This window comes from Podarcis cretensis (genome assembly GCF_951804945.1).
Source record: "Podarcis cretensis genome assembly, chromosome: 2".
Taxonomy (NCBI): Eukaryota; Metazoa; Chordata; class Lepidosauria; order Squamata; family Lacertidae; genus Podarcis; species Podarcis cretensis.
Genome location: NC_137171.1, coordinates 52,194,073 through 52,482,430, shown reverse-complemented (window position 1 = coordinate 52,482,430; position 288,358 = coordinate 52,194,073). Strand labels below are relative to the sequence as shown.

The 288,358-nt window shown below is 43.3% G+C and overlaps 8 protein-coding genes and 3 long non-coding RNA genes across 13 annotated transcripts; 3 read left to right on the top strand and 8 right to left on the bottom strand.

Annotated features, from left to right (window-relative positions):
* Window positions 1–12,451: 12,451 nt before the first annotated feature.
* On the bottom strand, window positions 12,452–22,775 carry LOC307209624 (uncharacterized protein). 2 transcript variants are annotated; one of them, XM_079964919.1, is made up of 3 exons: window positions 22,353–22,775; window positions 15,397–15,457; window positions 12,452–12,615 (listed from the first exon to the last, which is right to left on the bottom strand). In XM_079964919.1, exons 1-3 carry the CDS (start codon window positions 22,678–22,680, stop codon window positions 12,612–12,614), a joined length of 393 nt encoding a protein of 130 aa, XP_079821045.1. In that variant the 5' UTR covers window positions 22,681–22,775; the 3' UTR covers window positions 12,452–12,611. The 2 variants fall into 2 exon arrangements, 1 of the variants encoding a protein (XP_079821045.1); XR_013835648.1 differs by lacking the exons at window positions 12,452–12,615; window positions 22,353–22,775 and adding an exon at window positions 19,372–19,524 and having other exon boundaries at window positions 14,345–15,457.
* A 4,995-nt stretch (window positions 22,776–27,770) lies between these two features.
* Window positions 27,771–44,030, top strand: STC2 (stanniocalcin 2). The gene is made up of 4 exons (XM_079964882.1): window positions 27,771–28,542; window positions 30,924–31,066; window positions 34,175–34,386; window positions 39,232–44,030. The coding sequence occupies exons 1-4, from the start codon at window positions 28,386–28,388 to the stop codon at window positions 39,623–39,625; spliced, it is 906 nt and encodes a 301-aa protein (XP_079821008.1). The 5' UTR covers window positions 27,771–28,385; the 3' UTR covers window positions 39,626–44,030.
* On the bottom strand, window positions 30,224–94,024 carry LOC307209630. The gene is made up of 3 exons (XR_013835664.1): window positions 93,622–94,024; window positions 33,231–33,311; window positions 30,224–31,079 (listed from the first exon to the last, which is right to left on the bottom strand). It is a non-coding gene; the product is annotated as an uncharacterized lncRNA (long non-coding RNA).
* A 1,191-nt stretch (window positions 94,025–95,215) lies between these two features.
* Window positions 95,216–102,182, top strand: NKX2-5 (NK2 homeobox 5). The gene is made up of 2 exons (XM_079964883.1): window positions 95,216–95,574; window positions 100,519–102,182. Exons 1-2 carry the CDS (start codon window positions 95,283–95,285, stop codon window positions 101,124–101,126), a joined length of 900 nt encoding a protein of 299 aa, XP_079821009.1. The 5' UTR covers window positions 95,216–95,282; the 3' UTR covers window positions 101,127–102,182.
* Window positions 102,183–128,275: 26,093 nt separating this feature from the next.
* On the bottom strand, window positions 128,276–136,667 carry BNIP1 (BCL2 interacting protein 1). Its single transcript, XM_079968076.1, has 6 exons — window positions 136,436–136,667; window positions 134,608–134,700; window positions 134,010–134,101; window positions 133,072–133,173; window positions 132,290–132,408; window positions 128,276–128,849 (listed from the first exon to the last, which is right to left on the bottom strand). The coding sequence occupies exons 1-6, from the start codon at window positions 136,517–136,519 to the stop codon at window positions 128,653–128,655; spliced, it is 687 nt and encodes a 228-aa protein (XP_079824202.1). The 5' UTR covers window positions 136,520–136,667; the 3' UTR covers window positions 128,276–128,652.
* A 7,886-nt stretch (window positions 136,668–144,553) lies between these two features.
* On the bottom strand, window positions 144,554–167,490 carry CREBRF (CREB3 regulatory factor). Of its 2 annotated transcripts, none has more exons than XM_079964825.1 (9): window positions 166,989–167,490; window positions 153,572–153,761; window positions 152,499–152,624; window positions 149,775–150,849; window positions 149,143–149,337; window positions 148,712–148,901; window positions 147,662–147,735; window positions 146,924–147,046; window positions 144,554–145,261 (listed from the first exon to the last, which is right to left on the bottom strand). In XM_079964825.1, the coding sequence occupies exons 2-9, from the start codon at window positions 153,683–153,685 to the stop codon at window positions 145,146–145,148; spliced, it is 2,013 nt and encodes a 670-aa protein (XP_079820951.1). In that variant the 5' UTR covers window positions 153,686–153,761; window positions 166,989–167,490; the 3' UTR covers window positions 144,554–145,145. The 2 variants fall into 2 exon arrangements, with proteins under 2 accessions (XP_079820951.1, XP_079820952.1); XM_079964826.1 differs by lacking the exon at window positions 166,989–167,490 and adding an exon at window positions 166,072–166,198.
* Window positions 166,078–171,371, top strand: LOC307209650. The gene is made up of 2 exons (XR_013835695.1): window positions 166,078–166,216; window positions 170,998–171,371. It is a non-coding gene; the product is annotated as an uncharacterized lncRNA (long non-coding RNA).
* ATP6V0E1 (ATPase H+ transporting V0 subunit e1) lies at window positions 169,168–182,229 on the bottom strand. The gene is made up of 4 exons (XM_079964920.1): window positions 182,025–182,229; window positions 179,519–179,566; window positions 171,580–171,707; window positions 169,168–169,581 (listed from the first exon to the last, which is right to left on the bottom strand). The coding sequence occupies exons 1-3, from the start codon at window positions 182,126–182,128 to the stop codon at window positions 171,614–171,616; spliced, it is 246 nt and encodes an 81-aa protein (XP_079821046.1). The 5' UTR covers window positions 182,129–182,229; the 3' UTR covers window positions 169,168–169,581; window positions 171,580–171,613.
* A 2,073-nt stretch (window positions 182,230–184,302) lies between these two features.
* On the bottom strand, window positions 184,303–192,172 carry RPL26L1 (ribosomal protein L26 like 1). The gene is made up of 4 exons (XM_079964918.1): window positions 192,048–192,172; window positions 190,641–190,813; window positions 189,284–189,424; window positions 184,303–184,476 (listed from the first exon to the last, which is right to left on the bottom strand). Exons 2-4 carry the CDS (start codon window positions 190,806–190,808, stop codon window positions 184,348–184,350), a joined length of 438 nt encoding a protein of 145 aa, XP_079821044.1. The 5' UTR covers window positions 190,809–190,813; window positions 192,048–192,172; the 3' UTR covers window positions 184,303–184,347.
* On the bottom strand, window positions 186,363–188,814 carry LOC307209628. The gene is made up of 3 exons (XR_013835658.1): window positions 187,261–188,814; window positions 186,758–187,001; window positions 186,363–186,497 (listed from the first exon to the last, which is right to left on the bottom strand). It is a non-coding gene; the product is annotated as an uncharacterized lncRNA (long non-coding RNA).
* Window positions 192,173–195,807: 3,635 nt separating the features above from the next.
* On the bottom strand, window positions 195,808–276,153 carry ERGIC1 (endoplasmic reticulum-golgi intermediate compartment 1). Its single transcript, XM_079964885.1, has 10 exons — window positions 275,872–276,153; window positions 246,030–246,091; window positions 230,228–230,300; window positions 218,028–218,122; window positions 216,799–216,923; window positions 210,948–211,052; window positions 204,884–204,944; window positions 201,795–201,895; window positions 199,970–200,092; window positions 195,808–195,978 (listed from the first exon to the last, which is right to left on the bottom strand). Exons 1-10 carry the CDS (start codon window positions 275,889–275,891, stop codon window positions 195,871–195,873), a joined length of 873 nt encoding a protein of 290 aa, XP_079821011.1. The 5' UTR covers window positions 275,892–276,153; the 3' UTR covers window positions 195,808–195,870.
* Between the last annotated feature and the right edge of the window lie 12,205 nt (window positions 276,154–288,358).

Genomic DNA, 288,358 nt, shown 5'->3' with positions numbered 1-288,358 from the left:
CCAATACTAAAGGAGCAATCAAGGCATTTCACTTTGGGCCTCCTCTCCTTTCCTGCTGGTCAGCTGTTTGGGCTTCTTTTCGCACTGCTTGCCGCAGCCTGCCAGGCGTCTTTTACTGGCACTGCCTTCATTTATGACACCCTGGAATCAATCAAAGGAGCAGGCATGGGAGCAGACCCAACCATCCACCTTGTTCTCATATTCTGTCTCCAGCAGTGCCCAAGAAAGGATACCTTAAAGTGAGGTATTTGTTTCAAGTCTGATACATGCAGGAAGAATTGGGCAATCATCACAATCATGCACCTGGCCAGTTGAGCAATGCCATACCGCAGTAATGTAGAAATTGTGCAACCATATAAGGGGGAAAAATGAGAATTAAATCTCTCTATATCGCATGAGCCACTGACGGGTTTCTGCCCTGAAGCACTGTGATTGGATAGGGCAACCCAAAATAAAATGTTTTCTTAGGGATCACCTGCTGCTTTTGGCAACTACCCCAGCTTCGTCAGGTGATTATTAGGTCTCGTTTGCCTTTAGTGCCTCTTGCCAAGCCAGTTAAAACACAGCTAGCCATAACCATCTCGCAAGCATGTCCAAACAACACCCACACTGTCTAGTGGAGTGAGGAAAAACTGCTACTACCAGAATGGCTGCTAAGGCATAGCCTCCAACATTTCTCAATGAAAATAGGGACATCCCATTCCATCATGATAATTTTACTATTTATGCCCCACACGTCTTACTGGGTTGCCCCAGCCACTCTGAGCACCTTCCAACATATATGAAAACATAATAAAATCTAAGAGATGGACATGGGCACTACAAATACCCATTTCACAGAAGAAAAAACTGATGTGCTCAGAATCACCACCCCAAACAACAGGCAAAATACCAGTATACACCCCAATACAAATAAAGGAAAGACCAAAAAAAGAAGAACACACACAAATCCCCCCCAAAAGACAACAGCCAACCCCCTCTAAACTCAACAACCCCCAAAAAGGCAAAAATAAGTTTAAAAGGCATTGTGGGCACTAAGGTGGTTATGTTGGGCACTTTGCTACCCATGGGTTTCACACTGGGGACCCCAGTCCTAAGTCAACCATGAAGCGAAACACTTGTTCAAGCCTAGAAGGAGGTGGCAAAAAAAAAAAAATTAGTCTCTAAATTACAAGAGCAAAAATGCAGCCATTCTTGCCCTTTCAATAAAAACCTTTCGTTTTATTCTTTTTGGATCTGTTGTATACAAATCAGTTTTTCTAAGAAGCACTTAGCTGCTCACAGTATCCTATTTCTTCATTTTCTCATTGGGCAAACAGGTTTTTGTGCCTGTGAGGAAATAGCAACGTACCGTTCCAGATGCATGTGTTCCTTTGCAAAATAAAAAAATTCCTTCCAGTAGCACCTTAAAGACCAACTAAGTTAGTTATTGGAAGGTGGGCTCAGCGTTTATGGGCAGTAGCCAGTTTTAGCCTGTTTGCTGGACATTTTTATCCTGCCTTTCCACCACTAGGGCCTTTATAGCACAGGTATCGATAGAGTGCCTGACTTACCAACACCAAACACAAATATGTTATATGCGTAAAGTAGACACAACCTGCAGAAGGATCTGGCCCCATTAAAAAGGCCACAAAAATAGGAAACAGAATAAGTGTGTGTGCAAAACCACAGCTAACATATATGCCCCTTTCGCACAAAGATGAAAATCAGTTATAAGAAGGATTTGCTATGCTTTGTGCTCCGTTCAGACTTTTGCTCTAAGATGGCCGAAACCTGCATCCAGAAAAGTTGGATTCTGTGGTCCATATGCTTATACGATACAGCCTGCATTTGTACTGGAATTGCTTTAACATATTTTCAAGATGCTTTAATATTTGTTGTTTTCTGCCCTGGGCTGCTTTGGGAGGAAGGAGAGGATATAAATTTATATCTCACCTTTCCTCCAAGAAGCTCAAGGTTGCGCACATGGCTCCCCTCCCCTCAATTTTATCCTCATAACAAATCTGTAATGTAAGTTGGGCTGACTTTTGAACCGCTATGCCATGGTGGCCCTTGAACATTTGCTTATTTCTGCCCCTGATAATAATGGGGAGCGGCAAAATAACGTTGGGGTCACAGCTACTCCACTGTATGACCACTGGAAATTCTGCTGCCTTTTTCTTGCGCTTCCACCTGGTATTGTGCACATACTTAAAATTCTAACGTCACCCTATGGGGATTATGGGGTAGTGAATACTGTGCCCAGTATCAATTTCTGCGCTTCATCGATGCAACTGAAGAATAGCTGGACCTCATTTATAGGGGTGGGCTGGGGGGGGAGCTGAATGCTGTATGTAGCCCACAGGGGAACTATCGCACCCATCCATTTGTGGTACAGAAATATGAAATGAGGAAAGATGCTCCAACAGTCTTCACCCTGCTTTGCCTCACCAGAACTGAAGTACAGTGGTACCTTGGGTTACATACGCTTCAGGTTACAGATGCTTCAGGTTACAGACTCCGCTAACCCAGAAATAGTGCTTCAGGTTAAGAACTTTGCTTCAGGATGAGAACAGAAATCATGTTCCAGCGGCACGGCAGCAGCGGGAGGCCCCATTAGCTAAAGTGGTGCTTCAGGTTAAGAACAGTTTCAGGTTAAGCACGGACCTCCGGAACGAATTAAGTACTTAACCCGAGATACCACTGTACAAACGCTGCCCTATGGGCAGATGGCACTGGGGAGAGCCATGTTACGGTGTTAGTACCAACACACCGTAAGGAATCAGGGCAGACAAACTCTCTTGCTCACAGCTTGGTTGTGCTGCCAGACATTTTCAGTTGTATAACTCTAGACACAGAAAGAGAGAGAGCGAATGAATGGTGCGAAAGGAAAAATAGCTCTTTCATGGGTCCACAACCAAGTGCAAAACCCCTTGGCTCAGTTTCTCATCCTTCCTATGCCCTTTTGGGCCCTCTGCAGAAAGCAGAGTCTGTGTGCCCAAGAGGTGATGAAATCCCACATGGCACACAGAGAATTTGGAGGATTGCAAAACAGGATGTCTCCTGGAGGAAGCACGGTCCCGATGAGGAAGAGGCTCAAGTACAGTTCATCGCCCAGTGATGTAAGGGCTTGATTATGCATCTCATTGAAAAGCCTGGCTTCGGGTGTTCAGTTCGAGTAGAACTAATGGGCAACACCTGCTGCAATGAAAACAATTTCCGCCCCTCAAGTCCAACAGAAGTGTTTATCTTTTGAATTAGAAAATGTTCCACTGGATGTCTGAACAAGACTCCAGGGACGCGAACATATGCCCAGAACTGACGTTTCCACGCATTAGATAGCTTATAAAAACGAGAACTGAGAGGGGTGGGGGGAATCTGGAATGGTCAAACAGATCCTCCGGTAAAAAGCCATTAAATACAGATTATAGCGATGTCCCACTAAAGCTCTCACTTCCCGTTCCTTATTGCCTATGGCTCATCTTCTTGGTCTTCCACCTTGTGAAGGAAGTCATTGTATGCCTTACTAAAAACAAAAGAATGTAAGCCTCTGGGTCCCTGTTATCCTCTCCCCACACAGGCAAGAAAGCACTTATGATGAACCAGCTGAAACCTCGTCTGAGGAAAAAGGAAGAGCCTGAGGATGGTTGGAGCTTTCAATTTTACTCCCTAATATGTTTTGTCAAATGATGAAATTGAGCTGTTGAACAAGCAGGCCATTTTCCTGCGCAAGCAGCAAAATGGAACGTGTTCCATATTCCAGATAAATTAATATTGCAATGTCACATAAAAATAGGGATTGCCATACTCAGCAGAATGAGTAGGAGACCCCACAACTGCAGCTGTAAGAGACAGCACATTGCGATGCTAGGCCGGTTAATCTCTCGCTCACCTCAGTTTACCTCACGGGATTAGAGCATTGGACTAGGACATGGGAGACAAGGGTTCAAATCCCCACTCAGCCGTGAACCTTACTGTGTGGCTGTAGGCCAGTCACTGTCTCTCAACCTAACCTACCTTACAGGGTTGTGGCAAGAGGAGATCCATGTACATCACCCTAAGCTCCTTGAGGGAAAGGTTGGATATAAATGCCACAATGAATACATGGATGAGGAAACTAGCTTTCCGTTATAGTATAGTCAAGAGTGACTAACCATAGGCATATGCCTAGGGTGTGTTTTAATTGACATGAACAACTACCAAAGCTAATATAAAGAGTTAACTATTGATTTCTGCTGAGAGGTATACTTGGAGCTTTGCTAGGGGCACTCTCTGGTGACTCAAATATTTATTTTGGGTGTGGTAAAGTGAACACTCTGTGACTACACCACCTCATTTTCATATGGGACAATGTGAATCTGAAACACTCCCTTCTTGAAAATGTTCTCATAAAATAAAAATTAAAACTGCTGCTATTTTCTTTTGTTATAACTTTGAAGATATACATTTGGAACCTAACATAGGTCTAAAATCTCAGTCTATTTGAGTGTGGACTTTTCCACCTCAAGAATCAGCATGTGAATAGGTCCGTAAAATATATTTAAGCCAATCAGTGCATTGTTCTTCCTTGCGAAATTCGTGCTTCTGTCTACTCAAGGATTTGGCAGTACTCCAAGGTACACAGATACTCTCCATTTTCTCCCTGAAAAATGCTTTCTAAGAATCCACACTTCACCTGATTTATTCTTCCAGTGATGGCTCAGATATTTTAGCAATGAAATCATTTTTTCTCCAACGGTTGCAAAACTGATGCTTTTGTAAGAGGGACTGGGAACATGTCCCTAAAGGCACTGGCGGAGGAAGGGGGTGCGGTGTGCCCCGGGTGTCATCCCTGAGGGGGGTGACACCACCGCCCCGCCCCACTGGGATGCTTGCTGCTGCACCCCCGTGGGACGCTCGCCCCACCACTGGGTGCCGGAGCAGCTAGTTCCACCTCTGCCTAAAGGTGTTGTTTGACCACATCTTCCACCATCCCTGACCATCGGCCATGCTGGCTGGAGCTGACGGGAGGCAGATGCCAACAAGTCTTAGGTTCCCCCTCCTTGCTTTATAAAAATGTGATTTTCAGCATTAGCTGCATTGTCTGTTATCTGTAAAGAAACAAAAAATCCAGTTCACTTAACTTTCGAGCTACTAGAGAACAAGCCTCCCTTGCTAAAATTTGTTCATTCGCCTCCTGCTGTAAAGGCACTGGACTGTTATTTCAGGCTGGACTATTATAATTCTCTTCTTTCTTATGTGCATATTTTTCATTCTCTCTCCCCTCCAGTCTCAATTCTGTGGCTCATTTCACTTTTTTCTCATTCTACCCACATTGCTTTCTAATACTCCCTTCGTTAGCTTCCATTTCTTTACTGAATTGAATAATAAAGTCACTGCTCCACTCTTTGGCATCCTCTTTTCTAAGTATTCTTTTTTTCTTTATTTGACCTCTCATCATCTTCACTCTTGTTCTTGTCTTAGCTTGCCCTTTGGATTACTCCTCCTATTTCAGGTCTTTCTCTTATTGGCAGCCCTTCCCCATTTTTGTGGCACTCACCATCTCTGAAAACTCACATTTCTTCCTTCTTGCAGTGGTTAAAAACACGCATCTTCTTCTGGACTCTCCATCTCCTTCCTTTCCTTATGGTCTAGTCTTTTTTAGAAAGAGTTTCTCCTTCTTAACATAGATAATGTACAGTGCCTAGCTTTTGAGGTGCATTCGTCACTATTATCATCATTGCAAATTCTTAAACCACATCAAAACTGGAAATTAACTAACTCCACTGATAGTAGCTCACAACAATCAGTTCACATTATTATTATTATTATTATTAATAATAATAATAATATACCACATTTGCTTCAAGGAGCTAAAGGTGGTATACATGGTTCTTATCCTGACAAGAGCTCTGTGAGGTACATGAAGCTGAAAGACAGCGAGTGGCCTAAGGTCACCCAGTGCCCTTCATGACAAGAGTGGGGATTTCAACTGTGGTCTCCCAGGTCCTTGTCTGATGCACTAACCACAACACCACAGAACCACTAGCATATTAGTCTGGGTTCATACCACATCTCTGCCTGCCTGCAGTTGGGTTGTTTCCTAAGTGGACTTTCCAGAGAGGGTCTTTGGAAAGGCAGCCGTGCTGACTAAAGGGCGGCCCTCAAGGTTCATTTCAAAGACTTGCAACGACAACAACAGAAAGCATTAAAGCATTTGTTGCCGGGAGAATTCCTGATCCGTGTTCCTGGGGGGCTAATCATCACGTATCGTCTAAAATAAAACGCAATGGGGAGGCAGGCGTCCTCCCCGCACCCCGATGCACATCATCGTAGGCTCGGGTTAACTCTGCCCGCCTTATTTATCACGGAGTTTGGGGTGGGGAGATGAATACTCCTTGCGCGGCCGATGAGCTATTATTGTCTGCCATTTGGCTAGCGTCGCCTGCCTTTGACTGCGATAGAGTCCCTCCCTGCAACCTTATTAAGCGAACGGCTACAGACACAGCGGCGAGCTGTGCGCATGGTCTTAAAAGAATCTGATGGTGGCGAAGTGAGTTCGACTTCCCCCAAGAAAAGTCTCTCTCTCTCGGCCGCTCGCGGAGAAGCGCGCAGGTGAAGCTTCCTTCCGCTGGGCCGCAGCGCACGTGGCCGGTCCGGTCCGGCGCAGGACTCGCCCGTTCCCCAGCTCAGCCTCGGATGCTGCCCGAAGCGGCGTTGCGGCACTAAAGCGCGGGGAGGAGGCGGGGGAGGCGGGTGGGCGGAGAAGAGGCATCGTGCGGCCGGGCAGCGGCACGTCTCCGCCTCGCGATTGGCTAGAAGCGAGGGGTGTGTCGGCACAGGGGGCGGGGCCGGCAAAGAGAAAGGGGAAGAGGGGAGGGAGGGAAGCCCCAGAGCGGGGCGCGCACGTGCTTGCGCCATTGTACGAGGTGCCTTTGACAGGCAAGAGCGAGGGAGAGAGACCCCGCCGGTTCCTGGCCCCCTTCCGCCTTGGCAGGCGCACGTGCGGTACGTGCTCTGCCAAGCCGGTCGGCTCCCATTTGCGCCTGGTAGGGGGGAAGGGATGGCTGGGTTGCAGACAGTCTCCTTTTACAGGGGAGGAGCTGCTGCCCCCCCTCTCTCTACACTACACACACACACACGTACGTCGCTCTGTTGGGTGAACGAATGGCCTCCTTAAAAGAGGGGCGGGGCTGCAGTGTATGTCTGTGATGAAGGGTCTTACGATGAAAGGGGTGGGGGTTGGGAGCAACAGACGCCGCTGGGTGTGCAACTGCTGAAGCCTCAGCGGCAAAGATTGCGGCATTTAAGGGGCGGGTTTTCTCCCCCAGAAACGGCTTTTTCTGCACATTAAAAGTCAAGACTACCAACCTCCAGATTCGGTACTGAAAATCACTACTAGCACTGATTCGCAGTCCACCAATAAGTATGCACTGAAAACGTGGAAAGACGCACTCTGCAACCTTCAAAGAGGCAGTAAATGTGTTAAAATCTGTACTGCGTGAAGGGAGCGTGAGCATCTGCCCTCCAATGCACAACATGATTCCCCATCCCCTACCCCACAATGTATATCATTTAGCCAGAGAGGGATCGTTATCCACCTTTCTGATGCGAGTACAAAGGTGTGGTGAAAACGTTAATAAGAATGAATTGATCCCGGAAGTGAGCAAGTTATGTCTGTGTCAGTGTCAGCGTCTGTTAAGATGCTGTGCTGCTTCCTCCCTGCCTCCGCATCTGTCTTTTACAATTGTTCATTGTAAAGGGGAAAGAGTCCCTATTTGGGAGGTTCTTTTAATCTGCAGGGTAAAAAGATTAGATGGCTAATCAAATGAGGCAGAAGCATCTCAATTGAGAGGGGCTTATGTTCCCACAGCTATAAATAATAAACTCTACTGAAAAGTGGTTGGCAATCATCAAAAAGTATACTAATACAAACACTGCATGCAAGAAATCAGCAAATGCAAACTAGCAGCATTGCAAAACCTTATTGCTTTTCATTCCAGGTGCTTCCCTGCTGGTTAAAATTACCCTGGTCCAGGTGCTGGATACAGTCAATAAATTTTTGAAACCCTCCTCCCAAGAATAAGAATAATTTCAAGAGATTGTTACTCTTCAGCATATTCACTGCTAACACAGATGCATACATCATGCCAGTTTCAAAGTTGTATTAATGTTTGAATTAAAGGGACCCCTGACTCTGGGGTTGAGGCGCTCATCTCATTTTATTGGCCAAGGGATCCGGCATACAGCCGGCATACAGCTTCCGGGTCCTGTGGCCAGTATGACCAAGCCGCTTCTGGCGAACCAGAGCAGCACACGGAAACGCCATTTACCTTCCCGCTGGAGCAGTACCTATTTATCTACTTGCACTTTGACGTGCTTTCAAACTGCTAGGTTGGCAGGAGCAGGGACCGAGCAACGGGAGCTCACCCCGTCGCGGGGATTCGAACTGCCTACCTTCTGATCAGCAAGTCCTAGGCTCTGTGGTTTAACCCACAGCGCCACCCGCATCCCATGTTTGAATTGTACCTGCCTACAAAAGCCAGAAAGAGAACCTGGAGATGGTTAGGAAATCTTTGCAGCCAGCCACACACTGAAACACTGGTGATTGCAGACTGAGAACTGTGGTACTGGCTGCACTGGTCAAAGTGGGCGGGGGTGTGACAGATGCTCAATATTTATTAATTAGCATATTCCCCACCCCTTGCTTATCCTCAGTGATTTATGTGCACCTGCGAAAGGTGATCCTTACTTTTTTTCTCCTCTCCTTTTTTCCAACATGGATGGATGTACACTCCAGGGAAGGAAATGGGTGAGAAAACATGGTCTGAAAATAGGAAGGGGGAAAGGTAGTTTATAGAATGAGTCTGGTATGGTGCACTTGTGTGGTTCCTCGCTGTGTGTGCATCACAAGGAATTTCCAGCAGGTGCCGCCATGACACATAACCGCATTCTACACGGCACTCTCTAGAGCAGGAGTTGTCAACCCAGTCCCTACCACCCACTAGTGGGCATTTCAGGATTCTAGGTGGGCAGTAGGGGGTTCTAGGGCACAAGCGGAATCCTCCTTCCATCGAGCACTGGTGGGCGGTAAGGAAAAAATTTACATCAAGAAAAATGCATTAGTGGGTGGTAGGTATAAAAAGGTTGACTACCCCTGCTCTAGAGGACCACAGCTCAGGGGTACAGCCCATGCTTTGCAGGTTTCCAGGTTCAATCCCGGCATCTTCAGATAGGGCATCGAAAGACTGCTGTCTAAAACCCTGAAAAGCTACTGCTCCTCATTGTAGACAGTACTGAACTGGATGGACCAAATGGTGTGACTCAGAAGTATATGGCAGCTTCCTTTGTTCTTAACAGGAGTTCCATGTTTTCCCAATGTCAAGATGCTGAGTCTGTATGCTGAGAAAATGTGGTGGCCCTACCACAGATGCACTACCTTCAGGAACGACGTCTGGAGTAAATAAGTGATCCTTACATATTCATTGTGCTACATTTCATCTGGAAAAAGAGATGTCACATACCAAATATTTTAAAACTATTGCTCTGTCTTGCTTTTCCATTGATAAACTGTTAACAACTTGTCTGCAACTGATAAATCCGTCACTACTGGGTCATATGAATTTTTAATCTTTATCTGATTTCTGTAGCAAATGAAAGGGAAAAGTGTCCTGTAGAATTCCCATACCTACCCAGGTACCCATACAACCCAAGCACCACTGATTTCACTGGAAGAAGTTAAGCATGTACAGTACATATGTTTAAAGCTCCCACTAATATTACTTACATTTAAAAGGCTGGATTGTGATGTCTATTCTTTTCTATATAAAAATAATAAATGCACAGTCCAACCGGATATATCTGACTCTGCTGCCTCCTAAAAATTACTATTACAACTTCCATACATTTTTGCTAATTTGAGTAGGAAATCATTTTAAAATACCCTGTAAATCAATACAATTTTCCAGAGGTGTTCCAAGATTTAATCTCTCTCCTAGTGAGCTAGCATTTTATCCCAGAGAATCAAGCTGTGCTCTTTCAGCTACTATTGGATCAGATAATAATATAATAATATTCCTGTAGCCCACTGCAGGAATCCATGACAGCTGTGGAAGTTAGACTCTCTCCCTCCCTCCCTAAAGAGATGTTTGGCTCAAATGGAGGGGCTGAGAGTTCCATTCTCCGGGTTGCCAACATTCTGTGCACTGTGAATAGGGTCAAATGCATGGACATAGCCAGGATTTTTGTTGGGGGGGGCAGGATTTTTGTTGGGGGGGCAGAACCAGTGTGATTAGTCAGTTAAGTTAAATATTTCTATTGTTTTACTAGACCTAGGGGGGAAGCTGCCCCCTGCTGCCACCCCCATGGTCAAATGGGAACTTTGGTAGGCAAAGCAATGGAAATGCTGAGCTTATCCACTCTTACCTTCTGCCCCACTCTTTCCAGGCACAGGTCCATAATTTAAAGCTCCATGTCTGAGCATTGCCCTGAGCGTACCCTGTGAAAACCCACTCTTTAGCACTCAGGCGGAGCAAAGGTCAAGTCAGGGTTTCCACAGATAGCTGTTTGCTCAGACTGAGCTTTAAACAGAGGGATTCCGTGGAGCAAAAAAAGAAAAGGTGCTCAGACACAGAGCGTTAATGCATGGACTGTGTCTGGTAACAGCGGAGGAAAGGGGAATGTGGATAAGCTTCACTGATCTGCAAACCAGGCTGCAGGCTGGATGCTTGAGAAATATCCCCCTTTGCAGCCATCCCTTCGGTATATAGTAGGAGAGATCCAAGTAAGGAAAGAAAATTCTGCATGAAGATCACCCATCCTTTCTCCTGGGGCTTTTCCCCTTGCGTGTAATGGATGCTGCATGCTGGTGATCAAAAATGATTGGGTCCGAGTCAAAAGCGGGCATTCTGGAAAAACCAAAAGTATGTTAACGGGGCATGATCTTTTCTCTATCTCGCTGCCACCCTCTCTTCACTTTCTATCTTTGGGCTCATCCACATTCCCATTTGTACCATGATTTCTAGGCACAGATCCCAGAGGTTTATTTTTTGTCCCACCACTTTCCCCAGGAAAACCTGCTATTTACTGCTGAATTGGAACAAATGTCAGCTGGGTTTTCTGCAGATTGATGTTTGTTCCAATTCAGCAGTAAATGGTGGGTTTTCCTGGAGAAAGCTGTGGAACAAAAGAAAAACTTCTCAGACCCGTGCCTAGAAATCATGGAAATGGAAATAGAAATCTGGGAGACCAGGGTTCGAATCCCCACTCAGCCATGAAGTTCACTGGGTGACCCTGGGCCAGTCACCATCTCTTAGCCTGACCTACCTCACAGGGTTGTTGTGAGAATGAAATGGGAAGGAGGAGAACCATCTACACCACCCTGAGCTCCTTGTACATAAATGTAATAAATAAATAAATAATGGGACAAAGGGAAGTGTAAACTTCATGAGACTTTCTGGATCTGCACTTCAAAACTTTTTAAAGTCTTAGGTTATACAATGTAGCTGAACTGTGTCTGCTTGCAGACAATAGTGCAGCTTTCTTTATTCCCTTTTTCTCTTTGTATCATTGAACACTGTATTTAAACATTCACACACATGGATATAGTGTGTGAGTTATGTATGTGTGTGTATGTGTGTGTGTGTGTGCACGCGCACACACGCACACACTTATACAAGTATGTGACTCTATTTTAAATGCACAAGGCCAATTGAAGTTATTTTCTCATTGACAGCAAAGGCACAAAACATATTTTTATAGGAAAATAAATAATGCCATAACTGTTCTTAGTTGTTGTCAAGGCCCACTGTAATTCAAGCCTCTGGTTTCAGCTGTCACCGACCAACTGAACTCTTGGGGTTTGTTGTTTCAGTGGTACCCTCAACAGAATTATAGCTTATTTGTCAGCCCTGAGGCATGTATGATATTCAACGCCAAACCAGTTCAAATGGTCCTTCGGTTCTGCCACAACATTCCACACACTGTCCAAGGATTACCTATCTGTACGCAGAATGTGTTTTCATTGACATTAAATCCTTCCAAAAGCTAGCAGGCAAATTTCTTCCCTCGTAGTGCTCTTGTCATACCAGGATGTTAGCCGTAACCCAGCACACCTTTTCAGAAACACTCAACAAGAAGAAATTGCAGAAAATAAGTAAACAGAACTGTGCAGCAAGGGAGACCCACATTTTGATATGAACATCTAATTCCCTTGCCTGTTGAGAGAGAGTGAGCATGAAGATAAACACAAGAAGAGCTCTGCTGGATCAGGCCAAATACTTGTCAAGTCCAGCCTCCTGTTCTCTAGCCAGATGCCTGTGGAAAGTCGGCAAGCAAGCTGTGAGCGCAACAGCGCCCTACCCACTTGTGATTCCCAGCAACTGGCATTTGGAGGCAAACAGCACCCAAAAAGTGGAGGTAGAGCACAGCCATTGTGGCAAGTAGCCATTAATAGCTTTATCCCCCATGGATTTGCCTCATCTTTTATAGTGGGAGCAAATCCTATACTATGTACTGTGTGCAGGAGGGTTTTCTTTTGTTTTCTTCCAACATGCAGCATCGGTGGATGACCCCACATTCTGTTATTATGAGAGGAGGAAAACTCCCAATCCACTTTCTTTTTCTGCTGACTTTCCTGCCTTCGCCCCTCCCTATCACCTGCCATGATTTGGAAGAATAAGTAGAGAGTTATTTTACAAGATATTTTAATAGAAGGATTCTAAAAACATATAGAGACCCTAAGCAAGTAAAAAAGGCTTTCCATTGCAGAATTTCACACCTGAAATTCTGGAGGGCTCTGGGGAGGAAATGTTCGTACCCAGAGTTACATCTTTGTATGCTGTTTACAAGGCAACAAAGTTATTTTGGTTGACATATACCGTAAGTATTCCCCGCCCCCCATGATAATCATTGATGACTAACATATCTGCTTTGGGCTTGGGCTTGGGTGCTTATCTGGGTTGGTAAGAAAACCCAGTAGAATTACTGGAGAATGGGCCCGATAGCAGCCAACTGCAATTAGGTTTCAAAGGGAAACTTTGATGAAGGGACATAATTTTGCAGGTCCCCCATTTTTGTGCATATAATTGTTTTTCTCTGATTTCCCAGACTCACTTAGGTCTTGGGGATCTGCCAAGCGCAAGTAGAAATGAACCAACAGCAAAAAAAAGAAGAAGTTCCAATTAAAATAAGCCAACCATTAAAATATCACGGCCTAGAGTGCTCCTGTTCACTGTTCCTTCCATCCATGCACTTTTCAGGGATATTCCATTCTGTTCCATTCCTCCCACAAGTTTTCCATTTCTCTCTCCCCCTTCCAACAGGCAACAAGCATACTCTATTCTCATTGAACTAGTTTCAAAGTTAGGGGTGGGAACTTAGAAGAGGTTTTTCCTGAATATATTTTTTTTGTAATCCTGTACAAATCTTCAGGTTCTCTCCCCTCCCCCAAGCCTGCTGACATCTCCCTCCTATGTGTGGGTAATACCATTTGGGCTGCATAAATAAGCCTTAGTAGTCATAGCCTGAACAGAGATTGGAAATAGAGAGAATGATGACGGGAAAACAGCCTAACAAAGGGAATGAAGTGATTTCTGGCTAGACTGGGAAAAGCCCATGGGAATGTTGTAGAGGGAGCATTATGCAACTAGTAAAGAGAAGGACCAGATGGGGCTTAGGAGTTCTTTACCATCTATGACCTCAATAATGTTTTAACTGGCTGTTTGCTAAGGATCGGTTCCAACAACCAGCATGGCTCCTGCCTAAGTCTCACCAAAATAAAGAAGGCCGCATTAAAATAAAATAGTTTGTGCCTGATGTCAGCAGTATAATGGTTTACATTGTTAGCAGCGCAGTGCACTGAGCAAACTGCATATCTTACAGGCCGATCCTATGAGCCACTGACACACAGTATGATCCGTTCCCATATTAACACTGGAACAAGTCTTTGGACAGAAGCAGAAACTACTACAGTACTTCGTGTCAATAGTGTCAGTTTATTTGTGGAAACTATGCTTTGATCTCTAACCACACAAAAGAAAAAGGTTTTACAAAATATATGGAAACCAATGGCAGAGGAACAGGGGTGCAGAGGAAGCGGACTGCCCCTGTCACCACTATTCCAGTAGGGTGTCATCGCGGCATGCACCCCCGGGCGCCCCGTCCCCACAGGCGGCGTGTCACACCCCCAGAACGCGCACCATGCCCCTGTGGGCGGCACGCCACACCCTCGCGGGCAGCGTGCCATGCCCTAGGGATGCGCGCCACGCCCCCGGCTCACATCATCCCCCTGGGGGGCGCCAGCCATGCCCCCGCCTGCTCTCCACCCCCCGCCACTGATGGAAACCATCTATTCAAATATATTGTTGTGAGTTTCGGAGTGGTATGTCTGAGTCCCATCTAATTCCTGGATCCAGCAAGTATCCAATTGCTGGAACAGCCAGACAAGTTTCTTGATAATGGCTTTAGTGTGGCTCATTAAAGTAACAAAGGAAGTGGCTCTGTGCCAGAGCGCAAATGGGTGGGCCCCCTTCCATCAACTGGCTGGTAGTTACAAAGACAGAGGCCAGAGTCGAGGGATGTGAGCTGGAAGCTGGAAGCAGACTGGGCAGCTGGGAGACAGCTGTGCCTGATTTCTGTTGGAATCCAAGGCTGTGGCTATGGGAGAAGCAAGACTGTCTTGGGGTGTTAATGCTGTGAGCCCCTCCACTAAAGGCTCAGGTTGTATATATGGTATGTGTAAATAAGCCATATATCCTAAAGACACCACAGTCTCTGCTGTTCTTCGTTCTGAGGAAACCAAACTCTGGGTAAGCATCTGGAACCCCTGGAATCTTGCACTGCTCAGAGATTGGAGAGGTGTGAAACAATACTGATGCAGTGGCATATGCTATTTGCTAAACTGAGATCCCATTTCAGTGAGCAAAATTACAATTATATTTTGTGGGAGGCTTTGTGGGCAGGTGGTAAGGTATATACATAGAATAGCAGCCAGAACTACAGTACAATTCAGTTTAGATGAATGGCCTTAGATAAGCAGAAACAGCATCATTCCGGTTCAAACAACCTGGAAAATATCTAGATAATCATACATTTGAATTTGCTGCGATGCTATTTGAATGCAAGCAGTTGCACAGATGTACAGGTAGATAGCTAGAATTTCTATTTTAAAACGGTGAGACAGTAAGACTCTCTTGTATTAGCGAGTTCTATAACGTTAAATATAATTATGACACCCTGCGTGGAAATAGATAACCACTAACAAAATGGCATCTGCTTAAATACATATAGTATTGTGGATAGAACTGTATGGAGAGGCAATTAGCTGTAGCTTCTTGCTATATAATAAACTAAGCAGTGCCACACTCTGCAACTACTTGGAAACCCAGACAGCCGTGGAAATGGGTGGGGAGATTAATGGAATATCAGAACAGATCTTACCATGAATTGTTTAGCAATAGTGCAAGCTCAGCTTCCTCCCAATTTCCTCTGTGCTTTGCAACTGAAATGACAGACATGCATAACAGCAATTTGACATTGAGCCATCAGTCTTGTTCTCCCCACATGCTTCAAGCATTCTGTCCAGCTTTGATATTTTTTTAAGCACTACACTACACCAACATTTAAGCACATCATTCTGCATTTTAGTAATGGGCTGCATATAATTCAGTCATAATTTAAAAACTTCTGCATCTACTAAAAAAAGATAATCTTTTTTTTTAAAAAAAAGACAACCTTGAGTATCAGGTGTCATGTTAGAAAAAGCATTCTCTCTCATCCCAGGGGGATTGTCTTTTCTAAGCCAATGCCTACTGTAACACATATAGTCACTATTTACAGTGGTACCTTGGTTTAACAACAGCCCTGTTTATGAACTACAGAATGAACTTAATTCATTCTGGAGGTCCGTTCTTAACCTGAAACTGTTCTTAACCTGAAGCACCACTTTAGCTAATGGGGCCTCCCACTGCCGCCACACTGCCAAAACAATTTCTGTTCTCATCCTGAAGCAAAGTTCTTAACCCGAGGTATTATTTCTGGGTTAGCGGAATCTGTAACCTGAAGCGTCTGTGACCTGAAGTGTCTGTAACCCGAGGTAACACTATTCGGTTTACGAACTCCACAAAACCAGAAGTAGTGTCCTGGTTTGTGAACTTTACCTCAGTCCAAGACCGGAAGCCGAACGGTGGAAAGGCACCAGCGGCAGGAGGCCTCATTAGGGAAAGCGTGCCTCGGTTTAAGAACAATTTCGGTTTGAGAACGGACTTCCAGAACAGATTAAGTTCATAAACCAAGGTACCACTGTATATAAAAGGAAGCAATTTCTTTCAATTCATTGTTTCTCATATCCAAACCATCGAGATTTAATCAAGCAATGAACAAGTTCATTATTTAAAACTCATGTAACTAGTAAACAAGTATTCATTTTATTTTTTTAAGTGTAAAACTGCTCCAGGAATTGGGAGGGGGAGATCATCACAAGAGCCTCATGCACAGCCGGCTTCTGCTTCAGAGCTTGACCTTGGAGAGAAAATATATGCTTGGACTGAATAAAACTGGGGTCCTCACTGCTCTAAAAATGCCACATTTGTCTTCATCCTTGATTTCTCATGTGACAGATTCTATAGGCCTCTCCAGATGGGTACGGCTGCCATGCAGCAGATGTTTCCATGGCTATCATCTTCATATGGTCAGCAGTCATCTGTTTCCCTACTCGGTTGTTCCAAGGTGAATTTTTGTTTCTCAGCATATGCCAGACTCAACAGCTCATAATTTGCTAAAATGGTACCTTACATAATAGGATTCCCATGAGCAACTTCTTCTTTTTTGTCTATTGTGGATCTATTAGGGGTCTGTTTATGGTGCTGTCTTCCAGATGTTGTTGGACTCCAACTCCCATCAGATCCAGACAATATGGTCAATGGCCTGTGGTGATGGAAAGTGTAGTCTAGCAACATCTGTGGGACCACAGGTTCCACACCACTGATCAATTCATGCAAATACATTCTCCCCATGTCGTTACATCTAAGTCACCCTTCTCCAACCTGGTGCCCTTCAGATATTGTTAGACCACAACTCCTATCATTCCAGACCATTGGCCATGCTGGTTGGGCCTGATGGGAGCTGAGAGTTCAACAAAACCTGGAGGGCACTAACGTTGGGGAAGGCAGATCTAATTGCTATAGCCTGACCTCTAAAGGGCCAGCCTTTGTTGTCACTAAAAACTGGGACAAAAGTCTGCTGAATCTCCACATTGCTTCTGCATAGCTATGAATAATGAAATTGTTGGAAATGTCTTCATCTGGGCAGCCACATTTTGAAGACTCTCTTATGATAGACTATCCCCAGTTAGCAAAGAAAGCTGCAATTTTCCCCCAGCTAGGACAGCAGTTAGTGAAATCATGCCTGTTTATCATTATCTGTCTCATATTAGCTGTAATCGCATCACAGTTTTGTTTATATATACAAGTAATGCAAACCATGCATAGCCTAACTTTGACTCAAAAGATTAAAGTAGATACATAATTCTGGCAAATTGCTTGGAATTATGGTTTAACAGCATCTGGTTCAGATATTCTGCAGTAAATTGCTGGAACCAGTGCTGCCTGTGTCCGTACTTTTTCCCCTCCTCTCCTTTTATTTGAACCAAAAACACGTGTCTTCCATCCATTTTCCATGTAATCAGTTGTATAAAACTCACAAGCCTTTGAGAGAAGTAGGTGAAATCAAGATGCTATGGTGGACCGCCTTTAAAGCCTTCACAAAAACTAGGGTGTTCACAGCTAAGATTATCAAGAGATGGCTAATGATGCAGCAACTGGCATCATTTGGAAGACAACAAAATGTCATCTACATCTATCCCCCATCATCCTACACAACTTTGGAAGCTGTCAACTACAAAGTTGGATCGCTGGCCTGCCTTGCTCAGATCAGCTCTGCACTGAGAGGTAGCACAGCTCTGGCAATTTAGAAAGGGGTCTTTTCCAGCCCTGCCTGCAGAAGGCAGTGATTCAACCTCTGCATTCAAAATAGATGTTTTGCCACTGAGCTGTGGCCCTTCCCTGCAAATGTGCCAAAATCAGAGGTCAAGTATTATTTATTCATTTAATACCCACCAGAGGTGCCAACTTCCACCTCAGATTGAGGGGCCCTGGTGTGTGGTGCACATGTGTGATGTCATGTGCACAACACATGATGTGCATGCGTCATTACATCATTGGGAGGAGGCTGAGGGCAGAGCCCAAAGCAGTGAGGCTCAAAGGGCCAGTGGCTCCTCCTTCCTTGTACTCAGGAGGAGCCAGCCACTGAAGCTGTGCCATGCTCAGCTCCACGCTCAGCCTCCCCTGCCCCCTCAACATTGAGGGGGCTCAGTCCCCTCCCAACACATATTGAGGGGGGTGAAAACACCTTGGTCCCATAGAGTTGGCATGCCTGCTATAACCCGCTCTGCATTCCAGGGTGGGTTATAGCATTAAAACAATATATTAAAAACAATTTAATACAGCTTACAACTAAAAATAAGGGGGCTCCTAAAAACATTCACCTCAAGTGTCAAAAGCCAGAACAACAAGATGCATCTTCCAAAAGCTGTAGAATGAAGGTGAGAGAATGCCCTCTCCTGTGCCACTACGCATCAAGCCTCTGAATGCAGAGGAACTACCAGGAGGGCTCCCTATGCCCAACTCAGCAAAAAGGTATAAATAACTGCAGAAAGTTCAAGCATGTGAACAAACTCAAGGCAAGGCATGGCATGTGCTATGGAGAGAGGCAGAAAAATCCCCAGCATTATAACTAGTCAGTTTGACCGAGAAAGTAGGAAAAGTAGTCCCAAAAAAGAAAAGCCAACTCTTGCCAAAGGAGAAAGCTCTGACACAGCTAGAATGGCTTCAAAATATTACAGAGATGGGGGTGGGGGGAAAGGTAACTCCTTATGGTTTCTAGGCAAAGCCAAAACTCACAGATCATGCGCTGCCCCAGCAATATGCAGGATCTATACCTGCAGAAATTATGCATCATCGCAGGGTAGATGCGCAAGTTCCCACTTTAGACAATACACAGGAAGCGTACGAAGAGGAAGTGCTTCCTCCCATCTGCTTTCTGGGTAAGATCTAAAGTTTCCCTCACAAGTTCCCAGTTGACCAGCCTGGCAATAGCCTACTTCTCCTTCCTTTTCCAGGAGCAGCTGAGCAGTTGGCACAAGTCATAGCAGGAAACAGCTGGGGATAGTTGTGTGTGTGTGTGTGTGTGTGTGTGTGTGTGTTTGGTAAAAGAAGTAGCAGTAGCGCAATTCCATTGGAGCAGAGACGACAAAGCTGGAGGTAAATATATTTAAATTAGATACATGGATATTCAGGTCTTTGCACAGTGGCTACTTCTCTTTGACTTGCAGTTTTTGCGTTCACAGAGTGATGGTACCTGTGTGGAATTGATGGACACGAGATATGCTCCATTGCTTCATGCAAAAAGCAAACCCTTTGTTGAGTTGACATCTTAGTGGAGCCACAGGATGAGAAAATTAGTCATCTGCCACAGAATCAGTACTTCCACAAGGTAAAGCCATAACAAGATCTCATCCTGTCAAAGTGACCAATGAGGGTTTAGGACCAATATTCTGTGTTTTCATTGCTTAGATCAGCAGCCCATCAGAATCTTCAAATCCAGGATATGATTCATCTGCAAAACACACTAGGGGCGTCTCTAGATGATCTATTTATTGAGCATTCCTCCTGACTTATTTGCGCAAAGCTAATGTGGTGGCAAGACTATGTGCGGTCTTTAATGAGTATTTGTTCTCATTTGTTTGTGGGGCGGTTATATGACAAGGAGCATTCATTCTTAAGTTTCTTTCTGGGTGTTTACATGTCTTCCTGATAATCACACTTTTCAACACATGTCTCCATCACTTTCGAAACTGTTAAAAGTCTATTAAAAAAAAAGTAGATGTCTTGCACTAGGGCAACTAGCAAAAGTTTTGAACTTTTATCTGTTTTCTGCCTTTAATGGCAAAGAGTCTGCAATTTCAACAACCTAAGCAGAAAATGGGCTAACTCATAACTATTACCCAGGCTATTGTCTAAGGTATAAAGGGGGTATCCTGTAAACACAGGTGATGGTTGCTTTGCTGTTGTCCTACAGGACTGCTGTTTTAAAAATGGTGCAATTTGAGCATTTTGTTCTGCCCATACCTCTCTTTGTATCAAGCGCAGTAGTCACATGCCCAGTTCACGTCCCACATAAAAAGCAAATGATTACATGAGTAAATACCAGTTTTTAAAATATCACAGTGCGGCTGTTCTAAATATAAAAAGTTAGGCAGGATTTCTGACACCTATAAATCTTTCAAACAGTTCATATTTTATCAACCAAATAGGCCTTTCTTATAAAATCAGAAAATAACTCCTCACCAAGATGATTTTTCAAATACTTGACCTTTTCATAAAACAACCAGAGGGGAAAAAAGGTGTTTGAGCCATTTAAAATATCATTCCTACTGCTATTTCTTCCATAGCATTAGTTTTATTTTCTTCATTTTATAGTCACCTAAAAATAAAGTTTTCCTCCCATTTATTGTAATGGTTTTGAATTTCAAATACTTTTTAAAAAAAATTAGGTCAAAGAGGGTTGCTGATTCAGTTTCTTGTCCACCTGATTCAGTTTGTTGAAGTAACACACATTACCATCTAAAGACAAGCACCCTCCTCCCATTTTAATGGTCTAAAATTAACTGAGAGCACCACTGCTTGTATCATCCCCAGAGAGCCATTTATTCTACAAAGCTTCAAAGGGGAGTTTTGGAAATCTGCTATGCCTCACAGGTACTTTCTGTCCTTCTTTTCCAAGTAGTGTCAAAATGTTCACAGTTCTATATGCATATTCCTGAAGATCTGCCAAAAATGACCCAGATTTAAACTATAAGGAGCTGAAATTCTGTAGGAGACCAATTTCACACAAGAAGAGCCCTGCTAGATCAGACCAACGGCTTATTTATGCCCTTAATATAATTGTAGGCCTCCTTTCCTCCAAGGAGCTCAAGGCGACATACAAGAACCCTATGAGGTAGGTTAGGCTGAGAGATTGTGACATGCCTAAGTTTGCCTGGTAAATTTTAGATCCTAGTCCAACGCTCTAACCAATATGCTACACTGGATCCAGCATCCCACAGTGGCCAATCAGATACCTCCCGGAAACTCAGAGGCAGATCATAGGAGCAGTAGGCCTTGGCTTCTGTTGCTCCCCAGTGACTGGTATTCAGAAGCATAGTACCTGTGATCCTAGGTGAAATCTAGACACATATAAAAAACGCTGCAAAAATGATTTTTAAAAAAACGTTTTGAAAAAGATATTGCATTTGCCATAACTCACTATTGCCATCTAGTGTTGCATTTGTATAATGCACTTTACAACACACTTAAAACGTTTTATTTGAGGCTGTATAGCTGAGTCCCTAGTAGTATGCAGCCATCATGACTGCAAACCATTGGTAGGTTTGTTCTCCATGAATTTGTCACAGCTTCTTTAAAGTGATCTAAACTGGTGGCTGCCATCACATTTTGCAGTTTTTGTTGTGAAAGCTGTGGAATAAGTAAACTATGGGGAAATCTGCATCTATAGCTGGGTTAGAATTCAGAAGTACTTGAGGCCTATTACAAGAGATGGAAGTTAAAGGGCCGGATTCAACAAACCCAGTGGGCTAGCAGAAGCTAGCGCAGTGGGGCTCCCCCCCCCCCCCCGCGCGCACCCGTTTTCCTTATGTATATGTACTCCTGTGCCTTCCCCCAAATCTGCTCTGGGGAGGGTAATGAGAACCCCGCAAAACGGGGCATGGGTAGGGTTATCATATGTCTGGAATTTCCTGGACATACCTGGAATAATGCAGTTGGAAGAAGTGTCTGGGAGGAAACCAGGAAAATCCAGACATATGGCAAGTCATGCCGGCAGTGTCATCTTTGCCGATTCCCCTTAAAAAAATAGCTGAAAAACAGCGATTTTTTCCCCTCAGTAACTTTACCTAAAAAAGCTCAACAACTACTCTTGGGGTGGGTCAGAACAGCGGTGCTGAATTCCTCCCAAAGAATTCTCTGAGGAATCAGAGCCCATGATGTGGTAGATTCACCACAGGAAGGCCCTAAGAACATATGAAGAGTCCAGCATCCTGTTCTCTCAGTGGCCAGCCAGATGCCTGTGGGAAGCATGCCAGCAAGCCATAGCATTCTTCCCACTTGAGATTCCCAGGTATTCATGAGTATACTGCCTCCAATACTGGAAGCAGTGGCCATGGACAGCCTTATCCTCCGTGGAGTTTTCTAATCCCCTTCTGAAGCTACCTGAGGGGGTGTCTAAACCTGCAAAGCTTAAAAGAGAAAGCATTCCTACTTCCCTTTTAAAACAGGACTTACTCATGCTAAATTCATTTCTGGAGCTGACTGCCTTGGTTGCCATGGTGAATGCTGAGGAATGGACAGGGGAGGATGACCTTGCTGATTCTCCTGGATCTCTTGGTGCTGTTTTCGTGGTGCCTCTAGGCCTTCCTGAAAAGTATGTTCCCAAAGGTGGTCTGGGGAATTTCCGTTCTACTCCGTGGCCTTGGGCTTGCAGGATGCTACAGGAGTCCGTCACCAGCATGTCCCCTGCTCTCTTTAACATCTCCATGAATCTGCTGGGGAAGGAAGGGTTTCTGGAGCTTGGAAGCACAGTGGCATCAATATGCAGGTGACGCCCAGTCATGCTCACAAAGATCAGAAGACCCAGCCTTGCATAAAATGGTAATAATGCTGCGGTTATTTTTTTAATACTTCCTAATAGCTCTAGCAATGCTATCAGCAGAGGTCAGACTGCTGCTTTTTCGGGTCATTTGTTTGGTTTGACCCACTCAAGCACAACTGCTAAATCCATTTCCTTGCCAGAGAAACACTCTTGACAAGCAATCTCAGGCAGTCTGAAGTGAGACGGAAGAGGCGTCAGACACGCACCCTTCTAAATTAGACTTCGTCAACCTGCTGCCCTCCAGATGTTTCGGGTGGCGACACCTATCAGCCTCAGCCAGCATCCCAGTGATGTGAGCTGCAGTCCCAAAACATCTGGAGGGCGGCAGGTTAGTGAAGGCTGCTCTAAATGGTATCCCTCACTAACCTCCAGGCTTGTGCATTTATGCATTAGTTCCGCGCACAATAATTCCTCAAGTAGCAATTAAACCTGGCTCCCTCCTGCTTCTTTCCAACAGCTCTGAACACTGGGAAACTAACCCAGATCCCCTAAAAGGCAAAAGACAGTCCAGACAAAAGGAAGAGGGCATAAAGTATGCTTTGGCTTTGATATCTGAACTATCTGGTCCCTACGGCTGGAACATCTACACTGGTGTCCAAGCACAAAAGCACCCTGGGGAACACAAACTAGCTAGGACATCATGCTCTACTGTGGAATATTTTCAGCACTTATTTAGCACCAGACATGTAAAGTCTCTGAGACTAAAGGCATTTTGGGGGCTAAATAAAAGTAGGTCAGAAGTGTGAGTCTGGAGTACTCTGATGGGTGCAAAGCATGTCTCCGCCACAGATTTTCATGCTTGCCTTCTACTTTAGGCTGTATTCATTGGTTCACATATCTAGAAATGCTTGCCTACTGCTTCCAGTGCCTCCAGAATAAGAAGTGCATCATGCCCTGGCCCCTGGAGAATTCTGTGGGAAGAGATTCCGAGTAGTTTTGGGCTCGCTTGAGAACTGAAGTGAGATCCAATTCAAACATGCAAAAATAGCACATGGAGGAAGACATCCCTCCGGAAAGGCACTGCTTTAGAATGCAAAGGGGATTGTGTGTTTTAATGCACCAGTTATGTAAAACAAAAAACTCACTACATGTAGACAGGGAAAAACGCTAAACTTAAATTATTCTCTCTGCCATGTTAGCTTTCCACAAGCAGAGATGTTTGGTGGTGTTGTTTTTTAACAGGGCTGGACCTTTAGAGGCCCTAAGCACTTGAAAGATTTGGGTGCCCCCATATATATATATAAAATTCAAAATATAAACAATAATAAACGTAAAATATAATTTTATTTTTCAAAGGGAAACAAAATCTACAGTAAGATGAAAAATAATGTTTATTTTCGTATACTTCCACTTTATTTATACTTGAAAATAATTCCCCTACTTTTTGTAATGCAAAGTCTTTAATCAAATCCTGAAAACTAACCTTACGTAACACATCTGCTTCTATGCTTAGTAGAGATACAGCATCCAGCCTGCCTTGTTGCATAGTTGTTCTGTTGGGGTTTTAATATACTTCAGCTCAGAAAAGTAACGCTCAGCTAAGCAATTTCTGACCATGAATGTTAAGAATCTGGCAATGGAAAATTTCAGTGGTGCCCCCCTTCCCTTGATGCCCTAAGCAAATGCTTATTTTGCTTAATGGTTCAGCCAACCCTGGGTTTTTTTAACATGGGGAAACCTGCAGCCTGTAGTGATTCAATCGTAGGGGGATACCATCAATATGCTTGTTCTGCACATTTAAAATAGCCCAAAATCATCCACAGCTTCTTGACAGAAACTGTCAGTCAAGGCCTGTTTTACTAACAGAAAGCAAAGGAAGGTGGAATCTACTGTTCACTGGTCTGGACTAATACTATTTTTAATTTATTAAATGACAAAAAATGCAACCTGTACTTCACATTGTATGTGCAGTAGTCCCAAATGACAAAGAAGCACCATGGGCTTCCCTAGCTCTAACCAGGTCTGCTACAGAGTGAGAATTTTGATTTTGTATGTTTTGTCCACTTTTTGCTTTCAGTGGCAGGAATCTGCCATCGCAGGCATTTCTTCTTGGCCCCCAGAACAATCTCCCCTCTCCTCCCTTGTGTGCTGTTGTGGCGCTCTTCCTGAGACACACACCTGAGCCATTTTGATGACAGAGATGGGGGGAGCCCTGTTGTGATAGCTGCTCTTCCTCCAGTGGGACCACTCAGTTGAATTTGGCCCTATAAGTTGTATCCTGAGCCTAGCGCTGGTCAATAAAAAATGCATCGCAGCACTTCTCCCGTCATTTCTGAAACCTTGCAGCCCTTCCAGAATCCTCAGGAGTGCTCAAAACTGCAACTGCAGTTGTAAAAGTGCCCTCAGCTGTTTCTCCCTCACTGTAGCAGCTCTTGCTTTGCCCCTTGCCTAACCTTTCCTGATGAGGGGCAAGGGAAGCTGGTGCCATTGGCACTCAACACCTCATGGTACCTGGAGTACCCTGAAGTACGAGAATATAGGTGGGTATATGTATGGGGGACGCGGGTGGTGCTGTGGGTTAAACCACAGAGCCTAGGGCTTGCCAATCAGAAGGTCGGCAGTTCGAATCCCCGTGACAGGGTGAGCTCCTGTTCCTCGGTCCCTGCTCCTGCCAACCTAGCAGTTTGAAAGCACGTCAAAGTGCAAGTAGATAAATAGGTACCACTCCAGCGGGAAGATAAACGGCATTTCCGTGCGCTGCTCTGCTTCACCAGAAGTGGCTTAGTCATGCCGGCTCCCTCAGCTAATAAAGCAAGATGAGCGCCACAACCCCAGAGTTGTCCACAACTGGACCTAATGGTCAGGGGTCCCTTTACCTTTATGTATGGGGGGGGTACATGTCTTCACCCCAAAGGAAAGCAATGCCCAGCCTGGTGATGACAGAATAAATGATGTAAGGAGGGAGCTGCAGCCCAATATAAGAAAGGAGGAGATAAGGGAACACCTAACTACTTTAAATGAATTCAGATCTCCAGGGCCTGATGAGGTGCACCCAAGGGTAAGAGTACCAAAGGAACTTGCAGGTGTGATCTCAGAGCCTAATCTTTGAGAATTCTTGGAGAACAAGGGAGGTCCCTAGAGACTGCAGGTGAGCAAATGTTGTCCCCATCTTCCAAAAGGGGGGGGAAGAAGAACCAGGTAACAACTAATACCAGGAAAGGTCCTAGAACAGGTAATTCAATAGTGGGTCTGTGAGCACTTAGAAAAGGAGGCTGTCCTGCTGGATGACCTTGGGCCAGTTGCCATCTCTCACAAGGTTGTTGTGAGGTTAAAAGGGGGGGAGTGTGTCTTGCCACCTTGAGCTCCTTGGAGAAAAGGTGGGGCAGCCTAAGTCTTGACAAACAAATAAAGATCCACATTTGGAGAATTCGTTCGCTATAAGGTTCTTAATAAATACATTCCCTACACCTCCTTCGTGAATGTCCTTGGATTTTCCCTTACCCTTCTTATTCCTCCACCACTGTTTGGCCTCCAGAAACCTTAACAAAGACACTTCGACGACACCACCCGATGCTTTGTACGGAAAGGCAGCGAGGTTTGTGGAAGAGGAGCTGAAAGGCGCGCGCCGGGGCTGGGAGGGGGGCGGTGTGTGCGCCGGAGCGGAGATGAGGGAAGGGTCCTCCATGGCTGTGCTGTGGAGTGTCACGTCTTCCTCCCAGGGGCTCCCCTCCACTTCAGGAGGTGAGAGTGGATTTTCTCAAGTGCATTTTGACAGCTGGGAGCAAGGGGATCGCAGCAGCAGCAGCAACAGCTGGAGACATTCCTCGCCGCGCCCCTCCTCCGGCAAGCCGGCTGTCCCTAGCGAAGAGAGTCCGAAGGGCCCGCCCGCCTGCCTGCCCGCCCCCTCGGCTGCTGCTGCTGCCTGCATTACAGCAGCGAGGCAGGACCCGGGCACTCCGCGCCGCTCTGCTCCATTGGAAGGCCGGAGGGGAGAAGTTGCAGGAGGTTGGCGGCGTCTGCCTGATGAAACCTCTGAAAGCGATTGCTGCAGCGGGGCGTGGGGGGGTGGGAAGGAGGAAGGAAGAGGAACCACCCCGATCCCTGGCACACACACCCCATCGTCACCTGCTGAAGGCTTCCATCGCCTTCCTTAAGGAAAGCAGCTGCTGCCGGAAGGCTTTAGGTGGGAATCCCGAACGCGCCACCGGGGAGGGCGGGCCGCCTTGCTCCAGAATCCGCGCCTCTCGATGCGGATGGGAAGGAATGCGGGAGGATCGGGCTGTGGATGAGGGTTGAGGCACAGCAACCAGATGATGCAACGACTGCGGTGGGGTTACACAAGAAAAGGATCGCCGGTTCTCCCCCACCCCCCAAAGTATCCCCAAAAATCTGGGCGAAAGGGGAGGCGTGCGCTAAGGTTGAGGATGGAGACGGTTCCATGGGGGGGGGGCACAATAAAACCAAGCTTTCCATTTGAATCCCCCCCCTCCACTTTGCACTAGGGTCCAAATTTATGTATCAGCTGTTATTTTTTAATGGGGAGAGGGCAGTGCGGGTTCCCCACCCCAACATTATAAACTGCTCGCTGTGTGTGACATGTATGAAGAAAACGAGCCAAGATTAATAAAAAGTACTGCTCTAAAATGCAAATATTAACCGCAGCGTGCAAAGGGGTTCTTCTATCCAAAAGGCGAAAGTGTCCTTTTGTTCGGGTTCAGGTGCTACACCGGATATCAGATAAGCTCCCTGCCGTGCCCGTCGCCGCCGCCCCCCACCCGCTTCCGAAGGAACACGTGTAGATTGGCGACGCCCTGGGCTCCCCTGGCTGCAAAAGCACATGGCTCCGTCTAGATCGCCTGCTCGAAATCCGATCTTCGCAGGCCACTCGCTGGCTTCGCTCGGTTGCCGCGTGTGCCATACATACCGTAGACGCGCTTGCACGGTGCCCGGCAGGCAGGCAGACAGCGAGTCTTGCTGGTGTTTAGCAAAAGGTATCGCTAAATTCATCACGGAAACAACCCGGCCCCGTTTCCAAACTACTCATGCAACCACTCCCCACCCCCGTTAGCAGCGCGAGTCTTGCAAGCACCACCGTCCGCATCGCCTGCATCGCCTTTTCCCGCCACCGCTGCTGCTTGCAAGCGACCGCCCTTGCAGAGCCACGCTTTTGTTTCTTAGCGTCGCCTCCCCCCCCCCTTTAATCGACTTCCTAACGACCGAGCATATAAGCGCTCCGCATTGGGAATGTGAGGACGCTGCAAGGCGCAGGAAGGCGGAAGCGCGATCCACTCGCTGGACCACGCTCGCCGGTGCATGCTTTTGCAACCTGCTGCACTTTGCAACGACTTTCCCGTCCCGAGATCTCCGGAGTTGCTCGCTGGAGTGTGTAGTAGTTGAGCGCAGGCCACGCCCCCCGAGCGTGGTGTCAGAGTGAAAGAGAGGCTCCGGTTGGTCGTCTGGGCGGACAACATCTGCTCGACTCCTTCATTCAAGTGACACCGGAGCTTTGAGGGATATTTGAGGCACCATCCGTTCCCTTTCCTGGCCACTTCTCGCACTTGTACCAGCGCCGATCGCACGCTCCGAGCGAGGCTTGGGAAAGATCCGGGATCTCTCGTCTTGATCACCCCACGCTGCGCGCACACTTTTTTCCTTGCAAAGAAGTGTGTGTGAGAGAGAGGGCGAGCTCTCCTCCGGTCAGTGCTGTTGGCGTAGACATCGGGGCCATGCATGCTGCAGAGTGGTTAGGGAAATTCGTGACCCTGGCTTTGGTCTTTGCAAGCTTGGATCCGGTGGTGGGCACGGAAGCCACCAACCCTCCAGATGGTGCCCAAGATAACAGAGCGCCTCAGCAAAAAGGGCGCCTGTCTTTGCAAAACACAGGTATGTTGGGCTTCCTTTCCAATATCATCAAACCGTATCGGCATGTGAGTCTAAACTCGGAAGGGGAGCAAACCGGCATTTTAAGTTCGGGGAATTGGCTCTCTGCGTTCCTGTGCAGCGTGGAAGGCTCAAAAGAGGCACGGCATCGCAGGGAGGGAGCAGAAATCGGTTTTTTTAGAAAATAAAAATGCTTCCTGTAGTTTGGAAGCGCACGTGCTTGTTCCCCTGTTGGAACTGCAGACCGCCGAGCTAAGTAAGGCAAAAGGAGCTCATCGCAGACAGAAGACGGGGAGGACCAGAGTGAAAGTTAGACCAGGTAATAATTATAAGCCGAGGAGAATACGTGCTTGCTCGCTCTCTCACTCTCGCTTGCTCACTCCTTTTTTTTTTTTCCTTTTGCTATAAAAAGATTTTAATGACTAGTCCTTTGCGTGTCTTTGCACGTTCCATACTGGTCAGCTCTCTCCCATCCTTTAATTTTCAGCAAGATTCCGGAGGCAAAAGTCTTAAAGGGGAGGCGGGTAGGAAACACAGTAGAAAAAACCGCCTTGCTGGTACAAAGGATGCTTCCTGAGCGCAGGTTTAGGAACCGACTGGGAAAGAAAAAGAGCACTTGGAACGTGCAGACCTAAGTAGAACTGCTGAGTCTTTCTCTCTATTTTTTTTTCCTGCCAGGAGAGGCGTGCAGTGATGCAATTCACCACAGGGGGTTTCCTCTCCTTTTCCGTCTTCCCTCTTTTGTGGGGGGGGGGGGTTGCGCGTGATCTTTTTAATGCATACTGGTCGCATAAGTCACAATGCAGTGCAGTTTCCTTGGAGGAAACCTGCCAGGCCTGAATTGAAAAAAACAGAGGGAAGCAGCACACACACCCTTCAGTTCTCCCCAGGTTTAACTGTAGTGGAATTTGCTGCTGCAAAGCTTTGATTAAAACACACACACATGCAGGAGTGCCCAAGTGCCACATGTGAATCTTATAGTTCTGTGCAATTCTCTGCACACTGACTGAGGCCAGGACGTGTGATTGGAACCGCATTTGCACCCTACCCAACACAAGCACTACAGCTGGCCTCCTGGAACACCTACACACAGAGAGAGACACACACACCCAAGCTGCATACTTACACAATGTTGGACAAAGAGCCCCTTTTCCCCATCTGCTATGCACAGCTTCTCCTGTGTCTATAGAATTCAATACAGTGAGGCTTCCTTGAGAAGGGAATATAGGAGATGTAGCTGCAAAATCCTGCTCTGGGTCTTCTGGCCCTTTGTCCAATCAGTGTTTTAAAAAAGGAGGAATTCCTACCTGCTTGTTATTTATTTTGCTTAACTAGGATCCCTCTCTCTTAGCTTGGCTTCTGTGTGCCCTTTTAAGGAACGCCCATTTTCTTTCATGTATGTATTTTAATTATATTTTTTATAAACTGCTTCATCATTGGAGAAAACCTAGAAGTGGTGTATGCAATATAAAACGAAAATCAAAGGATCCATGCCTTGAGCTGCCAGGGTTAGATGAGAAAGGCTGGAAATAGCTTGCAGAGAGTGATACATAAATGTGTACTAGGGCAATGGCTATCTATATGGCACTCAAAACGTTTCCCTTTTACTTAAAATGTCACAGTGCTATTTGACTTGAATTTTTTAGACTTCTCAGCAGCTGCATCAGTACACATTAACACACTATCAGTATTTGAAGTTTACTGGCAATGTTTAAAAAATCTGCACAAATCATGGAAGGAAAAGCTGGCTGGTTTTACTGTTGCATGCATGCGTGTGAACATTGTCCTATGGTAGCTGAATTGGGTTTCAATGGAACATATACTTGCTCCATTTAACACAGTAGTACAGTATTTACTTCCAAGTAAACGTGTGCACAATTGAATTGCAAATGTGTAATGAATATCGGGGGATGGTAAATGGCAGTGCAGCAAAAGCTTGTAGCAAAAAGACTCTTTCTTCCTGTAGCTATATTAGGAGTTTTGTAATTGACTTCAATAATCTGGGGGAGATGGGCCCATCCGTAAACCAATCATCAAGGCACTTGTTCAGATTAGAAAATCTTGACAATTCACTTTCTCAGTATCTTTAGGTAGAAGAATCTTGGAAACCTTGTTGCGAATATTGCTTTAAGACCTCTTTGGATCAGATTTGCCACATGAGGCAATGGCTCTGAGTGGAATGGGAACACCAAACACTGACTTTGCATTTCTGTAACTAAATGCTTGTCTCTTAATTTCTGTGGAAGGCAAGGACAGTTAATATGTGTCTCATGCACTTTCTCCCCTTTTTCTTGAAATGATGATGCTGTCAGCAAAACAAAACCTCCACCTTCTAGTATATTTTCCAGTTTTAAACATGCATTGTGATGGATGTTCATTTTCAGCTGAAATCCAGCACTGTCTGGTCAATGCTGGTGATGTGGGGTGCAGTGTATTTGAGTGCTTTGAAAACAACTCCTGTGAGATCCGAGGCTTACATGAGATCTGCATGACGTTCCTCCATAATGCTGGGAAATTTGATGCTCAGGTAAGCATAAATGCTGCAGAAATAAACAGTGCAGAGTTTTGTTAGATTTTGTTTTGTTCTGTTTTCTCATCACATTTTCTGCTTTCAGCAAAAATGAACAAGTCTGAAACACCTTTGGAATAGGGGATGTTCATAACACAGAAGGTTCATTCATAAAGTCTCTTATTATACTTACATCTTGCCTTCACACACACACTTGTAGCCCAATATATGTACTGCATGTCCACTTCAAGTCCCACCAGCTGAAGAAAAACACCATATGGAGATTCCACAGCTTGCTAGGTGAAACAGTATGGGGGCACTTGTTTGAAAAGACAGCTTGTATTACAGACTGTGCAGTGGCTCAGAAGTCATCTTCATTTAATGCAATGGGTGTGTATTCCTAAACCCACTTGCTTAGGAGTAGACCTCATTGAACTCGGTGGCACTTCACTCAGACGTTAACTCGCTCTGTAATGTTCTTGACTTGAGGTTCTAGAACCTAGCATCCTTCAACATACTTCCATTACCAATTGTTTGCTGAGCCCAGGAACCAAAGACTGCACTGATACGCCCATATAGAATAACATTTCCCATTGACAAAAAGTTAAGCCACAGTGTGGTGTAGTGGTTAAAAGCGGTAGATTCGTAATCTGGTGAACCGGGTTCGCTTCCCTGCTCCTCCACATGCAGCTGCTGGGTGACCTTGGGCTAGTCACACTTCTCTGAAGTCTCTCAGCCCCACTCACCTCACAGAGTGTTTGTTGTGGGGGAGGAAGGGAAAGGAGAATGTTAGCCGCTTTGAGACTCCTTAGGGTAGTGATAAAGCAGGATATCAAATCCAAACTTCTCTTCTTTTTAAAGGGGTTGTCCCTCAAATAGTGGGGATTGTTATGACACAGCATCTAAATATCCTTCTAGCTCCATGCATGGCTCTTCCTTACACACAGAATTTATTTTAATCGCAACCTGGATCTGCAGACCTCGCATTTCTAAGGATGGCTAGTGAACAGCCCTAGTTCAAAATAGTTTGGCACTTGAGGCAAGCAGAACCTCCTGCAGAGTCAATAATTAAGTAACTCCATTTGTCATTCTTTTAGTGCCTGGGTTCCCAACATGGCAACCATGGGCACCTTGTTTTTTAAACTGAGTGGGGAGTTGGCTTGTTCCATTGCTTTTTCTTTTTCCAGGGGCTGCCTGCTTTTTTGTCTTATGGTTTATTTGTTTGGGGATGTCTGCAGCTGCTTTGCCTGGGTTTGGGACCTTTTCTCTCCAAACCATTTGTACATCGTTGAAGCATCCTGTTATTATGTCTTGTACAGCTGCTCTCCAATTTCAGTGAAAGAGGGAAGGAGCCCATTACGATGGGTCAGTGGCATTTGGCTTGACTAGGCAGTTTACAGAACATACACAAATATATTTATGTGTAAAGATTTCAACCCCTAGCTAGCGGCTCTTAGCGTGGATAGGGAGGAGAGCTGTCTTGCAGACAAAGGTGTTCTGTGCAGCTCAGCTACAAGGCTACTCCTCACTTTGGACTTGAAAACAAATCTTTCTAGAAATGTTTAAGCTGCTTCTTCAGACATGTAAGGATGACTGCTTCCTTTCAAATGAATAGGAATCTATCACCTATTTTCTAATATTGAGACACCTTTGAAAACCTTTCCCTTGATTTTTTATTTTTTTTTAAGAACGGAAAATGAAATGCTCATTTTATATTACAATACTTCACACATTTTGTACCATAGGATTCCCATTATGGTCCATTGCCATAATTCTCCACATAATTCTCCACATTCTCCAGCCCCCTTGATGCCCATGCAGGTTGAATTAGATTCTGTTTAATTGCTTCAAGTATTGAAACTTCTTCTAGGTATAGCTTTAGCAATTACAAAATGAAAATAATATACGGAATATTGGTGCATTACTCAGCAAAGAGCATCCCCCCCCCCCCAAATGCCCTCTCATCATTTTAATGGGGGAGGATTGTTCTGTGATGAAAAGAATGCCAAACCAAAGGAACTTGCGTTCTCACGCTCAACTGCTATGATTGGTACTGTAAATTTTGAGTCAAATTTTTAAAAGAGTGTTTGCCCTATATGGTGTACAGAACATGAAATGCTCATCAGCTCGGATGACCTGAAACGTTAAGGAATGGGAAGAATGTAGGAGGATTGCCAGCTGCCTGTCATTCACCAAGGAGAAGAATTGCTGACCAATTATCCAAAGAATTGTAACACCATTGAAGCATGACTGGACTTCAAACCTAATGGCAGAAAAAGAGGGCAGAATAAGGATAAGGGATCATATAGTATGAGGCATTTTTTATCTTCGAAATCTAACCCTGCTTACTAGGCCTTTTTGGAAGTTTCAGAGTGGAAGGTGTGCCCTCCAACTTCTACTAATGCCATAATGCTATTGTGACATGCTGAATGCTGCATTTTTTCATGCTAACAGAAGGTCTCTTTTGACTGACACGGATAGGCAGGGTGAAGGACGAAGGGCCTTTTGTTAAAGTATATAATAGATAATGACAGGTTGTGACTGCAGTCCTACAGATACTTAACTGTGAATAAATCCCACTGGTTTCAAGGGACTTGGTTCTGAGTAGACATGCATAGGTGGCATTAATGGTGTGATTAATGATCTGTGATGGGACGCGGGTGGCGCTATGGGTTAAACCACAGACCCTAGGACTCGCCAATAAGAAGGTCGGCGGTTCAAATCCCCGCGACGGGGTGAGCTCCCGTTGCTCGGTCCCTGCTCCTGCCAACCTAGCAATTTGAAAGCACGCCAGTGTAAGTAGATAAATAGGTACCGCTCCGGCGGGAAGGTAAACAGCATTTCCATGCGCTGCTCTGGTTTGCCAGAAGCGGCTTAGTCATGCTGGCCACATGACCCGGAAGCTGTATGCCGGCTCCCATGGCCAATAAAGCAAGATGAGCACCGCAACCCCAAAGTGGCCACGACTGGACCTAATGGTCAGGGGTCCCTTTACCTTTACTTTACTAATGATCTGTGACGTGTAACTCTCTGAAGGCTTCCCAGAGAAGAGGTGGCAACTCAGCTTCTAAGTCATGCTTCATGGAGATGAAGACTTGGTGTGCTTTTTTGTGTGTCTTTCTTCAGGGAAAATCCTTCATTAAAGATGCTCTGCGGTGCAAGGCTCACGCCTTACGGCACAAGTTCAGCTGCATCAGCCGCAAGTGCCCTGCCATCAAGGAAATGGTGTTACAGCTGCAGCGAGAATGCTACCAGAAGCACGACCTCTGCTCGGCAGCCAAGGAGAACGTCCAGGTCATTGTGGAGATGATTCACTTCAAAGACCTGCTGCAGCACGAGTAAGTCAGAGCTTGGATACTGCAGTGGGAGGTGGCAGTGGAGCTCAGATGGGGAGCCCGCTCTGTGTTATCACCAGTTGTTCCAGGGACGCTCCAGTCGTGATAAGCCTGCTATTGTGCGTCCTCACGGAATTGCACATACCCTAATTTTACTGATCTGGGAGTGTAGGGACAGCCAGCGGGAAAAGAAATGCTGCGGGGGGCATTTCCAAACCACTGGTAGGCTTTGGTGATGCAACTGAGCCTTGAGAAGAGAGGGCAATGAACAGGTACATTAGGATAGCACACTACTGGGTGCCTGAGGGTTTATCCACACTTAATTCCTCCACTGTTGACTTCTCTTTAAAGCTCTGTGTCTGAGCTTTTCCTCCAGAGTTTTCCCCATAAAAACCCGCTCTTTAAAGCTCAATCACAGCAAACAGCAATCCATGGGAAACCCGAATGGACGTTTGCTCCAGTTGAATGCTAAAGAGCAGGTTTTTGCTTGGGGAATGCCTGGGGCAGAAACGAAACATTGCTCAGTCATGGAGCGTTAAAGGTTAATGTGGATAAGCCCTTAGTCAACAGAAAGAAATCAATAGCATTGCAAAAGGATTTCTTACTGTCTTGCTAGGCTGCCACTCCCAGATTTATCCCTTGTATCTTCTTGGATGTACTTGGGGACTGATTTATACATTGCATTTGAACTAGGTACACTAAATTTAGTGTGTTCTGGTTTTTTTCTTCAGCTGCCCTCCTGATATTTTGGACAACTGTCATCAGCTCCAGCTGGCACAGCCAATGGTTGGGGAAGATGGAGGTTGTCCCAAGCATCTGGAGGGGTTGGGTGCGGCTGTTCTGTTGTAATACATGGGCTGTGGTTCCTTAACCATCTACAGAATGTCTGTGCAACCTCAGATGTATTTATTATTTCATAAAATGTATACACCACCTGATTTGGGGGATGGGGAATCAAAGCAGTTTACAAAGGGAAGCTTCTTGACTCTGTTCAGTTGCTCTTAGGGGTTTTCCCTTAAGTGCCCAAGATCAGAAACATACCTCTTGAGAACTATCCCAAAAGACATCCTGTGAATGCTTCTGTCACATATTTTATTCTGGGGTATAGCATCTGTAGTGTAATTGTTGTTGTTTGTTTCTTTGTTTGTTTTTTGTAAACATGACTCTGATTACTCTGGATCTCTCTACCGTATTTCTAAACACCTTCTTTACACAGGTATAAAAGTGTGGAAAGATGGCTGGTGGTCCAATTACCTCACATGTACTGTGTGGACCACAGCCTGGAAAACCAGTTTGGAACAGGGAAGGAATGTGTGTATATTATTAATGGCATGCTTAGTCTTTTAATTGAAATCAAGGCTTGTATCTTCAAAAAATTATATACGGTGCTTCTTAAATTAAAAGATGAAAGGGAGTGGTGGTGCTGGCATGCAAAAAGAACCCTAATTAGATTTGTCCCAATACTTCTTGTTGGTGCATTGTATCCTCACATAACTAGCTTATATATTATAAGGGGAAATGTCAGGCTTCACAAACACACAAATCCCCAGAACATACTCTAACTTTACACACGCAGAATCCTAGTGAGGCCAATTTTTGGTGAATGGTTGGCAAAGACCGTACTGTTAATATCTAACTTGCCAAAATATAGGTACAAACGCTCCACTTACTTCTCGTTTCTCTTAAAAGCTCATTTCCCCCGCTTCAAGAATGGCAACAAAGGGACTCCTAAAACCTGTCTTAGGTTGAATATATCAGTGTTAGTTCAACTTCTTATTCGGATCAGGATATGCTTTTAAAAAGAATGCAGCTTTGACAGCTGTTTGTCTCTAAAATGTGGAAGCACTTGTTACTCAGTGTAACAATCAACAGTTACTGTTTACAGCAGTTCACTATGAAGGAACAGCTCTCCCCAAAATCCTGCTTTTAATCCTTCTGGGATTCTGTACAGGATTGAGACCTTTGTAGTGTTCAGGAATGGAGCTGTTGTGGAAGTAGTATAGTCCAGTGAAAATAAACTTGAACTTTTAGAAGTAAAGAGAAAAGAAATGATTGTTTTTCAAACTATATTCTTTCTTTTTTTTAAGAGAACCACCAGCGTAGTGGTTAAGAGCGGTAGACTCGTAATCTGGTGAACCGGGTTCGTGTCTCTGCTCCTCCACATGCAGCTACTGGGTGACCTTGGGCCAGTCACACTTCTCTGAAGTCTCTCAGCCCCACTCACCTCACAGAGTGTTTGTTGTGGGGGAGGAAGGGAAAGGAGAATGTTAGCCGCTTTGAGACTCCTTCGGGTAGTGATAAAGCGGGATATCAAATCCAAACTCTTCTTCTTCTTCAGCCTAGCATAAGACAAAATATACCAAACACTGTGATGTACAGCTTGATGCAAAATGGGGGGCCTTTTTCTCCCCAATTGTTATTGGAAATGGCTGAAAAGTATCAACTCCCTTAATATCTTCACTCCCGTGGAATCAAACGCCAACCTCCTCAAATTTTTTATTTTTGTGAATAAAAATTTCAAATGTTGAATAGTCAAGCATTTCATAGGTTCGTTTGTGTCAATTGTCAGCACCACAACCATGAGAAACACCTTTGATATTTCTAAACTAATCTTGTAAATTTTCTTTGCTGTGTAATCATTAGCACACCTTGATGATGTTAACAGTCACAATATTGTGGTCTACATCCAGGTTGTTTGGGCACCAGATGAGATCATGCATGACACCCTATGCCAGTAATAGCCAAAGGTGGTACAAATGGATAAAGAATGGGTGGCTGCACCCTGTGGCAAGGTTTGTAAGGTTCCATCCTACCCTTCTTCCCAAAGGAGGCTAGGGCTGCAGTAATTATTCCATATGAGTATATGACTGCAGCCTAAATGGTTGTTAAGAATGAGGATTGGGAGCTTTTTAAATGAATGAGTTCTCAAAGAAAGCTCAGAATCCAAATCTAAATTGTACATTCTGAAATAATCATATAGATATTTGAGTATGAAAGGAGGTAGCTAATCAGTAAAAACAAGAACAACGTGACTGGTTGCCACAACTTAAAACAAAAACGAAAATTCCTTGTGATCCTCAAATCAAATATTATGGCTTGTCTGTATGACAGATGTGGAATGCAGCTAAGCTCATTAGAAACTAAAAGTCTTCTGCTATGAATAAATCAGTATGATATTATGTTACAGCAGTTAAAAAAAATACTGTTGACAAAAATGCCAGTGGTGTTTAGATGATCAAGTAATACAGTATATCCAGTTTTGGTGGTGGTTATAATACTATTGGAGACAAGGAAGCAACCACAAACCTACATACACATTCTCATAACACAAATGGTAAAGGAAAAGCACTATTTGTTTGCCAACTGGGTTTAATACCAGCTGTCATACTTGAAAATAACAGCTAAGGGGAAACACTCTTACTTCTCTGCCCCTGAAGGTATTTTGTCAAGACTATAGGCTTGCCTCTCAGAACTGATCTAAGCATATCCATAGGAAACATCTGCTGTGGTTTCTAACAACTTAACAGTCATTAGCTTTAATAGTCAAAGCACTATGTTCCACATTGAATTATTCCACTCCATAATGCATAGTACAGTTTATCCCAGCCTTAGCCACTCCTCTGATTGCCATTGGCAACTAAGAATTTTACCCAGACTAGTGAGGAGGCTGACGAAGAAGAGATTTAGTGTTCTGTCCATCCTTCAGTGGTCTCTTATGAGTAAAAAGTAGGTGTGTTCATTGAAAGGGGGAGACAGTAGTCATGTTCATTAATTTCAATGGGATAAACATTTCCCACAATCCCTTATTCTGATATTGCGGTGGTTATTTCCCTCTTCTACCAGAATCAGCCAATTACGTAGAATGGGGGGTAGGCTGTGTTCCATCATTGTAATGACTCAGAGGAGATGGTGGGTGTTGTCCCTCATCAATCTGTTTGAAGGAGTTTGAACCAGGCACCGGCCATTTTGTGGAAGAAGTCACTTCACAAGAAGTCTCCAACTTCTCAGAGATGAAGTAATGTGTAACAGACACTGCAGCTGCCTGGCAGCAATACGATAAACGGATATGGTTCTCCTAACACAGGAGCCCTTTCTGAAGCCACACATGCATGCCCCACTATTACACCTGACACAAGCCCACAAGGGTAGGCCTGGATGCATGAAGCCTGTTGGATTTGTACCTCTATGGATTCCAGTTCATGGTGGCTGCCTACTCATATTTAGGTAGACTTACCACCACACATTCACACTTAACACCATCCCCCAACACATGGATGGTATTGGGACAGGGGCTGGCACAGGTGAGCATCTCTCCCCACTCTGTCTCTCCATGTGATCTCAATTTCAGGGAGAGAAGCCTCTGAAGAGGGCTAATATGGCTCCAATAACTGGTGCAATTCTCATAATATTGGGGGGACTGGTTCCTGTATCATTTTCAACAACCAGAACCCACCCAAATTTCACTGGGAGCACTGCTCTGGCAATAGAAGATTTCCCTCCAGGAAGGCTCGCCTAATATTTTCCGAACCACTATCTTATCACCTCTCTGTGCCAAGGTGAACGCCTTTTGATCTGCCCAAGTCTTTTTCTTTGTGATTTACACTGAGGGTTTGTTGTTGCTGTACTTTTGTTTGTTTTAAACCTGATTTCTATTGTTAATGTTATTTTAAAAAACTTTTAGAAACTGTTCTGAAAGTCCTAGAACTGAAGAACAGGGTTGCAGGAAACCGCAATTCAGTGTGGGGCTGCTGAGCTGCCTTTGGGGTCAGGCCTGAAGTATATTGAACTACTCAAGCTGCCGTTTCACCGTAACCTTCCAATCTTCTGATTTATTTTTTTCTCTCCTAGGCCGTATGTTGATTTAGTGAACACCTTGCTCACTTGTGGAGAGGAGGTTAGAGACGCCATCACTCGGAGCGTCCAGGCCCAGTGTGAACAGAGCTGGGGCAGCCTGTGTTCTATCCTGAGTTTCTGCACCTCCGTCCCACATGGAGATTTCACCCTCGAACCAGAGAAGAAGCCAAATGAAGTCCCCAGATCCTCTATTAGTCAAGGGGACATTATAGTCCACCCTGAACCTGACGCCAGAGAGAGCTCCCGAAACCCCAGAGGGGAAAGAGGTAGCCGGCTTCCTGGGAATGCCCAAACCCGCACTAAAGCTGGGAGCCACAGTCCCAAAGCGGCTCATGGGATTGTCGAACAGGCAGAGGAACTGTCTGACTTCTCTGACATCCGGAGGTGAAAGGAGGATGTAGCTCTTCTTTCCCCCTGCACCAGAACCTTCCTCCATTGAGTTCATCTTCTTATCTAGGGGCATTCCAAAATATGTACAATATAGAGGGGTGGTGTCAGGCATAGGGCATTGTGGGATATGTGGCAGTGACAGTGTATGTATTATAAGTAACAGAGGAAAAGCAACAGCTATTGGTTATTGATTGTATCCAGCAAATTCAATGTGTAGGTGCAACTAAATGTATCCATGTAAATCCTTTCATCTCTTCAAGAAAAAGAGGGGAAACGGGAGATTTTAGATGCAGGTTTGGGGTGGTGGTTAAGGGATTTGCCCACATTTTAATTGGTCAACATGTGGACCAGGTTCAGGCAGAAAATAATCTATAGTCTCCGCTCTGTTAGAGGCAATGAGGGCTCCAGATCAGCTGCAGAGAAACTCAGATACAGAGCTCTGCATAGGGGACCTTGGAATTGCAACTAAATTGTCTGAGCCATTGATCCTGTCTAAGTGACACCACCTGCCTTAAGTATCCCTTGCATTGGTTTGGGTGGCTCTTAGCTGACCTCTTCTGCTTTTTGTTCCAGTTTCCTTAGGAAATAGGCTGATGAGAGAATCAGTTTCTGGACAAGGACATTTTTAACCAACTCAAAATCATGCCAATTTCTTTTTTCTTTCCCCCCAAAAACATCATAAAAGAATCCACCTGGCTTCTGACTGCAGTGGGTTTCCCAAATACCGGTAACTCGCATCTTATGATTAGTTCACTTGCACGAGCCTGGCTGAGGGAAAATAAATAAAGAAATGGAGAGCAGGGGAAGCCTGTTCTCCTTTTATTTGTTTGTTTACGCACAAACACACTGAGCAAAGCTGAGATCACAGACTTACCTGCCTTTGGGAAGCATCCCAGAGCCCTCGCTGTGCCTGAAAACTTCCTGAAGCTGCGTAGGGGAGGCAGGCAGGCACCTGGCTTTGGGAAGGAGGTGTGAGGCATAAGGGCTCTGGCAGGGTCCTAGAGCCCTCCATCTCCCGTAAAGCTGGGCAAGTGCTTACTAGGCTTCGGGAAGGAGGAGTGAGGACTCTAGGACCCTGTCAGAGCCCTCATGCCACCTTCGCAAAGGCAGGCAAGCCTTCAGAGAGCCCGAAGGAGGTGCGCTTTGAGAAGGTGGTGGAAGAGCTTTGGGACACTGCCAGATTCCTCACACCTCCTCCCCAAAGCAGATATGTAACCCTCCACCCTGGGGGGGGGGGGCTTCCAGGGGTTCACCCTACAACCACTGGAACCCAGCCCTCGTGTGAGATGCGAGTTTCCTGTACAGCGTATATATGGTGGGCTACAACTTGCTTAGACACGAAGCTCTTTTTTTCGGAGGCTGGATGAAAAGTTCTTCTCTCCCTGAAAGCAGGACCACAATGTTTGCTGAGCTATAGAAATCCTGTGCTCTAAGGTTGACTGTGTGTGTGTGTGTGTTGCCAAAGAAATGGTGATGTAGAATAAGCGCAACCCAGCACTGTGCAATGATTTAATCAGGTTAACTACAGGAAGCTTAACTCGTCTTGACACCTCAGCCCCAGCCACATTTTCTTGGAAGTAACTTCCCATATATTTCAGTGGAACTTGCTTCTCATAAGTGCATTTTGGGCTACAATCTCTGTTATTATCCAGAGTTAATATGCTTTATTCCATCTTTACTTCTAAATAAATCTCTTTCTATCGTTAACTAAGATCACTCAGGACACTACATTGCATGGGAGGGGCTGCAGTAGTCCTTAAATCAATGAAGCAGGTTTTGTTCAGAGACAGTAATACTACATTAATAGCTCCTGTGGCTTCAGAACGCTTTGGCGACAGTTCCCTCAGCGGGAAGGCAGTATCAGAACGAAATCCCAGTGTAGTGGCTTCTTCTGCACACCTACCTCCTAGGTGCAGGGACTTCCCCAGTCATGGCCATGTGCATTCATGCACATTGCATAAGCAAAGCTAGCCCTGGCTGTGGGACCTAGCCTCACTCAGACCAGGAACAACATAGTATAAGCCTTTCCTCCCTTGAGGAACAATAGAATTGTTCATGCAGCCAGGGAATTTTATTTACACTATTTCAAACAAGGGCAACTTTTGTGATTGTGTCAAGCAGTGAATCCAGGTCCCACTGAAGCAACGATATAGATGAGGTCCCCTTGTTGATGTAAAGTTGTTTGAAATGATCACCATACCATCAGCTTACATAGCTACAACCCAAAAAAATCATGCCCCTATATTTTCATGTCATTAATTGGATCTTATGGAAGTCAGATTTACTTATGGGAACCAAAACACAGAGACACCACTGAATGTCTGTCAACCGATCACCTCAGCATGCATATAATTTATCTTCATTCAGTAAATATATGTTCCCCTTATAGCTTACACAAAGGAAATTCAGGTGTTTTTTGAGGAGGTGGATATAATACCATTTTCCCCCTCTGTGTATGAAAATTGGATGTATGTGTTCACCTACTGATTCCACATTTTCTTTTATTGTAAATATTTAACGTTTCTATTTATTATAGTTTCTCCATTTAAAAAGAATAATAAATCTGAGCACTGCTGGCTAAGGTAATTTAAATATATTTCAGGACCTGTGTTGTATATATTAATGCCACTAGTAGATTTTTGTTATTGTTTAAAGCAAGGGAAATATAATTTTATACACTCCATAATGTTATTGACAGCATAAATCACTTATTTATTGTTAACTTTCATTTCTAACAGATAACAAGTGCATTTAACCTGATAGTTTTGTCAAGACATCTGTATAGCCTTACTTCTTGAAAATAAACAAATTATCAGCTGTCCTGTCCGCTCAAGGAACCAATAATATTTTAACCCACATAACTTGTGACAACAAAAGAAAGTTCTTTTAAAATTATGGACACAGCGCAATTAATGTTAAGCAGTTCTGCTGTATACTTCTGTGCCTGTTTACTCAGAAGTAAATCACAGGGATTGGCCACACTTCTGCTTGTCCTAACACTTTCCCCCAGAAAAACCCACTTTTTGCTGAATTAGAGCAAACATCAATGGGTTTTTTTTGTGGGTTGACATTTGCTCAGATTCAGCAGTAAGGAGCAGGTTTTCCCGGGGAAAGTGGCGGAGCAAATGTAAAAGCAGAAGGGTGGGTGAGTCCTCTGTGCATTCAACAAGACTTGCATCCAGGAAAATGGACATTGGATTGCAGCCTTTATAATCTTGCTGGGTTGTATCCGATGTTGGTCATATACAGCGAGGACTCATTGAAAGTAATGGGCTTAACTAACTTGAATTGATTCATTTCAGTGTGTCTACTCTGAGTTGGGCTTAGTTGGCTACAACTCATTGAGCTCAGTCATTTCAGCCTTTGAAAGCAGAACTGAAAAGTGCTTAACTGGCTGAATCATGCCAGACTGGTGGAAAACGTCCATTACTGCTGCTTTACAGTTTCCATTCATTTCAGTACAGAGCTACTATCCCTTCAAACAGGTTTGACGAATCCACTTAGCACAACAGGGGGATCCCTCCCGCAAATCTGGAGAGCAGAATCAATGCGACCCTCCCATTAACTCCAGAGTAGATGCAAGGCTGCCTCATATGCTGGGCTCTGGAGCAAGCCAAAGCAATTTACACTTCTGTCTGCCTAAAGCTCCTGTATGATGAGAAACTGTTAAAAAGATACATATCTGAACCCACATATGTGTCCACCACATGTATCGATCCATCACGCACTTTTGAGAGGAATGGAACCTTTTGCGTGGAGTTAGGACATGCATCCATTTAAAATGTGTGTAAACCTTTAAACCTTATGCCTAATAAAGAACTTGCCACACCAGGAAGTAGAAGATTGGTTTATTGCACAGAAAATAAAAGCAGAGCATATGTGTGCTGCTCTTAAGACAGCCAAGTTACAAATATGCAAGGAGCAAATAATCATTCAGTACAGACACCTTAGCCTGGAAGTGTGAAAGAACTAACCAAAAGTCTAGAGAAAATGAGCAGTGATGGGGTATACCTGAACTTGAAGCATGCAGAGTGCAAAGTTAGATTGGAGATCTGTATGCAAAAGTTAAGCTCATCCCTTTGAAATCCCATGTCAGCAAGGCAACAAATCTTTCAGTTCTTTTGGTCCAGTTCCAGTGAATATAGGGTTGATCATTGAGATCATTTAAGAAGAAAACAGGTGTCCCCATTAGAGCCTTGGCTAACTCTTTGAAACCTGGGGTTTATGAATATTTTAACTCTTGGCTAACTTCTATGGAAGCAAGCTAGCAATCCCAAAAGGCGCTGAGTCCAGCAAGCAAGGAAGCAATCCGAAAAGGGGCGGACTCCGTCAAAGAATCCTGATTAAATGGGGCCATGTGGAATGGTATTTTTGATGAGGACAATGTCATGTGGCTGCTGTGGGGGGGGGGGAATCCATTGAGTAGCACCAACTCCACAATAAAATTTTCTGCGAGCCTAGATCTAGCTAAAATGGAAAGAAAAAGGAATAATTCAATCCACAGAAGAGGAAGAGGAAGCTCCCTAAAAATTGCAGACATTTATAAAGTTGTACTTTCCCCATAAAAACAGGTGGGTGGATAGGGTGGGTATTCAAATGTGGACACATTTTGCCAGGAATGCGCATATCAAATCTTGAAGCTCTTGTCTTGATATTGCAATTGCAAAGGAGATACTGCATAACAAACCCAAGGTATTAAATGTAAGAGTTAAACTAGAGCCCCTACTTAACTTGGCCAGAAATTGCAGAATAGTGGAGGGGCTCAAAGCTAACAATGGCAGCAGTGGTTTCCAGATCAGAACATAACAACAAAGGGAAGGAAGGAAGGAAGGAAGGAAAGGATTTAGGTGGTTTTATAACCTGGTGATTCTTAGGTGACTGAGTTGCATGCTACCTTCAACTTTTTAGACTATTCATTCCAGTAACAATCTCTTTAAGGAGTTAAGGGTAGGACTGAGGGTTGTTGGTTTCATATACCCTGCTGAATTCTGGTAGAACAGCAAATCCTGGATTGTGAAACAAAACAAACCCCCACCCACAAGTGAAATCTGAATTCTCTAAAGTCAACGATCAGCAAAGGCAAGTAGAGTGCCTTGCTGTGCCTTGGCATATTATTTTCTGTCTCATCACTTGGGGTTATTTAAAGGGACAGGGAGAGGAATTATGAGCAGAGCAGCCCATGCCCTACGGCAGAAATTGCTTATGGCTGCTGGAAAAGCACATTTTAATGCCCCTTCTGTGAGGTTTAAAAATAACTAATCCAATTTAAACCCTCGGATGAGATGGGACTTTGCAAGCTTAAGTTTGATTTGCAGGAAACTATGACCTGTCATATTCATGCTTAAGGTGCATTGCCATCCGCAGTTTATATGCATAATCCTCCATGGATTAGTTTTAGCCATTGGATAAAGAGGAAAGGGAATGTTTCCTGCCAGATATATGGTGACAGACCTTAGTAGGAAATGGTCCCTAGCCAAGCTACAGGATTTCTGAAACAAGATGAGAAGCTGACTTACTTGCCACGTGTTATTCGCTTCTGTGAGTGCTTTTTGCAAGCCTTGGTTTGGGGTTCTGAATGTAAGAGCCCTTGATCAGACCACAGGGCGATATATTTCAGCATCCTGTTCTCATAGCGGCTAATAATCAGGTCCTCCCCTCCAAGCAGGACATGAGTGCTACAGCATTCTCCCTGCTCATGTTCCCCAGCAATTCAGACATCCTTCCTCTGATACTGGACCCATTGACAGCCTTATCCTTCATGATTTCATCTAACCCCTTTTAAAGCCATCCAAGCTGATGGCAATCACTAAATCTTGTGGGAGCAAATGCCATCGTTTGACTGTGTGGTGGTTAAAGAAGCAGTTTCTTCTCCGGGGCCAACTGTATGTTGGCCATTGCACTGTGTGTCCCATTGTCTCTACCCGATATCAGCAGCTGGTAGGCTAGAGGAGACACACTGTGTGATGACAGCATAAGGTGCATTGCTTGCAGTAGATACAACAGAGAATAGCAGGAAAAGAGACCCAGATCTGCAGCTGTTCTTATATCACCCGTTCTGATCCTTGGCTCAAAGCCAGTTTGTAGGTCAGATTCAGCCAACTCCTTTTTTTTTTTTTTTAATAATATTTATTAGCCGTTTAAAGATTACAAAAGAAAAGAAAAAGAATTAAACAAGACAATACAAAAACAAAACAAAAACATCACACAACCCAAACCCTAAAACATTGAATCAACCAGATTCAGCCAACTCCAACTGTCCCTGGAAGACTGAAGGGAATTATTTCTGTACACGCTCTACCTTAGGAGTGGCTGAATTTTGGTGCCTTTCCCTTCCTTCAAGGGGACGAGTCTGCGAATTAATATAAAAATACATAAATAATGCAAAAATGCAAAAATATCTGTGTTAGCAGTTATGCACAAAGAAGTCAAATGCACTGGCTTCCATTTAGTTTCTGAAAACATTTCAGTAATTTGTTTGGTTTTATATTTGTGCATTTAAAGCCTAAATAATGCAGGAACATGAAAAATATAGGAAGGTGAACACCCAAACCATAGCTATGTACTACCTAGGAGAGGTCCACAGCTACCTGTGTAGAGGCCACTTTGACATGTAAGCAGCATAATAAATAACAATAAAACATTGGATATGATTCTAAAGCAGTAAGGGCCCGGCTACATATCTCCATGACATTTGAACTGTTCGTTCCCACATGGCACCTCTGCCATAGCTGCTACCCAAGTTAGACATCTTCTTAACCATTATTACCCTTTGTTCCATATATAGTCAGCCACTTTGACAATGCCAGAGAGGGAAGAGATGGCTACAGTTGCTTAGCAACCATAAAAAACAGTCCCCAGACTTCCCCACTGAAGCCTTCACTAAGCAACTGAAGACAGGGGGAAAGAGTGGGTTGCCCCCAAACTAAAAAAAAGGTAGCGTTCTGGTTTTTGTCATATTTGTTTCACTAGTGTAAAAATTCCTATGTTAGCATAAGACATGATGTGTAAATCCAAACCTCACAACCAAGGATTGAAAACCATGACTCAGGAATTTGAAGATGAGGCATTATGCAGAAGCCACAAGGGACTTGAATCCCTACCTCCGTCAAAGCCTTACGGCTGTAGCCCTAAATTATGAGATTTTCTACAAATACCATGGTCTCTTACTAAAGAAATTGTGGTTTGGAACTGAGCTGGAAATTCAATTAAAAACAGAGTCTGCCTTCCTTGCAAATAAAAAATAAAAAAAAAATCTGTTTCATGGGTTTCCAGTGCAAAAACGGACCATGCCTTAGAACAGCAAAGACTAGGAAACCACAATGTTCTTGTACAATGAGGGAAAGTAGTATTTTAATCCACCTCAATGAGGAGGAGTCTGATGTTAATGTGTGATGGAAATGTGTGGAAGTATACAGTATTTTGATTATGAAGAGATAAGTGGTATCCAAAAATTATATCCCTGGTGCCTTATTGATGGCTTCCATAAGAGCCTGAATTTGCATAATAGACAATATTTTGGCTTGTTCGGTTGTGTTTATGTGGTAGGTGTTATATAATGGAAGATGAGCTTATTTTTTGAGGATAAGGCAGTGAGGTAACCTTACCTTACCAGGCCATGAGGTCACTTTGGGCTAATTGCCAGGATTGATGATTGATTCATGGGTTTACAGGATCAAAGCCATGAGAATGACAGGGACTAGTGCTTCTCATGCTAATAATAGAAGAGGACAGCTTGCCAACTTTTTGACATACCTTAGAGTGGTACGTGATGATGCCATTGGTACTTCTCCTGGCTGACCACAGAGACAAGGGTGCCTGTCATATTCCAATGCTCAGATAGTATAAATTTGGGAGACTGGAGCACTATAGAGACCAAGGGGATCAGAGACCAGAATGTAAATCTCAACGCAGTCAGAGGTTCCAACCCAGACTTTGTGAACAGAGAGACACAGAGAGAATCCTGCTCCAAGAGTGACCTTTCATAAGAATGGAATGCTCTGGCAAGGGTTATGCTATGATAGTGCTTAAATGCATAATATTTTGCCTTATTGATTGTCTATATGTATTTTATGTCTAATATTTGTTGTGTAGCTAATACAGTTGGTAAAACGTCACCCATATCGGAAGTGTTGGTTTTTGCAAAACAACAACAACTCAACAACTCAAATACGGCAACCCTATACCAAATGCAACCTATTATTGCATGGGGGCTGGAAAGGACCGTCATTTCCTAAGACAAGTACTTGATGAAGATATGGAACAGAGTCCTTGGGTGTGTTTTTAGCCTCCTATTTCCACTAATCCTTGGAATCCTACAAAAGATACCAGCACAACACAGTTTCATTAACAGAGCCCCACATTGTCACCATCAGCTTTTGCTTGTTATATTTCTCCACTTGGCAGAACAACATTTTGAGGGCCTACCAATGACAATGAGCCCCCTATCCCAATGTAAGGGCCAAGTCCTCTATTACTATGTCCACATGTTGAATCTAACTGCATGGCAAATCTAACTCTAACTCAAAAGAAAGCCAAGAAGTCCTTCTGGGTGTAAGAAAACCTTTTAACCAAAAGGGAAATATACTTCAGGAAGTTGATTTTTTTTGCTCAACACCATCGTTTTGACCCTATTTCAAGTTCTATGCATGTTGTTTTGCACCATGCTCTGCACTTGAAACATGTACATCTCACCCCTGCAAGTCTGTATGGCAATTATTTCAACTCTTCACCCTCCTGTTGACAAATCATTCATTTAAAGGCTTCGGTAATCTGAACTCACTAATTTGTTTAGTGATGTCACCAAAGTTCACGCTTATCAGGCTCATAATACAGTTTTGTTCCGTTAAATATGCTTGGCTGCATTGTTAAGTGAGCATCATGTCTCTGACAGTTCTTCAGATGAAAAATGAGCCAGAGAGTTTGTACCTTCTCCTTTTCCAGCATTCAACAATGGCACTATCCCAGGTGTTAGGTATTTTGGGAAATATAATTTTCCCAGGATGTTTGAGTCATTAGTATTGTAGCTGTGGGGGTAGAATAGAGGTCTCCTAACAATTCTCAACATCCTTAACAGTCCCCAGGATTCTTTGTGGGAAGCCATGACTATTTAAAGTGGTATGATACTGTTTTAAATGTATAGTGCAGATGGGCCACAGTCCAAAATTCTTTCAAACATGGGCTCTTTTTGGGTTGCAGCCACAGTTAATCCTACTCAGAGTAGATCTGTTAAAATTAGTGAATATGAGTAACTGAAGCACATTAATTTCAGTAGATCTACTTTATGCGGGTGATGCTGTGGTCTAAACCACAGAGCCTAGGGCTTGCCGATCAGAAGGTTGGCGGTTCAAATCCCCACGACGGGGTGAGTGCCCGTTGCTCAGTCCCTGCTCCTGCCAACCTAGCAGTTCTAAAGCATGTCAAAGTGCAAGTAGATAAGTAGGTACCACTCCGGTGGGAGGGTAAACAGCGTTTCCATGTGCTGCTCTGGTTCGCCAGAAGCAGCTTAGTCATGCTGGCCACATGACCCAGAAGCTGTATGCCAGCTCCCTCAGCCAGTAAAGCGAGATGAGCGTCGCAAGCCCAGAGTCGTCCGCGACTGGACCTAACAGTCAGGGATCCCTTTACCTTTACTTTAAGTAGGACTAAGTTGAACAGTACATCCCTTCATAAGAATGGAGGTATTCTGAGCTATAGGAGAACTGCACCTTTAGTAAAACTTGGAGCACTGGAAGAATTCATCCTTACTTAAGTGTGCAGGAGAGATTTAAGCAGACAGTTAATTTTCTATGAAGGGAATTAGGTTTCTTGGCTGTGTGTGGATGGGGCGGGGTGATACAAACATAGCCAAAGAGGTATGTGTTGATAGGATTAGGCACTCATGAGGTGGGCAGGCCCAGGTTCAGGCAATGTGCATCCTTGATTTCTAAAGGAAATGAGGGTATTTTTAGCTGTTCTCTGCTGACAGATCCAGTTCCTGGGGACAGGAAAGAGGTTGAATATAACACCATCCCTCAGGCTGCAGGGGCCTGGGAGATGTAGCCCAACTACTACAGCTGAGCTAGCATTAAGCATGAAGAAACATTAGAAAGGATTGAGTGAAGGAGGAGGGTGAGCTTGAAAGGCATATCTTACAAGTCGGTCAGTTAAAAGAGAGGGACTGCCCTTCCTTAGGCCCAGTTCCAGAAAGCAGACTCCTCTTTAGTAAAAATATTCATCTAACTTACTTTCCTCTCAGCAAAGAATTAGGTAAAAATAGCCTGCCCTACCCCCATCGACCCTCTCTCACACATACACAGTCCAGAGCTCTAATATGGCCCTTCTCTGTAGAGACTGAGCAAGTTTTCCTCACTTAGAAAGGTTTTTTGCTGCTTCACTTCTCTCAGGAGTGTCGGAGTCACACAGCACAAAGAAAGGGCAATGAATTATCATCCACCTCTTATGATATTACCAACTCTCTTAACAAAATTCCAGCTGCATTTCTTAATGGGTGTACACTTCCTTCAAGGAGTAAAACTGCAATGGCCTCTAGGTTTTTCAAACAGCACACTACACATTTATTTTATTAATTTTTAATTCCATGAATTACACTCACAATATTGTTTGCATTATTCTGCACAGCTCATGATAAGGAGAGGTTTACAGTGTCGTAGTCACTGCCTTCCAATAGTTTCACGTGCATGGAAGTCCTGTGGGTATTCATAAATATGGGAGAGGCAGAAGAATCACAGGGATTGAGTTCATAGGAGAGTGTGGAATTTAATTACAGTCTTTTATGGACGAAAATAGTGACCTTGACCAAGTGAATATGGTATCCTCCCTAACCTGCTTGGCATATATTATGGCTGTGTGTCCTACTTTATTTGAAGAGCTGTTTGATCCAAGCCTGATTTAAAGATAAATAACCATAAGAAGAGAAAGCAAGGTAGAGGTGGGAAAGAAATTACATTCACATTTTAAAGTGCACCTACTTAATTCACACTTCCCAAACCACTGTGCAAACTAACATGCATCTGTCCTTCAAAATCCTCACTTCTGTAGTGCAGTTTTCCAACAAACAAAAGATGCATACAAAAATGTGCATATTAGAGAAGAGTGCACACACTAATGCATATATTGGTGGAAAATAATTCAGGAAAATGCAGTACACTAGGGGGAATTGCTTGCACACTATGTATATTAGGCAAAATTGCGTACAAAATGTATATTCAAAATGGGTCTGCTTTTTCATGCTGAGTTTTGGATTTTGTTTTTGCTTTTCTTAAAGCAAACTACAGAAATGGAGAGGGCTGAATTTAAGGTTTAAAAAAAATGAGAATCTGAGAAAAACTAGAATTCACAGATTTGTCCATCTCTAGAGAAGGGGTCTGAAAGTTGCACATCAACCACCTTGGCAGCAGACTGAGCAGGTACACAGGTCACTTGGTCGCTGTCTTCCACACTATGATGAGATGCTTTTCTTTCTCAGTTACAGTAATTATTTCTAACTTTGCATCTATACACATATAAATTAGCATATAGTATCTTATGCAAATGTGTTTTCTTTTGTCCTCTTTTTATTTTTATTTTTGAGTGACTGTCCAAAGTTCCCGGTATCAGCCCCCCATACCTCCCCACCCCCACCCCCTGGAAACCAATAGCAGCCGACATCACATCTGATAGCAGCACTGATGAAAATGAAAGAAATGAAATTTATAAGGAATGGGAGGCAGCAAATAAAGAATTTGACCAGTTGAATGCCAAAACCTTTGATATATTGTAAGACTGGTATTATCTTCATTTCCCAAGAACACCTAATGATAAGGTTCTCCATCCAGATGAAAGATAACAGTGGGGCTGCTAACTATCGCTGAAGAGGCAGGCTCTTGTGGGAACCTAGTTATCTTCTTGGATTCCAGTTCCTAGAAGCTGTTATCAGTGCTCTGAGAATTTATCCTGTTCCAGGTGATACAAACATACTAACACTGCCTGGATAGCTCAATTGGTTAGAGCATGGTGCTGATAACACCAAGGTTGCAGGTTCAATCCTTGTATGGGTCAGCTGCATATTCCTGCATTGTAGGGGATTGGACTAGATGGACCATTGGGTCCCTTCCAACTTTATGATTCTATTATATCTACCACCACCACAGGATTGTATTATTAGTACTATAGGCCTCCTAGCCTTGAGCCATGCAATATCTGGTTCTCAAGTAACTAATGGAGAACAGCAATTCATCCTTTAAAATATCAGGGTGTATGCATTCCAGCTTCGCTTTTAAAATAATATAAATAGAGCTAAACACTTTCAAAGCAAATGTTTGTGAGCCATTGCTACAGAAACACCTTGCATTCACTTGCCTTAAAAAATGGGTGGGGGGATAGGTTCGTTTTCATGCCAGGGTGGTAATTCATAAACAGTCAGTCTGTAAAAAAAAATAAAAAATTAACAGCTTTTAGAAACTTTTCATATGAATATGGTGTAGTGCAGGTTTTATTTTTAGGTGGGCTGCAATACTCACAATTGTTTATTTTCAAGGCAGTGTCCAGTAGGTGCTTGAAACACGCACATTGCCACATAGCGCTTGAAACAGCAATGGACATACAGTAGTCGTTGGGGCAAGAATCACAAACTGCCCCCACTTGCCCCAGGTACAAAATGTGCTTGTGGTGAACTGGGCATGTGGGTGGCTCATCATGAATTTCAGATCCCAGTTTTTCAGTTATGCTCCTGCTGTGAGGGTTTAAGTGATATGGGAACTTTTAGTCTCAAAACAGAAGACAAGCCCAATTGGATCAGACACCCAGGATCCATCTGTTTTAGAACCTTGCTTCTTGGAAGCCCATAAGTGGGGTGTGAAGGCATCAGTCTTCCCCATTGTTTTTCCTCTGGCACCTGGCCCTCAGCGGATTCCACTGGACGATCATAGCTAATAGCCTGTTGTTATTATTATGAGCCATTCACAGAACTGGTTTATCATAAGCACTCTTTGCCCTCAGAATGAAAATGGGCAGGTTTGCCACAAGCCCAAGGGGCTGTGTGAACTGGTTCTAATTTCAAAAAGGCGCCTGCTATTAACCTTTTAAAAAAAAAACTGCAGGAGGTTGAGTGATCACATATCATATGTCATTTGACCCTTAGACTTGTGTAGTGCAGTAATTTCATTTGAGGCTCCCTGGGCAAGAGGCTTTGTTATAGGGCAGCTATAGCTCAGGCCCTTCTTTTTCTGACATGTATCCTCTGTTTCCTTATTCTCCATCGCCATCTTGCTGCCGTTTAGAGATCAGCACCTATTGAACTAGAGTGCCAACCGGAAAGTGACATTATTGTAACATGCGCTTTATTTTTAAAGTGAAAGGCAAATACAAAGCAGTTTAACAAGACAACAGGGTGGCCGTGTGTCCTACTTTGCAGAGGACACTCCTCTCTCCGAAGGGCCATCAGACATCAGCCCTGTTTGAGAATGCCCCCTGTCTGAAGGGCTCAGCAGTCCAACTCTGATTTAAAGATGGAGAAGCCATGAAATTTACTATCCACAGTTTGTACCTGGACAGCAGACTGAGCAGGTGCACAGGTCACCTGGCTACTATCTTCCCCACAATGCTGAGATGTATTGTATTTCTATTTAAATTATAGTAACTATTTCTAAATTTGCATCTATGTATATAAATTAAAAGGTAAAGGTAAAGGTACCCCTGCCCCTAGGGGCCAGTCTTGCCAGACTCTGGGGTTGTGCGCCCATCTCACTTAAGAGGCCAGGGGCCAGCGCTGTCCGGAGACACTTCCGGGTCACGTGGCCAGCGTGACATCGCTGCTCTGGCCAGAGCCAGAGCCAGAGCCAGAGCCGCACACGGAAACGCCGTTTACCTTCCCGCTGGTAAGCGGTCCCTATTTATCTACTTGCACCCGGAGGTGCTTTCGAACTGCTAGGTTGGCAGGCGCTGGGACCGAGCAGCGGGAGCGCACCCCGCCGCAGGGATTCGAACCGCCGACCTTTCGATCGGCAAGCCCTAGGCGCTGAGGCTTTAACCCACAGCGCCACCAAATTAGCACATCCTAATTTTATGCAAATCTATGTCCTCTTTCGTCCTCTTTTGTTTATGTGATTCTTCTTTTTTGGTGATGTGCAAGTAGCCACCCTGCCTGATGCTCAAGCTATCGTATACCCTTGACCGAAGAACGGTACACTCCTTCTATCTGGGATGGTCATCCTCTTCCACCGAGCGCACAGCTTCAGGAGGGACGCACATGGAGCAGTGAGGGAGGAAGGGGACACCCGCCTAGCCAGCCAGATCAGCCGAATCAACGCTGGCGATCAATGGGGTGACAGATGTCGCAGCCAGATCGCCCTCACATCCAACCTGATGCTGAAGCATCCGTATGACCAGATCACTGCAAGCACTTGGGCGCAAGTAGCCTGTTCTATCTGAACATGTCCTCCCACAATTTAAATCTCACCGAGTTCAGCTGATTACTTCCTTAAGATTATGCTTAAGATGAAAACTTAAGGCTGACCTTCTTTTCAATATTTTAAACTTAGCTCCAGAAAGAAGAGGAATGGGGGAAGAGTCTGCATGCATTTGTTACAAATCTGTTAATCACCTTTGTATCCCACAATAGTAGCAAGGCCCAGTAAACAGGTGATGTGTATTGGGATCGCAGAAATGCAGCATAGAGCAGACAATCTCCATCTGGAAGCAACCAAGGAAGATAATTTATTAAGTTATTTAGGCATTTCACAAAATTTCCATATAGCTTGATGGTAAAAAAGACAGCCATCAAAGTGAGATTTTAAGGACTTTAACAACCCCCATTTGAAGAAACTATTTGAAGGGGCTCTTTTCTCCAGATCTCAACACATGTGGAAATTACTTGGAGACTTTAATAAAAGTACATAAATATGGCCTCCCTCCATCCCCTGCACTCAATACCAATGTTTTGGCAAGACCTCTGTGACAGACTCCCTCACGGAAGATGGGAGCTGGATTTTCTGGGTGTTCAAAAGTTTCAACTCTCCTTGTTAGAAACTGTTTGTGGTATCATTTCTTTATTATACTGCAACCACTGTTTTACTTGCATGAATGATGCCCTGTGTCCACTTATTCCTCACACCAAGTGGTTTGAAATATGAGGAGGCACTTCTGAAACAAACGTAGACTTTATTTAATTGCACTCAGTGAGGTTATGCATGAGAGGCACAATTCTTAGCTTCAGACAAACACACTTTACAGAAAACTATAAAACCTTATTCAGCACTCTTATTTAAAACTTGTCTCAGGATGGACTATTTCCACACTAGCTATAAATATTACTACACCGGCAATGCTGTCTGAGGCCCTTCTAGTATTCTTACTTTCTCTTGGAGAATTAAACCAGGTTGCCTTGCATAGCCAACCCCAATCCCTATCTCTCCCAGGTCCCTAACTAGGCACTTTTCCAACCCCAATTGATTCCTGTCTGACAGTTTAACTGTAAAGTTCCAGTTTTTTGACTCACCAGCCCCTTCTGACTGGCTGCATTCTAACTGGCTCTGATTGGTTGCTGGGTCACTAGGAGGCTGACCCAGGGTGTGTCCATCACAACCTTTTTTTAATCAGAACTCCAGTGTTGTTAAATAAGAGTCTTGCATAATATATGTGTGCTGTTAGTACTATTAGTATTATTATTCAATTTAAAATGGATGTTGACTTCTCCCTGCACACACACGCACCCAAAGCACAAGCCTCCATTGCGTTCATTGTAGAACATGATAACAAAAGGCTGGTAGCTTTTGCTCTTATGCTCTCTTCCTGTATGGAGTGGATTTAAAGGAGTGCACTCAGAGGAACAGAAATACCTGAATGCATGCCCACAACAGGAAAAGGTGGTGAAAGGCAGAGGAGTAGTTAATGAGGGAAGGGGCTAAAATACACCGCATGGACCACCCCTGGTGTGCATGGGAAACAGTGGAATACCTGTGAAAAGTGTAAGACATACGCCTCACATGCCTATTTCACACACTGACAAATCAGATATGAATGAACCAATATGAATGAACCAATGAACCCATTCTGGAAACAGCCTTCATTTTAAAAAGTCACATTTTAGTCTGCAATTGTGATTCAAAATGGCAGCTGGCATCCAAATGTTGATGAAGAGTGCTTTCCCCCACCTCAGGAACCCTCATGCCAAGCTTTCTGATGATATCTCAAGAGGCTTCCAAACACACAGAGAACAAACCAACCAACAGACAAACTGCTTCCCACACTAAGTGGCAGATAACAAGCACATGATCCAGAAGTCAAGGTTCCATGACCAAAGCAAGAAATGCATAAGTGAATGGAAGCCTTAAAGATGTCCCAACAGTTGACATACCCCTCCTGCTAAGCTTTTAAAGGTGAGGCAGGGAGAGCTCACTTGTGGGACTATCTCACCCTGTAAATCTGCTGCACGCACTCATGTCTGCTACATCTGGGCAGTTGTGTTTGATCTCACACCCATCAAGGAAGTGCCTGACTTTCAGTGACAACACTGTCCTGCCCTTCTGCCTCCAGCTCCTCCACCACTACCATGAGCCCCTCTCTCTGGCTTGCTGAAGTCTTCTCTGCTCCCTGATGAGGCTATGTACTCCACTGGAGGGGTAGAAGAGAAAGCCAGGAAATCTGCTTCTCTCTCTCTCTCTCTCTCTCTCTCTCTCTCTCTCTCTCTCTCTCTCTCTCTCTCTCTCTCTCTCTCTCTCTCCCTCCCTCCCTGTCTGTCATACAGAGTCACAAGCAGAGGACTTCTTTCCTACACCCTTGGGTGCCAGCCTTTCAGCCCTCCATCTGCTCCTTTGTCTTCCTCCTCTTGGTCCATCTGAAGCTGCCAAACCTGCCAGGTCCTGATGGAGCCAAGGCGTCCATCACAAGACCTCCTGACATGTGATATATATGAACTTAGTATACAATTCTCCTGATAACTAACTCCTTTGGAGTACATTTGACCCCCAATGGCAACAACCTTTGGTTGAGCGATGTGTGCCAGGGCCTCAGTGACTGGTGGGTGGCAGGGTGTAGTCCTTCTCTGAAGGAGAGGATGTTCAGCTGTAGGTATCTTGGCGGCGAGACCCCAGTTGGGGTCTCGGGTGGCGGTTTTAGACCTTGGTTGGTAGTCTATACAGTTGGTTTAAGAACAGCTTAGTTTATGAACAACTTGGATTAAGAATGCTGCAAACCTGGAAGTAGGTGTTTTGGTTTGCAAACTTTGCCTTGGAATCAGAACATGTTTCGGTTCCTGTTGAGTATGTTCCGTTTGTAAATTGAGTCCCCCGCTGCTATGGGAAAGCATGCCTTGGTTTAAGAACGCTTTGGTTTAAGAACGGACTTCCAGAACAGATTAAGTTCGTAAACCAAGGTACCACTGTAGTCTATCTGTGAGTCAGGGGCAGCATATTGATGCACCCCCATTCGGCAGCATTTGCAGGGCCCGTTAAAGGGTTGATTGTGGGAGTCACTGGCCCTATAGCAGCGGCATATAGGTCAGACTCCTGGCTTTGGTGAACTGGGAGGGCACGCTGTATACGTTCATGCTTTACAGTCCCCTCCCAGAACACCTGACTGACCTGCGCATCCTCAGCCCCTGTTGAGTATGAGAGGGATACCTTCCAAGGCCTAAGCCAAGGTTCCTACACCTGAATTTAATAAAGTGGTGGCCTAATTTTAAACCCATACATTATTTCCATTTTATCATTTCTGGGTGGTGGGTGCCAGGGACAGGGTTTAGTGTGTGGGCTCGCAATTTCCAGCATGCTGAATGATATAATCCCAGATATGTTGTTGCCAAGGTGAATTAGTTGTGGAGCTCATATCTCATGAGAAAATTGCACATTATATATTTTTAAAGTTCTGTGCCTCTGCCTTAGTTCTTTCCCGCAGATTCTTTTCTTGCATATCCCTCTAGTTTCCACATGAAGGCACCACCACACCACATAATACTCTACTGGAAGCAAACAAGAACTAGCAAGGCAAAGCTCTCTTATATTGGGTTGTTGTTTTTTTCCAGCACATTGTCTGCATTCGACCAATCAGCTGAGAAAGCTGCTAATCCCCATGTAATATCTCAAACTTAAGAGCTTGTGTGATCGTTTTTTATAAAAGTCTATCCATGAGTTCCAAGCATTATGCTGGAAACAGCCCTCACAGTTTCCCACAGAGGGGGAAAGCCAGAGGATTCTTAAAGGAAGCACACACCACTTCGCTGTGAGTATGCAAGCCCCCAGTTCAGTGCCAGTGCTGAGAGCTGCTGGAAGACAAGCTTGTCTTCTACTGCTCTGGAGGGTAGGGCTCAAACCAATGGCTTCGAGTTACAAGAAAGGAGATTCTGACTAAACATCAGGAAGAACCTTCTGACAGTAAGAGCTGTTCAACAGTGGGATGATCTGTTGTGGATTCTCCTTCCTTTGAGGTTTTTAAGCAGAAGTTGGATGGCCATTTGACATGGATGCTTTAGCTGATATTCCTGCAATTCAAGGGGTTGGACTAAATGATGCTTGGGGTACCTTTCAACTCTACAGTTCTGTGATTCTAAGACTCCTATTCCCCTCACAGAGCTACAGTTTCCAGAGTGGTTTATTGGTCAAACCTTCTTCCCAGGGAACTCTGGAACTGGAGCTCTTTGTGGGGAATGAGGCCCTTTTCAACTGAAGAGGTGTACCAAAAAGGTTATATGGTTCATATGGCTTTAAATACCTTTGGCACAAGTTTATCATTTTCTCCTTTGTATTCTCACAATCTTTTAACCTCTTCATACATTACCTCCTGGCATCTTATCTAATTCTGCCATATCATCTTTTCACTCAAGAAGACCTGTGTAAACATTTTTAAAAACATTATTCTGATCTGTTCCAAATCACAATGGATACTTTTAAGACCAGGGCCAGCCTAAGCATGAAGCTGTCACTTTAGCTGCTATACTTCTGAGAGGAGGTTATTTTCTTCCTCCAACCTCCATTTCTATCTGCTAATAAAAATTACAGAAGGTGGAGCAGGTACAAAAAGATCTAAGCTGGCATATGTACAAATAGTTTGTGAGAATTATACAAAAAGTATACAGAACACAGAAACAAATCCAAATGCAGAAGAATTAGTTTTTTGCCTGGCTTCAAGTCTGCAATGGGGCTGTGAAGGTATTGTTTATATAGTGCCCTAGCCCCCTTGTACCTAGTGTTGCTTGGGAATTCTAAGAAACCAAAATATTGCTGCAGTTTTGAAATCACTGGTTCAGGTCAGCAGTGGCGTAGCGTGGGTTGTCAGCATCCGGGGCAAGGCAAGTAATTTGCGCCCCCTAACCCGCACGCCTGGCACCCCCCCTCCACAGTGGGCGGCGACCCGGCGGCTCGGATCGGATTCGCACAGCAGTGAGAGAGAGTGAGTGAGCCAGGTAGGGGCAGAGAGCTGCGAGTGCGAGTGTGAGCGCGCGCCCCCAGATGTTGCGCCCGGTGCGGCCGGCCCCCCTTGCACCCCCCACGCTACGCCACTGCAGGTCAGTGCAGTTTTTAAATGTTCAGTCTGTGATCTTGATTCAAAATGGCATCCAAACAAAACTACTCCTTGAACTCGGGAACCATCATGCAAAGTTTGGTTATTATATCTCGAGTGCTATCCAAATGCATAACAAGAAAATAAACAACTTTCCAAAATATATAGTAGATTACAGTGTACACACACAAGATTATTTTAGGCTGCAATCCTAACTATATCCAGGGAGTAAGCCCCATTGAATTCAATAGGACTTACTTCTGAGTAGGCATGGTTAGGATTGTGCTGTAAGCATTTGTGCCAGGGGTGGGGAAGATGTGGCTCTCCAGATGTTGCTGGACTTAAACTCCCATCAATCCCAGTCAGCATAGCCAAAGGTCAGCGATGATGGGAGCTGTAGTTCAACAGCATACAGAGGCCCAAAGGTTCCTCATTTCTGGTTTACACAGTGCTAAACTTTCAAAAACCATGATGCAATGCAACTGTAAGTGAAAACTCCTGAATTACAGCATCTTGTTGCTACATTCAATCAGAGCTTTAGGAAAAGAGTGAGTCATGGGAACACACAAAGAACCTTGCAAATGAATCAGCCAGTGGAGTTCCTGTAGAAATTCATTCCTTGGTGCTGGGGCAAAGAACTGGCTGTGATTCCTTTTCAGCCATTGCTGCTCCTCTGTAATGTTAAGGGAACAGTGTGTTTCTTCTGATTGCTGTAGACCACCCTGAGATACTAACAGGATGAAGTGTGATTTAGATATACTATCAGCAACAACCTTTGGGGGCCTGAGGGTACATTTGGAAATCTAATAAACTGTCATAAGCACCACAAAATATCTATTCGGGGCGGGGGGGGACCTAGTAATGCTCAGAACCCCCGTCGCCCAAAACAGGCAACCTCCCAACCAGCTAACAACAAAATACAGTCCCAAACCCTTCAGTTTAAATAAATAAACAAAACTTAGGTGGAATAAGAGTCATTGGTGAGCATCAGTAAGGAGTGATTTGATGCCCAAGGATGCCACATTAGGGATCCCAGTACGGTTATGTCAAAATTGGGATAAGAGCCAGATGAAATATAGCTCAGTTGGTTAGAGCATGGTGCTGATAACACCAAGGTTGCAGGTTCAGTCCCCAAACAGGACGGCTGCATATTCCTGAATTTCAGGGGTTGGACTAGACAATCCTCAGGTTCCCTTCCAACTCTACAGTTCTATGATTCTATGATTCTATGAATAGAATAAGGCTCCAGCCTGCAAAGAAGCCACATCATTTCACCATAGGAAAGGCTACATTTGCCACCAGCCATGTTCTATCATGTAGTTAGCATAATGTCTGATTCTTCTGCCTGCACCATGCGATTGTCCTGTTGCTCAGCTCATCAAAGGTCTTGCATCAGAAGCATGTGATTATAGTTGAGAAAGTATATCAAACCAATTGTCCCTGATGCGTAAAATCTGAACCTTTAAGCAGCCATTTTTCAATGCAGTCAACATGTCGCTTGATGCCACATGAGAGCATCAAGTGTTTCTCAAAACGATGCTGCAAACTGACCCAAAGCTATGGTGGCTTTTGCCAAAATACCTAGTGAGAATTTTTATAGCCAGCATTTCAATCTGACCTGCCCATAGTGCAAAGAAAATACAGAAGAAGCCTGCCTCACATGTACAGAAGTGTGGGCTGACAGATGGAAGAGCCATGGATTCTAGACTGTTGAGCTGCAGAGGAGTAGAAAAAGCACAGGCATTGTATCTCCTGGCAAAGTCGCTTTTTTAGAAGCACTTCAGCGCTAAGTTTTGTGCCCCCAAGGTAAGTTTTGAGCTATTTTAAGTTATCGTTTTTTGCCACCCAGTTACAATACAGACTGTTTGCCCAACTCATGCCACTGTAGCATACTCAACCACCATTACCAGCTAAAAGCACAGCTGAGTCATTCTTTTTCTCAGTTCAGATTGAAGCTGATGGGGGGGGGTGCATCAAATGAAATGACAGGACATATACAAGATAGATATGGATTGTGGCCAATATCCGTTCCCAAACCAGCACTGGGGGCACAATGGATGCAGAGTTAGAGGGAGTGATTACACAGTCCTGGTCTTTTGATGCTACTGACATTGATCTATGGGCTCCAAGAAGTAAGAAGATCGGTTAATGATCCAGGAAACAGAACCCTTAAAACAGTTTTGAGATCTGCACACAAAGAGCAGCAAAAGAGAGAAAGTTGGTGGGGGAAAGCAAATAAAATCAAAACAAACAACTGAAACAATGTAAAGTCTTGCAAAAACTAAATCATTTTAAAATTCTGCTACCAGGTGAAATCAGCAACCGAGTCTGCTAAGCCCAGAGGGGTCTCTAGGAGTGGGGCCATGGCAACAGGTGGCTGATCATCTGTTGCCTGTTTTTGTTTTTAAAGAATGATTTGTAATCAGACCGACTGAAATCAATGAAACTTCAATTAGTTATTATTTCAATTGGCATTATCTAACCATGAGCAAATCTGGATCCAACCCATTTTTTATTGTTTGGTATTTGAGTTTCTCTTACATCTTGGGAATCAGGGAGCAGCAGAACAGCAGCAGCAGATTATTATTACTATTAATTAATTCATTTTATTTCTATACCACTTTATATTTTTAAAGGGGGGATCTCAAAGCAGATTACAACACATTAAAACATTAACTCAAACAATCGGAATGAAACATTACTTAAGAAATGTGGTGGTGGTGTTGCTCATTTGACAGTGAAAAACCAAGGCTGCATCAGTAGCTAGGAATTTTGATGGCGCCTCCATTTTGAGAAGCAGTCTACCTCTGATTACCAGATGATCAGTGCTGGATTTATGTATAAGGTCAACACACTATAGCTTAGGGCCCTTGGGGGGACCCAAAAAAATTAAAGGAAAAAAGTGTTTGCATTATTAAGTTTGTTATGAATAAAAGAATCATTTTAAGTTAGAGCTTAATAATTATTTCACTATTAATATACTTCTTCTTAATTGTATTTCCCTGTTAATATCCTTCTTCGTAATCGTATTTCAATTCAACAATTACTTTGATAAAATACATATTTTGTTATGTGCAAATGGCTCCACATTTATGGACCTATTAGGTCCATAAATTACCATATAGCATATATTCAACGCGAAAAACAGTGACAATTTGCTTTTGACAAAGGAAAGCTGACATATAAAGGGCCCCATTACCTTCAGTAGCTTAGGGCCTCATCAAACCTAAATCTGGCCTTGCAGATGATGGGTACAAATGATGGGTGAGGGCTCATCCCATAGGAACAAAGGAAGTTGCCTTATCCAGAATCAGACCAATGGTCCATCTAGTTCAGTGGTGTCTACACTGACTGGCAGAGGCTTTCCAGAGTTTCAGACAGGAAACTCTCCCAGCCCCACCTAGAGATGCTGGGGACAACATTTGGGACCTTATGCATGCATGGTTAGGTTTTTGAGTCACCCCTGTGCTGGAAAGCAATTCCTCTGCATCAGAAAGGAAGTTCAAGGCAAACAGCAATCCTTGGTCAACTGGTAGCTGAGATCAGTGGCAGGAAGCAGCAGATTAGTCATCACTCAAGGGCAGGTTGATTTGTTCCATTTCTTTTTCAGTGTGATTAAGGAAGAGCACTCCCCAGTCTGCGCAATGCATAGTGTTTGTGTGGATTTGTCAGAGGAGAGAGGGAGAGTATCTTCTACATACACATAGCCCAGGGTTGCCATATTTCCAAAAGTGGAAATCCAAACAAAAGTGTTGAGCTTCTTCTGCATCAGAAGAAGAAATTTGTAGAGTTTGTCTGCTTTTAAGCAACTTTTCAATACAACTAATCGATGTTACAGTATCTATGTATTTTAACATCCCCCCCTTTTAGTAACAAAAAACACAGTTTTCCTGTGTGTTTTTGTGTGCACTGTTTGCGTGTGAATATTTGTGTACCCATACTGTGAATATTTTCTCTCTTCTTCTCTCCTTCTGAGCTCATAAGGGAGGGATAGTTCAGTCAGTAGAGCATGAGACTCTTAATCTCAGAGTTGTGTGTTTGAACCCCATGTTGGACAAGATTTCTGCATTGCAGAGGGCTGGACTAGATGATCCTTGTGGTATCTTCCTACTCTATGATTCTATGATCAGGGCTAGAAAATACCCAACTAAAAACAAACACTGAGTAATTTATAACTTTAGATGTTGGGGCTTTAAGAGAGAAAAGATAGATATTCTAAGACTTGGGATGAAATCATAAGTACACGCACACAAATTAACTTCTACTCAGACAGCAGGCACATTGCTGTAAGCTTTCTGACTCTTTCTGGAATGTTCAATGCTGCATATTTCATTTCATTTTTATGTGACCATTAAAGAACTCATAAACTACGAAACAATATCAACATTAACCAAAAAACAAACTAAGCCCTGTTGAATTCACCCACACACTCTCCCCATCCCTGTAACTCATAATCTTCCAGTGCTGTTGTGGAGTATATAAATGCAGCTCCTGCCTCTGAATTTAATAGCAGCATGGTGGGGACTTTTTTTTGTTGTTTTGCTTTTGGCCTTCATCTCTGCCAGGCAGCTGTAATCTAATCGCACTGCTTTAGCAGCCATCACTTTTCCTCCCACACTGTCACATATGCCATCACATTGCATCACAGATTCCGAAAGTATGCCCAATAGGTGTAATATGCTAGGATCTTTCTCTGTGACACATCCACAGATTTCCAATGCTTGCCTTTGTTCTACGCATTCAGAGAGACCAAAATAACAAAAGCAGACAGACAGCAGGTTCCACAGGGGCAGCAGATCCCGGTGTCGATATTTACTCCCCCCGCCCTTGTTCTTGATGTAGATCTTCACTCACCCCTTCTTCCATGGCAGGGAGTGGGGTGCCATTTTGTGGTTCTCCTCAGGTGCCAAAATGTATTGGGCCAGCCCCGGCTGTGTGGAATGAATTCATGCAGCTCCTCTTCCTCTGATGTTTACTGCCTGCTAACTATCAAGTCAGACTGTGTGCCTCTCAGAGGTTGCCAGCCTTTGAGGTCCTGTGGCCACATTTGCAAATCTGGGGAATTGTTGCGGATGCACACACACAACCCACAACCAAGCACACAGCACAACCTATCGTACTGGCTACAGCAGAATGCTTCTTCCAAGCCAAACTTCAGTTGGAGGAGGGAGACCTCTGTGGGCACATGTGTACCTGCTGGCACCATGTTGGTGATCCCTGGCCTGTTAGAATGTGGTTTGTTCTGGAACAGTATCTTACATATTGCTGCTGCCATGTGCTCGCAGTTGCCATGACTCACTCTGGTACTGCATGTTTTTGTCATCTCTGTCGGCAGCTAAAATTGGCACAAACATGTCTCCATTGCTTTCAACATCTCTGTCTTGCCTAGTCCCTGAAAAATCACAAAAAAATCATTTCAATGCTGGCTTGATTTTTTAATATATATTTTTAGTATTGTCTCTCTGTCACTTAAGTATGTTAGCATATTTATACATACAATTACTAAATCAAAGCAGATAAAAAGACATCCCCTTAACCCAGAGACTTTGAGAAGCACAAGAATAGCTCAAGAATATATTGCTGCCTCCATAAAATCAGCACAGTACAACAAACTGATCAGCTGATGTTTGTGCCCCGCCCAATAACCGATTTGTGTCCAGGTACAGACAACCAAGATGTTTGTTAAAAGATAGGAAGAGCAGTCGGATGGGATAAGGGAAAGTCTAGCGAAAAGCAAAATATAAGCATGCTAGTTGTCCTAGTCTAGAGAAGGAGACATCTCAGCATGATGAACCTGTTTGACCAGTATATTGTGATAATGAATCTCCTAGATAGTCTTTATCCCAGGTCAGTGACCATGAGCTTATATATAGCTCTTTGTTTTATCCCTGAAATTCATAACCCCTCCCAAATGAGTCGACCAGGATAAATCCATGATCAAAACAGAACTAGTCAATGTGGAGACCCAGGGCTTGCAGTGCTCCTGCATCCACAGATGATCCAAGGAAGGGGGAAAACCCATCTTTATCTATTCTGTGTTGCAGCCTTTTTGATCCAGACTAGTTAATGTATATGGTACAGAGCAGGACCAGATTGCCATAGAAAATAAACTCGCTAGCCAAGGCATCTCCTGAAGGCTGGTGTAGTGAGGACAAGGTAGAAACTGGGTGTTCCTGCTGCCACGAGTGCCAGCTTTTCACTGTGTGAATTTTAATAGGATTCATTTGTCAGCTGAGAAATGCAAGTGAATCCAAAGTCCCACATCCCCTCTTAAAAAAAAAATAGCCACAAGCATCACTGTCAACCTTTAGCTGAACAGCTTCCAGAGTAGTCTGAGAGATGACAGATTCCCATCAGTCCCAGGCAGCAATGAATTATAAATACACCACCAGCTCTCTGCCACCTGACAGGGTAGTCCTTGAGTCCTACGACTTGTGAGGGAAGGAGCTGTCAACTCTAAATTTGTGCAGAGGCACATGTTATATAAAATGCATTAATCTTTGACCCCTTAATCGATCGCCACAAGTGTAGCATGGCCAAGCCAAATCAACCTGAAGGAACTACATCAATGTGTGCTCAAAATGCTTATAGTGCAATCCAACCCCTTTATAATTAACTGGAGTTTTGCCATGGAATGCCATGAAGAGTGGGCTGTGAGTTAACCAACATTAGACTAGCTGCAGGAATCCCTCTCAAACAGGCTTACAGCTGAGACATCGGCACAGGGGCAGCCAGTTAGCATAAATGGATAGGGAGGAAGTTGTGTTTCTTTCCCTGTGTGTGTGTGTGTGTTTCAAAGCAGCACGTGTTAGAAGATTCTTTTAAATATTTAAAATTCAATACCAAATATTTTCAATATCACAGGCAAATTACCATATCTATAACCAAGTGTAATACCCGACACTAAATTAAACACAGATTTAAAAATGATGGGGGGGGGGGACAACTTGGGGTGGGGTGTGTGTTGAAGACCTTTAAAAACATAATTTGCTACAGATGTGAAGGAAACACTGCTTCCCCATCTACATACTCCCTCTTACCTACAGCACAATTTTTTAAAATTGTTTTAGAATTTTTTTTGTAAACCACCTTAAGGATTTTGGCTGAAAGGAAGTTATACATAAAGCAAAATAAGTGTATATAAATATGTGGTAAATACATACAGCCATGGCCACATTCACACCATATTTTTAAAGAGCTATGATACCACTTAAAACAGTCATTGCTTCCCCCAAAGAATTCTGGGAGCTGTAATTCGTTAAGGGTGCTGAGAGTTGTTAAGAGGCCCCTATTCCCCTCACAGTGCTGTGATAATGTGTTTCCCAAAGTTCCTGTGAAGAGGGATTGGTTGTTAAACCACTTTGGGAACTGTAGTTCTGGGAAGGGAATAGGGGTCTCAGCACCCTTAAGAAACTACAGTTCCCAGAATTCTTTTGAGGAAGCCATTACTTTTTAAAGCAGCATCATAGCGCTTTACATCTGTGGTGTGAATGTGGCCACAGAATGAAAGGGGGGTTGGCCAGGATATGAACAGGATAAGCTCCAAAGTTAGAAACCGAATGTAAATCCTATAATGAGGCATGCGGGTATAACCATACTCCCTCCCTTGCTTGCATTGTTGCTGACAGCAGTATGCTCAATGAATGGGCTGAGGGTGCAGGATGCTGCTTGTTGTTAAAGCTAAAGAGGTCTCATTCTGGTCAGTGGCAGGATGGTATACTCATATACGCCACTCTTGAAGGAAGAGTAGGATATAAATGTATGAAGACAGAGTCTGACAAGATGAGAGCTCCCCCATTAATTCAAAAGACAGCTCTTCAATTAAATTTCCCTCATAATGAGAGAAGCTTCCAAACTGCTTATTTGTGGGCTTTTGTAACAATATGTATCTATCAAGGCACAAAATGCTGAACCCTTCTCAGATCTGACAGTCCCATATCTTCAGGATATGAGAGTCCTGGGTCTGCTAGTACCATGCTGAGAACTTAGTTCATGTTTTATTTTGGGATTTTGCAGCTCTACTGTTCTTTCTGGTGCAGCAAACCAGATTTGTCAGCATGGTCCAGTCTTTCTTTTTTTCCATAAATAGCCTCCTCAAGTAGAGAACGTTGGAATATTAGGCAATGGTAACTATCCACCCATAACCAAGGCTCTTTCTTATCACTGGTTGGATAACACTTTTGGTAGGGTTGCCAGATGCCTGAGACAGGCCAGAACAGCACAGGAAATTGCTACCTTATACAGTGTCCAAGCCAACTATAATGTTCCAGAATAAACTGGTACACATATTTTGAAACCATTTTGGAGCTGTCAGTCACAGGCTCTCCTGGCCTTCATCTGTGACTGCTCTGATTCTCTTCCCTGACTGCAAGGCTGAGGTTAGTTTCTCTTACTTTCCAGTGGTGCCAAAGCCTAAAATACAGATATTTGCACACCTCTGATCCCCTTAAAAATATTTGGATCATGTCCAAATTATGTCTCCTTCAAGATATCCTAGCATTGTGTCCAGACCAAACCATTTTTGCATAAGGAATTTTCACAGTGTTCCAATTCCAATTGTATTCTTTCACTTACCGTACTTATTATAAAACATTCTGCACCAGTCTCGGTGAGGTTTGCAACCTTGAAATAAAGATATTAATAAGAACATAATCTTTCTAACAGAAAGTTGAAAAGTAATCCATAGGTGACTGTCCACTAGTTTTTCTACCAGCAACCTAACTTTCTACTGTGTTTGCTTCTGGCTGGGCCAACCGGCATTGGGCCCAGGAGGAACAAAACTAGCCAATTTTGCTAGGCTGCCCCAAAACATTTTGCTTTCCCAAATATTTTGATGTGTGCATCAGGATCTCTTGCAGAGACAGAGAAGGGATGCTAAGGTACAACTCTCTGGTTCCTTGCAATGCTGCAATGAATCCTGAGCCACACCTCACCATTTTGGCATTTCTAAATACATTCCTGCCCCCCAAAGTAAATGTACAGGATGGTCCTCCATTTCAGCTCTCTATTTTGCATCCCAGATCCCTTCCACAATACTGCAGCAGGTTGTGGATAATGCCATTATATTGTTTACTCAATAGGTGGCGCTGGACTTTGTTGTATTTGGGTGGACTGAAATGTTCTCTAAGCCTCCTGCATTAGCACTGCACAGCCACAGAGCTGCCCTCCCAACACCAGTGTTGCTACATCTTACTTAGAGGGTGCTGGGGTGAGGTAAGGCAGCAGCAAGGTCAGAGACGTTTCAATGTGCTGGCACAAGCACTGCATTCTCTCCACCAGTGGATGCACACAGCCACTGCTCTGCACCACCTTAATACTGTCCAGGTAAACTGTAACAATGCCAGTGTTTGGGAGGATGGCTCCGAAGCAGAGGCTGGTATGGACATCTGTCAGAGATGCTCTGGTTGTGATTCCTGCATTGCAGGGTGTTGAACTAAGTGATCCTCAGGGTTCATTCCAACTCTACAATTCTATGATTCAATGATTTGACCACTAGTGGCCTTCTCTGGCACAGCTGATCTTTGCATATCTCACAACTGTTAAGTTTTTCCAGCAAATGAAATGTTATTTAATCTAGATACGCATTAAAAACATGGGGGGGGGTGCAACCATAATATTAGAAATCCCCACTCGACCATGAATTTTTTTACTGGGTCACTGCCTCTCAGCCTAACCCAGCTCACAGGAGTGTTGTGGAGATTAAATGAGGATCAGGAGAACTTTGTACTGTACTCCACTTTGAGCTTCCAGAGAAAAAAGGTGGGTGGGGTATTGCATTAATGCAACAAATGAAAATAAAGAAAGAAAGATGGGTTGTGGATGGGTAGATAGACAGACAGAAGAAATTCTGATTGTCTTAAAGTCAGCAACATGTGGTTGTATATAAAACTCCTAAATCTAGCTCAACTAATGAGATGCGGGAAATGACTAATAAGGTGAGCCGATTTTAATATCCGTTTTTATTAGCAGCATACTTAGGAACTGTGCTAGTGGCCTCAGTCCAGGTTCTAGCAGGCAGCTGTCTCCATCACAATAATGCATCACCCCAATTGACACCACTAAGTAGCCCTTGAGTGGCATTCCTGCAAACTACTTACATAGCTAATGCTGAACCAGCAGCTACATTAGGGTATGTGTGTGTGTGTGTGTGTGTGTGTGTGTCCGTCCAGACATGGCAGGCCTCACTACCACCTGTGAAATATTTCGCTCTACTATCTAAGGCTACTTTGATGCAGGTCAGTTTTACAATATGAAAGCTGGTCGTCTCAAAAATAAATCAGAGCTGTCTGAATGCAAAATTTCCTCAGACTATCCAGAAGTTGTACTTGATCCAATTTTTTAAAGGGGCCAGGAAGAAAATATGCATCCTCTCATTATTACTTATTACGTTGTGAAAGCCAAGGGCTAGCGTGTAGCAAAAGAAAAAATCAACTAAAAACCCAAATGAAGTATGATACGCCTCTTAGTAGTTTGCATGTCATTGATATAAGCCAGAGAATCCACCTTTTATAGCAAATGTATCGCTTATCCATTATTTTCCATGACCTTTATTTTGTTTTGTTTTTTGCTAATGAAATCAAACAAACAAAGGAAGCTACTGCAAAAGTATAGTTCTTCCCACCTAACCTTCTAGCAAGTATCTTTCTGTGAGATGTGGTAAAGTATTCATGAGTTTCCAAAAAAAGGAAGCAGACTGGGCTTCCTAAAATAGAGAATAACAGATTATGTTATAGAGATGATTCCCTGTTGCATCCAACACCACTGTACTCTCCATACAGAGACGCAGAGAGATTATATCTTCCCAGACATTTTATATTTAGAAACCTTTAAAAAACATAGGATGTAGTATGTCTTCCCTATTCTGTATTTTGAAGGAATTGTATCTGTGGAGAAAAATGAGATGCACTTATCGCGCTTAGCTCAGGCTAGGATTCAGTTCCCAGCCTTTTATTTTAAAAGACAGCAGCCGTGGGGCCTGGCTATAAAAATTCAGAAATGGCAAGTCTCCTAAGGCTGAAAATTCTATTTACGTTTGTCCTTCAGAGGATCCTCTTTATGGCAGAAATAATTAGTATACTCACCTCACATCTCCAAGCAGTGAAAAATTCTAGGGGCACAGGTTTGGTTTCCTTTGGAAAGAAGTCACTGGAGGCTTATTAACATTGTATAATATTTGCAGATATACACGTTGAGCATAGGTGAATGCACACAATTTAAGCACTTCTGCAGACAGACACAGCCCACTGCTCCCACTTCAGATCTGTAAGCAGAGGCGTATTTAGGGCAGTGCAACCAGTTCCGCTGCACTGATCCTAGGGGGCGCCACAGAGCATCGGAACTATGGTGTAGCAGTGAATTGAGCAGAACAGAAAGCAAGAAGCCGGGGGGGGGGGCGAATTTTGGACTCACACAGGGAGCCAGTGAAATTTGAAAGACCAAAGTCTTCCCCTGCTCTAGAGCCTCAGATGCTTACTAAACCCAAAATCAATTTTCTCTTTCTCCCTCCCTGCCTCCTGAAACTTCAGTCTGCTCTTATTTTCCTTCGCAGACACCTATGGATGATGTCATCCTTAGCTGAAGTGGGGTGAAGTAGGATAAGCTTGCTCATTTACCAAAAAGGCTCTCCACTTCCAGAGGAGTCTCCAACTGTTTTGCACTCATTGTAGGCAATTTACCTGTAATGGCCCTAACAAAGAATATATTTTCCTAACTTCCAAATGCCATGAAGACAGTCTTCCACACCAATGGGAAGAACATAAGAAGAGCCTGCTGGATCAGACCAATGGCCCATCTGGTCCAGCATCCTGTTTTCACCATGGCCAACCAGACGCCTACGGCAAACCCTCAAGCAAGAGCTAAGCACAAGAGCCCTCTCCTTTGCCTCCCAGCAGCTGGTATTCAGTACTTCTGACTCCATCAACCCGCTTCCTGTCCAAACTCCTGAATGTTACAACATACAGCATAACCCAGAGAGGAATGTTCAGCAAAGAATTCAAGGCTCTGCATGGTGCCTATAAGTGAGTGCTAACCCACCTCCATCCATAACAGGGCTATAACGATGCCTGATAGAATATTAAGTGTGGTCTAATATTGGATGTGGAATTTTTGGCTCCTGGAACATCCTCAGGATGGTTTTAGTTAGCTGCAGCAGAGACACGGGGCACTAGCAATTAGAAATGTAGGAGTCTCTGGCCCTGCCAGGCAGCAGCTGTGCCAGCCCTACATGTGTTCCAAGCATGTCTTGGGCACAATCTAGCCACAATTAAGCACTTTTTAAGACCCAAGGATTCCAATGGGACAGTTACTCATGTGCAAAAGAAAATTTTTAAAAACTCCTATTACAAGCAATAGCAGTGGAAAGTGCTCAGCCTTAGCTGGATTATGTTCCAACAATGCAGTCCATCTACTTCATTATACTAACCAGAGCATCTGAATTTTCCCACCCTCCATAAAAAATAAAGAAGAGAATGGTTTAGAAATGTGGTCAGACACATTTCTCTCTCTCTCTCGGCACATAGTTTATTTGCCATTTACTTTGTTTATATCATGCGAACTAAAAATCTCGTTTTTAAAACTTGGCCTCTTCCCCATCTCCTAGCCTCACTACTCAAAAGAATCTTTTTAAAATATGGAAAAATCAATGATATTGAGAGACAAATGCAGCTGGAGCTACTCCAGTAGCAGCAGCTGAGCAGACTGCAGGAAAGGGCAATGAAGTTTGGCCAACTCTTAGGAATATTCCACTTTATATTATATTTTCTGCTTTTAACTTCCACATCTGCAAATACAGTTGTGGTGACAAGAAATGGTAAAAATGAGAGTTCGGATCTGCACTGAAATGCATGTTTAACCAAGGGAATACTATACTTAGTTGAGGTCGGCAACTGTTTGATCATGTGGGAGTGGTCCGGCCATAAAAACCAAGGAGACTACAATTCTATGCACACTTACCCGGAGTAATTCCCATTGAACTCTACAAACCTTACATCTGGGTAGACAAGTACAGAATTATGCTATAACAGGTTAAACTTTGATTAATTGACTGAGACACGAGAGCCAGTGTGGTGTAGTGGTTAAGAGCGGTAGTCTCGTAATCTGGGGAACCGGGTTCACGTCTCCGCTCCTCCACATGCAGCTGCTGGGTGACCTTGGGCCAGTCATACTTCTTTGAAGTCTCTCAGCCCCACTCACCTCACAGAGTGTTTGTTGTGGGGGAGGAAGGGAAAGGAGAATGTTATCCACTTTGAGACTCCTGAAGGGGAGTGAAAGGCGGGATATCAAATCCAAACTCTTCTTCTTCTTCTTCAATGGAAGCTTCCCAATGTTGGGAACTCACACCACGGGGAAATATGTACAAAGACCACAGCCACATGGCCGGGGCCAATTGCAAAGGTCTTGCCAGCTCAGTCAGCACTCTCCTTCCCAGCAAGGAATAATGCAGTTGACCCTGTCCCTAACATAGTCTCAGAATGCTAGCTATATACCATGTCAGACCTTTGGTCTACCTGGTTCAGTATTGTCAGGACTGACTGGCAGAAACTCTCCAGGCTCTCAGACTGGGTCTCTCCAGCCCTACCTAGAGACACCAGGGATTGAACCTGGGACCTTTTCCATGTAGAGCATGTCCTCTACCACTGAGCCATGGCCCTTCCCTGAAAGCAGCTCCCATGCAGGTGTGTGTATGGGCATGTTGAAGCTTCTGGTTTTTGTGTGGCTGTATTTGTGACCACCTGCATATATATAAGAATCACTTCCATCTCTCCACCCACTTTTGACTGTGACTCCGCCTACTGCTTGCATGTGGACCCTATAACCCTGCCACACAAGGGAATGTGGCCCTTGGACTACAACAGGTTTCCCACCCCTTCTGTAAACAACACTGTAGCCATTCTACAAACTGCACAGTGGTTTGTAAATATCATCTTTCAGAATGTTCTAGTTCTGCTTCAGAGATGCCTCGAGCTCATTAAAGCCTTTTGGAATAAATGCTTTTGAACTCCCAGATCGTTCAAAGATTGTCCAGCCTGTCTGCCTGTCGTCAAACACAGAAGCCGTGGCAAAATAAAGGTACAGTTTAAAAGCCTCTCCATATTTGAGGCAATTCATCCGTGCAATAGTGGCCCCAGTGTCCATCCTCGTGGGGCAGGCCTGACCCTTGGGAGGCTATCGCTGACAATGAAAGGAGAAATCAAATCTTCTCTGTCTTTTGGGAGTAACTGGGACAGAGGAGGTGGGGGAGGGAGACTACACAGAGAGATGGTGGGAGCAGGAGTCACAGCAGCAGAGCGAAGGGGAGTCTATGAAGCATGACATCTAAAGATTACTGCAGATGTTTTCATCATTATGAGGGGGAGATTGTTGGTGCCTCTTTGCCCAGAGAAGCAGTGGGAGAGGAAATATCCTCTTCAGTTCTAATTACAGCTGGACATTGACCATGAAAGACGATGACAATACTAAGGGCATTTGTACGAGAAGGCTAGCAAGCTGTTGTTCTCCTTTTCCAAATTAACTCCTGGCGTCCTTGCGGCTCTTAGATTCCTGTCGGCAACGGCCATGCCGCACAGCAATATTTAGGGAAACATTCTCAAGGTCTTCATTTGCATTCGTTACCCGTTTCCATCCTTTAACCGCACACTTGTTTCCACTAATCGGTTAAAGGGTTGCATTTCCCCACTCTTTCAGAATGTGTTGCATGGATGGAATGGGAATTTCAGTCCCATGAAGAGCCTGTTATGCAGAGTGAGGCGGTCAAATATCTACTGCTAGGTGGACAGGCAGGGGTGTTGCTGGGTACTTCACAGGGCACAAGAGCCTGTGCATGACATTTGCATATGCTGATTTATATACACATACATATGCAGAATTAGGTCTCTGAGGAAATTAAGGTGGTGGGTGGGTGGATTTTCCAGGCCAGGGAATGTTTAATTGTGTGAAGCTTTTAAAAAGAGGGGGAAGGCAGATGAGTTAGCACCTGACACAGAAATCTGAGGGCTCCATCTCCCCAAACCACCCCTGGAAAGACGGGGCTATAATTTAGACTGCTTAAATTAGAAAAGACCTGGCACCAGGAGCAAAAAGGGTTAGATTAATGACTAGTTTAGCACACATGTAGAACTTTTTGCACTCACACACACACACACCATGAGAGTAGTCTAAAGTGGTACAGTCCATAATTCTGCCATCTCAGTCTACTAGCTAATTCTGAATAATCAGTATAGGTGTTACTTATATTAATTCATGCTGAATAGAGTGATATGAGGAGGCAGGGGCATAGCTCAGGGGTGAAGCACACACCTTGCATGCAGAAGGTCACAGGTTCAATCCATGGGGAAGTCTCCTTCCTGAAACCCTGGAGACCCACTGCCTGTCAGAGTAGATAATACTGCACTAGATGGACCAAATGTCTACCTTGGTATAAGGCCGTTTCTTCTGTTCCTTATATGACACAACACTACAAAGCTCTGTTTCCTGTGCTAGGTTCACTCAGACTCACCCCATCCAAGGGGAGGGTGAGCAGAGGCAGCCAAATCAAGGAACACATTGATATTTTTCTTAACACCCCCCCCCCAAAAAAAGGCTTTCAATCAACCTTTGCAAAATGAAAGATGGTCGATCTGGATTCCCTCAAACCTACAAAAGCCCTTGCCGGAGTAAAACCCAACATGACTGAAACCACCTCTGTACACAAGGCTTGCCGAGCTAGGCTTCCCTCTCCCTCAGTGGAGGGCTGACCACCCTTCAGCATCCACAGAGGAGAAAGTCAGCTCTGATTGTTTCTGTTCCAAAAGCAGAGCTGCTGCCAGCCAGGGGCCATTGGATCCCCCTTATCGACCACCTCTAACCCCTAATTACCACAGGCCTGATAAGACAGGCAGACTGTGGATAGCCCTGACAGTCCCCAGGCCTAGACATCAGGGAGACTGGAAACCAAATTGGGCCAAGCAAAGAAGCCCTTTGCAACACCACCTTAGAATGGATGTTTTCAAAATGATTGAACTCTTTCCTAGTCAACTTGCTGAGGGACATCTGAACGTGGCAGTAGAGGATTTGTGGGGAATTTCTTTCTCAGTTCATGGAGAGCTCTGAGTTGGTAATCTGAAGGAACCCAAAGACGACTCCTTCAAAATTGTAAGGCAAGATCCATAGCAGTGGCTGGCCCAACTGTTTTTTGTCTTCCTCCGATGAGGATGTTTTCACCGAAGAACACCCAGAAAACTTGAGGAAAGTGAAGGCCCCTTTGGAACACAAGTTGTGAATGTGTTTAGACAATAGGGAAGGGAACATAGGTGCCAACTCCCTGGGGCCCTGGGTGCCTGATCACCCACAAAATTCCCCATGAGAGGGCTGAGCACCCACAAATTTCAGTGCCGGGGCCATGCACACTGCATGGCACCCACGGCCCTGGGGCTAAGTTGACATTCCTGACGGAGAATTGGAAGAGAGACAGAGCTTATACACATTTATTTGGAAAGAAGCCCCACGGAGTCAATTGGACTTCCCCTGTGCATATTTACTTAGGAGTAACTACCATGATAGGATCTCCTTGCCCTCTTCCTCTCCTTCCTCCTGTATTTTCTCTAAGCACATATTCTTTGCAGCAAGCATTCATGGGTCTTTCGCCACCAAAACAGAAACCCCAAACTGTTGGAAGCTTGTAATGAAGACCTTTCACAATCTATTCCCAACCCCATTTCTCTTTTAAACTGTTTGTTTCTGTGAGAGCTTCTGTGCCTTTTACAGCAGGCAGAAATTCAGCAGGTGGAGATGCCCAGCTCTGCATCTCCATGCTGGGCAATGCTTTTGCTGTTAAATTTCTGCCTTTCATGCAACTGTTAGAAACATGTTAGCCTCTGTCAAGCTGGGGGAAGGGGTGGCTTAAGAAAACTTAAGAAGTACTTCTCCTGGAATTCCCTTCAGCACAGAGTTACTAAGATGTGAATCCCATGGAGGTTCCAGATTCAAGTGCAGCCTGCTCTTATGCAGGTGGTGTCAGAAGTAAATCATACTGAGTTCCATGAGACTTTCTCCAAAGCAAGGGTGCATAGAAGCCTCACAGCTATGCATGTTATGAATAGGGCCAACTGAATTTAGGAAGATGCTTGCTTAGGATGGATGGACAGACATAGGAAGCTACCTGTCTATCTAGCTGACTAGCAGCTGCTCAGCAGACTTTCTGACAAAGGATCTCTTCCAGACCCACCTAGGGATTGTGAGAATGTTCAGGGGTGCAGGAGAGGATGTATTGACTAATTATATCCTTATCCAACTTGTGTTAACAAGTTCCCAAAATATCAGCAGAGTTTATATACATTCCCCTTTAAGTTCGCAACGGTAACATCTGCACAGGTTCGCTAGAACCTCTATAATAATTACTCTGGTAATTTCCCCTTTGTTCCCTCTTAAAATACAAGACACGACACAGTCTTTATAAAAGTATAAAAGTTTACTCACGTTCTGTTCACAATGTGATCCCAGAAGGCGGACAGCTTTAAAAAAGTAAAATACACTCAGAATCTATCTTATAGGAAGATAGTACTATCCTCTCTTGGCTGAGAGCCAAGAGGGCATGTTGCTCCTTCAGAAGATGAAGATGAGAGAGAGAGATATGGCTGCCTGCCCTGTGCTTTTATCATTTACCTGCACAGGTGAGGCCACACCCACCTCTGGTCACATGCGGAGGAAGTCCGTCCCCAGGAAGTTTACCTACTTGCTAGACAGACATCCCTCCCCATGTTCTAACATGTACACTCTAGGAATGTTGTCATTGACTGCTCCTGTGTTTACATCCCACAGGGATGACATGGATTGGACTGGACCTTATTTTTTTCTGCTCTGAAGCTGCTCCTGTGCCTTCTTTAATTTGACACACAGAAAGTAATCAGGAGAACTTTGGGCTTCTATTAAAGACTGCTGCAAGATTTTGGACAGGAATGTGAGAATGAGCAAGAACCCCTCCCCTCCCCACTTTGTAGGTCATAGGTTTCTCTCCATGCATCCTTTCTGGAAAACTATGCTGGCCCTTGGGCTGGGTGGAGGGGCTGGAAAACAGATACTGTGCTTCATTAATGCAAACATGGGCACAATTTTAATTTTTTCTCCAACAAGATTCAGGCTCCTATCTTTAAGACACAGAAGTGCAAATCCCAAATTTATCTCATGAGGAAATTCAGAAGTGAGGGCCTAATAACGCAAAATATTACTTAGAGGCATTATAATTGATTAAATGTGATGACGGTGGTGGTGGAAAGGAAGAGGCAGAGGTATGGACCAATAGATCTCAGCCAAAATTAGGCACTTTAAGGTCCTGTTGATTTCAGTAGCATTTCTGCTCCGAAGTCTCGCTGAATTCTCCCTGGGAAGTGTGCACAATGGCGGTCTTAGCTTTGTTCAGTTTGCCCCTTTATTTTGTAAATCTGCTACCACCTAGTTTAATTATCAAACATTTTTAGATTTTTTTTTTTTTTAAAAGCACGACCTTCTTCTTTTAGGTCGCTGGCCTCCTCTCAACCTCCTCTACCTGCTCTATTATTTAGACCTCAAGGGATGGTTCGTTCAAAGAGATATATAAAGAAACGTGGAAGAGAAAGGGAAGAGAAGCCAGAAGTTTGGAGGCGTCTCTTCAGACAACATTCCCTGAATGTCCGTTGCAGTTTCCTTGAAATTATGAAAATCTCTTGCGAGATTTCTCAAAACAGATTCACCAGAAAAATTATTATTATTATTCTGAAACATATAGCCGTGCACACGCACTTTCCTGCAGCAGCAAACAACGAGGATTATCACCATCAGGTTTCAGCAACCGGAACGCGGATCACGAGTGTGGTTATATAACATTCTACGACTGGAAGCGCTTTACAAATATGCCCCATTTCACTTCGCTCGCCGCAACTCCTTTTTCAGGCGATTTAGCAGAGTAAGTTTTGGTTCTCCCGCGTGGGGAGTTAGCGCCCTTATTCTCCCCACCCGTCACCCCCATATCGTCAACGGGTGCTAATCACGTCAGTGAGAAATAATTTATTTTAAGGAGTTTCCCATTTCCAGATGGGGAGCCGGTGTCAGCTGCAGCAAAAATAACAGCTATAACGAATTTGTTGGGGCATCAGTTTCTGCAGATTCCTGCCTGCCTGCATAAAGGAGCTGGTGTCATAATGCTGTTCTTAGTCCTTAGAGTGCTACACAAGACCCTCAGTGATTTTTCCTTTGACAGAGCTACTCTCCAGGAAACTGCGCGTCCTGCTTTAGGTCAAGGGCAAAGGGGTGAGCTAAAACCCTTGATAAAGGGCAGGTGATGGGCCAATAAATGGACAACTGGTGTGATCCTGGAGATCCACTCAAAGGGTGCTTTCGCATCGCACCCGAAACACCCGGTTCGGACGGATCCCGAATCTCCATTTGGTTCCTTGTGGCGCAAAGACACCGTGCTTTTGCCTGCGCCCAATTCACCTGCCTGACAACCATACGGCAGTATAGCCATTGCTCCCCTCCGAAAATAGTGTGTTGTCAATTTCTGGCACCAGTTCGGAAGGAAAGGCCCAAATCCAGAGCTTCGATGAAAGTGGGGAGAACAAGGCTTTTTACGCGGTCGCTTCCAAGGACTCGGCAGCGCTCTCTGGATCAGAGGTGTTTGCCTCCACGACAAACGTGTGTGTTTCCAAACACGTTTCTCCCTCTGCGCGCGCGTCTGTCTCTGTCCCTCCCTCTGCCGTGTCACCCATCTTCTTCCGAAGAGGTTCTTCCTTCGGCGTCTCCTTTACCCGCTCCCGCCCCCCAGTAATGGCCCAGACCCTTGCAAGCCTACAGCACTGAGCTCCAAAAATTCCGTCCTGGTCAGGGGTAGGCAACCTAAGGCCCGTGGGCCGGATGCAGCCCAATCGCCTTCTCAATCTGGCCGGCGGACAGTCCGAGAATCAGCGTGGTTTTTACATGAGTAGAATGTCTGCTTTTAATTAAAATGCATCTCTGGGTTATTTGTGGGGCATAAGAATTGGTTCATTTCCCCCCACCCGCCAAAAAAAAATAAAAAAAAATGTAGTCCGGCCCACCACATGGTCTGAGGGACGGTAGACCGGCCCACGGCTGAAAAAGGTTGCTGACCCCTGGTCTAGGTAAATCATAAAAGGTGGCTGAAATGAGGCACGCGCTGCAGCAACGGATGCCGAGCTCGGGGTGAACAGCGAATGGAAACGTCCGCAAGGCTTTCAAAAGTCACTCTCGGTTTTAAAAATAAAATAACGACAATCGCGATGTCAACCAACCTTTATAATGAAGCCTCTTAACCAGGACGGCAAGCCGTCATTTTTATTTTTTTTTTAATAAAATGGCTGGGAGAAATGATAAATTAAACTTTGCAATGCGAGTTCACCATTTCCTTGTCCCATTCCACGGCTAGCAAAAGCAGCCCTTCCTGGCGGCCCCGCTCCCCCCTCCCGGCTTATGCCTGCTTTGATCCGAATTCAGGGATGAGACGGATCAAAAAAACATTTATTTCTCACGGAGTTGCTAGCAGATAATTTTTTTTAAAGTCCTTTAAAGAGAATTGCAGGGCTGCTACGCGATTCTTTAATTAAGCGGGGCTATTTTTGATCCGAATTGGCTTCGCTTGCGGAGAAACCCGAACATACTTTATTTGTGTGCGGTGGTGGTCCACCTAACGTGTTCTCTGAGCAAAATGGTCCTCTGGTTGGTTTCAAACAGCCGATCATCCTACGAACTAAATCTTAACATCGTATGTTATACACACATGCAAGGCTTGGAAGTTGAGTCTCACGGAACTCGGTGAGTCTTACTTCCGAGTAAACACGCGTAAGGATGGGTGCCAGAAGGACCGTAGAAACGGAACTCACTGGAGGACATCACCCTTCCCTCCGGATGACGATCCACTCTCCCAAAATCTATTGGGCTACTTTATATCCACAAAATCGCAATCTGTGGACTCCAGTCAGCTATAACTTGGCTGACTTGACAAACAGATTTCTCCTGTCCCTCACACCTTCCTTGCGATCCGGGGTGCCAACTTGAATAAAATATTTGTGGGGAGGGGGAGTAGGTAAGCCCCGCCCCGTATCATCGATCACATGATATGGTGCACATACACTCTCTATTTGAATGGCAATGCCCATCAATTTGGGGGGGCCGGCCCCCTCAAATATTTCAGCAGGGGGGCGAAAGGACCTCGGCCCCTAGGAGTTGGCTCCTATGCTTGCGATTCAGGATCTTATAAAGGCTGGACAGGCTTTTCAAACTGCAATGTGCTCATTTTAAACAAGCCGCGGGATAGAATAATATGACCTAACTCCGCATCCCTTCCTGTCCCCCAAAGAGCGGAACATGCTGGAAACTGAATTTTTCATCCCGATCATTTGCATTCCATTCCTGTTTCTTTGATCCCAAGAGATTAAATCAGGATCAGATTATATTTCTGGTGCTGAAAGCATTTGTCGGTAGGATGTATCAGCAGACGCAATTATTTCACAAATCGAAGGCAGCCTTTAATTTTGTCACACACAAGCTATGGATGCGTTTTACCCGACCTTATGCGAGCGGGGTGGGGAGATTTCACTGCTTTATATAAACGAATTAAAACACAACTAGCGAAATTTAAATCCTGTCCTGTTCTACACGTTTCAAATCGCGTTCAGATCTGGTTGGCACTGTTGGCAGTATTTTTGGTATGGTTTTCCGCGGGAGGACGATTCATCAATAACCCGTTGTTAAATCTGTTTTCTTGGGAATTTAGTCCCATTGACTTTGATGGAAATGTCTTCAAAGTGACTAATCATGTGCTAAGAACCTTGTCGTTTTCGGTGTTTCTCTCACCTTCCGTAATAAATCTCTTTCCACAAGTTATGAAGATCCTAACCTCATCAGACGCTTTAAAAAGAATTAAGAGTCCCAAGCTACTCTGTCGACATTTAAAAATAAAAACAAAGGAATTAGGCATGACTAGTTGCACTGGAATGAAAATTAATATTGGTATTAGATGTGCACCTAATGCACGTGGAATTGCATTGCTGAAGACAACAGAAAGGGAGTAGGTATAATGCGAAATGCTTTGTACACTTCCAAAATTCCTATTCCAGCAAACGATACATTGGCAGAAGCCTCCTCTCTCCCTATATCTCCTTTTCGCCGGACTGAATGTAGTGGCTCTCGATTTCAAAATCTTACTAGTGTCTTAATGGTTGCATCAAGGAGACTTCTCAATTTCTACTGAAGATCGAAGTAGTCAAAATCCAATGAATAATTAAGCCTACTGATATCAAGCACCTTATTCTGCGTCCTAGAATTCTCCGCTTTTTATTTTACATTTTAAGAATATCATGTAATTGTATACACTCTGTAAATTTTATTCATGATATCCTCGGTACTGGAATACCTTTTAACATAAAGGTTTCCGAATGGCGAGTTGATAGTTTTAATAGGACGAAGCACCAAGCTTAGACACGCCACTTACACCTTGGGGAGAAGTTCTGTAGAAGAAAGTGGGATTATACATCCTGGTGTTGAAACATTTATTCAACCGTCATAGATTTCAGTCGATTTATTCCTCAACTACTGTTAAAGAAAAACTGGGGGACCCTATTGCAGCAACAACCACAAAGCAGAACAAAACAAAAAAAAATTCTCAGAGGTAAGTCCCGTTGCTTTATACAGTCTGCTGCCTTACTTCCATGTAAATATGCTTAAGACTGCAGCTTTGTATGTGTGTGTTTTAAATAAATAATTGTACTGGAATATACAAGGGATACCCACGCTAAATAACGTGCCTGTGGAACTGTAAGGAAGCCACCCTCGAAGCGTGTCCTCCGCTTGACTTTCTCCAAAGACCTGCATGAGTTTGGCTGAGGACAGACTGATCCCAGTTGACATTCCCACCTCCCACCGCTCCTATGGTCTTCTCCAAAGCTTGCTTTCCTAACTGGATCCAAACGAAGAGAGGTTAGAGAACGACGGTAGCACCAGGGATCAAGTCACCCACCATCTCCCCATCGCTCCTCTCTTCATCCCCTTCCAGCTCTGAGCTGGAGCCTGCCTAATACTCCTGGGAAAGAGGAGGTCTTGTCTTGGGAGCGGGGGCTGGTGAGTGACCGAGGACGGAAGGAGTCCAGTCTGGGTCCTAATGCGGGTGGCGTCTCCCCTGACAAGGCAGCGTTTGGGGACGGCAGCCAAGACCACAGATAGCATGACCTGGCCCTGCCCAGCGGCACTATCTCCCCCTGATAACGCCAGGAAAGGGGGAGAGGGGGCGGCTATTTAAGAAACTCTATCGCAGTCTTTATCTTCCCCGGTGGGAAGTCATTTTTAGGTGGGGGGAGGGGAGGGAGAGAGAAGGAGAGAGGGGGCGGATCTAAACTAATGGCTCTTAGTCGCTGCCTGGCATTTTAGATAGAGAGATACCGCAGATTTCCCCCCACCCACCCCGAGAGAGAGAGAGAGAGAGAGAGAGAGAGAGAGAGAGAGAGAGAGAGATCTCCCCTCCACTTGGACAATTTCACCCTCCTCCTCAATCTGTTCTGTACAGATCGAGTTTCTCCCGGGCATGTCAATTTCATTCCTTCCAGTTTTTACCGGTTTGGAAGTTCTCATGGGGTAAACAAAGCAAAACATTTTTTTAAAAAATAATGAACTGGTGTTTCTAGGAAGAGATGGAAGGAGAGCCAAAGAGATTCGGTTTCTCAACGCCCATTACCAGAAAGCTTGCAAGACCAAAACCACCAGGCCCCCTCGCGAAGCATCGTGTGCGGCAGACAGACCGCAGAGTCTCCATCGCTTTGCAGCTGAAACCTCGACAACTCTGTATTCTATATGTACCGCGTGGACGGCCTGTTTGGCAGAGAGAGAAGCATCTCGTACTACACCCGCAGGAGAGCTGCCCTAATAGGGCTACACTTGTGGTAGATTCTTTCCTTCCCAGCAGTGGGTACTACAGTTTAAATAAATGCAACAATGCAAAGGGTCTCATTAAACGACGGCCCCATCACACTTCTTCGAAGAATATTATTTCCAAATTAATTGAGTGTGCTCAAGATAGGGACGCCGGACAGCTTACTTTTGCGCGTGCGTCTCTTTCTATGGTTCCAGAAGGAAACCAGGTGTTTCCCCCGGAACTTTGATAATAACTGTCGGTGTCCAGCCTCTGAACAGCTACCTAAGCACCAATGAATGACAAATAGATATCCCTTGAAAGCCACTCTCACGCTGACCAGTTAATCAGAAGTACTTTCCTTTAAGTACATTCTCCCCGACCTCCCAAACAGGCCGCTGACTAACAGACTCGTCTCTGAAGCTATTGACTTGGAAATAAGCCTCCTTTCATTCAGCGCATCTCCTTCCTGTTAGGAGCACGACGGCGTACAAAGTGCTTTCCCGACAAATACTTCGCAACTCTAATGTCTAGCTTTATGCGTGCTGGTTGCTGCTGGCGCTTTATAATGTCAGCTGTTAGTTTGAAGAATGGCGTTTCCGGCAATGCAAAATGGCTGATAAACCACTTGGTGTTTACTTGCTCGTTGGCCCTCCACCGTTTTTGAAATGCATTTTCTCTTGCTTTGTTATACCAATTTAATGTAAGCTGTCTTCTGCACTTTTTGTAAAAAAATAAATAAATAAGTGAGGTATAAATCAATGTAGAATGACAACCATATCGAAAACCAGGATCAAATATCCAAGCCTCGGCCAAATTACTATTTTCAAATATTGCCAGACTCTGACCTTGAAACTGTGGGATCCTACCTTAGCAGGGTCCTTAGGGATGAGAGATTTGGGCTGTGATCCTGTAGCTGCTTACCTGTGCCTAAGTCCCACTGAAGTGGATGGGGCTTACTTCTGAGGAGACATGTATAGGATTGCAGTGTTAGCCATTTGTTTCTGACTTTGCAAGACCTTTAGGTTAGTGTTGATCTTCTTTTCAGTGCTTTCCAAGCGCAGCAAAGTTCACCCAATGCACTGTTGGCTTTCTTACTTGACATTTGCCAGAGACCACCTGAGGATTGCCAATTTTCTTTTCCTAGTGGGGCTCCCAGTCTTTCTCAGCTATGACAAACATAAATTCAGCAAGAGGAGCTGTCCCCCATCACTGCCTCTCTGGGTGAATTTCTGCTTGCTGTGTAGAACTGGGTGGCTGCAGAAACCACACCTGAGGGGGAATAGCCGCCTCAAACTTTTGGTATTATGTATTATTTTTCATTGCGACCTGTAGATTAATGGTATTTGTACAAGCCCTGTTCTTCCCATTTTCTTATCAATAGGTGTATTGCCTATCTTGAAGGCAGATTCCCATTTAGCTGCATCTGTCTGATTTTCTGATGTTTAACAAAAGCTGTGAATAAAATTGGATTTATCTGAGGCAAGCTCTCCTACTGCTGTTTTTAGTTCTCCTTAGTTTTTATTTTCAATGGGAAACCTCCCTTAACATTTCTAAAATACTTCAGAGTTAAAAGACCATGTTAAGATAGATCCCCAGGATGAATGAGGGTATTGCCTTTTAGATTATTTTCCCAGCGGCAGAAAATTTGTTATGAGCTCACCTTTGTCCAGTATATGTAGAAGTTGTACATCATCCAAAATGTTTGTCAATGAATTTTGACAAGCATGTCAGAGCTATAAAGCTGTGTTTATAAAAAGCGAGCATGTACACTACAAGTGGAACACAGTGTATTTGAACTGGCGCCTAATGTCCCCATAAGTGTTAAGAAGCCAGAAGCAATGTCAACAAGACCATTTTCTCCAGTAGCTTCTGCAGTCAAGAAAATGGGGGAGGTGGAAAGCAGGAAGAAATCTACAAAGATTTACTCAAGGAACTGCTAATAGCCTGCTGCTGGAATCCTAGCTCTTAATACACCCACAACACACAGAAGTGCTGGCTCTCAATTAGTGCTAAGGAATCAGAAACTCAGAGTTTACAAACAGAGACCTCCAGCAGACTGCACACAGTTCAGAACCAGAGCCAGCAACAAACCACCCCCACAACCTTCTCTAGAAAATTAAATTGCCTAAAAACAAGGTGTGACTTTAAAGGTTTCTGGTGGTTTTTTTTAAAGAGAATATGCTTGAAATAAAATTTAAGTACTGTAACTAAAATTGCAACCCTGTGCAGACACTTTCATAAGCTCTGTTGAACTCAGTGGAACTTGCTTCTTAATAAACATGCCTAAGAATAGACTGTGGAAGTTGTCAACCTTTGTTGATAATTGAGCTGAAACTTACAAATTAATAATTAAAGTGTTTACATTTGTATGAGGGTAAAAAAAATATTTCTGAAAGAATTTCTGAAAGAAGCAGCACACTGTGTTTTCAGATAATGTATGAGTGTCCTAGCAACCATAATCTTAGAAGCGGCATTATCCCCTATGTGAAAGAAAAGGCAGAATATCTCTTTTAAGATAGTGCTTACCATAGTTAGACAGCTTGTATAAGTACTTGCATTTTTGTTTGTTTGAAAAATGCTGTTTGGTCAATGAATGTTGCCCTTTCATTAAATTATAAAGGTGACTTAGCTGAAATTAATTCATTTACTTGATATCTGAGCTGTAGGTTGTGAATTAATTTTCATCTTGGCAGAAGAACAGCTGGGTTTCAGCTTTTCGCTAGCCTATAGATGCATGCACATATCAATCAATGAGCAAATTTTGGAAACAAAATGAGTTTCAGCTAACTGATGTCATTTCCCCCTCACTGCTTCCTGGGAATAAAAATATTAAGTATGTTTGTGTAGTATTATCAACCCTTTATCTGGATCAGATAGACTTGATTTCCTAGATACCCCACTCCTACAACTGGTTGACGCTATAATTCTTTTCTTGCTGCACTGCAAACCAATCCGTAACTGGATATAAAATGTATGTGAGCCATAATGTAGATTCTATTATATAACAGCTTTTTATTCCACTTTTTATTCCACGTTAACAATATTGATTTATCGTAAATAATATGCAAGAGATTGCTTACAGGATTTCCTTCTTAGTAGCAAAAATCATAACTGGACAGATTTCTCCATCCATCAGTCTTGGATGTGCAACAGAATATATACCCTTTTATCTAAAGAACCTGTGGTATTCATGAGCTCCTCCTACAAACAAATGGTTATCCCAAGGCAGAGCTAGTTCCACTGTTTGTGTCTCTAGCATCTTTCCCAAAGAGAGATGTAATATTTTATTTGTGCTCTAAACATTCCACCCCACTCTATCTTGGTCACCCTACAGGCAGTGCACGCCACCCTGCTTCTTTTTCACGCAGGCCTACACGAACAAACCCACTTCTTTCCAGGCCTACTTTCATTTTCCCTTCCTGTTAGAAACCATCCCACTTCCCTTTGCTTTCTTTTGCTCCTGTCCTCATGCTCCGAAGATTTCTTCAGGACAGCCCCTGGGACACACCAGCTTCCTGCTCGTGGGCTCCCTAAGGCCTTGTGGTGGCACCCCAACAGTGAGCTTCACATGTCCTTCCTCCACCTTGCTTTTGGCATCGCAAAAGGAAACTGAATTAGGAGGAGCGGAAAGTGAAGATCCTCAAGTCCTTGCAGTTCTGTTAAGCAGCTCAGCAGCCTTGCACGTGGGGAAGGGGAGCAGCCTTTAGGACCTAAGTGTCGGAAGCAGATGCGTGTGCGGCAAAAGGCCCTCGTGACACCCCCGCATGCGGCCCCCTCCGATAAACGCAGGGTCTCCCCGTGGCTCCTGAGGCCTAGCGGCTGCCCATTTCCCCAGCGACCCCTGCGGGCCCCTCTCTCCCGGGTTTCGGAGGGGGGGCTCTAGGGGGGCCCTAGCGTCTTCCTCCCTCGGCTGCGTGTTTGGGCTGCGCTGCCAGGAGGCCGCCGGGCCCCGCAGCCTCCCGAGCCTCGGCCTGTCAGGCCCGGCTCATCCATCAGGCGGACACAGAGCAGACGCGCCCAATCTGGCCGGACGAGTGTTTGCTTTTCCCGCCATTATTGCGGCCCTGCAGCTCTTTTTGTTGATACAGTAGTGCGAAAAAGTGCTAATGTCCATTCATCAGGGGGGCGTCCGCCGAAGGGGGCTGTAAACAGGGCGAGGCGAGAGCGCCCATTTGGAGTATTAGCAGAGAGACCCCGCCGGGAGATAAAGCGCCGGATAACGCCTCTCTGGCTCCCGGCTGCATTAAGCGAGAGGCGGGCGAGGGAGGGAGGGAGCAGCCTCGCCTCCGCGGCCCATTAATCACGGGCGCCTCGGCCGCAGACCCAGCGGGGATTCCCGGAGCCGCCGCCCGCGGCCTATTAATAACGCTTGATGGGCGCGCGACTCCGGGGGACTCCCCGCGGAACAGGGCTGGGGTTGGGCGCCCCCTCACCCCGCAAAGCATTTGGGGTGCCCCGGCCTCGACTCTATATCTGTCGTGCTAATGTTATATTTGATCTGTTTTGCTTTGACGGTCAAGACTGCTCCTGAGGCTGTTAGCTCATTGCCCTCTTGTCCTCTGCTCACATTAAACACGCTGTAATAGCTGGTTGATCGCAGTCCAGTGATCTGTTAGGAATCCCTAGGCACTGATTGAGGCTCTAATCTCATGGACGCATGGTTGGGATCAAGTGCCGTGGGAAACTGGCCTTTACTGGAGAGCAACTGACACCCGTAAGATTGGGATGCAAATACAGTACATCTCTCTGTTGGGAGATCCTGTTATATGAGCAGCAACACGGAATCTCCCCATTGCACGGTAGCTGCCCTGGTTGCTTTTATTTTCCACGCTAAATATTTTGTGTTTGGGAGTTCTTATTGGTAGTAGCAATCCCTTAATTTAGGCAGCAATCCTACACACATTTACTATAGAACTCCGTGGGACTTCCTGTTTTGAGTAGGCATGCATATGAATGTCCTGCCAGTTAGCTCAAGCTGTTCCTTAGCAATGAGAAAGAATAGGATGTAGGATCTTCTCCAGAAATGAAAAGTTGCCTGTTTTTCAGCTACTACTTTGACTAGCAAACAAAGCTAAGGAAAAACCTCCAAATCCATAGTCATGCAATGCTTTTATTAGGGCCAGGCAAAATACCTTCATTAGCACTTACCAAAATGTCACAAAATAATGAGTTCTGAAAAACTGACTTGATGCAGTCTGTATTTGGTCACACTCTTGGATCTAAGATGGAGCACCCCAAGTCCATGACATGGTGATCAGGGGCTTGAAATACCCTTATTCAGGGAGGTGCCCCATTATTATGAATAGATTGTGCTCACTTACCTCACATAAGTGTTGTAAGAACAAAGCAGATTACCTTTTCTGCTGGTTAGAATGCCAAATAAGTTGTTATTAACAATAATAATATCACACATGGTATCATAGTGGAGTCTCTTCCTTAGGCAGAGGCAAAAACCTTTTGCTAGCCTCTGGGCTCTATTGAACTAACAGATCCTGAACTTACTTGAGCACAATCACAACAAGTAAAGCCAACAGAACAGAATCAGCAAGGATTGTATCAAGTATACCATCTTAAGAGTCCTTGCTTTTTGAGTTACATAAAAAGACCAAGAAGAGATTTTCAGCAGCAGCAGCAAAAGAGCCTTTTCTCTCGGTTTACATCTCCCACAAGAAATGCCAGATATGTCATGGGAAATATCCTTAAAATCCATATAATACAGAGGATTGAAATGAGGGGATTACATTAGGAAGAGTGGGGTAAATGGCATGATACATCAAATGGCTGTCTATCATAACCACAAAAGAAGTGTTTGACCAGGGACAATGCTTGGGGCTGCTGTCCATGACACACATTTGCCTCTGAGCAAATGAAACTGGTAGGTGACAGGAGTCTCACCAGAAGTGCACCTTGCGAGGCAGTTAGCTCCCCTATAAGTCTAGGGTCCCCATTATGATCACCATCACACCCTCAGTCACACCCTTGGTGCACACCAAGCTCCCTTAAACCTCCAATATCTTTTTTAAAAAACACTTTTTTGATGTTTGTTGAGGGGCTGCTTGTTTCTGCTTTTTCTGTCTGCATTTTAATCATTGGGGTGTAGGTGTTTTTGCCTGTTTTAGGGAGAGGGGTGCTGAGCAGTGCCCTTCTGTAAATAGATATTTTGTGGTACCCACAAAAGTTTATTAGATTTCCAAATGTGCCTCTGGTCCAAAAATGTAGGAGACCAGTGTGTGTGTGTGTGTGTGTGTGTGTGTGTGTGTGTTAGAGAGAGACATACAGAGAGAGAGAGAAAGGGAGAGAGATTAAATTTGGGGCAGGGGCAGGAGATCTGGGGCCCAGTATGCAAAACACACAGGCCAGTGCCTATGCCATTTGCCTCTGATTTTTCTCTGAATATCATTAACTGAGAGAGAACATCTGTGGAGCTTGAATAGCTGCAGCTTGAAACAAGCTCCAATAGGAGAGGGTCCAATCTCTCCCTTTTTAGGTCCATTTGCCTCAGCTAGTACCTTCATTCTTAAACACATTAGTGGAAACCCCTGGTGTTTGTGAGTGTGGACAAAGGTGAGCTTAATTAAATGTAATTGATTTCATTGATCTGTGGTTTACACTACTTATGTAAATCACTTTCAAACCTGTTTGAACTAGGATTAGACAAATCCATTAAGAAAAAGCTTATCAGATTTCTACTAGCCACGATGCTTGTGTACTAACTCCGGCAATGGAGGCGGCCTATGATTCTGACTACCAGTTGCTAGCAAGCGCAAGTGGGGAGAGAGTGGTGTTGTACTTAGTGCTTTTGGTGTCGGTTTCTTCCTTCCCATAATAAGCATCTAGTTAGCCACTGAGAGAACAAGATGCTGAACTAGATGGGCCTTTGGCCTGATCCAGCTCTTCTTATGGGAGAGAGCGGGGAATACCCCTTTCAAGACTGTGCCTGCTATCTGCAGTTTTTATCAGTGCCTGAATTTTAATAAATAGATGCTATTCTTTAAATGTTATTTCGGTTAAAAGTTTTAAAATCAATTAGCTTAACGAATGGATTGAACACTGCCATCCCAACTCAAAATACAACCTGGTTTTATCTATTCTTCCTATGTTTTGTCCCAGTCAAGATACATGAACATAGCCTGAAATGTTTTGATAGAGATAAATTTGTTAATGCAAGGTCGATCCCCTCCAGAGAATACTTTGACGCTGGGATACGTACTCTGTCCTAACTTCCTAGGCGTAATTCCCATTGAACTCAGCTTGGCTTCCTTCACGGTGGACTGCGCTGTTAATTTGTACCAAACGCACGAGAACGAAGTGAAGTGAGACATTTTAATCCTTTCCCCCCGCCCTTTAGTTTTGCAGGACAGAGTGAACACGAAAGAGAAGAGTTGCAACGGGGGGGGGGTGTTGGTGGCTTTGCCACAGCCCCCCCATCCCTCCAACATTTAAATAGACATTTTGGGCCTCTCTATACACCCTAATCTCTCAAACTGTCATCGCGACTTCGGATCCGATACACCAGCCCCCAAAAACCCTCCCAGGGCAAGAATTTTAATTGACTCGGATGTTGCTGCTTCCATTTTCTTGCGAGATAAAGAGAATTCCACACTCTGGGAGAAGCCGAGAGAGGAGAGAGATTTGGGCGACCTTCTTCCACCGCGATCTGCGGGCGGGGGGCTAGCCCTGCTTTCCGCTCCAGGAAGGGCTTGCAAATGGTCGACCATTAAGCAGGACGCGGAGGGAGGGCCGAGGGCCAGAGATCGCGGTGGAGGCGGGCAGGGGCGCGTCCTAAGCCAGAGCCCTAGACGTGGCAATTAGTCGCAGATAAGTGCCAGTAGTCCGGTTTAAGAGCGCCTGAAGCTCCGCGCGCCGCCAGGTTCAGGCGCTGCCTGCCCAAGGCAAGCGCCCCCCGGACAGATAAGCCGGAGGGAATCGGCCTCTTTAGAAATGGAACAAGAAAAAAAACATACCAGAAGGTGGGAACATGGGCGTTGCCACGAGGGTACAGCTGCCTCCCCCATCAAGTAAATAAATAAAAACACTTAACTAGCAGACAAATTGCGTCGCAGATAACCCCCAATAAATCATGGGTATGCCCATGGATGGGAATGAGCTCCGTAAAGCTCCCCAAAGAAAGATCGATTTCGTCGTACAAGGAGGTCGTGGATGTAAAATAGCAGGCACTCCTCCAGAAAAGCACGCTGTGCTATCAGGACACGAGAAACAACTATTATTATTGTTGTTGATCTTTAAGCTCCTCCATTAAATTTAGCTGTTCTTCTCCTTGTCCCCAAGTACGCTTTGTGCGCGCTGTTTTGTTTTGTTTTTTGAAAACAATACAACAAATGCCCTCTCTAATCATGCTGAATTCAGTCATCATGAGGACTAGAAACTAAATTACTGCTTCCAGAAACGGCAGAGGGCAACTGAAAACCTCGTATTGTCCCAGCTAGGCCCAGATCAAGGCATGGCTTGGAGAGGCGTAAAACTGCGTCGGATGTGGGCCGGAGTGGCCGGGTCCCACCGAAGCCAAGTGGTAGCCCACTTAGAAATACGCTCGAGGAGAGAAGAAGGGCGGGTACAGCGGGATGGGCTCGGCGAGACAGGACTGGGACCAAGGAGCGGCGTTTTCAAGGAAGGAGGCTTTCGTGAACCGTTAGGTATCCAACGTAGATATAGCCCTCCTTTCCTCCCCAAGGAGCTCAGGGCGGCGAATAACACTACGGGATGCTTCTTAACCTGTTTGGCAACTACATGGACTTTTATGGGGCAACAGGATGGGGGTGACGTGGCAAACGACGGGCCTTGTTCCCAGCGCCACGCTCAATCCCTATCTAGGGATAGGGCAATGCTGTCACATAATGCTGGTCTGTTATAATTGGGAAGAACTTTCCTTTGTACTGTATTATACTGCCTCGTTTTCTCTCTCTCCAAACACTATGACCCTTTTGGAGCAGGCTGCCTGGGGAGGTAGAGACCTCTTTTTTTGCACGACTGTTTTGCCTTATCATGAATCGGGCTGTTGTCGCAATCCCTTCAGTAGCAGCCGGACGAAAAGGGAGCGTGCGCACGATTCTGTATGTCTGGACACACACGTCCAGTAAGAAAGGAAGCAGGAAGCTACTCGACAGTGCCTACACTTGCATCCCGAGCTTTGATGGGGGGTAATTCCTTCTCTCACGGAGACCATCGTATTCCCTTTATAGCCTTTTGTATCCGGATAACATGCTCTGTCCAGCAAACCGAAAGGTACCCCCTAAACAGTGTTGGCACAGGAAGCCGCCTAACTCAGACCCTTAGTCTATTATCCAGCTCAGTATTGCGCACATTAGCTGGCAGCAGTTCCTCGCCGTTTCATACAGGAGTCTTTTTTTCCTAGCCCTACCTGGAGATGCCGGGAATTGAATTTGTGGCCGCCTGCTTGCAAGGCAGGTGCCCCACAACCGACCTACGGCCCTTCCTTGACTTGGAAGTAGGGTGCGCTTTATCAGATCCACTTCCTAATAAGGATGCAACCCTAAACCCATTCCGAAGCAAGCCCCACTAAACCCCACAGGGCTTGCTCCCAAGGAGGTGCATAGCAATACAGTGGTACCTCGGGTTACATACGCGTCAGGTTACAGACTCCGCTAACCCAGAAATAGTACCTCAGGTTAAGAACTTTGCTTCAGGATGAGAACAGAAATTGTGCTCTGGCGGCGCAGCGGCAGCGGGAGGCCCCATTAGCTAAAGTGGTGCTTCAGGTTAAGTACAGTTTCAGGTTAAGAACGGACCTCCGGAACGAATTAAGTACTTAACCCGAGGTACCACTGTACAGCCTTACTAGGATTTTTTTTTCACACTACAGCATGTACGTGCATAGGATGGATTAGCAGTCTCTATGGAAAACCGCAACAATCCCCTTATTTCGAAATCATTCTGCTGATTTTTTGCTGCGCGCGCGCGCGCACCCACACGAGATACTAGATTGTAGGTACCAAAATCGAAGCGGGGGGGAAAGCATCGGACCGTGGGCACGGAAGGAAGAAATATCCGGCACAGCAAGACGCAGATGCGCTTCCACGCGCCAGTGCGGGCGCTGCAGACACGCTCCTCAAGATGCAACATCTGTCTCTGCAGAGACGCCCGGAGCCCTAATGGCAGGTGACAGTTGTTGTTGGAAGACACACACCCTGCTAGCTGGATCCTACCTAACACGGAGATAGTTTAACTGGTAATTTAGTTAAAGGGACTTGCTCCCTAATTGGTGTGTCTTAAATAGGATCCACAGAGGCACCACAATTAAAGAAAAGAGGGGGAGGGGTTAGGCGGGGGGGTTGTCACGGGAGGGAATGCGTACACGTCACGTGACTATTTCTCAGGAGGAGCGCTTATACTTCTTTGGTTGTGATTATTATATTTTATTTATTTATTAGTAGCCACACTAAATCCTCTCAAGATAACAGTAGGTTCGAGGGGAAGAGTTAATACAGTATAACCCAGAGGAAGCCTTTCACACTCTTGCCAAGACTTCCACACTCTCCTGAAATCCCCGCTATTGCTTTTCTGTCTTTTAGCACTCTGGTCCGTCCCTTATTTCTCAGCCTCGTTGGCTTCTCCAGATCCCAACCGGACAGATCTACCAAAACCGCCCGTAGGCAGTGGAAGGGCCTAGGGCAACTCACCAGCCGCCGCCTCTCTTCCGCTCTCGGGTCCGGATTTCTCCATGGTGAGGCTCTTATCGGTCTTTTCCGAAAGAAAAGCTCGCCGTGGGGATGATGTGCCTGCCTATCGTTCTTCGCTTCGAAAGAGTTTCCTAAAGAACTGGCTCCAGACTTTCCCCGTCTTCCTTTTCCCCCCTTCCTTCCTTCCTCTCCCTTTCTCTGGAGCAGCCCACATTATTGCTCCCTTCTGCAAGCTGGGTCATCCCCCAGAGTGATTATTTGCCACTTCGGATTTGTTAAGCAATGCATCAATGTAAGTGCTTCTTAAGGGCCTGCTGCGGTCACCCGCATTTCACCGCCCACCACTAGAAGAGCCAAGGCTCGGGCTAGAAAGAGCCTGGAAGCCTGGGGGGAACCAGGGGGGTCACGCGTCTCCTCGGAAGAGCTTTGGCTCCGGGCCTGGCTTCTGAGAGAGGCCGGGCTGGGGTCTCCCCTGCTCTTGGTGGCCCTTCCGCGGTAGCCTTGCCTTCTACTTCCCAACACCCGCCCCCAGCTCTCCATTTGTCGTTATTGCCAATAATAGCGCTTAGGAAAAGTTGGAGGGAAAGGCGGACTCCAACTCCCACCCACCCCAGCCAGTCAGCGGGACCCACGGGCAGAACTGATGAGGGGATGTGTAGTAGCCCGGCTGCATCTGGAGGGCCATACGATCCTTGCCCTTGTCACAGAAGCCATCGCCTGGCAGACGCCAGAAGCAGGGAGCAAGGACAGTGGAGGAGACCCAGAGCTTGCCGGGCCTCGGGTCAACCCGCCATTCCGGCACCCTGAGCGGTTAGGGAGGTTAGCGCTGTAAACCGCCTTTCGTGTGTTCTGTAAAGGCCACTGCTTTAGATCGAAGCCACCGCTAAGTTCATGGTGCTGTAAAAGAGGAGGCTAATTGCACTGCAAGCGCGAGGCTTTCCCCGCTGGATCCACAGGCCTGGTGGTGCGCTAAGCGCGCGCCGCGTTTGATCCTGGCTGGTGGGTTGGATCTTGCTGCGAGCTGATCTTGGGGAGGGCGCCCCTTGCCGTAGCCAGAGGAAGTGGCCTAACTTCGTGGAACAATTAAAACGACGGTTTTTGTTTTGTTTGGTTGGGTTTCTTTGGAATGGAAACTAAAAAACGGGCCTGTTGTTGCTGACCCCTCCCTCCTCCCAGTTTCCCACAGTCGGGCTGATTCCAGGTTTTTTTTAAAAAGGGTGTTTTTTCCTTAGGGAAACCTTTCCAAGAAGGGCGCTCCCCCCGCCGCCCCCACTTCCTCTCGCAGCCCTCCTCTTGACACGGCATTCAGGTCACCCTGCGCGCCCGACGGCGCTCTCCTTGCGGCTTGTTTATTCAACCTGCCGCCATGATCGATGGCATCCCGGAGCGCTTTTGCGCGCGCCACTGGCCGGGCCTCGGCGTCCCTTCCGCGGCGCTGCTCGGCGCTCCGTGACTATATTAGGTGGGCCCGGGACGCGGCCCGGCGCCGGCCAATGGGAGAGGTCTCCCTGCGCCTCGCTCCGCCTCCGTCCCTGCCTCCCGAGTGTCCAAGCTGCGGCTGGCCGCGCCGGCCCTGCTGTGCGCGCTTTGGAGACCAGGCACAGCGCACGCCGGGGGCACCTGCTCTGCGCTGCGCTCGGGCACAGACGCCGGCGCCCGCGATGTTCCCGAGCCCGGTGACCACGACGCCTTTCTCCGTCAAGGATATCCTGAGCCTGGAGCAACATCCCAGCGGCTTGGCGCCCATGGAGCTCTCGGCTCTGGGCTCGCCCTCGTCGTGCATGCTGGCCACCTTCAAGCAGGAGGCGTATCCAGCCGACGAAGGCCCGATCGCGGACAGCCCCGTCGGCCTCGCCAAAAGCAACGGCGCCGCTTTCCCCAGCCCCTTTTACGCGGCCAAAAACTACGTGGAAATGGACTCGACCAAGGCGCCCAAAGGGGACAACAAGAAAGGTAAAAGCAAGGGCCCGTCGGGGACACGGAGAGGGTCCCTTCCGCGGCGGCCGAAGCGCCATCTCTCTCTCTCGAGCAGGGCAGGCTGGGAAGGGGGCAATATTTGGGGGCGAGGGGAGACCTCTGGCCGGGCTAGGGGGCTCCGAGGCAGCTGGAGCTGGAAGCGGCTGCTTGGTTCCTGGATATCCCGCCGAGTCGAGTTAAGCAAAACCACCGACGGCTCAGAGGAAGGAAGGAAGTCTCCGAGGGCCCAGGGAGTGCGCGGCCAGTCCCGCTCCACGTATGCACAGCCGCCCGGAGTCTTTTCTGAAGGAAACCAGCTGGATTGTCGCCTTCATGTCGACAGGCTTGCAGCTTGTCGGCTGGAAACGGCAGTAGCAGTGCGTCGTCTTATTTCCGAACCATCCCTCTTTGTCATTTGCTGGAGGAGCGGGATGGTTCTCCATCCTCGCGCCTCCTAAAGGAGAGGGATTCAGGTAGAGTCGGCTGTGCTGACTGCTAGTTGGCGATCCCTTTGCGGGCAGACGGGGTGTTGTGCTGGAGTCGGACCCTCCCTTGACTCCTCTTAGTCTAAGAGGGACATTTGCTGTACATTTTCCTGCAGATGTCTTCCTCCTGATAAACCATTTTTTCTTATTATTTACGAGGATGAGGATAAGCTTTTTACAGAGCGTTTGTGATTGTACAAGGCCTATGACAACCATTATCTTCTTGTGAGGATCACAAGCCTTTAGTCCACTGCAGACAAGGAAAGAAAGAAAATATCTTGCCTAGGGTCATGGCAGGGATGAGCCTGGGCACTTCCTGCTTCTTAGCTCGTAGCCCGGTCACATCCACATCTACTCAAGTAACTTCAGAGGTACTTACACCAAGGCAGATGTGCAGAAAGTTGCAGTCGATGTTCTGCAGCTGGACTCCAACTAAGAGTCCGAACTCTCTTTTCTCGCGCGCCGAATTTCGGTAACAAATGAGCGGAGAGGTAGCATTGAGAATAGGATTACTATCCATTACATTATTGTTGTTGTCAACAATCATTTTGTAAAATTTAAAATATGTATAAGATGTATAAAAACTACAATCCGTATTAAACATGCTCGTATTTAAATTTAGTATTTGCATTTAAATTTATATAGTTCGAAATTATTATTATTAGGAGCACACCCGTTGCTCAGCTGTCCCTTTGATGTAGGCTGAGAGGCCCCAAAACTCCTCAAAAGGCGCAATCCGCAAACTCACTCTAAGGAAACTTCCTCCTTAGAGGAATATAATGTATGTGTATGTACAGTATGTAACTAAAAATTTCAATAAAGATCATCTGGGGGGGGGGGAAGAAACTTCCTCCAAAAGTGTCTGGCGTTGGTAAGACAATCTGAGATTCTTAAAATATTCCTTGATAAATCGAGAAGCACAATTCAACATTACGACCCTTCCCAGAAGGAATAGACTCCAACCATCTCGATTGGATTTATTTTCAAACAGAAGTAATAGTACTACTAGTAGTAATTTAACTTCTGCTCAGGAGTTTGATTAACACGCACAAAAGTTAAGTTCCATCGAATGCACTTTTTCGCTGGCCCTTTAGGAAGTCATGTTTACATTAATTGCAGTAATAATTTCTTAGTAAGCTTTCGGAGTATTAACGTTTCAAAAGTTGCCTTTGGAAGTCACGACTTTTTAATTCCCCCTCCCCCATGAGGTTGCCATCCTATGCACACTTAATTGGCCTCAAGTTCCGCTGGACCTCTTGAGGCTCACCGGTTCTAAGTAAGCATGCATTGGATTGCTCTGTAAGATTTCCAATTCATTGTGTGGAAATTGATGGAAAGGATCAGCTCCCTGTGTGAATCACACTTTAATCAACTCTCTAGTGGAGGATATCCCTGCTTTTTTTGGAATCACGAGTTCATTTCCATTTCCTTAGGAATCTTCCCAGATAGAACATCCGACCGATTGAGCTTTGATGTGTTCATATGAGCAGCTCATTTCCTGGGAATCTCCGGCTCGGATTTTGGGTTCCTAAACTAGTTAACATTAGTCCTAAGTAAATGGCGTAGAAATAAATAGCACTGACTTGTAAATGGCTTGTATAAATTGTAGATAGATAGATAGATAGATAGATAGATAGATAGATAGATAGATATAGATAGATAGATAGATAGATAGATAGATAGATAGATATAGATAGATGATAGATAGATTGTCTTTCTCTCTATCTATCTGTCTCTGTGTGTGTAGGTAAATGTGTGTAGTACTGAAGTGCAGATAAAATCCACATTAATTGTTCGAGAAAAGAGCTTGAATGGGACTCATCAGTGTCTGTGGTTTCTTCACTCTGGAGGCAAATGTGACGCTACCTGAGGTCGCTTCTAGATGACATATTTATTGAGCATTCGTCCTGCACAAAGTTTGCGGGGGAGGTTATGGCTTCTTTTACTTTTTGATAACCTATTATGATTTGTTTGAGGGGCTGCTATACAACCTCGTGTGAACAATTGTTATCCCACACTTCCCAGTACATTTTCTGGCAATTTCCTTACCGCAAAAACTCCGGTTATGCTTTTATTTTCGGGGAGCGATTTGTTGCGCAGCAGTTCCTAATTTACTTCAGTTGCTTAACCTGAGTTTACCTGTCTGCGGCTGATTCCCACCCACCCGCAAATAGCGACAGTGTGGCTGCGTACGGACCATACCTTTAATCACATTCGAAGCACGTTGTTCCCTCAAAGAATTCTGGGCAATGGAGTTTAAGGGCTGCTGTGAATTGTATTCCGTGAGGGGCAAACTACAGTGCCCAGAATTCTTTGAGGCAATGAATGTACTTCAAAGGTACATTGTGTAGGCAATGAGGTCTTGAGGTCTACCCAGCTGATGATTCAGCCACTATTAGGATTTCCGAAATCTGATAATATATATACGTCCTCAGAAGCAAGCCCTGTTGATTTCAATAAAGCTGTTTTCAATAAAGATAGTTTAGGATTCATCCTTTAAGTCCTATAGATTTGTAATGAGTAAAAAACCCAAAAAACCTATGGACAAATAATTAAATTTAAGTTTTTAATGTGTTCATTTTAAATTGGCAGTCCTGTTGCCAGGTCTTCCGCACGTTTACTTGGAAGCGCCCTACTGATTTCAAAAAGAGGTTGTCCCAAATAAAGTGTGCAAAAAATGAATAAAAGTAAAAATTCAACGTACTGAAATGTGGACAGATTTTGCCCATTATCTGCAGCTCCACGATCCTGGGATCCCGCTGATTTCAGTGGGACAATTTTTGGGAGTGCCCAAGTTATATGCCTACATCCAGTCTTTAAATTTCCAAAAAGAAATAATTCCGATATCAATTTCATCGCTTTGAGCTGAGTTTGTGCCCTGAATATTAAAATTGAACTAAGATGAAGATTGAACTAAGATGAAGGGCAGTGCTGTATTTGAATAATTAAAAAATGTAAAAACAACAGGAGCAACCACCTAGTCCGCAGATTAAGGCCTTCAAGTCTAAATTTCTTTGGAGGAAACAAAGTGCACCTAAGAATATAGCTCTGCTTGGAAAAAAAGGCAAACGAAAACAGAGGCTTTGCTCCATTTCTGCAGAAGCAAATCATTGGAGTTCAGCAGTATTTCCAAGTAAGATGAGTTGACTTCTGAATAAACACGAGTGGGGTGACTTGTGAAATCTGTTTAGGATCGACTTCTACTCCCGCTGACCTAAAAGAGTGAACTTTTCAGCGGATACAATTCAGCCAATGTTCAGCACTTTTGTATCCCAAGGTTTAATTTTAGCTGGATTTGAGCCCCCAAATGTAGGCTTGATCTGTTGCATTAATTTTAACTGGCCGCATTTCGTTTTAGAATTATATACTGCAACTATCTGTAGAGAAAGAGAACTGGGACTTTAGCACCTCTGAACATGGCAATCGATATTGTGGTGTAAATGGATGTGTTTATCGGGCTACAGAATGTAGACACAGAACGTTATTTTAACAGCCAGAGCCTTTGGGGAGAAGGGTTGGTTCAATGGGATTTACTCCCTAGTGTATATAGGGCTGCAGTTTTAGGACGCAATGCTCTGAATATTTTTTGGGGTGGTGGAATAAATTGCACAGAGCGCTGCTGAACTTACTAATGAGTAAGCATCCAGAGGATTCAGTCATTTGCTTCGAAAGCTTGGGGGCGGGGACGGGATTCAGGTGGGCAGTAGCGTCAGTGAAAAGTGTTTTGAGACCTTAGCTTTGGAGGGTGGGATCCATTTTAGAAGTGGAATTGGAAGCAAATCCTATTGATTTCTATGGAGCGCAGTATTTAGCCTGACCTCCCAAACACAGATCACAATCCAACTCAGAGGGCCGATTCTCTGTGCAGGAGGCTGGTAGCCAATACTTTTTCCCACCCCAGAAGCACCGTCGTAAAATGGTTAGAGCGCAGGGCTAAGTTAGAAGAGGGCTCCACTGAGATCTCCACTCGGTCCTGCTCACTTGTGTCAGTCTCGCCTGCTTCACGGCATAGCTGTCAACGTTTCCCTTTTTTTAAAGGGAAATTCCCTTATTCCGATAGGATTCCTCGCAAGAAAAGGGAAAAGTTGACAGCTGTGCTTCACGGGGTTTTTGCTTGGGAGGTCAAAATGGGTGGAAGATCAATGTGGAGGCTGAGCTCTTTGGAGAATGCAAAGGAAGGACCTATACAGGCAATCAAATGAATGAGACTTAATGTAAGGGATCAATATAAAGGGATCGGAGGTTCCGGTTGAAATCCTCAGTCCAACCAAAATAATAGAATCATAGAATTGTAAAGTTGAGAAAGGACCCCTAGGGTCATCTAGTTTCACTCCCTGCTATGCAGGAATCTCAACCAAATCCAGAGGACTAGTGACTTGGAAATGTCCAATATATGACAAGCAAGCGCCAGGCTCTGACTGCCCCTCTGGGCTTCTTTCTCCTTGATTCTCCGCAGAGCTGTGCGCCCTCCAGAAATCCCTGGAGCAGGAGAAGCGGGACGCCGAGGATCCGGAGCGACCCCGGCAGAGGAAGCGGCGGAAACCCCGCGTGCTTTTCTCGCAGGCGCAAGTCTACGAGCTGGAGCGGCGCTTCAAGCAGCAGAAATACCTCTCTGCCCCGGAGAGAGACCACTTGGCCAACGTGCTGAAGCTCACCTCCACGCAGGTCAAGATCTGGTTCCAGAACCGGCGGTACAAATGCAAACGGCAGAGGCAGGACCAGAGCTTGGAGATGGTGGGCATCCCTCCTCCGCGGAGGATCGCCGTGCCCGTCCTGGTCCGGGACGGCAAGCCTTGCCTGGGGGACTCGTCGCCCTACAGCTCCCCCTACAACGTCAGCCTCAACCCCTACAGCTACAACTCCTACCCGGCCTACAGCAACTACAGCGGCGCCGCCTGCAGCGCCAGCTACAGCTGCAGCTACCCGGGCGTGCAAGGCGTGCAGCCCGCGGCGCCCGGCGGCAACTTCATGAACTTCAGCGTGGGGGACTTGAACCCCGTGCAGACGCCCATCCCGCAAGGGAACAGCGCCCTCTCCACGTTGCACGGCATCCGGGCCTGGTAGGCCTCCCAAGGCTCCCTCCCTCCTTGCGGCGGGGGCTGAGTGCTTGGGGGGGAAGACTTTTCCTGGACGGACTCCAAAGCGGGCATTAAAAGCGGCCGGGCTGGACCTCCTGCTGGAGAGAAGCGGTCTGTCAGCAGGGATCACTCTGGGCTCAAGGACCCGGGGGCGCCAGGGAGCGCATCCCCCCACCCCAGGTTTGGGGTTCTTTCGGGGTGGGCGCACAGAAGCTCCCAAGGCGCCTCCCAGCACTCGCTCATTTGCCCAAGGAAGATCTTGTCTACACTGCTGGACACATTTTCTGCCCCGCCAGCCAACTTCTGCTCCAGGCCAGGATTGCGCGCACTGCGCTGGGCTTTTTTATGGTTCAAACTACAGGGAGCAGCTTGCTCTGCAGATCGCAACCTTACAGCGAATTTAAGAGACGGGCGTGAATCCACTGGGCTCTCTTTTTGGATCCAACTAGAACATGAATTTCCAAGGGGAGTTAGCGTTTTCAGGGGGGGCGGGTCTTGTTTACTAACAGACATACTCCCACTCGCGCTCTCTTGTCTGTTTCGTTTTATTCTCAACACGTCCAGAATCCTTTTCCTATACAGTATTTAAAAGCTCGATGTCAGGATCTTCAGGGGTTGCTCAAGTTGGCTGCGAGCTCAGGTTTTGAAACAAGATTTTTCTTGCTGGGTTGTTCCGGTGTAGCTGGGGTTATGTTGTTCTGTTTTTAACTTGGACACGTCTGGCCTTTCCTTCTCCAGACCTTGCGTGGGAATATGTGTGTGTGCGTGCGCGTGTTGGGCAAGGGGGTGGGGTGGAGTGAAGACTCTTTCGCACTGTAGCCGAGGCCCCACCAGAAGGAAGGAAGTCAGACGCTGTTTTCGTTCCAGATCCCCATTTAGTTGTTATGCACTAAAACAAGTGATTGATTTTGATAGTATTAAATGCACTGTCTGTTCTTTGTCCAGCCGCTTGGTTTGATGTACGTGGTCTCCCCCATCCCCCCCTTTTTTGCTGTACAGCCCAATACAACTGAGTGTCTTGTCATTAAAGAGAGTGGCTTGAGTTTGTGGGTCGTATTTGCTTTCTTTCCTGCAACCGAGAATTTAATGACTTCCCTTAATAGGGGTCGCGCGGGGCTAGCGATTCTCTCTTGCCTGATCCCACGGTCAAAACGAAGCACTTCCTTTTAAATCTAAAAGGAGTCCGTGCCATTGAGCGGCGGGCGCAACCGAGCCAAAACCAGGCACTTTGAAAATTGGGAGAGATTCACAGGGCAATTCGATGCATGCTCATACATGTATACAGTACACACAATAGAAATGCCATCGAATTCAATGGGACTTACTCCCAGGATTGCAACTTCAAGCTTGTTTTTTTTTCTACGTGTAATTTGCCTATTTATCTGGATTTCGAAGTGGTCTACTGTGAAATAAAGTAAAAACAAAAATAGAAGCTTAATTTTTCCGACTTTGGTTGGATCTCATCCTTTATTCGAAACTCAGAGCCATAACCACGTTTACTTAGAAGTAAGTCTCGTTTGTGGTTAGTAAGTATGCTTACCATTCCAATCTTAGTATTATTTAGTATTATCTTAGTATTATTTACAACCTCCTACTCCACACGTCTCCACTAAGAACGAAGTAGCTTTATGCCGAGTTCAATGGGGTTTTACTTCTCAGCACCGTCGTTTGGAATGCGCAGCCCCATCCTGCGTGCGTTCACCTGGAAGCCAGGCATCCTATGCTCAATCTGGATCCCTCCAGGTGTTGCCGATCTCCAACTCCCATCAGCCCCGCCCCCAGTCAGCACGGCCATTCGCTAAGGTGGATAGGCAGTCTAGTCCAGTGGATCCCTATTAGCTACGGACCCCCTGTTTTTCAAAAGCCAAACCGCGGACCCCCTACTTTGAAAATGTGGTGGTTTTGTTGTGTGAATGGTGCCGCAAACCCCGTGGGGTCCCACCAGTTGGGAACCACTGGCTTAGTCCAACAACACCTGAAAGGTCTTAGATTCTCCGCCACCGTCCACGCCCCCGTCCAGTATGCGGGTGACTTGAATAAAATATTGGGGGAGGCCAGGTAAGCGCCGCCCCGTATAATCGATCACATGATGCGGCACACGCACACCATTTGAATGGCAATGCCCATCAGCTGGGGGGGGGGCTCAAATATTTCATCGGAGGGGCAAAGGGACCTCGGCCCCTAGGAGTTGGCTCCTATGACCACCCAAATGGCATCCAGACCAACTGGGCTTCTGAGTGGACGTGTTTGGGAAATGGGAAGATGAACTTCAACGCCAGCGGGTGGGGAGGAGTCGCCCGGTTCAGTCAGGCCTGGCAGGGAAACTCCCAAGCACCCTTGGGAGCTCTGGGACGATTTTCTCCCTGTTGAACACGCAGAGTCGGAAAATCCAAGGGACACCATTTCCTCTTGCCAAGCCTTAGGTCCTGCTTCCTGGCATTCCCAGTCCATTTCCACACCTACACTTTGCTGCTTAGGCAAGGAAGCCCCATCCGAATGAAAACCGGAAAGCACGTCCAGTTAGACTTGCTGCGTACAAGGAGCGCCTGCGGTGAATAGCAGGTCCAGGTGTGTAGGAAGGGCCAGAAAAATCTGCTGTGCGTTAGAAAAAGGCTCATTGCCGAGACACACCAGCCATTTAGCTACCCAAAGGCAGACAGATGACACCATCCCATCCTAACAGAGGATACCACTATTCTAGCGGGCAGCGGGTATATTTTCCCAGGGCGTGTGGCACACTCACCCAACTTCATTTTCTACGCGTGCAAAACGCCGAGCAGCTTCCTTTCGGATCTATGTTCTCTTTACATGGAAAAGAGCGCCCTTGTCACAGGTGCTTCTTAATGTGTTTCGTTTTACTAGGATCTGAGGGCAATTGGCTTTTAGTGCTCCATTAGGACGTCCTAAAATTAAATAGCACGTCCACTCTCTGACAGTAAGAGCTGTTCGACCTTTCCTCGGAAAGCGGTGGACTCTCTCCTTCCTTGGAGGTTTTAAAGTAGAAGTTGGGTGGCCATCTGTCTTGGAGGCTTTAGTTGAGATTCCTGCATTGCGGCGGGCTGGGCTAGATGACCCTCGAGATCCCTTCCAACTCGACGATTCTATGATTCTATGAGTACAACAGCGCCCCATCAACATTTGCGCTCACTGAATTTGAGGAGGCTCTTGCTTCAATGCGCTTAAGCCACAAACTGTTTAGGAGGGAGCTGAGCTAACCTATGGCCTTCCAGATGTGGTTGAGCTTCAGCTCCCATCTGTACAACTAGCGTGGCCAATCGATGGCCAGAGATAATGAGAATTTAAGACGAGTAATGTCTGGCGAGCTATAGGCTCCCCATCCCTGGTTCAGAAGGATAATGGCCTTTCCAAACGCTTCCCCCCCCTGTTTTCTCCTCGGCAGGAACAACTACCACTCCAAATTCACCCAAAGAGCGCTAGAAAACTTGGAAGGCGGTCTCAGCACCCCGCGTGGAGCTCTCTGCTCAAGATCAAGAGCCCCTTCCACCCAGTTTGTGCGCGCCATCAAGGCCACCATAGCCCCCTTCCCCTTAAACGCGCTTATCAAAGGCCCCAGGACGATTTCCTGTCTTCGCAACGAGGACTGTCTTCAGCAGGGAGAGCGCGACTGTGGAGGGGGGCTGGGAGGAAGAAGTGCTGCTGGTGGGTCTGAGTTTGGCGACCTGGCGCTGTGACTACTCAGCCCCTTATCGGATGTCCCTAATCGGAGTGAGGAACAACAAACAGGGGAATGAGGCACAGTCAAAACATCCTGGGGGCTGGGGGCGGAGGGGCATTGTGCCGCGGTGGAGAATGCCATTAGGGGAAGGAGGGGACCTCTCCGGAGTCCCCTATCGGACCCATCAGTAAACAAGGATGGAGACAAGAAGCAGCCAGAGAGGAGCAGGGCGAGGAGAGAGGGCGGCCAGCAGCCGAGGGCCATCGCTCAGAGAGGACCACGCCTCCTCTCCCCTGCGCAGTTTGGGACTGGAAGGTACACAAACACACACACCGAAAATGCAGCTCACAGGAACCCAAGAGTCCAATGTGTCCCCCTTGGAATCAGTTTATCTCCATGGTTGTAGGACTGTGTGTGATTTCAAGTAGGAATAAAATTCTCAACATCTGTGTGCCTAATTCTACTCCCTTCCTTCTGCCCCACACGCAAAAAGAAATATTTTGGCTGCCTGGGTGGTGACTGGCAGAGTGATTGGTGAAGATCCAGCTGAAATGGCAAAACAGTAGGTAGAGCGTTGTAATTCCACAGCTTCGAATAAATAAAAATACTTAATTAACTGACCAATTGCGTGCAAGATAACTGCCCCCTAAAATAAATCCTGGTTACGCCCATGTTCCACATGTTGACGCGCGTCTGCCCGTACCTTTAAGCCTCGTCGCTTGATGGCTTACCGGCGGGAAAGGCGTGAGCTGTTTCCGTCGACTGGCGTTGCCATCGAGGTAGCCTTTAAAGTGTGCCTAAATCACAGAACCGGGGTTGTGGCGACGAGGCCAGGGGCACATGGGGAATTCTCCTGGTGCCCACCAGGGCCTCTGATTTCCCACCCCCCACTGCCCCTTTCAGGGTTGTGAAGGTGGCTACCCCCTCAAAATAAAAATCACATAGAGGTGAAATAAGAACTAGGAGAGCAACACCTGACACCACACCTGATAACATGAAAGGCTTCAAGCAAGGGGCTGGTAGGAGTGGTTTGTGGGATATTTAAAGGTAAAGGTAAAGGGACCCCTGACCATTAGGTCCAGTCGTGGCCGACTCTGGGGTTGCAGCGCTCATCTCGCTTTATTGGCCAAGGGAGCCAACATACAGCTTCTAGGTCATGTGGCCAGCATGACTAAATTGCTTCTGGAGAAACCAGAGCAGCACACAGAAACACCGTTACCTTCCCGCCGGAGTGGTACCTATTTATCTACTTGCACTTTGACGTGCTTTTGAATTGCTAGGTTGGCAGGAGCTGTGACTGAGAAACAGGAGCTCACCCTGTCGCGGGGATTCGAACCGCCGCCCTTCTGATCGACAAGTCCTAGGCTCTGTGGTTTAACCCACAGCACCACCCATGCAGTTAAACTAACAACTATTGTTTGCTAGAAAGGCACAGATAGAGGAAGTTGGATCTCACAGGGTCTACAGGAAATCCCACCAGTGAGAGCCCCTCCCACTGTGTCCTGCCAGCCAGGTAAAAGGGGCGCCACCTATATAAGCTGGTCAGTTCAGGCCTGCTTTCTCTCTGCTTCCTGATATCCAGTCTCTCTCATCTCTTCTCTTCAGCGTCTCATCAGTGACTAGGGATATAAGCCCAGACTCCATGTTAATCTAAACTACAATATATGTCTGTAACTACCTTTTAAGCCTGCCTCAAGACTGCTGCTGTGAAACGCGAGTGAGTAAATCAATCTTTACTTCTAAGAGGACTGTTTTGAATGTTTATTGTTTTAAGGGAGAAAGTGGAAATTGCCAGGAAATCCAGTCTGCAGTAAAGCATCCTGGATTACTTAAATTGAAAGGCTGATCAACAGCTTCCTTATTTTTGCTGCAAAGGTAGATATATTCCACTGAACTCACAAACCCAAGGAAGGATAACATATCCTCTGCTAGATTCTGTACACATCCCTACATGGTTTGCGAGGAATGGCCTGGTGGACCAGCAGTGGGCCATAGCTGGGCTTTAGCTCTGTGGTAAAGCATGTGTGTTGCCCGCACACAGCAGCTCCCTGGTTTAGTCCCTGGTACTTTCAGGTAGGGATGTGAAAGACTCCTGACTAAGACTCTGCCTGTGAATGTCAGCATTTCTGACCTGGATGAACCCATGGGTCTGACACTGCAGCTTCCTATGTTCCTATGGATTTGCCCCAGCAAAGGTATATGTCTCACAATTCTGCCCCACAACTCCACATTCCTTTGGTAAGAGGTGGGGAGAGAAGGGGCAGAGGAATATGCAGGGTTCAATGTAGCTTTATGTCACTGAATATAGTGGGAATGTGTATCCACGCATTTCCATTAAGTCCAATAGAACCCCTGTTAATCTTGTCCCTGAGATGTGGGCTATGCATTCAGCCACAGCTCCATCAGAGTATTTCCTGAGTGGGAAATGGAAGCTATGAAGAGCGAAGTACATTTCAGCTGGTGCAGAGAATATGTCTGAGGTGCACTCTGGACCAGCTGCAGGTGGAGAATTTGTGCTATGTTAAAGCTAGTCAGCAGAGGAAGAGAAAATGAGAAAACAGGGAGGAATGAAAATCCTAATAAATGGAAACTTAGTGAAGATGGGCAGCTTATTAATAATAAGAATAAGTCAGAACCCTTCTTAGTATTTCAAGTTGCAGTGTGCCTCTCTGGTAGGGTATATTGTTTTTATCTTATTTTATTATGCATATTTCAATCCAGAGGTTAAGTAGTTGTTTTTATCTCTTGACGCTTATATTGTCTTGTTGTCATAAATTGTTTCAAGTGTATTGCTGAGAATATGACCCATACTTTTTATAAATCTGTCAATTCAGGCATTGTATATGGAGAATATTTTATAAAAACTGTACAACTGAGTTTATCTAAAAACAACCATTGCTGATCCATTATTCTGGTTCTGACTGAAAACGGGAGGGAGTAGGACATTCTAGCTCATGTTCAGCTGATGCTCAGTAGTCTCAATGCATACAGGGTATACCACGTATGAAAAACTAGCCATACAGTCTGTCAAACCACTCATGTGACTGTAAGTAGTAAGAAAAGCTTGCAATGCCCAATACGTCCCAATGGCTGGGATGTATGTGTGCTGAGAAGGAAGTGTTTGCTCACCCTCACCTATTTTGCTATTAAAGTGTGGATGGTCAGGCTGAAGGGCATGCCCTTTAGGGAAAGACAAGTGATGCTAAGAATATTCCCAGCTGAGTTCCATGCTGTTTCTGGTGGATGCAATATCCCAGGACACTTGGAGTGGATGATGCTTCATCAGACGACAAAGGAAGAGACGTCACAGTCTAGGCTTGGAAAGATCCCAGTACCGTAGTCATCTTCTTAAAGCTTGCTTTCTAATTTCTAAGGCTATTTCAACCTTAGCCTTGACCTCCACAGGTTGCCCATAGTGTAGCCTTCTTCAACCTGATGCCAGCCTGGTCAATGGCCAGGGAAGATAGGAGCTGTTGTCTGAAATGTCTGGAAGGCACCAACTGGGTGCCTTGATGGTGAAATACAGGTTCCAAAGGGCTGTTTTGTTTGGGGCCTGACACTGATATGGTGGGTGGAAAGAATAGGACTACTATTAGAGCTGAGATCTTGAACATACAAGTGAGGAAGCCCCACTGAAAACCTTGGGACATACCTCTGAGTAACAATGCATTTAATTGCACTGCATGGCTACAATCCATCCAATGCACAGTGACATGAAAGGAAATCCCATCGAACATGCATAGGACTGGGGTATAAAAGAGGCAATTTGGTGACATCACCTACTTAGTCTGGATATGCTACAGTGCCCCACACCCTGCCAAGTGTGATAGCACTGGAGAATATATGGATCAGCAGAAGTCTGAAATGAACACTGGAAGACCATGGAGGAAAACATTTATGCTTGGAAGCAATCACACTGAGACTTTTGGTATGGAAAATAAGAAAGTTTAAGTTTATTACAGGAAAATACGTTTCATAGTAAAGAGTTCCTAGTTCTATCTAACTACAGTGGAGGTGCAAGGGGCCATGCTTGGTCCTTTATCTCAGCAGAGACACACAAGAGTGGTGTGCCCTGGCCTCTTTGCCCTGCTGCTGAACCCACACCTCTGCTTAACTCACCTTGACACTTTGTCAGCTGGGCCTTCCTGCAGCTCATGGAGCAGGCTGTCCTCATTAGGTTGCTCATGGTGTGACATATGCAGCATGAGCCTTACTGAACTATTGGACCACACAGGGTGAAGACATGACTGTGTTCAACAGTGAGTAAAGATCAATTGTCTGGCTTCTGTTTGTTGAGTGTCCATAGGAAAATGTTGATCTATTCCCCAGCATAAATTTATAAAAGGCCTTATTGAGTGTTTTGCCCAAGACCTCCAAAGACTCCACTTTTTGTTTAAAGATTGATCTATTTTGCATTACATTTTCCTTTATCTTATGGACAGACAAACCTTAACAGAAAAAAGTCTTACTGGTTGCAGGCTTTCTATCTGCTGTTCACCACAGCCAAGGCAGATTCTGTGAAAAAGGGGTGAAATCCAGCCTTAGGGTTTTCAAATTTGGCTTAGAGCCCTACAGTATTGTTCAATGGACAAACTGAAATTGTATGTCTTTCTAGCAGCTTACTCTGCTATATTAAGAAATGATAATTTATTACTTGTACCCCATCCAACTGATTGGGTTGCCCCTGACACTCTGGGTGGCTTCCAACAGAATATAACAAAACACAGTGAAACATCAGACATTAAAAACTTTCCAGTACAGGGCTGCCTTCAGATGTATATGGAAAGGAGTTAATTTCTGCAACATGCTCAGCTCCCTGTATCACATTTAATTGATCGCTGTTAGTACAGTCCACCATTATTTCTTGTTGCATCTCTTCAGCAACAGGTAAAGGTGTGTAGCATTCAGCTATAGAAAGACTGCAAATAGTCAAGTCAGCAAACTGTAATTACATGTCATAGACACTCCCACCCACCCCAAATTATTGCTGTGGACACCCAAGAATACCACCCACTAGGGACAGGTGTTAATTCCTGCAACATGCTTAGCCCTCTATATCACATTTAATTGATCGTTAAGGGAAAACAGAAGGATTTAAAAGCATCAAAATCCACCAGTAAGGGTCTATTGAGACCACTTTTTCATAGTGTGACCGGTTTCTTCTGCACAAAACCCCTAGCATTGTATTATTATTATTATTATTTAAAAAGACTCCAATGGAAGCCACGTGTCTATTCCTAGAGACTCTTCAGAAAAAGTGCTTCACTTGTTCCTGCTTGCTTGCCTCCCCTCCCTACACAAAGGCAAAAATATTTCGCTCCCCCCCTCCCTGGGAATTCCATCACAAACAGATGCATAAGAGGAGAGACAGGGAGTGATTGGGCAAGGGAGTCAAGGCCCTGGAGCCTGCTCAGAAAGTGACTGAGAGAGAGAGGGCAGGATTGCAGCTGGCTTGGAGAACAGCTTCAGCCTGGCAGTGGATCAAGGGTCTGAAGAGTGAGGCACTGTTTGGGACTTCCATCTGCAAGTGCTGGGAGACAGAAGCAAGTGGAATGCATGCAGGGGCATTAATCTGGCTCCAGCCACAAGAGAGGCCTCTATCCCAACAGCTGCCCCCTTCGACTCGCTTTACCTATTCCCTTCTTTCAGTCAGCTGTTGGGTCCAGTAGGGAAGCATAGGGCTCATTCCTGGGTTGGTGGGGGAATTAACCTGCATGATAGGCCAGGAGGAAGATGTACCCTCAGCTGGGAAAGGGAGAAAAGGCCATGGCGAGATGTGTGAGAGCAGCATTACAATGGGGTCACTGAGGCAGGAGTGGGTGTTCCCTGAACTGTGGGGATGGCTGGGAAAGAGGGTGCCAGCCAGCTACTGTTATCTGAAAATCTTCTGAGGAAGGGCAAGCAATGATCTAAGGCATGCAGCTCATCCCAGAGGCGTATTCACTCAGAAGAAAGTCTGAGATATGGGCAGTTCTTGCTTCCTTTTACTAGAAAGTCCCAAATCTGCAATCATGCACATTTTATTGGTTCTATCAGCAAGTTGTTTTGGTGCTCTCTCATTATTGCTATTTCATTATGTTTATTTTATTACATTTTTATTTCTCTAGCATTCAACATGTACAACAGTTTTTGTTACAAATCAAAACAAGCAAACATACCCATCTGGATTCTTGTTGTGGTTGTTAATTGGTCATCTTCCATGATCCAAGGCAATGCCCAAAATATAATTACACATAGTTATAAAACAGCACAAAAAACCCACAGAATGAGTTTTAAAACTCAATGAAGTTTAAAGGCCATAAAGAATATTCAGTACAAATTACTGCTGGATAATTCTGCTTTTCCTGTTGACACCCAAGGGCATTCTCCTATAGAAGACTATATGTGGAAGGAATCTGGCAGTTGTGCTTCTTAAGCCTTGCATTTGAAACAAAACACTTCCAAGTCTCATTAATAAAATGTGGCTTTGCAAATTATTCCTTTCTGCTCCAATGTGTTTAATCAGGTTTTCCATTAATGCAATGAATTGCAACTGGTGATACCAGTCAAGCATCAGGTCACCTGTCAGGGACCACCAATGCCTACTTGTCTCTACTGCTATTTGAAAGGGTTATTTTTTTAAAAAAAGTGCTGCTTTTTGACCACCAATGCCTACTTGTCTCTACTGCTATTTGAAAGGGTTATTTTTTTAAAAAAAGTGCTGCTTTTTGACCACCAGTGCCTACTTGTCTCTACTGCTATTTGAAAGGGTTATTTTTTTTAAAAAAAGTGCTGCTTTTTATTGCTTTACCGTTCCTGTGTTTTTAATATTTTTATTGTTTTCGTTTGTTAGTCGTTATCAATCTTGGGCATTCTGAGCAGGAAGGTAGTGAAAAACATTTGCTATAAAGTAAAAAGTAACAGAAAGTGGTCATAAGGATATTAACTCAGAATGAAATCTTGTTGCAGTTAGCATAGCATTAATGGTCAGAAGATTATAGCCTTAAGAATCAATGGAGTATGGAATCCAATAGCCACACACACACACACACACACACACACACACACACACAAATTCCCTAGTTTTTTTTTAGTATTTTGCTTTTGCACCAAAAAGGCACCGTGCTTGCACAGGACGGAGATAACAGGAGACTTGAACTGCATACACACCATACATTTAAAGCAGACCCACCCACCCAAAGAATCCTGGGAACTGCATCTTACCCCTCACATAACTATAAGTCCCAGTACTCATAAGAAACTACAGTTTGTGTGTGCTTTAAATGTATGGTGTGTACACAGCCATTGGGAAACTCCCAACATTTGCAAAAATATGAAAATCTTTACAAAGAAACCCAGGGGGAGGGAACCCCACCCCCTACAACCAACACACTGAGGACTGAGTGTGCTTAAAAAGGGTAAAGGGGACCCCTGACCATTAGGTCCAGTCGTGACCGACTCTGGGGTTGCGGCGCTCATCTCGTTTCATTGGCTGAGGGAGCCGGCGTACAGCTTCTGGGTCATGTGGCCAGCATGACTAAGCCGCTTCTGGCGAACCAGAGCAGCGCACGGAAACGCCAGGTACCACTCTGGTGGGAAGGTAAACGGTCGTTTACCTTCCTGCCGGAGCGGTACCTATTTATCTACTTGCACTTATTGGCCACCAAATGCTGTTTATTTGGGTGGGAAAGGAAGCAGAACACTGGATAGATTGAGGAATGGAGTATTCTGGAGGACAGCATAGCAGACTCACCCAGACACTAAACAGAAGCATGCTATTCTGCAACTTTTCATTGCAGGTCCCACTTTTTCTAATATCTGCTATAGGAGCAGGCATTGGCTAAGCCCGCTATCTTGTGGAACAGAGAGGCTAAGGTTAGTTTTAATGTCTTATTTTGCCTGTTATTTCCCCTGAGAGTTCTATAACTCTCCAATGGCTATGCTGTAAGTGTAACTCTGTGGTCAGAGGCAGTATCTCTTTGAATACCATCAGTTTATGGGAATCCCAATCAAGGGAACAGCAGTTGGGTTTATGTCCTAGTTGAGGGCTTCCTATGGGTATCTGCGTGATTGCTGTGAGAGCAGGATGCTGAACTAGGTGAGGTGCTGGTCTCATCCATAAGGACTTTCCCTACATTCTTTGCATTTGGACAGATAATGAGAATTCCTTTCTTCATCAGGGGGTGATGGGAGCTAGGCATATCATGCACACAAAACACATGCTAAACCTTATAGCACCCAAGAAACTGCATGGAGTTAAATGTTAATGGACTACAAGTTCAGAGAAGCAGGCATAACACCTCAAAGTTACTCAGACACCATGATGACCATTGTTAGAGCTTTTGAAATGTTGATAGAATTACATCCACATTACATTGGGTGACATCTAATGTTAGTCCTACTTAGAGCAGTCCATTAAACTCCGGTGACTTGATTCAAATTGGTCTCCTCTGAATATGACCAATGTTGGCCATCAGCCGTGGTGTATAATCTCAGCTTCACTATGTCATGCTGTAATAATGGAGCCAAACCCTTGCTTATTTTTGACAAATGAAAGGCACTTTTCTGATCCAGTTTTGCACACTGATTAGCTTTGCATCCTCGTCTAAATATGCTGCATATTCATGTCTTGGCTAACTCTAACATTCACAAAAACTTTGCACCATCGGATCACTACATCTTCAGTTACTTGTGCTATTAAAACTTTAGCTTCTCTGCAAAGTGTTAAATTTCCATGAGGAGCTGTGCCCAGCCCTTGGAGAGCACCTGGCAACATCTGTTGACACATCAAAGAACAGCTGAGCTTTTGAAAACTTTCTGTTTCATGACAGTCCTGCTTCTTTTTTAAATTTTATTTAAAGGCAATATTCCTTAACAAAATAGCCCCTTTGCGCTTGCAGCCAATTCTGGAGAAAGCAACCTATCATGTTCTCCAGAAGCCTGCTGTTCAAGGCTAAATGACTGTAGCCCACGGAAAGCTTCTTAATTACTGAATGTCTGTTTCCGTTGCATTCTTTGCTCTGGACTTTGAGATACCTGCCTTCTCAGCTTCCAGGAACCAGTTCTCTTGTACATCCACATTTATTTATATGGCCTTTTGAATAAGTATCTTAGAAGACAGGAAATTCATGCTTAGGTAGACCGTGGGAGCATATGTCTCCCTTCACACTAACTTCCTCACACCAGAGACCTGTTCCTTTTATGTCCCTTACGTACAGCAGTTTCAAACAGTGCTGGAATCAAGCTGTTAGAGCTCAGTTGGAGCTCAGCCATTCGAAAGCCAACTCTTGTCAGGTAGAGATCAGGAAGTCAAGTTTAAACTGAGGGGCAGGTGTCGTGCAGAAAATTAGTTTCTACTTATACCACTGTGTCCCATTTCATATCCATCTAAAGCATTTATGAGAGACATGTTGCAGGCTTCGGCGGGTGTGCCACCTGAAGAACTTCACCCTCTTAAGAATGCGTTGTGCTGGCAGATCTTTTCAACCCAAGTCTCCTCTGAGAGAGTTTCCCCTTGAAGTTGAATCAACAAAAATACTAGGACACCATCTGGATAACAGGAGCGGGTTAATGCTAAAAATTCTGTCACTAACAGGAAGACTAACATACCAGGAGTTCCCATCTCCAGGCTCACCATTACTGATCTTCTTTAAAGTGTCGAAATACTAGGGAAACATACATTCCCATAAAAAATCATATATCATAACCTACTTGCCACCCCAATTAAAAAATGCACTTCAAAACTATTTACTCAAAGCAGATGGTTGTTTTGTTGCATCGCTCTGATTTGGCTATTTAGGTACCTTTATACTGGCCACCAATTCCCTTGCCCTTCAAAGCAATCCTCCTAGTGATGGATCAGATGGGACTAAAGGTCAAGTTTATGTTGTACTGCAGGTGTCAGAAGTTTATTGATCTAACAATTGAAGCCTGTTGAAGGTCAGAATAGATCCTCAGGGAGCTGCAAACACCCCAGTGCTTCCTATGTTACAGAATTAAACAGATAAAATGAGCTTATTGTAAGAGAAAGTGAGAACCAACAGTGTTGCTTTGGTGTTGTAACTCTCCTTTTCTGGAGTGATGAGAAAATAATTTGTACAATCTACTCAAGGTCGATTCAGGGGGAAGCAATAAAACCCATTCATCTGAACACAGGATGCAACTTCAGAAGGCTCAATGGAGTAAGTTCCCACTCATATGGGAGTAAGACCCACTGAATTAAATAGGACTTACTTTTGAGTAGGCATGGGCAGGATGGCGCCATTAAGATGTACAAGCCAGTGTGCCTTTCTATAGCATCTACTTAATGCACACATTAGTTCAAACACCACCGTGTGAGATAGGCAGAAGCTCAGTAGCAGAGGAAGGTTAAAAAAGAAAAAGAAAAAGACCAGAACAGACTTTAAGGAAATGATGTGATTCCAAACCCTATTTAAATATGATCCCATTTTTTAAAAGGTAAGCAGCTATGCTGATGAACTAGATATGGGGTGTTCAACATTATCCTCCGTGATACTAATCTCCGCAGTGCATTCTGGGTGTAATCATCCTACTCCAATTAATGCTAGGAGAAAATAATTTTTTCAGCTTGCCATTATGGCACTATTGGAATTATATTCTCTAGGCTCTGTTAGGACAAAATGTTCCTTGACAAAAGGCATATAAAGACATGTTTATCCGTTAGGGGGAAAAATCCAAAACTCACAGCTGGGCAGTAGGAGTTCAGATTGTTTCAAATCACAGTCTTGGGGAGCAGCTACACAACTCGCAGCTTGCACTCTCTTTTGTTCAATGTCTTGTTGCCCATTATTTTGTGGCATTATGCTCAGGAATTATCACCAGCAATGGAATCCAATAGAAATACGTTCCCACATCTCTTTTCATGTTCATTACATAAATGTTATATATATAGGCACCATGAGGCAGATAACATAAAATGCACTGCATATCAACTTGGGACCATTTTACCTGAGAGATTGCCTTGTTCCATATATGTTCATTTGAGCACTTCAATCTGTGGAACTGGCCCTACTACTAGGGCACATAATATCTGTTCTGCATTTGTAAGAAATTGATATTTTAGTGTGGGAGCACCTACACATTGGAATTCCCTGTCTATTGACATCAGGCAGACACCGTCACTTTACTTTTTAAATGCCTGCTAAAAACAGTTTTGTTTAGAAAAGCCTACCCAGAAATGTAGACCGTCTACACGTGGATCAAGAGATAATAATAATAAATTTAATAACAATTTTATTATTAATATGCTGCCCAACTGACTGGGTTGGGTTTTGGTTGGGCAGCTCCCAACAAAATATTAAAAACACAATAAAAACCTCAAACTTTAAAAACTTCCCTGTACAGTGGTACCTCTGGTTATGTACTTAATTCGTTCTGGAGGTCCATTCTTAACCTGAAACTGCTGCCATGCCGCCACCGCGCGATTTCTGTTCTCATCCTGAAGCAAAGTTCTTAACCCGAGGTACTAGTTCTGGGTTAGCCGAGTCTGTAACCTGAAGCGTCTGTAACCTAAAGCGTATGTAACCCAAGGTACCACTGTACAGGACTAGACTTGTCACTGGCTCTGGAAATGGGATAACTGACTATGTCTGGTACTTAAAGCTTTCAATAGCTGATGAAATTTCTGCACATCGCTCTTGTATTTTAGTTCCAAATCGAATAATCTCACTTAGCACATTATTAAGATAAATTCTATTTTTGTGAATAATGTGCTGTATGTCTCACTGAGCTTCGTGTGACTCAGTCCTCAGCAAACATACACAGAACTGTGCTATAAAATCCCCCGCTGCCCAGTAAATATGGGAGCAGTTGCCTTTCTTACTAGTGCTTTTGTGCCTTTAACAACAGTAAGTCACAAGTAAAGCAGACAGAGGAAGTTTCCCCCAGTATTAAGACTAAATCATAAGGAAAAAGTGCACCTGCTTAGGGCCAGACCAGACATAACAGTTGGCAACATACCAGGTGTTTTTTTTAAAAAAAAATAAATAACACATTGAAGGGCAGAGAAGTGATTTTCCTATATTCCTCTTTGTCTCATTTTCTCGCCTCACTGCATGTATTAAATGACTTATTGATATATTACTGAGCTACAATCATAGGTCATTTCAAATTAATGGAGACAAAGCAACAGAATTAAATTGCATGCATACTTTTTGCTGTCTCTGACATTGTTTGTGATCCTCAATCTATCAGGTAAGGAAGGAATCAAATTGAAATTGTGAGTTCCAGAACCAAAGTCACTTATTTCTTCTGACTTTCTTTATTTTTCCTTTTTTTTTTTTGGACCACTGCAGTCCAGGCCACAACCTGCTCCTAAGAAGTCAACAATGAACTAAGTTACATGGGCTTTGTACAAATGATTTGAACTGAGACACTTCTAAAGTTGCCCTGGACAAGTGCTTCAGTGTTGGGAGGCTTGGTTTGAATTTTAGAGTGCCCTGTCACCTAGTGGCTGAAAAATACATAGCACATTTAGTAGGCACTAACTAAGCAAACACCGCCTTGACAAAACAGGGCAGGGTCTGAAGGTACCTGATGAAGCCATCTTGCTGAAACAAAGCAGGTCTAGGGTTGGGCAATACCTGAAGCAGAAAAAAGGCCACACAGAATCCCATGCACACTACTCCAAACCCCTCAACAAATTTGTTATTGTTGTTGTTGGCGGCGGCATCCACCAGTCTTGAAAGTCAATGGAGTATGCCACCAGGGGTGAAGCACCAAAGTGACCCATCTGGGGCACAAGCCTGGGCAGTGTGTATGGAGGTCCTGGGCTGCCCAGATGGCAAGACCAGCCCACCTTGGCCTCACTGGTGTGATCCAAAGGAAAGCAGAGCAATACGCTTGGCATCAGCTTGGTTGCAGGGGTTGCGGGAAGGAGACGTACAAGACACCATCCAACTGTCTTAGAGACTCCATTCCAGATATGCGTAAGGTCTACTCCTGAGCTTTTTCTTCTCCCAAAGATATCCCGCAAGGCAGTGAAGGTTTAGGATCAGTTTTCCTTCTCCTAGGTGGTCTACCTTCCCTAGCTGATGAGCTCCTTTTGCCCCTCACTTACCTCTACAGCACATGCAGAAACCGCCTTCTTGATCCTTGGATCCACTCATCTCATCTGCTCAACCTGCCAGAGCCTGTCTTCACATGCAGGGGAAGTCCCTAATCCCCTGAGGGTTTGCGAGCCATCGGCTACCCTCACCTGATTTAGCCAGGCAGTCAAAGCCATTCCCAGGGTGTGGCCACCGTTATCACATGCTGACAGTTTCTAGGTGAGAGCTGAGTGCAGGATGGGGACCAAAGGTGGACAAACTACTGCAGGAGGAGCACAATGTGTACCAGGGCTGCTACTCCTTCCCTAACACCCCATAAACCCTGATGAAATGCAAATATCAATGAAAAATAAGAATGCGCCCAGCAAAAAAATGATATATGTAAAGACTTATGGTTTTAGCCTTTTTCTATAGAGCAATCCTATAATTTGATTGGATTGCAACATCACCTTTGTTGAGGTGATCCATGCAACTAATTTGACATCTTTCTCATGATGCTGCTAATATCCCGGTCTTGCAGAGGAAACCACAATGAAGTCCATGTTAAAATTATACAGTATAGGCAATATTGGAGTTGAGAGATTTCCAGGTGCTTGTCGCTAGCATCCTGTCAATATGATTTACTTACTACCTGTCCCGCAGCTCTCTGTTTTACTCTGGTTATTAAGAAAATCTTTTTGATTAGGAGGCTATACAACTGCACCCCTAAAGATAGCTACTAGGGAGTCCGTTCCATTGATCTTGATGTAAGTAAGTAAGTAAGTAAGTAAGTAAGTAAGTAAGTAAGTAAGTCTCTTGAGGTTTCGGGCTGCACACAGACTCAGATCTTTCTGCTCTGCAGATCTTCTGTTTCCACTTCAGATGTGACTGTTTATGAGTTGGTGGTCACCTAAGTATAACATTTTCTTTGCCTCTCCAAATTAAGGGGCACTCACTGCCACTTGGTGCCAACCACATCTGGAGCCCAGGCGAGCCGGCACATGGGACAAAACACAGCAAGCCTGGAGGACTGCATGGGGCTCGTGCCAAATGAAATGCAGCTCTGTTTATTTAGAGGAACTTTCTTCCCCTTTTGAGTCACAGACAAGGTATCTCCGAGGAGGAGCCGCGTTCCAATATTTCAATGAGCAATAAACATGTCTGGTTATTGTTACGGTGACACTTGGAAAAATAACCAATATGTCAGGAGGGAGGATTGTGGGCTGATGGAGAGGAGATTGTTAATGTCTGCTGGCTTTTGGCTGCAGAGAAGAAAAGAAAAACAGCTAAGCCACTTTCTCTGGCCTCAACAGTGACAGAAGTTGACTAAAAATTAATAATTATTTGGCTGGGAAGCTTTCTGCATTCGCTCTCCCTATTTATCTTTTTTAATGCTTCTGGAGATGTGATTTCTACCTGCATACGGGGATCTTTTAAAACAGGAATATAGGGGGCTGCCTTATACCCTTGTTCCACCCATCTCAATATTTTCTGCATTGGCTGGCGGAGGCTGTCCAGGGTTTCAGAGAGTGGACATTTGCAGTCCTACCTGGAAATGCTGGGAGTGAACCTGGCCCATCTGCAGCATGCAAAGGAGATGCTCTGCCACTGAGAAACAGTCCTTCCCCCAAACAAACCTGGTCAACCAAAAGTCACAAAGCAAGGTGTGCTCCATCACCAGCCTGTGGGTTCACCAGAACTCTTATACCCACTGAATATGAAGCAAAAATGTGGGGCCCCCACAAAACAAGGGCAGGTTGAGAGAAAGAGAATTTGCTGGATGCAAAGGAAGCCCTAGCCTGCATATTCTAACAGTCTTAAAGCAGAACTGAGAAAAGTTTGCAGACTGCATTTGATGCACTTGGGAATCTATAATAGCAAATCTTTCATCTCACATGACATTTGATCATTGTTATCCCATTGGCTTCATGAAAAAACTCTGTGGCCAAGCCTGTATACAAATGACACTATGTCATTTCATTCTCGGAATCGGATGTAATAACTCTCCTACCACCTGGGAGTGTTGTACAAAGGGCAACAGAGGGAGGCTTGCTTCCTTACAGCAAGTGACACTCAGGGGGTGCTAAGGGAGCCTCCTCCCTGCCCCCATCTCTGAGTAGCAGGTCTTCGTTGAGCAAAGAGGCTGAAATGTCACCTCCTCTGCCTCCCATCAAGTATCCAAAGCAGCTATGAGATTGCTTGCTGCTTGAGATGATTGACAGAACTGGGAGCCAATGATAGCCCCGTTTTGTTTTTCATGGGCTTTCCCCACCCTCCAAACCCTACCACTGAAGGAAGTTAAATCACATGCTGAGCCTACATGGCTTTTCTGCTTTGATCTTCCTTCCAATGGCTCCAGGGTGAGAGTGAGCACTGTCATCTTAGCTATCTCCTTTTTATCTTGTTTATGCTTAGAGAGGCCCAAGTTTATTTTTCTTCGGCTCTGGAAGGTACATTTATAAGTAGAACACACTTCAAAAAAGGCAATCCTCCTAGCTTTTACTTTACGCACTTTATCCACTGTGTTCTTCTGGTGATTTAGTTGCTGTTGTGCATTACAATGAACACTAATATTACCTGTGTATCTTTATAGCATGGCATTATGGTCCATGCTGTTTGGCCTAGAAGGAGCCAGCACACTATGAATATATACAGGAGAAGAAAGTGTCGCCATCAGGGAGCTGCAGTCTTGTACTAACAGAGGGGAACAGATCAGGCTTCAATATCTAGAACTGGTCAATCTGACTATGATTGCCTGCCTAAGTGTTTTTGGCAGCCAATCCCAGTCACCAACACAGTATTGCCAGATGCGTGAGAATTCTTGAACACACAACAACTTTTGCATCCAATGCGAAACCATACAAAAAAAGATCATAGCAAAGTGGTAGGGCATCTGTTTTGCATGCAGAAGGTCCCAAGTCCAATCCCCAGAGACCTCTCTTTGAAATCCTGGAGAACTGCTGCCGTCAGTGTTGACGATACTGAATTCAATGGACCATTGGTGTGACTCCAGATAAGGCAGCTTCTTTGGTTCCTAAGAATGTAGAGCAGCAGGAGTAATTTGGATGGCCTAGGAGCAGTTCCTTGTTCAGCCTGCAATTTTTATACATGAGCAGAAGAGCACACCAAAGGAGTCTGGAAAGAAAGAATCCATTTTTTGTTGTTGCTGCTGCTGTGCATCTGGCAGTGGATCTTCTCTTCCACAGCACCATTGGCATATGGGAGGGAGGAGAAGGAGCACATGACGACACAGACAATTCCCTTAGGCAAATTGAGAAAGAAAGAGGGCACACCCTCCAACGTTTCTCCAATGAAAATAGGGACATCCTAAGGAAAAGCGGGACATTCTGGGATCAAATCAGAAATCAGGATGGCTTTTCTAAATCAGGGACATCTGTGGAAAATAGGAACACTTGGAGGGTCAGAGAGGATGCGCCGCCTCTTTCTCTCCCTCAGTTTGCCTAGGTGAGTTGCCTGTATCATCATGTCTTCTGGCAATGCATATCAGGAAGTGGAATAAAAAAGGCTGAAGATGGCTGGCTTTCTTTTTTGTGAGAGTGGCACAAGTCCAAAACTAGGCCTGAGCCTAGCACCTTTGGAGAACTGACTGCTCCTCAATCCTGACTCCAGTCTTTCAGAACCAATTTTGTTATACATGAAAGAGTTGCTCCCAGATCTCCCAGATGTTGATTCCTGACATTTCCAATTGAACAAGCGGGAATCAGAAACACTTTGCCTGTCTACTGCAAATGTTCCAGCAAGTGGTATTTCATTGGGTACCAACCATTGGGTACCATCTTCTAGGGATGCAGTACTGAAGTTGCTTGGGTACTGGGACTGCCCATGGGTGTGTTTGCCTTCCACCTGCTCAACCTTCACGCTTGTAAATGAACGGTTGCTTACCGCCATAAGTCTAACCAGCACTTCCTTCTCAGGAGAAGACTCATCCTGTAAAAGGGTGCCCAGGAACTTCTTACTGTGAAGGGAAATGAGGAACAGGGGCGTAATTTTTTACCTGTTGCTATTTCAGGCTTTGTTCTCTAGTTGTTGAGGCCATTTAAAAAGTCAACGTTGTAAAGTAATCCCAGTTATCATATGTGTCAGTTCCATTTTTCAGGGTTCTCTTCTCTCAGTTTGGATTAGAACGTGAAGCTGAACACAAAAAGCCAGACCCTGCAAAGGATCAAGATAAAGCATCCCTGTATGCGATACGGTTAAAAAGAAGAAAGTGAAACACTTTCATCTTGTTCTATAGATATATCCCACGTGGGCCTGTCTATGGAGCCTGGTGTGCTCTGATCCTTCCGGAGGCCGTCTCCCTGCCTGCCCTCTCTGCACTTATCACAGGGACAGAGGGACACAAGCAGCATTATCGCCTTGAAAGGCTCAGAACGGCATTTTCTTTTCATGCAGAAAGTGACACTGAACACAGAGCAAAACGTACTCACTCACAGTGCGACAAGGTGGCCTGCCATCTGGGCCCGGCAGGGTTTAAAAGGTGGAGATAACTGGGCTTTTGGTGTGCCATTAGAAAAGCTGACAACACAGTCGGATTTGATCAGTATCACTTTCTGTATCTAAAAATAAAAATATGGGACGGGGGGGGGGGCTGGCATAAGCAGCGCCAGGAAATGTCTCACCTGCATTACCAAGGCACTGCGCTTCACTGAGGGAACTCTCATTGCCTTTCTCATGACATATCCTGCTAACATGCTATTCCTAAAATAGGCAAAAGAGGATGTCTTTTGTTGAAGCGAGTTCCTGAAAGATGCAGCCTTGCAAGCCCATACAGGGCCCTTTGTTCTATCACAAGTATTCGGAGCAAAAATGCAGTCAAATGGAATGTGGCATCAATACTGAAGTTTGGCCTTTTGTGGCCTGCTTGCCAAGGTCATTGTTGAGCAGGAGGGTATGCAGTCCTGCCTATCGTGTGATATGTAGGTGTTGAAGTCCTTTCCAGTTCTTTGCTATGAGTAGTTGTGCCACCACCAGAAGAAAAGTGGAGAGTTCCTTATAAAGTAAATTGAGCTGATTTTCTTTAAACATTGTTCCTTGGATTACATTGTACACAATGATTTGCAATATTGCTTATTTCCACATATACACTTTCCCAGAATGGTTGCACATCAACACGTGTGGAATGTCATACCAACTGCCTTACATCCTCTCCAAGACAGTGGTGAAGATGTTTTGTCTATGTAACTGTATCTTAAAGGTGTTAAATGCCATCTATAACTTAACAGAATTATCTCTTATGCGGGTTGACACTGATCTTAAAAGGTTTTTTTTGCCCTTAAGATGTTCCAATCAGCCTCTTCAATTTTGGTACCCATAATAGTTTGGTTGCTGAGCATTGTCCATTGAGTATTTTGTACAATATCCGACTGATAAATTTTGAAGCTGCTTTCGCATGGGGTGAGCATTATATTTTGTTACTGCAGAAGTTCCTGATGCTAATTCTGTCCTTTCAACAGAACAATTTTACCATGGAATACTCCATAACTTGACCCTATAGGACACTGCCATATCTGATCTCATTCAGTCATATGACTTCCTTGGCTTTCCTGTTCATTTGGACTAATGCCTTTGTACTGTGCTAGTGTGTTTCTTTTTCCCCACACACAACTCTCACGAAATAGCCATGAAAATTTTGAGTTCAGCACATGTCAAAGCCAGAAAGTATTTGCCTTTATTTGATCTTTAATTAAATGGGTCATCTAAAATAAACAACCAGGAACTCAAACTAAAGTTGCTTTCAACAACTACTTGAACATTCAGTTTCCACAAATATTAAAGACAGCTTAAGCGCTGAAATGTTTATGGAAAATTTGAATGAAAACGGCAGATCTGAATTAGGTCCCCACCCCAGTTCACACAAGTGTGTGTGTGTGTTTTAACACTGGCCTTACACTAATTCCATAAGTATTGACAGAAGGTAAGGAAAGGATGGTGTAAAGCCAGCAAATAATAACATTTCCAATAAATTTGCCCATCGGTTGTTGAACAAACACAGCAGACAGTTTTGAAGCAATAAAAAATATTTAAATATAACCTGAGCCTTGGAGTCAAATGAGAACTACAGCTTGTTTTTCATTCTTAAAAACTGGATGTGTTTCACAATGAATACCAAGTTTCCACTTCCGATAATACTTTACAGCAGATTGCCAAATTTAAAACTGTTGACTTACAGGAGTAGAAGGTCAACTGAATTATCAAAAGGCTGAATGACTTAAGACAAGGCAAGAGAGCTTTTCACTGATGGCAGAACAATACCTTTTACCCTGCAAATTGAATGTTAAATCTAGGCATCCAGGACAGCCAGAGTCTGTTTCTACTCAGCTGGGCTGCCTAAACTTTTAAATATAGTTAGGAGGGTTTTCTCACTGAGCTTTCAGTGAGCTACTTTGCGATCATTTTGAAATGCCAGTTGTTTTGTCCAAAAAATCTGGAGCAGAGTGAGCATAGACACATTTATACCAGTCCACTGAGAATGCAGTTCACATGCAAAGTTGTTTTCCATGTGTGGATTGCTCTCCATATATGACCCTTCAGGCCTGGGGCCAAATTCAGCCTTCCGGCCCTCTCTGTCTGCCCTCAGGTGCCACCTCCTCCTCAACCATGGCCTCTCCCCAGACCACACCCCTCAGCTGCACAAATTTGCACTTCCCTTGAGTGCTTTTGCCTGACTGGCCATGCCCTTGAACTCTGATAAATGCCTCTTGCTTGATGGGATGGTAGATAGATAGGCATGTGTGAGCTTCTGTAACAGTAGCCTACTGCATTAAGGTAAAATTTACATTTGTTGCTGGCCCTTTTGCATCTGGTCCGGCCCTCCACTAGAATAATAATAATATGCAACCCATCTGACTTGGTTGCCCCAGCCACTCTGGGTGGCTCCCAATAAAATAATAAAAACTCATTAAAACATCAAACATTAAAATCTTCCCTATACAGGACTGCCTTCAAACATCTTCTATTTTGTCAAATAGTTGTTTGTTTCCTTGACATCTGACGGGAGGGCATTCCATAGGGCAGGCACGACTATGAAGAAGGCCCTTTTCCTGGTTCCCTGTAACCTCACTTCTCGCAGTGAGGAAACTGCCAGAAGGCCCTCAGAGCTGGATCTCTGAAAGATGCTTGGGTTTTGGAAAGTCTCCAGGGGATCTTCCTCTCTGTGTACATAAGCCTTTGGATGTGGTGGTGACGATAGCTAACGAAAATAGCAGCAGCAACAGGGTGTGGCCCACCTGGCTTCCTCCCTCTGTTTTCGAGAGGAGCTGTGCATACCTACAGGCAGGCTTGAATCTGCAGCTTGTCTATTCTCAGCCTCGCTGGATTGCAGCCAGCCAGCCATTCCCAGCCCTCTCCCAGCTGGCATGCGCGCCTGAGCCACTTGGCAGGCGACAGCCACCACATGCATCTGACGGTGGCATTTTTAGAAACACCACAGCGATGAACTCACCCTCCCGTTTGGAGGAAGCGTCTTAATGCGGAAAGCATCTCTCTCCAATAAGCACATTCCCCATCCCACATCAATTCATTGAAATGTTATTTATGTTCTCTACACACAAATCATTCTATTGTCTTTAGGACAGTCTAATTTGAGGTGGATACTGCTTTGGGTGCAGGGTGACTGCCCCCTCACCCCCATGTACAACATGTTAAGCGGTGCAAACATACGTACTCTGCAACTGAAAAAGGAGGTGGGGTGATCTAAGCAACAGCTTTCGCCACAGCCATTTATGGCAAGCGGTTGCCAGCCTTGGTTCAGTATAAGCAACTGCCTATGGGCAAGCCCGTATTTCCCGCATGATAGTTGTACGATGGTCAGACCTCCACAACAGTGGCTACATGCCACCCTGGGTAGGTTTGGTATAACAGCTAATTGTTAGACAAATTGTTTTAAGTGATTGTTTAACTAAGTTGCTAAAAAATAAATGAATCATATACTCTTTTTTTTTTTTTTTTGCAAAATTGTGCAGAGATTTTTTGTTTTGCTTTTACTTCCATTGAAAATTTAGCACAACAAAATTACATTGAAACTTATTACAGACTGCAGGGGTCCACGATGCCTCTAATGACAACAGTTGCATTGTATTATGTGAAGACAGCATACAAATCAGCAGCTAAATTGCAAGTTAGCGTAAAATGACAAATAGGAACCATGCCTCCCTAAAGTCTCCTTCTTGTATTTTCCCACTCCCTAGCCTACCTTGTTTACTTTTCAACATGGGCTGGATGCCAAACACAAATGACCCGCTTCGAATAGGGTTAAGTTTCCACAGCCTTCCAATTCTGCTGTATTTTCATGCATACTACAAGCAGCATATACTGCAACGAGCCTTTCAACCTTAAACAATAGCTACCCCTTTTGGACATCCACAATATGGGTTCCATCTGAGGTTAAGCATCAGATGCTATGGTGGACAGAGAATACTTGTGCAAAGGTCAGAACTTACAGGATTTTGGGTACCAAATGTCCCATGAGAATGAAGAGAAAAGGTTCTGAGATGGACCACACAGCCAAGACACTGAAACAGGCTGGGCAGGCATCAGAGGCATTTACACTAGCGCAAGATGAAATAGCGCTGGAAGTTTTATGAAAGGAAGGAAGGAAAGAAGGAAGTTATTCAGCTACAAATAAAGAAAAATATTTGAAAATACACTCAAAGCTAAACCACAGAGCCTAGGACTTGCCGATCAGAAGGTCGGCGGTTCGAATCCCCGCGACGGGGTGAGCTCCCATTGCTCAGTCCATGCTCCTGCCAACCTAGCAGTTTGAAAGCACGTCAAAGTGCAAATAGATAAATAGGTGCTGCTCTGCTGGGAAGGTAAACGACGTTTCCGTGCGCTGCTCTAGTTCCCCAGAAGCAGCTTAGTCATGCTGGCCACATGACCCGGAAACTTTACGCTGGCTCCCTCAGCCAATAAAGTGAGATGAGCACCGCAAACCCAGAGTCATGCGCGACTGGACCTAATGGTCAGGGGTCCCTTAACCTTTACGATACTAGAAAAAAGAGAAAAGGAGAGGGGGTTTGCTTTTATAATTTGTGATTTTAATAAATACATTACACTACCATGCAGTACTGATAATGAAGATATGCATGTCTGCTTTCATCTTTTGATCAAATCCATATTCGAAAACCCCCCAAAGAATGGCATTCATAAAGAAAAATTATCCACATTGTTTGCTGAGCAACAACACAATGTTGGAATTGCATCAGCAGTGTCAAACACTTTTGGACAAAAACTATTAACGGTTGAAAACTTTTTTCTAGGTTGCTTCCACGTTGCCAACCTAAATTATGCAGTGCAATGCAGAGTCTTTTTAAAATGTTTTAAACATTTTAAATTTAATTTTATTTGTACTTAGCATTAACTTTTTGGTGCTTGCTGCCCCAGTCTCCTTCGAGAGGAAGGGCAGGCTAACAATAATATAATAAGAAACAAATAAATCTATCATGGGTGCAGAGCTGTGCGTATATGCAGAACAGTTAACAGCTGAGATCCTTCTCTACTCAGCAACTTAGCTGGATGCACATTGTTTGGGGTGCATGGCAACATGTTCAGCCATTACCTGAAAGACGCTGCTCGTAGCAGCCAGTGGCCCAGCGTAGACCAGATCCCAGGAAGCAAGCAACTCATGCCGTGCTAACATAGCCTGCATCCATAGCTTTGGGCTCAGCTAATGCCCATCTGTGTGTCATGGCTGTGGACAGTATCTGACGCTGCAGTTCCACTGGCACAGCAGACTTCCATGGAACAAACGTCTTCCTCTCTTCTTCCCTCCAGCCGCTCACCACAAGACCAAGTCTGGAAGGTTGGGGGACCATCCAGAACAAATTTAGAGGCAGCGCAGGGGGAGGAGAGAACATGGAAGTTCTGTCGCATCAGTGGAATGCTGCTGGCCTGACACTGAATACAACCCCATGTGCTTAGGCCAGTATGCACCCTGTTGAGAGATGACAGGGAAGAGGAGGAGGGGCTCTATAGTGTCTTACAGGGATTTCCTTCCATGCTCACAGGCCTGCAATGGTGCAGCTGTGGCCACAAGAAGGGATGGATGATGCCACCAACTTGTAATCCTGCAAGATATCCCAATGCCTTTTAAACTGATGAGGAAACAGGAAAAGGACAGGGAAGTTTCAGGAGCTGATATGCCAAGCAATTTACATCTCTATCCAAAGCAAATCTTGGAATGAATCAAATGGACTGACCTGAGCTGCACCCTTAAGATAAACAGATGGACAAAGGAAGATACAGTACATTTACAATAATGCCAGTTATGGAGAGATTTTAGAAATCGCCTCGTTGCTTCTTTCATCTGTGGAAACAACTGAAGTAAAAGTCATTTTTGTAACTTAAAGGGTGAAGTTTTCTCCTTCAGTTCATAAGGCATTTTTTATTTAAAAAATCAGGACTCCCTGCTCTATCTGTATTCAAATACACTTTATTAAAGGAATGTATCTAAATGTATTTTCAGTAACACAGTCCCCCTCCTCTCAGGAACAGATCTCTGGAGGAAGGAAGTGGAATACACATTCCAAGCCAAAGACAAGAGAGAGGCTTAATATGTCTTCCACCATCCAGTTCAGAACTGACACCTGCCATTCTCAGAGAAACAGGCCATATTCTTATTGTTCCTTGCCCTAACCTGCTTACATAAGCAAGTCTAAATCTTCACAGACTGCTAATATGTTCTGTTTATGAACATTTGTGAATGTTCTCTTGATTAGAAGAGTGTCAGGTCTTTGTGAGAAAGCCTTCATTCATCCTTCCTCAGTCATGCTTCCTCTCCTCATCTGAGAATTTTACAAAAAGGGGAACAGTCTCTTCTTCAGGATGTAAAGCACGGTGGCCAAAAACAAGGCAAGGGCGAGAAAGATGAGCAGTTTATCTGTCAGCTCCCTGCGGTTGTACTTGGTAATGAGCTTCCGTCCCAGCTGTATTGTCCCGGACATGGATTTGAATTCCTCATTGGCATCCAGAATGGTTCGTGAAGAACTGACTGAAAAGAGAAAATGCAACATTTCAGCCCAGTGTTTCAAAGGCACTATCAAAAGCACACATACTATGCAAGTCCACTTTGGGTCCTGTAGCACAGAGTACAACACACAGTGCAATAGGTACATTGGCTCAAAGCCCCATGGAAACAGGCTGTAGAACTTTTCCATTTGAGAAAAGCTAAGGACAAGTCTGGTGAAGACAACACAGCACAAAGGAGATTGTTCCATTAGTGCAAGCATATCTGCTTGCCTGATGGAATGATGTCCTCTCTTCTTCCCCAACCCACCAGAGCATATTTGGGGAAGGTTCGGGGAAAGACATGCAGCAGGAGGGGAGAAATCCTGTTGTGTCAGAAGAAGTCTAGCTTCCATTAGCAAAATGGGTTAGCTGAATACAGCCCAACATTTGCCTTCATCCCAGGACCACCACAGTCCAAACGGCCTTGCATTTTTCTGTGGAGCCCCATTCTTAGAAGACAAAAATCAGAGCCAGCCCATACCCATAAGTGAAATTGATCGTGATAAGCAAGTCTCCCAGTTGCAATTAGAAAAATCTAATCAGTCCAAAATATCATAATGAAGCCAGATGGAATGATACCAACTGGCTAAGTAGAAAATACATAATTAGCAATGGGAGTAAATGTAGATTTAGTGTCAATGGTGTTGGAATTCAGGCTCGGTCAGAGGTATGTGCCTATCTCTCCAGGCACCGGCTGAATTCTTTCGACCTCCCTCCGGCGACTCCCGGCAGGAAAAACACACGAGGTCCGTTCCGGCGATTTTCCTCAGGCTGTGAGAAAAACACACCAACTGCTCTCCTCCTCCCTGCTCTCCAGCATATCCCCAGGGAGGGGAATCAGACTCAGACAGAAATGTATCTACATTGCGTTTATTCCTGTCTTTCACTTCAGTACAGAGAAAACATGTCTGCTCTCTTCAACAAACAGAGAGAAACTCCAACTCCACCCATGTACATCCTGTACAGGTCATATGACACACACACTGAGCTCACATCCTGTGCTCAATAAGGAGAATGGACTGCCCCTTTGTTTCCATGGCAACAGTCACATACATCCTGTCTGGCTTTGCAGCCACAAGCAGCTGACTGAGCTGCTGGGGCCTTTGCTTGCTGCAGCATTGCTGCTTTAGAATAACAAATGGTGTGCTATCCGCTGCAAAAAAATGACAGATACTGCAATGTTGATGTTGCTTGATAACAGGCTTTGTGAGATTTCCAATGTGGCAGTTTAAAAGCCAGAATGTCCATTTTCACCAGCTGCTAATTTAGAATGGAGTGGAAAATTTTGAAACTGAAAAGAAAAGAGTTAAGATGATACTGTTTTGATACATTTCCAAACGAGGTTAGAATGTGGATCAGGAGCTGTTTAAAATCAATCATGATAATACCTTGGGGAGAAATTTAATACAGCACTAAGGAGATCACTTTATCAGTGTAAACATTTTTGCTTGCCTGATGGAACTATCTCCTCCTCACTCCCCTTGTGGGTTGTTCATGGGTTCTCCCAATCCTCAAGGAAGGCACAGGGGGAACACTGGGGTTAGGGGAAGCCCTGTTGCACTAGCAGCAGTCCTTGCACAGGCTTCCACCAGCAGGACCATTTAGTTGAATATGACTTACGGACTTCCTAATACACACAAGTTGCTCTGATGTCCAGCACCTTTTCTCTGAAGTGAGCAAAAGGTCATTTTTTAGGCTTTCTCTCTTGCAGAAATGTCAAGTAAACTAAAAACATGTGTGCTGATCATAATAAATTACACAGCTTTGCAGTGGCGTAGCGTGGGGGGTGCAGGGGGGGCCGGCCGCACCGGGCGCAACATCTGGGGGGGGGCACACGCTCGCACTCGCAGCTCTCTGCCCCCTGCTAAAATCCACAGGTTAGGGGGCGCAAATTACTTGCCTTGCCCTGGGTGCTGACAACCCACGCTACGCCACTGCAGCTTTGCAACCAAGTACAAAATGCATTGCAAGAAGTGGCCCTAAAATGAACCACTGTGCAAGGGCTTCAGTTTCCATTATGGGAGGTAAATTAAAACACACACTAATGGCAAAATGTTTAGAAGCAAGCAGCTAAGGAACCAGTATATTCCTACATAGGTGGCCCCCAAAAGGGCATTTCAGTTTGCAAATATATTTTGCTTGAGAATGAAATTTTATCAGAACCTAATACGTTTCTTTGCCATTTTATTTTCCAACCAAAGAGAAAAGTTTTGTCATTCTCATGGTACATGAAAGACTGAGGTTGTTTATCATGGGAAGTGACAACTGTGGGCTTCCTGACTCCAGATTATTTATTGCTTGCTGCTGTAAGGACTTCTTCATTTTTCCATCGTAACAACATTTTAATGGTAGATTAAGTACAGCTGGCTTTTTCAAGACGAGTGACCTTTGCTAGCTATACCTCAACCAAACAGGATGGACTCTTTAACAGAGGACAGTCTCACTGCCAAGACTGTCACTTAGTGAGAGAGGAAGCATACACTGAGGAGCTGCAGACAACCATCAGCCCTGGAGGGAGAAGGAAGAGAAGAGGCGGACACTGCGTTTATTGAATCCATCCATTCTGTTTCTCCCAGCAAAGAAAAGGCAGAAGGTCCAGCTGGTCCACTTTCCAAATGACCCACAAATTTTAACAGCAGATTTGATATAGTTTTGAGGGCTGAAAACTGTCAGGCCAAACTCTGTCTTTCTAACGCAAAGTCCAAAACTCTTTTAGAAATGCTTGAGTTGAGTGAAAAAAGTTAATGTGGGTGGGAGTTAACTATTGGTGCACTTTAAAAAGAAAAGCCCCATTTGAAACACATGCATGCTGTAGAGGTCTGGATTTGATACATGGTATCCTGATGTATGATATGATACGACATGATATGACATGACTTGACATATTATACTATAATATCAACATGCTGGTTAGGGAGAAAGGAGTGTTTCTTTTTCCATAGCTAGTGAAGTAGCCAAGAGAGCTACTGGAGGAGGGAATCAATCATGTTGTTCCTCCTCTGCCATTTCACTGCAATTCTGTGCTTCCCAGCATAGGATTAAATATTTAGCTGTAGGAGGCAGCAAGCGAGAGAAAATGAAGTGGGGGAGTGGGAGAGAGAGAAGGTATGCACTTTTGTGTTTTTATATTGTAAACCATCCTGTGATCTTCGGATGAAGGGCAGTATAGAAATTTAATAACTAAAGGGAGTTTAATAACTCCACGGCAGATCTGGAGGGTGGAACATGAGAACAGGCCTTTCAGTAATATCTTCCTGTTTGTGGAAGGTTTTTAAATTTTTATTGGTTGGCTTGCTGTAAATGGAAGTGTTTATACTGTGTTGTTAAGTTGCTTTGATGAGTCAATCAACTATTATTATTATTATTATTATTATTATTATTATTAACAATGACCAAAACTGCACACTGTGGTCATTTACTTACCTAAGGTCTGCATTGTCTCTTCACTCTGCCGTACCTGCTGAGACATCATCCTGCTAATACCCATCAGGTTCTCTGTGATGTTACTGGCCCCCTCTGCCAAACTTTCCTTTGTAGTTTTTCTAAAAGAAAAGAAGGGGGTGGGAATCAAACTTAATATAAAAACAAAATTATATTCCCGATTACTCAAAATGCTTCAAAAGTGATGGGAATCATAGAGCTGGAAGATATCAGCCAAGCATTCAGATACACATACAAATGCAAGCATACGCCTTTAACGTTCTGTTTCAAAATAAGTCTTAAATTAGAAATCAGAGCAAATTATCCATACAAGGTTTAGGTTAATCTTTAAACATTTCATCCAAAATATCCATCTGGCTGAAGTACAGGGGTAAAATTAAAATGTAATCAAATATCAATACATCTAACTTGGCACAATGGCAAGCAACCATTTTAATGATCTGAGATCCTGTTTGCTCCTTACTGTGCAATCCTATTCAGAAGCCAGTAAGTTAAACGGGGCCTAGTCAGTCAGCAGAGCATGACTCAGGGTCGCAGGTTCAAGCCCTGTGTTGGGTGGAAAATTCCTGCCTTTGCAGGGGGTTGAACTAGATGATCCTCGTGGTTCCTTCCAACTCTCCAAGTCTATGATTCTACTCGTAGGTAGGTGGGCACAATACTGCAACCAGTGACCTCCTAAAGCAGAGCTTGACACAAAAGGCTTAGGAAGTCCCACCACATAACACCTGGCAGCTGAATTTCACAGTTATAAAAGGACTGTATACCTTTGTCGTAAAGGATCTCCACCTCGAAGCAGTTCATCTTTCTCTGCATTGTCAATGGCAATTTTACAAGCTAGATTTGCCTTCCTCCAGGCTGTCTGATTGCTGAAATTATTAATATAGTGAGATTTAGCACAAGGGTGATAGAAACACCCCTGTCTGTATCAAGAGCAAAGCAACAAAGATAACTGCATACATTAAAAATGTAACACTCCATTATTATTTGACATAATTCACAACGATCATTAACGGACATGCTATATCAACACTATTAACAGCTGCATCTTGCATTTTCCTCACCTTTTTATGTTCCACTCTTTATCTGACCAATATGAGAACGCTGTTCCTGGCTCTACTGTCCGTTCAACAATGAAAAGGTCTGGAAGTCCGAAGAAATGAATAACAGCCCATCCTATTCTCTGGAAGGTTGCTAAGGACACTCACAGCATTGGATGGATGCCCTGAATTATGCAGCTATCATTGAACTCAATGGGACTTACTTCTGAGTAGACGTATAGCCAGTACAGTGCTGAGAGTCTAACCCAGACACCCTCCATGCTGTCACTGTTGCACACAAGTCTTATCTATGCCAAACATGTGTCAGAGCTCTAAGTTTGTCGGTGCTGACACCAATTGAAGGTTGGGAGGAAGGGGATACAAGATCTCAGCCTAAGCACTTATTGGGAAGAACTCTATGCTGCACAAACAGATTCCTGCTCGCACAACAGGACTTTACTCTCCTTGTCTCCTCCCCTGCAGTCCCCCACATGCCCCCAAAATCTGCTCCAGAGGTCCCCCAACTCTCAGGAGTAGATTATGAGGGCTGCAGGCAGGAGGAAAGGAAGGTGGTCTTGTTGTGCAAGTGAAAGTCCATTTTGCTTGCACATGGACACAGCATTGGATACAGCCCAGTGGTAAACAATATTTAGGGTTTTACTGACCTGAGCATTTGCTTCTTATGGTTCTCTACCTCTTGGAGCAATGCTTGCTTTTCTGATTCTCTATCTTGCTCTTTTGCCATCTGCTCAAGCTCCTAAATCAGATCCGTGAACAGCAGGTGCATATTATCATTTTTAATATTATTTTTATTCAATTTTAATACAAGCAACAACAAAATTCATTACAATGTTGTTCCTACTTGGTAATAAAGTCTAGCTGTTCTCTTGGGTATTTCTTTCCTAATCAAATTATACACAATTATTCTTTTAGCACATCCTTTTCAGCAAAAAGATAGTTGGGTCTTTGGGGCTGCTAAGGTCACATTTTGCTTATGAGTGACAGAATTGGGAACCAGGTTTCTAAAAAACTGTTATGCTTAGTGACATGCTATTTTCAACAATCAGTTTTGCTGTAACAGAAAAGGGAGCTCAGTCGGCAGAACATGAGACTCTTAATTTCTAGGTAATGGGTCCGAGCCCCACATTAGGCAAGAGATTCCTACACTGCAGGGGGTTGGACTAGATGACCCTCGTGGTCCCTTCCAACTCTACGATTCTAGGATTTAGCAACTCCCCACCCCCACATCTATTTAGTCCTCACCTGTATTCTAAGCCGTAAATGCTGAAACTTTTCCTTTACTTTGGCATTCAGTTCTGTAAGTGTACTTACAGGTCCCATACAATCCCGGATGTCCTAAAGGAAATAACAAGCAGTGTATAGAATAAACACATTTTTACATTGATGTTCTCTTGGGCTGTATGTTCAATTGCCAGCTTGATTGTTTTAAATATAAAGTGTAACCTTTTTAAGAAAACAAAATGTTTATTTTAAATGTTAAAATTGCAACCGCCAACAGGTTGCAAATTGACACAGAAATATCATCCATGTTATCTACAAGGAATGTGAATTTAGTCCTAAAGGCTGCCCCGACTGCTACAAAAAGTTACATAGTAGCTGATGTGCTTCATGCAAAGATAGTTACATGACAATCCTACATATAAATCAATTATTTACAAGGATGCACACTCACTGTGCAGGTACACCTATCCATGGCTTCGCCTTGTGTGAGCACACAACAGTAAATGCATGCAATGGTTAACATTTACAGCTCTAATTCCTACTTGGAAGTGCCTTCTCTCTATAAGAAGAAGAAGAAGAAGAAGAAGAAGAAGGGTTTGTATTTGATATCCCGCCTTTCACTCCCTTTAAGGAGTCTCAAAGTGGCTAGTATTCTCCTTTCTCTTCCTCCCCCACAACAAACACCCTGTGAGATGAGTGAGGCTGAGAGACTTCAGAGAAGTGTGACTAGCCCAAGGTCACCCAGCAGCTGCATGTGGAGGAGCGGAGACACGAACCCGGTTCCCCAGATTACGAGACTACCGCTCTTAACCACTACAGCACACCACATAAATTTACTAGCATATAAAGTGGCCCCCTCTGAGCCTATTTTTGGAAGCTAGGGAAGCCTGGCATTGTGAGAACTGAACTGAAGGGGAAGGGAAGGAAGGAGCAGAGGGCATGCTTGTTTCATCACATTACTGTATAGAGAACCTAATCAAACTGCTTAAAAGTTTCAGCATGCAAAACTGATGCCCAAGTTGCCCGCATGAAGTTGTAACCATGCCAGTGGGTACCCCCTGATGGGTACTAAATATGTTTTTCAGATCATTAAGAAGCTGATTGCCCTGGAAATCTACAGCAACATCATTGCGTTGTTGCTTGCCAACCGTGGGAAAGAGCAGGAGGCAAAGAAGAATTAGTTATATACAGTGTGATGAAATTCTCAAAGGTTCTTATCCCTACCAAAGGTTTCTCACATAGCAACATTGCACGAGGCACTCCCACCATCTGACATCCCAGCTCCCAGTGCCGCCTCCAATCACGGCACAGAAGAGAGAATATCACACTGTGAGCAGATTTTTTTCCCACGCAGCTGAAGCTGGGAGAAGTTGCAGGAACTTTTCCTATCGTGGAAACTTTCAAAGGCTGAGGAGGCACCTGTCCAGTGTCTGAGCCTGACACCTCTGCAGCCAAAAAGCTGTGAGGAAGAACTGCCATCGCACCACCAACAAACAACACAATCATGCGGCATCTTAAAGACTTAACTGCATCTACTGTGGCACGTGGAAATTTGTGTGGATCATCAATTGCGTGGAATGTCACCCTGAACTGGCATTTGTGTGCATCCTGAGAAGTGCACGCCAGCGCCCCACAGCGGGCATCGTTGCAACTGCGTTGGCCTTCAGGTGCCACGTGACTACGCTAGGACGCAGGCGGAGAGGGCGGCGCTAAGGGAACCTGGCTGCCCAGAGGGGGCGTGACCACGAAGCCCCACCCACCCCGGCGTAACAAAAGACGGAAGTGCGTCTCTGAAGATAAGCGCGTAGCTACCCGTCGCCCGCGATGTATTGACCGAGGCCTGCTGTACCTGCACCGCCGCCTTAATCTCCAGGTCGAATTTCACGATCTCTTGGTTGCAAACTCGAACCGGCACGTCACCGGCGGCCGCCATCTTGGGAGGAAGGAACTACGGCGAGCGCAAAGGGGACAAGAGCAGAATTTCGAAACGCGGCCCCTCCGCCCCGCCCCGGTAGGCGGTGCCAACAAGCAGGAAGAAAACAAACCGGCGTCAGAAGGAAGGCGGCGGAGGAGGCTCCTCCCTTTGAGGAGAGCCAGCCCCACCCCACCCCTCACTCCGGGCGGCCACCCCCAGTCTGCATTCGTTGGTCTTTTAGGCGCTGCAAGACTCGCCTTGCTCTTTGCTGCCCGGTTGCATTTGCTGCCACAGGGGGAGAGCCGTACATCTCCCCAGCGGAGCCATTCTTAGAGCAGACTGGCTGTGGAAAAATAAATGGGGTTTGAATTAGCCACAATTAAATTAACTCACATGGGTTTCAAAGGGTCTGCTCAATGCACGACTAACTCTGGATTCAACACTATATTGCTATGGCACAGCCCCTTGGAATGATCTCCCCAGGGAGCCTTAATTTGGCACAGAATCTGGTGACTTTTTAGCGGGACTTGTAGCTGGAAACCATTTTACTTAGTACGGGCTTTTATGTGTGTTCACTTTCTCCCCCGCCCCCGATCCTTTTTATTGTACTTTACAGATTGACTATTCCTAAATTGTATGTAATCTGCTTTGGGTGTGTTCACATATCTTCGTTTAAAAGGCATAGTTAACCATGAATACCCAGATAACTGCAGCTTCCCTCCTCACCCCTAAACCATGATTCTTGCCTTAAGAGTTATGTTCAGTCCATGGATTGTGGTTTGTTGTGATGCAAGCCATGAACCGAGGCCAATGATAGTATCCAACAGAGTCCAGGTGTGGGTAGCACAGACTTCAGTCTCGGGCAAGATAACTGCACCTTCCCTCTCTCCGCTCCTGCAGTCCTTCAGAGCAGATTTGGGAGTCATTGTGGTGGGAGGAGAGGAAGGTGAGGTTATTTTGTGAATCTCTTGTCTTCCTTCTGCATTAGCGGGAAGGTCACATCTCCCATTCTACACATTAAAGGGAGATGGAGATGTCTAGCAGTAATCAACACCTCGCCTGTCTCCGGCTTCCAAAAGGTGTCCTCCGTCAGCCAGTCAGACGTGAACGGCTGGTCCCAGCCACTGGTTAATGACCTATGTGAGCCAGAAACTCTTTAAAAGGTGACTGTTGCTGAAGAGTCCTTTGTCCCTCAGCTGACTATCTATATGCTGACACATGAGCTCAGAAACTTGTTTCTAAGTAGCTGCATTAGGGTAGACTTGAATGAAAAGGTTAGCTTTGTTATTTTCTTGAAGCAACATTCTCCCTCTTCCGTTTGTCCTCTTGCTTCATTTTCTATTCTGTAATAAACACCATCGAATTTGGCTGCTGGGGCGTTGGGTGAATTTGTGTCAAAATTTCAACCTTTCTCCATGCCTAGTCACTTGGTTCATGTTATATGTGTGAGTGGGGTTTGCTATAGAAAAGCAGGCTACTTTGGACTCTGGGTGCTATCTTTGCTTCCCTTTGTATTTGCCTCTGTTCACTAGCAAAACATACTCATTGGGGATTAAAGGGAGCATATGGGTATAAGTGGCAGCCTACTTTATAACCTCCAGCATGACTGGCCTACCCTCACAGACAGTTGCAGAAGGTACCGAGGTGTAAAAGTTTATGATCTTTTCATTTTTGCCGCCACCTTGGATGACTTTTTAAAGGGTTTGGACAAATTAATGGAGCTAAGGCTATCAAAGGGACGCAGGTGGCACTGTGGGTTAAACCACAGAGCCTAGGACTTGCCAATCAGAAGGTTGGCGGTTCGAATCCCCGCGACGGGGTGAGCTCCCGTTGCTCGGTCCCTGGTTCTGCCAACCTAGCAGTTCGAAAGCACGTCAGAGTGCAAGTAGATAAATAGGTACCGCTCCGGCGGGAAGGCAAACGGCATTTCCGTGCACTGCTCTGGTTCACCAGAAGCGGCTTAGTCATGCTGGCCACATGACCCAGAAGCTGTACGCTGGCTCCCTCGGCCAATAAAGCGAGATGAGCGCCGCAACCCCAGAGTCGGCCACAACTGGACCTAATGGTCAGGGGTCCCTTTACCTTTACCTTTAAGGCTATCAATGGCTACAGGCCATTATGGCTCTGCACTACTTCCACAATCAGAGGCAGTATGCCTCTGAATACCAGTTCCTGGGAGTTGCAAGGAGTGTGTGTGCTGTTGCACTCAGGTCCTGCTCTAATGTTCCACTCATTGCATGAATGCAAGCTTTGAGATACGTTCAACTTAAAAGCTATAAAACACACAATACTTACTTCTGTGGCTGGGTGGTTCTGTAGCATTTCTACATTAAGCATGACTTAAGAACCCTACCACTCCCAATGAAGGAAGAGAAAAGGCCAAGTGGAAAGAACCATGGTCAAAGCAATGTATATGGAACACAGAAGGCATCTCCTGTGATGAAGAGCCCAAGGAGTCTTTTTAGCCACCTGTAATGGAACACTACTTGACCCCAGTCTACAGTTTAGGAATTACTGGTCTAATCTATTTACACACTTCTAAACAGAGAGACCAGGGTTGACCAGTAACCATTTTCCTGTGTGTAACACTTTGCTTGCTTGCTCATTATGTCCCCTGTCATTCATTAGGTAGTACTTTTGGAGATATCCAACATTGCATGAACAGAATGGGACTTCTCCCTCCTGAACCCCCCCCCCCAATCTCATGAGTCCCCCAATTCTCTAGAACAAATTTGGGGGCACACCAGGGGCAGACTGCAGAAATATCACGGCTCAGCAACTAATGTTTTAGAATATTGTGAAGCTCAAGTATTCACCCAGATAAATGAGGTTGGGATTGTGTCCTTAGTTTGTTCTTAAGCACCTATATGGATCTAAAGCTTTGAGGCTGGGAAGGATGAAACAGCAGTTCTTGAGCAGATAATGGCAAATAGGCTAGACTATATTTAATTTTATCTTCTTGTTAAGTCATAATTCCAAAGGGCTTTTTCTTGATGTAGTGATTAGAACTCCTAACTGAGGGGGTTCTGTTGCAACCTACAGTTGCTGACTGAAATAATAAAACATTTTCATTACTAGTATGGATATTTCTGTTAATTCAAACGAGTAAAAAAGCTTATGTGGGAGCTGTAGTTAATGTTACTTAGCGGTCTATGAGCGAAGTGCCTCAGACAGAAAACACACAGAAGCCAGCATACTGTCAGAACTTCTCTTCACAATTTATTTTCAGTTACAAAGGATGTTGCATACATTGATGAGTTTGTATCTGAATAGAAGTGCTCGGGCCCCAGGGTGACAGGAGTAAACAAAATCAATGTTTTAATTGTGCCTCTTTTTTAAAAAAAAGAAAAATTACACAACATTAAACATTATAAAAATTGCAAACAGATCATGCTTTTAACAGGATAAAATTTTCTGAACAGAGACAAGACCTTCAATACATTTGTCTGAGCTCCAGTTGGAAATGGACTACAGAACATTATAAACAGCATTACAAACATGATCCCAAGCATAAGATCACCAAGGTTGTTAATATGCTTTTTTTTTGGTTTTCAGAAAGCTTTGCTGTGTTTGCATATGCTGTCAGCCTTGTGCCCCAACCTAAACCCATTCATTTGGAAGCAAGTCCCATTGATTGCAATGAGAGTTGGCCCTGCTAGCAGTTAAGTTAGGTTAGAATTGCAGACTTTGTTCATTCTTAAGCATATATATGGGCCAAAAGGTGTTGAGAATGTTTAAGGCAGGAGAAGAGAGAGTGAAAATTATTCATGCATTATACTTCTGTAAAAGTGAATTGTTTCATTATTCCCTAGTTCATGGAAAGCTGTTGGGAAATGAGGCATCTTGTTAGCCTCTGAAGATAACGATGGGTTAGAAGAAGCTTTGGCCTGGTCTCACAAGACAATTATTTTCTTCTTCTCATTTCTTAGCTAGGCCTAGCTTTGGCTTAAACTTGCTTTCCAGAAAGATTAAGTCTGCAATCCTAAACTGAAGTTTCACCAGAACAAATAGGGCTTACTTCCAATAAAGTGTGTTTCGGTTTATGGAGAAAAAAATGCATGACCAATATGCTCTTGTGGAAGTTCATTAACATCTTAAAAGGCTGAGCATCACATTGCACAAACACCTTTCTACTGCACTAAACCAATTGGGGGAAATTAAATAGACTGAAAATACGTATCCATGAGACCCAATCAAGCTTAGACTGCTGTGAAGGAAGTATATGCTAAAGTGCCATTTCTGCAATGTTGACAAAGCATTCCATTTACACTGGAAAGTATCACTAAGCGTTGTACTCTCAATGTGGTAATGCCCTTAAACATTATTTTTTTTCAAAGGAAAGGATCAGCTTTTGGATTAGGAACTGATTGAAATGTACTTTGTATAATCCCTCAGGTAAAACAAAATAAACTGCACTTTTGTGCAGCATTTCAGCTAGCGAAAATATAGGCTCCCATCTGATAGCAGACTAAACTAGACAATTTGACAGCTAAACCTTACCCTAAAAAAGAAAAAAGAAAAATAAGAAAGCATGATTAGATGTATGAAATTCAGGTCGGAAGGCTGAATTTCAATGTTACGTATTCTGACTGTGCCTCAACAGAATTCCAGGAAGACTGCTAAATAAGTCAAGGAACAGACTGGCTATGCTATTTCTGCTGAAGGCAACTTGTAAGTAAACCCATCAAACACAGATAGGAGGTGATTACCATTTCAAAACTAGCTGTATTAAAAAGACATACATAAGAGAAACAATACATCATTATTAACATTTGTGAATAAACAAGCAGATTTATTAATGAAGGCAAACATCAGAAAAATGGTATAGACTTATGTGAAACCCACACTGACAGTACGGTATTTGAGAAATGTCTGTTGCTTAAAGATTATTCAAAAGACCTTTAATCTGCGTTAGAAATCATTTTTGCTCTTTTCCACTGCACTTCAGTCTACATTTAAAAATAAATTACTGACCAAACTAGTGGACTTAGTATATCTCTGTGCCCAATTCCTACAACAGTGTCACTGTTTGCATTGATGCCAGAGCTGAGTGGAAAGAGCCAGTCCTTGACTAGCCAGAAGACTAGTACTTATGAGCCCCAGAAAGTTAAATATCAAGGTGTGCTTGATAAATTCAAGAAAAGGCAGAGAAGCTTTTGTAAAGAGATGTAGTGGAATTACTATAAAAAATCCTATCTTCCAAGACCACTGAAAAATTGGTCACCCTATGCCAGTACAAACTAATCAATACAACTAAGCAAATCTGTTTGAAGTTCCTTCATGATGCTTTTATTGTAGTTTGCTTCCAAAAGGGTTCAAGGGTTTAAGGAGTCCTGGGGAATGAAAAATAAACTTGGTTCTAATATACAAGTAAGGCACAATATAAAGCCACATCATAATCTGTCAATGGAGAAAATGGGTAAAGGACAAGAACCATACATGGTACAGAGTAAGTAGTTCATATCCATTCAAAAATAGAAGTGTGGCACTCAGTTTCAGACTGACAATTTTTTAGCAAGAGCATGTTTTAATATGGAAACAAACTCTAAAGTATCCAGTGTATGAAAGAGAGTTCGGAACTCCTTTTAAAAAATAAAGTGTATAATTGCTTTTGGATGACATGAGAATATTCACAATGCCTACACTTGTAAAGTGACCAAAGACTTCAATAAGATCCACATACTGTGTATGAACACTGAAAACCTTTAGAGAGCTCCTCTAAAGATAATCATCCAAAAATGCATGCCACAATTTCCCAAAACAAAACATGAACATTTGGTTTTTTTAAAATCTTTGTGATAATTATACACTAAACGTATATTAAATGACACTAGAGGAAGCAGATTGTTACTGGCATTAAAAGTACAACCATTTTCTAGACTGTTTTAAATGCCACAGAGTCCCCTGGTTAAAATGTAAAGCTGCACAGCTTGCCTATGTCATCTTTACAATAAGGTTAAACCAGCAAAGGTCTTAACTTTACTCTACATTTTACTGCCAGGTTTTATTTAGATCAAGTATCGCTGCAGCATTCTGACCAGCCCAGAGTTAGCAGCAAATGGCAGGAATCATATAAAATGCAATATCTTTTTTTTTCTTTTTTAAACAAAGTGCTTTTCTAAGATATACATACATATATAAATAGATACAAAATAAAGTGTCACCATTAAAAAGCTCAACTATTTCAAAGCTTTTAGACTATAACTTAATACATAGAAAACACTGAAATGCAAGGGTGTGGAATCCACTAAAAAGATTCAAAGTCTCTTTTCAATGCTAGACCAAAATCATATTCTGGTTTTCAGACATGCACAAAAAAGGCTGCAAACGCAGTATTAGCTCAGAGAAGCCTGAATTACTACAAAGGGGTATTGTATCTTACTGTCAGTTTGTCTTGCTGCACAAGTCCTGACTGCAAAAACAGATATATCCCACTGTAACTATCCTATCCACGCTCTTCTGATCCAGTGTTAGAATCTTAGCATGAATCATATTTAAACGCTATTCTTCAATGAAGCTCAACACTATTTCAGTATATCAGAATAGGCTGATGTAAAATACTTGGACACAGCTCTATAACCAGCGTTAAATGAGATACATTTCTGATATGCCAGCACTACTGCAGGCTTGACGCTTAAAAAAAAAAAAAGAAGCAGCAGCTCCATCATGGCATGCAAATTTCTGCTGAAATTATGCAAATACTTTAGATCAATTTTTGAAAAGGTAGATAGCAATAAGCAGCAGTGCAGACAGAAAGAGCAAAAAAAGGCTTTGGGGCAGTACAACTCTACAGTGGGAGCTACATCTTCCTCAATCTTTCTTTTTTTAAAAGAATGCATTGCTTGCCTATTATAGGAATGTAGCAATTCCCAATGTTCATTTAGATATAAGGAATCGCACTGTAAGGTGCATGTAAAGAATTGGAGGGGGGGATAATGAGATTTTTGTATTTACTTGGAGCTGCATCTGAATTATTTGGTATCCTTCATAAATAGTGTTATGTAGTCACCTGTCTATCAAACAATTGGGAGGAAAGGCATCCATGAAACCAGATAATGATCCTGTCTTGACATAAGCAACTTTCTCATCAAGAGATAAAGCTTTTCATTGGTACTTTAACACTGACTAAAAGCAGACTCTCGTGAGCCAAACTGCACACGCATTTGTATTTTCCCCAATCATAGAAACTACAAGTTAACAATAAGTCACATAGAAGTTTGAAGAAGCTAGTTGAAATATCTGTACAAAAATATAAAATCTATAAATTCTTTTCTTTTTTTTAAGCCTGTGTTGATCCTTGGAAACATCACATGCACAATAATACAACAACTGGAAAAGTGGCAACTAAGGAATTAGATATTTTAGCTCTTTTCTTTACATATATACACATTACAATAAAAATAATTTTATTTTGGTTGTTTGGTGGAAGTATCCTACAAGCTAAATTTTTAATTTCCAAAGTCAAAATCTACTTTACCAATAGCTTACTAAAATCCAAATATATTAAAATTTCTACTATGTGCAGAAAAAAAAAGGATTTACAGACTTCTAGATGGCCAACTTATCTACTATGAAGCGAACTAGAAGAACAGCAAAATAATAGTTATGTATGAATGCTCCTTCCGTAGACAATTGGACCCAAAGAGAAAAAAATTCACAGTTCAGTAAGATCCCTAACCCTGACCTTTTAAGTTTTTTTCTTTTTATACATTCAGTACAGTATCATGTAAGCTGTGCAAAACTTTACTTAAACTGGCAATCTGCCATATCAGTTGCATTTGTCTTTGGTACAAAAATAAACAATCGCATTAATGTGCAAGTATTTGTTTTCTTCCGGCCAAGTACCGAAAATGAGTTTTCTAGAGCCATCTTTTATACAATACATAGACTCTGTGGCATATCTACATTTTCAACATATTCCTATATACATTCAAAAATTTGTAAGAGCTGGAACAAATACATTAAAACCCATGAGACCATCTATACATCTTCTCTCCCACAAGGGTTTCTTACCATTTTATAGTTACACTTCTCCCCACCCACCCTCCCCCTCAATACAAGGCACAAAGAGTATACATTTTCTTACTTGCACAGACATTTAAATACCGTATCAAGCTCAGAAAACTATATTTTTTTATATGGCACACTAGCGTTATTGCCAGGTGTGCTATGTACAAGTTATGGTTGCAAAGAAAACTTATTGTTTAGTTTAGAACAAAAGAGCAATTATTCTCGAAAAAAACCTTCTTAATCTGAATTCTAAGTTTTTATTTTTCTTGGAGCATAAACCTGCCATAACGTTTGGCATTTCACAAGATTTTTACTTGCAAAAAACTTGTTTTGCTCCTGCATGTTATATTATCTGGTCCTAGGTAAACTTAATTTAAAAATGAATATGTAGTCACCACATTTATGATAGAAGCAGATTTAAAACTACAAGATTTATGCTCCAAAATGCCAGTAAGCATTTTATACCATGCTTTCACTTATCTTACTACATTGTTATAAAAAGGAAAAAAATGATGGAACTGAAAACTGTGTTTTATAGAACGCTAAATTCACATGCAGACCAGAAATAATCTTACAATGTAGTACATGACACAGGCAGAGCTCTGACCAATGTGAATGGATCAAGTGATGTCTACTAAACTTTTGATGTTGGTATTCGTAGCCCTACAAGGCCTCCTGTAGGATCTCCTTCTGCTGTTTTTTCTAAAACTTGGTTCACAAATTCTGATGTCTGCCCAGATACAGGTGGCCCTGGAAAAATGAATGAAGACATGTGTTCAGATATGTGTTTTCTGCCTTCTGGTCATTGTTAATTCAAGATTTGTTAGCGCCTACACATATAAATGTGTATAAATGCCCCTCAGGTCATTCTTGGTCCACCAAGCCCAACTATTTGGCCCATGAGGCTGTTTTGGGCAGGCCACGCCCATCTACTCTACATTTGTATGACATTAGATAATATGATATGAGGAAGTCACTTAACAATGTTATTAAGTTTGGTTTAAATATGGTTGAGATTTTAGTTTGTTTATTTGTTTGTCTAAAAAACTTTTTTGGAAAATTAATTAAACAAATTAATAGCATATTAAGGAAAACAAACAAGGCAAACAGTGGTTTGTTCAAGACCTACTCAGACCATTTAATGTCTGCTAAAGTCCTAGTAGCTCCTTGGTGCTGAGTTTGATCCACCACCTAAAATACAGCTTTTCATTGCAACATAATAGGGAGTATGTAAAGTGTACGACCAATGACCACAATCCTGAAGATGCGGGCGGTAGGTTGGTGTGGGGGTAGTTTGTGCACTATAGCACTGAAGTAATGAATTACGAGAAAGTCTGAGAGGGAGAAGTGAAAGGGTGTCTAGATCAGGGTACCAAACCCTTTTTTGGCACATCTTAAGTTGGAAATAAGTGTTGAGGGCACCTCTCTTTATTCAGGTGTCATTCAGGAGGAATGAAGATTCTGGTGGGTTGGAGCATTGGCCAGCACTTCACTTGCAATGAATCAGCAGAAATGTGTTATAAAACATATCAGATGGGGGAGGGGCCTCACGGGCACTGTGGGTGTTGTACTGGAAAAGGTATCACTAGATCAGGGGTTGTTAACCTGGTCCCTACCACCCACTAGTGGGCGTTTCAGGATTCTAGGTGGGTGGTAGGGGGTTCTAGGGCACAAGCTGAATCCTCCTTCCATCGAGCACTGGTGGGCGGTAAGGAAATTTTACCATCAAGAAAGATGCATTAGTGGTCGGTAGGTATAAAAAGGTTGACTACCCCTGGAGTAGATGATTTTACCACGCCCACAAAGGGAGTGGATAGTTTGTTGGTGTTTTACCATCCTTTTTTCTTTATACAAACAAGGTCAGGGGGAAAGTGGAAGAACAATTTGAAGACAAATGTGAAACCGATTAGAGGTGTTACAGGCAGGGCTTTTTCTCAGCTAGAACAAGCCGGAACTCAGTTCCAGCATCTCTCCGGTGGGTGTCACTGCCGTTATAAGATAACAAGATTTGTTCTGGCACCTCTTCTTATAGAAAATTGGCACTGATCACAGGGCAATAGGTGATCACAACACCTAAGCAAAACATTCCACACAAAGTTGATTTGCGTGATTAGAGCAAACCTCTTATTTCCTCAGCAGTTGTTATGGGAAACTCAGTGCAATGGAGATGCTTGCTTTAAAAAAGTTGTTTGGAACAGTATATTCCCTGCCTGAAACATCTGAATATGGCCTCTGCTGTTGTGATGTTAGGTTGCATTAGTTAAAAGCAAGATCTCAGTGATTTTAAAAGTCAAGTCAATGGTAGTGTAGTAGGTGAACATACTCTAAAGTCATGGTATTTGTGCAAGCATTGTTTCCAACATTTAGAAAAACTAATGAGTTTTAGTACCATCACACTAGATGTTTACTTACCAAGAGTATCTTTAATAAGTACATCAAGCTTCTGACCCATATTGGCTACTCTGTCATCTTTGGGACTCTGCACTCTGATCACAATTTCTTGTTTGATAGAGTTGATCACAAACAGCAAGTTATCTGCAAGAAGAGACCAGGCAACAATGTAAGTCTACTGGAATGCACCCTTTGGGGAAGGAAGAATACACCTCCCTATTTATTCATTTAACATCTGCCATAATGCCCCTTTAATTCAAAATTTTCAAGTCCATTTGAAATAACTGATACAAACACAACAATAAAAAGTGGTGCTTAACACAGAACAGACGGAGAAAATAAAAAATGCACTTAAAAGGTACTAATGTAAGCCACAGCTAAACCTCCCTGGGAAAATTACACAAGCAAGGTGCTATGGCTAAAAAGGCCTTATCTTCCAGAGGTGCTTGCCAATAGCTATAACAAACATCTGGCGATTATCCAGTCCTACTTCTTTTTCTTTTTGTAAGTCGCTTTGAGTTGCCATGACAAAAAAGTAGCTAATCAATTTAATAATAATAAAAAACAGATGATACTCTTTTCTGTGGAGACAATAACCTGTACATTATATATTTGGACCATCAGATTTCAAGCCTCATGAGCTGAAGCTGCAAGTAGACCCTGATGGCCTCCTATGTCCAGACAGCATGCTCACACAAAGCTACAAAGGAAGTTATTTCAAGTTTGCTAATTAAGTCTTTTTCTGTTTTAAAGGCTTACCATATTCAGTGTTGAGACCCCACAGTTTCACCTTGTTGGCTTCATACTGGGCTTTCTTTTTAAGTCGGCAAGCTCTGTGATAATGGAAGGCAAAAAAGAAGCTTAGAATATCCATCTAGTTGTCTTAGAGCATACCTGATGTTACTGTACTGGCAGTCATCAATGCTATACAGGTGCCCCTATCCCCACCCCACCTACGTGCACCCCATTCACATGGGTCACCGCTAAATAAATAAATAGCCATTCTCTCACTCAGGTTTGCTGCCCAGAAGTCACCTGGGGCTGCTGCCTGAACAAGAGAAGGTGGCCTCTGATTGACCAGCAGCGCAGGGCAGGAGACACCTTCTCCCTGCCCCCATCCTGACACCAGTTCTCCTGGGCACCCTTATTGGCCATCGCCCTCCGTGGCCAGTTGCTGCAACCACATGCACTGGCTCTCCTCAGGAAAACAGGCAGGCAGGCTGGCTTGGGGCAAGCTGGGCAGCAGTCTCCAGCTATTTCCATTCCCCACATGCTCTCCCTATTAAAGTGGGGTGCCCCCCACTTTACGCAATTTCCCTTATGCACATGGGGGCACGAAGCATAAGCTGTTGGGGGGGGGAGGACACTTATAATAGCTTAGATGTTATAATCTAATAGTCAAGATACTGAACAATAATTCCCAACACTCATTAAGCCTTGACTGATAACACTACCATAGTCTTATGCAGATGTTCATTGCAAAGTATGACAACTTTCAGACTTAAATAGCATAGCTTAGTGTGAAGCCATTTGTGTAGGCTGGACATGTTACACCATCATAATCAGATATGCCTCAAACATACAACAAAAGCAGGAATGGGGAGAGAAAAACAACCACGTGCTTCAGCACAACCTACTTTTTGCAATACAAAAGCCTGCAAATGCTTGTCAAAACAGAAGAATCCACTCACCTTGGCATGTAGTAATCTTAACTACTAGTGGTATTTTTTTATTTTTATTATTATTATTATTATTATTATTATTATTATTATTATTATTATTACAGTGATGATGATGATGCCGCCTTACCTGGAAGCTAGCTTGTTTTTTTCTTTTCTTGACCTTGGTCTAGCTGTTAAAGGAAGTTCGCTGACTGGAGTCAAATCACTGATCACTTTATTCAGCTTTCTCAATTCATTCCCAATCTGTAGCAGTTTTTTAGGATTAGGTGTCAGATCTTCTACATCTGTCCTCCGTGACTTCTTAACAGCATATTTCCCTATGCAATTATATACAAAAGCAGGTTATCTGATGGGTTGCTAGAATACTGTGAATTACATTCAAATTTAAGAAATAGTTTTTATCCTACAACCTCCCATGGCACTGTTATGATTATTACCCAGTACAATATATAATCAATTATACAACTGGAAGGCAAATAAATAAATAAACATGACAAGCTTCTTGAAAGCTGCATATGCACCTGAAAGCAACAACATTTGTTAAGGGACTGCTCTTACCATGATGTAATCCATTCTTCTGATACATGTTACTTGGTAGTGTATCTCGATTCCATTCTGAAGGCCTTAACATTCTCTCCTGCTGTGATGGTGTTAGTTGCTCACTATATTCCCAGAAGTATCTTCGCTTTCCTCTTTTTCGACAAGATATTGCGGTCATTTCTTTCAAGTCTTCCACAGAATCATTCTCATACCCTAAGAAAGGCATAAAAAGTTGCACTTCAGCAGTTTCCCCCTTCACCACAGCAATAGGGGCAGAAAAAGGTTGCCCAAACCTGCATTAAATGGCTCTAAAGCATTCCATTTAAACTCACCAGATGAGACCATCCTAGTTATTTCTAAACAAGATTCTGAAGCTTGAAAAGAGGACTAGGAAGACAACCATGCAGCATTCGAAACTCTGCACCCTTCTGCCACATTAGTCAAAGGCATACTCAGCTGAAAAACAGATTCTCTACATGGACATGGGAACTGCCCCTAGAGTTATGACTGAAAAATAATTCACAACTCTTCCACTAACAAAAGTGTTATGTGGGTCATCAGCCTTGCCAACATACCCATTCAAAATTTTTCCTCCCCCCCCCCCCAATACCTGCAGCAGACCTAGCTCTAGATTACAAGCTTAAAATTACCTGGTTCAGAGAAAGTATCACTGATGTCATCATCTTTGTCGTCCTCGTAATCTTCCTCCTCATCCTCGTTTTCAGAGAGTTCATGCTCACTTCCAAAACCTTCATCGTGATCTTCATCCTCCACCTCTTCCTCTTCTTCCTCCTCCTCCTCCTCCTCTGGATCAGCTTTGCCAGCACCGGCCTGCTCACCCAAACTGTCCGTGACAAAGAGGGAATAGTTGTGTTCTTCCTTTTTCTGCGAAGGATCTGAAACAGAGGTGCTGGCAGAGAGGCTGTTCTCCTCAGCAACTATTCCTGGAGTTTCTTGAGGTGGAGTGAGGAGCAGAGCCTGAGTCTCTTTAAAAGGCAACACTGGACTGTGACTCTGAAGGGAGTCATTCCCTTTCCGCTCTTGTTTCTTTGCTACAGCTCCACAGTAGCAGGTGTTTTCTTTTGCAGCATCAGCGTTTGCCTGGCTCATGGAAGATCTGCTCTGCGGTACTGGATTTATCTTTACTTTTGCCTTTTTAACATAATCTTTGCATTCAACATGAATGTTCACTTTCTCATTATTGTACACGTTGGTCTTCACCATGATTTGTGTGCTTGAATTGGGTTTGCCTCCTTTCAGGGCAGATTCTGATAAAGGTGTCTCAGCCTGGCCCGTCTTGGATGAACAAACGGGGGCTGCTGCTCTGGTTGCAATCTTCTTCGTTGGCAAAGAGGTTAACTGGGTTTGCTTTACACTGAACAGCAATTCTGGGTAGCACAGTGGATCTGAGACAGGCTGAGAGTCCTCACTGTTGAGCTGAGCCAGAGTTGGAGTTTTACTTATCACCTCTTCATCCTGGTACGGGCTTGAAAAGTCATCAAGGCCCAAATAGTCCACCTCTTTTGTTCCCCAGATGTCACAGCTGGTTAGTTTGGTGTACTTTGTCAAATCTTCACAGTAAGTGTCCCACTGCTCCCAATTTGCGGGGAAAGAGGTTTCAGTATCCAGAATGTCTGTAAAGGACTCCAGGTTCTCAAGATCTTTACAGTCCTCTACAGAAAGGAGGTTATCCCTGGAACTCTGCTGGTAATCCATTTCTCTGTCCTACAGAGGCAGATGTAAAAATGTCAGTAAATAATGGTAAATTACTTTTCTCTCTGGATTCACCCTCAAGCCACACCACAAAAAGCACTACTTTGCTGGTGATATGCACCATACATACCTACAAAAACTATTCATACCTCAAGGGAGAAATACTTCAACAGTTGTGATCCTAAAACATACTTACCAGGAAGTAAGCCTCACTGAACACAGTGGGAATTTCAAGAAAACATGCATAGGATTGTGCTGTCTGTCTGTCAGCTTTGAATCAAAGGGTTTTAAGAGGTCAGCAGTTCCCATGCCCAGTTCAATGAAAAGCCCATCAATTATAATTGCCTAGAAATAAGTGACTCATCTAGTTTAAGAGTGGAGTTAGTTGTCAGTGACACTGCTAAAATTAGGACAAGAGAGAAAGGGATCACTGATCTCACATTTCTAAAGCACAAAGCTGTATCATCTAGTCTGAAGAATTTTATTTAAGTGCATGAATAAAATACAAAATATCTTATTTGCTTTCTAATCACCTTAATTTGTATTTAACTAATAGTCTTTGACAAGTTCTGTTCAGAAATATTGAAGGAATCAAGCACAATTAGCTTAAGGGAAAGATTTGAGCAGAGGCAGTATCCAGATATTTGTAAGTACACCTACACTATGGACTCCCTGCCTATTGATAACAGGCAGGCACCTTCACCGTACCCTGTTTAGGCAAGTTTACCCAGATAGCTAGCACACTGATGTGTGTTTTAATCTGCTTTTAGTTCATTGCCGATTTTAATTTTCTGAATGTTTTAAATTCTTGTTTTTACTGATAATACTATCCTGCAACCATGTGTTTGGCCTTAAATAATTGTAAATAGTACTAATAAAGTTCAAATGGCAATAGTTTTAACTACTGAGTGTGGACTTTGGTTAAAGGCAAAGAAAAACAGCCTGAATTGAAAAAACCAGATTGGCAACAAGTTGCCAATGGAGCTTGTGGCACTTTCTCACCTGGGGGATTTTTCCAGGAAGAAGAAGAAGAAGAAGAAGAAGAAGAAGAAGAAGAAGAAGAAGAAGAAGAAATTATTTATACCCCGCCCTCCCCGGCCAGGACCGGGCTCAGGGAGGCTAACATCAAAGTATGATACATTAAAAACATAAATCAAACAATTGATACAAATACAGCTTAAAGTCAAATTTGGAGCAGAATAAAATCAGATGGCAACCCACAGATTATAACTATAGGAGATGGGAACACTGAGTCCTCACCAGGCCCAACAAGAGATTCTACATGGGGCAGGACCAAGAGATCCGCTGGTTGTCTTCCAACTCTTTCTCTATTTGCCTCACTTTTAAAACGTCTTTTCTAACATCCAACCACTTCTGACTCCTCTTGGATGTAGCGATGTCAGCAATGCCTTGACGTCTGCTCAAGCACAGTTCTTTTTTTACTTCTTTCTTGGCCAGCTTTGTCAGCCTTTCATTGGCAAGAAGCCACTGTTGCTGGGCTCAGGAACTAAGGATTCTTCAATTAGTGATTAAATTTAATAGAGAAGCAAAGCACAGCAAACTGGCCTTCAGTGCACAGGTTGCTGCAAGGCACACCCCTTCTCGTTTGAGAGAGGCTAAGTGTGCTTTATGCAGTTCAGAGAAAAATACAAGCAACTTACCACTTCATACATGAAATCTGGATCAGAACTGTTAGCCAACAGATCTGTGCTCATCAGAGTCTGTTCTGAAAACATGTGGTTTCGAAAGGCATCCCCAAAAGGAGGGTCCATTCCACTCACACTAGGCTGCAACAGAATATTAATAATTTGTAACACAAACAACCAGTTTGTAACAAAGAAACATTAAATCCTACTGGGCGATTGCTAGCATGTTCCTTTAATGTGGTACATATTCCATCTCTTCTTTAAATGGTAGCACCTTATTACAACAGTCACTCAGGAGCCACAGCTTGGGTTTAGCCAGTTTTAAAACATGTTCTGCATATTTGCTAAGCTAAACAAAAGAAAACTGGCTGGTGAACTATCCCTTTTCTCACTGCCTATACAGTGGTACCTCTGGTTGCGAACGGGATCCGTTCCGGAGGTCCGTTCACAACCTGAAAAGCCCGCAACCTGAAGTGCTGTACCTGCACATGTGCGTGGCGCGATTTGGTGCTTGTGCACATGCACGAAGCGCGATTTAGCGCTACTGTGTATGCGCGAGCAGTGAAACCCGGAAGTAACCCTTTCCGATACTTCCGGGTCGCAGCGGGACGCAACCTGAAAAAATGTAACATGAAGCAAACATAACATGAGGTATGACTGTATATTAAGCAATTATCTGGACATGTATATGTACAAAGGAAGGCCAATGCCTATGTTTCCCATACCTCTGTTCCTATTATATTGTCTTTGGCATCCTGAATCAGATAATTGCTACATGCTAGATTCACATGTCATGGAAAAGCAGAAGCAAAAAGTTCCTAAAGCACTCAACGTTGGCTGTATCCAGTGGTGTGGCTCAGTGGTGGCAAGGCTCCATCAGCGGAACAAGGAGACAGGAATTTCCAGCAATTCTCTTTCCTCTTGCTGCCGCCCCCCCCCCCCCATCAACTCTCTGAAATAGAAATTTGTTTCCTTCCCTATTCTGCTGAGATAAGCTCTACTGCCACCTCAAAACACATAAAATCAAAACCTAAGTAAAATTTATTGACTTCTTATATCAGGTAAGCGAATATAATACTGGGTATTACCTGAGGCATTTCCAGGCCCAGATCCCCCAAGCCGAAGTCCAAACTTGTTCTTTTCTTTGCTTGCAAATTCTGTTCCAGCTTTTCTTCAGGGTCAATAGGCAACATATAACTCATGCAATGGAGATTCACAGATTTATTTTCCTAGAAAAAGCTTCGTGTCGACTACATGGAACTTTTCTCTGGGGACTTTCTGCATGAAATAAAACCAAAACCAAATATTCAGTTTGCATTGAAATGAAGATTGCTTGATAATTTCTGAACAAAGAAAGTTTCCACAACCTAATACCCATGAATCCTAATGTCAGAACTGAGCAAGTACACCAATTTCAGTTTGAACAGTGTTTGTGAGATTTTTTACACAGCGTGATCTGAGTTCATGATTTTATGAAGTCCAAGAGAACAAGTCCCTGCCTTGAGGAACTTGGGCAGGGACCTGCTCTCTTGGACTTCATAATTTCATCACAGGGGAGAAAGTAGATAAAACAGAGAAGGAAGATGTGTTCAGAGCAATGAGAGAAGTGAATGATTTTGGCAGCAGAGCAAGGGCTAGAGCTGAGGGGACCACAGACTACCAGAGAGGAGAGGGCATGAAAATCAGGAAGAGTTGTTGAAAAGGCACAGTGCAACGACTATATATATGAAATGTTGAAATGGAGAATGACATGATTTGACAATGGACTGAATCTGTGGACATATGAGGCAGTGGTGAAGGGGTTCCTGAGAATGATCTTAATAACTGGTGTTCCATTAAGCATCCATGTTTCAAGCTTTTCGGAACGTTAAAGGTCAGTACTAGCACTGAGAATTGTGTTTGGAAACAAATCAGGTGGCAGTGCTGCTGTTTTAAGACCGGCCAGAAAGGTTCTATTCGCTTAGTCACGTTCTGTAATCTAGTTGATGTATTCTGAACCAACTGCAGTTTCCAAACAGAATTGAAAAGCAGCTCTATGTAGAACACATTGCAGTAATCCAAACAGGATGTTACCGGGACATGGTTAACTGAGACTAGGCTGTTCAGAGAGCTACAAGCCTCATTTTAATATTATAAGGCATATTCTAGCATATCATCTGTTTGTGCTCGCCCACACAAGATTTTAATATGTAATATTATTTTATAATGTGTGTTTATAAGACTGCTGTTATAGCTGGAAAAATTGTAGGTTAACTTGTTTTAACCCCTCGTATTATTGGAATGGTTAAGGTATATTTTCTACTGCATGTAAACTACTTTTTAATATTCAGTGGTAGTTAAATTCTATTATTTGTTTTTTTTTAATTGCCAGTGTGCCAGAAGAAGGATATTAAAATGTTCATATAAATCCCAAAGTGACCACTCACAGGAGACACTGATCAGGGTGGCTCTGCATGATCGACTACTCAGGATTTCTCTTCTTCCAAGCAGCCTCTGCTGGTGACTATGTATTTTGCCCTACTCTGCATCTGGTGTGACCAAATTATCTCATAACTCCTGATACAGAAAGGCAGCAGACTGCCCTCAGAGGTGGAACACCTAGAACAGTAACTCATACAGAACCATGAGGTAAGAATGGATAGTTTTTATTCTAACACCTTTTAAAGCCAAAAGCTTTTCGTATGAGGGTGAAGCATGCCTCAAAATTCAATTACAGTGGTGCCTCGCAAGACGAAATTAATCCGTTCCGTGAGGCTCTTTGTATAGCGGTTTTTTCGTCTTGGGAAGCAAGCTCATTGACAGCTTAGCGGATTAGCGCGGCTTTTAGCGGATCAGCTGATAAGCGGCTTATCAGCGGATCAGCTGATAAGCGGTTTAGCGGCTTAGGAAAAGGGGGGGGGAAAGGGGGGAAAACCCGCAGGAACTCGCAAGACATTTCGTCTTGCGAAGCAAGCCCATAGGGAAATTCGTTTTGAGAAGCGCCTCCAAAACGGAAAACCCTTTCGTCTAGCGGGTTTTCCGTCTTGCGAGGCGTTCGTCTTGCGGGGCACCACTGTAAAAGGAAAGGAGACATGACTCAGGTATGGTAAGTGGTGTCCTAAGATGCATATGGAAGATAACTGGCCAGCTTTGTGCTGCAGCAGCAATAATTGTCATTAATATGAGCTCAGTAAAACACTCAAAAAGCCACAATGCACCATAATCATGCTTGAACAAGACAGAGTCCCAATAATGTCTTGCTTCCAATAAATCTACTTTTTTGACAACTATGCAATGGATCACCCATTTAAAGTTGAATAATAATACTTGTCCTAGAATTTCTAGCTACTCCAGCTTCCCTGCCACCCCTGAAACCTGATGTTTAAGTTTTTTGGCAGATCGCCTCAAGGCACCAACTGTGCAACCCTTCAGCATACCACAAACAGCAAGATTATGCAAAGGAACATCTATAGAATAACCCACTCAGCACCATGGCGCTTCACAATGGGTTGCTGTAATGAATTTGCTTGTTAGTTCAGAAGCAAAAGTCCCCAATTAAAATCAATTCACTGAAAAAAGTCCTCCAAGTTTCTTCTTTTTTATCCAGGAAGCTGGAGGTAAAGCAAATGTCTGCCATAAAACAACAAAAATCTTCTGCTTGTTTAAGGATTGTATGTTCATAAATTAAAATTGGCATACCTATCATTCCAATATCCTGCCTCCATTCTACATGCCTCATTATGCCTCTTTTCCTGAAAAAGCTAAATTTAGTACAGTATAAAAGATGCTGCAGATCAGCTCATGAATACAGTACAGTGGTACCTCGGGTTAAGAACTTAATTCATTCTGGAGGTCCGTTCTTAACCTGAGGTACCACTTTAGCTAATGGGGCAACCCGCTGCCGCTGTGCAATTTCTGTTCTCAACCTGAAGCAAAGTTCTTAACCCGAGGTACTATTTCTGGATTAGCGAAGTCTGTAACCTGAAGCGTCTGTAACCCGAGGTACCACTGTACAAGAATTAAGTTTGGATTCAAACTGGACCATGAGTCACACAGCAGCAGGCAGGCAAACAGAGTTGCACAAGGACAGGCCTGGTTCTGACCACCACTTAAACTAGTTCCTTTAGTTGCAAAGTGGAGAACATTAGAAGAATGCTTTATCTACATTTACTGGTTAAGAAAATAAAAGTCATTTATCTCTTACACCCAATTTATGTGAAAGAAAACTCCCCTGAAGCATTTTAATCCATGTGCCACCAGTATGATCATAGACCACAAGACTATGAAACAAACAAGAGCTCTAAAACTTGAAGCTATCTCCTCACACACAGCTTTAATTTTACAAACCTGCAGTCATTTCAAAAGCTTCTCTGGATCAATTAACTTCCACTGTACAATTTAAATACTGCCTAAGGATCACAACTTGAGAGCACTGAGCACTCTATGCAATACTTTGAAACATAAGGAACAGGATTAAAGGAATGATTTCTAATGTGATACCTGGTGATTTATAATCTAGAACCACAAGAGCAGAACCGTTTTACTGATATTTTAGAGAACCTTCTTCAATTTAAGCTTCTGCTAACGACAAAGCTCCACACTTTATGCAACAATCAAATTTGCCACCTGGCCACAGGGCTCATCACCTCCTGGCAAATAGAAGGGGAAGAAATGGAGGCAGTAAGAGATTTTACTTTCTTGGGCTCCATGATCACTGCAGATGGTGACAGCAGACACAAAATTAAAAGACGCCTGCTTCTTGGGAGAAAAGCAATGACAAACCTAGACAGCATCTTAAAAAGTAGAGACATCACCTTGCCGACAAAGGTCCGTATAGTTAAAGCTATGGTTTTCCCAGTAGTGATGTATGGAAGTGAGAGCTGGACCATAAAGAAGGCTGATCGCCGAAGAATTGATGTTTTTGAATTATGGTGTTGGAGGAGACTCTTGAGAGTCCCATGGACTGCAAGAAGATCAAACGCATCCATTCTTAAGGAAATCAGCCCTGAGTGCTCACTGGAAGGACAGATCATGAAGCTGAGACTCCAATACTTTGGCCACCTCACGAGAAGAGAAGACTCCCTGGAAAAGACCCTGATGTTGGGAAAGATGGAGGGCACAAGGAGAAGGGGACGACAGAGGACGAGATGGTTGGACAGTGTTCTCAAAGCTACCAGAATGAGTTTGACCAAACTGCGGGAGGCAGTGGAAGACAGGAGTGCCTGGCGTGCTCTGGTCCATGGGGTCATGAAGAGTCGGACACGACTAAACGACAACAAAATAATCAGCACTGGTTTTGAACCCATGGATCAGGGGTTGGGACCATCAGGTTGAAGGGCCAAATGTGCTCCTCCACCCCTCACTGTCTGGTCATTCTCTCCAGGCCACACCCCTCATTAGCTCTACTTCATACCTTGAAGCTTTTGCCTGGCTGGATTGTGTCCTTGAATTCTTATAATGTCTCTTGCTTCTCTGAGTGGATACAGAGAGATATGTGAGTTTATGTAGATGCTAACCTATGGTATGAAAGTAAAATTTGCATCTAACGCTCTCACTGCGTTTGTCTCTGGCCCTGCCTACCACTGGCAAATGGCCTCTGGAAGGTTGCCTAGAATGGAATACAGCTCTTGGGTTGAAAACAATTCCCCATCCCTGCCATCTAACTTACCTGTAGCAAACATGTGCAATGGAAGCGACAAGTGTGTATTCTGAAAACACCCAGGTGCAACTCAGTCAAGCCATGGTATTCTCAACCTTCATGCAAAGTATGAGGCCACCTTTGGAAGCCATAAGCATTTCAGTTACAAAAGGGAAGAGACTTATTGGCTTATCACATCTAGCAGTTGTACCTAGAATACAGATTCTGTCCTTATTACTCTTCTGACTTGTCAATGAGTTCTAAACTTTTTCCTGTACAAAACACTTTAACGTGGACAATTCTGTCAAAGAAATTTGTGCAAAACATGAAACTAGTTTTTTAAAAAAAGTTTTAGCATTATTTTCATCACCTGGTTTTAGAGATTTTGGAGGACCAAAATGCTAGTTAACAACATAAGGTATACATGCCCATATTTTCCCAATAAGATACCATCAGGGCTAAATTAGATATGTTAAATGTTTGAAAGCAATTAACTTGCACACTTTGGGTTATGTAAATAGCAGTCATAGCAAGGCTGAGTAGCCAAAGGCATCATGGGGGAGGGGAGAGTCTCACACTTTCCCCCTGCCAGGTCTGACAAAAATCACATATCTGAAGCTGTTGTTCACATTTCTAGAGAAGCTTCAACTTGGAGATAAAAAATGTGCACATTAATCGCATTCACACAATTAACACTATGTCTAGTTCAACCCTCAAAGAAGTCCCAAACAATGACAAATTGTATCCAGATGTTTTACTCTTAGAAAACTTGCTTTTTCTTCTTCTTGATGATGTAGGGGACCATGAGGATTATTTTCCTCAAAATTACAAACTTTCTGGAAGCAAGTTCCCTCCTCTCTCATTTGTATCTGTGAGTTCTTGCTCCTACCATTTTTTTTACTGTCTTACAGAAGGTGGCCTTTCAAGCAGAGAGTGGTATTTATAGAAAGATCTTTTTTTCTGTCTGCTGCCTGGTGTACAGAACACTTTAGAGTCAAGACTTGAAATGCACAAAAGAATCATCTGCTCTATTAATAGCTTTCAAAAACAACTTTAGCATTCAAGACCGTGGTGCCAGATTACGAAAACAGTTTCATGCTATGAATGTGTCCTTATGAAAGAATTCATGTCCAGTAGCTAACTGGTTACGCAGCGATACTTTGCTTCCGCACATTACATAAGCGTGTTGGCAAATACTAGTCCATATCACTGCCAGCTAGCTTGTCAGTCTATTTTAAGACAGAGCTACCTATCCCCAATCCTGTAGCCAACAGTCAAAATTTCATCTTTGTGGCCACTGTGAAGTGTGAGGTCTTCTGCGTTCATTACAAAGTTTTCTTCCCCTCAGTACTGTGAACAAACTCTCAAAGGTAAATTGATTATGGAGTTATAATTCTGTAGAAGACACGCCATATTGCACTGAACCCTAAACTATGAATTCAATGCTGTCCATTTTGAGGATGGCCATATGCCAAGCAGAGTCATTTTGTGGTAGTGCCCATGGTGCTACCTTAAAATTTTAGAAATGCTCATGGGCCCCAGAAGGTTGAGGACCCTATTAGGGCCTACATATTTTATTTATGCAAGTCTGGGCAGGGGGCGGTGGTAAGGGATGATGTATTAAAACTACTTTCAGTAATGAGCCATTAACTCCCCACCAGTATTTACAAGAGTTAAAAAGAAATACTTCCCTCAGAGACATTGTTTGCTGAAAACACCAAATTTGCTCAGCTGCAGTAAAAAAACACCACTATATATAGTACTTTGAACGTTAGATGTACTTTAGAAATGAACTATGGAAAAAGGCGAATTTGATTTTCATTTTATCATGGCTATGAATGAAAACACTTTCTGTTTCTCCTAAAAACTTGAAATCCAAACAGAACATAAAGTGAAATAGCTAAACAATTATGCAACTGATACATGTTCCAAAAAAACCACACAAAAAAACCAAAACCCTGGAGGTCAATCTAGTACAAACTTTTAGTAGGGGAATAGTTTAGAAGCAAGGATTGGGAAATCTTCAATGATCAAATTATTTTCAATTTGTGCTCTAATTCTGAAGCTAACAATTGGTAGAGTGATATTTTTAATCTTGCATTTTTAGCTGTCTGCTGTTGGTACTGCCTCTATTCTGGCTTGATCATGAGGTAACTAGGAAATTTAGCATCCAGCAATTTGAGGAGGGAAGGTGGAGGATGCCTCCATTCCAGTTAATGCAGGTAAGGGGAGAATACAGGAATTACAGGAGTGACAGGAATTGCTGGTGCTAGTGAAAAGGTCAGCTAAACATTTGCCTAGCCCTTCTTCTAAGTCCTTTTCCCAGCCATGGCTCAAGATGCCTTGTTAACTTGTTCTTGGACTCACAAGGTATTGCTGCTTAATAATTAAGAAAATTTGATTTGATTATGGATGATGAAGCTATCCTGACTTGTATCACCAAGACATGGATCGATAAGCTGAGAGCAGATCCCTCTCAGTTGTGTACATCTGAGCAGTCTGTGCAGAACTACCACAGATTGGGCATTGCCATGGGCTATAAAGATCCCAACTGCCTCTGCACGCTTCTGAATGGATTCCAGTTCTGAGTATTTGTACCTGGTGTTCATAATTCCAATAGTGCTCCAACAACTCAATCTAACAGTCTCCTTGTCTAAACTTAGGTGGTCTTAGATTGGTGCTCAGAACTCCCCTGCACATGGACCTCAACCTGCTGAGGCTGCTATGGGGGCTGTACAGATCAAATATTTTACTTGGGTTTTCTCATTTGGACTAGGAGGGTGGTTTAATTTGATTTCCTAGTCAAAGCCACTACTTCCTGTTGAGGTTCAGGCTGATAACAGCCATCCCTCTCTGAAGGGTGGTGTACCAATGTGAACAGCCTGACCCTGAAGATCACCCAAGAAACCTCCTGAGGAGGTTTTCATTGGCAAAGCTGGTTCCACACAGAGATGAGTCTGGGATTGGACATGGTTGCTCCTAAACATCCTCTTCTACTAGTCACAGCTCAATGATTTTTCAGTGAGCTGGAAGTAATGAAACGAAAGGGTGATGAAACCGAGAAAAGGATAGCAACATAGATGGTGGAAAACTCAAAGAGTTTGATGACATATGGCTAAAACACACAATCAAGCCTACTCTGTGAGAGATGGTAGTGAAGAAACAATGCTTCAGCCATTATTGCACCTGTCCAGTGCCATTCAATAGAACTTTCCTGACTAATTTAGGATCCACTGCAATCTGGCCACCAGGAAGACATTAAGGAACCATCAAAAGCCACCTATGACATGCTTACTAAGCACTTAAAGCAGGGGTGTATAATCTGCGCTCCTCCAGATGTTGTTGGACTACAAATCACATCAGCCACAGCCAGCACAGCCAATGGTCAAGGAGGACAGATGCTGTAGTTCAACAACATCTGGAGGGCCTCAGGTTAGCCACCTTTTAAACGATAAAATTACTTGTAATCACTGTGACTTATGTCTCTGTTAACACAGTTCAGTCATCATATGTGCCCAGGTGCTGACTAAAGAGTGACTTGCCATATGTGACAGGAGTTGCCCTGTCCTCCTGGCCACTGCTCCTGTATGAGATATTTTTAAAGATACTGACTGCTATGCCATTTAATATTCAGAATTTCTATGTGGTGCACATAAAATGTTTTAAAGGCCTTACAAAGAATAAAAACAATTAAAATTTATCACAGGAACGGAATTTGGGGGAAGAGTACTTCCAGAAGGCAAGTCAACCAGTCAGCCAGCTGCTGCTTTTCTAGACAGCCAGAATCTGCTTAGACACAACGATATAACTGTGCTATAGGAACTATGACTTTAAAATTTGTGCTTGCTTTCCCATCCTCCCACTTATTCTTTTTTTCTCATGTGTCATCTCTTTTTAAATTGTGACTCTGAGGGCAGGAGCCAACTCAGTACTGATTTTTGAAAGCTGCTCGTAGAGCCTTTTTGGCTAAATTGTGGGGTATAACTGTCTTAAATAAGTAAATAATTGTTCCTCCATTGCCCCTCACTGCTCATTAGCCTCAAGTAGGGCTTTAACCCTCAGGGCCCAAGAGGTAATGAGCGCCTCTTCATGATAAGTGGCAATCATGAGGCTGCTCCTGGAAAAAAAAATACTAAATTCTTTATAGTATTAGGAAAAAATCTCTTTAAGGAACAGAATATGTTTTCTTCTTGAATGATGCACTTAAAGTTCTCATCAAACCACTAAAAAGTGCTAAAGAACAATGGTATAAGTTGGTTTTCCAGTGCACTGGTTGTCTCCAGTTGCCTCAAACATGATTGAGATTCTATTCCCAAACAAGGAATATGATACCTTGCTATGGCAGGCATAAAAGCTGCCAAAGAAAGAAAAGGATTATTTTGTAAATTGAAATAATGTGGAAGTGGAACTGCAATTCATATAGAGAAATCCCTCCTCACTACAACCCCACTATGCACTGCTAACAAGTACTGTAACAGGAAAGCAGAATTGCCTGCACTTACAGCATCACCCAGCTTCTTTTCAGTGTTGGCATATGATTACGGTATTTAAAGAGTACCTCCTGCTCCCAGTGTTACATGTAATGAAAGCACCTCACTTCCATGCAACTAGGACAATGTACCAGGAGGCATACAGACTATATCCTGCACCCTGTAATTAGTCTTTTGATTCTACCATAATACAGTATTTAATATTCTCCCATCGAGCCCTTAAAAAGTTTTAACTTGACATTACAGTGGTACCTCAGTTCAAGAACAGTCCTGTTTACAAACGATTCGGTTTATGAACTCCGCAAAACCGGAAGTAGTGTCTTGGTTTGCAAACTTTACCTCGGTCTAAGAATGGAATCTGAACCATGGAAGGGCACCGGCGGTGGCAGGCCTCCTTAGGGAAAGCGTGCCTCGGTTTAAGAATGGTTTCAGTTTTAGAATGGACTTCCGAAACAGATTAAGTTCGTAAACCAAGGTACCACTATACTTGTATTGCTTTTGCAAGTGAGCAAGCCTTCAATACAGGTTAGCATTCTAACTTTACAGAAAGAAAACCAAACAAAAATAAAGAGCACATGGCATACTACTGTGCTTCACCAATACTCAATTACAAATGTTAAGCTTAAAAACAAGTTAAGAAAGGAACCTAGCATTGAGGGAATCCACAGTACAAAGCAAATCTGCAACACAGAACAGCAGAACTTGCCTTATATGGAATCAAACAACTGGTATATCTAGCTTGTTCTCCAGGTATATCTAGCAGCTGTTCTCCAGGGTTTCATACAATAGTCATAGGAAGATAGGAAGACCACTGGTCCATCTTACAATGGCTGTAGGTCTCCAGGGCTTCAGGCAGAAGTGTTTCCCAGTCCTACATAAAGATGCTGAAGACTGAAGCTGGGACCTTCTGTGGAGATGCTCTACACCAAGCTACAGCTCTTTGTCAAACTCTTGTTTGTTTAGGAACTGCAGCATCACATGCAACAATGACTGTATATGTGGCAAAGAGTAAGGTACCAGAGCCAAAGCAGCAGCTTTAAACTCAAGCAGCAACTCCTTGGACTCAGCTATAGTAAATTCCACACAAGATACTGGCTGGACATACTTCATTTGGAAGTATTGCACCATGTGCAGAATAGGAGGCTGAGAGATAAATAGGACAAAAAGGAATCTTACAAGAAGCTTGCACAAAAAATTGAGGTTGCTTCAGTGACCTCTGCAGAGATAATACCGTCTGTCCAGTACTGGTTGCAGAAGAGAAGGTAGCCCTTCTACATCATCACAAAATACAGGCATTTAAAATAAAAACACATTAACCTCTCTGGTTTATACCTTAAGATAATGGTTCCCATACCCCTTCTCATCACTTGAAAATTCCTGAGGGTCTTGGCAGACCACTTTATGATTTTTCTGCCTGTGGTACCGGTAGCAATACACTGTGCTAGATGCTGTATAATTTTTAATTGCATTTTGATTGGGGTTTTTTTTATTTCTTATATTCTTTTCTTATATTGCACCTTATTGTATTACATTCTGAATTCAAATTGCAATAAAATACAATTAAAAGACAATTAAAAATCAATGCAAATATTTAACGCAGACATACTACGAACCACCTGAATGAAGCTCACTGACCACTGGTTGGCCACAGACCAGTTTAGGAACTCCTGCTTTGAATGCATTGATCCTGAACAGCAATATAGAAGCCACTTAAATAAATAAAATCACTGAACTATAGCAAGATATACAGACCTTGTCTCTTTAACTGTATTCATTTTATTCCATCTCTGGACTTGGTTATGTGTCTCGAAAATGATTTATAATGGTGCACATTTTTCCTGCATGGTGTTTCTTTTTAAAGCAACAAAATATATTTAGCTTTATAATGGCTTGCTGCAGGTATAGACATTCCTGTGCTTCTGCAAGGACATAAATAAACTGGAGTTCCAAATATTAAATAATAATACGAAAAATTACATGGAGCATGATTATTGCAACTCGTGTGAATACTAAAACCGTTCACGTGAAAAGGAACTGCCCCCTTTTCCAGAGAGAAAGGTGACGGGTAGATAGGAAACCGGCCCTATAATGGAAATGTGCTTCTCTAAAAACTCATGGCAACTGTGACCTGACTCTCGCCTACTTTGTGCTGCATGCCCACATGCCTGCCCCAAAATACTTTGGCGGCGGCACAACAGAGTTGGCATGACTTTTTTTCACTGCAGGAAAAGGAGCATTAAATTCAAGCCGTCCCTCCAGCCTACAGAAACTCGCTCTGCCCAGGGGTCGCCTTCTCTACGGGGTGGGGCCGGGGCCTTCAGCAACCTCTTAAACTCCTGCCCCTTTTTTATTTTATCTCCCCGATGCCACAGCCCCCTCGGCTAGGCTGACCCACTAACACACCTCCCATCCAACATGGCCGCCCCACCAAACGCACCGAAACACAGCCGACCGAGTTGTCACTTGGCCCCACCCCCTCCCTGGTCGCATTGGCCCGCCTAATTCCAAGCCGCGCTGCCATTGGGCTGGTTCCCCGTCAGTCTCTCTGCCCAGTGGCCTCCCCAAGCTAGAATGAGGCGACATGTAAACAAATCACTTTCTGGAGGTTCCGAAGCGAGCGGGACTCCGCCGGCCCACGCCCTCCGTCCTCCCCAAGCCAAGGGCGGGGAAGGGATCCAGGGGGAGGAGGGGGAGGAAGCCCCCCAAACACCTGACTCGCAAGGGCAGCGACATTCTTTAGCCACAAGATCACTTACGAAAGTCATAAGGAGTGGGTGGAAGAGAAGGCAGCTGTGACCTGCCTTTGGGGGTGTGGTGGAAAAGAGGAGCAGCGGAGAGCAAGAACGAGAGGGGGATCCGAACAGACTGCATGTCCCCCTGAATGAAAGGGGTGCCGGCAAGCCTCGGGTTCCGGCCCCTCCCCTTTTGGGGCCAAACTCACTTGTCACTTTCCCAAAGTCCTATCATTCCAACGAAACCGAGGATTTCTCTCGCACCTCACAGAGACGCAGAGTATCACGAGACTGAACTGACCGATTTTCATCCTTTTCTGCCAACGCCTCTTTTGCATAAGACAACAAATACAACATTTCTTTCTGGGACTCCGCACCGTTTACTTGGTTTCCACGTTCTACTCTCTTGGCTGGACCGTGGCAAAGACAAGAGGACTCAAGCAATGTCCCGAGAGGTTTCACTTCCCCACCCCTCATGCAGTCTAAGCAGGCAATAAAATGGGAACACGTGTAGCATTTAGGTGTAACACGATTTGAAGCAGAAGGATTCTGGAAGTTTTTGTCTCCTAATCTTGACGGCTATTTAGTAATAGTTCATCATTAACGATTTTTCCTTCGTTCCTTTTGCAACAACGACTTCTGGCAACACATTCATCCTTAAAGGATTCAGCTTTTCTGGGAGACAAAAGATGTGAACCGACACAACTGCACAACTCAAAATCTTAGCTCCTTTGGTTTTGGATACCTACCCCAGGCTGAGAGGAAACGTGTGGACGACTGCGAAAACGAGGCAAACAGCTCCTTATCATCCTCCACCTTGTCAGAAACATATCAAGCCACCTTTTGAAACAACCAGGTTGAACTACGTCTCTCAAGATGGAAATAGGGCAGAAGGTAAGCACTGGATTATTCTAACTACCATTACAGAAGTCCACAGTATCACCACACCTACCATCAGCTACCTCCTACATCTTACAAGGAAAAGGAAACTTACAAAATCAAAAGCTTCCCCAAACTCCCCCTTCCCCACGCCTCTCCCTCCCATGCTCCTCTGCAGTCCTAGGAGAAGGCAAAGCCTCCCAGCGAGACAACCAAGCAAGTACACGCCCCTTTCTTCCATATCCTTTCCCATGTAGGGGCGAGAGGCCAAAAGAAACCAGAACTGCTTTCGCTGCAGGAATCCTGCACAATCGCTGCTAGGATTAAGGGGGCGCTCTGGGGGCGCGCAGCCCCTTGCCCTCCTTCCTTGAGTAAAGACCACACACACCAAGCCTAATCCTCCAGCCAGCAGTTGCTCCCGCAGCTGCCTCCACGCCCCCTTTCCGAAGCAAAAGCTGCGGCAGAAGAAACAGCAACTTTAGATCTCTCCTCCCGACACGATCGCTCTTTTCCCCCACAGCCTCCCCAGCAGAGGACTCTCGCCTCCCGGGGGCAACAGCAAGACAAACTCCCCGCACCCCCCAAAAAAAAGGGGTGCACGGCAACCCCGCCTCTCTCCTCCTGCCTCCCACCAGCCCGGGGAACTGCTGGGACTTTCAGCGCCGCTTCTCTGCCCTCCTTTCGCGCTGGGGCATTACGGCCACCGCTACACCCCCTTCAAGCTCCTGCCCCCCACCCTCCGCCTCGGGGGCTCCAGCCTTTTCCGCCTCACCCTTCGGCCCCTTACCTGGCGCCCCGTCCCAGCGGGGTAATGGGGGGTGTCTCAGTGGGGGCCCCCACTTCTGCTGAGGCTCCAGCCCTGGCCCGGCCCCTCCATGCCGCTCTGGGGTTTGTTTTGTTTATGTCCCTTCCTGACGGGTTCCCGGAAATCGCGTGACTCGCCCCCATCACGTGGGCTTTTTATTTTAAAAAAAAAAACCACCGGGGGAGGGGAAAGAGAAAAGCAAAGCCAGGAGAAGGCAGAAAGTGAGAAAGCCAAGGCCACCAATCAGACAGCGAGGAGCCGAGAGCCAATCAGCGGCCGCAGAAACTGTTTTCCCTTCTCACGTGACCGCTTCAAGTGAGAAGGGCGGGGGAGGATAGAAGGAAGAGAACGTTCTGTTCTCAGCTCGGAGTGGCGGCGGCGAGCCCGAGAGGCACGGCGGTGGCAGCTGCTAGTTTCGAGCCGCACGGGGAGCTCGCAGGAGAAAGGAGGAAGAGGGATCAAACTCTGCATTCGGCCGAGCACTTGCTATGGCAGGGATAGGTTACCTGTGGTCCTCCAGGTATTTATGGACTACAGTTCCCATCATCACTGGCTGACTGGGACTGGTGGAAACCATCGTCTGCAGGCCACAATATACAGCGACAATTTATAGAAAATAGATTCAAGGGATTTTTTTTGTTCTAAAAGGTACACAACTGAAGATACTGCAGAGCAAAAATGAGCATTCCTCCCCAGTGCTTAACTTTGCAAGTGCTTCTAGTGTCATGATGATGCTCCTCACAGGAAGGCATTAAGAGCTGTGCTTCTGTGGAAATCGCCACCAGGCTTTGGGTTTGGTGCTTCTTTCTCATTGCTTGCTCTTTTGCAAACACAACTCTGTAAGGTGAGTTGTAACATTGTGCCAGTGGATGCAACACGACTTTCCCTTCCTCCACTGCCTCCTGGCCCCTGCGGTTCCCTATACCCTCCAAAACAGATTTATGGGGGCTGTAGGGAAGGGAGGTTGGCGGTTCAAATCCCTGCGATGGGGTGAGCTCCCATTGCTCGGTCCCTGCTCCTGCCAACCGAGCTGTTCGAAAGCACGTCAAAGAGCAAGTAGATAAATAGGTACCGCTCCGGCAGGAAGGTAAACGGCGTTTCCGTGCGCTGCTCTGGTTCGCCAGAAAGCAGCTTAGTCATGCTGGCCACATGACCCAGAAGGTGTACGCCGGCACCCTCAGACAGTAAAGTGAGATGAGCGCCGCAACCCCAGAGTCGTCTGCGACTGGACCTAACCATCAGGGACCCCTTTACCTTTAGGGAAAGAAAAATGCCCCTTTGTGTACATGGTAGTCTGTTGCACAAGCAGGATGCCACAACTGGATGTCACTCAAAGTGGCAAAGGTTTATTAGCTCCCTTTCCCTGTTTTCCAGAGCTAACTGTGGCTATGTGTCCACTGCAAGGATTTGAGCTTGTTACCAAACCATACCTCACCGCTTAGTAATCTCACATTCAGTCATCCGTATAACTTTCCTACAGTGCTATTTTTGAAGAGGACCTTACAGCAGTCTAATAACTCATTTACATATGGATTACTTGCTGACTTGTGCACAAACAAGCCTTCCTAATTCCAAACACCCCCAGCTAGGACATTCCCATCATTGTCAGCTCAAGCAACATTCTGCAATGAGTTTCTTTAAACATTCAGCTGCCAGCCATGAGCATGCATGTGTTCAGAATTCCGTTCACAAGCACATTCAAAAGCACAGCCACTCCCAAGTATTATTCCCACAATACGACATTTGCATGATCACTTTAGAAGTTTGCCATGCACAAAACGTCACAAAAGGTGCTTTGTAACCATATATGCTTCTAAGCAAACCAGATGATGAAGCAAATTATATGCGGGTTACCCAGTCACTTCATTATTTCATAAACATTTGTAAATTCTATCCTGAACTTAATATGGCTTAAGGAACAATTACACTATTTGTACTGCAGTTCCATTCAAACACTATGAAAGTATCCAAGTTCCCATAGTGGGTATTTCTCACAGCATACACACTTCATGAAGGGTGGGGCAAAACTTGAGTGAAGCAACTGAACTGTTCCATACAGGCATGCAACCAATCATTAAGTCCCTAACTTTTCAGATGTTATAAAAGTGCTGAATATGCTTATGCAAGAACAACGTGTTCTAAAGAAAGCCAGAAGACCACATTAAGAAGAAAAGAATTTTATTTCAGATTTGAGGAACACAATCATATTTCTTAAAGTTATCAGACACAGCATTCAGACTGTGCTTGTAAACTGGATCAGTAGACAGTCTAGTATAAAAATTGGTAAGGCAAATAAATGCTCAGAGGCAATTATCAATTCCATCTAGCCGCTGTCAGTGCAGAGAAGAAGGATGGAATATTATTTATAATACTTGAAATTCAAGCACAACATTGTACTGAGTAGAAATATAGGTATCTATTAGGCACTTGCATAGGTGAAAAAACAACAAGATTAGGCAAACATTTCTTGTAATAGAACAAACAGTAAGGCATTGAGCAGACGTGGTCGGATTCAAAGTACGTTAGAAGGCATCTGGATCAACAGGGCTTTACATAAAGAAAATCTCTTCATATCCTGCAAAGCAAAAAAGCAGTTTAGTTTCTTTCAGTGGCATTTTTAATTCAGCTATTAGTTAAATTCTTGCAGGGAGGTGTTAATATACTAAGCATCACCGTTGCTGCAAAGAAAATTTTACACTAATAGCTGAAGATCCATTTGGATCTTGAAAGGCTTACTTTCCAGACTCTACTCACTAAAACGTGAACAAATTGTGCTAAATGCAGTAATAAGTCAATACAAACTGTCAGCTAGAGTCCACTGGTATTAGCAGTATCAGAAAAAATTAAGAGCAGAAACCAAGTACCTAGTGCCAGAATATCATCTTTGAGCAACAAGGCTAAATTTTGCCCCCACCTCCAAGTTAATTCCAATTCCTTAGTTACTGATATACCACCAATTTAATTTTCAAGTCAAGTTGTTACTTGGCAGGATACACTGCACTATAACAAGCAGATACAGCCAGGTTCACTGCTGTGTTGCACGAGGCCTTTCTTTGTAAAATACAAGACTACTGCCAGCTTGTATGAGTTGCTAAAAAAAGGGGAACCAGGCTCCCTATGCTCACTGCAGCCTGTCACTATCCCAATTCATTACAACCCTGATCTGAAAACACTAGAGCTTTGTTTCAAGGAAGCTTAACTGCAGACAATTAAAGCATAACATCAGCCACCAGTTGTCCTCTGCTATTCAGCTTTTTCAAACAGAGGAAATTATAGTTATTAAGGTGAATCAGAGCTGCAAGATAAAACAGCAGGTAGAACCCTTTTGAACTATTGAGTTTCACCATTACAGAATCCACATTCCTGAAGTTGCTTCCTGCTGTAATTGTTCGCATGGCAAACTTCTTGGTGCATTGAGAGACGAAGACTTACTAAAACAACCCACAGCCCTGTCAGGCCTTAGCCAACATTGCAACAGCAATGTTCAACCACTGAACTAAAGCAGAGAGAATAGTATACCCCCCCTTATATAACACATTCCTCATACAGGAGGTTTGGAGGCACAGCTATTTTGTTCAATATTAAATAAGTAGACAGAATAAACACTAGATAATTGATTAGTGCCCCTTAGAGCAAAAGCTCTTTTTGACTTTAGGAAAAGTAAGGCAATAGGCAGGAAGAAAAGGGAGCCAGTGCCGTTTGTTTGCTTGCATAGGAACAATTGCTTCTCACTCCCATGCAAGCAGACAATTCTTTTATTTTTGAACAAAAACTGAAGGGCACCATGTTGGCTACTCCACCTTAAAGACCATCATATTTGTTGAGGCATAAGCTCTTATGGACCACTGTCCACTTCATCAGATTCAGAGGTCCACCATACTTTATGCCATAACGAAATGCTATAAGCCTTTCCCTTCTTTTGCTGCAAGAGACTAACAAAGCTCTGTTTCTAGAAACCCATAAACAGAAACTGGAATTTGCATTTCTGTAGCTCTGCAACAGACACGGAATATGGCATGGAGAAAAAACTTGCAGCATGAGCCAAAACCATGGAAGTCCAAGTTTTTATTAAAGAGAAAATGGCAATAGAGAAAGAATGGAAATTGTGCTGGGAGTTGAAGTACCAATTCCACTGGTTATATAAACATTTGTACTAAATAATCCAGTACACTGCAATCATTGAGATAGGGGTCAAAGGGGCACTAGCATTTATAACAATCACACATGAAATTATGACAAGATCAACAAGTTCTATTGCTGCAATCTCTGCAACAAAGCAAGCTGGTTTCTTCTTGAGAGATAACTATCCTCAACTCATTAAAATGCCATAGCTTTTTCTGCATGTTGTGCGATAAAATATAATAATAATAATAATAATAATAATAATAATAATAATTTATTATTTGTACCCTGCCCATCTGGATGGGTTTAAAAGAAAATGCTCACTGTAACCCTTACAGGGTTGTTGTGAAGATAAAATGGGAGAAGGTGAATCATGTCTACCAACTTGAACTCCTTGGAGGAAAAGTGGGATATAAATGTAATAAATAATTTAAAAAGTGACAATATTTACCCAGTCCACAAACTGCAGTAGAAGAGCACATCGGTTAAGGCCAGTGGTACCTTAGATATGTAATTACTTCACTTTTTAACTGTGGTCCAAAGAGAGGGTTCAGCTGAGCCAGGATTGCAATCAGCCAGCTGCAAGACAAGAGCAGACTATTAACAGAATGACTAAAATTTATCAGGATACCCAAGGAAGAGATAGAATGGTAACAGTTACTTAAAACTAGTGTCCAAACAAAACGTTACCAAAATTAAACTTTGAAAATAAGAGATAGCCATAAAAGTTTGAGCAACTGCCCATAAATCAAAGTGTACTGCCCTACTTCATTTCAAGTAATTCTCATGTTTTAACTAGGCAGCTTCTCTTCCATTTTCACTGTTTAAAGAAGTGTTCTAACTCATGCCATCACCCAGGAAGTTCAATATGTATCAGCATGATTTCTATCAGCCTTCCCCAACCTAGGGCTCCTCCATATGTTTTGCAACTCCCCTCAGCCCCAGCCTGCATGGCCAATGGTCAGGAACGATGAGAACTGTAATAAAGACAACAAATGGAGGAAGGCTGATCTACATACGAATTATGATTTCAAGTCTGGTAGTGCTCACACTTATGCAACCAGAACCACACTACCCATGTATAAGTGGGAGGTATCAGCAAATTAGAGGTACCCCTGAAGATTATTTCTATACCACCCCTTCATAAAATATTGTGGTAGTGTACAGTGACCACCTCTTTGTCTAAATAGGCAATTTCCAGGATCACTCTGAGAAGTTATTTTTTTTTAATTTCCCCAGTGATGGAACAGAAAGCCAGTCATAGAAATCAAAGGAGACATCCAAGTTTTCTATGTAGCTGGGGCTGTGCACCAGAGTGTTGATTATACCTTGAGGAAGAAAAAACAGTCCAATGAGGAGAGCTTTGTGGGCAAAGAATGCTGACTGACTGTTGGGGGAGACAAGACAGAAAGCCAGGGGGAGGGATGGGATAGAGTGGAAAGACTTGAACCTTAAACAAGCTCTCTACATTTTGATGCCGGGACCTACTGGTTCCCTCTAGTTCTCATGTTCAGAGGTGAGTGCTGTTGTTTATGTAGCCAAAGGCACCTTCCACACATAAAAAGGGCATATGAGCAGGCCTGGAGAAACCAGAAGGTTTGCAACCTGGTAAAACAACCTAATAAGAACAGAGCATGCTGAACACAGAATGCTGAATGACAAGAGGCAATTGGAAAACTGGATGTGAGGAGTAATGGAATTAAGTATGGAGAAGGGCACGACTGACTGAACATGAACACTCCAAAGGGTAACATTTTGTTGCAGGTCTGACTGGTTTCTTCCAATATTAAAGGGCAACCTAAAAATACAGTCACTCGGCAGCCCTATTTGTCAGACCCATCATTTCTCTTGCTCTAATTGTAGTTTCACAGGGTTGGTGTGTCTTGTTTAGACATTGACATTGCTAGTGGACATACATTAGGTGCAGGAGACAAGCGTCAGGGGATTTTTGCATCAATGTTATACTTAAAAAAGCTTAAGTCTTCTACCCATGTATCTTTTATGACAACCTAACACAGAATGTCTTTTAAGAGTTTGTGAAGCTACTAGCAATGGCTATAGAACAAAACGCATGCTTCTCAGAGTAGTGACCATATTAGCGAAGCAGGAGGACTCAATGCCCCAGTAGGACACAATACATTTTGTAGCACGGAAAACACTTAGAAAACTGCAACACATTTATTTCTGGGTTACATATTTGGTATGTTAACAACGGCAAATAAGAAAGGGCTTAAGAATCTCTTTAATTTGTACAACGTTACTGTGTAGCTAAATGTTCAGTGCACAAAACATTTTGTGAACACACAGGCACATCTAACTGCTAATTCTAGAATGCTATAGAAGGAGGAGGAAGAGCAAAGCGGCTTTGTAATGTGAGCTGCTACAGATGCAGAGTGCTTAGGCAGTCATGGAAAATTCCACACAAACCTGGATGCTTCAACCAGAGAATGAAATGCAGGTCAGCTGGGAGAGGGAAGGAAAAGCCATAGACAGAGACAAGCAATACAGGATTAATCCTATTCAGAGTTCATTGATCAAATTTCAGTACTGCTCTTAATTTTACAGATTAAACAGCCACAGCAAAATGAACGCACACTTTCAACACTGATTACCAATAGGACTCCTGGCAAAATCTAGCATTTTCATCATGAATTGCTACAGATATAGGATGACATCCTCTTTGATCCCAGTAGTTTCCCTTGAAATCATGTAATCATAGAATTGTAGAGTTGGAAGGGATCCTGAGGACTATCTAGTCTAACCCTCTGCAATGCAGGAATAATGCAGCTGTCCTATACAGGGTTTAAACCTGCAACCTTGGCATTATGAGCACCACACTCTAACCAACTGAGCTATCCGACCATTATTCTACAGATATGATTATTCATGTTTGGAGTCCCAACTGACATATTTGTGACCAGAAGGAAGCTTAACCCATATCAAATAGTCACGTAGCAGTGTGTATATCATACACTGTCTCTTTCTTTTATATAACCAGCATACATCTTTGCTTGTTTGCTTACTGTTTGCTCTGCTTAGAGTGTGCTATAGGTCAGCACTTTTCATACTGTGTCCCAGAGAACCCATGGGGTTCTTCAGAAGCAATCAACAAAGGGCAGAAGATTTTCTGAAAGGCAGCTTCTCTGCTGTTACCAATCTTCCTTCACAATGTACAGCCACAAACAGTTATGAAGGCATTCTATGGGACGTGCTCAGTTCTCAAGGGGTAACAGCAAAGACCAAAAAGCACGGCCAGTTAGTTTCCTGCTCCAATGGAGTGTGGAACATATTCTCAGTTACACACGAGGTTCTGTGACAGGCATGTCAATGTGAAAAGGGTTCTCTGAACGTAGACATTTTGAAAACAGAAAGAACACATACGCTCCTATAGGTTTATCAGGATGCCATAGGTTGAAATAAACTCCCCTTGTGGTGCCTGTTATTTGGCCTTTTCAAATGATAATCAGATTTATTTTTGATAAGTTATTACAAAGGGTTGTATCCAATGCTAGTCTTACTCAGAGTGGACCAACTGAAGTTAATAGGCATGACTAACTTAGGTTCATTAATTTGAATGAGTCCACTCTGAGTACGACTTAGTTCGACACAACCCAAATTGCCCCAAATTTTGAAAATCAGAAAATAAGGTACTATAACAGTAGAAAACAAACACATAACAGGGCAATCTGTACAGCTACTATATGTAATCTATCATGTTACCAAGAGGCAAGCTATCCTTTTTCCAGATTAATCATGGAGCTCCCACAAACCTTAGCCACAGCTTCTTTCCTGGTGGAGGTTAAGACACTCCCCAGCATGCAAGTTAGTCGTGCCTAAACCAAAAATGGATGTTTTGTGCAGCAAGCATAGGGCAGTTTCGGGCCACAGTAGTACTGATTCCTGCAGATTTCAGGTAAGCCCATTACAATATTTTCCATTGGTATCCTCACCATTATCTAGTACAGTAGTAGTTAACATATGGCTCTCCAGATGTTGCTGGACTCCAGCTCTCATCAGCCCCAACAGGCTGTCAGGGACAATGGGAGTTGTAGTCCAACCACATCCAAAGGGGATACAGATTTTGCATCCCATTTCTAGTACAGTGGTACCTCATGTTAAGTACTTAATTCGTTCTGGAGGTCCGTTCTTAACCTGAAACTGTTCTTAACCTGAAGCACCACTTTAGCTAATGGGGCCTCCCGCTGCTGCCGTGCTGACGGAGCACGATCTCTGTTCTCATCCTGAAGCAAAGTTCTGAACCCGAGGTACTATTTCTGGGTTAGCGGAGTCTGTAATCTGAAGCGTCTGTAACCTGAAGTGTATGTAACCCGAGGTACTACTGTATACATGATGAAAGCAAACAAGTTACAAGTGCACTCTGAATACAGAATTCACCTACCCAGAGCTGTGCTACTAGGTACAAGGTGAATGCCGTTTCATTTTCAAAAGCAACCTTGCCGGAAAATTACTCAAGACAGAAATTACAAGGCAGCCTTAATGATCAGCACCCAGATTCAGACTTTGTTTTATCTTGGATGGGTGGAGGTCCCAAGAACTGACGAATGAGAGAACCACAAAGTTGTGCTCTTTGCCAAGACTGCCATAAAACATTTTGCCCATCAATACATATGAAGGATATGTAATGAAAAAAACTATTACAACAGTAGCAACGAAGACATATGCAAAATGCATATGCTACATTAGTAACATCTCAGTGTTGCCAAAAGCACTGCCATTCACAATTACCATTGATTTTGGATGCCACGCTTCCCACCTGTTCCAAAATAGTAGAAATATTTAAATCATGGGGGAAGTGGAGATTTTATTATGAAATAGTAGCCACACATAATTATTTGGGGGAGAAAATCAGTTAACATAATTGCATTCTAAATCTCCCTTGAAAATAAGGATTAGCATTTGGTGTTAACCTACAGAATAGATGTGCAGAAGCTGAGCTGAAATACATAGCTAAAGAGGTGAAGGAGAAGATGTACTGCTCTTGCTTGGCAAGCAGAGGAAGAACCACTGAACTTCCACTGTTAGGCAGGGCCAGCTTATCTGGCTCTACAGCTTAGGAATTCTGCACCATACATACTGATGTCACCTTCACCAGTTCTGATTTTTCACAAGGACAAGGGAGGCCCAAGTCAAAAGGAAGCCTAGATATCAACAGAAGCTTTATGTATGGAGCTTCCCTTCCTTCTACTCTATTGAGAAGACACCTTCCTGCATCATTGCATGCTGTAATTTTTAGATTTACAGAAGATAATTAAAACGGTTGACCAGGGCCCATTTATGTCCTCGCCCTACACTCCTTATTGAATCAAAACATATAATGACTGATACAGGGTTTGTTTGAGCAGTGCAGTACTATTTTAAAAATAAGAAGAAGTTATGTTTGGAATGTCAGATGACAAGATCCATTTGTTGTACTGCCATTCACATATGTAGCCCATGGTGGCTACTGAAGGTGGTTATAACAGCATTTAATCTAGTTTAGGTTCCAAGGAGGAGGAAGATAGAGCTAGTCATTGTTTCCTTGAAATTGTAAAAAAACTCTGTGGACTTGGTGGTCAAGTGAATAAGCTACATTTTAGTATGTTATGTCACGATGTTGATTTTGACATTATGAGAAGCTGTATCTAATTTTGAGAAGTAGTTAAATAACTTTACACTTGTTATTATACAGCCTATGACGTTTATGTGTTTTTTCAATTATATTTGCGCAGTATAGGCATTCTAGTGGTTTTGATTTTTATTCCTTGAAAGTGTATGCAACATGGTCACCTCTCAGCAAGCAGCAGTGCTTATTCATAAATGGGGCTCTGTGAAAATGCAAACTAAGCCCAAAGCCACTCCCATGGAAGTCCAGTTGTAATCATGTCCCACACTGCAAGATGCTATTTTCTCACTTGTTGTTGTGAATGCGGACACTGTTTATCAAAGCCTATGATAAATTTGTACCAAGCCATGGAAGTGCAAGTGGACTGCAATGGGCAGCCCTTGTATGTTTTCACAACTGTGGAAAATTACCCTGAAGCTATATATGAGCACCAAGCTGTTCCCACCACATACATAGTGGTATTGATTTAGCTGGTATCAGATTCATAAAGAAAACACATGGATGGGTGGGGGAGAAAAAGATATAAAAAAGGAGTTCGCTCAAAAGGATCTCTGTGTTCTTCCCTTGACTCCTTATCTCCATCCCATCTCGTTTTTTCCTCAAACATCTTACTTTTCACCTTAATCCTATAAAGTTTTTTTTTAAAAAAAGAAAAAACTAGTTCCACAGAGCTACAGGTACTATATTTCTAGCTTTGTAGACCTGGATTCTTTTTTGTTGTTGTTGTTGTTGTAAAGATGAACCCTATTTACACAAAGGGAGTATTGCAAAAAGCCCTGTGCACCATGACACTTAGGCCCTGCCTGCAGTTCTAAAGCAATGTACAGTGGTACCTTGGTTTACGACCTTAATCCGCTCAATCGTAAACTGAAACCAGTCGTAAACCGAATTGCACTTTCCCCAGTGAGACCTCCTGCCGCCAGTGCCCTTCCACCATTCGGATTCCGGTCATAGACGGAGGTAAAGTTCACAAACCAGGACACTCTTTCCGGGTTTGCGGAGTTCGTAAACCGAAAAATTCATAAACTGGACTGGCCGTAAACCGAGGTACCACTGTATTGGAAACTAGTTTGTTAAGGGCGCAGGGAGCTGTTAGGAGACCTCTAGTCACCTCAGAGCTACATTCCTCAGAGTGGTACAACACTACCTTCTCGGCAGTGGCACCTGCCCTGTGGAATGCCCTCCCATCAGATGTCAAGGAAATAAACAACTATCTGACTTTTGGAAGACATATGAAGGCAGCCCTGTTTAGGGAAGTTTTTAATGTTTCATGTTTTATCATGTTTTTAATATTCTGTTGGAAGCCAACCAGAGTGGCTGGGGAAACCCAGCAAGATGGGTGGGGTATATATCCTGTAATAGGCCAGGAGGCAAGCTCTACTACAGTTCTACAAGCTCTACTGCAGTCTACTATAGTGTCATGGCTGCTGCCAAAGCCACCCGGCAAACCAGATCACAACAAGTTAACAAGCAGAAGGAGAGGTTCTCCTATGTGGAATCACTGCTGCTTGAGGCCCAGGTGGTAGGAGGAGCTGAGGAGGGGGAGGGCAAAGCAACAGCCTTGCTGTGGTGGCTTAGGCCCCAGCAAACGCCTCACTATATTGGGTGCTGACACCAGGTCTATGTGTTTATCCACCTTTTTCCTGGTTTAGTAGCAACCCCTTCTTCCTTCTTTCCCAGACAACATACCACCATGACAACTGCTTTTTTAGAACTCTTTATGGCTGAATGTCCATGCAGAAAGTATTCTCAAAGTCATGTATTTGGCAGGATGTTTAACGATAGTGAGGAATTTTGGGATAAAACAGCTTTTTGATCTACCTGCTTAGCAAAAAAGAAAAAACGTCCATGCCTGTAAATGACTAACCTTAAATTGTCAGAACTTTTTACTGCCTACATGCCTTTATATTTGTGCTTTGAATAAAAGCAAAGGAAAAACAAAGACATCCTGGTGTGATGCATTTTTAAGTTAGCCAGGTCACAGCTTCACATCCATGAGTCTTTGGGTTTGTTGAACCATAAACAAGCAGGATGTACTTGCACAAAACTTGCTTGCCCTAGCACTAAACCAAACACAAACAGGCCTATACCCCAGGGTAGTCTAGCTAAAGCAAGGCAGTTCTCGATGGAAGCATGCTGACTGTAAACTCTGCAAGATGATCAATCTAGACTTTGTGTAAGCAAAAGCAGAGGCAAATTCTTCAGATTAAACTAGCACTACACAATGGTATTCTAGCTGACTACCTTCCTGTTAGTACAGAAGATCAGTTTACTCCCATGTGGATAAGCTGCATTGTTGAACTAGGAGCCTGTTAGCTGGTAAAACTAGGCTGAAAATTTTGTTATACTTTACTATTTTAGCAATACTCTGAAAAGTCATTTTAAAGCAGAAATACAGGAAGCAGAAATGGTTTTAACACATTTCCTAGAAAAGGAGGAAGCACATCTATTAAATATTAAACAGCACAGAAATCAGAAGGGTGATAGACTTCAATTTCTGCATCCCAAAAGACTCATGTACAGTCAACTTCATTATAGAAAACTTAATGTTCCCATCATTTATGACACCCTGATTAAGAACTAACAATTGATTTACATCAGAGAACTATATAAAGTTCTTTATCCTACATAGTATGTTCATATTTTTGCAAATCAGCCAATCACATCAGACACCCAGCCAGGTTACTAAAATAAAAAAGGCATTGTAGTTTTGTGTTATCAAAGATACGGCTACATCTGGACTGAAAGGAGAAAAATGGATACTTACAAGAGGTAGCAGCAGACAGCACATGTCACCAACATTGTATTAATAACACTGTAGAAAGAGGGGGAAGAAAGAAATGGTTGACAAAATGGAAGCAATATTTACAGACTTTCTTTGGACAAAAGAAAAGAAACACAGCTGAGTAGTTTCTCAATTTTTAACACATGCAGACTGAGAATGATTCAATGTAAATCTATTGCAATAAGGATAACAATACTTGAACATTCTAAGGTGCTTCATACATACCAAGATTATTTTCGTATCAGGAATCCTTACAACCACCATGTCAGGTAGGTCGGGACTCTCCCTACACTGGGGGGACTGAGAGACAGTAGATTGCTAGGTGCCATCTAGTAAGTTCAAGGTAATACCTGAACTAGTGATTGCTAGGTTCACAACTCAAGTCTCTTGGTCATTACAGTACTTGCAGTAAATTAAAGCTACCCCACAGCTGTAGTTTCAGATAACACATATAATTGTTTAGAATCAGTTCTCAAGGTTCTGCTTACTCCATGATCCCAGTTGTGAAATTCAGTATCATGTAAGATTAATGAGCACCATAAGAAACTCAGGTTTATTTTTTCCCCCTTCCTATTTTAAGCAACACATTTCGAACCTATATAACTGAATGATTGTTTTAAATGCATTGTGTATCCTGCCCTGAGATCAATGCATATAAGGCAGGCCATAAATATTTTAATAAATATGATCCTAAAGCACCATCTATCAAAATATTTGCATCCAAGTCTGTTGTTCTGTCCTCAACCCACCAGTGCTAGATTCTGGCCCACCAAGGATTTAGAGCACCCTGTTTGCAAAGTAAGAGGCTGTTAGTACCAATGCCAGTACCAGAGAAGTAGGTGTTCATCTTCAAATCAGGACAGGAGATGAAACCTTTGCATGAATAAATATAAATTCAAAATAGATATCACAAGTTGGATGCTTGGATACTACTGCCTAGGCCTCTTGCCTAGGTAGCGAACATGGGATGTGTATTAAAAGGGAACACTTTTTACTCTGGTGTATCTAACCAACACCTTAAAAGCATAAAATGCAGCACTGAGCTGAGCTGCACTTAGTTCTGCTCACATTTCATTATATGGTTGAATCACTAATTCAAGACAAAGAGAATGCAGTGAAAAAATCATTTCAAGCATGTTAAGTATGTGGGGAGGAAATCCCCCTGCCTCAATAAATGTAAAGCTGGGAACATTGAGTGGAAAAGTGCTTTCAGAAATGCAGGCCACACAATTAATTTTTCTTGTTTAGAAGGGAAAACGTTGACAATCTCTAGCTATGGAAGCTAATTTCAATCTTAGCATCAATCATGGCTTATGCCAGAAACACAAACACAGTTCAGGCCCACTTCTTAAACCCGACTCATAATGCAACTTACTATCAAGACACCTACTGCTAATTGTGTGTTATTGTGCTGCTCTCTCTTATGTCTAACTGCCTCCCTGCCCCATATGCTACCATTCACTGCTTTGCAGCTTTTTGCTGAAAAACTATCTATACATTTCAAAGAAATAAACTAGTACTGTTGCTGGTAATCCTAGCTGGACATTTAGCACCAGTAATGGAAATGTAGAAAAAGAAAATCCTCAATGGCACTGGAAGAGGAAGTTATCAGAGAGGAAAATGTGGTTCAATAGGAAAATCTTATTTCAAATCACAAAGAAAACCTCCAGGTTGAACAACCAGAATGCAGTTAGGAATTCAGCAGTTTGGTTAATGGATTAATTACAAACGGAACTAGCTTATCCACCTCATAGTCATCGAATTAGGGGAAAGAGTTACACACAGCAGAGGGAAAAAATAACTGCGACATGGTTGTGAAAATGACTGTGACATCTGACCCCTCTTTTGCAAAGCAGCTATTCCCAGAATATCTCAAACAATATTCCGTTTCAAGAGATGACGCAAAACAGTGCATTTGACTCGGGGGCTGCTCCATTTGAAACAGGTTAACTTAGCAAGGGATGGATACTAAAACAAAAGGGGGTCGACGCTGGGAAATCCCAAGGGAACTCCAGCCGCTTCGCAGGTGTAGCTACTTCTGAACTGACACCTGCCACTCACAAAGTGCCAGTGCCGCACAGAAGCTCCTAGAAAGGCTGGCAGGGTCGAGGCTGCTACGGGAAGCGGGGTGGAGGTGGGAGAGAAAAGAAAATAAAAAGGAAGAGGAAGAGGAGGCACAAGGGAGTAAGAAAGGAAGGCCGCAACTGGAGTTGCGCGACGGCAGTTGCTCACTGCGCCGCATTCTCCGAGAACGTTGAACAACAGGCCGTGGAAAAATGCGAACTGCGAAAAAACCGCTTTAGTTTCCCTCCCAGGCCAGGAAAACGGCTATTAGGCAGACGGAGGCGGAGGTGTAGCCAGACCACTGCGAGCTTCCACGGCCGGCCGGTTGGGGCAGCCAGGCCTCCTGGAAAAGGGCCGCCCGCCACCGGTCTCCCTTGCCGAGAACGTCCCGTCCCCCCGTCCCCCGAAGCCTCCGGGCACTTACCCCCGGTTAGGCCCCTTAGGCACAAACCACGGCACGACGCCGCCGACCACCGCCCAGAACACGCTCATGACGGTGATGGGCACCGCGAGGCCGCCGTACGCCATGGCCGGGTTCTCGCTCGCTCCCTCCCTCCGCCGACTACGGAGCTCCGGCCTCCGCCGCCGCCTCCACTATGGCCGATTTCTACGCCACCTCGCAAGTCACGCCCTCTCCCCGGAGCACCAGCCAATCAGGGGCTCCCGCAGCGTGAGGGGAGGGCACACGCGAGAAGGCTCTCCCTCCTTTTCCCCACCCACTTTGAGCAGCGAGCGAATCCGGATGCGAGCGGCGGTTGCGCATGCGCTCTCTCGGCTGCCTGCTGTGCCCATGGAAGCTCCCCCCACCCTACGCTCTCTCTCTACGAACCACGTTCCTTTCGGAGCTGCGTCCGCCCGTGTCCTTATCCTGCGTCGCCTCCCACACGCGGGCGGGGGCCTGCACAGCCTCAGCAAAGCGCTTTGCCTCCCTCTCTCCCCAGTGCTATGCCTTGTTATCACCCATGCCTAGCGCCACTTCGTTGCAAGGTCGCTCAAGTTTAATACTACCACTTAAACAAATCTGCTTCGAAGACTTACTGCTTTTAAAGGAATCTCAGAACTGAGTCGAAAGGGATCCCAAGAGTAATCTACTCAAACCCCCTGCAGTGCAGGAATCACAACCAAAGAATCCCTGACAGATGGCCATCCAACCTGTTTAAAAAGAGAAATCCACCACCTTCCGAGTCCCTTCCACGGTCAAACAGCTAGTCCTAATTCTTAGTCAGAATCTCCTTTCTTGTAATTTGAATCCATTCAAACTTGTGACAGCCCCATAGATATTTGAATATGGCTATCATCATAGCATCTCTAAGTCTCTTCTCCAGGCTAAACATAACTCCCAAGAAGTTGATTTTCATTCTTAGGGTTTGTCTTAATTTGCAATTTACCGTATTTCATTGGATCACTGCCGATTTTAGTTAGTAGGACAGTTTATCTATTTTTGCCATGCTATGTCCAATTTACAAAATGATGCAATCCTCACCCCTCAAATTAAAAACCCAAGTATTTAGCTTTCTTGTTCAGGTGCATCATTTTGGTTTCACTTTCCCCAGTTTTAGAATATATTTAGGCAGTGCAAATAATGGTAATAGAATCCCCAATGTCTGGTTACCAGAGGTATTTGCTGGCTCAAAGGCTCTTCTGTGAACACAAGGCACCAGTTCGATTGCATGCGTGGAATTCTCCCGACACCCCCTTAACCTTCTATCATGTGTGTTGCTACAAGGTTTTCACTGAGCTGTCCGCCAAGACTTAAGATAATTCTCTAGCTAACTGCAGCCAGTAGAGCCTTCAACATGTAAGTGAAGGGGTTGTGGTTTTGCTGTTGTTGTTCCAGTATGTGTCAGTTTATGCTTGCTTATACTGAATTTCATCTGCCATTTTGCTGCCCATTCACTCCGCCTGAAAAGTTGTTTGGTATCCTGAATCACTTGGTATTCTCCCAAAACGTACAGCTCAACACCAACTCCAATCATATATGAATAATTTATAAAGTGGGGGATCACACTGCTTCTCATTGTTATGAAAACTATCATTTTATTCCTCCCCATTGTTTCCTGCTGTTTAACCAAGAGGTTCCATGCAACCGTTGTTTTTACTTGACCTTTGTTATAAGCCTTCTTTACACCCTCCAGGGCCAGGCCTACTGACAAATGATTTTTAAAGGTAATAATATAACTGAATACCTATTATAATCTGCTCAAGCATGCAAATCCCTTCCTCAATAAGACCAGTTTTTCTATATGCTTAATAACTCTAATAGACACCATTTAATTCAGAATTGCTGCTAGGCCAAAAAGCCTGTAATTTATTAGCTTCTCCCTAAACTGAACCATTTGACTCCGCATGAGTGTCCCTTTTTTATTATAGTGGTCAGCTGTATTCTTTTTAAAATAATCCATTTTTTTGCATTTAATTGGACTTAGAGCTTGCATGTGACCACAGCTATTTGACTGTTTCAGATGTTCTTAATGAGAAATATGATTCAGGCATGACTATCCATTCAACATTTTCTGCACTGAATAAATCTATTTTTAGAGGAAAGATCAAAACAGATGCTGAGTAAAATTTGAATTCCCTGCCAAGGAAAATCTGCTAGATATCTTGCTCCGTAATTCCTGCTGGCAGAGGAAGGCCAATTCTTACCTAATGCTGTTGCTGTATCTGTCTTATGTTAAGATACAAAATGAGAACACTTGCAGTTTGGTTTTATTGAAACTTTAATGGGTTTCACAAAAGAGTCCATTTTACTCTTGCATCTTCTCTATTGTTTCCTCCTTGTACTTTCCTTTCTCTTTGCCAACTTGGCGAGACTTTGCTTTACGTTCCAATATTTTCTTACGATCCTTGTCCAGTTTTAGTTTTGTAATCACCACCTAGGGAGTCAAAATAAACATTTTATTAAAATATTTATATCCCATCTTTCTGCTCAAAAAACTTGTCAATACAACTCAGAGAACAAAAACAAAGCAAGTATGAAAAATAAAACTTTTCCCCCAAATCTATCAAGTCTACAGTAGAACTCAAGAACAAAAATAAATAACCAGCCAGTGTCTTCAGAGAGGGAATTTCACAAACAGGACACCAGCACAGCAAAGGCTCTCTTCTGAGTGCTTTGATTTGTAACTAACTAGAAAACAGGGACTGTTAACTGAAAATTGCTGAATGGCATTAACTACCTAGCTGCCATACATTAATTCCACTCCCAAGTGACAAGTGTGATCCTTAAAGGAAATGCAATCTATTCCAAAGAGGCCAAACACCACTTCTCTTGTTCATGGAACCACCCTATACGACCAATTGTTTGGATTGACCCTGAATTTATTAGTCCTTATCCAGACCATTACTGACACCAGACACTTGGGCAGAATGTTCACTGTCACTCCTGAATTTGATGGAAAGGAGAAAAGGGTTGAATAATTTCAGTATTATGACAACTCATGCAAAGTTAGGACAGTCACATTGTGCATCTGAAACTCAATTAATGTCACTTGGGAGTTTGAAAGTGGACTGGGGAAACTCATAAGCACTTCCAAAGTTACAATTTGGAACAGTCACTCCAGCTCCAAACTCAAGCAAAGGACTGGGGCTTTTGTTTGTCATGTTATGCTTGAAACATCTAAAGAACCACAACAAAACTCAGGGTGATATCCCACCCTACCCATTCCCTAATTCCAATGTCAAGAACAAAGCTAGGGCTCATCACTACTGTTATGGCAAGTACGGTGAGCAGAATTATGCACTATGGTTATTGTAAAACAAGGAACATGGCTTAAAAATGAAATCTCCTGAGAACTGAAGCAAAGCAACAACATTAAGAAGAAATGTTGGTTTTTAAAGGCAATTGTACTAAATAGGGAGAAAGCCAATTATCTGGTGATATCAGCATTAGGCTCCCAGGAATATCTGAGCAAAAAGGCAGTCAGTAGACAGTATGTGACCAGACAACTAGCGTAACAATGTACAATCAGCAAAACTGTCAGGGATTAATAAAGGTTAATTTAGCAGAGGCCCAAACAATCCCTGAAAAATGAACCACCTTCTGTCTGAGAGCACATCCATCACAAGCTGCAGAAGCCGAGCCGGAATTTATCCAAGCAACAGTAACATAATGGCCTCAGGTAACATTTGGTTATTATGCACAAATACCCTAATTGGTGTTTGGGATTAGCTTCATCCCACCACTCAGATGCAGATGATATTTTTCCATCTGATTTGATTAGAGTAATAACACTGCAGTACTGATACCTAAGCAGTAAAAACAGTAGCAAGCATTGCTTCTGGTCTAATGACTCAGTATAAAAGTTTTAATAGTTCATCCTCAAGTATCTACAAACTGGAAGTATGCAAGCACTGCTTATCCTTACTTGGTATGGCAATTTTAATAGTATTTTTGAGGAATTCTCAGAAAAAATAGAGGCTTCTTCCAATAATTCTCCAACTTGGTGGTAGTTCCTCCACCACTTCCAGCTCTCTTGTATGCCAGTATCATTGGCTAGGCTCATCAAGCAGCATGGTGGAGGGAGGCGGAAGAGAAGAGGGAAAATGGCAGCCAAGAGGATTTGCTTCTGAGTATGTTTGAACTCTCTAGTTCCTAAAAATTATAGGAACCCTAACAATTATTCATTTTTATTCCTTCTACTAGATGAGTCACAGAGGAAACAGTTTTGGGCTTTAATCTCAACGGGTTTTTTCCTTCTCTCCCCCACACTGTCTAACCTTGCAACTTGGTAAATTTGCAAATGTGGAAAGAGGGAAGTGGAGGGAAACTGGAAAATGGGAGGGCTGAATTGAGCTTTATGAGCAGAGACCAAATTTCAGAACTAGGAGCGCTCATTTAAGAACTTCTCTGTTACTGGGTAGAAGGCAATATTCATGTGAGAAAACATCTGGAAGACTTACCGTATTTTTTGCTCTATAAGACTCACTTTTTCCCTCCTAAAAAGTAAGGGGAAATGTGTGTGCGTCTTATGGAGTGAATGCAGGCTGCGCAGATATCCCAGAAGCCAGAACAGCAAGAGGGATTGCTGCTTTCACTGCGCAGCGATCCCTCTTGCTGTTCTGGCTTCTGAGATTCAGAATATTTTTTTTCTTGTTTTCCTCCTCAAAAACTAGGTGCGTCTTGTGGTCTGGTGCATCTTATAGAGCGAAAAATACGGTACCTACTTCACTTTACAGCATGAAAGAATACCAGCACACAGTAACAGGGCACTAATGTCAGCTTTTTGCTATGTGCTATTCTCAGTTTATATTTTCTCAAAATAAATCCTACTCTTACTGGCATAACATACATAGAGCTAATCTTGTTACTGAGCAAGAAAAAGCTTCAGCCAAGATACAATATATGGTGGCTACTTTGAGTAAGGCCTGCAAAGGATAACATAACAAATTTGGAACCCACCTAAAGGTAAAGGTAAAGGTAAAGGTACTCCTGACCATTAGGTCCAGTCGCAGACGACTCTGGGGTTGCGGTGCTCATCTCGCTCTATAGGCCGAGGGAGCCGGCATTTGTCCGCAGACAGCTTCCGGGTCATGTGGCCAGCATGACTAAGCTGCTTCTAGCGAACCAGAGCAGTGCACGGAAACGCCTTTTACCTTCCCGCCGGAGCGGTACCTATTTATCTAGTTGCACTTGATGTGCTTTCGAACTTGGAACCCACCTAAGTTAGGCCTAATGTCACCCAATTGAGCTTCAGGGTTAAGTGGGATCCTGTTTCCCAGCCCCTAGCACACTGGCTCACTATACCACAACAACTTGTATGTAAATTGTAGCGAGGCCTTAAAACTTCATTCAACGTGATGTAAAGTGTCTTATTGCCAAAGGAACAATGCACATATGTCTCACTTTTTTTCCTTATTAATTTCCCCCCAAAGTATTTCACCAAGGCATGATAAACATGCCAGCTTTTCTTGGAAGAAAATTTATTTCATGCCTGACAAGCATAATGATACATCCCACAACCCTTGATCACCACCATATTTCTGACAACAAAACTGATTTCACATTCCAAAAGTGGAATGCAGACAATAAGCATGACAATGTCCTCATTGTCTGTATTTTTCCCATGTATTTGGGGGAATGAAAGCAGCTCTTCACTAACTCTCCATCAAGCAAAGGAAGAAAGATTTCCAAGGTACACACTGCCCATGTAACAAAGTGTTTTAGATGTCAAAATCAGCACTTCAAATTATGGCAACAGGAAACCAGTAAAATCCCTGCACCACTGATATAAATGTGTAGATGATAGCTACTTATTTTATCAAAGCACCATGGCCAAGGCCATATGGCTTGCCAACAATAACCCACTCAAATCTTGTCTGAATTCAATGCTATAACAGACCCAACAGCATCCAGTCTCTCATCATGGAATCTGAATGAGATTTAAAAAGTGCACTTCTTTGATACCATTGCTATAGAAGAACAAACATCGGCACAATGATGGCACAATTTGCACTGTACTCCAAATCTTAGGGGAAATGGATGTATCAGTTAAAATATTCCAGGAATAGCGTATCTGGAGTGAGTTCATGCAGTCCCTGTCCACACAAGAACCAGGAGGTATTCTGTCATGCAGAGATAGAGCAGACTAAACTGGATTGTGTTACTGCTATGGAAGTTCTGCTTCTGCCCCAGATACACCTCATCATCAGCACTACTCTTTGGAGCAATCAACAATCCCAACCAGTAAATATTGAGAAAGCACAGCAATTACCCTGAGTTTCAAAAGGAACAGTTAACATGCTTTTATTTGTTCTAAACATGTTCAACATATTAACAAAAGCAAACTTGAAGAGCCAGAAAGTCTTAAGATCCAAAACTTCCACACAACCCTCAATCAGCACTGCTAGAAGTTCAAAACCAGTCTGCTGAAGCTGATTTTCATCCTACACTACTTGTGTCTTTCCTGGTTTAGCATATACTAGACAATCTTTGATATATGCCTGCTTTATATTATGCCTCTGGATATGCTCTAATAAGCTTCATTAATCTTTGACTGAAATTTATACTTTCTATAATTAGTTATCAAAATTCTAATATCCCAGTAACTTTGTGAAGTTTGTAACTTAGGCTAGGTCAGATGCCTTATTCTCTCAATTATGATTCTCTATTTTTTCATAACGCTATAGAGTTCAACATTATAATCACTAAATGAAGTACAGTTGTACCTTGGAAGTCGAACAGAATCTGTTCCGGAAGTCCATTCGACTTCCAAAACTAAAACACAGCTTCTGATTGACTGCAGGAACCTCCTGTGGCCAATTGGAAGCCGCAGAAACCCTGACGGACGTTCAGCTTTCAAAAATAGTTCGCAAACCGGAACAGTCACTTCCGGGTTTGCGACATTCAGGAGCCGAAACGTTCGGGAACTAAGCTGTTCAACTTCCAAGGTACGACTGTATATATTAAGTGCTGTAAAGTGACAGCTACTTTTCTATGGATTATATTCTTTAACCACCACATGTGAAAGTTTTAGTTTTCTGAAAAAGATCCTTGGATTGTTCCAAGTTTTCATCTCCTGACGTGCCTCTTTTTCTTGATGATCATGCATGTTTAACAACTGCTTTTGGGGAAACAAGAGAGTTTTGATTGCAGAACTACAGCTACCAGGATTGCACTCTATTTAACAGAAGAATTCAAGAAACATGAGCATTTCCCCTGCATACCATCTCAGCCAAGATTACCTTGCTAGGGTGAATGCCAACGTGCACAGTTGTGCCATTGGCTTTCTCACGCTGTACACGTTCAATGTAGATGACATACTTCTTTCTGTATACCTGGACTACCTTGCCGATCTGCTGCCCTTTGTAATGACCCCGGACGACCTACAAATACAAAAAATATTTAACATTCTCAGGTATCATTGTTATACGCAGTATCGCAATCACCTTTCTACAGCAGAGAACTTCACGTACTAAGCATTGCATGAAATAAAATGCCACAGGAAAGACTTTCTCTTACATAGGCCAGGCAGGAAACTAGATTCAGGGACAATAAGACTGATACAATATTAAATATTTACTATATTTAAAAGCTTTTATTGCAAGCACCCACAGTACATCGCTAATCTGAAAACTGAATTTGTTTTTTCACTCCAACAGAAATAAATCTGCACATCAAAAAAGCACACTTTCCAGCTACCGTATTTGCTGGAAGGCAATCTTAAAACCTTCATTGACTTGCTTGTGCATTACTCCCAGTGTTCCAGCGATTCCTCTCATTCCTATTAGGATAAAGTTGTCATAATTGACCTTCATCCCAAAGACAAGGAGACAGTTTGGACGATTAAGATGCCTTTAATGCTCTGCTCTTTTTCCATAGCACAATGCTACTATGGTAGCTTTCTTCTCCTGAGGGTTCACTTCAGACCACAGTTCCAGATTGTAAAAACCAGACATTGGGATTATACCATGGGAACACAGCCACCTTCCTCTTCCTGATGTTGGCTAATTTCCCTCTTCCTGGTTGTAAGTAACAAGTCCACCATGACATCCAAATCTGGCAAACTATGGCTGGCACAAACAATGAATGCTAACAAATTCTGGTTTGAAGTTTGTTTGCATACCAGTTTCCAATTCTGGTTTTCACCAAGCACTGTTTGACCTATTTGGACATCATTACAAACCGGTAAAGAAGCGGTAGGAAGAGTGCAGAAATTTGTTTGCATGACATGACTCTTACCCAAATTTAATTGATTGAAATTAAAGGACTTTGATAGTATGACAATCAGCCAAACCACACTTGATCTGAAATGCCACAGACACACTTGCTGTTTTTGCTTCCACACACTGGCAATAAAACAGCTTCTTATGTGGGACAGCACAAAGGTGACCACCAAAAATTGCTGCTTGAGTGAACTGGGCCTGATCTCCATGCAGTTGAGAAATAATTTGGTATTTGATGCATAAGGAAACCCACAAAATGTGGCTTAGAAATTGTTTTCAAAACTAACCATTTACTTCGCTGACGTCTATTGCCTTTATTAGTTGAAAACAAAACCATTACTCTTCGCAGAAGAAATCAATAACTCAAAACACATACTTGGACTTCGTCATCCTTTCGGATGGGCATAGAACGGACATTGTATTTCTGCCTCAACTCCTTGGAAAGGGGAGAAGACATGATCTTCCTGCGAATGTGAGACGGCGCATTGAAGTGCCGTTTGCGGTTCTTGCTGCGGTCTGAGGTCACAAATGGATTGAACTTCATTTTGACTAGAGAAGGAAAAAAATATGCACACCAAATTATTCACACTGAAGTCTAACAAGGAAAAACAATGACTACCAATCATTCCTCAATAAAACAGTATTTATATAAAAAAACCTAATAACTGGAAAATAGCGCCCACAAACTCAAAAACATGTCAGCAGCCAAGGTCTCAAAGACACTTTTGCACTTTGGATATATCCTGAGAAAGTTAAGACAAGCAAGTCTGAGACATTTGGACCTGTGAGGATGCAGTGTTGTGAGCCTGACACTGGAATGTCAGGCTTACAAGACATATAACGCTCTATTAATGTCCTGTAAAATGTTTCTTTCACAGCACTGGAGTTAAAAGCTTTCAGCGCAATATTTCTTAAGGCCCAGATAATAATTTATTTGGTATAGGTGCATTCCGGCTTAGTCATTATTGACTATATTCTGGCTATGATAAATCAATGTCTGCTCAACTATTATATTCATGCTCATGCAATAAAAGTTCAAGTTGCTCAGCTGAACTGAAACCAGCAGCAATGTGTATCAGGAGAAATAATTCTTGCCATGTTCAGTGTGCATTATGCCCAAAAAAGTGTGCATAGGATTTTTAACAGTGGCAGCTACAACACTGAAATAATTGGGACAAGCAGCACTCCCAAGAGACGGGGATGGAGTAAAATTAAACATCTCAATACCCCAGTAAAACGCTGAGAGAACATAAGCAGTAAAATGGAAAGTGAGGCTCAAAGACACACGGAACAGCTTTATCAGGTTAGATCAGCATTTAGGTAAATTGTGATCCTACAGACGTTGGATTCCAACTCCCATCAGCCTGACGCTGGGAGATGTGGCTCCGTATTATGTGGAAAGGGAAAGCATCCAGACACTCCAACTCGTATTACTGGATATAGGAAGCCGCGCAACAGATGAAAAGAAAGCACTCCAGCCGTCTCAGTCCTCATAACCTGGGAATGCGTTCCAACGTCAGGCCTTCTATCCACTTTCTCCCTTCCACCCCCTCCTCAGACAGCACTTCCACCGGAGAGCATTATGGGGCGAGGCATTCCCAGGCCCCAAACCGGCCACGGAAAGAGGTGAGCAGATCCGACGGAGAAACCGGTTCCTCCCGCCTCAAATATAGGAACCACCGCGACGCCCCCTCCACCCCGCATGTTCTCCGGTAAACTGCAACGGGGTCTCGGCCGTCAGTGGGCAGATGATAACAGATTACAATCCCCCTCCCATTCTTACCCGCTGCTGCCTCGGCTATGGCCGCCCGGAAAGAGAGATTGATTCTACTTCCGCAGGTGCTGGTGAGACCTCAGCTCTCGCGAGAACGCGACGCGCTTCCGAGAAACGTCGACGGGACGGAAGCGCAGGAGGAACGGACAGTGCCCCCGCGCGCCCTTCGGGAGAAACTGCAGCAAGAGCCGATGCAGACAGCTGGGCGCTGCTTGCTTTGACTGCCGCGCCTCGAGCGAGCAGAGCTTTGCAGTCCGAAGCAGCGAGGCGCGCGGAGGGAGAGCCTCAAGTCCGCTGCTGTAGGGAATGCGAGGGCTGTCCCGCTCCTGGGCTGAGCCCACTTTCCGCCAGGGGATAGAAAACTAGTGAGACCAGCGGATAAATGCCCCGCCAGCAGCGTGGCGTATTCGTATGCGCTCTGCGCTCGCTTTGATTTCTAAACATTTTGTTCTCCTTCCATCTTTGCACACTTGAAGCAGCCGCCGTCCCGTACACTTTTAAAGGACTCCCACACCTCGCCCGTGCTAGCTGTCCTCGCAGCTACGAGATGGCCAGATGCAAAAAGAGAACAAAAGCTTCTTTCCATTTAAATAAGTCTGCAGGGAAGGGGAGATTTCAGCCTCCGCAGCTTGCAATGAGAAACTACACCCACCAGTAGTATTGCCTCTTCTGCACAACTATTGGAGGGGCAGGCAGGAGCCCTTGCCCTCTTCCTGCATCTGGACAGCCTGTGATGAATTTGGTTCCAGCAGGTCCTCACACAGGTCCAGGGCACTTCTGGTCTTGAGATCCATAGCCACAATTAAAAAAGGATTGCTGTGGTTTTATACAGTTTCTCCATAACTGTATTTACACTAGTCCATCATCCTCCACAGTTGGAGGCAACAATACGAGTTGCTAGAAAGCCCAGGAAGGGAAAGAGCTCTTGTGCTCATGTTTGGCCCAGTCGTTTCCCCACTGGCATGGTCACTGAGAAGACAGGATGCTGGACTAGATGTGTCATTGGCCTGATCCAGCAGGCTCTTCTTATGTCCTGATCATTGCATTGTAAACATTGGCTGGTTCAACAGGCATGGACAGGAAGGACAATGGGGCAGGAAGGAGGGGGCTCATGTCTGTAATAAATGACATGGGGCAGGCAGGGGGTGGGGGGAAGGCTCTTTCCATGCATGGCAATTTTAGGCCTCTGGTGAGAGCAGAAGAGACTTGAAGGGGCTAGTGGAATGGGGGGGGGAGGTTTAAAAGTGGCATTTGGATGAAAAGTGGTACAGTACACTTTCCTCCTCAGAAAAACCCAACCTCATATCCATGTAAGAAAGGCACAGGGAGACAGAAATGAACACTCATGTATTATTTTCAATTTGATTTTTGCAAATGGAAAAAAATGTATAAAATCCATCCAAATATTAAACAAGATACAGGAAGTTACAAGATCCAGTTTTACACCAATATAACAAATCATTTCGTAAGAAAGATAGGGGGAATTCTAAAGATGTTTTATCAACATTGTAAAAGCATGAAGGATTCAAAATCAGTGAAGAAAGGGCTGTTGAGGAGGGGGGAATCAGTGAGAATTTCAATCAGAGAAAAGTTGCTATCTTTCCAACACCATAGCAGAGTGAAATTTTCACACAGACATACTGGGCAGATGAAGGCTGTAATCCAAGGGGTGGGGGGATGTAACCTGTGGCCCTCCAGATGGACTTTTGTCAGCTCCAGCCAGGTGAACCCACTATAGGGGTGTGTGGGACCTGCGACAAATCACGATGTGGGGCCCCTCGTTGCCCTCACCTTGCCCCTTTTCCTCTTCCTGCTGATGGTGGTCATGGCAGCCTCTCTCCTGGCTTACTTTTTGTTGTGGTGGTGGTGCCACCACACTGAAAGCAACAGCAGCAGCGGTAAGGCTCTCCCAGCTCCTTGCCTCCCCTCTAGGAAGGGAGGATGTGAAGAGCCTTGGCAGGTTGACAGGAGGGCTGGTCAGCTGGCAGTGCTGCTAGCCATGGCTGCCAATACTAGATGAAATCCCCCACCAAATAGCAAGGCCTGGGTCAGGCTCCCCACCACCACCAACACCACCACCACCACCAAAGAGATGGCTAGTGGTCAGGGATGATGTGAGTTGTAGCCAAATAACACCTGGAGATTCACCATCCCTGCTGTAATTCTGTATCCTTTTACCTAAAAGTAAACTCCATAGAATTCAATTAGACTTACTTCCAAGTAAATATGTGCAGATTTGTGTCATTTAGTCACAGTGTCTTGATATGACACTTCCACATTTTTCAAAGGTCACCCTTAAAAGATCACACATTATTCCAGCAACAAAATATCCACCCCCAAACTGTAACATGGAAATTCTTAAGTGTTTATTTTAAGAAGTGCAGCAAAACCTAGAGAACACACAGCCAATGTGCATTCATATCTAGGCGATATAAAATGTACAAAGCATGCAACTAATTATCACTTGATTCATATATCAAAGGACTATTTGAGGTCTAATGAAATTATAGATCTTGCTGTAGTTCTCAATGTCAACAGCATATTAAAAACTACTACTAGCAGTATTTCTGCCTTTCCCCCAATCATTGCAGGCACACACAAACAATTGTTTTATACTTAAGATTGAAATGCACCTGTAGAAAACATCTGTGCTGCAACCTTGTCTCGTTTTTTACAGGGCTGTACCAATCCTCCTTGGCAAATGTTGGCAATCTAAAATAATTTTAAAGATAAGCAAACAATTGAAAAATATGTACAAGGATTTAGATTCCACATACTGGGGGCGAAGTCCTATGTTCTTGGCATTTGTGTCTTTCAAAATTATGCTCATCCATCCAGGTTACTGGAGTGCCTCATTCTCTCCTCTTTCAATCCAGACATTCTAACCTGGGCAGGTGGGGTAGTAAATGCTTCAAAAGGCAGAAGGAAGTAACAAAAAAATGCAGCAATAGATAGCGATAATCATCTTCTGCTGCATATTGCAGTTCACAATTCATTCGTTCTGCTTTTGTCCTGCTGCCTTATGCCATCTATAAATGCTAACACTGTTCAGTTTCTGAAAAGAAGAGAAACCATTTTAACATCCCAGAAGATTAATAGAAATAGATCGTTCTATTTTACTGTTGTTCAGAATGATCTCAATATCCAGGCTAGGGTTTTTCATGCACAATTTTTGTCAAAGACAACATGATTGTCCATTTTGATTGAAAAGAAAAATCTACTTTGCATAATTAGTTTTCGCCTTGACCAGCACCTGTGAGAATTTAAAAATAATTATACTAGTCAGATCCATAGGATTTGGTTTTACAACAAAAATCATTTTCAGAGGATGTAGTGTAGGAAACCCCACCCACCTGTCAATGCTGCCATCTTTCAAGACACACAGAGTGCAATCTGAACCTTACATTTTGATGGCTGGCAGAGTAGCGGGAGAGGGCTAGAATGCTGCATAGATTCCTCACCAGTGGCTTTTGCCAGCAGAGAGGAGTGTTGCTGGGGGGGCTCTGTCATAGCTGAGTTCCAAGCTATGCCAGGCAGATGGTCATCTCCCACTGACAGTACTTTCGATTGCAGTAGGGCATAGAAAGCCCCAAAGGTGTGTTTCAGGGCTGGTAGACCTTTGGATGTAACACCGGGTGGGTCCTCTGCTCCATACCTCCCCAGCCCCTTGTTAGGATTGCTCTACTAGATTTGTTTGCTCTTTTACAAAGTCTTCAATTAACTAATTAAAGTGGCATGTACCAATGGAAAACGATACAAAGGAGGAAAATGGATAGCAGTGGCGTTTTTATTCTTTGCTTCATCTCACAGGACCTGGAGGAGAGTTGCTTTGTTACTGCATCTTCCCTAGCTGGATCTTCTTCCAGGCTTCAGAGGCAGTGAAAATACAGGAATCCAGAATCCCAGCCACTGTGAAGGTTCCTCCAACGATGGCACAAATCTGACATGTTGAAAGAAACAAAAAAACGGGTTGGTGTAAGGAAGATCAAGTTGGTCCTCAAGCGTACAGAGGTCCTCCTTGGTTTCCATTTAGCTATTTTCAGGCAGCCTATAGAATCATAGAACTGTAGAGTTGGAAGGCACCACAAGGGTCATCTAGTCCAACTGCCTGTAATGCAGGAGCCTTTTGCCCAACGTGGGTCTCAAACCCACAACCCTGAGATTAACAGTCTCATGTTCTACTGACTGAGCTAGGAAGCTAAGTGTAAGATCATTCAGAGAGCTGGGCAATAAGTAGAACCCCATTTCCCACATTCAGATCCACAGCCTATTCATAAATACCATGACCAAAAAAAGGTGACCTTGTTATTAGTTATCACACCCCTAAACAAATCCTCACTACTCTTGGCTCAATCCTCTGTTTTCTACCCTTTAACTTTTGTCATAAGAACGTAAGGTGAACCTGCTGGATCAGACAAAATGGCCCACCTAGTCCACCATGGGGTGTTAGGGGAGGGGTAGTACCTCTGGTGGGGGGCACTTTGTGCTCCTTCTGGGGCACTTTTGGCTCCTAGAAGCTGCCCTAGGAACAGCATTTGGAGAATGAATTCACTATTAGTATATTGGATGTGTTTTCGACGGGTGTGCTGATCCTATGATGAATTTCTTTCCTGGTTCTCGCCCAGGGTCCAACAAACTCTCACAAACGTCTCACAATGAGAAGAGTTCATGGAAACAGCAGACATCACCCTAGTCTCTCCCTTTCAAGACTTGCTTTCTATGGGCAGGCCCAAGGTGGATGGTACTTCCTCAGGCCACCCACAGCTGTGTCCCATTCAGCTGCACTCTCCACACACAGTTTCAGGTACAGCAAGTTTGTTGAGTTTCCCAGGGGATGGGGAAAGTGCACCCCACCCCCACTCCCAGCTCTTTCTTCACCCTCTGCCCTCTCCTCCTCCAGCTTGTGAGCTTAATCACCACTCTGTGGATTCTTCTGCACACTGAACCCCCATATCTTCTTAACTTCCTTATCAGTTATCTGTTTCTAGTGTGCACAGCACCATACAGTCCTTATCCCAAGCACCTTCATAGCAGATTGATGTTGGGAATTTTTTCAGATTTCCCAAATGGGGAAATGATTATGTTTCAAGGCAAATCCAACACTTTAGCCACTATATTTAACAGAGGGCGAAGGGTGAGTCTCCCTGTGGACCTCAGCAACTCTTACCATCCCTTGGCCATGTTGGCTATGGCCGATGGGAGATACCCACAGTTCCCCGCCCTGGACAAGTGAGATTTAAAATGGATAAGTAGCAAAATATAAGCAGAGTTAATCCAGGTGAGAAAAAAGTTCAAGAAATTCTCAAAATTAAGAAACAGGAGGTCAAGGATCATGTTCTAGGGACAGTAAAACTCAAGAAGAATAGACTTTGGACAGATGGGAAACAAGACATTCAGGAAGGAATTACTCCTTTGAGACTGCAATCCTGTGCACATTACCTGAAAGTAAGTCCCAATGAACTTAATAGGAGGAGATAGTATAGGAATGGGCTGTAAAGCAGATCAATAAAATGAGCTGTAAACCTTTCACAGAGGGGAAGCCAAGCCCCCTTGTCACCACATAGATCTATTAGCATGTGACACAGGGGACAGCAGCCAAAGAGAACAGTGGCCAAGTTTGAAATGGAATTAGGAAGCATGAGTAAACAGGACTTTAATAGCAAGCAGCAGCAAGGGAGGAATTGCTCCTTTCTATGTGTATTTTTAACTTAGGCATATGTATCCAATGAGCCCAGCAAAATGGGAAGATGTTTCAGTTACAAAAAGTCTCGGTAAATTTATTTTCCGCAGCACAGCTGACATTCTCAGAACTGAAAACCACAAAAAGGGCAGAGGAAATAAACCCCTGTACAACTGAATTTCTTTTTTTAAAAAGAAATGGGTATGGCTTCCACCATCACTCCTCTGTTTCTGCTATTTCCCTTGCCCCCACCCTGTTCTCCTCTTACAGTGATGCAAACTTACTTTTCAGGGAGAATGACACCAGAATGAGTTGGGTAATTTCAATCCATGTGGATCAGCTGACACAAGACGTTTTATACCGCAAGTAGGGAGGAGGGAATGTACTTTTTGCATTGAGGGCAGGAAAATATGACTTCAGAGCAGCAAATACAAGAAGAAAAACACACACAGAGAAAAACATATTCATCTGTGCGGCTCTGCACCACTGATTACTTATGACTCACACATACCTGGCATCTGCTTAGTCTCTGCCTTCCCTGCATGCACTTATAAAAAAAATTAAAGGTAGACGCATTCAGCAATTGAGAGAGGGGAAGGCAGAATCCTCCTCCTCCTCCTCCTTCTTTAAGAGAAATAAAAACTCTCATCAAAGAGGCTAGGAATGAGGTTTTGTGGATGCACCCCCTTGGTCTAGACAGCTGTGCCTTGTTGGTTCCAGAAAATAAGGCATACAAGTGATGCATCTTTTAGTGCTTGGTGCTGAGCACTCACTACTCAAAAGCACAACAGATGGCCTCATCTTACCCATTTTGTACTTGGCTACACATATTTTGGTGGAATTTCCGGCCAGTAAAGTGTTGGCAAGACTCATCCCTGCCATCTTTTAGATGTCTCCTTAAAAAACTTGTGTTATTCAAGCAGGCCTTTGCAATGTGAATTTACTTTTACCAACCAGTGTTTATTGATGTATTTACTGACGTTTTTATTTATCCAATTGTAATTTTGTATGCTGTATATCACCTTGCTGTGTTTTTATAAAAGCGTGGTCTATAAATGTTTTAATAAATAAAAATAAAATAAATCCAGAAGTAGTAGACAGCGGATAGGTGCTCTCTCATTCCTCTTATATATAGCCAGCAAATATGTGGGCACAACAACACTTTTGTTTAGTGGCGCTGTTCCTTCCCCAACTATTTTACTAACAGCTTTTGTGTGCGCCAAGACAAACCCTTTGTGTGCCTTAAGAACAATCATGGAAATTGTATCCAAAACAGCCAGTCCGCACATTTATGTCACTCCTACTATAAACAAATACACACAAAATGCGACGGAGCTGCACCCAGATGACCAGGCATACATGCACATCAACACTATTCCTCCTGACAGCCCTGCTTAAAGTTCCCACAGAGAGAGACACTAAAAAGGTCCATTCCCTTCTGAGGTAACAATAGGAAGTTTTACATTTCCAAACCTGGATAAATTCTCTCACGGCCTGGTAGGGTCTTTTCCCACCTATGCTCATGAGAACACATTTAAAAACACTTCAGTGTTTCTGTGACAGTTGTATGGGTGCAGCCTGGTAAACAAGCTACCCAACAAAAGGAACAGCAGGTGCTCCTTCCATGGGCCTCCTTTGTAGCTTTTAACTAAGCATCTGCTGCTTAACAAGATTCAGGGTGCTTCTGAGGCCTGCCCCTCTTGACAATAACTCCAGCTGCCACAAGTGGATAATCTCTGGCTGGGCCAGAAGGCTGCAGCCTCTCCACAGCAATGACGGCTAGCCAGTCTCCAAGGCAACCATGATGCAGAAGGGCAAGCGGGCAGCATTAGCAAAGACTGGGATGGCAGGAGTGACGGTGGCCCAGAGAGCCATTGAGCTGGGCTGGATAACTACATCTTAATATATAACAGCCCCGCCTGCCCCACTCCAGTGTCCATTCTTAAAAAGATGGCTGGTGTCTCAAAATGGTGGAAGTGAGGAGCTTATGTATACAAGGCATGAATATATCCTGATGGGCAATTTCTAGTAGCAATAGAAAAGGGCTGTTACCATTAAAACAAGGCACTTAATACCAGAGCCCAGACTGTGCAAGAGACAAGAGCTATTCAACTGGATAAAGAACTTTGGTCGTCGAGTTTGGTATTAGGGTTCTTTTCTGACCCTGTCACATGAGCTGCACTTGCATGCACACATATATAAGACATGTCAGCTACGGAGAAATAGAGAACATGATGTAATGGAAACTTACTGTTGTGATGAACCTGTACAAGGGCTGTCGCCTTTCTGTGTATTTCACTGTGATAGGACTGAGGTCATAGCGAAACCAGATGGCTGGAATGATGCGGCCTGTATGGCTGTATGCTACGTACTCCTGAAAAAGATTCATATAAGGTGGAACTGAGTTATAATCTCCATTTAGAGATGGTTTGAGAACCAGTGGCTTGCCTAAGATTACCTAAGGCAGGGATGTGGAACCTTTTTCCAGTTGAAGGCTGTATTCCTTATGTATTCTTGAGGGCAGAGCAGGATCTGGTGTTGGCCAGAGTAAAAAGAGGCTGGGGCATCTCATTTTTTATCTGCCACCCCTTTTCCCTCTCGGATTTTCCCTCATTGCCACTCACATGAAATTAGTCAGAGTCATATGTGGCCCTCAGGCCGCAAGTTGTCCACCCCTGACCTAAGGAGCTCATAGCAGAAATGAAATCTGAACTAGGGACTTTGTAGTCTACAGATCAGTCTCTTAGCCACTATGTTACACTAGCTCATAATGGATTAGTGGTGGGACAAATGACCAGCTCATTGCACATTCTAAAATGTCTGCTCAAAATGGCCATTAATAAAAGGTAAAGAACAACGTAATAAGGTTACTATCTTATACTAGAAGTAGAGAGAATCATGCCTACCCCTCAAAAAGAACCCTCTGGCAAACATGAGACTACCTCGAGACTGGGAAGAAACAGTTTCATTTTCCCCCTGAATCCCATCCAATTGGGATAGATTCAAGCAACCTTTCTGCTCCTTCCTGAGCTTATATTTAGCATCCGCCCCACTTGGATATTCATGCACACCCAGCCCACATTTGGAGACCTTGATGTATTAAAAAAAAACAGCATGAAAAATTATGAGCAGCTCAATATTCTGAAAACATGTCACATCAAAAGAAACACCACGTGTGGGTATCTATCCCAAGTTATTCAGGCTGGAATGAAAAGAGTAAGCACACTAAAAAGGTGTTAACCTCCTCCACTCGAAAACAAGCCATTTTGCTCCAGACCCTCAATCTTATATTGCCTTACTGCTTGAAAAATTGGGAGCTGAGGGGTAAGTAATGGGAATAGAATATATACATCTCCCCTAAAATTCATGAACCCAACCATGCTTTAGGCATACGTCAGGGGTGGGGAACCTCTGCCTCCGCAGGCTTCTGAACTACAATTTCCATCAGCCCTGGCAACCATGGCATGACCAGGAATGGCGGGAGTTGTAGTTCAGCAGCATCTGGAGAGCCCAAGGTTCCCTACACTGGCTATACAGAATTACCAATAGCAAACCAAGAAGTAGGAAATAGGTGAATCAGTCTGTTTCCAGTCTGAGTCTCTTTCACGGGTATCCACCTGTCAGTCCATTCTGTCCCATTCTGCGTTAATCACCTATGAAATAGCTACATGAAAATGCACATTCAAAGTGTAATTTTGAAACCTACTTTCTCTCCAAACGTGCACTTCTAAAATATTTTCTTTCCAAACAGGAAATCTATTTAGATACAGTGTATGTATTTGATAAGCTTTTTGATCAGAGAACTGCATCTGGTGGATTACGAAGTTTCAACCTAGGAGTTGTGGATCAGATCAGATCAAATTCCTCAAGCATCCTTAGTATACAATGGCACCTCCGTTTCATTATCAGTTCTTCGCTTTTCCAGCAGGGGCTGCTATTGCACTCACTTCAAGCACAAGGAAGCACAACAAGTAAGAGCGACCGTGGAAATGGGACCTACAACAGAAGGCTCATCCAGTAGGGTGTGCTGCTGCATCAAGCACTTTCTACCAAAGGATATACTACTGCATGCTTACCTTACTGGCTACAGTATACTGGTATGAGTACCGTTGCTTGCCACTCATGTCTTCATACACCGTGGGAACAATTTTCAATATATAATCATAGGATGCAAGGGCTGCGTGAACAAGAGAGAAAGCTGAAACCCCCAAAAAGTCACAGCACAAGACTATGCTCAGAAATGCATCCCTGAAATGGGCAGCTTTAAAAGTACAGCTTTTTCTTTTTAAAATCAAAATTGGCTTAACCCAGTCAATTCATTCCTTGCAGGGAACAATACACTTTTGTCCTTCTGCATTTTCCTCAACACAGAAGTCGTACCTGACCAACACACAGAAGAACATATCCAGTCCACAGATATGAAGGTACACAAACAAGACTTTGGGAATGTGCCACAACCTTTTTTTTTTTTAATTAGCAGATGTTTCAAGACACTCACTGCACCTTTTTGATGTACTGTAAAAAGCTGGTATGGGCAACCATTGGCAAGGATTATTCTGAGTTGGCGCTTACAACCCTACTATAGTTTACCAGAAGCAGTGGCACCCACCCCCAACTTGGACAGTCACTCCAGAATGAATGGGGCACAGTTGTGGGCAGTCTGAGAAGTACCACCCACCTTGGGCTTGCCCAGAAAAAGCAAATCTACAGTGAGAGACTAGGGCGATGTCTGCTGTTACCAGGAACTCTTCTGGTATTCCTGCATTGCAAGGGGTTGGACTAGATGACCCTTGGGTACCACAGAATCATAGAATCATAGAGTTGGAAGAGACCACAAGGGCCATCGAGTCCAACCCCCTGCCAAGCAGGAAACACCATCAGAGCACTCCTGACATATGGTTGTCAAGCCTCTACCTTCCAACTCTAAGATTCTATGATTGTTAGATTTTTGTGGGTGAGCTGAGAGTTTGTTTGGACAATGGGTGAGAACCCAAAGGCTGAGAGGGAGGGTGTGTCAGAAGGAAAATGAATTGATATTGACTGATATATATTAATAACTTTGTATTAACATTTTCATATGTAACTGTGTATTTTTGTAACATTTTGTTTTAAGTTGTCTATTGCTGCTTCAGTTTCTTTGTATGCTGCTTAGAGATATTTTTAATATATTAAACAGTATAGAAATTAAATATACAATCGATCAGTCAATCAGAAAGATACTATGGCTAATGGTATCAAAAGCCACTGAGAGATCAAGGAGAATTAACAGGGGCACATTTCCCCCTGTCCCTCTTCCAACAGAGGGCATCCTACAGGGCGACCAAAGCAGTTTCTGTGCCAAAACTGGACCTAAGCGCCAACTGAAATGGATCTAGAAAATTAGTTTCCTCCGAGGGCTGGCTGATAGGATGAGCACAATACTCCAGGTTGGAGAGAGGACTGGCACACTATATAGTTTATTTCCCTACACTCAGTCCTTCCCATTGGGATTAAAACATTCAAGCACTATTTTTATTTCATATATTGTATCCTTGGCAATGGTTGCTTTCATGGATAATCAAGCCAAAAGTAGGAAAGCAACCACTCAGTCTCAACAGCACCTGACAGCACAGAGAAAGAATGTCCTGGGATAAAGCTTTTAAATACATCTTCATGGGGCAGAGAGGGAAATAGGGGGCAAGAGTTTCCCTCTGCTGTGTGTTCCATGGAGTAGGAAATACACTGCAAGTAATGCTAAGATGTAGAGCAGCAAATACAGACTGCAGAAGTGTTCTACATGCCCAATTTAGACTAAGTCATGATAGCCGATAAGTAAACACTGAGGAAGGAAATACCAAAAATTAAGATGTTGGTTAGGATCAGGCTCATTTCCTGGCTATGACACAGACACTCTTAAAAACCTTGCAAGTCTGTCTCTCTTTGCCCTGCCTCCTTTCTGTATCTAGGTATTTATATCAAATATTTTCAAGTTACTTTTCCACTAAAAGTCACCAGAATGATTATATACAGCCAAAATTAAACTGCTAAGAAAGAATACATTAAAAAAAAAATATGGAGGGTAAGGAACAGCCATAGCAGGGCCTCTGAAGCTGAACTTAAAAGAGCAGTCAGCTTCACAGAGACCACTCAGTACCCAAATTCTCTAGGATGTTTAGGAATCATATATCCATGGTGGAGGAGCACACCAACACTTCAGAAGACCAACTGTTCCCTGTAACTTTTGTTATAAGCAGGCAAACTGTGTTTTTTTTTAATCTGGGCATCTCTGTTCTATAGCCAGGGAAAAGGGGAAATCAAATTAATTTATCCCTATAGCCACTGTAATATTATTTGGTAACAACCCAGCTATATAAAGAACATAAATAAAAACTAACAATTTTCAGAGGGGTGGCAGTGCTAGTCTGCTGTGACGCGGTAAAAAGATAAAGGTGTCTGATGACACGGTAAAAAGACTAAGAAGATTTGACGTATGTTTTTGTGGACTAGAGTCCACTTCGTCAGATGTATGCAGCGTAATCCTCAGTTGCACACTACATCGGTCTATCTATACACACACGCACCCCAAACATGCACACAAAGGGTGGGTCTGAACAGAGACAACGGTTTCCTTTCCCACTACAGATGTCAATTACCTCATCATTACCAAGCTGATTGTTTTATCGCCTATGACTACCGCTGTAAAAGGGCCACCATCCTTATCTTGCATACATATATTCTAGCTCTAACTGGATTGTCACTGTCTGCCCTTTTTTGCATTCACTTCTCTATGACCTCACTGCCTACTATTCTCTCCCCACCCCCTCCCACTTATCACCATGTATGCCTTTCATTACAGCCTCTAGTTCACAAAAATGTTTATAAAATTTGTAAGTCTCTAAAGAGCCGTGCACTCGTTGGCTGTGTATATACACCATACATTTAAAGCACATGACTCCCCTCCCCCCCCCGGCAGAGGCTTGGGAACTGTAGTACACTACTCACATGGCACCTTGACAAACTACAGTTCCCAGGGTTATTTGGGGAAAGTCATACCTTTTAAATATATGGTGTGTACAGTTTTCATGTCCCTGTAATTAAATAAAATTTGGCTAGCTCCTACCAGTCTTGCCAATCAAGGCATCTTTACTAACCCCAAATAAGACCCTGCAAAACACAGTGTACGTACGGTTTGAGCTGAGCTTGTCTGCTCCCTCCAACGCATTGAATGCTCCATGAATGTTCTGGACCTGGAGAGGGAAAGAGCATAGAATTAACTTTTGTATTACGTTTGTTCTTTTATACTTCCAGAGACAACCTAGCTTATAACAGTGGAAGCTTCAACACTGCAGGTAGAAGGAGAGGCAAGGAGCTTAAAGTCATTTTGTGCAATTTAATTTTATGTTATCTCTCATCCTCTCTGGGCAATAGGTTTTTCACATTTGCACTGACCTTGCATGTGAAATATACTACAGTGCAGCCTATCAACACAAGTAAAGAATTTTGCAAATAGCAGAGCTCTTTCTCACTCTTTTCCAATAGCCCTGAGCCTACAAACCATCCAATATAAGAAAGAACTTCACAGACCAACAATGGGACCTGAAGACAGAAGCCTTTCTCCACCTAAAGAGATGAGGCAAGTGGCCACTAGGGAAAGGGCCTTTCAAAAGTAGTGCCTCAGTTATGAAATGCCCTCCCCAATAAGGCTCACCTAGTACATACTAAAGCTATGTACACATTAGCAGCTTAAAATGCAGCAGGGTCACCACACCGTCCGCCCCCCATGTTCTAAGTCATATTTTTACATTACTCTCTACACACACAGAGATAGCGGGGGTGGGAACGTCTTCATCCTTTTTTGTTTTCGCATACCAGCAACCTTCCCCCCTCTCCCCAGCAAACTTCTATTCAATGAAGCTGTCGTCTACACATGTGCTGACATCTGCGCATGCACAACAGCTGTCTCAAATGTACCCACCGCAGCTTATCTGCAGCCGACAAATTCAAATTAGGTGGAAGCTGATTTGAGGGGAAACGCATCAAACAACAGGATTTCTCTAGAAACTGCAAGATACATTCGGATTGCAGCTAACTTCATGTGCGCTTGGCCTCAAACACCAGAAGTAGGGGTGCAGTGAAGCCTGAGTAAATGGTAACTCTCCCGCTTATTATGTATCCAGTGCACTCTGATTGCAGGTCTGTACACAGCATTAGCCACAATATACATCTATCCTGTCGTCTCTTGACAAACACTGCACTTGGAAGTGCTTCCCCCCAAACCAGCTTCAATCCAATCTGAAAATGTAAGCCAAATGAATACATCCACACCCCTCTCCACTCACTGATGTGGACAGACAGTGGGCAAATTAGAAACACAATCAACAATTCTGATGTGTACAATGACAGACAAATGAAATTTGAAATGCAGCTTAAAAAAAATAACCTCATTGTTGTTTTAAAACAGTAACGTACACAGGACCCAAGATGTTTTCAATGAAGATTGAAATGCCAAATGAAGATTTTTTTAAAAAAAAAAAATATATCCATGCTTTATTCCCTCATACAAACCTGCCCAGGTTTTGAGATCTTTGGGGGAAGCCTTTCGCTTGGTCCTACCACCCTCATAGACATGCTTGGTGGGATGCAAGAGAGGACCTTCTCAGTGGCTGTTCCCAAACTTTGGAACTTCCCCACTAGAGAAGCTATCTCCTTATTCTTCTTCCACCAGCAGGTGAAGACTTTTTTCCCCAACAGGCTTTCAGGAACTAACTGCTTTTAATGAAAGGGCTTGTGCTGTGCTGTTTTTATTGTAATTATTGATATGTTTTAAACAGACTTTATATATGTGTATAGTTTTAATTCTATCAATGTTTAATTGTTTTTCTACAATCAATTTATGTCTTTAGAGGTTGTTGTTTTTATCTTTAAGCTGCTTTGAGTCCTGTCAGGATAAAAGGTGGCGTACAAGTAAATAAATAAATAAACAATAATGACAAAGCTCTAGTGTATTCTTGTCTTTGGAGCAAATTATTTTTAGCAGGGAGCTTAAATGCTGTTTTAGAATGATTTTATGTTGTGTGGGCTTTTACATAGGCATTCTTATTAATCTAATATGACAAATTTAATAAATTAGAATATTTTATTGTTTTAAACTTTGTGTGACTACCTTATGTTTAATGGGTGGTCAATAAAAATCAAAACATATAAACAATATAAAATTAATGGAAACCCACAAAACACCTCCTCCATTATTAGTACTCACATCACCCCCAGTTCAGCTTCCTTGTAATTACACACAAGCCTCATGCAATTACAACAAAAGGGGCAAGTGACACAAGGGTGACAAATGTAACTGGATGGCACATCTGGGTCTTCTATGGTGCTACTCAAATTATTAGCATCGAGAGGCTTTACCCTGTACCAAGCGACACAGTGACAACTGAAGGATTATACAGAAAGATGACCGCAACTCTTTCTCACAGGACCTCATTCACAGATGTGCTATCAGAACAGCTTAATAAGAAGCAGCATTTCTGAACAGAGCTGATCTCAGCTCTATGGGTCAGGGGAGTTCATCTTCCCCCAGGAGGGCAGAATTATAAGCACGATCTTGTCTGAAATATGTAGCATTCATCAAAGATAGCGTGCTAGTATTAATTCAAGGCCATTATTTGATTCAGGTCTCATGACTTCAAGTCTTAAGGACAGAAAACAAAAAAGGGTTCTTTTGGTACAACTTTAAGGTAGCTTTCTTTCTCTAATACTTACTTTCTTACTTATTAAATACATTTATATCCTGCCCTTCCTCCCAAAGAAGCCCAGGGCAGATACAATTTATTTATTATTTTTTAAAAGAAGCACAATTAAAAGCATCTAAAACATTTAAACAACAACAACAGACAACGTAAAACATTTTTAAAAAAATTAAGAACAGATGTGACCAAATAATATACTGTATCTGACTAGACCCACTGGAACAGAAAAGTTTACAGTAGGTAGAGCGAAGGCACCTACCTGTTGTCAATTACGCCCTTACAACATTCAAATGATCAATTCTCCCCCACACTTCAGAAACGTCAGCTAATGAGCTTTCATCTAACACTCATGATGCACAGTCAGAATAGGTAAGAGTAGGCTAGATGGACGAACAGTCTGACCTCTTGTAAGGCAGGTTTCTGTGTTCACTGAAGTAAAAAACTTCAGCATGGCAGTAACTGCTTTTTCCCTATGCCATAATATTCTACAGGTGAAACGAGCAAGGCAACCGGCAGGGTGAAGGGCAGGTGTGGGAGGGTGGCCATGCACATGGAAACACCAGCTTGATTCAGGAACAAAATGTACACAGAGGCAGCGGGTATTTTCTGAAACCAATTTGGAAGGGATGGGTTCAGGTAAATACCCATTGCAGAGGTGTGCCTGAGCATTACATAATGGAATCACTCCCAAGGTGCTTTAAGGAATGTGAAGGCAAAATCCCACTGGATCTTAAAAGCTGCTGAATAATGCTGCTGGTTCTGTGATGGCGTTTTGAGGATGTTTCCACATTTTTAGCTTACTGATATTGTTTTTAATGGTTGGTGGTGTTGTACATCGCTGTTGTATTTTTTTTTTTTTTAATAATTTTTATTCATTTTTCAGACAGATAACAAAAACAATATAGATCAATATAGCTTCAAAATCATCATTTCATACCCTTCTTTCTTTTGACTTCCCCATACCTCCCCATCCCTGCATCCTTGTTTAATGGTTCTTTAGCAACCCTTAGGTCCATTGTACATCGCTGTTGTAAGGCAAGCTGCCTTGAGTGCCCACAGATGGGCCAAATAAGCTGATATTTTAATGGTTCTCATGGAAGCTAAGGGCAAGAACCAGACGAGTGTTAGAAAGGTTTTTGAGGAATAGGTGTGTGTGAAGCAAGTGTAATGAAATGCCTGTGTCGATTAGCCAAAATTGCAATGAGAGTATGGTTTTAAAAGCATGGCTGGTACGTGTGGTGAGTAGGTGGTGATGGCAAATACTACTGCAACTCTTGCGAAGTGAAGTCTTTGAAAAGTAGGTGAAGAGGGTGGTGTACAGTGAGACATCCCCATTGTGAAACTGAGAGTTATGTAACAACATTACAGAGGATACCGGCCACGGGGCAAGTATGTGCTTTTCCTCAACCAAGGCCGATTAGAAAGAGAGAGATGGTAAAAGAAATCTCTCTTTCCAGCCTCTGTTCTCCGTAAGAGCATAGGAATAGAGGAAGGATTGTAGCAGCCGTCCTAAAACTGAAGTCCCCATTTTGCTAGATTACAACTCCAATCCTCCCAGGACACTGGCCATGTGACCATTCGGATGATAGGGGTTGCAGGCATCAACATATGGGGACTCGAGTCTGGGGAAGGGGCACTAATGAGTGACATGGTAACGTTCACAACAGTTGAATCCAAACCTCAGTTGTATAGCAATCCCAGCCAGCACCTGGGGTGGAGCACTTTTTAAGAGATCGCCCAAAGTTGTTCAGCTTTTTGGGGAAACGTTGCCTTGGGGAACATTGCCTAAACTTAACTGGCTTCTTGAAGGACAGGCAGTGGCTGCACTCATGCCGCCTAGCTACCCCTGTGACGCCCTGCAGCCCACCTGCTGCTCTCCGTGATGGTTGGTGCACCCTGCCCCCCCTTTCTCCACTACTGCCAAACCTTCACTGCTGAAAACATCTAGATTTGGGAAAGGGCATGGAAGGAGACTGTCTGTGCTGACGACTCCTACTTTTGACTGAAATACTTCTCTTCGGCAGAGACAAAGCAGAGTCTGGTGGTTTCTCTGACAGTCCCCATTCCCAAGGATATCACTCCCACACGTGTCACCAAGGCACAACCACACAAATATAGTAGTGTGAATGTCAGCTACTATTCCTAAGATATAGGAATAAATGCAGAACAGAAAATAAACCAGGCAGCGAGCATCCCCTGGCAAATGTGAATGAGCAGAGAGCCCACTGAACAATTTATAGAATAAGGAAGCTACAGCCTGAACCCTTTACGCTAGCAAATGATTTGAAGCATTGCAGCACGCTCCTCCCACCAAAAAATGCAGAGTACAGAGCCTAGATAAGAATAAAAAAACAAGAAACACAGAATATGACTGTCAAGAAAAGGAGGGAATGGATGGTATGCAATCCAACATCATAAGGCTGTTGCTGCAACTGGTGCTTATTAATGTAGTTGTACCTCATAAGTCGAACAGAATCTGTTACGGAGGTCCGTTCACTTCCAATACATTTGGAAACCAAGGCATGGCTTCCGATTAACAAATATTGTGTACTGTGTCCAGTTCTGGGCACCACAGTTCAAGAAGGACACTGACAAACTGGAACGTGTCCAGAGGAGGGCAACCAAAATGGTCAAAGGCCTGGAAACGATGCCTTATGAGGAACGGCTAAGGGAGCTGGGCATGTTTAGCCTGGAGAAGAGCAAGTTCAGGGGTGATATGATAGCCATGTTCAAATATATAAAAGGATGTCACATAGAGGAGGAAGAAAGGTTGTTTTCTGCTGCTCCAGAGAAGCGGACACGGAGCAATGGATCCAAACTACAAGAAAGAAGATTCCACCTAAACATTAGGAAGAACTTCCTGACAGTAAGAGCTGTTCGACAGTGGAATTTGCTGCCAAGGAGTGTGGTGGAGTCTCCTTCTTTGGAGGTCTTTAAGCAGAGGCTTGACAACCATATGTCAGGAGTGCTCTGATGGTGTTTCCTGCTTGGCAGGGGGTTGGACTCGATGGCCCTTGTGGTCTCTTCCAACTCTATGATTCTATGATTCTATGATTGGCTGCAGGAAGCTCCTGCAGTCAATCGGAAGCTGTGTCAGCTGCGTCGGATGTTCGGGTTCCAATGAACATTTGCAAACTGGAACACTCACTTCCCGGTTTGTGGCATTTGGGAGCCAAAATGTTTGACTTGCGAGGCGTTCGGGATTCAAGGTACGACTGTATATTGTATCATGAAAGTGGATTTTCATCTTATAATACGTATGTGCTTATAAGCACCAATCAGGTATACTGATTTATTTTTGGGGAGTAAAGAAGCAGCCCTTTTCCAAATACTTTTACCTATCAGAGTAGATTACTTAAATATGTCAGACTGAAAATGTAACCTCTTCACCCTCTGGAACCTTTTATGCCACATACAACAACATACATGAAAGTTTAACAGTTAGCAAATGTAGCGTCTGTTGCATCCTCTTAAGAGATGTCTTAATTCAAGACTCACCTGTAACTTGTCACCAAAGGTTAGTTTGTGGATGACGTGTGTCATGTCAGGATTCTGAGGCTGTGCAGTGGCACTGTGTGTTGATACGTGAAAATTACCTGGAACCTAAAAGCAGGCAAGAGTTCAGCATTTGTTAAGCTTTTAAGTTCTCAACACAGACTAAGCTGAATGATAGGGAACACAAGGCTAAGGCTGGTGACTTACATCATTTGGCTCCAACATCTATTACAGAGAAAAAGGTTTTAAAACCTTACAATGCTTTCATCAAGGAAAGGGGTTAGTCACAGGCCAGATTCAATAATCATCACAATAATCTACTCTCAGTCTAGAAGACTGCTATAATTGACCACTCACTCATCAAAGGCTCAGAGATCTGGAGCACTCTTGCCTCTTCCCCTAAATCAAATGAAATATTTGTTAAGCTTCACCTGGGGATCCACGGAGCTCCCACATGATGGCTGCAATTTTGCATCAGTTGCTGCACTACAGGAGTAATACTGATTCAAGATTATCACCCACCACATAAGGCCTGAGTTCCTGGTTCTGCACTCTAGAAGGATGGTAAGCTCCTGGTTCTGCACTCTAGCTAGAAGGATGGTAAGCTCCACCCCCACCCACCCCAAGAAAGGAAATGGCTGTGGGAAATATATCCTGTGCTAACATTACTTCTGATATAGAGCAGGCTGCACTTCTTGCATTGGCCCTGTGAATCATTCCCATCTACACATCCCATCACCAAGAGAACTGCCATGAAGCTGCACCCATTTCACCTTCAAACAAGCACCTTTGTTAACAAGAGGGTGAAATACTGCCACCACCCAGTTCTTTGTGCTGCAGTTCTTAGACGTTTTGAATTCCTAAGACTCTCATCTAGCACAAAGACCTTTGGCTCTCCTTAAACTACGATTTATGCTCTTCGTTACATCCCTCATTTCAAGATGTTTTGTCCCTGATCTTCATGACCACCTCAGTCTATGACAGCTGTAGGGAAAGTTTTCTGGCCCACCGCCTCCAAGACCATGTGCCAAAACATGCAAGTACAGCCAAAGCTTAAATCCAAACAACCAGCCTGGCAAGCGCTGAAGCAGCTGGAACTTCACACAACCTCTCCTTTTGCTCCAGCTGCCATAGGCTGGATTTGAAGACAAAATAGTTAGGTCAGGGACAGAGAAATCTGTAATGGCCATTATCACCGGACGCCCTGGCAAGTGCCAAGAGGGCTCTTCAGCTGAAGTAGATTTTAAATGAATTCTTTTTTTTTTTTAATGACAATCAGGCTCCAGCTTTTACAGTGGCCCCTTCCCAAACATGCTTTTTCTTTACAAAATTATAGTACACATAGTTCCTGAATGCACAGATTTCAGCTAAGAACTCTGGTTACCATGACAATTGTTAATTGTGATTAGATCACTCTGGGATCAGCAGCCTTTCAGGGTTTGTTACAAATGGAACTGCATCACAAAGCATTTTAAACAGAATCCCGTTCAAGCACTACTACAATAAGGAAGCAAGTAGAAGGGGGGACTGTGTGTGTTGGAGGGGGGCGTGCGTTCATTGTTTTTGGCTTCTCTACATCATGGAAACTGATAGTTCACTGTCCTGCAAAGGGTGGATCAAAAACTACATTGGAGATGGTCACAGTGAGTACCCACCAATTAAGCTTTGAAATAAATCTGATTTCATATAGTTAGTTGCACTTTTATAGATCATATGATATCCTTTTTTGGTACACTGCCCTGTGTTCTCTTAGTAGAAGAGAAGAAATATTCATTCATTCATTCATTCATTGCTGCTGCTAAGCCCAATGACTCATTGGGTGATAAAAGCAAGTTGCTCTGCATAGGACTCGTCCTCCTTAGCTCCATCTGGTCAAGGAACATAAGTGAACCTTGTGGAGAAGGGGAGATGCTTAGCAGAGTGTCTCACACCCCATCCTTGCGCAACAGCTGCCCAACAGCCCCACAGCCCTAGCAACTAGGTCTTACTATCTGACACTTGCTTCCACCACCATCCTTCTCGGCTCTTTCTGACCAATAACAGCCAGGGTCAGTTTGTCAGGTACCTCACACCTCTGTCAGGTATATTTTGTCAGGTACATCACATACCCTTTTTGCATTAGAATAAAGCTGGGGAGAACTCCAAACAGCTTGACACTTGAAAGAGAAAGAGGGATGCCTACCTGTTACTCATAAACACTCCACTATAGTATTTGCATCAACCAGCTTGCTAGGGTCTACATGTCACCCAAAGCCTGTCCATTCAATCACTGGGAATGCCAGCTCACTGTGCAGTCAAATTACCCACAAAGGGGCTTACATCATTTAAAGTATCCAAATCCAAAACATTAATACATCATTAATAACAACAAAGTCAGATCCAGAAACAATGTCATCATAAAACCACACACGTACACACAGAAATAAGGAGCTACTCTTTATGACAGGAGTGGCTAACATTTGGGGGGCCAAGGGCCTCAATGACGCATTGTCAATGCTCCAGGGGCCGCATTTCAAAGTGGGCATGGCCAAAGTGTAAAAGTGGGTTTCAGCTTTTCTTTTCTAGAACACAGTTTCGAGGTCTTGTGGATGGTCGCAAAAACCTTGTGGCATCATAGAATCACATCAGGGGACCATGAGAGTGGTAAAAAAAAAATCTTTTGGCATCACAGTGGGTTGCCTATGGGAGCTGTCAGGATTTTTTAATATATATATATAAAATCATTTATAAGTTCTTTCTTAGAATCACTAATGCGGGGAGGGAGCCTGAAGGCTACAAAAAGCTTTTGAGAGAGTGCTATGCAGCCCACAGGTTAGCCACCTCTGTTATGTGATCTTTCATTGAAAACTCTGGAGAAATAGAAATTCTCTAAGGCCTGCTTAAGACACAAGGGATGTCTAATTCTGAAAGCACTGAGGAGCATGCCACATTGCAAGTGCCCACCAGCCTGAGCACTTTCACCAGCGAAAGCAGGCTGGCTGACACAGATCTAGGGTAGACAGAGGAGCTCCTTTAAGAACTGTTGTCCCAAATCATTCAGGGCTTTAAAGGGATAGTCCCAAGACTTCCCAACGTGCTTGTCCCATCAGTATTTTCCCCCACCCCCAAACGTTACCACTACATTATTGTACAGACTTGCCCTACGGAAGTCAGAGCTCTGCTTCTAGAGAACGTTTTCTACTCTTAACTGGTTCTCCTCAATGTATGTAGAAGCAATGCTGGACCTCGGGGGGGGGGGGGGAGAAGAGTCATTTCCAAATAGTTCTTAATCAATAGATCAATGTGGTTTTTGTTCTTAGGTTTCCTGGATGCTCATCAGGGAACTAAAACTACTAATATTGTCATGGAGGTCACCATTCAATATGGTCTCCATTTGGGGGGCAGACGTGGGTGGTGGAAACAGGTACTCCAGAAATGAGTTTATAAAGCTGTGGTGTGTTGTACGATGTTGTTTGTAAACAAAGATGATGTGGTCTCTTTTTTCCTTTTTACTAACTCACTGCAATTCACCATGAATGCATTTCATATTTTATTTCTGTTTTTTATTAGTATGACCTGAATAAAAAATTACAAGCTTGTGTGCGTGTGTGTGTGTGTGTGTGTAATAAACAGCACTCTGAATCTGTCCCCCAAATACATGGGCAACCAGCACAACTGATACAAAAATCGGCGGGATACATTCCTGCCTCCTCACCATATTTTGAATCTGTTTATTTTGTACCTACAATGTGGGGTAAGCAAGCAAATAGCTCCTTAACACCAGGGAATCACTCACAAACATAATGGGAAAGAACACATCTAATTGTATTGTCATTAAACCAAAGCAGCTGAAATCTAAGGTACTTCTCCTAACAAAAATCCACACGAACCACCCAAAATAATACATAGCTGGAGGGGGTGAGCAATAAACCGCACTAAGGACACTTTTTCTTAGAAGTACAAAGAAAGCCTTAGACAGCAAATATACAATCCAACGCAGGAGCTCTTTATGTACTTTGTTATTATTTTAAGTATAAAGATTAAAAACTGCACAATCTACATAGACTCACAAGTCGTTTTGCAGTTTGCTACGGTGGCTGATGACTGACACAAAAAAACAGCTGACAGAGGGGAAAGCAATCAAATAAAAACATTCACATATATTTTTGTACTGCAGCATAAGCAAGGGTAGGGCCTGCTTGTTATTTTTAGGTGTGCTCCGACATGAATTAGGAGGAAGAGGAAGCAGCAGGATTTTGTAGCCTGTGGTATAAAAATGAGGTGTGAATTAGGGTTACATCCTTATTATGCTAGCAGTCACACACTCCCTCTCCCCCACCCAAGTGAAGTCATAGACTGCCTTACATGGTCAGATTACCTAATGCTAGACACACCCGCCCAACAAAATGCATACACCCTTGCTGCTGGAAGAGAAACTTGGTCTCCACTGAGATGAGAGAAGAAACACATCTCCCAAACCATCCATCTCTCTCTCTCTCTCTCTCTCTCTCTCTCGCTTGCTGGCATTCCTCAACGGCTGAGCATCTCTTGGAACAGAAGGGAGTTTGTGCAGAGTTGGGCCACAGCCCTTTGCACTGCAGTGACTCACATGCTGGCTGTACAATGCTTTGGGAGGAGAAAAGAAAACACGCTGACACTCTGAGCTCATCAACAAACCACAAAGAACTCAGAAGTGTTTTCAGCTCCCATGTTTACCCATGCTCCACCCCATGGCAACATGTCAGTGCAGCATGACTTCCTCTTTCTAGAGTGGTTTTTGCCCCCACAAATACGCACCTCTCTTTGCTGCTTTCCGTTCTAACTAGGGCTGCTGGTTTAGTCAGCTAAATAGCTAGACTAACTGATCTAAAATGTACCCTTGACTAAATCAGGCAACACATTTTCTAAGATGTGTCATTTTTTAAAAAAACAAAAATGTAAATATTTATGAAAACTATAGTAGCAGTTGGCATCTTAGAAAAGTCTATTTCACACAAAAGCGGGTACACTTCTATAGTAGTGCTTGCTGTAATTGGCCACTGTTAGAATGGGGCCCTTAGTATGATCCAGCAGCGATCTTTTTACCGTATTTTTCACTCCATAAGACACACTTTTTCCACCTAAAAAGTAAGGAGAAATGTCTATGTGTCTTATGGAGCGAATGCACTGGGCAGCAGGGGGATCCCTCGGCTACCGCTGCAGTCGCGAGCTGAGGGATGCCTCCGCAGCCGGAGCCATGGCTCCCACCTGTCGCTCTCGCTCTGCTGGCTTCTCAGCGAAGTAGGATAAGGGACGGAAGGGGCTCCGTGTAAGGGCTCCCTTCGGTCCCTCCTCCCGCTTCTCTGGGAAGCCAGAAGAGAAGCCAGACGCGCTGCACTGCTGACAGCAGAGAAAGAACGAGAGCCATGCAGCACCTCTTGCTCTGCTGGCTTCACAGCGAAGTGAGAGGAGGGACGGAAGGGACGGAAGGGAGCAAGCAAAGCGAGAGCCGCTTACATGGCTTTTGTCCCGCTTTGCGCAGCTCTCACTTTGCTTGCCCATCTCTCCTTCCAGAAAAAACATTCTAATTTGCTGCCAGAAATAGTAATCTGGAAGATCTACTGACACACACAATTCCCCTTACCATGACTGTATTAACATTCTGGTTCCTTGAAACAAAACATAAATATAGGACCCATTTATCCTGGAACAGTGCAGGCTGCCTCAGTTGTTTCCATAATGTCCTGCAGTGTATTCTTGGGGGGGGGGCACCCGTACCTTTAGACCTGGCTATGTAACCCTCCCAGCTCTCACAGCAGTGCAGCACCCAGAGACTTCACAACAATTTATTGTCAAATTTGCCAACATTTCCCCAGAATGGATTATTCCAACTTGCCTTGTTAATGCTAAAATGGCCCTCGAATCTGCACCCATCCCCATTATTCAGAGGAATTTTCATCGATTTGTCAATGTGGCCAACTTCATGTCTTCCCATTTCATCTTGGATATCCAGACCAATCACTATGCGTTTAGGAATCAGGGAAAAAGCGGGAAAATAATGGGAGTGTTAAAAATAACATGCTACAGAGAAGGATACATGAATCATTCTTAAGAAACCTTTCTGATATTTTAAAAATTAGAATACAAATAAAATTATTTAATTAAGTCAGCAGTTAGGCTAATCAGAAAGCATAATCATCAGCAAGTTTCTCTTATCTCCCAAGTACTCCTTTAGTCATATATGGGCTCTATTATCAGATGATTTGCAGATCTCCTTGTCTGAACTCAATAAGTACTCTAGGTGAATTGCATTATTAAGTATTTAGTGATTTGTTCCTAGGACATGGGTATCAACCCTTCTCTCCTGCTGCCTCTCATAGCAAGGTACGGGCCTTTTCTGTGGTGGCTCCTCATTTGTGGAGTGTTCTCCCCAGGGAGCCTCACCTGGCGCCTTCATTACATATCTTTAGGTGCCAGGCAAAAGTGCTTCTCCTCAACCAGGCCCTTGGCTGATTAACATCCTATGTCCTTTTACATTTGGGTGTGTCTGTGTTATTAGTTTGTTTTTACTTTTGTTCTTATTTGTGTTATGTATTCTGCGTTCTCATTTTATGGTTTTTTGTTGTGAACCACCCTGTGATCTTTGGATGAAGGGTGGTGTACAAATTTAATAAATAATAACAATAATAACAAACAGCAAAAACAAAACAGCAGCAACAGGATAAAACACAGGAGCATAATAGGGACAGGTTAAAACAGTTCAGCTGATGTTTTGTAAGGCCTGGGAAAAGAAAGTTTAAAGAAGGATTTCTGCCTGGTGCCGGAAGACAGGTCCTAGGTGAGTCCCCCTGGGGAAGAATGTTCCAAAAATGCTTTTCTTTTACCTTAGGGACTATGTCACTTTAATACAGTGCCTTATACGCCATTGCCCAAATAAGTGTTTAGTAATAGCGGAAAGCAGCCATTCATAAAAGCAAGAATGCACTCTAAAGAGGACATTTTCTTCTTTTTTCCTAGAAAAAGAATGGAAATGATTCATAGCAATCTGAACGTGAATTATGAAGCCAACATAGTAGTTACTCAACCACTACTGGCAAACACAGCCTCAAAAAAAGATGTACTCACATTCACAGTGTAGATTCGGCAAACTGATGTTCAAATTTACTTCTATTTTACCACCACTCGTTTTGTCTGGATCATCCACGTAGAGCTCGTTAACGCTGCAGGGGAGAGGAAGATAGGTGGTTTCATTTTAGACGGAATAGTACAAAAACCATTATTTGCGAGACACAGGAAGAGGAAATCTCCACAGAAAGAGAACAAAGAGGGCTTTGCTGTAACATTGGTCATACAAGCTTCAAAGCCACATCATTCTTAAAACAAACAAACAAACAAACAAATCCTCCAAAAAGAGATATACAGTGGTACCTCGGGTTACATACGCTTCAGATTACATTTGCTTCAGGTTACAGACTCCGCTAACCCAGAAATAGTACCTCGGGTTAAGAACTTTGCTTCAGGATGAGAACAGAAATTGTGCAGTAACAGCACAGCAGCAGTGGGAGGCCCCATTAGCTAAAGTGGTGCTTCAGGTTAAGAACAGTTTCAGGTTAAGAACGGACCTCCAGAACGAATTAAGTTCTTAACTTGAGGTACCACTGTACAATGAAGAACTGCAGATCCAAAAGTAATTTAAAGGTATCCTGCTCTCATTTAAGTCAGGGAGAGGGGTATGGGTTTGAATATACAATGGTGTTAAACATAAAAAAGGTTACCACAAAGCCCTCCTTACCAGCCCAAGTAAAATTAAATGCTTTATAAATGAAATAATAATGTCAGGTGTAATATTGCCTCAATCAAAAGTCAGAACATACAGTAACAGAAGTGAGGCCCAAGATGATGACATTTTAGCCACTGAACTAGAAGGTCAGAATGACACTCTTCCTTTGGCTCTCTGTGAAAAACTGTACCTGAAATTACTGTTTTCACATTACTTAATTGCAAGTCCAGCCTTGCATGACCTCTTCCATTTCAGTTTTGGAATTATTAATTGAGCTAAGAGATCCTTGTGGAACATTTCTGGCCTGCCAGCTTATAAACGGAAGAGGGACAATCTTATATATGGTCCTCAAACTAAAAAGGTGCAGAGTGCACACTTCGTTCCCCCAAAGTAGCCATACACACTTGACATATCTAAACAGGGAGGAGGAGGAACTGCATCCACAGACCCACCCACCCAAGAATCAGAAGAGCCAGTGTGGTGTAGTGGTTTAGAGTGCTGGACAAGGACCTGGGAGACCAGGGTTCAATTCCCCATTCAGTCATGAAGCTCTCTGGGTGACCTTGGGCCAGTCACGCTCTCTCAGTCTAACCTACCCCACAGGGTTGTTGTGAGGATAAAAGTGCAGAAGAGAAGAAGTGCTTGCATCGCCTTAAGGCAGGCACCCCCAACCTTCGGCCCTCCAGATGTTTTGGACTACAGTTCCCATCTTCCTGACCACTGGTCCTGTTAGCTAGGGATCATGGGAGCTGTAGGCCAAAACATCTAGAGGGCCGCAGTTTGGAGATGCCTGCCTTAAGGTCTCTGGAGGAAAGGTAGGATATAATGTAATAATAACTAATAAATAAATAAGCTGGAACAGATCCAACTCGTAGAGGGGATGCAACCAGGAGACACAATCCTGCTCAGCCCACCAAGACCTCCATATTCTCAGAAATGAAGAGGCTTGATGTGCATTCATGGAATTCCAATGCTTAATTCTGTGCAAATATTTCCTCTTAAGACAAAAAATAGACTTTAAGTATGACAGGCCATAACTCCTACTGGTAAATATCTATATTTAATTTTAAAATGAAAATATGCGTAGGAACTATAACAGTAACATGAATGAATTAAACCTGTAAACACCTAACAAACTAACAATAACAAATACATGGTGCATTAACACAGAGAGCTACAATTACAATATATAAAGGATTCGATTGGTATAGCATGAAGTACCCAGAAAACAAGAAATGATAACCAATTAGCATAGGAGTGAAGATCTGAGTGATGCACCTGTTCCCATCACAGTCATCCTGGGTCACACCTTCTTTCCAGCAGGTCTTTCTCCATTTCACTTCTGCCTGTTGCTACCACTCCCTTCATTCACTCATGGCAATTATGTCTTTTTCAATTTATCTGACTTTGACCTTTTCCTCGCTGCATCTTTCACATTCATTCCTGACGACAGCTTCTGCTTTGAACAGGGGTTTCCAAATCTTGTCACAGAGAACCCTTTGTAAGTTGAGGAAATAAATACCCATGCCTTCTTATACGTAACCAACACCAATGAAATGTATCATGTCTTAAAATTAATTCTATTTCTCCAGACACCCATGTGAAAGCAGCTAAGGGGAATGAAATCAGGGGAAACAAAAGCTTTGTAAAAACAAAACAAAACAAAACAAAACAAAACAAAACAAAACAAAACAAAACAAAACAAAACAAAACAAAACAAAACAAAACAAGAGAATGGTCACATTCTTTTCCAGCACTTACTCTGACTAGAGCAGGTAGCTAAAAATCTCCATCTCCTGACCTAATGAATACATACTGAGAAAACCAGGAAGGGCCTCATACTTGTCCGGCCATTTTTCGTACCTTCTAAGGTGGCCCACCTCACACTTCAAGAAGTTGAACCAAGTGCAGAAAATGGACCGCAATGCTTAATGAATAATGGAAGCAAGCTTGCAGTGGAATAGTAGACAGAGGCTGGGGGTGTTTGGCTAAAGTGTTTTCCCTGTTCATGGAGGGCACATTCCTCTTACTTTAGAGATAGGGTCAGAATTTATGATTGAGTAACTGGTCACACTACAAGTTTTGTGAGGAAGATCATTAGTGTCAGGTGAACAAGTTCAGGAGCGTGCTACGTTTCTTCAGCTGGCTGCCTCACCTTCGCACAAGCAAACATATAACCAATCCCTCTTAAATTTAGCCCGAAGAGCTATTGGTAAGCATTGCTCAACTTATTTTTTGAGTGATTAATAAGCATGACACGGGGTGGGGGTGTGGAACATGTCTGCTCACGGATGACCTAGTTTGCTGTTCCTTCACTACAGCTGTATGTTCTGATACAAAGAATTAAGCCTTCAAAATAATTTCTCATCGGCTGATTATGTAGTCCTTCGGATTAAGTAACACTGTCCTTCCAGATCCCAGGAGTGATGTCAACCAGGACAAGCATTAATCCTCATTAGCAATGTACCTATCTGCACTCAAGTAGTGCTTCCTGTGGGATGCCCGTTTGCCAGACAGCCTGTTTCATAACAAAGCCTTGCTGCTTCCTTCTCATCTCTTCCTAGATCTATGAAATCAAAGCCACACCCATCCTGTCAGTTACATTTTGTTTATTAAAAAACAAAACAAAAAACAGCCTCTCAAAACTCACTCCAAGGCAGTCCAGCATTGCAGGTTTGACATTTATATTACTAGTGAATACAGGTAGCCAAGTCAACCTTAAGTGGGAAGCTTGTGTCAATCTGTAGTGTTCTTCAGGAACCTGTTTTGTGATTTGGTCTTTCTTTCTTTCCCACAAACATCTATAAAACTTCAAGTGAGGTAACAATACAGCTATAGTGCAGTTTAGTGCTTTGCTGCAGAGACTATTAACTCTTTCCTTTTTTTAATTTTTTGACAGTTCCTCAGCTGGTAACACGTATCCTCCCTCTCCTACAAGATCTTCTTTTCACCTGGAAGGGTGTCCCTTGGGACCTCAAATTCCTCTTAAATCTCAGTGCTGGGTCCCTATTTGTCCTAAATCCCATGTACCCTAGTTAGTGCCCCAGAAGCTCCCTTTGGGTGCCCAGATTGTATGAGAAGAGATTTATTGGGGGGGGGGGCAGGGAGTGATTAGTGGTTTTGGAAGATATCCTACAAGTTTTGGAATTCTCCAGCACTGTACAGAAATTCAGAATTTATTTATTTTTAAACACCTTTGATGTTACGCATTCAAAGCAACCAAGAAAGCTGAAATGTGCAACACTGTTTTGGAGGGGTCACCTTCTGCCAGCTTGTCTATGCTGAGCCACCACAGGAACTGCAAAGGAAGAAAAAAGTTGTAGGCACCAGGGGGAGGCAAGCATCATTTTTCTCCAGGACTTGCAGTCAGTACTTCAGATAAATGGAAAAAAGCATTTCCCCCATGTGGCAGAAGCGTTAAAAACTCAACATTTGTTGGGGCCAACTCAAACAAGACTAGGGCTTGATGCTCAGTGAACTTGCACTGTACAAGGAGCTTTCAGGGACAGCCTGGCCAGACCTACAAATTACATAAGCAGCAGCTGCGGAGAGGGGTTTAGGTGAGAGAGGAGTTTGCCCCAAGAAGGAGAGGCTGGTTCCTGAAATGAGGCCTCTGTGAGAGATATTTTGGGATAGCAGTCAACTCAAGAGAATTTGCACATATTTTTCTTCTTCAGTCACATTAAAGGATTTCAACACATCTAAATCTCATCATCTTTCAAAAGCAGAGGGAAAAAAGAAAGTCAGACTAACGCCTTGTTGTTTTAATGTTTTCAAACAGATTTGAAGCACAGTCTAGTTCTTCTATTTTCTAATCACTACCTATCAAATTCCTCCTAATCCTTTCCCTTACTGATGTTAAGAATAACACTTTTAGTAAGAATGTTCTCTAAAGCTTCTTCACTGACCCCCACCTTCCAATCCCACCATTAAATCTGAGTAAGAATTGCCATCCAACACCACTTAATCTCAGGCTACCCAAGTGTCTCAAATACATTTTCTATTGTTCCTTCCCACCCTTCATAATTCTTGCAATTGTAGTTTCCTGCATCTCCATTCCTCATTCACTAAGAGAGGGGTATGCCTGACACAGAGGCCTTAGTTTCCAGGCCTAGGTTTGGAACAAGAGGCAAGTTCTTTTTTTTAACAGCAGTGTTGTTTTGCTACTTAAAAATGCATGCTGTCTCAAACATATTTGCTACTTCCTCATTTTAAAAAGTCATTGCTCATTGCTCAAATCAAGAATGTAAAAAACAGACTGGACAACTAAGAAAGGAAGTATAGTTCTCAGACCGGTACAAAAGAAAATGGAGGTCAGATGTCAACATTCATCTGAGTCAGTCATCATAACTGGCACCATAGCACACAGACTTCCACTTCCTGTTAACCCACACAAACACACACAGAAGAGGATGAATGGCATAACCCAACCACTTCACAATCTTGCAACACCTTTCATTATAGTATCTCAAAAGTGTTAAGTGAGCATTAATTAAGCTGATGAAGCAGCCAGACCAATACGGTTATCCTTACTTTAAAAGTTTGGCATAAGAAGAAGCAAAAGCCAAGTTACCATTAGGAAAGCAATACAGGAGACAAATGCCATCATTTCTTTCAAGCCATTAAATCACACTCCCTCAACTAGAACAATTGACACTCACTTTAAACCAGCAATTTTCAAACAGTGTTGAAGGAATTCTTTAGTGTTGCAGAAGCGTCTTAGGGGTTCTTCACCCCAGAAATTAGTGGTGCTGGATAAGCCACCCTAAAGGTTAGCTTGCCTACTATTACTGATTCCCACCCCCTGCAACGCGCAGCAGCATGAGACAGCAGTGTATGTTCTAGGGCATATTCTCCATTTACACAGGTGACACCAGGGAGCAATGTGCCCTAGAATCCTCCAAGAGAGAAATGTAATGGTTCTTTGGTTGACAAGCCATCATGGAAAGTTTGCAAACTACTACCACAAGATACCAGGCTGCATTCACAGGAACCAAAACAGAGATACATGCAAGAAGAAAAGGCGGCCCACATCCCATGATCTAAAATCATTCTGCCTCATACCCTGTGTTTATTGTGCAAAAGCACAAGCTCATTGGAGGAGATGGTCTAGGAAGAAGTCTGGCACTGGCCTCCTTCATGAACACTGCACCACACCTGCAATCTCTTCCCCAATACTTTTATTTGTAACACATAACAGTGATTTTATAGCAATGCATCAGTACAGTTATCTTGCCTGATAACTTCTTTCTGCAAAAGCCAAACCTAGCTACTTCATGATTAGTGTCAGTTGCTACCTAATCTTATCCCATATTTTCTGCACACATTCTCCCCTCCCCCTTTGCACAAATTGCTGCATTTTTAAAAATATGTGCAGCAGAGGCGTACCAAGGCTCATTGCACCCTTAGCTAGGAGCTGTATCGGTGCCCCCCCCCCATCCCCTGCACTCTTGGCAAGGAGACGTATTGGTGTCCACCCACCCCATCCCTTGTGCCCTTGCCAGAGGAGTCTGTGCATCTCACACAGCTGTCCAGAGCAGCAGAGGAGAGGCCCAGGGAGTGTGTGGTTAGCCAGGCAGGCTCCTAGCCATTCCTAGTCAGAGTGGAGAGGTGCAATTTTTGTACCCCCTGGGCCTGGCTCCTTGGCAAGGGCCAACCTGGCCAACCTCAAAAATCTTAACTGTTTAAGTTTGCAGACCTAGATGTTCATTTATTCCATCTCACACAAAAACGAAGTTGCTGCAGAGGAACCTACTATCACCATGCATCCTCAACTGTAACCTAATGACAAACACACCGAAGGAACTAATTATTTAAAAGATGTGCATGGAATAAACACTAGATTTTTAAACAGCTATGCAAGGACTTGTTGTGCTCTTTATTCTCTTTGCTATGACAATTCTTGACTGAGTTATTTACTTGCAGCCGCAGATTTGCACACAATCTGCACCAACTAAACTACTTTGCAATGGACCATTGGCTTTCTCTTTTTAAAAATACAGTGGCTGCTAGGTCACTCACAATTATGTAACTAGCAGCAACAAGGTGCTCCTAATACCAAAAAGAGCTGTGGTGCTATCTCATCTTATGCCATTCTCACAGCAACTCTGCAAATTTTGCTACCACCCCACTGTGTAGCTATCAATTAGTTGCGGCATACACTCGGCTAATTACTTCATTCCTCCTTAATTGACAAATGTATGGAAAGACTCTTTAAGTCACTTCTGCAGAGTATTAATTAGGTCAAAAACTACGTGGCTATTTTCTCACCAGTTATACTATTACAATAACAACAGCCAGCAGTTAGGCTACAGAACTGGGTTAACTATGAAATAGGTTATTTGATTTATGGTGCATCAGCAAGATGACGCAGGGTAGGCCGTTAAAAATTACAAGGAGTGCCTACTGATGGCTCTGAACCTGCCACCAATCCTGCCCAGGAAATGCCAAAGGCATTTTACACTTACAGCTGTATTTCCCTAACCACGTGAGTCAGTCACTTAGTGGGACAGGGTACCTGTTTGTGACTGTCAACTTCGCAAAAATCCAAATGTGGAACATTGACCTCATTTCCTTTATCCGTCCCTTGGAGTCAGAGTGCTCATCATCATCCTTGTGGGGTTTTTTTTTACATGTCAATGGAAAATAGCTCTGAAGGAAAAAGTTTCCTTTGGAACATGCTCACAAATACGTTTTTAGAAACCTTCAATCAAAATCTTTCACTTTGATCCTTTCAAAATTTGGGTATTTAATCTCAGCTCTGGGGCAATTAGAAAAAACAGGAATATTTAATAGGAGAGTTTTCTTTCTACTAGGGATGGGGGGGGGGCGGTATTCCAAAGTGGGTTCACTAGTCGAAACTTGTAAGGAAAAAAAAAGGATAGCTGACCCTCATGGGATCCCTGAGACCCCAGCAGTTGCATTTCTAACTATTTGGAGTTATTATCTGTTGCTGTTGTTGTTATTTTTAAATAAAACAAATGAATAGGTTTTGTTTTTAAAAAACAGCCCTTAGAACACTTTGTAAAATTGCAGGTAGTTTGATAGTAGGATTGTGTGCAGATTTAGAAAAGGAAAAACAAATTACTATGGAAATGGGACAGAACAGACACACAAAAGCAAGGCATACTGAACTCTGACTGATCCGGTCATCCTACTTTCTACCCTCAGAGAACCAGGATTTAGGTTTGGTCAATGTCTGGATAAGAGATTACTTGGGAAACCTATGCACACCACTCTGCGTTTCCTGGAAGAAAAGTTGGATTTACGTGTAACAACAAAAGAATAAATTCTTTTAACAAAGCCCTACTGAAATATCTGTCAATTTCTACCTCCCCTTAGTAAGGCATACAGGCTACCATTTCAGAGATTTATCAGTGGATACCACTTCTGGCAAGGATGCATTGATGTCCCCCAATGTATGTTCACTCCAGAGAGGACTGATCCTTTAAACACACTCCACGCAATCACACATAAAATGGATATGTGAAGTGCCTGCTGCTGCTACTCAGCTTTCTTCACCCCGCAAGCACCAAAATTTATCTGGGTAGAAGAAGGTGGAGGCACCAAGGGTCAGGGGGTTCACTGAAGAGGTAGAGGCCAAGTGATGGTCACCATCACTTACTTTCTCCTGTCCCATATAAATTTGTTGGCTTTGGGTGAGTAGGACACAGAAAGGGGAGCTCAACCAATACCTACCAGCAAATAGCCTACTTTTAACAGCTCTACTCTTTTAAAGGAGTTCACATACTGGACACTTAATCCCCATTCTGAAAGCTGGATAAATGCTAGTCAACCAGAATAGTATTGCAGCAGAGCCAGGGGTTGAACAACTGGAGCCCTAGTGCATCTCTCTACCATATCCTTTCAGATACAAACTACTAGGTGCTTATAGAAATAATATTATCTTAAAAGTTACTAATGGAGTTGAAACCCATTCAAGGACATGCACAATGGAGAGAAGGGAAATCATGCCATAAGTAAACTTTAATTTTTACTGCATTAAGAATATGGGGCAAACATAATAATTCTGCAGGGGCTCAGGTTCAAAAGCATACTATCTCAATATTGTTGGTAGAGTTATGCCCCATGCTTCCTACGGTGGATGCAGATAATATGTGCTTGTTAAAATCAGTTCCAGTGAAGTGAACAAAAGCAGACTCCAGATCAAATAGCATGGGTTCTAACAGATCTCAATCCTACTCCAAAAATTCTGTGGGCCATACCAAAATCTGCCAGGTTTTATTTAGTTATATTTAGAACATTTCTTATCCCATTTTTCAGCTCAAAGGCTCTCAGTGTTGTTAACAAAGAAGCTTTGTTTTGAGAAGTGGTATCCTAGCATCCTTCTTCGAGACTTTTGGCATCCCTGCTGCACATTCACCTGGGGCTGAAACATTTTTCATGCTTGTTCTGCTTGCACTAAGAAGCCTTATACATCTTCACACTACTTTTGACCTTTCTGCACAAAGCCTGCTGCACTTGTACATTATGTTTTAACCCTTGTGGGCCAATCCACATTCACAAGAATATCTGAGCACCAGATAACATTAAATGATTGGGGGAGGGCAGGCATCACACCAGGTAAAATTGAGATTCAGCCAATATAATTTCCAAGGAAATCCATTGCTTGGGGCCAGGAAAACAGAATTTCATGTGTGGAGTTTACAAATGACTAGCATTCAACAATCAGTGGCCTATACATGCCTCTGGCTTAAACCTCTGGATCTCACAATAGCGTAGCTATTCCCACATTACCACACTTCACAACAGTGTTGCTTTGGGGGAATGTCTTCTTTGATTGCACAATAACAAACACACCAAAGGAGTCGCAATATAATAGCCAGTACTGGGAAAGCAGGTTGAGTTTCCTCAGTGCGCAACTGCATAATAATTTGAACTATGAACAAGCCTAACATTTTGATTAGCGATATGAAAGAAAAATTTGCCTGGGGAAGATTACACAGTTGCGAAAGGCAGAGCAGAAAGCCTGCAGGGTAACAATACTAGGCCAAGTAATGATCTATCCTTACTGTTTTCTACAAGTGCCTTACTATTAGCCAAGCTTCACAATACTTTCGTGATATCGGTCACTGTGCTTTCTCCTTTCTTCCTACAGATGTGAGACACGGAATGAGTTGGGGGACTGGCATGTGTTGCTCCCAAGGCTGATATTCCAAACTACAATATACTCGTTAGTCTTTCCAATTTTCATTCCAGTTGCAAAAAGATCATATGTACCAATAAAATGCCAAGGTTTCCTAGAGGGACATACAGTAAAATGTGCCCAGCGACAACTACAATAGATTTGCCAAATTCCTAGACGCTGCCTTTTTCTCTCGGATCCGAATTACCAGATGCCAAGCTCAGCCTCACACTTACTTTCAACTGCCTTCAAAACATATCCAATGCAGTTTGTTACATTATATGCTGGAACTTCATTAAACTGGGACTAAGAATAGGGTGGGACGCGGGTGGCGCTGTGGGTTAAACCACAGAGCCTAAGACGTGCCAATCAGAAAGTCAGTGGTTCAAATCCCTGCGACGGGGTGAGCTCCAGTTGCTCGGTCCCTGCTCCTGCCAACCTAGCAGTTCGAAAGCACGTCAAAGTACAAGTAGATAAGTAGGTACCACTCCGGCAGGAAAGTAAGCAGCGTTTCCGTGCGCTGCTCTGGTTCGCCAGAAGTGGCTTAGTCATGCTGGCCATGTGACCCGGAAGCTGTACGCCGGCTCCCCCGGCCAATAAAGCGAGATGAGCGCTGCAACCCCAGAGTCGGCCACAACTGGACCTAATGGTCAGGGGTCCCTTTACCTTTACTTAAAAACCAAAAAGGAGTATCGCCTCTGAAACACACTATTATACAAATACAAAATAAAAATAAAATGCAGTGTTTATTTGGAAATCAGAAAAACATACAGTACAGCACCTTCTTCCTGTATTTATTTCAGCCATAATCAAGCCCCAAATGAGTAGGATCTCTCAGAGGCTTGACATCACAGTTTATCCCTTCAAGTGCTCTTTTCTAGGAAAATTCATGAATGCCTAATAGCTAAAGAATTATGTGTCACGGGAAACAAAGTGAACTCATCATGATAAGGAGAGGATGCCAGTGAGTAACGTGTTACCCATGATGGATTCATTTATGTTAAATGTCACTGATGGAACCTGATTTTGGTTTTGTAGGAAGAGAACTTGAGGTGGAAGTCAACAAATTAAAGTCTAAAGAACTAACATGATTTGGGGTTTAGTTTTTGTTTGGGTTAAAAAAAAGACATATTTCAAATAATTTATTACAATATGTATGTTACTGCAGAACAGCCACATTTGGCAGTATTCTATAACCCATGATCAACATCAAAACTATATGCCCAATTCCCAGCCCCCAGAAATATTGAAGAAGGACCTAATAGGACAGAAGTGCTCTTCTGTTTTCAGCCTATCTATCCTTGTCAACCAGAATATATTATTTTGTACTCCAGTGTTTCTCTCGGTTTTTCAACATGATTGATTGATAATTCAGTTTCAATAAGCCTGTACTGTCCCCAGATATGTTGACCCTCAAAATATATCCAACAAGACTAAGGTCATCTGTTAAGTAAAATAATCTACATTGAATTAACTGTCAAACCCTGCTTCAGAATACCAAACTCCAGCACTTCTGATTCAACTTCAGGTCTGATGTTTTCCTCCCTCCTTCTGAATTTCAGAAAATATCACACACCCCTCCGGATAGAAAGTTTGTGTCAGCAACACACATCTTTATCAGACAATGGGTTTGCCTAATCCAGGAGTTAGCAACCGTTTTGAACCAGTAGGCACCTGTTGAATTTTGAGAATGTACTGTGGGTAGCAGTCAGAAAATGGCTGCCATGGGGGCATGGCATAAGACAAAATTAGGGAGTACAGTGGTACCTTGGTTTAAGAACAGCTTAGCTTATGAACAACTTTGATTAAGAACGATGCAAAACCGGAAGTAGGTGTTTTGGTTTGTGAACTTTGCCTTGGAAGCAGAACATGTTCTGCTTCCTGTTGAGTGTGTTCCATTTGTAAATTGAGTCCCCCGTTGCTATAGGAAAGCACGTCTTGCTTTAAGAATGCTTTGGTTTAAGAACGGACTTCTGGAACGGATTAAGTTCGTAAACCAAGGTACCACTGTACATAAGAAAAGCCTGCTAGATAAGGTCAATGGCCCATCTAGTCCAGCATCCTGCTCTCACAGTGACTGAACAGATGCCTGTGGGAAACCAGCAACTGGGATTCAAGCACAAGAGCACTCTCCTCTTCTGTGGTTTCCAGCAACTGATACCATCATCGGAGCTTATCCATTCCCTGGATAACCTCAGGCTTACCATGTCAGGTAAGTACTGCTTGTCCCCCGTCAGCAAAAATCTACCTGGACATCATTTTTGCAGCCCGATTCTTGGATGTATGGCAGCCCTACCTTAACACAGTTTTAGATATAACATAAACTGCAAACTGAATTATTATTTAACCGATCACTTTTTAACATGAGGGAAATTGCCAACAGCAATAGTTTGTACTTACATTTCAGTGGCTATGAATCCAGTAAGCTCAGACAGGAAGAGAAACAGTATGAAGAAACAGCAGCAGACAGAAACTAGAAAAGACACATATGGAGACAAGTTAGTTAATTGTAGTGTAGTGTAGTGTAGTGTAGTGTAGTGTAGTGTAGTGTAGTGTACTGTACTGTACTGTACTATACTATACTATACTATACTATACTATACTATACTATACTATACTATACTATTATATAGTGGTACCACGGGTTAAGCACTTAATTCGTTCCGGAGGTCCGTTCTCAACCTGAAACTATTCTTAACCTGAAGCAGCACTTTAGCTAATGGGGCCTCCTGCTGCCGCCGTGCCGCCGGAGCATGATTTCTGTTCTCATCCTGAAGCAAAGTTCTTTACCCGAGGTACTATTTCTGGGTTAGCGGAGTCTGTAACCTGAAGCGTATGTAACCCGAGGTACCACTGTATTAGTTGTACCCTGCCCATCTGACTGGGTTGACCCAGCCACTCTGGAAGGCTAATTTAATTTAAACACCCCAGACAGTATTTGACAGTATTTCTACACACACATGTGTATGCACACCTGAACTCCAAAATGACCTACCTACCTATCTATCTAATTTATATCACACCTTTCCTCCAAAACTTGAGGTGGTATACATGGGTTCCCTTCTTCCCCATTTTAAATTATCACAACAACCCTGTGAGTTAGGCTAGGCTGAAAGATAGCAATTTAGACCAAAACGTCATGGTGAGAATTATGGCTGAACAGGATATCCTGCCTTACAGATCATCCACTATACTCACTGTGTGATATCCAATTAAGTCATACTCAGGCCACTGATTTCAACACGTCTGCTGTGAGGATGGCTAACACTGGATATCATCCGCTGGCTTCATTGTTATTTCTTTTGCCTTCATCTCTCTCTCTAACGCTTCAACTCAGAAAAAAGGGGCAACTTACCAAATTCTTACTGGTGGTGTTTCTGCATTAACATAGGATAAAGCACAGATTTTGCCTACATGTTCTCTTCAGGGAAGGCAAGTCTACATGCATTATTGTTCTCATTAGGTCTTCCTAACGATAAGAACAAAACAAAAACTTTTCGTCGTTGTTGAAACTCTGGTACCCTAGTTTACGGTATCATAATTTTTTTAAAAAAATGTTTTTAATGCTTTTTGTTGCTGCTGCTGTCTAGAACCACCTGCTGTTACTACCTGCTGGAGTCTTTAGAAGAGCAGCAGAGAAACACTGAAAATGGCACTAAATGAGAGAGAAATAGTTTATCTCCCCCCCCCCCCCCGCAGCCCCACACAGGGAAGGGGCAATGTGATTTTAAAGAGGAAAGGAGTCCTTTCCACTTTCTCTCTCACAACTCAAGACACGCCTACTGTCCACATAGTCAGTCTGCCAGGCACCCTCCCTGATTAACAATAGTTTACTGGCTGGCTGTTGAGCTGCCAGGCACCCAAAGGGAGGAAGGTTGTGGCTGCTCTGGAAGTGAAGGAATGCCCAGGGAAGAAAAGGACAATGATAATAACTAGTTGCCTTGTCCCTGGCTGGGGAAAAGATGGGTCAAGCAGCCCTCCTCAACCAAGAAGCTTTATTTCACCCATTGTCTCTGCCAGCAACTGCTGTTCCATTAGGCTAATTTATCTCTTCATATTTTTTTAGTTGAGAATCTGTACATCACGCCTTCATCAAAACAATTTCAGGATGGCTTGCAATCCCATGTTTCTCAATTTGATCCTTTTACATGGTTTTGGAGTATTTTATGGATTGTGACTTGCCAATATTTTTATTGATTATAATTTGGTAATTCTTTATTGTAACTGTTAAGTGTAAACTGTTTAATTATTGTTCGCTGATATTTAATTTTACTCTTTACTATTATATTTTAATGCATTATTGACTACTGCTTTATTTGATATGTTGTTTATTTGAAAGTTATTTGAAAGTTGCTATTAGATGTGAAATCTTTGCTGTCTGTTTGGTTGTTTCTTCAACTTGTAAACAGCCTTGTGTATGATAATATAGAAAGGCGGCCAACAAATTAAAAGTGAAATGAAAATGAAATAAAAAAACAAACATACTAGAATCCAAAATTAAAGCATGTAAAAAACACTAGGGCTTATTACAGGAACCATCATGCATTTAAAATACTGTATTTTTTGCTCTATAAGACTCACTTTTCCCCTCCTAAAAAGTAAGGGGAAATGTGTGTACGTCTTATGGAGCGAATGCAGGCTGCGCAGCTATCCCATAAGCCAGAACAGCAAGAGGGATTTCTGCTTTCGCTGCGCAGCGATCCCTCTTGCTGTTCTGGCTTCTTGGATTCAGAATATTTTTTTTCTTGTTTTCCTCCTCCAAAAACAGTCTTATGATCTGGTGCGTCTTATAGAGCAAAAAATACGGTACATCAAACACCAATGTACTGCAGTTGTTAAATGGCCAGGGAAAATAAAATGGGGATTTGCCTGGCACCTAGATGGTAACAGATAAGGTATCAAGTGATCTGCTTTGGAGGAGTTCTAAAAACAGGGCACCCCAGTCAAGAATGTCCTCCCCCTTGTCACCAGTCACCTCACCATCAGTGGCAGAGGCATTCAAGGGGCAGAGAGCCTCAGAAGATTGCTTGTATCACTAACAAGTTGATATGGAAGTAGGTGTCTCATTAGGTACTAGAGTCCCAAGACATATAAGTTAATATCAGCACCTTGAAACCAGTAGTCTAGTAGTCAAGTCACCAGCCTCTGCTCTGTAGGAGAGACAATTGCACTAGTAGGAGGAGAGACAATTGCCACTGCAGCGGTGGTGGGTTTCTTTCTGTGACAGATTTTTTATATTTTTTTTACAAGTGTGATAAACCAGCACAGAAAGGAGAACACAGGAATGCAGCAGTTTGTGAGGAGCTGTCAAGTTCCTCTGTGGCACGAATGGTATCAATAGCAGGCAAAAAAGTATACAGTGGTACCTCGGGTTAAGAACTTAATTCGTTCTGGAGGTCCGTTCTCAACCTGAACCTGAAACTGTTCTTAACCTGAAGTACCACTTTAGCTAATGGAGCCTCCTGCTGCTGCCATGCCGCTGCTGCACAATTTCTGTTCTCATCCTGAAGCAAAGTTCTTAACCCGAGGTACTATTTCTGGGTTAGCGGAGTCTGTAACCTGAAACGTCTGTAACCTGAAACGTCTGTAACCCAAGGTACCACTGTAGCGTGAAAGCACATTTATACTAATCAATAGTTTATTTTCTTACGAAGTTGGCTTGCTTAGAGCACCTTTGCACTTCCCTTGGCAACTCATTGTGCCTCATATGTGCTATTTTTGCCATAAAATGGAGTGCTGTACACCCGTGGTGATTTCTGGGACTCTTGCATATACCACAGTTCACCACAAACTAGACATCACGCAGGTCACCACAACTCTGATTAAATCGTATCACTTTCAAATTTTAATTTAATAAAATCTCTGCTGAGGAATAAACCACAATTCTCTGGTTTTCGCACAGGTTTTGAAATATTATTGGATATCCCTGCCAGAAAGTACTTCACGTTCTTCAAAAGCAGTCTCTAAAAAGCAATAACCTGCCCTGAGGAAGGGAAGCTGCAAGTGTTAAGGGTGTAACTAAAAGGGGCAGGGTTGGTATTTACTGATGAATTAAAGCAAACATTCTCTACATTCTGACTCCATGCTGAATCACCACGGAAAAAGCAGGCAAGAAATGCCACAAAACGATAGACTAATAGTATTGGGAGGAGGGCTTAAGGAGAGGGTGACCCTATTTGTTTGTTCTTCAGTCACGATGACAGGGCATTCCACCATTCAGCCAATCCCCATAGGCAGGGCCTCTTTCTCTAAACTTTGCTCTGTGTATCATCACAGTGCTGTTAGCTTGGCAATGACAGGACAAATCTGGAAAAAAATAATAGATACAGCCATTTGTCCAAATGAACTATGCCAGGTTTACTTCTAATGATGCCTGCCAAGAAGAAATCTCTCTTACAGAGCTAAAGGACAATACAGAAACTTTCTCCTGCAATATATAGATGTTTACTATGATACATAGTTCAATTTCTATATTTATCTTAAGTTATTGACAGTTTTAACTGAATTTGGATTATTTATAAATGATGTTATAGAAACCACAGCAAATGGGTAATGTCTTATAATTAGGTCCTATTTGTAGACTTTTAAAATTGTGCAGATGACATATATGTGATTTTGTAATTTACACTTAAATTAAAAATATTTAAAAACATCTTTTATTAGATGTATATATGGCAAATATTTAAATATGTATTGAAACCACGTACACAATGATACCAGCCAAGAGAAGGGGATTAAAGCACCCCTAAAGATACAGGTGATTAAAGTCACCTCCTGTCCATTTGTCACCTGTGCGCAGTTCAGGAATTAAAGATCTGCGCCTAAAGCAAATTCTGATCTTGGGCTCTCAAGACCCACAAAGGGAGCTGAATGGTTAAAGCAGTGTCTCTAAGCACTATGTCCAACTCTGTCCTGCTGCCATTTGACTTTCCCACAGCAGGGCTCATGCTGCTCACCTCTGCTTGGAAGACTGAAGGAGGACAGAGAGGGAGATGGTTGCAGAAAAAGTAAGCACTTTGGCTAACTGTTCTCCCCTCCACCCTTTGTGTTGTCACTCAGTTCATGTTCATTCTGCTTGGCCTGCAGTCAGAGAAAGAGAAAGCATACCAGCACAACCCCTGGGTGAGTCATGTGTCAGTGGAGGAAGGTGGCTTAGAGGGGGAAGCACTGTCTAAATCAATCTACTACCCCATCCAGTCTTTCCTCCAGGGTTGGTTTCAGGTTAGAAGAACATGGTCATCAAAGAGCCAACTAGCCAAGTAATCTGCTTTGCGTCAGCAACCAACCCGATGGCTCTGGAAAATTTACAAGGACATGAAGGTAGCAGGCTTCTTCTGTTGTTTATTCCCAGCACCTAGCATTCAGTGATCCCCTTCATGGATCACTGCCTTGCCGTGGCGAAGGGGCTTGAAGAACTCAGAGAAGCTATGAACTATGCCGAGCAGGGCACCCAAGATGAACAGGTCATAGTGGAGAGTTTTGACCAAACGTGATCCACCTGGAGGAGGAACCGGCAAGCCACTCCAGTATCCCTGCCAAGAAAACTCCATGGACAAAGACAACAGGCATATAAAAGTTATGACGCTGGAAGATGAGCCCCTCAGGTCGGAAGGCGTCCAACATGCTACTGGGGAAGAGCGGAGGGCAAGTACAAGTAGATCCAGAGCTGATGAAGCGGCTGGGCCAAAGCCGAAAGGACGCTCAGTTGCGGATATGCCTGGAAGCGAAAGGAAAGTCCAATGCTGTAAAGAAAAATATTGCATAGGAACCTGGAATGTAAGAACCATGAACATGGGTAAGTTGGAGGTGGTCAAAAATGAGATGGCAAGAATAAATATTGTCATCCTGGGAATCAGTGAACTAAAATGGACGGGAATGGGTGAATTCAGTTCGGATGACCATCATATCTACTACTGTGGGCAAGAAACCCGTAAAAGAAATGGAGTGGCCCTCATAGTCAACAAAAGAGTGGCAAAAGGAGTACTGGGATGCAATCTCAAAAATGATAGAATGATCTCGATACGAATCCAAGGCAGACCTTTTAACATCACAGTAATCCAAGTTTATGCACCAACTACTGGTGCTGAAGAAACTGAAATTGACCAATTCTATGAAGACTTACAACACCTTATAGAAGTGACACCAAAGAAGGATGTTCTTCTCATTATAGGGGATTGGAATGCTAAAGTAGGGAGTCAAGAGATAAAAGGAACAACTGGCAAGTTTGGCCTTGGAGATCAAAACGAAGCAGGGCAAAGGCTAATAGAGTTCTGTCAAGAGAACAAGCTGGTCATCACAAACACGCTTTTCCAACAACACAAGAGACGACTCTACACATGGACATCACCAGATGGGCAGCATCGAAATCAGATTGATTATATTCTCTGCAGCCAAAGATGGAGAAGCTCTATACAGTCAGCAAAAACAAGACCTGGAGCTGACTGTGGCTCAGATCATCAGCTTCTTATAGCAAAATTCAAGCTTAAACTGAAGAAAGTAGGAAAAACCACTGGGCCGGTAAGATACAATCTAAGTCAAATCCCTTATGAATACACAGTGGAAGTGAGGAACAGGTTTAAGGATTTAGATTTGGTGGACAGAGTGCCTGAAGAACTATGGATGGAGGCTCGTAACATTATACAGGAGGCAGCAACGAAAACCATCCCAATGAAAAGGAAATGCAAGAAAGCAAAGTGGCTGTCCAATGAGGCCTTACAAATAGCGGGGGAGAGAAGGCAAGCAAAATGCAAGGGAGATCGTGAAACATACAGGAAATTGAATGCAGATTTCCAAAGAATAGCAAGGAGAGACAAGAAGACCTTCTTAAACAAGCAATGCAAAGAAATAGAGGAAAGCAATAGAATGGGAAGAACCAGAGATCTGTTCAAGAAAATTGGAGATATGAAAGGAACATTTCGTACAAAGATTTCCATAATAAAGGACAAAAGTGGAAAGGACCTAACAGAAGCAGAAGACATCAAGAAGAGGTGGCAAGAATACACAGAGGAATTATACCAGAAAGAAACGGATGTCTCATATACCCCAGGTAGTGTGGTTGCTGACCTTGAGCCAGACATCCTGGAGAGTCAAATGGGCCTTAGAAAGCACTGCAAATAACAAGGCCAGTGGAAGTGATGGTATTCCAGCTGAACTATTTAAAATTTTAAAAGATGATGCTGTTAAGGTGCTACACTCAATATGCCAGCAAGTTTGGAAAACTCAGCAGTGGCCAGAAGATTGGAGAAGATCAGTCTACATCCCAATCCCAAAGAAGGGCAGTGCCAAAGAATGCTCCAACTATCGCACAATTGCACTAATTTCTCACGCTAGCAAGGTTATGCTTAAAATTCTACAAGGAAGGCTCAAGCAGTATGTGGACCGAGAACTCCCAGAAGTGCAAGCTGGATTTAGAAGAGGCAGAGGAACCAGAGACCAAATTGCAAACATGCGCTGGATTATGGAGAAAGCTAGAGAGTTCCAGAAAGACATTTACTTCTGCTTCATTGACTATGCAAAAGCCTTTGACTGTGTCGACCATGGCAAACTATGGCAAGTTCTTAAAGAAATGGGAGTGCCTGATCACCTCATCTGTCTCCTGAGAAATCTCTATGTGGGACAAGAAGCTACAGTTAGAACTGGATATGGAACAACTGACTGGTTCAAAATTGGGAAAGGAGTACGACAAGGCTGCATTTTGTCTCCCTGCTTATTTAACTTATATGCAGAATTCATCATGCGAAAGGCTGGGCTGGATGAATCCCTAGCCGGAATTAAGATTGCCGGAAGAAATATCAACAACCTCAGATATGCAGATGACACAACCTTGATGGCAGAAAGTGAGGAGGAATTAAAGAACCTTTTATTGAGGGTGAAAGAGGAGAGTGCAAAATATGGTCTGAAGCTCAACATCAAAAAAACGAAGATCATGGCTACTGGTCCCATCACCTCCTGGCAAATAGAAGGGGAAGAAGTGGAGGCAGTGAGAGATTTTACTTTCTTGGGCTCCATGATCACTGCAGATGGTGACAGCAGCCACGAAATTAAAAGACGCCTGCTTCTTGGGAGAAGGGCAATGACAGGCCTAGACAGCATCTTGAGAAGTAGAGACATCACCTTGCCAACAAAGGTCTGTATAGTTAAAGCTATGGTTTTCCCAGTAGTGATGTATGGAAGTGAGAGCTGGACCATAAAGAAGGCTGATCGCCGAAGAATTGATGCTTTTGAATTATGGTGCTGGAGGAGACTCTTGAGAGTCCCATGGACTGCAAGAAGATCAAACCTCTCCATTCTGAAGGAAATCAGCCCTGAGTGCTCACTGGAAGGACAGATTGTGAAGCTGAGGCTCCAGTACTTTGGCCACCTCATGAGAAGAGAAGACTCCCTGGAGAAGACCCTGATGTTGGGAAAGATGGAGGGCACAAGGAGAAGGGGGCGACAGAGGACGAGATGGTTGGATAGTGTTTTCGAGGTTACCAGCATGAGTCTGACCAAGCTGCGGGGGGCAGTGGAGGACAGGAGTGCCTGGCGTTCTCTGGTCCATGGGGTCACGAAGAGTCGGACACGACTAAACGACTAAACAACAACAACAACAGCATTCAGAGATAGAAAAATGGAAGCTCCAATCTGTCACAGTTAGTAGCCATGCTGAATAGACCAACTCCCTATGAATTCAATAGGCCTTCCTGGATGCCTGCGGTGTCTCCTCTCTTTCCTTCCCCCACTGAAATTAGGCTTGAAGTAAGTATTCTGTTGTAGTCAATAGAAAAGGTTGAGATATGTGCTTGTTGTGGTACATGCAGCCCCCAGGAAAGTTTCTCCAAATGTAACCAGAGACTCAAAAAGGCTGGCAATTCCTATTTTGGGATTACTTCCATGACTATACAAGCCTAAAAACCAGGGTTACTTCTGACAGTTTCAAATAAATATGCATTGGAAGTGAAATTTCTTTTCTTTTTTTCTTTTTAAATCTTCAGTATTTACAAACTGTCCAATAACAAAGGTTCTCAGGGTGGTTTTACATGGGAAGAAAAATGAAGCCATAAAATATGAAAATGCAATAAGGAAAAATAATCTAACATACAATAAAACTAGCAACAGAGAATGATCTTTACACAACAGATCCAAAGAGCACTAAAAATATTTAAGAACAAAAATCCTGGGGGAAAGAAAAAGGCCACAATGTACGACAGGCCATGAAATTGTGTTGCTTGGCACCTGTTTTGTTGCTGTTTCTTAACCATACATATCAAGGATTAGGGGCATGATCCAAATCTCCCCTTCTCAGATATACCAAAAGGGCACAGAGAGCACATCTGTGGGGGATAGGAAAAGTAGCTGGGGTGGAGGCGGGGGGGGGGGGGATCCTGCCCAGGAAGGTTCCTTCCCCTCAACTCCAATTCATCCCAGAGTTTACAGTAATACACAACTCCCTGTAAGGCTGATCAACACAGCTGGTCTCAGACAAGAAAAAGGGGCAAATGTCCTGCATTGACCATTCCCTTTCATTTTCTGCATTCTATCATGGCTTTTGCCTGCTCTTTGGAGGTAAAGTCATTGAATCTGGATTACGTCCGTAGTTTATGGTTGATGTGCTTTAGTAGTGTTTAAAAATAATAATTTAAAGTATTTTATTAAAAGATTCCAGGGCAGTGTACAAAAGTATAAATAAAAACTAATTCGGTCATAATATATCATTACTTTTTAAATAAATAAAAAATCAGCAAAAGATGACAGCAAATAAAATGCTTCAAAACAAAAGGGCAAAAATAATCTAAAAGCAACAGTCTTTTTACATTACTCCTGACATTGTTCATCTGCTTTTAGTTTATTGCATTACTTTCACTTGATTTCTTTCTGAGGCTTGATCTGTAGGCATACATCAGAATGCACATCCAGCTGGGGCGGAGGTGGTGGGGAAAGCAGCCACCATCTCAAGCCAATGGCCATGCTGCACGGGGCTCATGGAAGTTGTAGCCCAAATCTGGAGGGCCCCAGGTTGAAGAAGACTGCCTGGGAGGATGCTTGCTTCCATAAACTGAATCCAGAGTTCTGGCAGCTCTTATTTTCTGCTTTCTGTGACCTGTCAATTCTCTGTTCACTGCCTAGAGCTCTAGGGCAAGTTTTCAAGCAATGGCCAAACAACGCCCCTCTATCAGATTTTGCCCCTTTCCCCATTCCTGTAATGTAACCTTTTTGATCGTCACCCTTGTCTCTCACTTTTTTATGCCAAAACACACCACAAAACTCCAAAGAAACAAGAAATAAGAAAGGATGTTGTCAATAATTATTTCAAGTCACAAAGCAAATACATTTAGAGTCACCTTCCCAGAATCTGGAATTACACAGAAGACAAATGCGTAGCCTCAGGAATTGGGTGTCTGAGGGGGAAATCTCTCATTGCTCCTCAAATTATTGCAAGGGGAAGAATTTACTATCAAGGGCCTTTAAAAGGAGCCTACTGATGTGTGATCAATGTACAATAATTATTACAGCCGGAGAAAAGCCATGCCCATAACTTTAGAACTTGTAGTAGTAGGTAAAAAGAGAAAGGAGGACACAATGAGAGTGGGAGATACAAATTAAGGGGCCCTCAAAATAGAGAGATTTAAGAGGAAGAAAAAAAATCCAGTTTTATAGTGGCCAACCCACAGTAAAGACACACAAAGGAGGAACAAAAAGGCACAGGGTGACATTCTCCTAAGACTTCATTTGTATACTGAACTGAATAAAGGGGTTTGTTTTAGGCTGGTTAAAACTGGAAAAAGCTGTGTTCAAAGCAGCCCAAACTGGTTCATCAGGCTCCTTCTAATTGCCAAAGACCAGAAAGTTCAGATCTCCGATAGGGATGCAAGCCCTCAGGCACAGCAAAGCATGACATGATATAAATCACACAGTCTCTCAAATAAAAGCTAAGCTAGCACCAAAGGACAGAATCTGTTGAAAGCCATACTATTCTCCCCCATTAATGAATGCCCTTCTTGCACATCTATCTATTATCCCTCTTCTATATTCAATTCCATCTAAGTCTCTTCCTCCGCACAGTGAAACACCAACGTGTATCACAGTGCCTGCCCCGCCCAATTTTCACTTCCCAAAGCCATCTTACGGCTTTTCCCACCTTCATCTTCACACTATCTCATATTCGGTGGAGGTGGGTGGGGAGAAACTTTTATAATTTTTCTTTTGGCTAGAAGTCATGTTTCCCTTTAAGGAATTAAATGTATCAATGTACTTGACCCATTCACAGTGTAGTGGGGCTTCATCTGTACAGTAAAATGAATCCATGGGGAAAAGGGATGCAGGGCAAAAATCTCTTTAAAACAATGGAGCACAGCAAAGTGAAGGGGAGGGAGGAAACAGGGTTTTGCTTCCCCTTCCCAGTGTGCCCTTCTTCATGCAAAGACCATACTTCATGTTGGACCATACAACTCTAATCATCCCTGACCACTGGCCTTGATGGCTTGGGCTGATGGGAACTGTAGTCTAAAATGTCTGGAGGGAATCAGGTTGATGAAGGCTGATGTAAAGAATAAATTCACCTCCCACACTTTACATGGGGCAGACATATGGATAAGATTCTAAATAAAATAAATAACGTATTCCATCACTAATACCAGAGTAAAATTATATTGACTTAAAAAACTTTTTAAATGATTTAGTTGCATTAAACCTAACTTGGAGATAGATGATAGATAGATATTGCTGAATGTCAGTTCTACAATAAATCAGCTTTATTAGCTGCCACAAGCCCAAAAGGGACAGAGGAGGAAAATCCCCTGTTCTTAAAGGGCCATAATTATTGCAAATTTATTTGGGTAATTGATAGTTGAGGGCATTTCCGCTTTTTAAGAACACAGACCATTTAAGAGGCAGCATACCTGCACTTTGTGAAGACAAATCCTCCAAAAGGGGAGAAAAACTCCTCGTATACATGAACATTTGTTCCTTCTAGTACAGAACAATAGCTCTAGGAATGGGACATGAGTTCAGATACAGCAGGCAAATAAAACACATACAAAATGAGAGAACGACTGCACAGCTCCCTTTAGTTGGCTGTTTTGCAGGTACAAGCGTTATCTACTTGTGACTGAACGTGCAGTTCCCCCAGCTACGCAACTGCACCATGCTCAGGCACAGGGACTTAAAAAGCTAGAGGCAGATTATACGCAGATATGCATGCTGCTGTACTCCTACAAGGATTGCAAGGACCAATTCAGGCTGGCTGAACTGAAATCTGCCTACACAACACTTTATCACAATGTATCACACCCCAGAGATTAGTACACATCATCATCACTGGTGATCCTAAAGGAATTAATGCTTGTTTAGCAGCTTTTCGTACACAAGAAATGGTTTTGTAACGTGGAAAAGTGGCTTTAAAACCACTAAACTTCAAGTGCCTCTAGGCCCAAAGGAGAAAAAGCAGTTATTCTTCCTACATACAATTCAGAAGACTCAAGAAGGAATTCTGAGCTACTGCTGGACTCAGCATAAAGGGGAATGTTTTCATTGAGAGAGACATGCTCATCCCATAAAAAGTGGGAAAACTTAAGGGCTGTGAGTAGGCTGTTTGTCTGGGCAACCGAGTCTGCAAGGGGTGGTGGCTTAAAACATGAATCCAGAGAGATTCTATATGAGTAAATGTTCACTATTGTGGATTAAGAAGCACTGCTGTTTTTTAAGCAGTCACTCTTACTTCCCAGAGAGCCTTTTAGTCTCTGACAAAAAAAAAAGCAAGAGACAGAACAGGGCAGTTTATGTATGATGCACCTGGACTAGGGAGAAGTGTGAGGGGAATTTCTGAGCTGTGTGCACCACTACACTGCTTGTTCGCATTAAATTATAATTTGTTTTAGCTACATAAAAGCCATGCTTTATGAACGCTCACTGTGCCAAAATTCACTTACCTGAATGCAACAAATTAGTACCCAACCCTTGCTATATGCACTGGAGATTCCATGAGTAGGAACGCATTAGAAGTTTCCCCATAGAAACCAATGGAAATCGTCAATTCATTATGCAAACGAAAATTGTTGACACGCCATGCAAACGCTCACCTAGTGAATGATTTCCAGGGATTGCACTGTGTTCGTAAAGTGGAACCTGTGTGTATAGTTCATTATGATGCTCAAACCAGTGCACTATGATTAATCTCTGGTATTAAACTGTGAGATTGACAGAGCCACTTTCTGAACTGCTTGCTTCTGACAGTATGTCATATCGCTCATGCCAGTGGGATACTAACTGTCACATGCCAGGGCCCATGTCACTGTATGCTTCATTTCCAAACATGGGCACCTTGGCAGAGTTACACACTGCATTGATCTTGAAGGCATTCGGCAGCTGACACATGCAAGTTACTCTACAACAGAAATGGGCTGTTGGTGCAAATGATTCCCTGCTTTGAAAAAATCTTTTAGGAATAGGCTCCCCCACCAAAACCCCATAAAGTAATACCTTAACTACTCGGTATCAGTTGTGAAACCTCAAGTATATTTAGGGCTCTCCAGAAATGCTGATTTATGCCACCTTCTTAATGGACAGTTATACAGTTCCTTCAGAACAGGAAGAGAACGTGACTGTAGCTCAGTGGTAGAGCACATGCTCTGCATGCAAAAGATCTCATATTCAACCCCCAGCACCTGCAGGTAGGGTGAGAAAGACCCCTGCCTGAAATCCTAGAGAAATCTGATGCCAATGTAGGCGGTGTTTCTCAAGCTGTGTCCCCGGCTGTTGTTGTACGACAGCTCCCATCATCCCTGATCACTGGTCCTGCTAGCTAGGGCTGATGGATGTTGTAGTCCAACAGCAGCTGGAGACCCAACCTTGAGAAACACTGATCTAGACAATATTGACCGAGATGAGCCAATGTTATGAATAAGCAGAAGGCAGCTTCCCATGTACTGAAGGCTGAGCCTTTGTGCAAAAAAGGTTTAGCACAAGAAAGTGGCTTTGCCATCTCTGCAGAGCAGAACTCCTACTGCAGAGCTAATGAGAAAGGAACATTTAAGTACTTGACTGGTCAGCTAACTTCTTACGTACATAGCAGATATGCTGGTCTTGTGAACATTGTAAAGGATGAAGAGGACAGGCGTGTGTTTGTAAACATGTAAGGGGACAATCTGTACACTGCTGAGATGCTATACATCTCCCCTTCACAGACTATGGTGTTAGATTTGATGGAAGCATCTGCTGTCTAGAGTGATCACACTCTAAAAGGTTCAGATCCTCAAGGATAGTCCCAGCTTTCCCAGAATTATGTCTCAAGCTCAGCTTTGCCTGCCAAGAGCACATAGTTTAAAGGATGGCAGAGCTGGGAGGGATTTGTGGACCATCTACTCTAATCAAGTCTCCACTCCAATCTTTCCAATGAAACAAATATTCTGCATTATCCCTGTGTATCCTGCTCCTTTGCTGAATTGCTCTGCCATTTAGGACACCCTTCTGAACAACCCCATTCTCCTCAGAGAGTGAACACCTGCTACCTCTCTTCTTTCAGATACCCTTTTTCATATATGGTCATGAGCATAGGTCACTCCTTTCCTCAATGGATTAGTCTTTTAGACCCTTAATCATCTTGGTGGCTGTCCTCAGAAGAATCATTTTCCATTTGTCTTTATTTGCCATGACCTGTGCTCCCAAGATTGGATAGAGTACTCCATAAGTGCTCTCATCTGTGCAGAAGGGAACAGTGAAATTACTTTGCATGAAATAAAAAGGGTTGTCATGTTAGCAACCCAAGATTGAATTAACCACTGCTGACCAATAGTAACTATGGGGCACTGATTTAGAGTCCTGCAGCCCAGGGGCTCTTAAATGGCAGCACTACATGAGCAACAGCCTCTCCTTTCCCCCCCTTTCCTTTTAAACATTTCACAAAACAGTTGCACTCTCGAGGAGTAAAATTCCAGGCAATCATGTTCACTAGTGCTATCTGGCACTCTGGAAAATAAAGGGGGTCAGCGCAACTGTCTTGAACTTTGCACCTGCTCTGTAAAAAAAATGAGAGGAAAACAAAACAGCCAAGATGTTTCAGCAACTATTGTGGCTGCCATCACAGCACCACTGCTGCCAACACTGCAGACGTCCCTTGTGGGGGTTGGTTTGGTTTGTTGGGGGGGCTGGATGCAGAAGTAAAATAGGGATCTGTATGCTCCCTTCCTGTCACCTTAATCAGTTTGGAGGGTCTCACTACAACTAGCACTTATCACGGATAACAGTTCTGGAATTTGTCTTCCTAACCACAGCATAGACACGTTATGTGAAGCAGTAACTCAAGTAATGTTCTTCTCCTAAACCATATGATACATATGAACAGTTGCAGTATGGTGAAAGCAGCAATCTAAATTTTAGAGGAAAGGGAGGAAAGGGAGCAGACAGTGACATTCTAACGTAAAATGGCCTGTCACCACTAAATATTTGGTAGAGCATCTCATCTTCTGTCAAGTGACTCTTCTATGCTATTTCATATTGCTTCCTTAATGATTCAGCATTACTAAGTTCTAGGGATGTGATTCTGTCTGCATCAGCAAGGATATACAGGGCTAATGAACCCAACTAGGGGAGTAAGTAAACTTGGGGTTCACCTACACAGTTAAAGGAAACAGGTGTGTAACAGGAAAGCAATAATAGGCATCTAATTACAGGCTTGGCAGGATCAGCTCAATGTGTATACTGATACATGCAACATGCTTACTAGCAATGATGGTGTGAAATTGCATTACTCAGCCAATAATATTTAACCTTGCAAAGAAGGAAGGAGACGAGGTCCTAAGAGAAGAGGGTGTCAGTCCCAAACCATGCAATCTGCTGACAAAGGCTGGGGACAAAAAAGGGACTCTGACTGTCACTTTCTAGCTATAAACAGCAATATGGCTTTTGTTACACAGCCTTCTACCTTGAGTTTAATTTTCTGGGTGGGAGGAACTTAGTTGCTTTCACCCCAGCATCCAAAATACTTTCCAACATGGCACGATTCAGAAGGGTCTCCCAGGTCTGAGACCAATATACTGCCTGGGCGTCCATGCTGGCCCTTCCAGTTATCTTATTACCCATTCAGTACAAAATCACAGCAAGCTTTTCTGTTACAAATCTGCTGAGTTATGGCAATGACCTCTAGAGGGGAAATCATACTGTTTAAATCAAGGAGCAAAAAGGAACTGAGCAGAGATTTGCAAAGGCAAATGCACACACAGATACTTACTAATTGCTCCTGTAAAGGTTGGCTGCGTAAGGTCTTTTGGCACCTTCCTGTAGATGTCAAGCCTGGAAAAACACACATACAAAAATGCTATAAAACAGGTGGAGCATTTCACTATACACAGTCAACAGAGCTGAATGATGCTTAGAATTTTTCCATTAAGTTTTCCAACAACATCATTTCTCATTTTACACCAGAGTGCAAAAAACATCTTTTCACTCAGTTATGTAAGTGAACTAGTTTGCAATTACTACTAGCTAAAATTTGACGGGAAGGAAACTGAGGGAGGGAGAAGGAGAATTCCTATTCTTTTCCCTGTGTCTCACTCTCAACCCTGACTAAACGGAGGAGACCTGACAATCAATCCCTCTGGTCTATAGGCTGTGTAATAATCTACCACCACCTACCCAGGAAACCCCTATGAAATGTAAGTGTAGCTCTTTGGTTGTTTCTAGGAAGAATTTCAAGCTGAAATGGTAGTCAGTGGATGCTATTATCCTCTACTGTTCTAAATGGGTCTTGTATATTTTCTTGTTCTGCTGTTTTTAGCAGTATTTTATCCATTGCAAGCCACAGAAATTGATCTATAAACATTGTAACAGTATGGAAGTAGAATGGACAGCTGGAGATAGCTTACTCAATTCATGTTGGTTCCAAACACAAGATCCCATTTTTAGGTGTCAAAAGAGAGCCCTGCATCTGAAAGCACTTTGGTGTGAAGAGTTTAATCAGACTGGAAAAAAGAATCACTTTCAGCCTTCTAGCATGACACAATTGTATGCGTGTGTGGTTCCTTACAAACAGATCACACACACACCACAGAGACACGAGGACTTTACCACCTCAACAAAGCCTGTAGCATCTGACATTTTCAGAGCTATACATATTTTACAGCCTGATTCATCTTTCCCCTCATTTATAATATTCCTGAACAAAATGGCCCATTTATGGACCCGCAGCTTCCCTGGGAACATCTGGAAAGCACTGTTTACATTCTTTCCACACAGACCACAGCAACAGCAGCATATGATAAAGAGCCCCATAGCAGCTCATGACATCATGGCCTCACAGGCAGAGGAAATAGCTAAACTTCCTGCTCACAGCCCATTAAAACCTCAGCACTGGCGTCGTCTCACTGAAATGACAATAATGCCTTGGCAAACTTGGCAAGGAAGCCAGGAGGAGAAAGAGAGGGGCTTTGGCGTGTAACTAAATAATTGGAAACAGGAAATAGCTCCAGGCTGAAGGCTGTAAAAATAACACTATGTGGATACTATAAAAGGAAGTGTGTTCTTGGAGGGAGAGACAGCCCACTGCAAGATTTTAAAATGTGTTGTCAACATTTTGGGGTTGGGGTGGTTTAATGAGAAGGATGATGTCTTCTCTGGAAATAAGGAAGTTTCTTCACAGAACTTTTTATTTAAATTGTCTTAAATGACTATCATCTGTAGAATGTCACTGGCAGGGCAGTGGAGGGGAAAACAGATTTTAAGGGGGTAAAGACATTATGTTACATGTATTAAGAGAATTCATATATTTATAAAGGAATTTTTTTTTTAAGTAATTAAGTTGACCAGTGGTCTATCTACTTATCTCCACAAATGTGGCAAGCTAGAAACACCTGCCAGCTATATAGCAATATATTTCTCCTTTTCTTTCACCCTTTTCAGTACAACTGCATTATAAACAGCAGTGTTACCATTTGACATTATTTGTCCTGGGGAAAGTGCTCTTCAATTTCCTCTGCATATGACCCCAGGGAACACCTAAAACCCATTAGAGCAGGAGTATCTAACCTGTGGCCCTCCAGGTGCTGTTGAACTCCAAATCCCATAGTCCTGCTAGTCAGCCATGCTGTTTGTGCTGGAAGCTCACCACTTGGGAAGAAAATCAGCATTGATATTGAGAAAGAACTGACACCTTGCGGAGGGGCGAATCTGTGACAATCATGGTCAGAGCTGAAAATGAAACTTTTTAAGACTAATACCCTCGTCACTATTCTAACCTAGTGCAACTCTCAAACTTTGCACCAAAGAATACTCATCTGCCACAAAGAAATAAATTTGTGAAATAATTTTGCTGGATGCTATGAACTCAAAGCAGCCATTCACAGCGGACAGTGCCTGCTGGGAGCCTGCATGACTCATTGCTCTGGCCTTGCCTCCTTCTAATTAGCCGCCACAGAGACCAGGCAACTCTACTGAGTCCCACTACCTGCCTGATCACATCAGATCATGACAGAACTCCCCAACGGAGGCTGCTTTATGCAATGCTGCATGCGTTACTGCTCTGGCTCTGTCACCTTCCAATCAGAAAAAAAATGCCCAGGACAGTGGCTCAGGCAGAAACAAAGGCAATTGATTCCTCTGAAATCAAGTATATCTTAATCTTAAAATCTACCCTTGGCAAATGCAACAAAAGGTGGCATTGTTGAAAGCTTCTATTCATGGTTCCAGCCAGCCAGATATGCCCTTTTTCCAGGATACGCCATTCCCTTCTGCTTTGACCAGTTTTTAGTTCCCTCACCCCTCCCAACAGTCATCCTACTGTGTCCACTGTTTTTATCTTTCCCCCATCTACAGATTCTTTTTGTACTTCTGCAAACCTTGGGGTCAGGTCTGTGCTTGGGCTGCTAGCAAACACCTCAGCTTGCTAAATCTGGTAGAATGCTGCAGTGCGATCAGCAACCTGCCTCTCAAAGATGTACATGGCCACCACCTCTTAAGGAAAGTGATGCACAACCCGCTCACTAGGGCATACCTCCACCACAGAGGTAGGAGAGCAACAGAGGCAAGGGTAGCAGCTTTCAGAAATGAAAGGGGCGCAGGTTTGTGCGTATGCCACACAGTCGAAGCATTCTGAGCACAGCCTGCCACTTAATTGCCTCTCAGGGTCGTTTTTCTCTCCATACACAAGTGAATCATTCTGGTGGTGAGTCACTGAAGAGAAATGAAATTCCTTAGCCACCTACACTCCACAAGTTCTCAAACAAAGCTGAGGTGTGTGTTCAGGGGGGTGGACAGGGATGGAGATGGGAAAAAAATTAACAGATAAATTTACAAAAATGTGCAGTTGTTCGCTGAACTACGGGAGAGGAAAAGTTTTCACTGCGGTATATTCAGTCTATTAGTTTGAACCACAGGTTTCCTCTACCCACAACCTCAATCACACTGTGTTATATCGCACAAAGCACTCTAGAACTGAGAGGCACTTCAGGTATAGGCAAAATATTGTTAAACACAGAAACCAAACAAACAGATGAAAAAAGTGAAGAAAGAACAAGTTGAATCCACAGCTATTATTTTTTAAACAACCAGGGATAAGAACTGGATGTTTGGATTTGTTCTGTTGTTATTCTTTTTACATGGAGTGGACGGGCATTGGAAGAAAGCCCCAATTTGTAACAAAGGAAGCCTTTCTTCCAGTGCAGATAGCAGGTGTAGAGGCCCAGATCCAGATCAGAATCACAGCAGGAAGCAAAGGGTTAACATCCCCCTACTCCCCAGAGTCCTGATATGGTTCATGAGCCTCCCAAGTCTGCTATGTACTTTTTTAAGCTATTTAAACAATTGTGTGAATGGCATCTCATCTAGTTTGGCCCTTACAGTATGTAAGAGATGGAATATACAGTCAGAGCAAGGCACATTTCCTCTTCCACAACTGTCCAAGCTAAGGATAAAAATTTCAGGTGTAAATTAGCTGACACCCATTTACAACATGCCCACTTAGGGCTAGTTCTCACATGCAACGGATGAGGAGACAAGCACTATGTTTGGGCAGTAGGAGGTGGGAGAAACAATCAGTCCAATTCTCCTCGCAGGATTACATGATGCTCCCCCACAGAAAAAATGAACAGCAACAAATGACCCATTGAGTTTTCATGCAGTTGCTTTAAGGGGGGGGGGCACAGGTGGATTGGGAGGGAGTTAAGTACCTACAAACTTTGGGGTTTTCCCAAATCTGCTGACACCTCTGTTGTTTATAGGTGGTGGGAGGCATATAAGCATGGGAAGGCAGGAGGCTTCAATTATGTGTAACAGTCTTGAAAATAGTTGCACACGCCATCACTTTGGAGACTGACTCTGCAAGTTAAGTCAATAAATCAGTTATGCAGCAGCAAAGTCCATACATCAGTAGAATCGCCAATCGGTTCCAAGATGAAAACACCAGGAATATTCAACCTACCTAAGCCAAATTAGACAATGAATATATTTTTATATCTGGGTATATAGACCACATCCTAACAAAAAAAAAAGCCCTGTTAAGAGAGCATGGTTGGCTGGCACCAGCAGAAGTAAAAGGCACTTGAGAGGCAGCCTTATCCATTTTCCCCAGTAGATCGCTGCAGTCTGCAGGAGAATTTCTCCTGCAACTTCCAAAGGTCTCAAAAGCCTCTTCTGCAGTACCTCACAGCAGGACTTTTTAGTGTGGCTGCCCCTGTTCTGTGAAACAGATATGATGGAAGCTCACTATCTGCCATTTCCAGAAATGGCTGAAGGTATTTTTGTTCAGAAAGGCTTTGCCAGCTGGATAAATGGATCTTTACCTCATGCCCACTTGTTAGGGTTGTAGACTTGTTTTAAAAGTGTCTGTGTTTTTAACCACTTTATATGTAGCTAACCTTCAGACAGTGGTTTAGGAAGTAAATAATAAAATTGATAATAATGATGATGATGATGATAATGGGCAAGCATGACACTATGAGAGAACGAAGCAGAACTTTATATAAGTGAACAACATCAAGTCTGAAACTAATTCAAAACATTCTGTTCAGGAAATCTATTCAAATTTGGGGGCAAATACACTGAACCAGTTCTTTACAGGAACCACTGAATGGAACCAGAAGAGAAATACCAATGCTTATGCATTTGAAGGTCATTGCAATCTGATCTAACAAGAATTTTTCAATCCTAGCTTCCAGCCTCAAATATACAGTGGTACCTTGGTTTGCATACATTTTGGTTTACAAACACATCAAACCAGGAAGTACGTGTCCCGGTTTGGAACATTTTTTTTTATTACAACTCATTTTTTTGGGATTATGAACAAAAAAAATTTGGAGGCCCCATTGGCGAAAGTGCGCCTTGGGTTACAACCTGTTTTGGTTTACAAACGGACCTCCGGAACAGATTATGGTTGTAAACCAAGGTACCACTGTACTGGCTAAAAGAAGGATTGCCCCGCCCTTGCCTTCTGGAAATTTCTATTACTTAAAGATATTTCATTCACAGGGAGATGAAGTAGAGAAATAGGACTGCTACATTTTCTGAAAAGGCTCACAAAAAGACTACATTTTTTCCACACTGCAAATCAAGTTATGTACCTAGAAAGCAAAATACTGGTGCCCAACATTCCGGGTGTTAATGCATAGTTTAAACTACATACTCCAGAATGCCCAGTAAAGCCACACTAGGAGACTGTTTCGGCCAAAGGATGCATTTATTGCCAGCACTGGGGTGGGGTGTGTGGGGAGGAGGGAGAATATGCACAAACAAGGGGCATACTTTGGTCAATAAGACATCTGAACTGGTTCAGTTTAGGTCCATGTCCGCATGACAAATGGCGCTATGTTAACCATAACTGGGTTAAAAAAACAGCTGCCTGGGACAACATTAAATGTGTGTGTAATCTCATCTCACAGAAGATTACACTACATGATGCCTGAAAGAAGACTGATTTTTAATTTAAAGATGCTTAATTAAAATATACCACACACAATTAAAGATATTCATTTGAATGAGCAGGAGTCAACGAGACCCCCAACTCTCTGCAGCAGATTTTGGGGGTATGCAGGGGGCTGCAAGGGGAGGAAAAGAAGGAGAAGTCTGCTTCTACAAGCAGACCAACATGGTTGAATGTCACTCTGAAAATTGTTTTTTTGTTTAAAAATCTGACAAGTGTTGACAAATGAAATAATTTGCATTTAACACTGCTTGGTGAATAGTCAATACAACTATTATACATCGTTATTATACATACATTTATCCTTTAACATAATCACAACTACCTGAATTTATTGCATTTCCCTTTGCCTCTGACCTCACAGCTAACATATTTATTTCTCAGCACCAGGGACAGGAAAGCTGTGACTCTCCAGACTATTACTGCCATCATCCTGGACCGTGGGCCATGCTGGCTGGGGCTGATGGGAGTTGGGAGCCCCAGAGATTCTCCACCCCATCCATCTGATAACATTCCACATATCTGATGAAGTGGCTCTAATCCACAAAAACGTCACAAGACTTTTATGATGCACTGTTATTAATGCTAAATTCTCTCATCCTTCAGCAACTGATATGGCTCTCTCTCTCTCTCTCTCTCTCTCACACACACACACACACACACACACAACACACATTACAGAAGAAAATACGACTTTGCCAGCTCCTGAATAAAAAATAGGAACTGAGTCACTCAGTTATTTGCTCTGTGGATACCTTTCTGCAGTGCACCTGCTCTCAACATAATGTAGTGTGGGTTGATATGGAGGAGGTTTGATATGGGTGAATGGGTGAATGGCCCTGCATTGTGCCATATGTTTGGGGGGGCTGCCTATTGAACACTGTCAATTCGGAGCCTCTGGTTCTATTAAAAGATCCTTTCAAACACAGTAAATTATGCCCTTCAGTGATTTTTAGCTTATTAAGCAAGCTAAAACTGAAGCCAAGCATTCATTTTTCACACTATATAAGGCCAACCAGTTGAAGACACTGGAAAATGAAGTTAAAATAGCAAGATGCATAAAAAGGGCATTCTCTGTAGCCGTATGGCGGTATAGGAATAGGAAGGACTGGATATAGAGAGCTTCTTGTTGCTATTTTTTAAATAGCACTTCCTAAAAGGCTACTCTACTACAGGCCAAAATAAATAAATAAACTTTTGACCTTTCATCTTCATTATCTATACTAGCTCACCATGTAACAATGCTTTTGGAAAGGATATTGGGAGGTACCTGCAAACTTCCTTCCTCCAATGTCAATATCTTTAGTTATGAAAACTAATAAAAGTTCTCATGATATATCTGAGAATATACGCAGGAAAGGCCAATGCTTTTACAAATTCAATCTCACAGCTATTTTCTTTACCCAACACACAAATCCAGGGGTGGAAATGAAGGGAAGTAGGAGAGAATCCATACAGGGAAGTCAAGACTCTAGTACATGGTGCATGCACAAATCCATATGCTTAGTTCACAAAATAAGGGATTCTGATCTGGGAATTTGCACCATTTGACCTGCAGATCTATCCCCCACCCCAAAATCCCAACTATAGGACTCTAGTTACTCCATAGGACTCTGCACATATTCAAGGGCATTCACTGTTTTCCAATTTATTCTGATGAAACGGGTATAGAACTGGATCCAGAAACAGGATTGTCAATCACACAATGATACAACAATGCCAGGTGACTCATTTTCCTTTAGCTACACAGTTTGAAATCAAACTGTTGTGGTCAAAGGCACAACTCTTTGCAAGCACCAATGATAAGATCATTATCTATACTTGCAAAGTAAGGGAGCACCCAAAAGGCACCATCAACAAAGAAGGTCTGCTTGCCCAGGAACAATCTGGAACTCATTTTAAGCTCCTAGTTGTTCCTTTGGAGCCATACCCTTACCTGCCTTGCACCTGACACCACATATGTCAGGTGCAGGGCAAGTTGGCAAAGGGGAGGTGGGTTTTTTTTTGGGGGGGGGGCTTATATTGGAACTAGTTAGGCCAATGGAACAGGAGGTTCCTCACCCCTGAGCTAAGCCACAGCACTGAAAACAGGTTCCGAGGCTAAGCAAATTAAACCCACCCAACCCTTCAATACCTTTTAGGAAAGGACAACATTTAATCACACCCATCAAGCATGTTGAGAAGTGTATTATTTAATAACGAGCGAGTTCCAATTTTTCTTGGGTCACTGCTCTGAAACAATGACCACAGGATAATTTATCTTTGCTTCTTTAGTAATGCTAGGTCACAGGCACTCAAATCCTAAACAGTTAGAACAGCCAAAAACAATACCATGGGCCTGGCAAGAGCACCACGTTCTCTCAGAGAGATGGCTAGATTACTCAAGCTTAAAATAAAACCATAAAAGGTTCCTCTCCTATGCACTCTACAGAAGGTAACATCAATCAACCTTTTACCCCATGGTGGCTGCTAGCACTCTTACTGGATGGATTTGCAAGGTAGCATGGTCATACTTAAATTTGCCCTGCCGTGCAGCTAGATGCACCAAACAGCTCTGTATGTAGTTGCATGCATGATCTGTAAATGTACCTGTAGCCTTAGTGGAAGCTACCAAGCTTGGAACTTCCCTTTGGATGACTTGGATCAGAAACGTGTTTCTTTCTAGAGGCTGCAGGTGCCAATCCCAGGTGAGAAAAGACTGACTAGATGTGCAACATCTATGCACCTCTCTAGTAGACGTGCTGCTGTCAACTCTACTCACGTTGCTGTTCAAGGACTCTATCTTTCTGTGCGGCCACTCAAGAGTCTGTGCTGTCACTTGGTCCTATCATTTGCCAGAGCTTCCCACTCACTGGATATCAAAGTATCTTAAATTATGTTTACAAAGGAATCTTTTCATCCATCTTGGATCTTATGCCCCTTTCCAAGCTAGTGTGCGCTCTCTGTTGAGAAGAGCCAGGAAGCTTGGTTGGCTGGACTTAGCACAGGTAATGTCTACCTGGTGACCCTGTAGTGCCAGGAAATGCCAAGAATGCAGAATGAAAAGTGATGGTAATGAGTATTGGCAATTACCAACTAAAAGCTGCTTGTTAATACCACAATATAGCAGGGACAGGAGAGCAGACCCTTGGAAGAGCAACACCTTTGTCTTAACTCACTGATAATCCAACATTATTGCAAGAACTGAATGGTCCTCCCTGAGCTGCCATCAGATATCTTTTTCTGGCTCCCATTAGACAGCCTACTGAATAGCCTCTTAAAAGTCCAATACCTTATAATGTTTGCTTCTGAGGTTGCATTTGACCTCACTGCAGACACAGGAATGGTCACTTGGCTCATGAGGTCATTCTGACATTAAAAGCATATATTGGTCATAGGCCAATGAGGTTATTTTCTTCCCACCATCACTGAACTCTTCTTATGGGCGGGGGGACAGGGCTCAGCCAAGTCCATCAATCCTCTCTAGGAAGTGAGATGAGTTACAGGCAAGACCAACTAACCTGTGTTGTGCTGGTCTAGCTTCCTCCAGAGTTCCAATATGGATGTTCAGTTTGTGTAACTGATTCCCCAATACTTCAATCACTTGAAGGCCTTGACATTCTAGCTTCCAAATTTAAAACTTTTGCAGGTTTGAAATAGTTTTCCGAGGAGCCACCAGATGATAATTACTCATCTCCTCCCAAATAGAGCAGTGGGGAGCCCTCCTTAATTTTAACTCCCCGCCCCCAGCACACACTAAAAGTGCAACATTTGTTATTCAGATTACACAGAACACACAAAGTTATTTATTATCTTAAAATATTCCCTTTATTTTTTCACACATCCCCAAGATGACTTTCTAAAGTGAGTCATACAGGAGAAATCAAACTGTGGCATCAGCTACAGCAAAAAAAACCATTTACAAGCCGAAGCCAGCTTGGATAGCTTCTGTCTTATGACTTAGCACTTAATTATTGTTACAAACAATGTGCAACAGCACAATGACCAATATTAAGAAAGAAGAAGTTGCTGTTCTAGGTTTAAAGGAGCAAGATAATTTCACAGTTTTACAGAATCCACTGCCACTTTTTCTATTTCAGACCTTCACACAAAAGCCAACAAAATTGGATAACAAATCCTGCTTAGTGTGTCTGTAGTTGTGCTTTTATGTGCTTGATTGATTAATTGATTGACTGATTTTCTTCTTGTTGTTTAGAATCAAACAGAAGCAGGCCACATAATTCAGCCAACCCCTTCCACATCCTAGTCCAAAGGAATGAAGGAAAAGGGGAGGAGTGGGTTAAAAAGTCACAGTTCATTTTGGAAATCATGTGCTGAGTACAGAAGAAGAAAAAAGGACAAAAACAACAGGGAGCGTTGCTACTTTAAAAACTTAACAAATTTTATTTATGCCACCTGGTGCCGTCTAGTCCATGGAAGGTTATGCCATAATAAGCATGTTAGCCTTTTAAGCTGCCACAAGACACTTTGTGATTTTTGCCACCCAAGACTAACACTTCTGGAATAAGGTGCAGAAAGATCATTTCAAGATTTTTTGAAGGTTTAAAAGGACTTACGGCATCACATAGGTCGAGGGGGGATATCACATAGGTCGAGAATATTTTATTCCAAATTGCCCTGTCACACTTTTTTATATAATGCTGCTCTGCCAGTTTTTTTGTGTGTAGACAATGATGGGTCAGAATTTGCAGAAGATGCCAACATCTTTCACACTGCTGTTTCATTTCCTTTTAAAAGTGTGACATTTAAAACATATTTTTCTTCAACTGAAGGGAAGAGTTTTTTCGGAGTTCTAGAAACTGTCCAATTCCATTGGCCAATTATATCTAATCCAATACACCTAAGGAAAAAGATGGAGAAGGGCCACAGTTCAGTGGTAAACTGTATGTTTTGTATACAGAAGACCCCAGGTTCAACCCATATCATCTTAGGGAAGTTTTCAATGTGTGATGTTTTATTCCGTTTTTCATCTGTTGGCAGTCGCCCAGAGTGGCTGGAGAAACCCAGTCAGATGGGTGGGGTAGAAATAAATTATCATCATTATCATCATCATCTTCAGAGACAGTTGAGAAAAATGCCTGAAGTCCTGAGAGCCACAGTCAGTTTGTGTAGACAGGATGGCACAAGGGTCTGAGCACGATGGACCACTGATTCGACAGTATAAAGAGTTTCCAATGAGATAGACATTTTGGATTTTCTAGCTTTATTGCATTTATATCCCACCTGTACTCCAAGGAGCTCTGTGTGGCGTACATAGTTCTCTTCTCCCCGTTTTATGCTCACAAAAACTCTTTGTGTGTTAAGTTAGGCTGAGAGCGAGTAATTGTCCCAGTGAGCTTCATGGCTGAGTGGGGATTTGAACCCTGGTCTCCCAGGTCCTAATCCAGCACTCTAACCACTACACCACACTGTCACATAGAGCTACAACTCAAAAAGCCAGAACATAAGGGCCAAAGTACTCTTTCATGGTGCTCTGCATTGTGAAGCACATTCCAATGTTGCTTATCACACGGGTAATTACAGGCACAGTTGTAGGCCCCTCTCCTCCTCACCTTGCCAGTACTATGCAAAAACACCAGAATCATTTATATTTTATACAAATAATTGTATTTATACACTATAATAATACTGCTTGAAATAACAAATGTAACCAAAAACAAAGTAAATGAGGCAGCTTTAATGAAATACTTCATTATGCAGCAGGACTCCATTATTTTATAGCTGTAGAGTGAAGGGAAAGAGCCACAGGGGACACAAATACTCTCCCTGTTCTCTTTACCGCATCTTGCTCACTTAGTTCATTTTGTGTGGGTGGGAGCATAGAGCACAACGCCGCAGAACTCCACCACAGAATTGTGACGACTTGTGGACAATGCAGCACAGCAACAGGAATACCCTCCCAAAACAGCAAGCCGAAAGTTCCCGTCAGTTACCACAAATACCAGGGCCAGCCCAAGACATTTTGCTGCCTGAGCCAGAAGACAAGATGGTGCCCTGAGGCCCACCCCTCCATTTCATGCACAGAAGCTGAATGGACTGGCAGTTGAATCTTACGTCAACACTGGCAACGGTATGGCATCCTCCAGTGTGCCTGAGGGAAGTAGGCTCGTTCAGGCCTGTGGCACTGATGTCTGACAGAGAGGAATCGCCAGGAGCTCAAGAGGCGAGGGAAAGGGGCTGTGGCTGCTGCCACTCCCAACATCTACTTCCTGAGATGAATTGCTTCTAGTGGAATGGCCAGTCCTGCCCATTGGTAAGCACCAATGAACCTTCATAGTTTTGTTATACATTTTGAAGCCAGCTAAACCTTCATAACTGCATCAAGAACTGTGTGAGGAAAGTATAAGTTACGCAATTTTTTTCCTTTGCAGACGCAATAACAATACATACTTAACACCTGTATAGCAATTTCAAACGTTCAAAGCACTTCACACACATTATCTAGTTGTAGTCTTTGTGGCACCCCTGTAATGTAAGCCAGTATCATTCTTGTCCATACTGCAGATGGCAGGGGGCTGTGGCTGAGACCAGAGTGATTTACCTAAGGTTAACCAGGGAGTTCATAGCAGAGGCACAATTCAAACCAAGGCCTTCCCAGTTAATAGCTCAGTCTCTTAGCCCTATGCTACACTGCAGGAAAGGTGTGTAAATATTACTGTCCCATAATGCAATCTTTCTCCATAGGTATGACTCATGTAAGAATGGAAAAAAACAAAAACAAAGGAAGTTATTCTCCAAAACTTGAACATGAATCTTTATGAAGCTGATCAAACACCTATTCTAAGCAGGATGAATAAAGTGTTTGTTTTAAATGCCTACTGATTATTAAGTGACTAAGCGATTAACATCTGTCAAACAGATAAAATGAAGATAAGCACACTCTTCCAGTGTCCTTTACTCCTCTGGCTTTTAACTTACTGGTTGGCCACACTCGGAACTGAGGAACAGGAACACCAATCAGAACCAGTCTGCTCCTCCCTTTTAATTCCAGTTTCAAAAGCTAATTGAAATTAAGCAGAGGAAGTTTCTCAAGAGAGGAGGAGAGCAGGCGGCCAGCAAACAAGGATGTAGCACTATTTGGAACGGGCATATTAATCTCATTAAGTAGAACAGAACACCAATGAGGTACTCACTCAGGAAGAGTATGGGAGGCTAAAACGCTGGGGTTACTGAGTTGCCTAGCTGAAAAACAGAAGGTTATATTCAAATACAAACCCTTGAGTCATCTCCCTAGCTAAACAAAATACAATCTATGTGCCAATCATGAGCCCATTTATTGTTATCACAGGAGAGGCACATCTATGGAGGAGTCTCCTGTGGTCCCAGAAATTAGGAAAGCAGTCCCCTGCCACACACCAAAAAAGGCACAAAAGTTACTGGGGTTTCTGGTGTCCATTCTTGGTGTGAACTAACCTGTGCAACTCCAGACCTTTGATCTTACTGGCTTCCTATGCAAACTGGTGGCCACATCACTGTAAGCTGCAAAGAAGTGCCATGCTACTTGAAAAAGACTACATGTGCGCTGAAAAGGTCCAGGGAACATTTTCTAAGAAAATGCTTGAAAGGGATTGCATCCTAAATAGATGCAACCTGCAAAGCACTAGCTGGCTTTTTTTAGCAGGATGAAATGCAGACACCTATCCATTGTGGTTGAAGACTGTGCTTTGCATAAGTTTGTGGAACTATATCCAAAATCATTTTATAACAGGAAAAAAAAAATCCTCACTCTGCCACAGGTCATGGGAATTCTTTTTTTAAAACACACATGCCAACTATTATTACACTTTATCTACTGTGTTCATTCAGTTTCACTAATTTGGAGGTTTGGCTAAAATAGTATTTGGGAATGCATGTATGTGTGTGCATGCACTGAACATGTACACTGAAGATTTGCTCCGAACCTTTTGCAGGCGTGTCCGATAAGCCTCTCTGATGGCTTTATCAGAATATTTCCCAGGCTTACTACAGAGTTAAAGTGGTTGGACGATGTGTGAAAAAACACATTAGAGAAATCTGACTTTCGAAGCTAAGTTTGTAGATTCAGCTTGCGCTTAATGCCAAAAGTCTGTCCTTTCTATTGGGCAGCAAGAGTGTAAAAGCAAAAAAATAATATAAGCATGATGTTGAATTCCCCTCCTCTTTAAGCCAGCCAGCGACTTGGTTACATCATCAGAGAGGAAAATATATTCAAGTAACAGGAGAAATATGTTCAAGTAATAGAAGTGGTATTCAAGGAGACCAACCCATTTTTGGACTGAAACCTAAAAAAGTCACTGCAAGAGAAGCAATGAATGAATACAATGCACAATAATATTTCCCTATTGGCTCTTTAAAATGCAGATTGCAGAGCAAGAGGCACCACTGCTCACCTACATCCTGTGCAATCTTGACATCACCTGATTCTCACTATACTAACTGAAGGTAGCTGCACAACTCAAGTCCACACCACGCTGAAATAGAAACAAAGGCACCTATTTTGATATATCATTTTGATATATTAATTTGATATATATTAATAACAAATAATAGCGGGGGGGAAAGGAAAGGAGGCAGAGAAAGGAACGATGAAGGACATAAGAAAAATTCTTTCTAGCACAGCTTGTGAGGGCAGCAAGCATCGCAGGTATGTGGAAAAGCTCCTTTACACCAGACAGGGGTCAGGACTTCGCATAAGGAAGCACTGGTGGTTTACTAATCAAAGAAGTATTTCTCTGAGAGATAGAAGTAAATTTCCTAGGCTGCCTTGTTGGTACAATTGTAAACATCCAGAATTTGTCATAGTAATTTCTACAATGACTTGGATCCTAAGATCCTACATATGGGAAGAGGCAATTTTCATTAGTAGTTCCTTCCCCCTTGCAGCTCCCTTTGCTTCTGTGCAATGTGTTTTGGAGGGTTGGGGAACCCTCTGGGACAGAATAGGGAGCTGTGCTGAGACTGGCAGCGGGGTATGGAATCAGGAAATCACATTTCCCTCTCTTCTGCCAGGCCTGTGCAGGAGTGGGGTACAATTGCCCCAGGCCTCAGATGGCTAAACTGGCGCGGTGGGGGGGGGGGCTACCAGGGGCCTGCCAGACTTACTCTGTCATGTCAAGAAAGCCCAGCCTCCACAGGCCTGTTGTCAACACAAGTCTCTGCCAATTAGGGCCCCTTCCTTTACTGGAAAGAGCCCGTCTGGCAGAAGCAGGGGAACTCACAATCAAGGTCAACACATTATCTTTGTGTCATAATTATGATATATGACCAGTCAGATATTTCCCACCATGGTATGAGGTTTTGTTTGTTTGTTTGTTTGTTTGTAAGAGAAAAGTAGGATTTTAATTCAGTGTGTTTTGATAAGAGTGCCACTGATTCAGTTTTGAATTAAACTGTAAATTAAACTTCTAACGGTTTGCATTAAAATCAGATTTTTTAAATTTAAAATCCAATTTTAAAAAATTTAAGTATTTTTTATTAGAAACTAGTCAATTTTTAATCCAAATTCACAATTGTTTATCTAGTTTCCATACCTTTAACACTGTGTGAGCCACTGTCCCTCAATTCACACTTATACTAGCAAATTCACTTTGTGTTCTGTGAGCTGCCATTTATGACTGCCACTAGAAATCCTTCCCAATCAAATACCTGGTATTGGCTGAAAAGGACAAAGGGACCCTTCAGCAGTACAATCTGTCCCATGTGCTCTAGCATGCTCTGCAATAGAATACTGGCTTCTCGGACTTCCGGAGGCGGCGCGAACGGCAATGGCTGCCCTTTCCTAGCCGGGAAAGGAAGCTCCGCCGAAAAAGGGTCTCCCGCTGCGGCGAAGCGGGGGCCCATTCTGGAAAACCACAGGCAGCAGAAGCCTGTGGTCTTGGGGTCCGGCGGGCGCCAGGAGCAGCCCCCAAAACGTTGAAGGAACCCCGTAAGGGGCTCCGGATCGCGGAGGGGGTTGCGGCGCTGTGGATCGTTCCGCAATCGGCGGAGTGAAGCCGCGTTGCTGCTACCGGTGAGCGCTGTCCTTTCTTCCTAAACTACAGATTCGGAAAACAACAACCCGTGAGTAAACGGACTTTAAAAGTTTCGGGACTTTAAGTACTTAATTTGGCTGAAAGCGGAGTGACGAAAAATAGGAAGTCCGTCTTCCGCTGTCATTGAATCATTAAGCAAAGAGCCGGAGGAGTGGAGGCAAAGAGTGAACTTTTAATCCAACTGATCTGGACATCCGTGGAAATTATTTTTAAGCAGAATAAGGACTTTAAGTAATTGATTATATGACTTTTATGTGGACTTTGATACCTTTCTTCTATTTGGATTATAATTAAAGCAAGAATCCCAGGTGCTGGAACTGCCTGAGTAATTGAGTAGCCAGCTTGCAGGGCTGGATACTTTTGAACTTAAACTTTGAAACAATCTGAGGGAGTTTGAACTGGTTACTTTGAAGCATCTTTTGGAATACCAGCAAGCGCTGTTTGAAACATTGTGACTTTTTAAATACTAACTCTGCTAAAAATTACCTTATTGAAGGCTCTCGGACATTAAATGGGATTATAATATTTTTATTGAAATTGTCTTCTTTCCTAAAGACATTTTAAGTTCCCCCTAGAGGATTTGGGATTAATAGCAGTGACATTGTTTTACTTTCCTTTTCCCGGCCTCCTGTTTGACTATTACCATCTGGGCCGCTGCTTTCTCATGGGAACAACTCAGCTTGACCTTGAATTATAGATAACTCTGGAATGAGTGGCGCAAGAAAAAAGGGACCGAGAACCAGACAAACAACTCTAACCGCAGTCTCCCAGGCACGCAGATCATCTGTGCCTACTGTGCTTACTTTGCCTACTCTGACTTCTGAGAAAGAAGCTGCTTCTCTGCCACGGGCAGAAACTGAGGAATTCCAATTGGAAGAGATGGCCTCAGGAGAAATTAGTTCTACTTTAGAGAAAATTCTTGAAAAACTGGAATCTTTGGATAAAAAAGTGGAATCTTTGGATAAAAAAGCTGATCAGCAAACAGCTAAAATTGAACAAAATACTGAATGTTTAAATAGACTAACTGGACAAGTTGCACAAAATGTGCAAGCAATTGGAGAACTAAAGGAGACTGCAGGTGAAAATCGGAAATTGGCTGAAGATACCAGCCAAAGATTGGGAAATTTAGAGAAAGAGGTAAGACCACTCAGCAAACAAGTAGGTGAACATCAGACCTATCTTTCCATGATAGAACTACAGAATAGACAGACTAATTTAAGGATAAGGTCGATACCAGAGGTGGAAGAAGGCAACTTAGCTGAGTTCCTGACTAAAGAATTTTCCAAGTTTTGGAACCTAGAGGAAAAAGACTTTAAAATTACATCAGCCTTTAGACTTGGAAGACTTATAAAGAGAGAGAAGCCCAGAGATTGTTTAATAATACTGAGATCGAAGGAGGAAAGGGACAAGATTTTGGGTTTACATTACGGAAAGTCACTGGACATTCTGGACAGAAGAATCGAAATTTTTAAGGATATTCCTAAACAACTGTTGGACCTTAGATCTGATTATTTGGAACTAACAAGATTGTTAAGGAGCAACACGATTATCTTCAGGTGGGATTTTCCTCAAGGATTATCTTTTACTTTTAGAGGGAAGAAGATTAAAATCAGATCACTGGAAGATAGAGACAAATTTCTGACTGCGTACGGAGAGGACCTTCAAAAAGGACTGGAATTACCCTCGGGGCCTGTAGTACCAGAGGTGCCCGCACCCTCGGATTCTGAAGACCCAGCGAACAAGGTACTACCCCTAGAAAAATAACCAGACTTATCCAGGATGTCTCTGCAACTTTTGAGCTGGAATATAAATGGCTGTAACATTCCGGAAAAAAGAAGGAAAATTTTTCATATATTGAAAAAGGAACAATTGGACATTATTTGCTTACAAGAAACACATGTGACTAGGCTCCACCGGAAAGTACTAATAAATAAAAGACTTGGTCAGGAATTTATATCTTCAGACAAAGTAAAGAAGAGAGGCATGGTGATATATGCAAAAGAGAGCCTGTCACCTAAATTCTTATTTAAAGATGAATATGGAAGAATTTTGGCAATTGAAATACAACATCAAGGAGAAAAGATTCTGATATTAGGAATTTATGCACCAAATGAAGGGAAGTCGGAATTTTTCAAGAAGTTGCATGAGACTATGCTGGAATATCTGGATTATGACAACATCATCATGATGGGAGACATGAACGGGGTCGTATCAATTAACATGGATAAGTCACAAAGCCAGAATGTCACTAAAGATGGCAGACTACCAAAGACCTTTTTTGAACTGACTGACAATATGGACTGGATTGACATTTGGAGAACGAAGAATCCCTTGGGAAAAGAAGGAACATTCTTCTCTGAAGCTCAGCTGACCTGGACAAGAATCGACCAAATATGGATAACTAGAGGTCTGGCACCGAAGGTCAGAAAGGTGGAAATCTGCCCAAAAACCTGCTCCGACCATAACGCACTGAAAATGGATATGATACTATTACCAACTGGTTCCTTTAGATGGAAGATGAATGACAATCTGTTTAGAGATCAGGAGATTACTAAGAAGGCCCAGAAAGCATTGAAGGATTATTTTGAGATAAATATGAACACTGCGGTGGAAAAAAGAATTATTTGGGATGCAAGTAAAGCTGTGATGAGGGGGTTCTTGATACAACAGAATGCGGCAAGGAAGAGGATACAAAATGACAGAAAAGATAAGATTTTGGAGAAAATAAAAGAATTAGAGAAGAAGTTAAGATCAAACCCGAAGTCCCTGCCGATCTTGAGAGAAATCAAACTCTATCAAGCACAGTATTCTAAACTGATAAATCAGGAAATAGAGTGGAAGATTAAATTAATGAAACAAAAAACTTTTGAATCGGCAAACAAATGTGGGAAACTGCTAGCTTGGCAGTTGAAGAAGAGACAAAAATTGAATACAGTTACAAATTTGGAAATTGAAGGAAGAAATATTCAGAACCCCACGGAGATTAGAAAGTGTTTCCAGAAATACTTCAAAAAATTATATACCCAAGGGCCGCAGAATGAGGACGAGATAAAACAATTTTTGGAGAAAAATGGACTTAAAAGGTTGTCACAAGAAAATAGATCTCTCCTGAACCGTAAAATAACATGTCAAGAAATTGAACAAGCCATTCAAAACATGAAACCGGGCAAATCTCCAGGGCCAGATGGGCTAACCTCCAAGTATTATAAGATATTAAAAGACCATTTGATTCAACCACTGATGGAGGTTAGCAATGAAATTATGGAGGGGAGGAGGGCGCCGGAATCGTGGAAGGAAGCTTTCATCACATTGATACCAAAATCGGAAGCTGAAAAGACGCAACTCAAGAACTACCGTCCCATCTCCCTTTTAAATGTGGATTACAAAATTTTTGCAGATGTTTTGGCAAGTAGATTAAAAAAAGTTCTAAATGAAGTAATTCATAAAGACCAGGCAGGCTTTCTCCCAGGTAGACACATGTTCGCTAATACAAGGAACATTATTGACATTTTGGAACTTTTGCAAACTGATATAAATACAAAAGCAGTGTTAATCTTTATAGATGCGGAGAAGGCCTTTGATAATATCTCTTGGAAATTTATGAAGGGAAATTTGAAAGAAATGGGAGTGGGTCGGGGTTTTGAGAATGGGATTGATGCAATATATTCAGAACAAAAGGCTAAATTGATAGTAAACAATGTGGTTACTGAAGAGTTTAAAATTGAAAAAGGAACACGACAAGGCTGCCCGATTTCCCCTTTGTTATTTATATCAGTTCTGGAGGTGCTCTTGAATATGATTAGAGGGGACCGGTTGGTGGAAGGGATTCAGGTCGGAGCGAAACAATATAAACTTAAAGCTTTTGCAGATGACCTAGTTTTGACCCTGCAGGAGCCAGAATCTAGTACAAAAAGAGTATTACAACTGATCCAAGATTTTGGTCGGGTGGCAGGATTTAAACTAAATAAACAGAAAACTAAGGTGTTGGGGAAAAGAATCCTTGGATTCTTATCTCATTATACATGACAAAGCCATTTTTCACCTTCTCACCCCTTGCTTTTTCCTGTAAGACCTATTGCAGTCGTTAAGAGTCGTCAACAGGCTCATCACAGCTATCTGCCAATCACCCATTCCCACCACCCTTCTGAGTAATACCCCTCCCCACCTTCTCACTATATAGAAGGGTCTGGAAACTTCTGTTTCAGTGTATCTGAAGAAGTGTGCATGCACACGAAAGCTCATACCAAGAACTAACTTAGTTGGTCTTTAAGGTGCTACTGGAAGGAATTTTTTTTGTTTTGACTATGGCAGACCAACACGGCTACCTATCTGTAAAAGAAAACTAAGGTGTTGGGGAAAAATCTGACAGATGCAGAGTCGGAACAGTTTCAGAGAGAAACGGAACTAACTGTGGTTAAAAAAGTAAAGTACCTAGGGGTAAACATAACAGCAAAAAATCTGAGTCTATTTAAGGATAATTATGAAAAATGTTGGTCTGAAATTAAGAGAGATTTGGATAGTTGGACAAAATTGAAGCTTTCTCTGTTAGGCCGAATCGCTGCTGTTAAGATGAATGTATTGCCAAAGATGTTGTTTTTGTTTCAAACATTGCAGATTGTGGACAAGACAGAGTGCTTCCGGAAGTGGCAGAGAGATATATCTAGATTTGTCTGGCAGGGCAAAAAGCCCAGAATTAAGTTTAAGATACTAACTGATGCGAAAGAAAGAGGGGGCTTTGCCCTGCCAGACCTAAAGTTGTATTATGAAGCCGCAGCTTTTTGCTGGCTAAAAGACTGGCTACTTCTCGAAGACACTGACGTATTGGATTTGGAAGGGTTTAACAATGCCTTTGGTTGGCATGCATATCTATGGTACGATAAGGTTAAGATTAATAAGGTCTTTAAGAACCATATTGTCAGGAAAGCAGTTTTTAAAGTCTGGACAAAATACAAAGACTTACTGGAAAATAAAACCCCGAGGTGGCTTTCACCCCTGGAAGCTAAGGCCCGAAAAAGACCCAATATGGAGGCCAATTGGCCAAAATATTGGGAAATATTAGAAAAAGACGGAGATAATTGGAAATTGCAGAGTTTGGAGAAAATGAAGGATAAAGTGCGAGACTGGTTACATTACGCTCAGATTAAAGAAGTTTTTAAAAATGACAAAAAGGTAGGGTTCCAGGTGGAGAAATCGAAGTTGGAAACAGAATTGCTAGAACCAAAAACTAAAGTATTATCAAGAATGTATAACTTGCTGCTGAAATGGAATACACAAGACGAAATGGTTAAATCGGTTATGATAAAGTGGGCTCAGGATATTGGGCATAATATTATGTTCGAGGACTGGGAAAGGTTGTGGACCACTGGGCTGAACTTCACTGCATGTAGTGCTTTGAAGGAAAATGTAATGAAAATGATATATAGATGGTACATGACCCCAGTTAAACTTGCCAAAATATACCATTTGTCTGATAATAAATGTTGGAAATGTAAAGAACACGAAGGAACATTCTTTCACCTCTGGTGGACTTGCCCTAGAGTGAAGGCCTTCTGGGAAATGATTTATAATGAGTTGAAAAAGGTATTTAAGTATACCTTTACTAAGAAACCAGAGGCCTTCCTTCTGGGCATTGTCGGCCAGAAGGTGTTAAAGAAGGACCGAACATTTTTTATGTATGCAACAACGGCAGCAAGGATACTCATTGCCAAGAGTTGGAAAACTCAAGATCTACCCACACTGGAAGAGTGGCAGATGCAGCTGATGGACTATATGCAACTGGCCGAGATGACTGGCAGAATTCGAGACCTGGGAGAAGAGAGGGTTGAAGAAGACTGGAAGAAATTCAAGATTTATCTACAAAAGTATTGTAATTTGGTTGAAGGTTAAGAAGGATGCTAGATCATAAATAATTGCCTACCACTAAATTAGATTTGAAATTGACGATAAGTGAGATTGAGGGAAATATAAAATTTGTGGAGAATAGATTAAATTAACTGAACAAAATTTAAGAATATAAACAAGATGATAAATTGCTGGGAAAAATTTATAACGATGTAAGTGGGAGTGGGAGACGTGAGGGAGTCCAAAGAAGTTCTGAAAAATGTGTTATGATTTATGTTATATTGTTTATTATTTTTGCATTTTGTATTTTAAAAAATTTTAATAAATATTTAAAAAAAAAAAAATAGAATACTGGCTTCTCATACAGGTACAGTGGTACCTTGGTTTACGAACTTAATCCGTTGCGGAAGTCCGTTCTTAAACCAAAATGTTCTTAAAGCAAGGCGTGCTTTTCCATAGCAGCGCGGGACTCAATTTACAAATGGAACACACTCAACAGGAAGCGGAACATGTTCTTATTCCAAGGCAAAGTTCACAAACCAAAACACCTTCTTACAGGTTTGCAGCATTCTTAATCCAAGTTTTCATAAACTAAGCTGTTCTTAAATCAAGGTACCACTGTACATGTGAAGATGTCCTGAAGCTCATGATCTACACTTTGCAACTAAGAAAGATTTCTTGAATTGTGCTTGTGCCAAATTTCTAACTAATGGAGAAAGACCTCAATAATTTTGATATTCTCACGAGGTAGTCACAAACATTTCATATTAAACCTACCTGCTGCCTTCTCAGTCAATTACTTCCTTCCTCTGACAAAACAGAACCAGAGCCTACAAAAGCTCATGGCATAATATTCTAGTCAATCTAATTTCAGGAAATTGTTTAATAAATAATATTGTGGTGAAACATCATTCTTTTCAAGGTTTAAGTGGCAAGTCATTTGCAAAGATATGTTAATATATATTTTTATTTATTAGATTTATATACCGCCCTTCATCTCAGGGTGCTCCACAAGAAAAAAAAACACAAGATAAAAGCACAAATAAGTAGTTAAAACAGAAACAACAGAAGAATAATCCCCTCTCCCACCAATACATTTAAAAGGCTGTAGAATAGTAATCATCCCAATGCTTGGTTGAAGAGCAATGTTTTGCCTGGAGCCTAAATTATACAAAACGAAGGCGCCAGACAAACCTTGCTGGGGAGAGCATTCCACAAATGGAGGACCACTGCAGAAAGGGCCCATTAGGTAACCTTTTCTCTCAGCAGTCCCTTAGCAACTTACCCAAGTACTGCTTATTTCTGGTAAAGATAGGATATTGAGGAGATGCTGAGTTATACAGCAACATTCTGGGATGTACTATATGAGGAGAAAGCGCTACAAAAATATTTCTAAGTATCTCCTTAATAAGGACAGATGACATCACAAACCCTATTTAAATCATACTGCGCACAGTGCAGTCTGGGCACTAAAATACCACATGTGGAATAGAACAATATTTTATGTTTATACGGCATTACCTCAAGTCAACCACAACACCTGGCTTTCAGACATATTTATAACCCAATTTTCCAGCCAGAGTCACCCACATTTTGCAGAGCTCAGAAGAGAGAAAGACAGTTGCTCTTGTTAAGTTCTTACTAACCAGCCACAAAAAAAATTACTAGAGACTTCCAAACTAAGTCCAGATTTCTATTTTATTATATAGAGGCTTTTGCCAAATTAGAATTGGGTCACATAAGTTTATATAATACATTTTATAAGGGCTCTCAAATTTTAATTTCAGAGTAACTGCTTTAGGTCCAATAGTAAGGAAAACAAGTCAAAAGTCCAAAAATCCTTTTCACTTAAGAGCTAAAATACGAGGTTTTATGTGCAGTGAATCACAATAATTCCATTAGGTTTATGCAAATGTAGAGACCTTTATATAACCCACTGATAGTGTAAAATGGTTTCTCATCCTCTGCTTCCAGTACACACAAATGTTACTAGCTACAAAACTAAATTTTTAAATTTAATCCAAAAAGTTAGCATATACTGTATTTCATGTATTTTGACTTTCTTGTACACTTGAGCAAGCAAATTAAAAGATTCTTCTCTTCATCATTAAAACTGGCACCTTTGTAATGAATTTCTGTTACTTTACCAACAAGCTATCTTAGGTCACCAGTTGCTCGCCAAACTCAGAGTGCTGGTCACTAATCAAAGCAACTGTTTAGAAAACAGTTTTAGAAGCAAAGTAAAATTAGCAACACAGTCATTGCAAAATTATTCTTACACACTGCCGTTCAATGGATAAGATCATCATTAATACACATTTTGCTATTTTCCATGAGCAAACACAGATGCCTATATATAATCTGCTCATCATTCACACTCACCTTCACCCACAGCCTCCACCGCTCATAACTATGTTCAGGAGATGCTACCATAAGCAGGTTGCCCTTGAAACAATGATATCACAGACGTGGTACAGTGGTACCACAGGTTACATACGCTTCAGGTTACACACTCTGCTAACCCAGAAATAGTGCTTCAGGTTAAGAACATTGCTTCAGGATAAGAACAGAAATCGGGCTCCGGCGGCGCAGTAGCAGCAGGAGGCCCCATTAGCTAAAGTGGTGCTTCAGGTTAAGAACAGTTTCAGGTTAGGAACAGATCTCTGGAACGAATTAAGTACTTAACCTGAGGTACCACTGTAATGTCAAAAGTGAGAAATACAGCTTTACAGTCCCCCACCCCACCCCATCCCTCTTTTCTGTGTTATATTCCTACATTGCAGGGGGCTGGACTAGATGACTTTTGGGGTCCCTTCCAACTCTACAATTCTATATTTAGTAGAAAATATGGTCAGTTAGCACCAGATGAGTAGGATGTACCTCCCAGCATAGGGACATCCAATAAGGGGGTGGGGGGGAATAGATGGAGCTTTAGCCATCTTTTTCCAGATCTAAAACACCTCAGGTGCTTTAGCCTTCTTTTGTAGGTTAGACGCTTCAACCCCATGATAGTTTTGGCTGTCCTTTTCCACACCCTTTCCAGCTCTATAAGATCCTTTTTGACTTTGGGTACCCATACAAAGAGCTGCCGTAGCATCATAAGCCCTTGCAGAGGTAAGGAACTTGAGGCCTAGAAGCCTAATGAAGCCCCTCTATCTGGCACTTGGGACTCTCTCCATGCCACATTCCCCCACTAGCCTTCCTCCATGGCCTCAGGTGCTTTTTACCTGGCTGGAATGTGTCCTTGAACTGTGTCAGTGCATCTTGCTCGCCCAAATAGAGGATGGAGAGACTTCTTGGAATGAAGTCTACTGGAAAAGGTTAAAGGGTCACATCTGTGGTCACACCCACTTTTGCCTCTAAACCCATCCATCACTAGCATGTAGCCCTTGGGCTAGAAAAGGTTTCCCCCGTCCCTGTTGCATGATGTAAATGGTCAGAAATTGCTCTGACTGAAGTTACATTTATAAGTGACCACCAGGTATTTACCATTGTCACTAGGTGCTAGAAAATGTCAGAGCATTAATATCAGTTGGTCTGCTAAACAAGGAGTTTACACAGGCTGTATCTCTTATCTATTATAAAAAAATACACCTACTGCCGCATAGCCTCAGGACTAACATTATGTTCCACATGGAAAGACTGTACAAACATCTTTACAGAACCAATTTAGTACATAATTTTGCTCATAAACTGCCCTGCTTTATCACGGCCCATGTAAGGATTATGGGAAGAACAAGCAGTACAAGTTATCAAATCAGTAGACGAACACAGTTCTCCAGAAAAGCCATTTCTTATACAGTTCAATACTTAACATACTTCCATGAATATAGGTCCCACTGGACACAAATGAGGATTGATTCTGAATAGACATGTATAGGATTGCACTGTCAAATACTTATTTTCCCCAATAGCCAGTTATATGAGATCTATATACACTAACAAATGATTAAGTGTCAAGGTCCTGGGGGGGGGGGGCGCTCAGAGGAAAAAATCAAGAAAGAAGCAGTGGAAGAAGCACTGAGTCAGCTACCAGATAACTAACACAGAGCAGCAAACCAATATTTCAAAGGCAGGCCATCATGGAATCTGCTATCAGAAAGTAATAGTAATTGGCAGGAAAGGGAATCTTATCTGTCCATGCACGCCATCTTCTCTAACCTGGTGCCTTCCAGAAATTCTGGACTTAAAACTCTCATCAATCACCCCAGACCAGCACTGGCTCAGGCAGTTGACAACTGTAGTCCAAAACATCTGGCAGGTAGCAGGTTGGAGAAGGCTACATTGGAGGAAGAAGCAAACTGCACACCCCAGTACATCAATACGTAATTTAAAATTCATATCTTAGTGTTGCCTGTGTAGAGACTCCACTCTTAAGGCTTGCAGCTCTGGTTCTTTACTTGGCGCATTTGCAGACGGGCTATTCCTTTAATGAGGGATATTTATGGAGTGTGGGGGCGTATTTCTACTGCATGTTCACTGTTTGTCTAGTTGCTGGGAACAGACTGGACTATTTAGGCACACAGATATTACATTCCGGGCCACATATCGTTCTGGGCAACTTATGAAAGAAATGAGGTACCAATAAGGTTCTTGCGGCAGCTTAAAACACCTGACTTCCAAGTAACCAAGCATGGAAGAAACAATATATTTGCCATCTCTAAAGGTAAACTAAAGTAGCAATGTTGCACACAATTTCACAACAATAAACCCCATTGAATACAGCAGAGCTTACTTCCATGCACAGGTTTGTGCAGCTAAGCACTAAATAGGAAGCTCTATCTAACAGATTAAAAGAAAATTGGTGGCAGGAGGGACAAGTCTGGAACCAGGAGGGGGAGGAAGAATCATGCAATAATTACTGCCCTTTGGTGCAGTGCAAGAGGTTATGACTAAAAGGGGCTTGGTTGCCTCTGTGATCAGCCAGGTAGGCCTGACTAATACAATGCACTCCAATGGTAGCCCCTGAAGGCTGTTCAGAAATTTCATCCTGTCTACTGGCAGGAGTTGGGTGACGTGAGATATTTATGTGCTGCAGCTCTGTGGAAGCACACATGAGCTACAGGCAGAAAGCCTCAGGTTCCATCCCCAGGATTTACAGGTAGAGATTCCTGCCTATTCTGGGAAACTGCTACCAGTCAGTGTGCAGTAGCCAAGACTGAGCAAGAGAGAACAATAGTTTGATTCAGTTTAAGGGAGCTTTCTGTACCATATGGATTACCTATTTACTTCTGGTTCCAATTCGGAAGAGTTCTATGTAGGAGTTATACTGGTGAATTTGGGGAAAATTGAATCCTTCCATGCTTGCTGCTCTAGGCTACTGAGATAAAAGGGAAAAATACAAATGCAACTGAAAGATTTGTTTATTTTTTAAAGAATTTGAGATTGGGAAATTAAGTCACAAATTAAAGAAAAGCACTAAGAGTATCTGAAACCTTAGCCAAGCATCCGTTTCAAACTAATCCAGCATATTTAAAGTGCATAAAGGGAACATAAAACAATGTTCCTTATCATTCAAGTATTCATGTTTGTCAACAGGAGCAGAACAAATTCCGGCTCACTCAAAGACAAACACTCTTAATATAATGCTTCCTATTCAAAATACTTTGCATAATAATTCCTGCTGAGCATGACAAGCAGCATTAGTACCTGGACAGCTTCCCAAATAAATTTTAATATATGTTAGTCAAACAAGTGCAGAGATTAGGCACCTCTAATGACAAGAAAAGCACAATATATGCCATTGTCCCATGTTTCCTGGTCATTGTTTGTGTTGTGGAGAACAAGTGTTTTTCCATTGCCAGTTTAAGGAGGCATGAATTATTCAGCTGTACCCTGAGATTTCCTTCCCCAACACACCCAGGTGCCTTGAAGTATCTGATGGAGAAAGAGTAACATGTTATATAATAATAATAATATGTTTGGAAAATCCTTAACCTTCTACACACCTACATGTTCCTCCAAAACTACACCTTGCATGCAACCACCCTATGTCCAGTCGTCAGGCCACCACACCCTCCCTTTATGCCTGCTGCTTGTGTGTTAACTTATGTCATAAGGCCTTGGGGCAGGGACCTCACAAAATACTAGGTGCATCTGAAGTGTTATATAATAATAACATGTTTCCATTTATAAGGATAACATCCTCACCTGTGTTTCCCCACCCCTCAGGGAAAGATGTAAGCACACCTAGTAAATGTATGCAGAGGTGGTACCCTCTCAAGACGCAGGTGGAAGGAAGTACACAGGGAACTGCCCCATGTTATGAGGGCAAATGAGGTTTTCAAGCTTGGCTGTGGAATCTTTGGCATCAAGCACCTTGAGACAAGCAAACAGAAACTGTTCTCTCAGGCATGCCTACCAAAAGAAGAGCCAGAGAACAAGATTCACTTGTCTCACTCGGTTGCAGAAACAGAACTTTTTAAGGGCACTACAAAATAAAGGAAGAACTGTTTCAGTGAAGAAGCATTTTTAAAGTGCAATTTAAAAACCTGCAATCCTGTAAAATGGGGTGTGGGGTGAGGAGGACCTGTAGCCCTCCAGATGTTATCAGACTCCAACTTCCATCAGCCCCAACCAGCATGCCGCTGGTCAAGAGGTGATGGGAGTGGTAGTCCAGTAAAATCTATAGGGGACCACAGGTTCCCTCCCACTGCTGCATATTAACACAGCTTGCACAGAACAAATTTCAACCGATCCATTTGAGGATCTTCTAATACAATGTGATAATGGCTGAAAATAGTAAGGATTAAGGGAAATGCCGTTTTGCAATAATATAGTCTTTTTCAGACTGCAATGCATAATAGAAATGTTACATTAGCTGGAATGAATAGGGGCAGAAGGACTAGAAGGTATGGCAGCAAACTCTTGTTTTAAAAAAAGGGTTCACAAGTCTCATACAGCACTATGGAAACAGGCAGAAAGGCTGATATAAAGAAGGGCCAAATGACAGAACGTCATTTGTTGGGGATGGGAGCGAAAGACTTATGCCAAGGAATGTGTGGCACCTCGCTGGCATCATAAGCAGTTTGATGACAGAACCAGTGCATCTGATATAACAGCCAAGACTACTTTGGCAGACAGTTGAAAGGGAAATCAGCATGCTATTTGTGAGTGTGTGATTGAAATAAATCTCAGCTTTCCTGTGTACCTACTCTCCTTAACTCTTATTGTTCTATCCAGCTGTGTCCAGGAGACACACCTTATTACTATTCTCCTTTGAGTCACCATGCTTTTAGCTTGGGGAGTAAAACAGCTCATCTCAAACCAGCTACTGGGCATTTCCACTTCTATTCCTTTCAATTCACTCTGACTTCTACATACCTGCTGAACTCATTAAGACTTCTGAGTAGACATACATAGGATTGTGCTGTCAGTCACTCATCTCAGCACACCCTTTATGACCCTAAGAAGCACCCAGTTTTGCTTGAGAGCCACTTTTAAGAATGGGGAAGGAACAAGTGGGCCAACTCTATTGGCCTACAGCATCCTGCTCATCAAACTTAATTTTTACCACTGCCTCCCACCATCACCTTCTTTTGCCTCGGGGTTGGCAAAGTGAATCCACTTCGTACCCTTCTCCAAACCAGATTTGCCCCAGTGACTGCTACGTCACATGCATGCTTCAAGTACAGAAATCACTATTCATAGAGCAGAAGGGACTTGAGGGAAACATGGGCATTTTCAGGGGTGGGGGTGGGACAAAGCAAAACACTGAATTGGGGGGGGCAGACTATTACACCCAAGAAGAGAAGAACAGTACATTTGGCCTCATATCTGAGAGCTATACATTTTGCCTCCTATCTCAGGTCCCACAAGTGCTAGAAACTCACCTTTCCCCGTCCCCTTTTAAGGAAATCTAGGGATCAGAGGGTTATGGCTGGGGTGGGGGCCTGCTCTGCCTGGCACCCATGAAGAGAAGGATCTTTATTACCCTTAGATTAAAGATCAGAATAATTTTAAAAGAAGTGAGATGTGGGCTTTGTTCATGGATTTTTATAGTAGAGCTGCCCAAATGGGCCCATAAATTGGATGCCCCCCCACCCGCTTTCCGTTCCCCGTCCACCGAGCACCGCAGAGGGGCGCTTCGCACCCGAGGGACCGTGGCGCGTGCCCCTCTCCCCACATCCTGATGGGAAAGATGACAGCTGCACCAGCTTAATATTGGGGGGGGGGGTGCGGGGTGGGATGGGTCGCCGTGTGCACTGCGCCCCCCGCCCCCCAATCGCTCGCTGCAACGGCTCTCCCTGCACATGCATGCATCCATTCATTCTCTCACACACCCCTTTTCTGGGGACGCCGCCCGCACTCACCTCCTGAAATCAAAGGGCATGTTGGTGGCGAACGCGGCTCAACCTCCCTGCTCCCCGCCCCCCTCCTCCTCCTCTTCCTCCTCCTCCTCCTCCTCCACGGCCGCCACCTCCACCTCCTCTTCCCTGGGATTTCAGGCTCGGTCGTGCCGGCTACAGGGGGCAGGAAGTGACGGGCCCAGCCCGGCCAGGCCAGAGGACGCGCAGCAAGAACTCATTGGGCGCCGGAGAGCGGCCGACGCGCCGCTTCCGCCGCGGAGGGAAAGGGGGCGGGCAGGTGGGCGCTGGGGGCAGAGCGAAGCGAAAGGCGGGGGAGGCGATCCTAAAATGTAGGCACGCGCCGGTGGGAGCCCTCCGTCTGCACGCACGCGTCAAACTTTTAAGGGCTGGGAACTTAACGGGTTAAAGGGCGCAGGCGGACATGTCTGCACAGAGCGGAGGGCAATTTGCTCGTGATTTAAGAATGCGCTCCTAATATGCTCGCTTACCTGTCAGTGAGTCTATAACGAACTCTCATCGAACTGAGTAGACCTATAAGATTGTACAGTAAGGCCACGATCCTACTACGTACGTGCCTTAGGAATAAGTGTCGTTGAACACATTCTGCGTAAACAGGCGTTGGTATAATAATGATTTTATGTTTTAAATAAGCTGTCAGGCGCCTTGGGAGGGCTAGCCCTGAGAGGTGGCATACAAGTACTGTACAGGCAGTAAATGAATGAATAATAGGCGCTAGATGCATGCATTAAATGACACCGGTCTGCTATGTGACCCCAGTCTTACTGAAATTTTCAGTTAACCTAGAATGAGTGCCACAGCACTTTCACACATATTGAAATACATGCAGTGAAAGAGTGGACAACATCTTCCTGCAGCCCAGTAAGATTGTCTTCCAATAAACATGGTTTTAACAATGAGTCCGTAAGTGACTGTGGAGGCCAATTCTGGACCCACACGTCCTTCCACAGTGGGGACATTGGTTTCCGGGTGGGAGTTGATCACAGTGTGGATTTGCCAAGCATGCCTTCCTCTTAGCACATTTTCCCCTTCCGTCCTGAGTTCGAGTGTCTTCAAAGCCCATGACACCTTTGATAAAGGCTGTTCTCCAACTGGAGCGCTCGCAGGCCCATGTTTCCCAGTTGTCAGTGTTTATACTACATTTTTTAAGATTTGCCTTGAAACAGTCTTTAAACTTCTTGTTTATTACTCAGGTTGTGACCCGAGACATGCTTACCTGGGAGTTAATCCAATTTAAATCAGTGGGTACAACTTCTGAAAAGATACAGTGGTGCCTCGCAAGACGAAAACAATCCGTTCCGCGAGTCTCTTCGTCTAACGGTTTTTTCGTCTTGCGAAGCATCCCTATTAGCGGATTAGCGCTATTAGCAGCTTAGCGGCTATTAGCGGCTTAGCGGCTTAGAAAAAGGGAGGGGGAGGGAAAAGACTCACAAGACTCGCAAGATGTTTTCGTCTTGCGAAGCAAGCCCATAGGGAAATTCGTCTTGCGAAGCGCCTCGAAAAACGGAAAACCCTTTCGTCTAGCGGGTTTTTCGTCTTGCGAGGCATTCGTCTTGCGGGGCACCACTGTAATGCATAAATTCTATAGCAGAATGTTGATACAGTGGTACCTCGGGTTACATACCCTTCAGGTTACATACGCTTCAGATTACATACGCTTCAGGTTACAGACTCCGCTAACCCAGAAATAGTGCTTCAGGTTGAGAACTTTGCTTCAGGATGAGAACAGAAATCGTGCTCTGGCGGCGCGGCAGCAGCAGGAGGCCCCATTAGCTAAAGTGGTGCTTCAGGTTAAGAACAGTTTCAGGTTAAGTACGGACCTCCGGAACAAATTAAATACTTAACCTGAGGTACCACTGTATGTATTTCATTGCTATGGAGGTTTTCTTTATGGTGTTAATGGGTACAGAGGCCTACATGGTAGTCTGGGGCGGCGGGGGGGGGGGCAAGGGCTGCAGAAGGAAGGGGGAATAATAGAAAATTGCCTTCCAGCGCCCCTTCATGGAAGCCTCCACTGGAACAAAGAGGGACTTAATCTCAAATAACTTTTCATAAGATCGCAACTTTAGCTACTACACTACAGTACTTTTCTTAATGTAACTGACTTGTGAACAATTCTTCAAAAATTGAACACCTTCAGAACAGTTTACAAAAATTCAGGCAATGAATCCTGTACCGTCCACGTTTTCTGCCTGTTTCAGATACTCTTCAGGTTTAAGTGCAGGAAGAATCACATCAATTTAATCATACTATACCACAATCCTGCACAGAGGGGAAATGATAACAGATTACAGATCCTGGAAAGTAATCAGTGCAAAGAACACAATGTAATGTAAATTTTCAAATCCGTTGCTTTTGACTATGCTATTTATGTGCTCAGAACCTTTGTGTTCCCACTTCAAAACCCAACCCAACACTATAGCCGTTATACCACACTGGATCAAAATATTATGTCACCCATCAGGGGCCCTAATTAACCCCTAATGACTGGAAGAAATACATTGTCCACATTTCACCTTGTAATAAGGTTAGACAGATAATTATTTATTTGTTCTGACTTTCAGTCATCATAAATAATATTGCACAATCACATCGAGAACAGATGTGTATAAAAAGGAGTCATTCATCATAATACCAATTAACCCTCAAAGACAGTTAAATTTATTTTAAAGCCATAAATGTAAAAGAAGCCTTTTCAACAGTGCAGGCCGATTGAAATGTTGATACATATATTTTAAAGCTGTCAATTTCCTGAAGTTTGTTCCCCTGTAATGCTGCTCCAGTAATGTAGGGATGTTTGTATCACATGGGCAGGTCTGATCATGTGGCTCCTACCCATGTCAATGCCTCCCCTCTTCAAGGGCCACTGATCTAGCTACACTAGGGCTGCCATATTTAAAACAGTGAAAATCCAGACAGAAATGCCGTTTTTGAGCTATTTTTTAATGGAAAATCAGCAAAAACGACATGGATTTTCAAAGACATTTTTACTGATTTCTGCCCGGACACTGCTAGAGACAGCAGTATTACGGATATGTCTCGGAAATTCTGGACATATGACAACCCTAAGCTATACCATGTACAGTGGAACCTTGGGTTACATACGCTTCAGGTTACAGACTCCGGTAACCCAGAAATAGTGCTTCAGGTTAAGAACTTTGCTGCAGGATGAGAACAGAAATCATGCTCCAGCGGCAGCGAGAGGCCCAATTAGCTAAAGTGGTACTTCAGGTTAAGAACAGTTTCAGGTTAAGTACAGACCTCCGGAACGAATTAAGTACTTAACCCGAGGTACCACTGTAATAGCAAAGGAGAAAAGGGAAAAGCATGCTTTTTTTTGCACTTCCCCACTTCCTCAAGTGGCGAAAATTTCCAGGGAAAGCACTATCCAGGTTTGCCAGGCATGAGACGGTATCTTTGTCATATTTGTCTTATTTACAAATAAAAGCAGCAGAACATACTCTTAAGTGGAAGCAAGAAGCAGGCATTCCTACAATGTGGCAGATCTGTTCACTAACAGATTCATAGCTGTCAACCTTTCCCTTTTCTTGTGAGGAATCCTATTCAGAATAAGAGAATTACCTTTTTAAAAAGGGAAACATTGACAGCTATGCACAGATTTCAGAGAAAAACTAGCTCTCAGCACACACTTTCAGCCTCTCTACCTCAAACTGAAAACTGCTGCCCTTCACACACAGACATACATGCATCACATCTGCCCCTGCTCCTTAGTTGGAGTCAGGAGGCCACCTTCTCTAGCCTCTGTTGGGTATAGCATTCAAACATAGAGATTCCCATCCTATCAGGAAACCATTGTCTATGCTGACTGGCAATGGCTTTCCAGGATTTCAGGCAGAGATTTTTCCCAGTCCCACCAGGAGATGTTGGGAACTAGACCTTCTGCATGCAAAGCAGGTGGTTCTACCACTGAGCTACAGCCCTTCCCCAACTAATATTTTTTTCTGCCTATAATCCTAATAGGTACTTCACCTCAGGACTCTAGACTTGATCTGCTAAGGTTGCCTACACTTAAAGCACATTTCTCCTCTCCCCAAAGAATGCTGGGCATTGGAGCCACCACAGAGATATAATTCCCAGCTCCCTTAACAAATTAAAATTCCCAGCATTTGGGAGGGCTGCTTTAAATGTATAGTGCATATTCAGCCTCAGTGGTTCTTAACCTTGGCTGGGCACTCTTCTAAATGAGTTACCGAAACCTGGTTTACTTGTAAGATTAATGTTACTCATCTACACATATTAATAAAGTCAAGTTTGGGAAGCCCATGGTGAGTTTTCTGGCAGACATTTCACAATGTATGAGGGGACGACGACTATATTTTAAAAGGTCACATTCTTTTAAAAACAACAACCCACCCACCCCCCAAAAGACTGCCAGAACATTGACAATGCTCCATGTTTTATCCTGTCTAAGCATTAAGACATTATTGCCCTGAGATAAGACCCCTGTCATCACATTGTTTAATAACATGAATCTTCTAGAAAGTATGAGATAAGAAACAGGAATTTGACTGCGTTCCAGCTGGGTGCAGTTCCTTAGATCATTCCAGAGCGTGCCAAAATGGGCTTGCAAAGCAAGAGTTTAAATGAGGTGAGGATAACATGATCAGTACATAGGAAGCTAGTTGTCGTCGATGATCTCAGCTGAAATAAACATTATATTTTACTTGCGATTAAGAAAATACAGCAAGCGGTAATGTTAATAACTGTAGAAACCATTCAACATATGTTACCAAATGATCCTCATACTATTACTCAGAAGATGCCATTTTACAGATGAAGAATCTGAGGCAGTGAGTCAAGCAACCAAAGGGGCTGAATCTGAGAATTACAATTAGTAATGTATAACTTGTTTTCCTGCACTTTGTTCATTCCCCCTGCAATGAAAAGCAACACATTTCAGTTTCCTGATCACTTTCTAAATTTAAATAGATTATATGTGACTGTATCTGAATTCTGAACCTATGCCTCATGTTTGAGAGACTCAGAAACACTGAAGGCCAGTATGTATGACTAAGACCCAATGACTAGGTACTTTAATCTGAAGTCAGAGCGTTTTCAAGGAATTTGCTTTGATTTATGGCCTGTGTAAAGTTACCTTCCTCTTGCTCAATCAAGCATTCCAAATTTTAGAGCCAATCTACAAGAACCATGACTGAATTATCGACTGTATTGCTTTAGATTGCAGATGGTTTTGTGTTTGTGGGGTCTTGGTTGTTGTTGCTGCTGCTGCATTTTAAAATGTTTGTTTGTTTGTTGAATTCTATATGTCACCTTTCAGGACAAAACTGTCCCAAGGCAGGTTACAAAAAATCATTAGTTTCATATACATAATGGTATATAATTTAGCATTATATACATAGCACAGGAGGTGTCAGCTGAGGGGTGTTTGAGTGTGTGTTTTCTCACTCATGAAATGATCACTTGTGTCAAGGTTTCCCTACATGTAACAGACTTAACACATTAGAATGAAAGATTTAGTGGTGCTCTGTCTTTAGTGTGCAGGGTTTTTTGTTTGGTTTAAACATATTTTTAAATGTTCTCCTTACAAAATTGTACACACATAAATCATAAAACCTGACATGACTAACAAAAAATGGGCCACTAGGGGGTAAAGTACTAAATATATTATTTTACAGTACATAAAAATGAGGTGATTACAGGGAGCCAGTAAATGATTCAAACAAGGAGCAACCATCCTGATCCATCACAGTAGCAGAGATTCTAGAGACCATCCCAGGCCCCTGGATCATAACCAGGCCTGAGCCAGAGTCTGTCAGATCAGGAGGCCTTGAGAGAGGAGTCCATACCTTCAGAGAACTTCCATCCCTGCCATTCCCCACTGCTACAAGGCCCTTTTCAGCCCACCGTATGCTTCATTAATTTACCTTGCAATAGCCTCCCTTGTTGTAGTTTCTAATGGAGGGTGTGTTAGTAAAACGACTCTGAAAATTTAACATCTTTTTAAAAGGTAATAATAGTGGGGCTGGTTGTCCATGCTGCAGAATAGCTGTGATGTAAACACATCCAACAACATTTACTATCTGAAAAAAATGATCAGGTGGAGGAGTGGGAGGCAGCTGTCCTCTTGCTTTTCATATCCACAGGCGTACAATTACATCAAAGGGGTTCTAGGGTCAAGATGCAGCTCTAGGAGTCAGAACTTTGTTCTACAAAATTTTTTAAGGCATCCCCAACATTTCCTCAACTTGTAAAAATAGGGTAACAACCCTCTTTTTTCTGAACAGGTAGAAGACAACAGAGACTGTTCCCAGTAAACAGGAGCTATTGAGCATATCGGCCAGCTCTTCACAGTGAAGGTTGCCCCGGTAATTGCTCTTCGTGTTAGGAAAGCTTTCGCCTGCTTAGGTTCTGTGTGTCTTGCCAAAGCAGAGCCAGAAAAGAAAGGCAAGCCTACAATGTACATCAGATTTTGTTCAGAAGTTGCATAGGTGCTAGTGCCTGAGTGAGAAGCGCCACCTGCTATAAGAGTGGGTGTATGCTTATTTGACATTGTGCTCCTCCTACTCCAGATGAACTTAAGCACACATTGAATCATCTACCAGATAAGAACCACTTGATCTACTTTTCCCTTTTGACTTGAGACTCAGCACACATCAGGGAATATTGTGTATTTCAAGTGACCATACTGCCTTGCAGGGTGTGTTTGTATGCATATTACATGATATTCTATGGAGAGTGTGACTGAACATTGCATTTGGTAAATTACATTTGGGAAAGGGGGGACACCTGTGATGAAAACATAAGAGTCAAACATACCTAAGCTTGCAAACTGATGAATTCTGTGAGTCAGTAATCCTTAAGGGACTGAATTCCCTTTCAAATATTCTCCCTCCGGTGAAAATGGGGTTACTAGAACACAGATGTAGTCAACACTATCTTATCTCTAATGATCTTAAAAGGCTTCTTTGCACAATTAAAAATCTTTGTGTTTGTGTGTTTTTCCATAGAGCAATGTTAATTCAGAGTTGTTTTCCAAATAATTTATGGTCAGCTTTATTTATAAAACTAGGGTTCTCTCATGATTGCATGGTAACAACCTTGGACCAAATCCAGCATAGAAGGCTCACGCAGGCCTGTGTATATTATTCTTTATACTATTATAAGAACCTTTGAACCTTCCTCAAGCTGCTGATTAGTTTATATATATTCAAGAACTGACTCAAAAGTTGCGGTGATCTGAGCAAAATTCAACAATTAACACAAGGTCAATGGCCCTTTCATATCTTTCTTCTATCAGTGATGGTGTAAACAACAGCTGAGTTGTCCTCAGTGGTAGATGGAACTCATGGTTCCTTGGCACAAACAAGGAAGCTTTGCACCTTATGTGGAGGATCAAAACAGGGTGCATGAGTAAAGTCATGCTTCAAGGGTAACATGAAAAGGTTGGAATAAAAAATATTTCCCATTGGGTGAGCTGCAAAACACCTCTGCTGTGGATTTCTCTCACATCAAATGTTACCCCAGAAATGAATAAAGTATTCTAGAAGTACCTCACTTGGTACTTTCACTTACTGTAGTATAAAGGTAAAGGTACCCCTGACCATTAGGTCCAGTCGTGGACGTCTCTGGGGTTGCACGCTCATCTTGCTCTATAGGCCAAGGGAGCTGGCGTTTGTCTGCAGGTCATGTGGCCAGCATGACTAAGCCGCTTCTGGCGAACCAGAGCAGCGCATGGAAATGCCATTTACCTTCCCGTCGGAGTGGTACCTATTTATCTACTTGCACTTTGATGTGCTTTCGAACTGCTAGGTGGGCAGGTGTACAATACCACAATGATGTTTGACTGATCCAAAATAATCAGAAAGAATTGGTGGCTAGAAGACCCATTCGTAGACAACTTTCAGATAAATCTTGAGGCCTGAATGTGCAAAATAAACCCTGAGAGGAAGAGAATGCTCTTGATTTTCTCAGCTAGCAAAAAGGCAATGCATTATCTGAGGTGCATGAACCTCCACTTTTGACCATACCACTGATGGTAGGGTTCTCTTTTTCTAGCTATCCCAGAAATAACCCATATCTGCCACAGCCCCAACAAGTACTGAATGAACTGCTTGAAAAAAACCAAATATGCACCTCAGGACATATATTAGGTGCCAGCCTGTACCAATTTGATTTGGGCCTCTGCAGTTCCCTGATAGTATTACTGAGCAATTATCTCAAGACACTGAAGCAAGAAGGAAGACTTTTAATTATTTGCTTTATAATGTTTACGTTATTTCAGCACCAAAGTCAAAGGATGTATCCTTTGTTCAAGTAGATAAAGCTAACATTGAATCAAATGAAGTCAGTGGTATATTCAGATACATTATCACTCTCTCTCAAAAAACATATACACTGACAATATATAGTGTACAATATAAAAATAATGAATGACACCACTTTCACAAGTAATATATAAATTATTTATTGCATTTTCTGCTTCTGCAAATCAAATGAATCAGCTACCATGACAAAAATGTACACTAGGTTTTTAAAGAGTGCATTTACACTTTCTGTACGGCAATTAACAGCATTCATAAATGACACATTTCAGACTAAAATGCAACATCATTTATGAAACCAGCCTCACTGAAACCATTGGGATCCATCCCTTGCCTGTTTCTGTGAAGGCCATTGATATTTGTGCTGCTTTCCAAGAGTTTTTGATCTATTCTGTTGGCCGGATGGTTCACTTCCGCCAGCAAATGAAGGTATTCTGACTCAGCTCTAGGGTGTGAAGCAGATTCCCACAGCATCTTCACTTCCTGGTTACTCCCATTCCTTCAGATGCAATACCTGCACCACAGAACTTTCCAAGGCAACTGCGGTGAAGCCTGCTATACTTTCCAGATGAGAAATGAACCCTTTCTCTGAGTGCGCTGCCTCCTTTTATAGGTAAGAACAACCCTCCTACCTCTCATCAAGTTCTTGCTGGCAATTCTCAGGCAGCATAAAGTTGCTGCTGCTGGTAGTAAGAAGGAATGAATACACTAGATTCAGTGTTATGAAAACTGTACTGTCCAGTATTACATATTCTGCCATATCAAGCCTGCTCAAAATATAAGACTGCAACAAGATACGTGAAAGCTTGCATGTTTAAATTTTTAAAAACCCAAGGAGAACTCTTCCCATCATGACTGTTGGACCCACTGTGTAATCATCACCCAAGTAGCCTAGGAAATATACCAAATTCTCTATATTGAGGCATCTAATCATAGCCTGCATTTTTATTAAGGCTTGATCAGGGCCTGTATCTTAAAAAGCTTAAAGATTTTCAAATGTTCATGCCAGGCAGAAGAGCAGCTGCCTAAGAACCTTGGCAAGATGTTTATTCTCCTAGACAAGGGGGCCCCCTGATTTATAGCAGAAAACAATTCTCAAAGTCGTAAAAAGGGAATTACAGGCTGACAGCCAAGGTTACACTGACCCTACATATTACAGAAGATAAAAAAAAGAGATAAACATAATTAAGAGTGGGTAAATAGTAAAATAAAACCATGTGCCTCCCATTAAACTTGAGCCATATTTTCCTAAGGTTGAAAGGTCAAGAGCAGTGAAAAAGGCAACTGGCTTGGCTGGAGAAGAGAGTATTTTGGGAAGTCTTTTTCTAAAGTTGTTTCTTTCTTAAACTGAGATCCTTTTAAGATTTCTTTTCCTTTTAAAAGGTTATCTATGTTATGTATTAAATATATATTGGCTTAAATGTAATTATGCAAAGGAATTAGAAGCTAAGAAATGTTAAATCCTTATGCTAGATTCTTATTTCATATAGTTGGAAGAGATCACAGGGGCCATCAGCCACCAGCCCAGCCCCCCTTGCTAAGCAGGAAACATCATTAGAGCATTTGTCAAGCTTTTGTTTAGAGACCTCCAAAGGAAGGAGATCTTTCAATGATGATCCTTGACATCTGTTTAAGATAAAAATTTGAGATTAAACCATTTGTTTTGGAGGGCAATAGGGCAAGGAGGGCAAGAGGTGAGCTGGTAATTAAGGTTCCTTGTTGAGACACATGTAAGATATATTACTACTTATTTGTCATTTATAGATAGAAGAATATATAGCTTTTTGTTTCCCAAAAAAGGGCATGAGGAAATGGGTGTATCTTTTGTGATTGGTTCTAGCAAACAGCCAATAGGAATTTCAACCAGGCTGATTGGACAGAGGCAGCCACAGGAGGAGCAAGGGGGCTGGATTAAGGAAATATAAGTGCTGGCCAGAATGGCAGGAGGCCAGGCCAGAGCTTGGTAACCATATACCACTGTGCCTCATATTTATTTGTCTGACAAATAAATTATTATTTTAATTTCTCTATTGCTGCGTTGAATATTTCATTCCAGCTAAGCGTTAACCACAAGCAGGGTGCTACAATATGACTTCGGTACCTCTGCAGGCCAGGGCATAGTAGCATCAGGACTCCCAGGGAAAAGTATATCTGAATGCTGACATTTCCTTTCTTTGTATGATTGTTTCACAATCCAGCCCAACTTACTGCCAAGATGTGAGCCAATCAAAAAAACTTTTTCTTTATTTCTCCAAAGCTCTGAAAGGTACATGGTGAAAACAAATTTTGAATGTATAGGCCAAAACAATAAATGTAGAATGTGTAAAACAAGACCAAACAAAATAAAAAATTTTTCTTCCAGTAGCACCTTAAAGACCAACTAAGTTAGTACTTGGTATGAGCTTTTGTGTGCATGCACACTTCTTCAGATACACTTCTTCAGATACACTTCTTCAGATACTTCTTCAGATATCTGAAGAAGTGTGCATGCACACGAAAGCTCATACCAAGTACTAACCTAGTTGGTCTTTAAGGTGCTACTGGAAGAAAATTTTTTTATTTTGTTTTGACTATGGAAGACCAACACGGCTACCTATCTGTAACTAAAACAAGACCAAACAGACTTATTACCCCATTCATAAAAATTATGTCTGCTTCTCTAGCACAGATTAGCTATTGTCTCAAAAACATATCTATTTCTGTCTCAAATAAAAATAAACTGAAATTACTGATCATAACAAGAGCAAGCAGCAAAACTATAATCACCTCATCCATGATCAGAAATTATAATTACAGGCTAACTGAAGGATATGTTTAATCATTCCTACCTATGTTCATCCCGAATCATAAACCTATCAAAAGCATGGTTTCACTAATATTTCTCAAGATAAAAAGGCATTTGCCATATCTGTATCATTTACCATACTACTTCTTCATAAATATTAATACATTGTAAACCAATAAGTCTTACTACTAATCAATAAATTTCTGCCATCTTACAAAAAGGTTCTATAGTCTCTTCCCTCTCAGTGTCTTAGAAAAATGATCAATTTAGCCATGACTGCCATTAATGTCAAAAAGCATTTTCATCAAAGTTCAAAACTACAAAAATTGTCATTTACCAATACTTCTAACACATGGATCTTTGGGATGTTTACTCAGGATTGCACTTGAATTCCTTTATCATTTTATATTGACAAACAGAAACATTTTCAAGGAAATATTGGAAACTAGGAAGAATTTGAGCCATTCATTGGAAGTACTTGGAAAAAGTTAAAATTTACTTCTTACTCAGATAACAGGTGGTATCTACCAGGCATACTTTGGACATCAACCAACCTCTCTTGGTAGAAAAGACCAACATTTTTCAGTATATAGAAAGAACTGGTATCGCCCAAGGTCAGTAGCTCTTGAGATTTAGCAGTAAATGTTGGAACTGACCATGTCTCTAGGCTTGAAACAAGAGAATAATGAAAGAATGAAATATCCAAGTACAACAGAGTGCTGAAATCATAGAGACCAGCAACCGGCACAAATGAGGACAACATTTAGAAACATTTAGAAGAGCTGTGTGGGAGGTGTGTAGGCAGCAATATGCAAGGAAGAAGGAAATGACAGCAACATGTGTAGCTACAAGCAACTTCAGGAACTGCCTTGGGGGTTATTTGTAATCAAATTTATGATTCTGAGGTAAACTAGAATTTTCATAAAAATGGGCAGCAGTTTGGATGACTTCCCAAAGTGGTCTGTTCTGAAAAAGGATGCTTGAGTAGACATGTCTGGCAGGGCTGCCATACATCTGGGATCTCCCAGACATTACTGGGATTTCAAAGGCAGAAGTGATGACCAGGGGAAATTCCGGAAGGCAGTGGTTTGTTCTGGCTCTTTGTCAAGTGAGATCCAGACAAACTTTGGGGTTTGTCTAAAAAAACCCTCAACAACTTTCGGGTAAAAATTGGTACAGATTTTTGAAATATGGCAACCCTAATTTATGGTCCTTGGGTAAACTAGAATGTTCATTCTAATTTATGTCAGAACCACAACAGGCAGCACAAGAGGATCTTAAAGTCAAAGGCCTTAGCTGATTACACCTTCCCCAAATACGCCTTGTCATTTTATTGGGGATGTACTAAACCGGTTTGAGCTAGTTTACAAAAGGTCAAAGTTGA

Excerpts from the sequence above, each read along its gene's own strand:
- LOC307209624 (XM_079964919.1), bottom strand. The coding sequence starts at position 22,680 with ATGACTGGGCGTCACCTGCATATTGATGCCACTGTGCTTCCAAGCTCC. Across the intron at positions 15,458-22,352 it reads CAGAAATGAATTTAGCATGA|TTGCAAAGCACAGAGGAAAT; the intron begins GTAAGTCCTGTT and ends CTGTCATTTCAG.
- STC2 (XM_079964882.1), top strand. The coding sequence starts at position 28,386 with ATGCATGCTGCAGAGTGGTTAGGGAAATTCGTGACCCTGGCTTTGGTC. Across the intron at positions 31,067-34,174 it reads CTGGGAAATTTGATGCTCAG|GGAAAATCCTTCATTAAAGA; the intron begins GTAAGCATAAAT and ends GTCTTTCTTCAG. Across the intron at positions 34,387-39,231 it reads AAAGACCTGCTGCAGCACGA|GCCGTATGTTGATTTAGTGA; the intron begins GTAAGTCAGAGC and ends TTTCTCTCCTAG.
- NKX2-5 (XM_079964883.1), top strand. The coding sequence starts at position 95,283 with ATGTTCCCGAGCCCGGTGACCACGACGCCTTTCTCCGTCAAGGATATC. Across the intron at positions 95,575-100,518 it reads CAAAGGGGACAACAAGAAAG|AGCTGTGCGCCCTCCAGAAA; the intron begins GTAAAAGCAAGG and ends GATTCTCCGCAG.
- BNIP1 (XM_079968076.1), bottom strand. The coding sequence starts at position 136,519 with ATGGCGGCCGCCGGTGACGTGCCGGTTCGAGTTTGCAACCAAGAGATC. Across the intron at positions 134,102-134,607 it reads ATTTACGGCTTAGAATACAG|GAGCTTGAGCAGATGGCAAA; the intron begins GTGAGGACTAAA and ends GATCTGATTTAG. Across the intron at positions 128,850-132,289 it reads AGAGACAATGCAGACCTTAG|TCAGTTCTTCACGAACCATT; the intron begins GTAAGTAAATGA and ends TTCTCTTTTCAG.
- CREBRF (XM_079964825.1), bottom strand. The coding sequence starts at position 153,685 with ATGAGTTATATGTTGCCTATTGACCCTGAAGAAAAGCTGGAACAGAAT. Across the intron at positions 152,625-153,571 it reads TGGGCCTGGAAATGCCTCAG|CCTAGTGTGAGTGGAATGGA; the intron begins GTAATACCCAGT and ends ATTCTGTTGCAG. Across the intron at positions 149,338-149,774 it reads TGATACTTTCTCTGAACCAG|GGTATGAGAATGATTCTGTG; the intron begins GTAATTTTAAGC and ends TGCCTTTCTTAG.
- ATP6V0E1 (XM_079964920.1), bottom strand. The coding sequence starts at position 182,128 with ATGGCGTACGGCGGCCTCGCGGTGCCCATCACCGTCATGAGCGTGTTC. Across the intron at positions 179,567-182,024 it reads CCTAAGGGGCCTAACCGGGG|TGTTATTAATACAATGTTGG; the intron begins GTAAGTGCCCGG and ends CTCTTTCTACAG. Across the intron at positions 171,708-179,518 it reads GCTGTCTGCTGCTACCTCTT|CTGGCTGATTGCAATCCTGG; the intron begins GTAAGTATCCAT and ends CTTGTCTTGCAG.
- RPL26L1 (XM_079964918.1), bottom strand. The coding sequence starts at position 190,808 with ATGAAGTTCAATCCATTTGTGACCTCAGACCGCAGCAAGAACCGCAAA. Across the intron at positions 189,425-190,640 it reads GAAAGGATGACGAAGTCCAA|GTCGTCCGGGGTCATTACAA; the intron begins GTATGTGTTTTG and ends TTGTATTTGTAG. Across the intron at positions 184,477-189,283 it reads TTGGCATTCACCCTAGCAAG|GTGGTGATTACAAAACTAAA; the intron begins GTAATCTTGGCT and ends TTGACTCCCTAG.
- ERGIC1 (XM_079964885.1), bottom strand. The coding sequence starts at position 275,891 with ATGCCCTTTGATTTCAGGAG. Across the intron at positions 218,123-230,227 it reads GGATTCATAGCCACTGAAAT|CGTTAACGAGCTCTACGTGG; the intron begins GTAAGTACAAAC and ends TCTCCCCTGCAG. Across the intron at positions 211,053-216,798 it reads GCCATTTTAGCATTAACAAG|GTTCCAGGTAATTTTCACGT; the intron begins GCAAGTTGGAAT and ends GCCTGCTTTTAG.